A 239,201-nucleotide genomic window follows, 5' to 3' on the forward strand; every position below is an offset into this window, starting at 1 on the left:
GTTGGTTGGGTCCACGGGTGTGTAGCGCACGCATGGGAAGGGCCCCCTTGTAAACCAGCCCGAGTCCCGTGATGATCGTGTTTGTCATTTGTTTTTGAGTGGGCGCTCTATGTTTCGATCAACAATCACCTGAAACACAGTTACGCAGAAGTAATGAGCCCCAGGGTCCCATGGTGTAAGGGAGTCTCTGATTCACCGTAGTGCGCTCTGTGCCGTAGGATGGACTGGGGCTGGGGGACAGGAGCTGGTAGGCTGCAACACGGGAGGAGGGTGGAAGGGGGGGGGGGGTGGCAGGTGTCTGACTTGCTCAGTTCACGCTGCATGTAAGGGCTGAAAATTGCCCTGTGCCCAATATTATGTGATAATCAAAAATAGTAAGAAATAACCTACTTGGAAAAATCTAATCAAAGTACTCAGTGGACAGAACACTAAACAAAGGAAACTCATGAAACCTCAAGTAAAACAGAAGCATGAGAACCTTTGGGCAATGCAATGCTTAAAGCAAAGCTTGTGGGCTGGCACTGTGGTGTAGCAGGTAAAGCCGCTGCCTGCGCTGCTGGCATCCCATATAGGTGCCAGTTTGAGTCCCAGCTGCTGCACTTCCGATCCAGCTCTCTGCTAATGTGCCTGGGAAAGCAGTGGAAGATGGTCCAAGTGCTTGAGCCCCTGTACCCACATGGGAGACCTAGAAGAAGCTCCTGGCTCCTGGCTCCTGGCTTTGGATCAGCCCAGCTCTGGCTATTGTGGCCATCGGGGAAGTGAACCAGAGGATGGAAGACCTCTCTCTCTCTCTCTCTCTGTAACTCTGCCTTTCAAATAAATCTTTAAAAATAAAGAAGAAGAAAAGGACAGAGACTCAAATGTCTCCTACACAGAACATTTATAAAAAAGCAAATCTTGCTGAGAGGAGGGGCTGGAGACTCCCAAGGCGAGGGAAGGAGGAACTGGCAAATTCAAGGCTGCACAGGGAAGCCTGCGCCGGAGCTTTGCCTTTACGGGTCGACATGCACGTCCTGTATCAGGATGGAATCAGATTGAGAAAGGCCGGCAGTCTCAGTGCCAGAGGGGTGGCCATTTGGCCAGGGCGTAAGACGCCCGCACGCCATGCCGGAATGCCTGGGCTTGAGTTGTCACTCCTCTCCTGATTCCAACTTCCTGCTGCTGGCGGGCTGGAAGGCAGCGGCGATAGCCCAGCAGGTGGGTCCCAGCCACCGGGGAGACCTGGACTGAACTCCTGGCTCCTGGCTGCCGTGAGGATTTTGGCCTCTCTGTTTTCAGATAACAGAGTTTATCTTTTTAAAAAATCATGACCAGGGATCGCTTATTGGATGCTTTCTTAGAGAAAGATACATAAAAGCAGCAAAAAGGTGGTGCCTTGAAAATATTTGGTGGAAATATTGACATCTTCCAATATGAAACAAATCAGAAGTGAGAGTCTTCCTCATTTGGCAGAATCTCCTTTAAGCCCACCAGGCAATTCAGCATCTTGAAGAATACCTTCACAATCTAGAATATTATGGCCTGTGGAGAAGAATCTGGAAAAGTGACAACAATGTCAAGTGCATTAACAATTAAATGCAAGTTTGCATATAATTTTGGGCTATGATATAAGAATCTAAAAAATAATGAGCCCACATTGAGAAATGAATACCTTTTTTTTTCCCCCACAGGCAGAGTGGACAGTGAGAGAGAGACAGAGAGAAAGGTCTTCCTTTGCCGTTGGTTCACCCTCCAATGGCCACCACGGCTGGCACGCTGTGGCCGGCACACCACGCTGATCCGAAGGCAGGAGCCAGGTGCTTCTCCTGGTCTCCCATGGGGTGCAGGGCCCAAGCACTTGGGCCATCCTCCACTGCACTTCTGGACCACAGCAGAGAGCTGGCCTGGAAGAGGGGCAACCGGGAAAGAATCCGGTACCCTGACCGGGACTAGAACCCGGTGTGCCGGCGCCGCTAGGTGGAGGATTAGCCTACTGAGCCACGGCGCCGGCCCACGAATACCTTCTTCAGAATATTTGTGACCCAGTATTGGAATCAGATACAGCTACAACATGGGTTAAAGTACTTGACTATGTACCAAAAATAATTATTCTGCCTATATCTTTCCAATGATCATATGATTCATATAATTTTAGAAATTTGCCAAAATACGTAATGCTATTTTTGTTAGAAGAATTTTGTTTTTTTGTTTTTTTTTTCCTCTTAAAAAATTCATTTGAGAGATGAAGCAAGAGAGACAGAGAGAGAATCAAGCGAGAAAGAGCACTTGCATCCTCTGGTTTATTCCCCAAAGGCCCGTGACGTCTTGGGCCGGGCCGGAGTCCGAGCCGGAGCTGGAACTTGATCCAGGTGGCCCACGTGAGTGGCGGGAACCCAAACTCTTGAGTCATCACCACTGCCTCCCGGGGTGCTCATCAGCAGGAACCGAGTCCGAGACTGGGCGCGGGCACTCCGCTGCAGGACACAGGGTAGAGCGGTCAGGGTGGGATCTAGAGCCAGGCCTGGCCGTCCCACACGTGGGGTTGGCACACCTGCTTGGGCTGTACACAGGCTCTCCCTCCTGAATTGTTCATTTACTAGAAAGAACTAACAAGAATAAGTAAACCCAGATGAGAGAAGTTCATCGTTACCCCTCATGATGATCGCCTTTGCTGTTTAGGAAGAAAACCCTGGGGCAGGCAGGACGCTACAGTAAACACGATTCTGGAGCTGCGGCATTAGTGCAGAGAGCAGGTTTGGGATGTTTTTCTTAGTCTGCTGAACTGAGGAAATGAAGGATTTGTATCTAAGCTGGCTGGTTGGGAACTGGGGGGGGGGGGGTTGATCTGCTCCGTTCTGCACTGCCCAAGATGACTTCATTTCAACTCAGCAGAGAGCCCCTGAGTTTCGATGGGGCACAGAGCGTGGAGGCCCCCAACAGGCTCCCACACGGGGATCCAGAGGGGAGTGAGACCGCTTTCCTCAGCTTTGGGGTGCACGGAGGATCTGCAGATCACCCCAGCCATTGTCCTGGAGATCGAAGGCGATGGGTGGCCCAGACCTGCAGCACACACGCCCACCACGCCTCCGCACGTGTGCTGGCCAGGGAGGCCAGGAATTAGCACCAGCAAAGGGGGACACCCAAGGTGAGAGCCATTGCTTCAGGTAGCTCAATCCATCCAGGTCCCTTAAGCATATCTTGAATGAAAAGTCTGGTATTTAAGCCGACAGCCGCTCGTTTCAGTGGAAGGGCAGACGTCTGAAATTAGAACAGCCAAAGAGCAGGAAGGCAGAAGATGACATTTGTGTGTGTGAAGACGGTGGTTGAAGGAGGGGTGTGTGTGTGTGTGTGTGCGCGCACGCGTGAGTGTTTAAAAACCATCAAAGCCCCAGACCAGTTTGCAGCCCGAGGACTCCCTACGCTTTTGCTCCAGCAGGGCTCTGAGCTGAGTTTTCCTGGATCTCAGGGCCAGAGACTCACTCAATTCAGAAACACCACGAGCAGGGCCCACGCAAACACGGGTTTGTAAACCGCACTCCTCCAAGGATCACAGAACACCTGGCCGAGCCACCTGCGAGAGCGCTGCTCCAGAGGCTCCCTCCGGCCCCCCACTCGCACCCGCAGAGTCTGATCCATGTTTGTTTCCTAAACAGACCTGGTTAGAGCACGCTGGGAAGAGACGCAGGATCTGAATTTGCCATTTGGTGAAGGAAACGAGAACTTCTCTCATGCTTTGTTAGCACAGCATAGGGTTTTGAAGTTGGACTTGATCCAATGGACCCTTTTTGTTCTATAATTATGATTCTTTAGAAAATGTGTACAATTTAATTATTTGGGAGACAGAGAGAGAACGCTCTCACCTGCTAGTTCATTCCCCAAATGCCCGTGACGGCCAAGGTGGGACCAGGCTGTAGCCAAGAGCTGGGGATCCAGTCCAGGTCTCCCACGTGGGTAGCTGGGGCCCAACAACTTGAGCCATCACCACTGCCTCCCCAGGTTTGCATTAGCAGGAAGCTGGGACCAGCAGCTGGAGCTGGGGGTGAAGCTGTAGGCACTTTGGAAGAAACCTAAAATGCGCACATCTGAACTTTTAAACCACCCAAAGCTTTTGGCTGAGAACTGCTGATACCCTGGAAGCCTTCGGCATTGTCTTAGTAGGCTTCGTTAAGCTCTTTCTTTTCACATCAGGAAGCTGTGTTCTTCCAAGAGAAGATGACCTGAACACAGGATTGAAGGCCATAAGACTCCAGAAAAATTTATCCTGGGCCTCGCCGGCGTGGGACCCTGCTGGGCAGCTTGACCTTCCACCCACCCGGGCACTTCCCTCGGAGTTAGAGCCAACTAGGCCTTGGTCAGCCAGGCATGTTATAACAGAACACCACGCACCGGGGGCCTCAGCAGTGGTCGTTTACTTTTTGATAGTTCTGGAAGCTGGGAGTGCAAGATGAAAGTGTGGCTTCTATTGAGTCCTCTCTCCCCGACTTGCAGACAGCTGCTTTCCCATGGGTCCTCCCGTGTGCCCACCCTCGGCTTCTCTCCATCTTCTTATACGGACACCAGTCCTGCTGGATCACGGCCCCGCGATCAGGTCACGCACTTCGCGCATCAAGGCCCCAGTGTGTCATGTTATGGGAGGGAATTCCCACCCCCCACCCAGGAAGCGCCTGCTTTCCTGCACCTTTCTGGCTTGGAGCTGTAGACAGAGGTGCCGAAGCGTCAGCATACGTTAAGACCAGCCCAAGGGCTTGTAGCTCCCAGCCAGCTGGGCCCCACCCCTGACTTTCTGATTCACGGGGTCTGGGGAGCCGACCAAGAATCTGCCTTTCTAATAACTTTCCATGTAATCCCGAGGTTGCAGGTCCAGAGACTGCTGCTGCGGGGGAGCTGATTAGGGCGCCACGTGGGCCTTGCAGTGGAGGTCAGCTGCCCTGCATTTGAACCTGACTCTGCCCCTTACGAGCAGTGCCATCTTGGGTCTGGCGCTGCTGTGGTCTGTGGCCATCTGCACAGTGGTGGGAGCTGAGAGAGGAAGAGCCGACGTGTGTCTTTGCCAATGTTCATCCAAGACCCATTTCTCAGGCTGCCTGCTGCGGAGCAGCTAGACCACTGTCTGGGGTCAGTGGGTCGCTTGCTTCAGTTGCTGGATTTCACCTGTTCATAGAACAGAGTAAATTACCTGTGAACCGGGGCTGGTGTCATGACGCAGCCGCCGCCTGCAGTGCCAGCATCCATATTAGAGTGGCTGTTCCAGTCCTGGCTGCTCTGCTACCTACCCAGCATCCTGTTCACGCACCTAGGAAAGCAGCAGAAGATGGCCCAAGTACTTGGGCCCCTGCTACCCACGGGGGAGACCCAGAGAGGCTCCTGGCTTTGGCCTGGCCCAGCACTGGCCATTGCAGACATTTGGGGAGTGAGCTAGCAGATGGAAGACCTCTCTCTCTCTCTCTCTCTCTCTCCATCTCTCTCTCCATCTCTCCCCCTCTCTCAGTCACTCTGCCTTTGAAATAAATACAATACAGTTTCTTTTTTTAAAATATTTATTTCTTTATTTGAAATGCAGAGTTACAGACAGGGAGAAGGACAGACAGAGAGGTCTTCCATCCACTGGCTCACTCCCCAGATGGCTGCAAAGGCTGGGGCTGGGCTGATCTGAATCCAGAAGCTTCTTCAGGGTCTCCCATATGGGTGCAGGGGCCCAAGGACGTGGGCCATCATCTTCTGCTTTCCTAGGTGCATTAGCAGGGACCTGCATTGGAAGTGGTGCAGCCGGGACTCGAACTAGTGCCCGTATGGGATGTTGGCACCGCAGGTGGAAGTCTAACTCACTGCACCGCAGCGCCGGCCCACTCAGAGTTTCTGTGAGACAGAGAAATGGAAGTGGCTGTGCTCAAAGCTTCTGGCTCTAGGTCTCACGTGGTTGCAGCAGAGCAGCCGGCCAGGGTCACGGTCTCAGAGGAAGGCTAGACAGAGAAGGGGGATCTGCTTCCAAGCTCACACTCAGGGTCCTTGGCTGACCTCCCCTTGCCACATCTGCTCCATCCAGCGTGGCATTGGCTGTCCCCATACTAAGTATTCCAGGGGGGAACCAATCCTGATGGTGCTGGGCCACGAGTTCTGCCTTCAGGTGTGCCACCTGACCCAGGCCTGGAGAGTCAGTGGGGTCAGCAGGGCCATCTCAAAGCTGCTGCCCAGTTTAGCGTCTTTCCTTTTTTAATAAGCCTCTCAAAGCTTCCGGGATTTCTTCGACTTACCCATTATCATGGTGTCCTCCTGGTTTTCCTCCGATGGAGTTTTCAGGAATCTCAGGGTTGGGGTGAGAGACGGACCCCAGTTCTCCCATTCCAGGGTTTGGGGACAAGTATTCCACATTCAATTTTACAGAAAGAGGGGGGCTTTTCCCTCGAGCCCCCAAGTTCTCTGCCTACTGCATGGGAGAGCCGCGTCACTGTCGAATGGAATCCCCTGGCCCATGGGCAGTCCCTGGAGCGCAGAAGAAAAGGCGTGGGCCTGCGGCAGCTGTCTCAGCAGTCACCGGTCCATGGTGCCCATTTCCTGGAAACCTCCTCATCCATTCAGCTAAATATCTCTCTTAGTTTTCTGAAATCTCCTCTCTCATTTGATTGGCAGTATTTGTGCTGGTGGGAGCAATTGCAGAAATAGCTTTGAGAATGGATTTTTCTCATTTCCAAAGGACTTGATTATGTCCTACTTTTGAGCCACCAGTGAATTAAATACTTCACTCTTTTAAAATAATTTTTTTTTGAAAGGGAGAGAGAGGGCCTGCACCGTGGCTCACTTGGTTAATTCTCCACCTGCAGCACCAGCATCCCATATGGGCACCGGGTTCTACACCCGGTTGCTCCTCTTCCAGTCCAGCTCTCTGCTGTGGCCCGGGAGGGCAGTGGAGGATGGCCCAAGTGCTTGGGCCCTGCACCGCATGGGAGAACAGGAGGAAGCACCTGGCTCCTGCTTCGGATCAGCGCAGTGCTGGCCATGGCAGCCATTTGGGGGGTGAACCAACGGAAGGAAGACCTTTCTCTCTGTCTCTCTCTCTCACTGTCTAACTCTATCTGAAGGGCAGGGTCAGCAGTCTCTGTGGCAACGCTAAACCCAGCAAGGCTGTATAGACAGGCGGATGATGGCAATCACCTCGCATCCCGGGGTCCCAACTCTTGTCCCAGCTGGCAGGCACATCTCGGCACACCCAGCCTGCAGGGTGGCCTGTGAGCCGGGGACACCAGGGATGCACTCCGCTGGGTACTTCCTGCTGCGGGAGCCTGCCGGCACTTCCTCTTAGGATTCCGTTCCCCACCAGGAGCCACCTGCCGATGGGGATGGGCGGAGTCTGCAGGTCTCAGGTGTGTGTACTGGGGCTGCCATCCGATCCCTGCACAGAGGGGCCCGGCCTTGAAGCCTCTTGCACTGTGGGTCTGCACTTCAGTTTTCTTTGACTTTTTTTTGTGTGTGTGTGACAGGCAGAGTGGACAGTGAGAGAGAGAGAGAGACAGAGAGAAAGGTCTTCCTTTGCCGTTGGTTCACCCTCCAATGGCCGCTGCGCTGCGGCCGGCGCATCGCGTTGATCCGAAGGCAGGAGCCAGGTGCTTCTCCTGGTCTCCCATGGGGTGCAGGGCCCAAGCACTTGGGCCACCCTCCACTGCACTCCTGGGCCACAGCAGAGAGCTGGCCTGGAAGAGGGGCAACCAGGACAGAATCCAGCGCCCCGACCGGGACTAGAACCCAGGGTGCCAGTGCCACAGGCGGAGGATTAGCCTAGTGAGCCGCGGCGCCGGCCCCTGCACTTCAATTTTCTGCCTCCCTTCCCCCCTCAGCTGGTGCCTGCTGCGGCTGCCAGTGCATGTCTGCTTCCAGGAGCTTCCTTCCTTCCTTCCCCTTCTCTTCTCTTGCTTCCATGACTGGGAACCTGACAGGGCAATTTAGGAGAATGTTCAGTCAAAGAGAAAGCTTGGGTGAGAGCCTGGGGCTGTGTGACGAGCAAAGCTTCGAGCTGTTTTAAGCTGTGGACGATGGTGGAGGCAGCAGGGGCAAGGAGCTGGCCTGGTCTCCAGTCACCATGCAAATTTTAAATTTAAAAAATTTTCGTCCAGGTGCTGGCAAGCCCCAGCTTGCCACAGACACCAGCATTCCATATCCGAGTGCCGATTCTAGTCCCGGCTGCTCCACTTCTGATCCAGCTCCCTGCTAAAGGCCTGGAAAAGCAGCAGCAGATGGCCCAAGTGCTTGGGAAACCATTGCAGCCATTTGGGGAGGGAACCAGCAGATGGAAGACTTTCTCTCTCTCTCTCTCTCTCTGTCACTCTGCCTTTCAAATGAATAAATAAAATAAATCTTTTAAAAATGATTTTAAGAAAGAGTTCATTCTCTGAGTTGCATTTCCATTCCATTATTTAATCATTCCCCCTTGGAAGAATATTTGGGTTTTTCAAGTTATTGTTTGATCACAAATAAAGCTACTATTATTTGTGTACAAGTTTGTGTGTGAACATAAGGTTTGATTTTCCAGGGTAAATATCTACAAGTAGCATTGCTGGGTCATGGAGAACGTACGTGTTTGGCTTCAGATAGAAGACGCTGCCAGTCGGTTGTCTGAGCGGCTGCTCCGTTCTCCACCCCGCCAGCCGGGCACGGGAGTCCTCCTTCTGCATCTTGCCCGCCCTTGGTTTCGTCCGTCCCCTTCGCTGTCACCGTCATGGTGGGTACGGACTGGAGTGCCATTGTGGTGGTGAGGCGGCAGCGGGGGAGGCAGAGCTGCAGCCGCGCCGCTGTCCAGACCACCCGTACCCCAGAAGGCGCTCGAACCTCCATCTGAAGATTGGACCCCAGCGCACGGAGTGATCTGGAGGCACTGGCGGATATCCCGCGTGCCCGTCCGTCCTACACGGGCTCCTGACTCGATGCTGCGGTGAGACACGAGGTCTCAGAGAACGGTCTTCATTTCGTGGGGAATGGAAGCCAGAGTCTTCCTCTGCCTCTCCCTCCATCTGTGCCTGTGTCTGTCTGATTGTCAGTTTCTCTCTCCCCCTGGGCTGGGATGCTAGGAGCCCCAGAGCGGATGCAGGTGGCACGCCCGCTCTGGACGTCGGGGGCAGCTCTGACCTTTTCCGTCTGACTCGGTCTGAGGCTTGCGAGCCCAAGCATAGGCGCTGAAGGTCGTGCAGGTGCTCCAAGGAGAGTCCTTGGTGGACGAGTTAGACAGGAGCACCGTCCTGGGCACTCTGGGGTGAAGGAGGAGGGAAGATGCTAATGATCTCTTTTCTGTTCGATGCCCTGGACATCAGAACATTTTTATGGATTGTTAGCTTTTTCCCATTTTAGCCCAGCAGCATTAGAAATCACCTAAACCTTACTAACTCGGGTTAAATGGAGGGGCGAGCCTGGCGTGCCGCGTCCAGAGGAACACGGTTTTATTCTATTTTAAAGTACATGGTACCTGGCTCCGGCCCGGGCAGAGGTCCTGCAGAGCCTGTTTTAGGGAGGGCACAATTAACATACGGTTGCTATGCCAACCCTGATGGTTTCTGTTGGGACTGTGTTCACACACACGGGCATTGTGGCTGAGTCAACAGTGACAACGAGGTACAGTGGCGGTACGGGGGGGTGTTTAACCTATTTTTGGGCACAAGCTGTGTCCAAGGACTCGAGCAGCGGCCGCTGGCAGAACAACACGGTACTAATCACGCAGACATCAGCGCTGGCTCGGCCCCGCCAGCACTGGCACTGCCAAATAGAGGTTTGAGATCAGCGGCTCCTGAGGAGCGGGGCTCCCAGCGTGTGCAGAGGGAGGCGGTGGGCAGGGGGGGGGGCAGGTGGCCGGGCTCACGGCTCAGGGCGGCTCTGATGCTACACTCGCTGGTGAATGCGGCCGAACTGGGGTTTGTTTAGTCACCCTGGAGTGTGTGTGTGTGCGTGTGTGTGTGTGTTAGAGAGAGAGAGAGCGCGAGCGAGCAAGCTGGAGCACCCTTTTGGTTTGTGGGGATTTCTCACAAGCCAGCAGACCCCTGAAAGGAGACTACGAGTCCTGGCCCTTGACCTCATTGGAGTTCTCCTCCCTGACCTCTGAGAGTGAAGACAGCAGCAAACTGGGCTCTCGTATTCATCAACAGAGAAAGATGAGCTCACAGTAGAAGCAGCCGTCTACTCCTGGTGCGTGTCTATGATGCAGGTGGAGGAAGGGCCCCTTGTAACCAGGAGGACGGGACCAGGGGAGGGCAGGGCTCCCTCGCATGTGCTGGGGCCCACAGCACTTCCCTGAGCTCTGCGTCTCCCTCTTGGTGCTCCTCCAAGTCTCACCTGGGCACTGGCTCTGTGGGATGAATGAGGGTGTGAAGATGAAGGAGATGAAGAGGCTGCCTGGGGGTGGGGGCGTGGTCTACTGAGGGACGCGCACATGGGAAGCACGCACATCTAATGCGTGCTGCAGTGAGCGGCGGGTGAGGGGGTGGAAGGACTTCCGAGTGGGACACTGAAGGTCATCAGGTGCTCCAAGGGCAGGAGAGGAGGCAAACAAAGGCTTGGCTGTGCAAGCACGCGTGTAGCATGTCTCCCGCTTGGCTGGTGGTGTGCTCTGGGTGGACCGGCCTGGACCGGACCCTGCAGGACCCTTGACCGTTTCTGCAGGCTCTTGAGGTCTGCTCATTTGCAAAGTAGACGTGAGGCTCACACCTGCAGAGCGCGATGGGCGTGCAGATGAAGCGCTCGAAGCAGTGCCTGGCAGGTGCAAAGCGTGTCACTCACTCACGGGGTCTCCCAGGCGATCTGATCACGCTGTCCCCCTTGCTGAAGCCAACAGCCCCCGCGAGTCTTCCTTAAGAAGACTTGGTCCTGCCACGTGAGTCAAAGTCTTGGTCAAGGTCACTGTACATTATTAAAAAAGTGATGTTCAGCAGGACATTGTGCAAAGTCAGACCTGCTGGCATCAATTTGTAACATCTCTCTCTCTCTCTCTCACTCCCTCTCATTTTTAATAGAAAACTTACATTTAATAAATATAAATTTTGAAAGTACAACTTTTAGATTATAGCGGTTCTTCCCCCCACCCATAACTACCCTCCCACCCACAAACCATCCCATCTCCTACTCCCTCACCCATCCCATTCTTCATTAAGATTCATTTTAAATTATCTTTATATATAGAAGATCAACTCTATACTAAGTAAAGATTTCAACAGTTTGCACCCACACAGACACACAAAGTATAAAGCACTGTTTGAAGACAAGTTTTACCGTTAATTCTCATAGTACAGCATTAAGGACAGAGGTCCTACATGGGGAGCAGGTGCACAGTGACGCCTGTTGTTGATTTAACAATTGACACTCTTACTTATGATGTCAGTAATCACCCGAGGCTCTTGTCATGAGCTGCCATGGCTATGGAAGCCTCTTGAGCTCACCAACTCTGACCTTATTTAGACAAGGCCATAGTCAAAGTGGAAGTTCTCTCCTCCCTTCAGAGAAAGGTACCTCCTTCTTTGATGGCCTCTTCTTTCCACTGGGATCTCACTCAAAGAGATCTTTCATTTAGGTCATTTTTTTTGCCACAGTGTCTTGGCTTTCCATGTCTGAATGCTCTCATGGGCTCTTTAGCCAGATCCAATGCCTTAAAGGCTGATTCTGTGTCCCTCTCATTTTTAAAGATTTATTTATTTGAAACAGTTACAGTAAGAGAGGGAGAGACAGACAGAGATCTTCCACCTGCTGGCTCACTCCCCAGATGGCCACAGGGCTGGGCCAGGCTGAAGCCAAGAGCCTGGAACTTCTTCTCTGTCTCCCATGTGTATGCACTTGAGCCATCTTCTGCTACTTTCCCAGGCCATAAGCAGAGAGCTGGATCCCAGGGCTCAAACGGGTGCCCATATGGGATGCTAGCGATGTAGGCAGTGGCTTAACCCATTGTACCACAACAGTGGCCCCTGAATTCATAATCTCAGAAAGAAATGTTTCCAACTTCGCCACCCCTAGCACCCGTGTTGTGACCTTTAACACTGTTTCTCCACCCATGGAGTCAGGACACCGCCAGTTTCATGTGTTGAGGCAGTAGAAATTCAGGACGGAAAGTTCTAGATCATCTTACTGCTGCCAGAAATGAACGGACACCAGGGTATCCTGCAGGTGCTCACATGGGCAGGTTTGAAAATGTGACCATTCAATAAGTGGTTGATGGGAGCAAACCCATGGAAAGCTATAGATTCATAACAATTTACAAATGAGAAAAATTAATGTTGTGCAAAAGGTAGTTGAGTTATGTGAGGAAGATGCCTAGTAGGATATGCATGCTTTTTGGTTTAATATGTGAGACAGTGTTTTGTTTTGTTTTGCTTTTGAGATTTATTTATTTATTTGAAAGGCAGAGTTACAGAAAGGCAGAGGCAGAGAGAGGGAGAGAGAGAGAGAGAGAGAGGAGAGGGAGGTCTTCCATCCACTGGATCACTCTCTAAATGGCCACAGTGGCTGGAGCTGGGCCAATCTGAAGCCAGGAGTCAGGAGCTCCTTCCAGGTCTCCCTCGCGGGTGCAGAGGTCCAAGGACTTGGGCCATCTTCCACTGCTTTCCCAGGCCATAGCAGAGAGCTGGATCAGAAGTAGAGCAACTGGGACTTGAACCAGCACCCATATGGGATGTCAGTGCTGCAGGCAGCGGCTTTACCTGCTACGCCACAGTGCTGGCCCTAAGACAGTGTTAATAGCTACTGAGTTCTGTGTTTCTTCTATAAAGCATGTGACTACGTGATGGCTGGAGATGTGGGTGAGCCTCACACCCACCCTTCAGCCTCCTCTTCATCTGTCCGGGGTCACAATGGGACTGAGCTCTGCAGGCTACAGCTTCCAGGCTTCTGGCTGCACATGGTCAGTCGGGAGGGGGCCAGAGCAAGGCAGGAACTACTATTCTGTCTCCAGCAGTCCCCTGCACCCGCTGAGTTCCCTGCCTGCGTTGCCTCTATTGCTACAGTTCCTGCCCCATTGGAACCACCCTGGAACCAGCTCGTCCTGGGCCCCCCAAGCCCCTGGGCTCCAGTGGCACCTGCTCCTCTTTCTTGGCCCTACCAGCACAGAGTGGTGGCAGCCTCCTGCTGTTGGTGAACTGTGGGTGATTTTACTGTGCTCTGTCCAGGCTGTCTGCTGTATAACCAATGCTTTCTGATAAATTGCCTCTATGTAATACCTCTATGGTATCTGATAGAATATGTCATTGTCTCTACCCACAGATGCAGGAAAACATAAACGCTGGGGACTGTGAGCAAAGCAAATAATCTCTGAACAAATAGACACAGAGCGAGGACAGGCAGCGTCGATGAGCACGGAGGCCCCCACACACAATTCAGGCGATCGAAGGCTGAATCAGGGCGTGGGTGCACGGGGGCTCAACAGGCTGTCCCCGGCGACAAACCCGAAGAGCGTTCCCTCCGAAGCCCCGATCCCTCCTCCAGCGGCAGGTGAAATTTTTGCATATTTTTTATTTGGAGGAAAATAGAATTTTAATACAGAGTATGGGTGTTCTAAATAATATTGCTGAACCAGGTCAGTGCATCAAAAGAGTAGGCCGTGTCGCTCCCCCTCTTCGTGGAGGAACGACACAAGACCCTGTGCTGTTCTTTTGTCTGCTCGGCCCTCCCCGGGTTTGCTGCTGGTTCTTCCCGGGTTGGCTACTATCCCTTCCACCTCCGTGGAAGGGCAGTTCCCCCTGGCCGCATTCCCCACTTCCGCAGGGGAGCGGCACACCGCCGGCCGGTTTTCTCGGGGGCTGCACGGGTTCCCTTAGATGTTCCCCATAGATGTTCCTGGTGCATGCCGTCTCTCTCCTCCTTTATAGTCCTCCTCCGCCAATCCCAACTCGGCTGCCTACACGCCGAGCACGCCGCTCTCCTCCAATCAGGAGCAAGTCCTACAGTTAATTGGTTGAACTGGAGGCAGCTGTGCGGAAGCTGTTTACTTCTCTCCCAGCGCCATATTGTGGGAGAGCAGATGCATAGAATAAGTCTTAATTCCAGTAACAGTCTAGTCCGGTTTGCTCCCCACAGATCCCCCTTTCTTTTTATTTTTGGCGTTGATACGCGCCTGTCTTCGGTGTCCCGCGGCACACACTCTGCTCTACTTGCTAGAGTTGCCACAGGCTCTTACAAGTCCTATCAATCAGGAAAACTGAATCCGGGTCCTCTCTTCGCCATTGTGAGGAGGTTTTTAGGCGCTGATGCGTGCCTGTGTTCGGTGCCCTGCAGCGCATGCTCTGCTCTGCCTGCAGGGGACTTACAAGACCTATCAGGCAAACCGAATCCAAGCCTTCTCATTGCCTTATTGTGGGGGAGACTTATTAGTGTTGGTTCGTGCCTATCTTCGGTGACCTGCAGCTCATACTCTGGTCGAGCTGCTTGCTGGCGCTTACTGCCTTAATCAGGCAGACCGAATCCAAGCCTCCTAATTGTTGCATTGTGAGGAAGCCTTACTGATGTTAATTCGTGCCTGTTTTCGGTGACCTGCGGCGCATAAGCTGCTAGCCGCCCAGGTGCTCATCGCCTCACTTAATCAGGCAGACCGAATCCAAGCTTTCTCGTTGCCATGTTGAGGGGAGGCCTTATTTTTCTCTATTTCTCTATCTCCGGGTATTCCTATTTCTCCCATTTTACTTCTATCTTCCAGCATTCCTATTTTTCTCACTTTACTTCTAAACTTCTGTTTCTCTTATCCCTGCGGCTTTCCGGCACCTCGCCCCGCCGGCGGGTTCCCGGCTCTGCGCCGCTTCAGCCCGCGCGCCTCTCTCATCTGCGCAGCTTCCCGGCTTTGCGCGGCTCGGCTTCGCGCGCTCTGCGGTCTCCACGCTTAACCCTTTCGCGTCTGAACCACGGCCTACGCCAGCCCCGTTCCCTATCTATTCACGCCCCGTGCTCTCTCTGCACGCGGCGGCTTCCGCGAGTAACACAGCGTAGCTTACGTGTCCGCCACTAGCATTCAATCTAAGTTCCCCGGGCTAGCCTGGCTAATTCAACCCAGCGTACGTCTCCGCCCCACGGTTTGGCTTCCCGTCCTTTGCTCCCCGGGCTAATCAGACGGATCCCAACCTGGCTCACGTTTCAGCTTCTGGTTTCAACTTTTCGCCCCCTATTCCCGGGCTAACTTGAGAACCCCAAAGTGGCTTCCGTTTCCGCCTCGGCCTGCCCCCCGCGGCTTCAATTTCCCTAACATTTTTCTCTACCCGGTATGTTTCCCTAAGTTTTCTTCCAACGATATTCCTCCCTCATTTCTCCTGGCCTCTCCCCACAGTCCGCATCCGAGTCTGTTTGTTCTAGCTTTCACTTTCGACCTTAGACCTTAGAGATTTCTCCCAGCTTCCCCCCGTAGTCCGTATCTGAGTCTATGCCTAGGCTTTCAATAGCTTCTTCCGGCACCCTTTTCGTCCGGCTTTTCCCTAGGCTGTTTGCTAGTCTCTCTCTCCGATATTTTCCCAATTCTTCCCGTTTCTTCCCTCCTAAGTTTGCTATCCGTCCTAGGTTTCCTATCCGAGTCACGGCACCATTATGTCGCTCCCCCTCTTCGTGGAGGAACGACACAAGACCCTGCGCTGTTCTTTTGTCTGCTCGGCCCTCCCCAGGTTTGCTGCTGGTTCTTCCCGGGTTGGCTACTATCCCTTCCACCTCCGTGGAAGGGCAGTTCCCCCTGGCCGCATTCCCCACTTCCGCAGGGGAGCGGCACACCGCCGGCCGGTTTTCTCGGGGGCTGCACGGGTTCCCTTAGATGTTCCCCATAGATGTTCCTGGTGCATGCCGTCTCTCTCCTCCTTTATAGTCCTCCTCCGCCAATCCCAACTCGGCTGCCTACACGCCGAGCACGCCGCTCTCCTCCAATCAGGAGCAAGTCCTACAGTTAATTGGTTGAACTGGAGGCAGCTGTGCGGAAGCTGTTTACTTCTCTCCCAGCGCCATATTGTGGGAGAGCAGATGCATAGAATAAGTCTTAATTCCAGTAACAGTCTAGTCCGGTTTGCTCCCCACAGGCCGATGGGTGAGAAGCCGGCATCAGCAGAATCCGTTTTGGGACAGACACTGTGATGGCAGTGCTGCTGTGTCCTGCCACACCATGGCCTGGCCTGTCGCCCCGCAGCTCTGCCCAAGGCTCTGGCCCCTGCAGCCTGCTTGACCTGCAGGTGCAGGCTGGAAGTGTCCACCCCCAGGGAGCCCTTGAGCAACAGCTGATAGGGCGGCGGAGGAATCCCGCTGCTCCCTCGCCTCCCGTGTGATAACTGTGCGGGGTGATCTTCGCTGTCTCTTATGTTTCCGGGCAGTACTGAGCCTGCCTGGCAGAGACCTGCTGGTCAACCCAGCCTCTACAGAGCCCCGTCTGTGCCTGTCTCATGTCCCTGCCCCCTGCCAGGTGAGTCCCTGAGTCCCTCCGCAGGGAATGGCTTCCACTCATGTCCTTGTCTCATCTCGGAATAATTTTAGATTTACAGAAATGTTGCGAGATAGCAGGAAGTTCTAGTATATCCACTATGCTGACTTCTGACATTCCCATGGTGCATTTGTCAACACCAAGAGGTCAACGTGGGTGTATCCTCACAAACTCAACTCATCAGCTATTTTTTTTTAATGTATTTGACAGGTAGAGATATAGACAGTGAGAGAGAGAGAGAGAGACAGAGAGAAAGGCCCTCCCTCCATTGGTTCACTCCCCAAATGGCTGCTACAGCTGGCACTGCGCTGATCTGAAGCCAGGAGCCAGGTGCCTCCTTCCAGTCTCCCATGTGGGGCCCAAGCACTTGGGCCATCCTCCACTGCCCTCCCGGGCCACAGCAGAGAGCTGGACTGGAAGAGGAGCAACCGGGACCAGAACCTGCTGCCCACATGGGATGCTGGCACCTCAGGCAGGGGACCAACCAAGTGAGCCACGGCGCCGGCCCAACTCATCAGCTTTCTATTCACGTCCTCTCCTGTTCCAGAACCCCACCCAGGGACCCCAGGCCGCACTCGGTCCATACGTCTCCCTTAGTCTCCTCGGGTCTCCCGTGGCTTCTCAGCCCTTCCTGGTTTTGCTAAAACATCCATGAGAATGCCTTGTTCCTTCTCTGACCTAAAATTTCAGTTTTAGGGGCACCCGTTATGGGCGCTGGCTTGGGTCCTGGCTGCTCCACTTATCAATCCAGCTCCCTGCTAATGCTCCTGGGAAGGCAGTAGGAGATGGCCCAAGTGCTTGGACCCTGCACCCATGTGGGAGACCCAGATGAAGCTCCTGGCTCCTGGCTTTGGCTTGGCCCAGCCCCAGTCATTGCGACCATTTGGAGAGTGAACCAGCAGATGGAAGCTCGCTCTATCTCTATCTCTCTTTGTAACTCTGCCTTTCAAATAAATAAAATAAATCTTTTTAAAAAATCGCAGCTTTAAGAGGAGACTATGATGCAGGGGCACTTGGGCCGTTTGTAGCCCACGGACTGGCAACTCCTAACCCTAACCCTAACCCTAACCCTAACCCTAACGGACTGGCAACTCCTAACCCTAACCCTAGCCCTAGCCCTAGCCCTAACCCTAACCCTAACCCTAGCCCTAGCCCTAGCCCTAGCCCTAACCCTAACCCTAGCCCTAGCCCTAGCCCTAGCCCTAACCCTAGCCCTAACCCTAACCCTAACCCTAATGGACTGGCAACTCCTAACCCTAACCCTAACCCTAGCCCTAGCCCTAGCCCTAGCCCTAGCCCTAACCCTAATCCTAACCCTAACCCTAACCCTAACCCTAACCCTAACCCTAACCCTAACCCTAACCTTAACCCTAACGGACTGGCAGCTGCACACCCTAGAGGCTCTTCCGCGGGGGAAGAAGCCCCCACAAACCCGCACTTTCCTTACTGCTGAGTCTGCTGCCCTTACATCTAATTAACAGAACTCAGAAAACCATTCTCTCTCAATTGCAAATTTTTGATGAATTAAGTGTTCCTAATCAACTTGAAAAGCAATTACAAAGAGCACATTGGATTCCTTGGAATCTGGAGCAGCAGACACAGCACTCGGAAACACCGTGGTTACACCGTTTGCTACTAGCTCACCCTTATGCCGGCCTGAGACAGCCACCCGGGGCCCTACCCATCATCCTGCGCATGATGTGTCACCGCCCCCGGATTACGGCCACGCAATTTTTAAATTTATTATTGTTCATCACGGTACTTCTATATCATCTCAGGGGTTCGGTAAGATTTTCTTCCTGCCAGTGGGGAGCAGGGCACCGGGAGGTCGTCTGTCTCACTAGACCGGAAGGACAGAGGACACTTTGCCAGACAAGCCGACGACACAGCACTGGGTTGTTCACTGGTCAGTAGAATCTCGGCTGGGCCCCGGCACCTGGATGCAGAGGTGGAAGCTCCAGGAGCGGTGACTGACCCGGGGCCGGCACTCCTGACTCTTGCTACATCGCCCTCTGCTCTACCTGGCTGTCCTGCAGGTGGCTCCTAACTAAAGTTAGCACGCCCGGAAGGCCCTTTACGGTGTCCTTGAAAGCTGGGCTGGCCAGGTGAGTGACCTCGGGCAAGCGACGTGACCTTGGCATTGCTGATTCTCTATATCCGGGGAGCGGGTCCGACGGCAGGCTGCCTCCTTGGCATGCGGTCAGGAGCAGGTGGGGGAGGACAGGAAAGACTTTGACACCAGCAGCTCCTCCCACGTCCCCGGCGGGCTTTGCATCCGTCGGACCTTCGCAACTCCTCTGCGAGGAGGGAGTCAAACCCCAGGAAGGCTAAGTGACCTGCCCGGGGCCCCACCAGGCCCACAGCCGGCTGCCTCCAGAAACCTCAGCTCTCCATCACCTTTGCTGCTCTGTCCGGGCTGTGTGGGCTTCCGCCTCCCCCGGGACTTTATCTGCAATAAAAGAACCCCAGGCCCGGCAAGGTCAAGCTCCCCGTCAGGGTCACCCAGCTGGTAAGGGAAGCAGGAACTAGAATGCAGGGACTCTTCCAACCCCACACTTCCTCTATGGGTTCGAAGGCTCTGCAGCTTCCTGCGGCAGGATTTGTCTCAGCCACCCTGTCAGGAAGTTCTTCTTTGTGTCTGCCTATGCTCTGGCCTGCTTTAATGTATGCTTCTGTCTTTTGCTGAATTCTCCAAAGAGGCCTTCTCTCTGGTCTACTTGAATCTTCAGCTTGTGGTCCACCCATGACCCTGCTCTGTCCTTTGGTCCCCTTGTGTCCACCTCGTCCCCACTTTCCCACCTTGCTGGAGATGCTGGTGCAGTTTCTGATATGGGAGCTGGGGGTGGGACACAGAGTCCTGCAGACCTCTGTAGCCCAATAAGGTGGCCGCCAGTCACGTGTGCCCACTGAAGTTACTAAGCAAAAGTAGATCAAATTCAAAATTCACTCCCGCACACACGAGCTGCATTCCTAGTGTGCGGACGCCACCTGTGGCTGGGGGCCGGCGTATGGACGGCCCAGGTGTAGACCATTTCCACCCCTGTGGGACATCCAACTGGACAGCACCCCCAGAGGCGCTCCAGCTCACAACCACCTGCAGGATTCGTTAACTCAGCGACCGGGGGTGGGCCTTTGGCCTGGCGGTTAAGAGGCCACGTTGGGACACCCACAGCCCTTACGAGAGAGCCTGGGTTCATGTCTGGGCTCCATTTCCAATTCCAGCTCCTGCCAGTGTGCACCCTGGGAGGCAGCAGGTGGTGGCTTAAGTGGTTGAGTCCCTGCCTCTCACAAGGGACACCTGGGCTGAGTTCCTGGCTCCTGGCTTCTGCTGGTCCCGTCAGTTCTTGCAGACATCCGGAGAGTGAACCAATAGATGAGTGACAAGAGTGTTCTCTCTCTCTCTCCCTCTGCCTTTCAGGTCTCTGTCTCTGTCTCTCTCTCACACACACACCCCTCCTGGGCCTCACCCCCAGAGTCCCTGCCTCAGTAGGTCTGGGCGGGCTTGAAAGATTTTCCCCAAGTGCAGCTGGGCCAGGGTCCACACTCTGAGAACCTCTGCTCGTCTCTCACCTGGGGAGAGCCCGCTGGGCAGACCGCACCTGCTGCCCTGCAGCCCACAGGAAGGAGCATCCGGGGGACACAGCTCCCTGGCCTGAGCTTGGAGGAGGGGGCTGGGCCCTGCTTTCTGGACAGTGAGCAGGGGCAGGACAATGAGGAGTTTGGACTTGCAAAACACAACGCAAGGCAAAAACCCAAGCCCCACACAAGCAAAAAGCACAACAGAATGATCCCACGCCGCACAGAGGCCTGGGCTCCGTCTCCACCCAGCTGGCTTGTGAGGAGCGGCTTCCGCTGCACCCCGACCCCTGTGTTTGTGCTGGGGCCAGGACAAGCCGCTGACTTGGACTGTGCTGTGTTTCTGTACAAGGCCCTGGGGGCTGCCTACTCCATGCAGAAGAGGGGTTTCTTTAGCTTGCAGTTCTGCTTAGCTCTGCTGCGGGCCCATGAGGCTGCGGCCCCAACAGTGGGAAGGTGTGCAGAACCGTCTCAGGGCAGGGGAGGTACAAGCAAGAGAGCCGGGTGGGCCCAGCCTGGCTTCTTCCATAGCAACCCTCGCCAGCGGCAGCTCCTCCACTCCTCCCAGATGGGTCCCTGTCCCAAGATCGGCACTGACTCCTCCCAGGGGCCGCTGCGACCCAGTCACCTCCCATTAGGCCCCACCTCTTCAAGGTCCTGTCACTGTCTTCCTCACCGAGGACCAAGCCTCCGGCCTCTGGGGACACTCTCACACCAAGCACGAACCACAGCAGTCGCTGAAGACGTCGGTCCGTGGCTGCCATTTTGCTCCCGCCCAGACCTCCCCGGGACATTGCCTTCGGGAGAGGCTGTGTGTGCAGGGAGGAGCCCTGGACGTGGAGTTCTAAGATGTGGATTTCAGGGACCTCTGAGTTCAATTCCATCGAGGCCATAGGAGTCACACAAGTGGCTCTTCCTTTAGGGTATTTTTAAATTATTGTTTAAGGGAATTTATTTACACACTGGATCCTCAGGGTCACGTTGCTGATCCGTGATGTCGCCTGTGAATGTTTTTGTGAGTCCGAGCTCTGCCCAGTCCTCAGGCCCCACTGTAGCCCAGGCTGCTTGGATCAGAGTGTGTTTACAGTTCTGTCGGGCTCACCTGTTCATCTCTGAGTCTCCTGGAGCTGGACCCGAGTTCCAAGACATAGTTCTAGAAGTAATGACACTGCACACAGTGCACATCAGCCATCAAGTACTGGTTGGAGGCAGGAATGCACCCCATGGTCACTGTGTCCCCACGAGGTGTATTCCTCCAGGAGGTCACACATATTTGCAAACGTCTGGGAGTCGCCGGGGCCCGTGCATCTCCTGCTCTCTCTGACACCATCTTTTTCTCTGCCTCTCGGAGCAGCGGCTCCACACCCCCTCTGCTGATCACGCCTTGTTTCTGCTCCCCGGAACTTGGGATGACCTTGGACCTCCCAGGGGGATGCACTGGTTTCCCACTGTGAAGTCTGGTGCATTCTCCCCAGTCAGCTAGAACGGCTGGGTTCTCAGGTGAGATCAGTGGGACAGCCTGGCCGGAGCGCTCCCCTGAGTCAGGGCTGCGCGGGCCGGGGGCCGGGGGGCCAGGGGGCCAGGGGGCCAGGGGGCCAGGGGGCCAGGGCGGGAGCAGAGCAGTGCTGGCTGCCCTTCGGAGGAGCAGGTTCCAGCAGGGCAGGCGATGAAACATGTTTCCTGCCAGGGATAATTACCAAGCTGGCCTCGGGGAGATCGGATGCAGAAAAGCATTTACAAGGATAATAGCGACCATTTATCAGCCTTTATATGTCAGCCCTTGTAGGAGCCATTTTTATGCCTTTCATCTTTTTTAACCCTCACGGCAACCCTTAGAAGTCGGGGTTCCTACTACCCCCATTTTACAGATGAAGAAACCGAAGTGTGGAAGGTTAAGTCGGTTGCCTGCGGTCTGGTCGGTGGAGCAACAGCCTGGCTGCTCGTCTCTGAGCCACCCACGTGCCTGAGTCCTGTACTGGGCAGATGCCACCAAGGGCAGCTCCCACTAGCAAGGCCGTCTCCTGCCCACAACCCCCAAGAACACTCGCCACGCTGACTGCAGAGCTAGAATGAGCTGCCTTTGGCTGCCACTGTTGCATCCCCTCCTGTTCTAGGATTTAGGTGCGCACACCCCAGGGCTAATGCCCCCCCCCCCCCCCCCCCGCCTTAAGACTCACGATTGCCACCTGTCTGTGACCTTGGATGACCTCGATGGTGCCTTTCCTCTCCGTCAGTTTTTCTCCTTCCCATTTGCCTGCACGCGTTTAGTTAATGTGTGCTACTCTGGGAAAGTGCTGTGTTGAGGGTTTTTTTTTTTTTTGGGGGGGGGCACTGTTTATTGTTTTAGATCACAAATAGCAGGGATTCTTTATTTTTTATTTTTTTCATTTTTTTGACAGGCAGAGTTAGACAGTGAGAGACAGAGAGAAAGATCTTCCTTCCATTGGTTCACCCCCCAAATGGCTGCTACGGCCGATGCGCTGCACCGATCCGAAACCAGGAGCCAGGTGCTTCTCCTGGTCTCCCATGCAGGTGCAGGGTCCAAGCACTTGGGCCATCCTCCACTGCCCTCCCGGGCCACAGCAGAGAGCTGGACTGAAGAGGAGCAACTGGGACAGAACCGGCACCCCGACCGGGACTAGAACCCGGTGTGCCGGCACCGCAGGCGGAGGACTAGCCTAGTGAGCCACGGCGCCGGCCAGGGATTCTTTATTTTACCTTTCAAATAAACGCTATTAGAGAATAGATTTGGAATTCTAGCAATGTGAAGATGGTACAGGGAGTTCCTGGATCTTTCGCTCTCATGTTTTCCTGGTAACTTCTTATCTTAGCAGGGCACGGGTCCCAGGACCGATTGTTGGACAGCACCCATATTTTATCCAGGTTCTCTTAGGTTTACGCCAATGTCCTCTCGGCCCCAGGAATCTCCCCGGGCCACCCCGCTCCCTGCGGCTGGCTCGTCTCCTGCGGCCCCTGTGGGCTGTGACGGGTTCTCAGCCTGTGCTTGGGTCTGATGACCGTGGCAGTTTTGAGGCTGCCGGGTCAGCACTTTCCTTGACTGTTTCTCAACCGGGGTTTGTCTGATGTTTTCCTCATGATGAGACCGGGATTACGGGCTCGGGGAGGGAGACCACAGAGGTAAGCGCCCTGTGCCACACCCTCATCAAAGGCTTCCTTCCACGTGCTCCTCTCGTGACTGCCCTCTGCTCCGGGGTCACGAGGCTGCGTCCTCTTCTGCCTGCCTGCCAGTCCCCTGCGTGTCTCTCTTGAGACACTTGCCCTGGATTTAGGGTCCATCAACCCAGGGTGAGCACATCCCAAGACCCCACTCTAACGCTCTGCAAAGACTCTTGTTTTCCCAGATAAGGTACCAGCTACAGCTTCCAGGAATATGGATGTGGACATCTTTTAGGGGTCTATCATTCAACTTGTGAATGAACTTGGCTATTTTTTTCTTCCATGAGTCATGCTTTTGGTGTATCTTAAAGCTCATCAGCACACCAAAATCTTTTAGATTTTCCCCGAAGTTTTCTTCTACCACTTTTAGAGTTTTGCATTTTACATTTAGACTTAGGATTCATTTTGAGTTAATTTCTTTGCAAGAGGTAGAATCTGTTCAAGGCTCATTTTTGACCCCATCTCCATGTCCATTGCTCCAGCACCCTTTGTTGATTTGCCTTTGTCCAAAATCATGTGAATATATTTGATCTATGTTTTGGATTCTCTTCTATCCGGTAAGCTGGGTTTCTAGTCTCTCATCATTACCACGCAGTCGTGATTGTTGTAGATGTTCAGTTATTATTAAATCAGCTAGGGTGAGCCTTTGTTATTCCTCTCCAGTGTTTGCTAGTCGAGGCTCTTTGTTTTTCCACGTAATTTGAGAGTCAGTTTGTTGGTATCTATGCTGCAGCTTAATGAGACTTTGAGTGGGGCTGTGGTAAGTTGGGAAGAATTGCCTTTTTTTTTTTTTTAATTTACTTATTTATTTTTGACAGGCAGAGTGGACAGTGAGAGAGAGAGACAGAGAGAAAGGTCTTCCTTTGCCGTTGGTTCACCCTCCAATGGCTGCTGTGGCCAGCGCACCGTGCTGATCTGAAGGCAGGAGCCAGGTGCTTCTCCTGGTCTCCCATGGGGTGCAGGGCCCAAGCACCTGGGCCATCCTCCACTGCACTCCCTGGCCACAGCAGAGAGCTGGCCTGGAAGAGGAGCGACCGGGACAGAATCCGGCGCCCCGACCGGGACTAGAACCTGGTGTGCCCGCGCCGCAAGGCGGAGGATTAGCCTATTGAGCCGCGGTGCTGGCTGCCTTTTTTTTTTTTTTTTTTTTAAATATTTATTTTATTTGAAAGGCAAAGTTACAGAGAGACAGAGAGAGACAGGTAAGAGAGAGAGAGAGAGAGAGAGAGAGAGACAGAGGATCTTCCATCTGCTGGTTCACTCCCCAAATGGCTGCAATGGCCAGGGCTGAACCAGGCCGGAGCCAGGAGCCAGGAGCTTCATCTGGGTTTCTGATGTTGGAGCAGAGTCTGGAGTACTCGGGCCATTTTCCACTGTTTCCCCAGATGCATTAGCAGGGAGCTGGATCGGAAGTGAAGCAGCTGGGACTCTAACCAGTACCCATATGCTGGTTATGGGTTGCCGGCAAGCCACAATGCCTGCCCTAAGAATTGACATTTTAACAATCTTACTCTTACAACTCACGGACATGGATTTATTTAGATCTAAGATTTCTTCCATCAGTGTTTCATAGTTTTCCATATATATATATATATTAACATTGTTAGATTTATTCCTGTTTCATTTTTGGTGCATGGTGGTAACATTTTTTATTTCAAATTGGAAATCATGCGAAATAAAGACCTAAAGAATGACGTGCCCTTATCCGGCCGAGAAGTCTTGCATTCCAGTCTTCCGGCAAATGATGTCTGTGGCCGCTGATGACGGAAGCGATTTTCCATCCTCCGCAGTTGCTGGGGTGGCACACCGACGGTGACGGTTGATATGGCTACCTTACTCCCTACCGTATTTTTAACTTTCTAATGTATTTTCTTTGTTTCTCTCTTCCCATTGCTTTGTGCCTTCATTGTGCTCAACTGTACATGACACAGAATTCACCATTTTAGCCATTTGTAGGGCTGAAGCTCAGTGCCATGCAACCATCGCCACCGTCCAGCTCCAGACTTTATCGTCTTCCCAAACAGAAAATCTCTACCTATTAAACAGTTGCCATCTTTTTTTTTTTTTTTTTAATGTTTTATTTGAAAGGCAGAGTGATGCACAGAGCGGGAGATACAGAGACAAGGGAGATCTGTCATCTGCTGGTCACACCCCCACACCCCATGCCCATCGCAGCCAGCGCTGGCCAAGGCTGCAGCCGGGAGCCAGGAACTCCACGTAGGCTCTCACGTGGGCTGCAGAGACGTACGGAGCAGAGCCTGCCACGTGACGCACCGAGTAGATCCTGGAGCAGAAGCGGAGGAGCCAGGACTCAAACAAGCACTCGGGGATGGACGCAGCAGCCCTGCCCTGCCCCCTCTGGTCTTAGTTGAACATCGCATAGGGCTCCACGCTGTCTCTTTTCTTAGAGTGCCAACCGTATCTTCTACTTTGTTTTCAAGACACATTCTGATGAATGTCGCACATTTCCCACAGCCCTGTGTCCCTTCCTGTGCAGAGCTGCCCCCTTGCCTCAGCTGCCCCCTTGCACCCCGGGACACGACGGGCACTCGTGCGATCTACTCAGTGCTGGAATCGCGTGATCTTGCTACTGCTGTCGCTCTGAACAAGGTCGTCTTTCAGATCAATTAAGAACATCAACATTTTAATTTAATCTTTATTTATTCCTTCACTGATACCCTTCTTTTCTCCACATAAACTCAGGTTTCTTTTCTTTCTTTCTTTTTTTTTTTTTTTGAAGATTTATTTTATTTACTTGAAAGACAGGGTTACAGAGAGAGGTAGAGACAGAGAGAGAGGTCTTCCATCTGCTGGTTCACTCCCCAGATGGCCACAAAAGCCAGAGCTGTGCCAATCCGAAGCCAGGAGTCAGGAGCTTCCTCCGGGTCTCCCACATGGGTGCAGGGGCCCAAGGACTTGGGCCATCCTCCACCACTATCCCAGGTCATAGCAGAGCTGGACTGGAAGAGGAGCAACTGGGACTAGAACTGGTGCCTAAATGGGATGCCGGCTCTGCAGGCCAGAGCTTTAACCCGCTGCACCACAGCACCGTCCCTAAATTCAGGTTTCTGATTTGTGTCGCCTTCCTTCTGCCTGGAGAACTTCTCTGGACGTTTCTTGCAGGGCAGGTAGCTGCCAATGGATTCCCTCAACTCTTGCTTGTCAGATAAAAATATTTATTTCGCTTTATGCTTTTTTCTTTTTCTCTTTCATTTGAAAAGCAGAGTTAGAAAGAGAAGGAGAGACAGAGAGAGAGAGAGAGAGAGAGAGAGAGAGAGAGAGAGAGAGTCTTCCATCCATAGGTTCATTCCTCAAACGGCCTCAATGGCTGGGGCTGGACCAGGCTGAAGCCAGGAGCCTGGAACTCCATCCGGGTCTCCCACGTGCATGCAGAGGTCCAAGCACTTGGACCATCATCTGCTGCTTTCCTGGGTCATCAGCAGGGAGCTGGATTGGAAGAGGAGCAGCCAGGCTTGACCTGGCACCCAGGTGGGATGCCGGCAACACAGGCAGTGGCTTCCCGGCTGCGCCACAAGACCAGCCCCTGAGTTCTTCTGGTCTCCTCTCTCTTTCTCGTCTTCTGGCATTCCAGGTAGGTATGTGCTTTCGATACTGCACCACAAGTTTTGAAGTTCTCTTCTGGTTTCTTTTTTCTCTCTGTATCTCAGTTTGGAAATTTGCATTGATCTGTCCTCTAGCTCACAGGGTCTTTGTTTGACCGCGTGGAGTCTGTTGGAGGGCCCATCGAAGGCATTCTTCATGTCTGTTACAGTGTTTCTGGTTCCTGGCACTTTCATGTCAGTCTTCCTTGGGACTGTCACCTCCCCGCTTGCATTAGCCGTGTGCTCTTGCATGCCGCCCACCTCTGCCCCAGAGCCCTTGAAGTATCAAGCCCGTGTGTTTTCACTGCCCCTTTCTGATAGCCAACAACTTTGTAAGTCCGAGTCTAGCTCTGATGACTGTTAATCTTCTCATTGCAGTTTCCCTTGCCTTCTGGCGTGCCGTATGCATTTCTTGTTGAAATGCGGACACGCTGGGTTACAGGAACCGGTAAGCGGGCAGTCAGCGTGGGGAGCAGCGGTCATCTCCCGGGGAGCTGGGCTGGGATTTGTGTTTATTGCAGCTGTGGGCTCCAGCGCCTTTGACTTCCTCTGTGCCCTGGGCTTCGGGCTTCCCCACGGACTCCGGCTCAGATGAGATGCGTGTCTCGGGGACTCGGGGCGTGATGGCCATGCCGCTTGTTAGCTTTCGGACCTTTCTTCCCTGAGCCTTTGTCCTAATCTGTAAAGGAAGAATGACATCCCCTTGAGGGACCACGCGGGGGACCACGCGGATGACCACACAGAGAACCACGCAGACAACCACGCGGATGACCACACAGAGAACCACGCAGAAGACCACGCGGAGGACCACACAGAGGACCACGCAGAAGACTGATCCAAACCCGAGCACGGTGCTGCAGAGCAGAGCAGGGTCCTCGCGGGTTCAGTGTGCCTGTGAGGGGTCTCCAAAGAGCTCACTGAAAACATGTGTTATGAAAAGGCCGTGGGGCTGGCGCTGTGGCGTAGCGGGGTTAAGCCTCCCCTACAACACAGGCATCCCACATGGGTGCCAGTTTGAGGCCCGGCTGCCCCACTTCTGATCCAGCTCTCTGCTGTGGCCTGGGAAAGCAGTGGAAGATGGCCCAAGTCCTTGGGCCCCTGCACCCATGTGGGAGACCCAGAAGAAGCTCCTGCCTCCTGGCTTCGGATCAGCACAGCTCCGGCTGTTGCAGCCAATTGGGGAGTGAACCCATGGATAGAAGACCTCCCTCTCTCTCTCTCTCTCTGCTTCTCCTCTGTGTGTAATTCTGATTTTCAAATAAATAATAAATAAATCTTAAAAAAAAAGAAATGACCGCGCATGGATTTCAAAATTACTTTGCCCCAACAGAAACTTATCTGGGGCCGGCACTGTGGCATAGCAGGTAAAGCCACCGTCTGCAGCGCCTGCATCCCATGTGGGCACCGGTTCGAGGCCTGGCTGCTCCACTTCCGATCCAGCTCTCTGCTGTGGCCTGGGAAAGCAACAGAAGATGACCCAAGTCCTTTGGTCCCTGCACCCACGTGGGAGATCCGGAAGAAGCGCCTGGCTCCTGGCTTCGGATCAGCACAGCTCCCGCTGTTGCGGCCATCTGGGGAGTGAACCAGTAAATGGAAGACCTCTCTCTCTCTGCCTTCCAAATAAATAAGTAAATCTTTTAAAAAAAGAAAAGAAAAGAAAAGAAAAAAAGAAACATCTTTAAATTCCACTTTCCACGGACTTTTTGAAGCACTGTGGTCTTTGGCTTCGGCCGCTAACTGCCACTTGCTCCGTGGGAAGCCAGGTGCTGCTCCGCTCGCCCCAGCCGCGGTGGGACTCTGTCCCCTGGCCCTCGTGGCTCGGCGCACAGAGGCTGCAGCAGTCCAGTTTCTTCAAAATCAACGAGCAGCGCCTTGCAGGTGCCCCTGGTGTCCACCCAGCGCCTGATGACAGCTCCGCCTGCTCCTGGGGAAATAATCCCTCCCACACTGCACGCAGACCCTGACCCGGGATTCCTGCTCCAGGTAGACAGCTGTCCCTCCAGGGCGCCCTAATTAGGTATTTACCTCAGATATCGCACCGCCTTCACCCACTCCCTGGGGAGGTGGCAAGCAGCTACCAGGGCTGCAGGACTGAAAAACAAACCTGCGTGGAGAGAATAAACGTCACGGATGCTTTTCCATGAGCAGGGAGGGGGGCTGCTCTGGGGCGGAGGAGAGGGAGGGGAGAGGGAGAGGGGCCCAAACCCAGAGGCTGGGGGAAGCAGTCACCCCCCACCCCCACCAGCTCCCAGACTGCACCTCTGCCCAGGCACAAGCGCCAGCCAGAGCTGCAGCAGGAGTGGGGGCGGGACCTCCTGGTTCTTCTTGTCCAGCGAGCCCTCCCAGTGGCCTCGGCCTCCCTCCCACTCCCTCTTCTCTCCCTCCCTCAGTACTTGCGCCTCCCCTCTGTCTGCCCCCTCCTCTGATTCCCAGAAGACCAGCCCGGGTCTCACCTCCCACAGCGTCTCTGGGTGCTGGGAGGGTCGCAGCCATGGGAAGCCCCCGCAGCCACGGGAAGCCCCCCACAGCCGCTCACCGGGAGCTGGCGGGACCCCTGGCTCCTTTCACCTGGGCCAGGGGCGGCCCTTGACCCCTTGGCCCAGATCCTGTGCTCAGAGGCGGAGGGTGGGTGGGGCGGCGGGGCGGCCCTGAAGGGGCTCTGGGAGCACCTGTGATGACCTTGGCTGGATCTACAGGAGCCGGAGAGGAGGCCCTTCTGTCCCCCATCGCGCACGGGCAGAGGCAAAGGGACCTGGGGTTGTCTGGTTCTGGAATATTCTTAACCCTAGGTCGGTACTAGTCGGCTGGGGGTGTGCTTTCTTGCGGCTCCGGGAGGCCGGATGACCAGGATCAGGGTGTAGGCAGGGCTGGTTCCTCCTTGGCTTGCAGATGGCCCTGTTCTGTCCGCGTCCCCACCCTGGCCTTCTCCTGAGGACCCGGGGCTGTGGGATTAGGGCTCCTCTTACCGTCATCACCTCCTGGTGGGCTCGGGCTCCAGACACAGGCACAGGCTGAGGCGCACAGTGAGGGCTTCAGCATGCGGGGTGGGGGGGTGGGGGGGCATCGTTCAGCGCATAATAGGGTTGTGGATAGAATTAGGGAGAAGTGGGAAAGGGGAAATTAAGCTTTTATTTTCATAGCCTCTAGCTGAAACATTTCTTCTGGTTTTTATTAAGATTTTTTTAAAAATTTATTTATTTATTATTATAAAGGCAGACAGAGAGAGTGATCTCCTATCTGCTGTTCACTCCCCAAATAGCTATAATGGAGCAGAGCTGGGCCAGGCCAAAGCCAGGAGCCAGGAGTTCCATCCAAGTCCCCCGGATGGGAGCAGGGCCCAAGCATGTGGGCCATCTGTTCCTGCTTTCCCAGGTGCTTTAGCAGGGAGCTGGATCAGAAGTGGAGCAGCCTGGACTCAAACCAGTGCCCACCCAGGATGCTGGCGTCACAGGTGGCAGCTTAACCTGCTTCGCCACAACGCTGGTCCCCAACACCGCACAGTAAGCAGCCCTGGCGGCACCAGAGATGTGGCTGTCGGTGCAAATCTCAAGTATTCTCACATCACACCGCGGTCGTTGCAGACATCCGGAGACACTGTTCATGCTCATGCTGCTTTGAAATTTTGTTGTTAGAACCACTGCCGGGTCTAGGTCTTTATTGCATCTGTTAAGGAATACGTGTTTGTTTGTTTGTTTGTTTTAAGATTTATTTATTTTACTTGAAAGAGTTACACAAAAAGAGGAGAAGCAGAGATAGAGAGAGAGGTCTTCCATCCGCTGGTTCCCTCCCCAGTTGGCCGCAACAGTCGGAGCTGCGCCGAACCAAAGCCGGGAGCCAGGAGCTTCTTCCAGGTCTCCCACGTGGGTTCGGGGCCCAAGGACTTGGGCCATCTTCCACTGCTTTCCCAGGTCACAGCAGAGAGCTGGATGGGAAATGGAGCAGCCGAGTCTTGAATCAGTGCCCCATATGGGATGCCGGCACTGCAGGCGGTGGCTTTACCTGCTACGCCACAGCGCCGGCCCCCTCGTTTGTGTTTTCAGTAAGGTGCTAACCATCCAATACCGTAGCTGGTTTCCCCTGCGGATCCTATTTTATTTCATGCATCTCAAATCATTGTTCTGAAAAGGGGCCCAGAAGCATCGTTATATTTCCAGAGAGACCCACGGCACACAGAGGCAGCCTGGGGGTAGACCAGAGAGGTCATTCCTGGCTCTGTGGACACACAGCTGCACATGGAAAGGCCAGGCCTAGAGTTCAGGTCTTAGGATTGCTTGTCCATGGCTCGGTCCCCTGTCACGTGGGTTAGCTGTCCCTCAACAACGAAGGTAGAAAATCACCAGCTATGGGGCCGGCACTGTGGTGTAGAAGGTTAACTCTGCCTGCAGTGCCGGCATCCCATATGTGTGCTGGTTGGGGTCCTAGTTGTTCCACTTCCCATCCAGCTCTCTGCTATGGCCTGGGAAGGCAGTGGAAGATGGCCCAAGTGCTTGGGCCCCTGCACCCACATGGGAGACCTGGAAAAAGCTCCTGGCTTCTGGCTTTGGCCTGGCCCAGCCCCTGCCATTGCAGCCATTTTGGGAGTGAACTAGTGGATGGAAGGCCTTTCTCTCTCTCTCCCTCTCCCTCTCCCTCTCCCTCTCCCTCTCCCTCTCCCTCTCCCTCTCCCTCTCTGTATCTCTGCCTTTCAAATAGAAATGTCACTAGTTATGACATGACTTTTCAAGATGACCTTCAGATGACTGAAGCTGCCATCAGGCTGTGCCGCCAGCCAAGGCAGAGCAGCCTGGACACCGGGAGACTACCACGGTGACCTCCATCCACCTCACGCACCTCCAGCTGCACCCACCGGAGCCACCTGCCCCGCTAGCCCACAGGTGCGTGTGCAGAACCCCTTCCTACGCCCACCAGCCCCGCAGCTCCGCGGGGATCAGCAGACTGGTTTGTAGACACCTGGGCAGGAGGGCGGCGCTTGACCACGGCTGACATTACTCGAACATGCACTTTTCATGTGTGGAGCTGCAAGTTTAAAGCGTGGGGCCCGTGCTCTGGAGAGCTGAGCTAATTGATCATTTCTGATGCCCTGGCTATGAGCGGCAGCCGTCAATCACGGGAATGTCATGTCAATGAGCTCCCCGAACCTCAGCTTTAAAGAACGGGGTTTTTACTTGGTTTGAGCTGTTCAAGCCACTTCATGTCCAGGAAACCCTCCCTGGGCCCACCAAAGAGGGGCATTTGCCTGAGCGTCGGGCAGAGCAGGCAAGCCAAGATGGCGTCACGCAGGCTAATTAGGGGTTGGGCTTAATTGCAGGTGTTGTAAAACTTTGTGCAAAGCTGCAACTTGTCTCTCCCGATGTGGACATCTTTCTCTTCCTCCCCAGGCCCGACAAGTCGCAGGACTCCTGAGGGCCTTGAGGTGGGCGTGGCACCTTTCTTCTCACATGGGACAGGGGATGAAAGCGGCCAGCGCCCAGGGGCTCACCTCCCAGAGCCTGTTCTCTTTGAGAAGATCCGTGACTCAGAGGAGCGAGGTCTGCATCCCAGCCCAGTCTCTAGAACAAGCACTCCCTTCCAGAACAGGCAGTCCCTTCTAGAACAGGCAGTCCCTGAGGCCGGAAGGACTCAGCCGACGGGAGGGCCGCGTGGGTGACTGAGTGAGGGAGGGGCTTTCGGAGTGGGTTGGGGCATGGAGGCCTCTGGAGCGGGGTGCAGGACAGAGCCTGGCTGCGGCTGTGTCTGGCCAGCTTTGACCTTAACCTTGACCTTGAGTTCAAAAAGCTCCTCCCTGACAGCCCTCCGTTAGTGCCTGTCTGACCAGGTGGGGATTCCTGGGTCCTGCCCCTGTGGAGTGACCAGGTGAGGTGCACGTGTGTAGGGGTAGGGGCACGAGGAGAATGAGGCCCTGGACCCCAGTCAGCCCGGCGTAGCCTCGGCTGTGAGGTCGGGAGATGGGGAGGCGCCTTGTGGGTGTCTGCTGGGTTTTCCTCATTTGTGTCTGCCACTCTCCCTGCGTCTTCCTAGGGAGGGTCTGGAGCGTCTTTCTCTGGCCCCTTGGTTCCGCAAGCCCTTTGGCTGTGCCTGTAGCAGCAGCACTTCCTCCGTGAAGTCTCCCTGATTGCTCCCCACCCACTGTCCTCTGCCTTCCTCTCCCCTTTTGCCTGGGCCTCCCATTGAGCCCCAATCTACGTAAGCAGAGTTTCCCAAAACACAGCCCGTGGACAGCCTGCATCCGAACCACCTGAGATGCGTGCTAGAAATACAAGCTCCCAGGCCCCGACTCCGCCCATCCAAGTCTCGGGGGGCGGGGGGGGGGGGCCCAGGGGTCTCCTGACGATTCGTAGGCACCAAGGTTTGTGCATCCCTTAGCCCAGTCAGTCTGGCGCATTCTGTGAACCAGGCCGGCACGCAGCAGGCTGTATGCCTGTATACAGTCCGCGTACAGCAGGCGTCTCCATGAGCGCTGGCTGAGTGAGGAATGAACGAAGCCTAACCCCATCTTCCTCACTCTCTCTGCTGGGCCTCCGTTCTCCTGTCTGGCTTGGTCCCTGCTGTCCAGCTCCTTCTGCCCGTCTTTGTTGCTCATCCATGTCTCTTTTGAGCTTGCCAGATGCCAAACACGACCCTACTCCCTCTGTGTTAAAGCCTGTAGATGCCTGCCCCTTGCTACCAGCCCATTCAACAGACCCTCGCTGAACCCCTCCTTGCGCAAACCTGCCACGGGGCTCCCAGTGCCTGGGGCTGATTCCGTCACGAAGTGAGACTGCTGACAAAGTCTGCCTCTTTGTGGCGCTTGCATTCCCGTGGAGGACAGAGCCACTGGACAAGTGAACACTGACCGGAACGTTCCACGCGGGAGTCCTGGTGTAGCCGTGGCAGGCCCACACTGAGTGCCTCCCATGGACTGTGTTCTGGTCCCTCCACCACCGCAGCCTCTGCCTCTTTCTCCGAACCCCTCCCTCTTTCCCTGACGTACGTGGCTCCAGTGTCCACTCGCGGGAAGCTGGAGGAAGTGTCTGGTCAGTAGTCGACCCAGATGACACTACAGCCCCAGGGACGGAGGGGAGTCAAGGCCTCGGGCAAGGCGCCTCAGAAGGGGACACCTGTCCAGGGTCTGCAAGGAAAGACACCTGCTTCCGGGCTCCCCTGCCCTCCAGCCTCTGGCTTCTCCTCCACGAAGTTCAGACCAGGGTCTGCGCAGAGACGAAAGTTTGTGGGGAGAACATCTTTTCAGTCTCAGGTATCTGGGAAAGCTGAGCTCTGGTTCGGCCCCGATAGCCCGGAAAACCTCAGGAAAACCTACTGGGCCCACTCTCGGCATTGCTGACTGCGGAGTTCCATCAGATGCCTCCCAGCCCCACCAGGCGTCTCAGCTGCCCCGGAGCCGAGGGGGGCACTGGTCGGCAGCGTCTCCTCCCGGGTCGGGGCTGCGCTGTGACCTGAGGCACATTGTGGGGGCGGGGGCCGTGCTTCAGCAAAGACTTTTGGATGAGCCATGGATCTTGCAACACCTGCCCTCTGGATCCATTTCCTGCTGCTGGAAACACACCGTGGGTGGATTTCCCATGTAAGGGGAGAGAGAGGGAGAGAGGGAGAGAGGGAGAGAGGGAGAGAGGGAGAGAGGGAGAGAGGGAGAGAGGGAGAGAGGGAGAGAGAGAGAGAGGGAGAGAGAGAGAGAGAGAGAGAGAGAGAAATCCCCTCCCTGCTGGTATGCTCTCCAAATGCCTACAACAGCTGGCGCTGGGCCAGACAAAGTCAGAAGCTGAGAACTCAGTCTGAGTCTCCCACACGGGTGGCAGAGACCCGACCACTTGAGCCATCACCCGCTGCCCCCCAGAGTATGCGCTATCAAGAAGGTGGGACAAGGCGTGGAGCCGGGACTTGACCACAGGCGCTCCTGGATGGGATGTGGGTCCCAAGCAGTGGCCAAACCACCAGGCCAGACGCCTGCCCCAGAAAGTTTCCTTTTAGGAAAACTGCATAAATATCAACCTTTTAGGTGACCTCACGTTGGCTCATTATCCCTAAGGTATAACCAGGGACAAGCCCAGTATAGAGTTAACTTCCCTCAGCGAGAGCGTCTGCGGTCGTAGTTATCCGTAGCTCGACTTGCATCTACCCCTTGGCAGTGGCCCCTCGGTCCCAGTGTCCAGGGCTGGCTCCCAGATTCAGTCAGAAGGTTCGACGTCAGCCTCAGCTCCTTACCAGCTCGGAACCCTTAAACAGGCTGCATTCATCCTCTGAGAGTTGGTTTCTTCACCAGCAACGAGTGGGGGTAGATTCGCGCCTTTGTGAAGGCAGAGATGGGCCATGTTGCTCCAAAGGCACAGTTCTGGCCACGTCCCCCGACCTCCTCCTCGGCTTCTCAAGGCCCAGCCGCGTGGCCCGTTGTGACAGCCACAGTCACAGGTGGAACTTCAGTTTCGTTTTATGTTAACCAGAAGGACATCCAGAACTCACCTCCTGCATCCCGCGGTCACATCTCCAGGCCTCAGCCGCCGCTGCGAGCGCAGGCCGCGTGTTAGTCCCCTCCTCGTGGAAAGTTCTGCTCGGCACCGGACAGCGCACAACGTCCAGTTCTTCATTAAGGTGAGATCGTGGGGGGAGTTCCTCTTTGTTACTACATCCGGATACCTGAGACCTCCGTTCCTGTACGCAGCCTTAAGTGATGGGTAAAACGGTCCTCTGCTCACTGGACCCAGAACCACCGCCCCCGCAAAGTCATGCAAATCAAGAGGTTCCAGTCTTCATGTTCACTGTCAGAGCACCAGACACAGTGCCCAGGCCAACAAGGGCGCCGAGAAGCCGCCAGGTGTAAGAAAGACGTCCTGAAGAAGCCGTGTGTGCCACTGTCATTACGACGGTGCAGCTGCTGGGTGTGCCCAGGCCACACGGTGGGGTTGGACGCAGGGTCGGTGGCCCAGAGGAGTGCTGAGTTTCCGTCCCGCCCACTGAGACCGATGCTGAACTGACCGGTTGGGTCTGGCTTCTCTGGTTGTTGAACAGATCCAGGTGAGCAAAGACCCCCAGGATGCGCCACCGTCCCCACGGAGCCTGTGGTCGGATCAATGCACACGAGAGCTGCCCGTGCTGCTCCCACTGAGATGATCCTTCCTGCAAGGAGCAAACTTCCTAAACCAGAAGAGGAGGTGGCACAGAAGAGAGATCCCAGAAGAAACTAAAGAAGCAGACTCATGGCTCAGGGATAAATTCAGCAAGAAAAAAAAAAAAAACAAATTAAAAGGAAAAAAACAGCCACCTGAGGCTGGGTAATTTGTAAAGAAAAGAGGTTTATATAACTTGCAGCTTTGGAGGTTCGAGGGCTTGGCACTGGCATCGGCTCAGCTCTGGTGCAGAGTGGTGTCACGCGGCAGGAGCGTGTGTGCGCGAGGGAGAAGCAGGCTCCGTGAGAACAGAGGCTGGAGAGAGCCTGCGCTCTCACGGCCATGACGTCCACCCCTTCTGAGGCCACGCCCCCAGGGGGCTCAGCACCTCCCACCAGGTCCCACCACCTCCTGCAGGCATCAGGCTTAGAAGTGCAGACGCTGGTGCCCCCCCCCCCCATCCCCTGCTGGAGTGCCAGGGTTTGGCTCCTGACTCCTGTTTCCTGCTGATGTAGACCCTGAGGGGCGGTCATGAGTGCTTGAGTAGCTGGATCCCGGCCACCCACGTGGAAGATCTGGGCTGAGTTTCTGGTTCCTGGCTTCAACCCCCGGGAATGTGCACGCGCTCTCTCTTTCTCAAATCAATCAACCAAAAATCCCACCCCCTCCTAACATCTCCCCACGGAGGACACAGGCAAACCGCATGCAAACCCTCGCAGTCCTCCGTGTAGGACTGATTTAACCCGGGCGGGGTGCGCAGAGTCCGCCTGTCTCCCCCCTCCCCAGGCATCAGGAGGTTGCAAGTAGTAGAGAGTTTCAACCCCCGCCCCCACCCCCCAACCTGTCTTTGCAAGTGGCCACTTACTGCCTGCTCCAGCCCGGCTGGCTGGCTCACCCTTGCCCTCAGCTTTCCGCTTCACCCCCAGGCACTGAGATTATGCCCCTTGCTCCACTCTGCCAGCAGCCCGTTTTGGTCCCCCAGCACCCAGTCCCAATGCCAGGAAGCAAAGCCTGCCCAACACGTGCAGCTGGTTACTCCCAGAGCCTCTCTTGCTGGGAGGACGAGCCCAGGAGTGATTCTCGGATCTGCGCTCATGCTGGTGAACAAGGAAACTGGCTGAGCAGGGCCTCGAGCCCAGCCCCACCTTGGTCTTCTCTCTCCCAAGCATTTTTTAAAAAAAGATTTTATTTCTTAATTTGAGAGGTAGAGTAAGAGAGAGAGAGAGAGAGAGAGAGAGAGAGAGAGAGACGGTCTTCCATCTGCTGGTTCACTCCCCAAATGGCTGCAATGGTCAGAGCTAAGATCTGATCTGAAGCCAGGAGCCAGGAGTCAGGAGCTTCTTCTGGGTCTCCTACATGGGTGCAGGGGCCCAAGGACTTGGGCCATCTTCCACTGCTTTCCCAGGCCATAGGAGAGAGCTGGATCGGAAGTGGAGCATCCGGGTCTTGAACCGGCACCCATATGGGATGCAGGCAGAGGCTTAGCCTACTATGCTGCAACATTGGCCTCTCTAACAAGCATTTATTATTTTATTATTTATTTATTTATTAGGCGCCTCCTGTGTGCCGTGCTCTGTTCCAGTTACTGGTGGGAATCGGACCTGTCTGAGCCACACAATTCCTTGCCCTTTTCGAGTTTACATTTTAAGTAAAATAAAGCAATGCTAAGCAAGTGAGTCAGTGAGATCTAAGTTTTGTGGGACGGCGCTAAGGGGGGAGTTGGGCCTGGAAGAGGGGAGGAAAGGGCAGGTGAGGCTGGGGAGTGGAGCTAAGGAGTCAGTGTAGAGTCGGGGAGCAGGGGGTCTCATGGGAGGGGGCGGCGAGGAGGGGACCCAACCGTGGGGACATCTCTGGAGGACTGGTTTGGCAGAGATAGCAAAAGGAAGGCCCCGGGGCAGGAGGCTGCTGGGAGTGTTTGAGGCCAGACTGGACAGGGCCTTGTGTGCTTCTGGCTATGGACTCGATCCTTTCCCACAAATTCTCATCCTGAAGACCTAAGCCCATGTGACTCTGTTTGAAAAAAGGCTCTCGGGGGGTAATTAAAGATATAAGAGCTCCCAAAGACTGGGGGCCATGTAGGGGGAAGGTGGAGCCCGCCCTCCCCCCCACACCCCAGGGAAGGGCTGTGTGAGCACCCGGCAGGAAGGAGGCCTCCCAGACTTGACCTCAGGGGCAGCCGGCTCTCAGGCTGTGCTGCAGAACTGGGAGGAAATGGGTTTCTGTGGTCCTTGCTGGGGCAGTGGGAGGGACTTTGACTTAGACTCTGTGATGGGGGCCGGGGCAGGGAGTGGCTTGTGTTCACTCCTGTTTCAGTTACGTACTTTATTTTTTTTTAAAAAGTAATTGTTATTAATTTTCTAGAATAATGACTCTATGAACATGACCATACATTTAAATCTCCAGATATGCTTTTTTATCTGAAATTTCATTTTTTAAAAAACTTTCATTTAGTAAATATAATTTTTTAAAAATTTTTTGACAAGCAGAGTGGACAGTGAGAGAGAGAGAGACAGAGAGAAAGGTCTTCCTTTGCCATTGGTTCACCCTCCAATGGCCGCCGCGGCTGGCGCACCGCGCTGATCCGATGGCAGGAGCAGGCACTTATCCTGGTCTCCCATGGGGTGCAGGGCCCAAGCACTTGGGCCATCCTCCACTGCATTCCCTGGCCACAGCAGAGAGCTGGCCTGGAAGATGAGCAACCGGGACAGAATCTGGCGCCCCGACCGGGACTAGAACCCGGTGTGCCGGTGCCGCAAGGCGGAGGATTAGCCTAGTGAGCCGCGGCGCCAGCCGTAAATATAATTTCCAAAGTACAGTTTATGGATTACAATGGCTTTTTCCAGTCCATAACGTCCCTCCCACCCGCACCCCTCCCATCTCCTGCTCCCTCTCCCATTCCACCCACATCAAGATTCACCTTCAATCATCTTTATATACAGAAGATCCATTTAGCACACACCAAGTAAAGATTTCATCAGTTTGCACCCACACAGAACATAAAGTGTAAAATACTGTTCAGTTATTTACTTTAAATTTTTAAAATTTATTTTATTTGTTTGAAAGGTAGACACACACACAGAGTGAAAGGTGGATACAAAGAGAGAACGTCTTTGGTTCACTCCTCAATTGCCTATAACGGCCAGAGCTGGGCCAAGTCAAACCAGGAGCTGGGAACCAAGTCCAGGTCTCCCACACAGGAGCCGCCCCTGCCGCCCCCAGGGTGCGCATCAGCAGGAAGCTGGAGCTGGGAGCGGAGCGGGGACTCAAACCCAGAGACTGAGATTTGGGGTGCTTCTCAGTCTCTGCACCAGATGCTCATTTCCTGACTTAAATTTTTAAAGAGTTTGCCTGGCTTTGTGCTCAGGACAGAGGGTGAGGCAGACAGGGCAGGCAGGAAGGCCTACGAGGAGGCATTGCAAACACCACACAAGGGCATGCCCTGCAGACTCGTCAGCATTGGAAGGCAATGCTCTAGGGGCTGGCATTGGGGAGAGGAGCAGGAGATGGGCAAGCAGGGGGTGAAGCCACCAGCTGTGGTGCCAGCCCCTCATATCAGCACAAGTTTGAGTCCTGGCTGTTCCGCTTCTGATCCAGCCTCCAGCTATTGCACCTGCAGAAGATGGCCCAAGTTCTTGGGTCCCTGTACTCATGTGGGAGAACCAGATGGAGTTCTTGGCTCCTGGCTTTGGCCTGGCCCAGACCTGGCTGTTGCAACCATTTGGGGGGCTCCACCTTCCCCCTACATGGCCCCCAGTCTTTGGGAGCCCTTATTTCTTTAGCCACATGGGCTTAGGTCTTCAGTATGAGAATTTGTGGGAAAGGATTGAGTCCATAGCCAGTATGGACAATATTTCTCTCTCCCCTCCCTCTTTCTGTTGTTCTGCCTTTCAAATATATTAATCTCTTTTAAGAGACTTATTTATAAGAAAGGAACAAACTGGGGCAGGTGTTCAGCTTAGTGGTCAGATGCCAGTTAAGTTGCGTGTGTCCCACATAGCATACCGGGGTTTATGTGTTTATTGTTTGGACAGGCAGAGTTAGATAGTGAGCGAGAGAGAGAGACAGAGAGAGAGAAAGGTCTTCCTTTTTCCATTGGTTCACCCTCCAAGTGGCCGCTACAGCTGGCGTGTTGCAGCTGGTGGGCTGCGCCAATCTGAAGCCAGGAGCCAGGTGCTTTTCCTGGTCTCCCATGGGGTGCAGGGCCCAAGGGCCTGGGCCATCCTCCACTGCACTCCTGGGCCACAGCAGAGAGCTGGCCTGGAAGAGGGGCAACTGGGACAGAATCCGGCGCCCCGACCGGGACTAGAAACCGGGGTACCTGGGCCGCAGGTGGAGGATTAGCCTAGTGAGCCGCGGCTCCGGCCTGCACTTCAGTTTTTTGCCCGAATTGGGGTTTAACCCACAGCTCTGGCTCCTGGCTCCAGTTTTCTGCTCCTGCAGACCCGTGGAGGCAGCAGTTTGGCCACCTACAGGAGAGACAGGGGCTGTGTTCTCAGCTCCTGGCTTCGGCCCTGCCCCAGCCTTGGCCACTGAAGGCATTTGGAGAGTGAACCAATGCATGGGCCCTCCTGGCCTCTGTCTGTCTGTCTGTATCTCTGTGTATCTCTCTACCTCTCAAAGAAATAAATAATTTTTAGAAAAGAACAAACGTACATGCCTGCTACAACGTGGAAGAACCTCAAGAACATTATGCTGAGTAGAAGACATTGGGCCAAAAAAGCCAGAGCTCGCATTACTCCACGTGATTGTCCAGAGAAGACATGAGGGAAATATTCCAAAATTCGTCATGGTTGCATAATTCTAAATGTACCGAAAGTCCTTGGGCTGGACCACAGAGGTGGGGAGAAGCGGTCAGGTGTTATCCTGTGGGTGCAGCAGATAGGATTTGCTGGTGGACGAGATGTGAGGTGCGCGAGAGAGACAGAGGAGGCAGGCTTGGTTTATCTGAACAAACACTCATAATGACTCATAACCCTTCCGGTCACAGAGCATGGCCTAAGTCCTGTACAAATATTTACCTATTCCATCGTAACAATTCCACGAGGTCAAACTAATATCCCATTTTATTTTATTTTTCATTTTCTTTGGAAGGCCGAGAGACAGAGAAACGTACAGAGTTTCTGTCTGCTCGTTCACTCCCCCAGGTACCTGCCACAGCCAGTCAGGGTTAGGTCAGGCCGAAGCCGGGAGCCCAGAACTCCATCCGGGACACACGTGGGTGGCAGGGGCCCAAACACTTGAGCCATCCTCTGCTGCGTCCCAGGGTACGCATTAGCAGGAAGCTGCATCACAGACAGGAAGTGCCAGGACTCCAAACCGGGCACTCCCACATAGGCGACTTCAGCCACCGTGCCCAATGCCCACCCCGAGTGTTCCATTTTAAAGATGCGAAAGCCGAGGCACAGGAATGGTAAGTGACTTGCCCGAGGTCCCACTGTTGGGGTGACTGAGGAACGGGGTGAGCAGAGTGGACCCTAAGGTCACACGCTGCATGGTCAGGTTTTGGCCGGCGACGGTGGCCCCTGACTGTATTGCCTGGTCATGGGTCCTGGCTTGTGGCGGCTCACTGTGCGACACCCGGATGAGGCCAGAGGAAAGACCCGGGGCAGCGAGGCCGTGTCCAGTGAGGGAGTGGAGACAGTGCTGAGGGAGCCACAGGATGCACCAGAGTCGCGGGCCTGGCTGCCCTGGGGGAGGCCGGCAGCTCCGTTGCTGCTGTTCTGTTCTCTGCGTGATCTGCATGGGGAGTCGGGAGCCTCAGGGACGGACGGGCGGGCAGAGGCGGAACCCCACCGAGGTCAATGGAGCATGGGGTGCGTGGGGGTGGGTCCCTTCTGAGGTCAGATTAAGGAGTGCCCACCTTTCCTGGCACCCCACCCCCACCCAGTGCACTAGGAGCCAGCCATGGGGGAGCAAGGACTCTGAATTTGCCGCTGGTCTTGGCACCAAGGCACCAGCTCTGGCTATGGGGTCACAGAGCAGGCAGGGCAGGTGCCCTGGAAGCCTGAGCTGCCCCCTTGCTGTGGGGGGTGAAGGCCGCTTGGCTGTGGGACCCCCTTGCCTAAGCACAAAACAGAAGGGGCTTTGATTTAGAAAGGGAGCTCAGAGGTGTGCCAGCGTGGGGGCAGATCCCCAGGCAGCTGGGCTTGGACTCCAGGGGCAGCAGTGGGAGGTGGAGGGGGGGCACTGGGCCATCACAGGGCACCCGGCTTTCTGCTCCACCCTCACACAGGCAGGAACTGAGGACAAAGGCCCCCGTTTCCAGACATGAGTCAGCACCCCTGGCCCTGGCTGTCTCCCTTGGGTCAGGCAGACAGGACCTCAGTGTGGAGACTGGGGTAATTAATGTAATTTGGGTCATTAATTGGGCTGATTTGGTCTCTTCTGGACCCCACAGGTCTGGCTCACGTCTGAGATAGAATTAGAGGTTGTGGCACGGGCGCGAGGGAAGCCGTTGGCGTTTACCTGGTGGGCTGTGGATGACCTCATGTGTCTGTGTTTTCAGCTATGTGGTCTGGGGAAAGCAGGGCACGGGGAGTGGTGAGGGTGGCTCTGCTCACCCCACGGCGGGGTGGCAGCATGCACTGGGCAGATGGGCTCCGGAACCCCATCACCCTGCTTTGCTGGGGCTGCCAAACCAGAGAGCCACGCAGGCTGGGGCTGAAACAGCGACCTCTATTTTCTCAACATCTGGGACCCGGAAGTCCAAGACCCAGGTGTGGACAGGGCTGGCTTTGTGTGAGGCTTTCCTCCTGTCCTGGCAGGTGGTGGCCGTGCGGGCCAGGGCTTGGTGTGGATGTCTGGGTCCTCTCCTGCAAGGACGCTGCTCGTATTGGGCGAGGCCACCCCCATGGTCTCATTTCACCTCGATAACTTCCCCAAAGCCATCGTCTCCAAAAACAATCGCGTGGTGGTGCACGGCGGGTGAGGACTCCGAGGTCTGCATAACACCCCCGGCCTCCAGGCTCGGAGATTCTGGGTCTCCTCCCTGCCTCTAGCTCCCCATGAGCCTAGCTGGACAGCCTGGCTCTGGGCCTCAGCGTCCCTCAGTTGGGAGGCTCCATCCGTGGACGTGCAAGAAAGAAATTGGCAAACTCTGCAGCCATTGGCGGTGGCGGGAGGGCAGCAGCACCGCAAAGGGGAGATTTGGAAATCGAGGAGTACCCCTGCTGTGGGTGGTCACAGTAGTTGGAGGGGGGCACCAGGTAGGACAGAGCAGAAGTCCTGAGGCACGAAGGAGGTTGCACATGAGGGACCGGCCTGAGTCCCGCAGAACTTCCCTAGACTCTCCTCTGTTCATTTATGTAGGTGGGGAAAAAAAAACCAAAAAAAAAAAAAAAAAAAAAAAAAACCAACCATGAGCGAGCTTGAGAACCTTGGAGTTGCTGTTTCACACGTGGCCACAGTCTTTAGCCAGGCTCTGTGTCTACGAGTTGCCCATTTGTGGATTCAACCAGGCACAGATGGGTGATATTCAGAAACGGTGTCTGGACTGATCACATATGGACTGTTTGTTTTTTTTTTTCTTGCCATCCATCCCACAACGACACAGGAAAGCAACTGTTAGGTATTACCAGAGATCCCAAGACGGCACACCTGGCGGGAGGATGCGTGCAGGCTCTGTGCACACTGCAGCATTTTACATAAGGCACTTGAGTGTCTGCAGACCGAAGACTTCACAGCGCGGGGGCGGTTCTGGAACCAAGCACCCCCACTCCCCCATGCCAGGGTGCAGAGGGAGGCCGTGTTTCTTTTTGCAAACCCTACACGCACACGTCTTACGGAAACACACAGACGAAATCGATGGAAGGTGATGCCTTCCTGTGTTCAGAATTTTCCCCCAAATTATCCACCAGTTTAGGAAACACACACTCTCTGCAACACGCACTCAGAGAACACATCTCTGGGAGCAGCACTGCGCGTGGTGCCTGAGTCACGTGGCGCGCTCTCGCCACGGCAGTGCGGGTGACACGCGCAGACACCTGCCTCGCCGCTACGTCTTCCCGCGTGGCTGTGAACAGATGGCCACCATTTACTGCCCCGATCCCCTGATTCTACTACTGTCAGGGCACTGTATGTTTTCTTGAAATTAGGAGGAGGTTGTTAGCTGTGGATTTCTTTTAAAGACAGACAAGGGGGTGCTAAATGTATTTTTAAATGGGCACTCCAGCAGAGTGGTTGAGAGATGCCACCCCAGGGGCACCCGGCTTCGGCAGGGCTGCTCGGCGGCCGCTCACTTGGGGACTGGGCCTTCTGCAGCTTCCTGGCCTGCTGCTGCTGACGGCCCAGGCTGACTGTTGGCAGGGACTTCCTTGGGTTCATCATTTCTCCCGTCCGTCTAATGTCAGTGAGGTGCTGGCATCTGTGCCGGCCGCCAGTTATGACTTTAGCTGACAGGTCGGTCTCTACAGAGGCCCCTGGACATTTGTCACTTGCTCGTGGCACTCAGGAGCCTAAGGGTGAGGGATCCTGATGGCAAGACCAACCCTTCTGAGCCTGGTTCCCTGGGCCACGCAGCCGGCGGAAGCTCGAGCAGCCCGGTCACCTGGAAGCATGGCTGGGGCAGGTCGCAGGCGTCTGGGTCGTCATCAGCGGTGTCACCAGGTAGGGGCAGGGCTCTGGCACATGCCTGCACCCTGGGGCAGGCCAACTGTCTCCCTTGCCACTTGTTTGTGTTCCTGCCAGTCCCTGCTCTGCCTGGGGACCTCGGGCTTAATTAGTGGCATAACACATAAATGAGAGCTGGCTCCCCCAGGATGGCCACCCTCCCCGGGGCACTGCCACTGACAGGCAGATCCTGCTCCAGGCTCTCTCCGCAGCCTGGGTTACTTTTCCTGGGCTCATTGCTCCGGGTGACATGGGCAGTCCTCCAGGGAAAAGCCTCCTCGGCATGGGGACCAGAACCCATCCTGCCCGTATCCCTCTGAGTGCTGATGAGCTCTGCTTCCTGTATCTCCAGTTCAGAAACACCTGCTGAGGCACCGCCTCCTGCTCCAGGCCGTTTGCAGAGGCCTCCAGTGGAGAAGCCCTGTGTTCACGTCTCTCTTCTGTTGCTGTAACAGAGCCCCTGAGACCGGGTAACGTGGACAGGGGAGAGAGGTTTGGCTCTTGGTGCTGCAGGCTGGGAAGTGCGAGGTGGGGCTGCAGCAGCTAGCCAGGGCCTCTGCCGCTTCACCCTGCCCTGGGAGTCAGAGGGGGAAGGGCACACACAGAAGCAGACAACAGGCGGGGTGGGTTTCAGCGCTAATGAGAACTCCCATGAGAAAGGCATTCACCCATTCAAGAGTCCTCCACCTCCCAACGCAGCCTCACTGGGCGCCAAGCCGTGTGAGCTTTGGAGGGAACAGTAGCAAGCCCCAGACACAAAGCCCCTTCCTGGATTAGCCCCCTTCTCCCCAGCACTTCTGCAGCTCTGACAGCACTTCTCCGTGCTGGCCAAAATGCAGATTTCCAGGTCTTACCCCAGACCCACGGCATCCCAGTATGTGGAGGAACAGCCCGGGAATCAGCATTCTGACGTAAGTTCCGTAGGTGATTCCGCGTCCTCTAGGATTAGGAACCCTCAGCTGCAGAATGAAGTCTGAAAGTCTTGGTTCACTCCTCAAACGCCTGCAACAGCTGGGGCTGGGCCGGCCTGGAGCCAGGAGACAGGAGCTCGACTCCGGTCTCCCACATGCATGACAGGGACCTAAGCATTTGGAGCATCCTCTGCTGCCTCCCAGGGCGCACATTAGCAGGAAGCTGGATCAGAAGCAGAGCTGGGACTCAGACCTCCAGATCTTGGCCTGGGATACAGGATCCCAAGCAATGGCTTAACCACTGCCATGGATGCTCACCCGCAGACGCCTCCGTGGCATCTGTGACCTTCACGACAGGGCTCAGGTCCACCTACCCACCTCCCGATCACGGATCTGACATTGAACTTGTTGCTGTTCTGCCATCGCTTGCCCATGCCTTCTCCACACACTCTTCTTCCTGTCTGGAAGAGCTCTCCCTTCTTGCCCCCCAGGGGTACACCTGCATAGCATTTAGGGCAGGGTCAAACAGTAGCTCCCCAGAAGGCTTCCCGGCCTGCCCCACGGTATGTGTGTCTCACCTGCACTGTTCCTACCATGACCGTAGCACTTGTCACCTTGCTCTGTCTTCTTCCCTTCTCCTCTACACAGCAGTCCCCGCCCCCACCCCGGCAAGTGTCAGTCCCTGGAGGGCAAGGGGAGACTCTTGTTTATCCTTAAAACCCAGCAGCTTTGGGGCTGGCGCTGCAGCATAGTGGGTAAAGCCGCCACCTGCAGTGCTGGCATCCCATATGGGCGATGGTTTGAGACCTGGCTGCTCCACTTCTGATCGAGCTCTCTGCTATGGCCTGGGAAAGCAGTGGAAGATGGCTCAAGTCCTTGGGCCCCTGCACCCACGTGGGAGACCCAGATGATGCTCCTGGCTCCTGGCTCCTGGCTTTGGATAGTTATTGTGGTCATTTGGGGGAGTGAACCAGCAAATGGAAGACCTACCTACCTCTCACTCTCTTTCTCTCTGCCTCTGCCTCTCTGTAATTCTGCCTTTCAAATAAATAAATACATCTTTAAAAAAAAAAACCAGCAGCTGGCTCCATTCCTGGAGGGCACCCTGCAAATATTTATGGACGTGTAAGTGGTCTCTTGGACCCCCGTTTCGCATCTCTCTTTCACGGGGGTTCTTAGGCTGCGGGGCTTCATTTAAACCTTGGTCATTACAAAGCAGCCCCTTGGTTTCCTCTGCATGGTTCATATTTAGCCAAAGAGATTTATTTCTCCAATAAACCCCACTCTCCAGATAGCCACACTCATCTGCTCCTCCTGCTGAGCCGTGAGAGGGGAGCGCAGGTTGCAGCGAGAGCTCCCGCGTGGGTGAATGCAAAAAGGCCGGAGAATTCATTTCAGTCTCACCGCCTGCAGCTGATCAAGGTTGCTTCCCGGCGTCTGTCCCCTGTGTTTTTGGGTTAAATGAAATTCTTGGGGGGTGGGGAAGAGCAACTCAGAACTCTTCTCTTTGTTCTATTGACTGCTGTAATTTTTAATATGAAAAAGGCAATTCGGGGTTTGTGTTTTAAGAGGATGGCTAACCCATCAGGGAACGTCCAGACGGACGGACGTTGTAAGCAAACCCGGAGCTGGGGAAGGGACCGGCGGGTCCACGGCTCCAAGCAGTGCAAATGCAGGCTGGAGACGTTTCTCAGGGCCCGGCAACCCGACGTTCCTGGGGAATTTCTGTCTGGCATTGAGAATCCAGGTTCAAGTTCAGGCTGAAGAGGCGGATGGGGTTGAAACCCATCTGGTTTTCCAGGACTGAGCTCTTCCTCTGTGTTTTTTCTATTGGAAGATTTTGCATCTCCAAGGATTCTTGCTGCTAAGCAGTTTAGATGCAGGCTGACCGATCTGGTGGAGGTGCTACTGTAGCCTCTGCCCACTGAACCGCAGCTGAATTAAGGGGCTCACCCTGGCGCAGCTAAGCGCCGGGTTGGGCGCAAACAATGAAGTCTTGCTCTTGGAACTCTACAACTGCAGAGCGAGAGAGGGACTTCGGAGGTCACCTTGTCCAAGGCCTCCGCTCCATGTTGGAATTCCCTCTGCGACTTCCGCAGCCAATCAGGATGATCCGGCCCTTGCGCGATCACATCCAGGGCCAGAGAACTCATTATCTCTCCATTTACAGATGTGAGGCTGCATTTGCTGCTGTGTGACTGCGAGGACTCAGAGACTTGAGGGTTTTCCTGATCTGAGCCGACGGCCCTGATTCTCACTGCGGGTGATGGGACCCCACACTGATTTTACCCTTCGTCCACTTGTTGGGGGTGTCTGACAACAGCCTCTGTGACACAGGGGCACAGATCACTCACTTCACCCAAAGGTGGGCAGCTGCTTCTACCTTCATAGTTGGCACGGTGCTGGGCACACAGGGACACTCTGATATTTACGGGGTGGATAAAAGGATGGATGGGTGGGTGTTTGAATAAACAGATCCATGGATGATGGAAGAATCACTCAGTAAGTAGAGGAAGCCAGCTTGGAAGCTTACAGAACAGTTCATCAATGTCTACAGAACCTGAAAACCAGTATCGCGCTGGGTAGGGTACGGGAGTCTCAGAAAAAAATCCGGTGGTTTCCAAAGAAGTGCAGACATCGTCTTTGTCGAAAGGTCAGCAACCAGCTGGGCTCAAACCTGCTCACTCTTCGTGCCTGATGGGTATTGACATCCGTCAAATGGCAAGACACCAGCTGCATAAGTAACTCACGAGAGAAAGAAGCTGGAGGCAGAATGGGTGTGGTCATCAACAGGTCACAGTCTCTATTTTACAGCGCGTAGCTGGAGATGCAAGGGAGTTACACAGAGGCCTACGGGGCACCAGTGCCAGGGCCAGCTCTGGCATCCATGTCTACCACCCCCTTCCAGTGTGCTTTCTGTACTCAGGGGTTAGTTCGTTTTAATTCAAATTTCTTAGGTCTTTGCTCCAAAAATTTGCCTTGCGCTGATCTTGTGGCCTGGCTTTGGATTCTGCAGCCATCATCCCTTCATTCTCTCATTCTCTGGCCACACTCATGCACCAAGCCCTGTGCTTGCCTTTGGTGATGGATGAATAAGGCACAGCCTCTTTGGTGGCAGAAGTTTGCAGGGGAGAGAGACCCACGCACAAACAAAGGCAATGTCTCCAAGCTCCGGAATGGACAGCTTCCCTTCCCCTGGGCACGCGGAGAGGACGTTCCAGGCGCGGCGGCAACACGCAGGTGTCTTTCTGTTCCAGAGCCTGGGGCTTGGGTAATGAACCTGTATTTACCGGGCTCATGGTTCTGGGGGTTGGTGAGTCTAAGACTGAGTGGCCACATCTGGTGAGGGCCTTCCTGATTATCATAATATGGCAGAAGGCATCACAGCATAGAGAGAGGGAGAAGGTGAGAGCGAGAGAGAGACAGAGAGCACTGGACGCACCTTTTATCAGGAGCCCCCTCTTCACCAGCAGCGTGAGTCTATTCAGGAAGGCAGCAGCCTATGAGCTCATCATGGCTTCAACGTCCTGCCTCTCAACACAGGTGCCCTGGGAATTCAGTTTCTTTCTTTCTTTCTTTCTTTCTTTTTTTTTTTTTAAGATTTATTTATTTACTTGAAAGTCACAGTTACACAGAGAGAAGGGGGCAGAGAGAGAGAGAGAGAGAGAGGCAGGTCTTCCATCCGCTGGTTCACTTCCCAGTTGGCTGCAATGGCCAGAGCTGTGCCAATCCAAAGCCAGGAGCCAGGAGCTTCTTCTGGGTCTCCCACGTAGGTTCAGGGGCCCAAGGACTTGGGTCATCTTCTACTGCTTTCCCAGGCCATAGCAGAGAGCTGGATCAGAAGTGGAGCAGCCCAGTTTTGAACCAGTGCCCATATGGGATGCTGGCACTGCAGGTGGTGGCTTTACCCACTATGCCACAGCGCTGGCCCTAGGAATTAAGTTGTAACACATGAACTTTAGGGGACACATCTCAACCATAGCAGGGGTCTTGAAGGATCAGTGAGAATTTGCTGATGGAAAAGTAAGGGAGACTTTTTTTTTTAAAGATTTATTTATTTATTTGAAAGTCAAAGTTTCACAGAGAGAGGAGAGGCAGAGAGAGAGAGAGTTCTTCCATCTGGTAGTTCACTCCCCAATTGGCCTCTATGGCCGGAGCTGTACCGATCTGAAGCCAGGAACCAGGAGCTTCTTCTGGGTCTCCCACATGGGTGCAAGGGGCCCAAGGACTTGAACCATCTTCTACTGCTTTTCCAGGCCATAGCAGAGAGCTAGATCTGAAGTGGAGCAGCCGGGTCTTGAACTGGCACCCATATGAGATGCTGGCACTTCAGGCCAGGGCGTTAACCCACTGCACCCCAGTGCCGGCCCCAGGGAGATATTTTGAAGCAGGGAAAAAATCATTTGCTAAGATAAGAAGCATGAAAGACCTAGCATCAGCTGTAGCCCAGGGCAGAGGAGCAATGTGGGATGTGGCTATGCACGTAGACCAAGGCCACCCTCTGTGGAGCCTCCAACACCCCTGCAGGAGCAATATAGGTGACCTTAGCTAGCCCATCATTATTCATTCCTGTGCCCTGGGGGAATTCTGGACAGTGGGAACCTCCCACTTGAGGGAGAATTCTTAGAAGAATCTCATTACGACTCAAAGTTACAGAACAAACCACTAAGCCATATAAAGAGGTTGTTGAGCGTGCACTGTTTTGTAGAATTTTTTGTTTGTTTGTTTGTTTGTTTGACAGGCAGAGTGGATAGTGAGAGAGAGAGACAGAGAGAAAGGTCTTCCTTTACCGTTGGTTCACCCTCCAATGGCTGCTGCGGCCGGCGCACCACGCTGATCCGATGGCAGGAGCCAGGTGCTTCTCCTGGTCTCCCATGCAGGTGCAGGGCCCAAGCACTTGGGCCATCCTCCACTGCACTCCCGGGCTACAACAGAGAGCTGGACAGAATCCAGGACAGAATCCCGCGCCCCGACAGGGACTAGAACCCGGTGTGCCTGGGTCGCAGGCGGAGGATTAGCCTAGTGAGCCGCGGCGCCGGCTTTGTTTTGTAGAATTTACTCAGGTTTCCTTGGCTTGAACTTTGACCACGCGTACAAAGGGTAACCAGTACTCCACATGTGCACATTATCAATAACTTTGAAGTCGTCTCCCTGTGCTTCGGTGTAAGGTTCATGGCCACCTCTGCGTAGCAGCCGGCATGGAGCTGAAGAAGGTGTCACGTGATCTAAATTTAAGGATGGACCAGATACGACCTGTGACCAGTTCCAGAGTGTGCTGCACACTTGGGTTGCAGAGACATTAAGGGGAGCTTGTAAACCACCCACCAGAGCACTTAAAACCTAATAAATAAGAAATACAATGGCGCTGTCAGGAGCCCTGATGGAGGTCGGAGGGAGCCAGAACAGTAATTTGTGCAATAAATCCTGTCAATTCCCATTACTTTCTCCCTTCAGAAAGGCTAAAAATAGAAGCTCCGAACTAATACATATCAGAGTTGTAAAGGGAAACAGTGATTTGGAATGAGTTGCTGCCCGATGGCCTAAGCCCACGGTATAGAAACTGGAATCAGAGAGGACCAGCCTGCGGCTAACACCATGGGTCTTAGGGTGCCCTGTGGACTCCCCACAACTTCTAAGGGGCCATTTACAGGGGAAGTATTGCCGTGTTCCCATAAACAGATCAAAGCAAACGAGGACATGATCCCAGGAATCATCGTCAACAACGGTGGCTGAAAGGGTCTCAGCTGCTGTCTCCAGTTATCTCACTTCCCTGCCCATCATGCAATTCTTCTTCTTATTTATTTTAAAGACTTATTTATTTGTTTGAAAGGCAGAGTTACAGAGAGAGAAGGACACGCACACACACACACACACACACAGATCCTCCATCCACTGGTTCAACTCCCCACATGATCATAGCAGCCAATACCTGGGAAGGCCGAAGCCAGGAGCCAGGAGCTTTATCCAGGTCTTCCATGTGGGTGCAGGAGCCTAAGTACTTGGGCCACCTTCTATTGTTTTCCCCGGGCACAGTAACAGGGAGCTGAATCAGAAGTGGAGCAGCCGGGACTTGAACTGGCGCCCTAATGGGATGCCAGCATGACAGGTGGGGGCTTCACCCACTATGCCACAATGCTGGCCCCATGATACAATTCTTCTGAAAGCCACCAGTGACCTCCTTGCTGTTGAGGCCAACGGACATTGTCTTGTTTCCCCCGCTGCTGCTCTGGGCCCTGTTGTTGGCCCCTCTTACCTTGACATGCGCCACTCTTAGCTTTCTCTCTCGCTTTTCGGCCTGCTTCTTGGCCCCGTGTTTACGGCATACTTTGCCGGCTCATTTTCGTCACTTGAGTTCACTTGGCAATGTCCCCAAGGGCTGGTCCTCACCGTCTCCTCACTCCATACATCCCGAGCACCCTCAAGATGCACACACTTCCGTCTTCATCCACTGTGTGTCTTAGCTGCACGTTTTCTAGTTCCTTCTAGATCTGTGCTACTCACTCCGATTGGCACTCGCCTCCTGTGGCTATTTAAATCAAAATTCATTAAGATGAAATTAAATCAAGCCTTCAGTTCCTCATTCACAGCAACCACATTTTGGGGATTCGATAGCTGCATGTGGCTGCTGGACTGGACAGGGCAGCCATGGAATGACTGCACCATTGCAGAGAATTCTATAGGACGGTGCTGTTCTAGCTGTTGCCACCGGAATATCCCACGAGCATCTTGAACTCATCATGTCTCAAACACATCAATGGAATGCTGGCGCGTGTATGAAAAGGGAGGCAAAGAGAAATAAGGGGGAAAGACAGTTACAGTTGTAAATAATGGGAAACCCATCTCAGGCAGGCTTAAATAATACAGTAAGTTTACTGAGCCGCGAAGCTAAATGATTCAAAGGAAGGTGGGTTCTGCATGAGGCTTGTGCTAGCTGTTGGTAATACTGTCGGTAACCGTCTGTGTCTTCTGCCATCCACCCACAGTGCTGACCTGACTCAGGGACCCAAAGTGGCTGCCAGCAGCTCCCAAAGCAACAACAGTGCCTACTCCTGTCTGGATGGGGAGAAGTTCTAGGTCCTCATATTGATATTTTCAATGGAAGTCTTGAGATGGGCTCTGATGCCACAGCCCATGCTTGCCATTGCCTGAACCAATCCCTGTAGCCATAGCCGGGGCTGCTGGGAGTGTGGATTGGCCTAACCCCCTGTTCCATCTCTGGTTCTGCAGTTATGTGGAATCCTCTCTTTCTGACTCCCAAGGATCCTTGGACAGGACCAGAGTGCTGTGGAGAGACAGAGACAGAGAGAGAGAGAGAGAGAGAGAGAGAGAAGGAACCCAGGCACTAGGTCATCACCCAAGGATGCCTGAGAGAGGAGGAAGGCATGGTTTTAAAAGAGATGGAGGCCAGCGCCATGGCTCACTAGGCTCATCCTCCGCCTGCGGCACAAGCACTCCGGAATCTGTCCCGGTTGCCCCTCTTCCAGGCCAGCTCTCTGCTGTGGCCAGGGAGTGCAGTGGAGATGGCCCAGGTGCTTGGGCCCTGCACCCCATGGGAGACCAGGAGAAGCACCTGGCTCTTGCCTTTGGATCAGCGCGGTACACCGAGCGTGCCAGCCGCAGCGGCCATTGGAGGGTGAACCAATGGCAAAGGAAGACCTTTCTCTCTGTCTCTCTCTCTCTCACTGTCCACTCTGCCTGTCAAAAAAAAAAAAAAAAAAGAAAAGAAAAAAAAAGGTGGAAGCATGGAGTTTACATTGAGTTTCCTTTTCACATTTGAGAATCGAGACTTAGGTACTTTGGGGTGACCGGAAGACAGCCGAGCAGGAGCCCTGGCAGGCGACGCTTCTGTTCTGAACCCCGCGGCGACTCTGGGCGGGACCGCTCCCTGCACCTTGCAGGTTTCCTCGGGGAAGCTTTGGGGTCCCAGCCGCAGCAGGGATGCTTGGCAGGGGTCTGGTGACCATCAGACGGAGTCTGAGAGCTCACACAGACTCAGCAGAGAGCACACGCGTCGGACATTTTTCTCAGAATTGGGAAAGAAAGCCAGCGAATGGGAGACAGGGCAAGCGGATACCGTGGCACACAGCTCCGAAAAGCAAAGCTGCCGCTACGTTGGCGTAAGGAATTTTGCTGGGTGCCAAAAACAGAGCAGACGGCTTTGTGATCACTCTGACTTGGTTTTCCTTTATTTGTTGGCCAGGGACCAACCCCTGTCACCTACAACAGAAGCACCCTCTTCTTAAAAGTTCTGGCAAAAATGTGTGGCAAAAAGTATGAGGCGGTTCATGGGGCAGAGAGCCCAGTCTTCCCAGAGGGTGGGAATTAAGGCGTTCCTTCAAAGGGCTCAGCCCTAAGCTGTTCTTCATGACGACCTATGGCGTGCACGGCGAGTGTAGAGCGGAAGTGGCCCCACAAACCCCGCGAGCAGGTACCTTATCTACAGAGCCTTGTTTTTGTTTGTTTGTTTGTTTGTTTTGTTTTAAGATTTATTTTTACTTATGTGAAAGGCAGAAGTTGGGAGGGGGAGGGAAAGAGAGAGAGTGTGGGTTTCCGTCCGCCAGTTCACTCCCCAAATGGCCACAACAACCGGGGCTGGGCCAGGCTGAAGCCAGGAGGCAGGAACTTTATCCAGGTCTCCCAGGCAGGTGGCAGGGGCCCAAGCAGCTGGGCCATCTGCTGCTGCCTTCCCAGGTGCATTAGCAGGGAGCTGGATTGGAAGTGGAGCTGCAGGGACTTGAACCAGTGCCCTGATACTGGATTCCATCGTCATGGGTGGTGGCTTAACCTTGCTGTGCCACAACACCAGCACCCGGAGAGCCTTATAAACCCCAGTCAGCTTTAAGTAGATTGTCCCCCCTGCAGTGTCTCCAGCGGAGGGTGGTGTGGTGTCGGGAAGAATTGGCTGAAGGATATTGAAATTCCCTTCTTGCACAAATGCAGAAAAATATTTTTCTTTGAAGTTGCTGAAGACTGTTTTCAAAGCCAAAAGCGTGTGAAACGTGTCCATCGCGGGAAGACTTCCCGACAATTATTCATGAAGCTCTGAGCTTGCTGGAATAGAGGGACAGTCACTGTGATGTATTTGTGTTCCTTAAAATGGGAAGCTGAGGCCTGAACCCGCCACCCCGGTGAGTGCCACTTTATTTGGAAATGAGGTCTTTGCAGGCATTATCTAGTTAAGGTGAAGTCATGTAGCTTAGGGCAGGCCGTAATCCAGTGGCCGGAGATCATCTGGACACAGAGACCTAGACCCGGACAAGGGGACAGAGGTGAGCAGGTGATGGCAGAGGCAGAGACTGGAGGAAGGCAGCGGGGGGACACCAGGGATCGTCTGAAACTACCAGGCGCTGGGAAGAAGCAAGAGACGACCCCTTCCCCGACCCTTCAGACAGCTTGCAGTCCTGCCAGCGCCTCGATCGTGAACTTCAGCCTCCAGATCTACAGCTCAGGCCCCCTATTTGTGGCTCTAGGAAATGGACACAGCCACCACGGGTCCAAGTCTTCTTCCAGACTCAGCAAGATCCAGTCCCCTCCCTCAGGGCTCTTCAGAGATGCACCTGTCCTCAGGCTGCTTAGATGGACTCCAATGAGCTCGCGCACACGAAGGCACCTGTCACAGGCGCTGCTGTTGCTTTTCCGGCTCTCAACCTTGAAGGACGCCCAACTTTCCGAGTTAACTCTTCTTTTTTAAGATTTATTTATTTGAAAGGCGGAGTTACACAGAGAGAGAGAGAGAGAGAGAGAGAGAGGAGAGAGAGAGGTCTTCCATCCACAGGTTCACTCCTCAAATGGCCACAATGGCTGGAGCTGAGCCAATCCGAAGCCAGAAGCTTCTTCTGGGTCTCCCACATGGGTACAGGGCCCAAGGACTTGGGCCATCCTCCATTGCTGTCTCAGGCCACAGCAGAGAGCCGGATCAGAAGTGAAGCAGCCGGGACTCGAACTGGCACCCATATGGGATGCTGGCACTGCAGGCGGTGGCTTTACCAGCTACACCACAGCGCCAGCACCCCCAGCTTACCTCTTAACAACTTTTGGACACAATTTATCCAGAAATAGGGAGATTCAGACAGAGGAACAGATCTCTCTGGTTTTCTGAGCATGCATTGACCCCAGTATTTGGGAGGAAGGCGTTGACTAAGGGCTGTCACTGCCCTTTGTACTTGCTGAGGGCCTTGGATGAGAGACCTGTCGCTTGGTGAACCTCAGGCTGCTCCTTTGTAAAATGGGTCTATGATTCCTACCTGGCTGATTTCTTAGGGTTGTCTGGGGATCCAGTGGAAGAGCATGTGAGCAAACCAGCTTGAAATGGAAATTACATGTGAATCTAAGGCGCTGGTATCACAAAACCCAGGTGCTTGGGGAAGGAGAGAGCGGAGGGGGAGGGCCGCTGGCCCCGGAGGCCCCTGTGTTTCTCAGGTAGAGCTCAGAGTGAAGGGATGGATCTGCGCACGGCCAACTGGTAAACCCGGAGCCGGCAGCTAGGATGTGAGTCTCGGAACAGCTGTGTCTTCTGCCTCTTTCCTGTCTCCCACTACCGCCCCCGCAGCCCACCCGACCTGTTTTCTCTCTAAATTATTTTTACAACTTCTGCCCCGGTGTCTCTCCTCTTCATTCCAGTCCCCCCTCCTCCTCGCGCTCCCCCCAGCCCCATCTTCCCTTTGAAAAGTTTCAAGTAGAAAGAATTCAGTGTTCCCAGGCGAGTGGCAGCATAAAGAGCGCACTATGCACTTGAGCAGAAATCATCTGCTTTGAAGACGTTCGTCTTTAATCTTCTCCAGGGCAGGTTTTTGTGGCGGTAGAACAAAATGACACAATACTCTTCAAGCTAAAAGCCTTATTAAGTAGCGTTCAGAAAATCCTGCCACTTCCTCGTAATTGGAGGCTTAATTAATTGGGTGGGTTTAAATGATTTTTAATAGTGTTTGGTGATTAGGGCTAATCAAATATTCCCAAATAATTGACTCCAACTCTTTTGGGAGGGATGGGCCAATGAGCATCTCCAACATTGTTGTGATTTGAAAAAAAAATACATCTGGGCTGAGTTAAGGCATTGTTCTGTATAATGCATGTCTCAAGGCGTTGTTCTGTATAATGCATGTCTCCGTAGTGCTGGACCCAACACACACCTGAGCCCGCAGCTTCGAGGCAGGTTCGCTCGCAGCCGGGGTCTCAGCCTGGGAGGGCGTCTCGGTCTCTTTCCTCTGAGGCCCCTTGGGATGTTTGCTTTCAGGGGACCCGATCCAAGATGTGATTGTGGCTAGTGGGATCACCGTTGGATCACACCATGGAGTAAGAATTGCTGGAAACCCCGTAACCCCCTCCTAACCAGGGGACCTCAGCAAAGCACAGGGTCACATGATCGCTACTGCCCTCCTCACCTCTCCCACCTGAGAACTGAGTGAACCACAAAACCTGTACAAACAGGAAGGGCCGTACACGAGAGACCTGAGTGGCCTTGTCCAGTTGTTTGATGTAACCTGAGCTTCAAGCAAGCCCCCACCCCAGTCCATCTCAGGAGCTGGCCTTGACCTCATCTGCCCCAGTCCATCTCGGGAGCTGGCCTTGACCCCATCTGCCCCAGTCCATTTTCCATTGCTTATTATACCACACCGCAGACTGGGCAAGTTACAAAGAGAAGCCGTGTGCCTGGGCTCAGCGTCCTGGTCCAAGGTCAAGGAGTCACATGCGGTGATGGCCTTGGTGCTGCAGGGTCCCGAGACTGCCTGTGAAGGGCATCACGGGGTGAGAGGCAGGCAGCACGGGGCGACCCCGACAGACTGACTCCTCCAGCGGATCCACTCTCAGATGGATGAGCTCACCAGTCACATGAGCCACCGAGTCCGTTGGTGGGAGCGGAGCCCCAGCCGCCTGGTAAAGTTCCCACTTTCATCGTCCCGCACCAGGGCATAGACCTCAGCATGCATTGCGGAGGGGACAAACCACGTTCTAACACAGCACCGCCCAAATGGAGTCCCTTGGTCCTCCTGTCCTGCTCCCCACACCTCGACTCTGTACCACCTCCAAAGGAAGCGTTGGACCGCAAGAGTCACCCTTGCAGCCCGTTTATTCTCTCCTCTCAGTTCCTGCTGGCTTCTGTTACTCCCGCACGGCACAGCCTCAGAGGACGAGGGGAGGGGTGGGATGCCATGGGCCCCCCTCCAGCATCTGCAGCCCCCACTGCCCCTCTAGCCATGAATGAACTTGCTCTCCTGATGCCCAAGCCTCCACAGCCCCCTGGACCTCGATTTCCCAGGGGTGGTGAAGACCACACTGGGATTTCTGCCTTTGGACCAGAAAGGTCAGAGCAGAACACAGTGTGTCTCTAGATACACACCTTACTCCTATCAAATGCTCCTCCTTGCTAAGGACAGAGGAAACAAGGGGGGGCCTGTGCCCATCCCTGCAGGGAGGGGCCCTTAGTCCTGGAGCAGCTGACCCGCAGCTGAGAGGCAGTCCCTGCTCTGGGGCTCCGGGGGCTCCCGTGCCACCGTGCCTGTAGGCATAGGCAGGACGCTCTTCATATGTGCCCTGGCCGCTGGCTGGAGCCCTCACCGCACTTGGTTCATGTCCCATTCTGTAGGTAAGGGCAGAAGCCGTGAGGACACAGGGACCTGGGCAGATGGGCAGCCCTTCAGACGGCGAGCCAGGCGTCCCCCTCCTGCCGACTCCCGAACCGCCCAGAGCTGAGCCCCTCCCCTGCATTCGCAGCTCTAGGCCTGCCTTCCAGGGTACAGGAACCTCAACGGTGGCCACCCCCTTCTCCCATGCAGTTCTGTATCGTGCATTCCACCAGGAAACTCGTAAAATCCAGAACAGGAGCACAGTCACGTTGGAGTTCGGGGGAGGATCCTCACCTGGGCTTGAAGACCCAGGAAATGTAAGATTTCCCGTGAGCCTCGCAGTCCAAGTGCACATGTGGTTTTTCCAGATTTCCAGGACCAAAGTCTTGGAGCCATTCGGGCTCCTTTTTCTTCCCGGCTCCCTGGGGCCCTCTTTGGACGTCAGCGACTCCAGCCCTGCCATCTCCTGAGTCTCTCCCAAGCGGTGCCTTTCTGGCCTGTGCGACGTGGGCCCAGGGATCAGCAGTGTGGCCAGTGAGGCAGGCAGGGGACAGAGAGGCGGGCTCTGGGATTTGACTTCAGCATTGCAGAGCCCGAAGGGGGACGGAAGCGTCACTGTTGGGCGTTGGCAGGAGCTGGCTGAAGGTTCTGTGACGCGTGGGCTGGAAGATATGAGAATGCGAAGATGGCGGGGAGAGCCTGAGCTTCGGGGCCGAAGTCCCCGAAGACATTGCACAGCTGGACATCAGAGCAGCGGCCTGCCACACACAGTGCACAGCTGGAGCCAGCACGCTTCCCTCAAACGGCCAGGTGGTAACTGCTTCAGGTTTTCCAGGCCGCTCCATCTCCTCCTCTGCCCGTGGAGGAGCCCCAAAGCATAGACTTTTTGTAAATGAATAGTGTTGGCTTCATTCCAATACAACTTTATTCATAAAATAAGTTGGGGCCAGATATGGCTGATAGGTCACAGTTGCTGACCCCCCCGTATGGAGTGATATCCAGCATTAGGAAGGGGCTGGAATTGTGGCATAGTTAGTAAAGTCTCTGCCTGCGGCACTGGCAACCCATGTGTGCACCTGTTCATGTTCTGGCTGATCCACCTCTGATCCAGCTCCCTGCTAATGGCCTGGGAAAAGCAGTGGAAGATGGCCCAAGTGTTTATGTCCCTGCCACCCACGAGGGAGACCAGGATGAAGATCCTGGTCTCGTGCTGGCCACTGTAGCCATCTGGGGACTGAACCAGCAGATGGAAAAGCTCTGTCTCTCCTCTCTCTCCCTCCCTCTCTCTCTCTCTCTGTCTCTCCCTCTCTTTAGATTTATTTATTTGAAAGGCAGAGTTATAGAGAGAGCGAGAGCAAGAGTTAGAGAGAAAGAGAGAGAGGAAGAAGAGAGAGAGAGAGAGGTCTTCCATACACTGGCTCACTCCCCAAATGGCTATAATGGGCACAGCTGGGCCAGGCCAAAGCCAGGAGCCAAGAACTCCATCTGGGTTTCCCGCGTGGGTGGCAGGGATCTAAACACTTGAGCCATCTTCTGCTGCCTTCCAGGTGTATTAGCAGAGAGCTGGATCAGAAATAGAGCATCCAGGACTTGAACTGGTGCCCATGTAAGATGCCAGTGTCACAACACACTGCACCATGATGCCAGCCCCTGCAGCATTCTCTTAGCCAGAATTATGTATTAAAGTCTAGGAGTTGTACAAATACAGTGGGGTATCAGAGCTCTCTAATGAAAGTTTGGAGGTGAAGAGTCAATTAATGAAGATACAAGTGCAAGAAAGGGAACAACAGGAATGCTGAGAGCCTCGGAGACCCACAAAACAGGTAATCACCACCAGCCTGGCCCTGAGGGGACAGGGAGGAGTGGTGTTGGCAGTGGTGTTGGTGTAAGACCTGTGGCCTTGGGAAGGAGACACATGATAAAGAGAAACTGTTAAAGACTGCCCAAGCCAGGAAGAGAGGAGGAGAGGAACGGATGTTCTAACCACGTTCTCTGCCATTTGTTTTTCCCAGAGTTGATATTTGCCTTGTGGTCCATCCTCACCCCTCTTTGCTTGTAGTTCTCCTTCTTTATCCAAGCGCCTATATTATCTCTCAGACTAATGAGTGATTTATAGATGGTCCCCCAAGACTCCAGTTTACTAACTGAGCACCACCTCCAGTCCTTTCTACTCAACAAACTCCCCTCCTCCCCAAATCTAAACTTTGCATTTGATTGGCAGTCATGTCCTCTTGCTGTAACACTCACAAATGCCAGGCGCTCTTTTAGTTACCATGGATCATTTGAAGGTGATTAAGACTCAAGGAACTCAGAATCTAGTAGAGGCAATAGAACTTCTCACTGGCCAGAGTTGAGATTCAGCCACAGTGCATGAGAGGCATGGACAAAGAGCCCCGTCAAGGCAGAGGTGGGAGGGCTCACTCTGACACGTTCAAGGGAATGATTTTCAGAGCAGTGACATTTGAGCAGAACCTTGAGAGATGGAGTAAGGTTCTCCAGGCAGAGGAGACGGAGCAGAGGCTACAGGGCTGAACAGGGTATGTTCTAGAAGAGCCGGGGATGGGGAGGGAGGTGAGTTGGAGCAGGCTGGCCAGGGGGACAGCGATGCTGGGAGGGAAAGGCAGGGTGGGTGGAGCTAGATGGTGAAGGGCTTTGAATACGGACCAGGATACTCCCACCTGCTTCTGTAGGGCAGGGACTGAACAGAGACAAGTGACAGTGTGCCCTTGGACCCTAACCTTCTTATGAAATCGTGGAGGGACCTCCTGCCTTCTCAGCTGACTTTTCTCCTGGCTGTGTCTGCGTCTCAAACACAGATCCTGCCCTCCGCAGCCCCCTGTTCTGTTCAGCTGTTATTTTCAATGAAAGCTATTCTTCCAGACAGCTAAACATGAATTTTTGGATCTCATGTATCTCTTTCTATTACCAACTGCAGTGGAGAGATTTGCATGATGAGAAGTGGGAAGACAAAATTGTCTTCTCCTTGGAGAAATAATGTGTGCACCTGCCATTTGGAAATTAATCCAAGTTCATGCTTCATGAGGAAGGTTACAAATTGCTGCTTGGAATGGAGCTGGTGCAGCCATCCACAGCGGCCTCGCCTTCATCTGGGCGTTATTAGCTGGAACATCCCATCAGCACAGCCTGGGCGAAGGGAAAGAAGACTCCCGGTCAAGGTCACTCTTAGAGCTTTCATTCGTTCAGTTATGAAACGTTTCTTAACCACAGACGCAGTATGACTACTAGAGGGTGCACTCATGTGTATCAGAGAATCCAAGTCTTTCCCCACTGGAACGAAGCCCAGGGGAGCAGGAACTTTGACTCCACGTCCTGTTGCCAGTCCCTCGAAACAGCACCCAGCACGGAGCAAGCTGCCACCACACCATGCTCCAGTGTTTACTGACTGAAGGATTAAAGGAAGTCGTTCTAATGGAAGGAACAGCAGGCACTGGGGTCTGAATCCTAGAACCCGAATCTATAGAAATGACTCGCTCAACCCACTAAAAGGTAAAGGTTTGAGCCCAAGAGCAGTGAGTTCAGGGTCTCTTATCAGGTCCATGTAGAGGTGCCTTTCAGAGTGAGCATAACCCAACTAACAAAAGGTCAGGGCTCCTAAAAGGTCACCGCAGACTCTGCTAGCCCCAGCGGACACAGTGGATACTCCAAGCTCAGCACAGCAGGGAGGCGGCGGAACAGAGACAGCGAGAATGAGGAACTGCTTTGTCATTTTTCTTTTTTGGCTTGAGAAAGGACAGAAGCCCCGCCATTCGCGCCCTGCCACCGTTTCTGTCACCGGCTGATGGAACTTTCTGGAGAATCCCAGTTATGCAATCAGCAAAGTGAAGTGGTCAGCAGAGAGCTGTGCAGGCCACTGCCACCGCCCTCTGCTCTTTGGTCAAGCGAGTACTCACAATGGTGGCCAGCCCGCCCTTCCCGGGAGCTGCCCTGCTCAGATAATAGCCACCAGGGATGTCAGCCCTGCCTTTGTCCGCCTGACAATGGCCTCCACACCGCCTCATTATTCAGACTTTGAAATAAACTCGCCTTGAAACACACACACCCGAGCCCCCGCCCCCACCCCTGCTGGAAACCCTGAAAGACACCCCTGCAAAGCCAAGCTGGGTGATAATGAGAAGGGGCTTTTCCTGGGCACGCGCGAGAAACCAGCAGCGTCTCAATCAATAGATGCAAACCTCGGGTGAGTTTCACAGTCAAGGGCAGAGAGTGGCTGCCGCCCGCCTGGGCTGCACAGGGCAGCTGGACTCCTGGAGGGAGCGCGGACTGAGAGCTTTCACAGCCTCGTTAGATCAGTCTCCGCTGTCTCCTAGCCATCTTCTGAATGGCCGCAGGGCCCTGGTGCAGTCCATGCCTTTACGTTATCAGAGGCGCTGGGTCGCTGAGACTTCCCAGTGAGTAAGAGGAGGATAGACATGCTCGTCGTCATCGTCGGTGTCATTGTCATTGCCAAGTTGTCATGGGGGGGCACCTCTGACCTCCACGTATGGTTACAAGGGGCTTCCGCTGCTTTGCCTTTTGATCCCTGCCACGTCCCTACAGAGGCAGCAGCTCAGGGACCCCCATTCTGACAGACAAGGAACCCGGGGCTCAGCGAGGTCCAATGACTTCTTAGGGGCACCAGCAAATACACATCAGAGCCAAAGTCTCTCACACTTGGGAGCAGCTCAGATTCCATCCAGCCCGACTCACTGTGTCCAGAGTGCCCCTGACAGGCGGTCTGTGACCTCGGCTCGGATGCCTTTGTAATGAGCCGCAGTCCCCACTGCACCCTTGGCTAAACCTGGGTGCTCGCTCTCCTCCCCCGCACGGAGCCTGGTCTGCCTCCTTGTGTCTGACATCCAGTGTCGCGAGGTCCATCCTCTGGGACAGTCTCGTGTGCTGGGAGGTACTACCCATGCCTTCCACTGCCAGGTAGTCTTCTTCAAGCCAAGCACTTCTCTGGAGTTCTGGGACACCCTCGCTGTCATTGCCTTAAATGTGTCCGGCCACCAGGACAGGAGCTGATGTCCTACCTGTGGCCTGAGACACAGCCTGGAACGGTCACTGTCACTGCTTTGGGTTAGGACCTGGGCTTCCACGAATGCCTCCCGAACCCGCCTGGTTCCTTCCTGCAGCTTCTACCTGGAATAATGGAATACAGAGAAGGAGCGATGCCACAGGAAGAAACCAAGAAAGCAGAGGTTGTGCAGAGCAGAGGTCGCCCTGGGGACATGGTGGGGTCTGGGGGTCAGGGTTTGGCCATGCTGGAGGCTGCTAAAGTGGGCAGAACCGGACCCAAGGACAAGAAGTTCTTGGTCAGCCCCTCACGTCCAGCGGCCCCCCTCTCTACCCTCCCCTGTTCCCTGTGGATGAATCCACCAAGGCCCCAACTTCAAAACTCATTTGCTCTCCAAACTGCTTCAGTCCCCTGTATTGTGATCGACAGGCTGCCCAGAGGACAGGCCTGATACGAGCTACTAGCCATCTCCAAAGTCTGCTCTCCCCATCCACGGTTTGTGGAGCTGCAGAAGATGTATGGCCACCTCCCTGGGGATGACATGTTCCAGTCTTCCTGGTGGGTCGCTGTGGCCATGTGACTGCCCCAGTGGAAGCTGGGCCCCTTCCCGGCGGAAGCGTTGACATCACTGGGCAAGCGCCTCCCTTTCTTCTTTTTCCTCCTGCACCTGCTAGGACATAGGATGTGGCAGGGACTCAGCCTCAATCACGCCGAAGAAGATGATGGCACCTAGGGCAGTGGCTCATGAACTTGAGCTCTACGTAGGCACCCAAAGGGTTACTTAAAACAGAGTTCTGGGCCGGGGCCGGAGAGCTGCGTCTGGAACGAACTCTTGGTCACATGGCTGCCGCTGGCCTGTGAACTGCACTTGGAGGATGACTCCCTGGAGAACTGGGGAGTCAGGGAGGAGAAGCAGGGCCCGGCATGACTTTGTGGAGCGAGGCTGCCTTCCCTGGCTAGGCCAGCCACGCTGGTCAGGACGAGAGAGGAAACCAGGAGCCAGGAGTGTCTTGGGGTTGCCAGATGCGGCAAATCAAAATGTACAACGCCCAGTTCCACCTGCCTTTCAGGTAAACAGCAAATCATCTTAAACATTCTGCGGCACAACTTTGACTAAAAACAGGGTTACTTCTCTTAAGTGCAAATGTGACTGTGCATCTTGTATTTTACAGGACACCGCCCCCCCCTTGGTCCTTTGGGCCGGCGTACTGGGAATCTTCGTCACAGCAGGAGACGCTTCCTTGTCACTCGTGCAACCTCGCCCCTGGGGCTGAGTGCAGGGGCTCAGGCAGGGTCCTGCACGCTGCACCTGCTCTGGCTCACGACGTCCCCACGGCGATCGTGGGATCCTATCTGCTCCTTTTTGTCTTCCCTGAACCAGGCTCGTACTTTGTGTAACAGTGTCTTGCTCAGGTAACTTCCTGGGGCCCAGTTTCTGAAAGAATTGGAGTCCTGATAGCCTTCCCCTCCCCCCACCCAGCACCAGGCCCAACCCCCAACCCCAACTCTCCCTTTCCACACTGTTGTGTACACCTCCCTCTCCCTGGGAACACCCTGAGGACGGGGTGGTGCTTTTCAGGGGCCAGCATGGGTTTAGGACAGGGAAGGTCACTGTCCCCAAAATTCATGTGTTAGAAACTCAACTGTTAGTAGTATTTGGAGGGGCCTTTGGGAGGTCATTAGAATCAGATGAGGTTGGGGGTGTAGGGCCACCATGATGGCTCTAGTGTCTTTATAAGAAGAGGGAGAGGGGGGCTGGCACTGTGGCATAGCAGGTAAAGCCAACGCTTGCTATGCTGGCATCCCATATGGGCGCCGGTTCAAGGTTCAAGTCCTGGCTGCTCCTCTTCCAATCCAGCTCTCTGCTATGGCCTGGGAAAGCAGTGGAAGATGGCCCAAGTCCTTGGGCCCCTGCATCCATGTGGGAGACCCAGAAGAAGCTCCTGGCTTCTGATCGGCACAGCTCTGGCCATTGCAGCCATCTGGGGAGTGAACCAGCAGATGGAAGACCTCTCTCTCCCTCTCTCTCTGCCTCTCCTGCTCTCTCTATGTAACTCTTTCAAATAAATAAATAAATCTAAAAAAAAAAAAAAGAGGAAGAGGGATTGAGCGAGCGCACACACTCTGCCCCATCTCACCACGGGTGCCCTCTGCCAGTCGTGATGCAGCAAGAGGCCCTCACCAGATGCCAGGGCCATGCACTTGGACTTCCCAGCCTCGGGGACTGTAGGGAATAAACTTCTTTTCTGTATGTATTACCCAGACTGTGGCATTCAGTTATACCAACAGGAAATAGGCAGTCGCCAATACCTATGTATTCAGTAAGCAAAGGCTGCCCTGTGCCCAGGAGGACCCCGGCATGTGTGCTGTGAGCTCCAGGCTCACCAGGGCGGCTGGCTTAGCCAGGGCTTGCGTTCAGGCTCCAGGGGCCAGGGAAGTGCATCCCCATGTCCTGGTCACAGCCATCGGTGCTGGGCACGGAGGTTGCTAGGGCAGCAGTGGGCAAGGAGCAGGGAGCCAAGGAGCCGAGACCCCAGCTGCTCCCCTATGTGGCCGGTGGCAGGAGGTGGCACAGTCACCCCTGTGATAGACTTCTCCAGGCAGGTGGGTACAGTCAGCGTCAGAGGATTGACCTCAGCAAAGGCCAGAGTTCAAAGGGCAGTAGAAGCCTAACCTCTCCAAGACAACCATCCTGATCAAGCTGCTGAAGTTTAAAGATGTGGCTTGCAAGGAGCCTCGTGCTGGGAGCCCAGGCCTGACCTGCGTGTGACTCTGCCTTGCTCTTGAGGAGCCACCGGGGGCTGAGTGGGAGCCACCACAGCCAGGCAGCAGGACCCAGAGCCATCCACATCCCCAGCTCACCCCGGGTGGGTGAGGGCTGCCCAAGTTCACGGGCACAAGGCAAGGATGGCAGGACTGGGCCCCAGCGTAGGGGCACAGAGGCATCTCGGAGGAATCCTGGGTCTACCAGGACAGGGTGCATGGGAAAGCCTGGGCCCTGGGCAGCTGGCACGGAGAAGTGTGGGCTGTGCTCTGGTCCCCGGGGCCAACCAACAAGGAGGCTGAGTGCATTCCTGAGCCTGGGAAGCAGGACACGCCACGGCGCCCGATTTTCCCCCTTTCCTTTCTTTGAAGCTGGACTCTGCTCGTCTGCTGGGATGTGGGGTGCTGGCCACCCCCGAGCTGAGACAGAGAGAGACTGCTGCTCCTTGGTCCGCTCAGCTCTCAGCCCCTGTCCTGTCTGGCCGCGGTGGCCCAGGCTCATCTGGCACACGTCACCGTGCCGGCCTCGCTGGGACGACCTGGCAGCCGCCGTCTGCTCCGCTGCCCGGGCCCTCCTGCCGGGTGCTCCGTGAACCTTCCCACCGCTCTGCCCATGCGGGGACTTTATTCGTGTACTTGTATCTCGATGCAACTCCAGAAGACTTGAGGGTAAATTTGGTTCTCAACGTTCACAAAACCCCCACGTGGCCAGGATGGTTATTTCCATCTGAAGAGTATGAACCACTGCGGGAGGGGAGGTACTAGCCAGCGGACAGAGCTCACGGCAAAACTGGGGAGCTGGACACTGCTCGTTTGGAGTCCAAACTGCACTTTTATCCTGAGTAGACCTTCTCAGAACAATGAAGCATTTGATTCGTAAAGGAACACGGGCAAGATACAGGCAGATTGTAAAGCGCAATAATAAAACACCTCCCCCCAGACCTGCCCCTGGGGTCTTCCGGGGCTACACTGCTCCCAAAAGAACGCTGCTGGGGACCCACTAGGATCCAAGTGCCGCCCGGGGCTCTGTGGCCTTTTGTCCTGTGACTTGTACATGTCCCCAGGGGGCAAGCAAGGTCAAGGGCCCAGGCTGTGGCAGCCTGAAGTTCAGTCCTGGCCTGCCGACCCCCAGAGTCCAGGGCGTCCACGTCTGGCTGCTCCACACATGCTCTGGGCACTTTTCTGGACAGAGTGAGCCTTGACCTTGCACATCAGAATTTCTGCAGCCATGGCCCAGGAAGCTGTTGTTTTCCTTTCAAAGCTCCCCGGGTGACCCTGGTGTAGCTGGTGCCCAACAGGACGAGAGCGCTTGGTTCTCAGCGCGGTCTGCATCGAGCCACCGGGGAGGCCAGGATGGAGCTGCAGGCAAACCTGTGTTGTTGAGGCTGTCACTCAGCGATCTTCAGCCCCCAGGAGGGTCCCCGGGATGTGCCCGGGTGCAGGTTCTTCTGCCAGGCAGAGGGCATACAAGCCCGCCTGCTGTGGGGTTAGTGAGTGAGCCTCGAGGGTTCCAACAGGCAGCGTTTACGGAGAAGGGTGCGGCCACGCTGGCGCTCAGGACTCTAACAGCATTCAGCTGAGAGCCCCGGCTGCCTCCCAGCTCCTGGCAACACAGAGGGCTGGGATTCCTGAGACTTGACTGAAGGATCCGCACAGCTGGCACGCACGGGGGCTGTGGCTCAGTGCCTGTGCCTTCCCACTGCGGCCTTCCTGCTTCTCACCGGCGGCCACGCGGCGTGGGGTGCGTCGTTTGGTTAACACTGCAGTGCGTGGGGAGGGCCATATCGCATCAACCACTCGGGGAGTCTACACATTGCCCATAACTGGACCCCAGGATCCTGTGACTCGTGTGTGTGCAAACCACGCGCGTCTCCTTAGCAAAGGCAGGTGTGTGCGGGCTTCCCCAGATGTGCCCTTGGTGGCATTGCGTTTGGTCACCTAGTATCTTTGCTCCTGGAAGTCAGGTCTGGATGGAGCTGGGAACTGTGGGATCTTTGCTCTGCCAAGTGGGCTCGCAGCCCATGAAGCCTGGGGGCCAGGGACCTGTAGGCTTGAGACACCAAGTCAGGAAGCCCGACACTGTCCACGTCTTCACTAACCCGCAGGACCCCACCGGTGGCTTCTTCCGGTTTTTCAGAGCAGACCAGGCAGAGGGGCTGTGGCTGCTGGCCCCAGAATGCGCTGTTTCATTTACAGCAGCCCAAGAGCGTAGCGTGTGCGTGTGCGTGTGCGTGCGTGTGTGTGTGTGTGTTAATAGCGGATTATTTCTCTTCGTAGTTAGCTGCCTCCACACTTCACTGTTTCCATGGCAACATGTCTCAAACACTAGTTCGTACTCTGAATACACAATGTAAACAATCTGCAGTTGAACATTTCCCAATTTAGGCGTTTGGAGCCAAAGCCAGCAGGCCTGGCACGAGGTGGGGAGGCGAGACTCCCGTGCTAGGGAGCGGCCGGGAAGCGGGGTGCAGGGGACACCCGGGCAAGGGGGCCCAGGTCGTCACTGAGGACGCTACCCTTTCCCGGGGAGACTTATGGGGGAGGGGCCCACAGTGACTTCAGAACGGGCAGGGACTCCCCTCCACGGAGAGGAGGGACCCGCAGGCTCTGAGAAGTGATGCGACTTCAGCGCCGTCACACAGTCTGTGATGGATCTGAGACAGGAACTGGGGCTCGTCCACGAACCGCAAACTTGTGATTCCCGACACCCCCGCCCTCCGGCTCGTGGAAGGCGCTGCTGGTCCATCCCGGCAGCCATCCCCGAGACGCCTCGATGCCGAATCACGCTGCTCAGTGTCAGCGCCGACGACGGCCCCAGCCCGTGCCCAAGGCCTCAGCGGGGCCAGAGAGCAGAGGCTCCTGGCTGTGTTCTCCCCACGCAGGGACGCAGGGACGCAGCCTGCTCCTGGGACTGGCTCAGGACCCCCACTAAAGACACCATTATTTTCTTTTTATCAAAGGAGCTATTTTTATTTCCACTCTCTGCCCACACATAGTAATGCTCACAAGTACCACATAGTTACAGGCAAGGCAAGGAGACTGTTGTTTTGTTTTTTAAAAATAGGAAACCTCAGACCATTTCCTTTCAACTTCTTAGCAACTGTTGGCGTCCTTTGGCTTCTGAGCAAATGATCAAACGGTTGCTGTCCCTTTAGCAAGGAGGCAAAGGACGCGCATGGCCTTGGGAAGTCAGAGAGGCTCTAATGTTGTGTTTTGGGGAAATGCCACCAGCAGGTGCCCCGGGAGGGTGGCTGCTGTGGGGAGGTGGTTGTGGGGCCCATTTAACTGCTGGCCAGGCTTTGGAGTAGTGGGGGATGGATTCCATCACTTGAAGATTAAAACACTTTTTGAAAATGTTATTATTTTATTTATTTGAAAGAAGAAATAGAGAGAGAGAGAGAGAGAGGGAGGGAGAGAGAGAGAGAGAGAGAAAAAGAGAGAGAGAGAGAGAAAGAGAGATCTAAATGCCCACAACAGCCAAGGCTGGGCCAGGCCAAAGCCAGAAGCCAGGAACTCAAACCAGGTCTCCCATGAGGGTGGTAGGGACCCAGTTACTTGAGCCATCAGCTGCCATCTCCCGGGGTGAGCACCAACAGGAAGCTGAAATCCAAAGCAGAGCTGGGACTCAGACCCAGGCATTCTGAAATGGGACGTGGGCATCTCGAGGGGCCCCCTAACCCCTGGGCCAGATGCCCACCTGCAGACTGGGAGGCTGGGGACCATCTGATGGGTGCAGGGCTTCTCCCCGTCTGCTCATTTCCCGGGGGGCCCAGTTCTGCTCCTCTCACAGCCTTGCTGCCTCTGCTCACTTGGTTTCACCTGCTCACAAAGGTACCTGCTAGGGTGAGGGCTTGCCTGCTCTGCAGGCACCTATGTTCCACAGGGGTCCCCCAGAGATGCCACGTGGGACAATCAGACCTGCAGGAGGGTCCCTGGGAGCCAGGCCTGACCTCCACAACCTGCTGAGGCTCTCGTCGCGAGCCCTGGAGACCCTCAGAAAATCATCCATGGGGCAAAACCCATGGGCAAGTAGGGCTCTGGGCTGTGATGACCCGAGGAGGACATCGGGCATCAGGCAGAGGTCACAGGCCTGGCAATCTGGACAGGACAGCTGTGAGGAGTGGACCTCAGAGGGGTCCTGTCTCCTGAGGCAGTTTGCCCGAGAGAAGGAGCCACGAGCCAGGAGACCACGCTCCAGGGCCGGACTCCACCACTCGCTCCCCGTGCCCCTGGGGAAGTCGGGTCTCTTATTTGGGCCTTGATTTCCCCATCTGCAGAATGCACAGATTGGGCTGTATCAGTGTCACCCAGAACACCAGCTCTGAGGCCAGCAATGTAGCACAGCAAAGTCGCCGCCTGCGACGCCAGTGTCCCATGTGGGTGCCAGTTCCTGTCTCGGCTGCTCCACTTCCCACTTAGGTGCCTGCTGGTGGCCTGGGAAGGCAGTGGAGGATGGCCCAAGTGCTTGGCCCCTGCACCCATGTGGGAGACCCGGAAGAAGCTCCTGGCTTCAGCCTGGTCCAGTGCTTACCGTTACAGCCATCAGGGGAGTGAAACAATGGATGGAAGTTCTCTCGTTTCTCGTCTTTCTCTCCCTTTTTCTCTGTAACATCCGATTGTTGTAGGCTTTCCTGGAGCAGTTGCAGGGTTTACAGCCCTCTGGAAGGGTTGACAGCATGCGGCATTGCCAACATTTGTTTAGCCAGCGAATACCTAAACTCTTTCCCGTGTCACCATTCTCTCTTCTCCTCGGAGAGGCACCAAGGGATTCACCTTTCCTTCTCTGAGTGTCTGAGGGTGTTCGCTCTTTGATTTCTAAAATGTAAATACTCCTGGGTGGGGTCTTGGCATGGGATGAGGACCCCCTGAAAGTCCTTAGAAGTTAGGATTCAGGGCAGAGTTTCCATTCCTTCCAGAAATCCTGCTCAAAGTCTGGAGGGTCTGGTTTGCCCACTCCCCTGGGGACAGGGTCGATAGGAGTCCTTGGATTTTCAAAGATATGGGTGACCCCAAAGACAGTGGGACCCTGCATCTAAACTCTTCCCGGCTTGTACTTTGGGGGCAGGTATAGTCTGGTTTTGTGAGATTCTGGTAGATGAGACCTTGGTGTCTTGCTAGGAGTTAGGGGAGTAGGGGGCCGGTCAGAAATGACACAGAAGAGGCCAGAAGGTGTGGAAGACAAGGCAGGGAAGCAGCAACTGAGGCAGAGCTGGCTACAGTGTCCCCAGTTCCATGCTTGGTCCCAGGTGAACGCTTGGGAAAGCTACCACGTGGGTCTTCGCGCCTGTTGCGAGCGCCACTTGTCACGCAGCTTGACAAGGCTAATGCGATGTGTCGGAGCACAGGGAAGAATCACACAGAATCATGAGAGTCTTTTAATATAATTTATTATTCAATACTCCATATCACTCACTATAAATTCAATGTACACATCTAAAGGTCAAAATATGTCATTAGTCCACAAGTCATAACACACATCTAGGAGTAAGGCAACTTCAGAAATATCTAGCAATAGTATAACACATACAAAGCATATAAGCATAAAAGCATAACCAATCTAAACACGTATGACTAAGGGCGTAATATGAATGCTGTGTTCTCAAGGTTCCTATCACAGTTACGAAAAGTTAAAGTCCAGAGTCCAGAGAACAAAGTCTCTGTTACCACTTGGAGAGACGGATCTCAGACCAGTCACTTAAAGGCAGGAGTCGGGGGATGACTGGCACTCTGGGCAGTAGGCTCGAAGTTCCCAGGGTGATGGCAAGGTGAAGGGTTGGAGAGGTCACCTGATAAGAGGTCTGGTCAGGTCCGACGTCAGCTCCGGCAGCAGCTGGGACGTCCCGGTGAGGTGGCTCCAGCAGGGGGGCAAGCAGAGCTTCAGTCAGTGGAGACGTGGGCGGAGTCGCACTTGCACTGAGCCATGGTCCCCGAGGGGATGAGGCTTGCCTTTTTATCCCCCTCTGGGGTGGTGGGTGGCAAAGGTGCCCTGGAGTGTCACCAATCACAAACTCATCTTTTGGGGTGTCACCAACCAGATGTGGGTGTCTGGGTGTGACCAGCGGTGTGTTAGGGGTCTTCTGGGTGTGACCAATCATGGTGCAGTGATGAGGGTGAAGTAATGCAGTAGCCAGCTGGTTCTTCTTATGTTGCAATGCCCCCCAGTCCTTACCAGGCCTCACCGACAGATGGTCTGGGCGGTTCTTGGTGCTTAGTGGCCTTAGCCTAGGTATCTCCATTTTGGTTTGCTTTTTTTGGGGGGGGTGGCTAGCGGTGCTCTGTAACTTTTGGGGCTCCCATGGGATGCCCCACAGCGCCACAGCGCGGCTGCTGAAATCAGCGCTTCGAGGCAGCAAGAATATCCCAGCTGTGTCGGCAAAGCTCTGGCCTTACAGGTCCCCAGGACTCCCTTTATCCCACTGCTGCCCCAGGGCACCAGTGCCCTCCAAGTGTGTGTCCCCTCAAGGCCATACGATTTCCTTGTCTCGTTCCAGACACCAGGATCTATGCCAGGTGCTCCCCGCCATGCACTGCACAGAGCAAGGCCGAGAAGCTGAGAATGCAGCCTGGCACAGCCTGACATGTGTCCAGGTGGCCTAGGGAAGGTGAGGGGAGAAGGCCACACCCAGAAGGAGACTGCGATGGGTGAGTTCAAAGCTGAGCTCTGAAGCCCAACGCGCCCGCTGGCTGCTGTCTTTCCATCATCGGCCTTTGAGGCTGAACACGGATCATAAGTTTCCACATTGCAGCCCCGGGGAGTCGAGCTCGCAGGGTCCACGGCCTCGTGGCTGCTCCCAGGCGGGACCCGGAGGAGGCCGGCATGAGCCGGTGGCAGAGGGGAGCCATAACTATGTTCTGTTTGAATGGCCCAAGAGCCCTTCCTGTCTCGCCTGTGGGTCCTGCCGAAGGGTTTGTGTGTTTCTACCTTAGAGGTAGGTTAAGACTTTGCTAAAGAGTGCACTTTCTGCACCTGGTGACGAAGGGGGAGGAGGGAGAGGAGAGGCCCCAGAGCCCACCCATGCCACTCATCAGAAATCCCTTAAATTCCTGGCGCTGAGTCACGCGGGCCCATCCAGGTTGCATAACGGCCATTAAATTGTTCCTATTTCTGTGGGGGGGTGTTTTATTATGCAACCCAGTGGTGAATCTCCCCCAGGCCTTTTTTTTTTTCTAAATTCCCCCAAAGAGTTGCAGTTTGCTAATTTATTTTCAGATGCGCTCATCCAGCCCCCTAGTCCAATGCCAGGACCTTGGACTGTGCAATAGTTAGTCTGCACTAAAGAGATGCTTGATCTTTTTAAAGCCCTTCCAATCCTATGCAAAGGCAGAACCGCCCTTTGCCCATTCATTCAGCCAACAGTGTTTACCCACAGCTCGTCATCCGAGGGGGCTTCAAAAAGTTTACGGAAAATGGAGTTCAAAGATTAGCTTATTCTGTTGCAGAAAAATTGAAATCCATGCGTAGCCTTTTCATGATACACATTTTCCGCTTTTGGAAGATCGTTGACGCATGGGTGTCTCACTGTTTTCACACCCGAATAAATTCATCTTTTAATTCCGCTTCCCTGTGAGCATTTTGAAGGGGCCTCGATGTGCAGGAGGCCGGGCTCTGAGCCAGCACGGATCTGGGCTCAGCCTTGCTTTGTCCCTCTGGGCCTCAGTTTCCCCACCCATCAGAGGAGAGCTTCAGGGGATGGCTCATTCTTCAGGCCGGGTTGAGAGCAAGGAACCCGGGCTCATGCTGGCTGGGTTTTTACTTAAACATATATTCAAAAATTTTTATTTATGTGAAAGAAAGACAGAGACAGACAGACAGGATCCTCTGTCTGCTGGTGTACTTCCCAAATGCCTGTGACAGCTGGGGCCCGGCCAGGCTGAAGCCAGGAGCCCAGGATTCAGTCTGGGTCTTCCCTGTGGGTGGCAGGGACCCGAGCACACAGCCATCACCCGCTACTTCCCTGGGTAGGCACCAGCAGGAAGGTGGGACCAGAAGCGGAGTCAGGATCGGAACCCTGGCCCTCCATAGGGGACGCAGGTATCCCAATGAGTATTTTAACCACTGCTCCGAGCACCGGCCACCAGCTGCCTGGCTCTGAACCCAGCCTCATTGTTCACTCGCTGTGTGGTTTCAACTCTTCGGAGCGCTGGGTTCCTCCATCTGCAAACCGATGGTTGTGGTGGGAATTCCCTCATGGGCTCTCTGGGAGGATGAAATGGCCAGTGGAGGTCACGTGTTCTGACTGCTGCCTGGCGCGCAGCAAGGATGGGTACCCAGGATCTTATCTGCACAACTGCTCCTGCTGAGGCCCCGGTGAGACAACGGCTTGGGCACAGCAGAGGCCACTCACCAGCCATCTCCCCTTCTCCTAGACCTCATCTCTCAGCCTCTCTGGCAGCCACGGCCACGTGGCCACATTCTAACCCACAAAACGTGGATGGGAGCTAAGTGGCCACATCCAGGTCCGTCCCCCTCTGCTGTTTGAGCCAGGGAAGCCATGTGTCTACGAGGGCACGACCTCAGGGGGAAGAGACCCAGAACTCTGAATAACCCCTCGCAGGAGAACCGCCCACGACACACACAGTCTGGACTTGAAGTGAGTGAGAGAGAAAGCCGCGCAGGGCTACATGGGGGAGGCACGGGGGCAGCTAGGGTTACTATAGCAAGGCATGGGGCCGGGTCCCATGGCTGATGCAAGAATGCGTATTCTGTAGCTGTTGCACGAAGTGTTCTGTAACTTTCCGTTAAGCCCATTTGCTCAATAGTATGGTTCAACTATGTACATTTGTTGATTTTGTGTCTTAGCGATCTTTCCACCAATGACAGTGTGGCACCACAGTCCCCCACTGTCATTGTATTGGAGTCCATGTCTTCCTTTAGGTCTGATCATATTTACGTATCTTGGTAATGATGTGTTGCGAGAACCAAGCAATGGCCCGGTCGCTCTACGCCAAGTTGCTGATGTTATCTGGGTAACAACCCAAGAACGCCCAGTTCTTTAGCTGGGGACAAGAGCTCGTATGTCTGGCAAGCGCTGGCCTGGTAGCTGGCAAGCACCCTGCAGACGGCTGCCCAGGCTGGCCGCTGGGCTCGCTGCCCCCGCTCCCTGGACAATGGGCAGCATTTCTACCCAGAAGCCGCTGGGCTCCACTCAGGTTACCCAGGCAGTGGCCCATGCTCAAAATCTACCATTTCAGGCCTCAGAGCATGGTCCTGCCCAGCCTTGGCTGTCCCTGGAGAGGGAGTCAGCAGGGGTGTCTGTACAGGCGCCTCTGAAGTGGGCAGAGTGACACTCTTCCGCAGCAAGCCTTGAGATAAGACGGATTCCCCGACACAGCACGGAACCGCAGGATGCTGGTCAGGTGGCCCAGCTTCTGGTGGACAGGGACTTGACGAGTGTGGAGACACGCCAGCAGCCCAGTCTCCCCATGAAGGCTCTCCCTCCCTTGGACCTTGGACAGGAATCTTCCACCCTCCTCCGTCCCGCTCTCTCTACGGCGTGCGACACTTTTCTCCCGGCACGATCGTCGCTCCTACCCATGTATTTAGGGCCTTCCAGAGGGGCAGGCAGGCCCGGGCGTCTCAGTCCGGATCCATTAGAAAGTAATGCAAACATGTGAAAACAAAGCAGAGCGCATTCACAGCAGAACCGAAACCCAAGCTGTTCTAGCCTTTGGCTGTGCAGTGCAGCGATCATAAAGGGAAATCTGGCTTTTGTGCAATGTCACGGCCCGTGCTGCGCAGAACGAGGCCAGTCCAAGAGCAGAAAATTAGCAAGCGGACAAATAGGAGGCACCTTTGGAGCCAAGTCCCTCGCCAAAAGCCCTTTCTATAGTGCTGTGGCCAGTCGTGCCTGCCTTATCGCCACCATCAGACGGACGAGAGCTGACCGGCAGAGGGTCGGGGTGGGGGCTGCAGCTTGAGGCAGAGGCCTGGAGTTTTGGCCCATTTTCCAGGGAACTTGGGCGAGTCACTCAGCCTCAAGTCCACGACGCTGGTGGCGGCCACTGCCTCCACGGCCACAGAATACTCACTGGGCACAAGCTGGCTTCCTTGGTACATCAGCTCATGGCACTGAGTTGCCCCCAGCGGACTGTGAGGACAGGTGACACGGGTCACTCCTGGGACTGGGGCGGATGACATCGGGCATGTCTCCCTGCTGTCCTCCGGCTTCCTGTTGATGGTCCCGGCGTGGTGGCGAAGACGGTGGCAACATCCCAGGGGCTGGCAGAGCCCCAGGTGGGAGGGGCCGGGGCTCCGGAGTGATGAGGAGGAACTCAAACTCTCTTCTTCTTCATTTTTTTTTAAAGATTTATTTATTTATTTGAAAGTCAGAGTTACACACAGAGAGAGAGAGAGGTCTTCCATCTGCTGGTTCACTCCCCAGTTGGCCGTAATGGCCAGAGCTGAGCTGATCTGAAGCCAGGAGCTTCTTCTAGGTCTCCCACATGGGTGCAGGGGCCCAAGGACTTGAACCATCATCCACTGCTTTCCCAGGCCATAGCAGAGAGTTGGATCGGAAGCAGAGCAGCCGGGACTCGAACCGGCGTCCATATGGGATGTCGGCACTGCAGGCAGTGGCTTTACCCGCTATGCCACAGTGCCGGCCCCCGGAGCTCCTTTCTAAGCCGGGACTGCTTCCTGGGGAGCACTGCACATAGGAAGGCAGCTGCGAGTTCTTTAACCCACTCTAGCGCTGGCTCCCTCTGACACAGTGTGTCAGCCTTGTCTCTCACGGATAGATTTCCTGTTAGGCTCCTGGCGCAGTAACAGACACAGTATAAAGTGCTCTACAATCAGGCGCCAGTGCTTTCTGAGTGACTAGTGAGCGAAGGGACTGGTTATTTCCATGTTTAAATCCCCAGGTCCTGGGACGAGCGTTTGGCCCGTGTCCCATACCGGGTTCCGTATCCTCCTTCAGTTCCTGACTCCAACCTCCGGCTATTGCAGACCCTGCGAGGCAGTAGCAATGGCTCAAGTAGTTGGGTTCCTGCCCCTAACGTGAGAGATTTGGATAGAGTTCCTGGCTCCTGCCTTCAGCCCAGCCCTGGCTAGCGCAGGCATTTAGGGGGTGAACCAGTAGGTGGGAGTACTCACGCTCTCTCTTTCTCTCAAACTCACACACACACACACACACACACACACAATTTTTTAAAATCCCAAGAATCTGAGAGGTAGACTTACAAAGTATAGCTGTCCCACCTCAGTGATTCTTGGGGTTATGTTCCCCTACATATTCTTTGCTTTTTCCTATACCTACATCCTCACGCCCATGATAAGGTCAGTTTATAAATTAGGCAAAGTCAGAGATTAATGACAATGGTAAAATAGAAAAATTACAACAATGCGTTGTAATCAAAGTTATGTGGGTACGGTCTCTGTCTCTCTCTGTCTCTCTGGGAGGGACTTGGCCTTCTGTGTGCCCCCAAGAACGAGGGCACTAATTCTGGCTCTGCCTACCCTCGATGGCCATCAGCACGCTCAGAAAAGACAGTGCCAGTGAGGACACTGTGCGTGGCAGGTGCCAGTGGGAGAGACACGATGGGTGAAGACCCATCTGCTGGCCGTGGGCTGGACGTGCTTGTCCCTTCCTGCCGGGAGCAGTGGCTGAGCACCCACTAAGTACAGGTGGCGAGCGTGGCAGATGTGGCTCCTGTCCCCACAGAGCTGAGCATCTGATGGAGACTGAACACAAGCAAGTAGGCGATGGCAGCGTAGCGTGTTGGACGATTCGATGGAGTACGAGGAGGCGCCACAGAAACACCCAAGAGGGGCTCTGAACTCAGACTTTGGTGCTTCAGGAAGTCTTCCAGAGAACTAACATCTCCAACACTGGCAGCAACAGGGAGAGCCGGCCAGGCAAAGGGGGCCTTTGCGGGGGAGGGGCATCCCAGCAAATGAAATAAGGGCGGCCCTTCAGGAACCGGGAAGAGCCTGAAAGAGGTTCCAAAGGGTGGGAGCTTGGAGTGGAGGTGGGAAGGAGAACAGATCGGGCTGGGAGAGGAGCGGAGGGTCTGGGGCCTTGGCACCCGGCCCGGCTGCAGCGTGGAGCAGTTCCGATGCCCAGTCCCACCCCGTCTCTGTCGTCAGAAAGGCCCCAGAACGTGCAGCAGCTAAGGTTGGCGTTGCTGATAAGGCCCTGCGGGATCTTCCACGCCAAGCAAGAGAGCTCAAGTTTATCTTGAGCGCAACAGGGAGCCTCTGGAGGGTTTTAGGGCAGAAAAGGGGCATCATCGGATTTCTCCAGCAAGGTTTGCCGCGTGGAGAAGGCTGGGGTTAGGGAACCGGTTGAGGAGGCTGCCTTTGCGATCCAGGTGAGAAGGGGACACAGAGCTGTCAATGGGTGCCTGGGTGGCCAGGGGCGGGAGGGGGGTGGGGAAGAGGTGGCACGGCAAGGATGGTCCCCAGACCCGCAGGTGAGAAGTACTGAGAAGGCTCCGGCCGGAAACACCGACTGCTGAGTCGGCAGCGAAGACAGGACGGATGGGCTCCCTGGGAGGAGGGGTGGAGGGCGAGAAGGGGACCGAGGGAGCCGAGCGCCCCACTAGGATGACAGGAGCCGGGCGGCGGAGGAGGAGCGTCGGGCACGTGGCTGTTACAAGAAGGGTGCGTGCGAGAGCGCCCAGCTCTGCTGAGATGTAGCCACAGGCTGCAGGTGACCTTGCTGGGAAGGGAGATGGGTGGAAACCCGGGGGTGCTGAAGGGATGGCGAGGGCGGGCACTCCTGCCGGGGGCAATCATGCTTTATCTTCCCCCCTGTAGGCCAAAGGGTCCCGAGTTCCTCATTCCAGAAATTCTTGGTGAAACTTGTGTGGCCGGGCACCGTGTCTGGAGCCGAGGCTTCTCTCGTGGATACCACAAAGCAACGTGATGGAAACACTACCAGGGAGACCCAAGCTTTGAAGACTGCAGGACTGACCCTGCGAGGGACGAGGCAGGGGCCCAGGCGTGGTCACAGCGAGGAGGAGGAGAGTCCTCCTTGGGGCTGTCCCCTGCAGAGGGCAGATCCCAGCCCGTCGTGCGAGAATGGCACCTTGGGATTTCCTCTGTGCTTTGCAGAGCCAATGACTCGCCTTGGTCCCCGAGTGGTGAGCAGGGGTGAGCACGTCGGTTCTAGGCCAGAGCACTGCAGGGCAGCCCTGGAGGCTCAGGGGCTCCACTGTCCGTCCCCTGGCACGCGGGCAGCAGTGTGGGACGGCAGGTGACCCTTCTCAAAGACACACTCTGCTTTTTTTTTTTTTTTTAAGAAATTTATTTTATTTGGAGGGGGGGAGCAAGCGAGCGAGCACCTGCTGGTTCACTTCCCAAATGCAAATGAGGCTGGGCCAGGCTGAAGCTGGAAGCTGGGAACTGAGTCCAGGTCTCCCTGTGGGTGCAGGAACTCGAGCCACCCCTGCTGCCCCCACGGTGTGCATTGGCGGGGAGCTGGGATCAGGAGCGGAGCCGGGACTCAGCCCCAGGCACTCTGCTGTGGATTCCGCTGCAGCAGATGCCTGCCCTCACGCTACCTCTCGGTAGACCAGAAACTCTTACATAGTGTGACCTCGCGTGGGGTCCTGAGGAGTGGTCCCTCAGCCTTTTCACTTGGGAGCTTGTCAGAAATGCAGATTCCCAGGTCCCAGCTGAGCTTAATGAAGCAGAAACTCTGGGGTAGAGCTCAGCAATCTGTGTTTTTTTTTTTTTTTTTTTTTTTAAAGATTTAATTATTGAAAGGCCGAGTTACAGAGGGGAGGGGAGAGAGAGAGCGAGAGCGAGAGCGAGCGAGAGAGATATCTTCCACCTGCTGGTTCCCTTCCCAAATGGCCGCAACGGCCAGGGCTGGACCAGGCTAGAGCCAGGAGCTTCTTCCGGGTCTCCCACATGGGTGCTGGGGCCCAAGCACTTGGGCCATCTTCTGCTGCTTTCCCAGGCCATCAGCAGAGAGATGAATTGGAATTGGAGCACTGGGGCTCGAGCTGGCGTGTATATGGAGTGTGGAGGCAGCTCTACCCGCTGCGCCACAGTGCCGGCCTCGGCAATCGAAGCTTTAAGGAATCCTCCACTGGGTTCCTGAGGCAGCTCCTGTACGAGAACCAGGGGCGGGCTGGTGCTGACTGATCCAGAGACCACACGAGCAGGGGATGAAGACGTAGCAGGTCATTCTAGAAAACTTTAGAAAATGGAGGGAACTAACAGTGGGGTTCACCTTGTCACAGGGAAGGATTTTATTTTTAATTTTTTTGACAGGCAGAGTGGACAGTGAGAGAGAGAGAGAGAGACAGAAAGGTCTTCCTTTTCCATTGGTTCACCCTCCAATGGCTGCTGCAGTGGGCGCACCATGCTGATCCAAAGGCAGGAGCCAGGTGCTTCCTCCCGGTCTCCCATGCGGGTGCAGGGCCCAAGCACTTGGGCCATCCTCCACTGCACTCCCGGGCCACAGCAGAGAACTGGCCTGGAAGAGGAGCAACTGGGACAGAATCCAGCGCCCTGACTGGGACTAGAACCAGGGGTGCCGGCGCCATAGGCGGAGGATTAGCCTAGTGAGCCTCGGCGCCGGCACAGGGAAGGATTTCTAACGAACGATGGCTCTTGCCATCCCCCACAGCCTGAGGCTTCCTAGCAAAACGGCTGCAACTGGTCATGTTGCCTCTCCCATGGGGTCAAAGCAGAAGCAGCCAGAAGAGACCTGGACCCAAAGGTACTCTCGCCCCAGGTGAACCCAGGGATGGATTTTCCATGTGTCCCTGTGGCCTTGCTGAGTTACGAAATGCCGTTGAACGCTTCAAATCTGAGCAGTGTGTAAAACCCCCTTCTCCCTTCACAGGTGGGCCAGCAGAGCCGCAGCAAGGCTGCCTGGTAATGCGCCCTCCTGAAATGAGGCAAAAAGCACACTTTCAAGCCAGTTGCTTTTTCACCTGTCAAAGAGAAGGAATCCATTTGTGCATGTGAAATTATTCCAAGGGTTCTATTAACTAAAAGCAGGCGAAAAATGTGAAGGAAGAAAAAGTGTTCGGAGCAGGCTAAATGTTTAAAGACAGACGCCGAGTGGTTCCTGTGACCTGTTGCCGATTCCAGCGTTTCTGCTTTTCCCAGCCCGGGGTGAGCTCAAAGGGCGACATGTTAACGACGTATTAAATCCTAGTCACAAACAAGATGCCATTCTGTTCACCGGCATTGCTTTAACCAATGTGACCTTAACAAGGCATTGTGGACAGGCAGCACGATATCACTTTGACTTATTCTTACGGCTTAAATGCCTTTTTTTTTTTTTAATTGGGAGAGGGAAGGAGAGTGAGGAGGGAGGGAGGGAGGGAGAGGCGGAGGGGGAGAGAGGGAGGGAGGGAGGGAGGGAGGGAGAGAGAGAGAGAGAGAGAGAGAGAGAGAGAGAGAGAAGAGCCCTTCTATCCACTGGTTCATTCTCCAAATGCCTGCAGTGCCTGGGGTCCAGACAGGGCCTCAGCCAGGAGCCAGGATTCAATCCAGGTCTCCGAGGTGAGTGGCAGGAACCTAATTACCTGAGCCGTCACTGCTGCCTGCCATCACCAGGTCTGCCTTAGAAAGAAGCTGGAGTTAGAAGCCTGGCGCTAAACCCAGACACCTGATATGGGAAGCCAGCAGCTAACTGCTAGGCTGAATGGCTGCACCCTGTTTTGGCTTACATTTGATGGCAAGAGCCTTTGGCTAGCATCCCAGGTGATGCTTATAACTCTGTTCTATGGTCTTTGCTACTGATGAATGCATCCTTGTGTGGCCCCAGGGATGGGGAACGTCCCGCCCGTGGGCCCTATAAAGCCCAGGAAATCATCTGGTCTGGCCCTGCAGCCGCAGGCGACCCTGTACTTTCACAGCAGGTTAATGTTTAAGCTGGTAATTTTGTATGTCCCATGAATGATGCGAAAATTCTCCAAATGGCCCTTGGCAGAAAAAAGGTTCCCCGTCCCCGGAACGAGAAGAAAATTCTGCCGACAAGAGAGGAAGTGTGTCTTGATTGAGCCAGCCGCGGGCATGCGTGGCGGAAGGTGAGGCGTCTTCCACCTAAACAGAGCCTCCCCTGTTCCCTCCACGGCTGCTTGTCTCCTTCCCTCCAGGGACTGCACTCAGCTAGTTTGTGTTCATGCCTTCAGTATCTGTTGGTACGGACAGATGCTGCGCTGCTGACAGTAACTTGTAAACCTCCTCCCTCTCCTCTCTAGGCACTGCCGGCCTCCCACGAGATGCTGGGACCCACACACGCAAAATGACCCCTTGCTCACTCAATCTTGCAGGGGGGGACCTGGGGCAGGCACTGGAACAGCCTGGAGAAGCCAGTGCTTCTCCCCCTGAACTGTGCACACAGATCTCCTGGGCTCTGCTGAAACACAGCCGAGAGTCAGTAGACTTGGGGGGTGGGGGTGGGGGTCCCTGTGTCTGTCTCCCCAGCTCCCGGACGGACCTCAAAGGTGACTCCAGGAGCCTTCGCAGGTGTCTGCTCCCTCTCGAGTCAGGCTTCCTTGAAAGCAGAGCCAGGCTCTTACCCGCGTTGTTGTTGTTGTTGTTGTTGTTGTTGTTGTTTTTCCTGGCTGGCAGTTGGCCCGGGCCCCCGCACACACGGGTGGGTATTTATTTAATTAACCAGAGCTGGCTTTGCTCCCAAAAGGATTTTAAGTGGACTTAACGCCCTCTTAGGTGCGGGATGAACCGGCCAGGGAAGGCAGGCGGTCCTGGAGGTCGTCCCCACCCCCCTCCACCTGCCTGCACCTGGGTCACACCGCAGCCGCTCTGCTCAAACGCTCTCCCCTGCCCCCTGTTTAAAGCGGTTTACACTAGAGAGCTGAGCAGAAGGGAACACAAGACCGGGACGCTCTGGGCAAAGCTCCAGGACATCAAAAGCTCAACTCTCGGTGGCGGGGCTGCCTGGTCTGCAGCGTTGCACAGGTCGGCACGGCGCCCCCGCCACCCGCGTCCCTGCCAGCCCCCAGAGCCCCGGCGGGCGCGGGCGCGGTGCGAGCCTGTTCGTCAGCTCTGCACGAGCTGTTAACCTTCTGGGCACCACGCACGCTGGCGTGGAGGGGTCGCCAAGGGGGCTCGCGGGGGCCCCACCCCGCACAGACGCGACCCCTCTGCAGAAAACCTGGCTCCGCGAGTCTCCGGCGGCGCCGTAACCCGTTCCTCGGTGCAGCAGCCTTGAGGGTAAAGGACGGGCTCGCTTAGGCTCCGCAGGGAGGGAGGCAGAGGAAAGGGGAGAAGCCAGAGGAGGGTGTACCGATCAGTAGTTGGGCCTCGCGGGGCAAGGGAGGAGCCCGCGGGCGGCTGCGCCCTAGGGGAGGGGAGGCGTCCACGTGCTGGCGAGGGGTGGGAGGTGCGCGGGGCGGGGGGCGGGGAGGAGTAGGAAGCGAGAGCAGCTAGCGGGAGGCGGCGCGGCCTCGCAGACGCCCGCGCCGGCAGCCGAGGAGCCTGAAAGTTCCCGGGGAGAGCTCGCCCCCCGGAGGGCCGACGGCGCGGCGGCTGGCGGAGAGGGTCGCGGGTCGCTGCCGCGCTCGGAAGCAGGGGAACATCGCGGGCCGGCACCCGGGCGTGCAGCTGCTGAACTTGGAGGAGGAGGATGCGAGGGGGCGCGGCGGCGCGGGGCGCGGGGGCGCCCTGAGTGCTGCCCGCGGGCTCCCCCGGGCGCTGCTGCCAGGGCTGTGGCCAGGCGAGCGCGCCCAGGCGGAGCGGGCAGGTAGCGGCTCCAGCGCCGGGACTGCGCCAGCCCTGCTAGCCGGGGCCGCCAGCGCCACCGTGCCGGCGTCGCCTTCTCGCCACGGAGCCATGGTGCGCGGAGCGCGCACGCCGCGCGCGGGACTCTGAGCTCCAACCGCGGCGCGCGTCCCCAACCTCCTCTCTGGCTTCCTCGCCGACCTCGCCCGCGGGCCATGCAGTTGCGGCCCGGAGCCCCCTGCCTCTGATCTGCGCGTTGCCGGCTCCAGCCCCAGCGCCGCGGGGCCAGGGATAGCATCCGACCCCCGCCGCTCTCCATAGTCTCCCAGGAGCTGCACCCCGGCGCGCGGCGATGGCGCTCCGCCGGACCCTCCGGCCGCACAAAGTTCGCAGGAGGCGAGAGATGCTGCCACAGCAAGTTGGCTTCGTGTGTGCGGTGCTGGCCCTGGTGTGCTGTGCCTCCAGCCTCTTCGGGAGTATGGGTAGGTGCCGGTGCGGGCCCCCGCTGCCCGGGGACTTGCGGGGCTTGGGCTGGGAATCCTCAGGTCAGCACCCCCTCCTTCCTTGCCAGGTGCGTCCCAAGGGTTCGTCCAGCCCCCTCCCTGCTAGGCAGGTAGAGCGCTCCCAAGAGGGCAGATCGACGCCTTGGGTTGTGGCGCCGGTCCCCCTGAGCCGCGGCGGCCCCTGCGGCCTCAGGACGCGGCTGTAGGTGTGTGTTACTAAGGTGAAAGGCAAGCCGCTTCTGTCCCCGGAGCGCGCGCCCGGCATGGACCGCACGGCGGCGGGGCCCAAGCGAGGGTTCTCTGGGGCTGGGGTGAGCGAAAGGGGGCGGTCCGCTCTCCCGCTGGGCATCGCATCCCTGGAAACGCTGGAAGCTGGGGAGCTGCTGCCGGATCTCGGCGCTGTCCTCGCCTCAGAACCGGCCCAAAGGGGCTCTGGGGGCTCCTGACGTGGCTCCCCATCCCTAAATCCTGGGGGCAACCTGGCCCCGCGTGGGGATTGCTGCTGTCTCCGCGTGGCTACTCCCCTTCATGCCGACGGAAGGAGAGGGCTGGTGCGTGCAGCCACGGTCTCCAGTCAGGAGGAGGAGGAGGGTGCTTAGGATATGCACAGTTCAGGTCCAGGGAGGACATTTAAAATTGTGTGGGGCTGGGGGGGGGGGGTTGCAACCTTCTCCTGTTCTGATTCTGAATTGGATACTGTAGGCCTTTTAGTTTTTTTTTTTTTTTTTTTTTTCAATGTAAAAACTGAAGGAAATGCTGGGGATTACCTGGAGGTAAAGCAGGTGGTACCTGCGCCGGCCATGGAGGGAGAATTTGCGGAGGGGAATGGCCATCCGTTCCCAAGTGAACTTGATGGGACTTCAGAAGCACCGGTGCCTTTCAGAATCTGAGCTTTGTGAGTCGAGGTTCAAGAGTGACTCTTTGAAAAGGGTCCCAGCAAGGTGGTTTGGAGCGTCTCCGTGCCTGGTGCTTCGTTGTGGGGCACGTCGGAGGCTCTCCTCCACAGATGATGCACCAGAAAGAACAAAATCCCTGAGGCTTGCCCGTGTTAGCGCCCTGGGGAGGCTTCGCGACCCTGCTAAGACGGCACAGGTGAACGCCTGGAAGGTCCTGGCACGAGACTCGCCTTTATGGGCGGGCAGGAGTTGGGTGCAGGGGTCTAAGCGTCTTCAGCCCCTGGCACCCCTGTGCTGCTCAGGGCCCCTCCTTCCAGCTGAATCGGCTCACCTGGAACAGCCCGGTTCCTCCCCAAATCCAGCACAGTCAGGTGATCTGTGCCCACACTCAAGTGTGAGACGCCCTGGGCCAGCCCCCATCAGCTGCACCTGCTTCTGGTTCCTCCAGGGCACAGCCACCTGAACTGTGAACGGGAACTTCGTGTTCACCTGTCGAAACCCAGTGCGCACCGGCGAGGAGCTAAGGCGGCTCCGTCGTGGCCAAGGTCCCGTCATCACATACCGAGCCACCTGCAATGAGAAGTGACTTAGATCTGGGAAACACAGGCCTGTGTGCAAGCAGGCGGTGTCCTGACAACCATCGTGTCACTCCCTTCAGATGGTTCCACGCAGGCAGGCAGGGTGTTGCTGGCGGAGCCACTTACCCACACGGAAGGTGGTTGTGGGGCTGCAGGTTTCACAGTGGTCACTGGTGTCTCCGACTTCTTTCTCATCCCAGGGCACACAACAGCTTCTGCCAGCAATGGTGTCCTTCCCGATTCGTGGAGAAATAGAAAGCTGATGGCATCCATGAACGAGACCCAGCCCGCCAAGAACTGCACAGACCCTGGTAAGACACATTCTTCTCTCCCGGGCTTCCCCCAGGCCTTGGGCCTGGCCAGAGAAGGGGCTTGCGTGGACTTCTCGCCGGAGTGGCACAGGACTTGCTTTATCCAACGACTTAAAAGGTTGCAGGCAGGACCTGGAAAATTCTATTTTTCGTTCTCGCTCTGCCCTTGAAGGCTACTTCCCCCCCGCTCTGGATGTATGTTTGTTTGCCCCGGGGGTGGATTTCTCTCTCTTGCTCACTGCACGTTCTTGGGGCTGCAAATCCAGCTGCTCTAGGGGGAGGTCCTTGGGGGGGGAGCTCACTGGGGCAGCGGCCAGGGGGTTGGACACGAGTGCCCGCGGCACCATTCTGCCTGGGAGGCAGATTCTGCTTGTCCTGGGAAGCAGTTTGGAAGTTTCTTTTCAGACTTCTGGAGGCGAGCAGGGGCAGTGGGGCCCCCAGAGGTGACATCTTGTCATAAGCAGGCTGTAATGAGGGAAGAAGGTTCCTGGGTGGAGAGAGTGTACCCTCTTAGCAGCAAAGTGCGTGGGCTGTAGCTGTGGCTCCAGCTCTGGGGGTCTTGTGAGAGGTCCCAGTGGGATGATGCATTCAAAAGCCTCGCGGGGATTATGAGATTTTATTATACATGGTGTTACGAGTGGCAAATCGCATGTTCTCTTGGAATCTCTGTGTGCTCACCTGTAGAATGGGCGGATTCTAGCAGCTGCCTGCCGCGGGGTTGTTGGGAGAACCTGCTGAGGCTCTGTGTGGGAGGAGGCAGAGCTCCAAGGCGGTGGAGTGGGTGTGGGCACGTCGGGTCTTGCTGTGTTTCCTTGTCACCCTCCGTGGGACAGCGAGGAAGACGCGAGCTGCTCAAAGTCCCGAGACTCCTAAGCGCTGAGGCTGGTGTGGAAGTCGGCCTGTGCGACCCGCAGGCTTCCTGGGTTCCCTGTTTGTGAAGCGGAGGTCTTCCCTCCACCTGCCATCCTGTTATCTACACCATCCCCTTCCCTCCCCTTGGGGCCCCCGAGTAGCACCCTGGGCTGTGGCAGGTGGGCGAACAGAGGCTGGCGGAGGAGAGCTGGGGTTCTCCTTGATGCTGGACGTGCGTTCCTGGGCAGTCCAGCCCACCCTGGCGACCCCGCAGGTCATTAACCTGCCCCACTGTGTCTTCCTCTGTACGGCAGGGAGGTGGATCTCTGGGTGCCACTTGGGTCCATGACTCCAAATGGTGGACATGCCTCAGGGCAGGGACAGCCGGTGTGGGGCCCCTGCTGCTGCTCCAGGGACCTGCCATGCCGGAATTGGCCTTGTCCACACGGGTAGAGCTTTGCTGCCCCGGATGGAGAGTCAGGGGTAGGACGTTTTTTGTCCTGTCTCTGGTCGCAGCTGCTCTCTCTTATCTTGGGTTGGCCCTGTCGCCTCTGGTGGTCTGTCCGGTGTGGTCTGAGCGTGCCAGCTTAGCCCGGGCCCTGTTTCTTAGGCTGGAGATCTCCTCCCCCCCCACAGTGGCCCCTGTATCTTTAGCCACTGCCTGATCAAAGGTACTGTCCTGCTTGGTCAGGAGGCTGACCCTGTCCCTGTTAAGCAGAGTGGGCAGCACCTTAAGCAACAGATACGTGGGTGCAGGGACCCAAGCACTTGGGCCATCTTCCTCTGCCACTTCCTAGTCCACGAGCCGGGAGCGGGGCGGTGCTCACGTCAGATGCTGGCATCACAGGCAACAGCTTAACTTGCTACGCCACAGCGCAGGCTCCCAGATGAGGTCTCTCGGGGGCATGGGAAGAGGGACCTTTTAAGGGGTTTGCACTGTATCAACGTGCTGCCCACAGCTGGTGTTCAGAAACAGGGGTGCAAGCCCTGGGAACACCTGTCTTATTTCCTTCAGCGTCTGGATGCTTCTCTGTGAGGAGTAGTGCTGTCTCCTGAAAGTATGAATGGGGCCCTGCGCCCGTCTCCCATGGGGACTCCTTGTGGAAAACAGGCCTGTTGCCTGGGCCGTGTCCCCAGTCCCTGGTGGTGGCCTTTGGTCCCCTCCTTTGTGTTTTGGTGTAAGTGCACCTGTAGCTCCCCACCTCAACCCCATCACTGCCGTGTCACGTTCCACGTTGCTTCTGTGACATCTCGCCATCCAGAATAACTCGGCTGTCCTCTGCCTGCCCTTGAGGGCTGCCTGCGCGTGCCCAGAGGGCCAAGTCATCTTTCTGGTCACACATTCAGGTTGCCTCCAGAGCGACAGATGCACAGTGGGCTGTCCACACCTGTGGATTTCACTTCTACAGATCCAACCAACTGCAGGTTGAAAATATTGAGAAACTGCATCTGCACGGAACACGTGCAGTTTTCCCTTTGTCCTTGTTCCCTAAACAGTGCACAGCGTTGCATAGCATTGACCTTGTATGAGGTGTCGGAGGTGATTTGGAGATGGCTGGTTGTATACAGGAGGGTGTGCATGGGTTATGCAAATACCCTGTGCTTTTGTATAAGGGGCTATGATTTTGGTGTGCAGCTATGATTTTGGTGTCTTGGGGGGGCCCTGGAACCAACCCCCAAGAATACTGAACGGGTGACTGCACTTTTAAATGCCAGGACTGACCCCACAGTGTCTGATCTGTCTGGGGGCAGGACCCCAGGAGTCGTACATTTTTAAGAGCTCCCTAGGAGATGACTAGATGAAACCAGAGTCTCTGCTCCCTGGGCGAGAGCCCTGCTTCTCAGTGTGACTGCGAAACATCACCCGGGAACCTGTTAGGAATGCAGGATCGTGGGCCGGCCACTTAATCAGAATCTGTATCCCAGCGGGGCCCCAAAGGCCAAAAGGCACTGGGCTGGAGCCCTGCTAGCCCCTCCACGCAGGATGGGTGTTCGGTAAGTATTTGGCTCTTAAAGGAAGGGGAAGGCTTGGTGCGACAGCCACTCTGCTGAAAACCCATTGTTTTTTAATTTAAGGAAGTTTTAAAAAACCCATACTGCCTCGTGTTTGACAGGTGATGTCTGTGGCAGATCTGTAATTTTCCCCCAGAGCTTTTAAGACTTGACCTTCGCTCCTAGGGTTAAGATGTTTATTTTCATGGTCAGTGCAGAGGAAGCACTGAACAGGAAGCAGGGGGCAGGAATTTAGACTAGCAGTTAAGATGGCCGCTGGGATGCTGGTTTTGATACCCAGCTCTTGGTTCCAGACCTGGCAGGCAGCAGGGGGGATGGCCCCAGAGCTTGGATTCTCGCTATGCCCAGGGGAGACCTGGACTGAACTCCTGGCTCTAGCCTGGTCCAGTCTTGGTCATTGCGGGCATATGGGGAACCAGTGGGCAGATGGGAGGTCTCTCTCTCTGCCTCTGAAATTCTAAAAAATTAATAGAAACAGGAAGTGGGTACCTCCATGGGAAAGTGCGAAATCAGAGTGAGCAGCTGTGACTTTGACCCCTGCCCCCACCGTGGGAACCGCCGTCTCTGAGGCTGCCGGAACAAAACACTGCACACTGGGCGAAGTCGGTCACACACACGGGTCGCTCACAAAGCCGAGGCTGGAAGTCCCAGCTCCAGGTGCTGAGGGAGCTGGGACCATCAGACTACCACCTCCGTGCTGTGTGCTCACGTGGGTGCATGCGTGAGAGACAGCGCGAGCCAGCACTCGCGTGCACTGGCACTAATCCCATCACAGGGCTCCACCTTCCAGACCTCATCCAACCCTGGTCACCTCCCAAGGCTCTGCCTCCAAAGACCAGGGTTAGGGCTTCCGCCTGCAAACTCTGGGGAGTCAGGGGACACAAACATTTGGTCCGTGTGAAGAACCAGAGTTTCCAGGCGTCTCTTGGCGGTGGAACGTGGCATGTTTGAACACAGCCAAGGGTGGAGCTCCATGCTTCCCAAACCTGGGCTCCAAGCGACAGACCCCAAGGGAACCCTGAAGAATGCAGATGTCTGGGCCCAGCCCTGAGCTCTGAGACAGAACAAGTGACAGGTGCATCCTGGGGGTGACGTGGGGGTTCTGGGATCCATGACTGGTCTGTCTAGATCGTCCCTGGTGGGCTCCTACCTGTCACTGATGCATCCCAAGGCTTTTCTGCTGCCCAGTCCAGGGTAGCCTCTGACACCGGCTCTCGTGGCATCTTGTCTTAGCTCCTCATCGCTGCTGATTCTATCTATGGTTATGTTTTCACTTAGAATGTAGAAGATGAAAGTCGTACTTTCTTTTAAGAACCACAGTGTATATGCACCTCTGCTTTTCCATCTGTAGAATGGGTATGATGGAGAGTCGTGATAGCCATCTAGGACAGTTGTGAGAATTAACATCGCCAGCACTCAGCACTGTGTGACACATCACACGTGACACTGGCTTGTGTGTTGCGTTCTGGCCAGGCCAGTGTAGGAAGCCCGTGTGGAGTCGGTGCTGTGAGCTGCCCCCAGTCACTTTGAATAGGGAACCTGGTTGCCTCTTGGTGGGTGTTATTTTTGCACTGGGGACCTTTACCTGGGTGGGTGTGGCTTCCCATATCTGAGGTTGGATAAGTGGGTTGCCCTCCTCTGTGTCACCCAGGTCACTTGGGTTTTCAACATCCCGGCCCCTTGTTTAAAATGAGGAAGAGGAGGAGGGGGAGCTTGATTTCCTCCTGTTGTTATGGAGGGGTTTACATTCTTCTGTAGGATTTGCTTTATCAAGTTCGATTCTCCTCTTTCTAAACGTGTTTTCTGAAATGTGCTGTGTGTGCACAGGAGGGCAGTGGACAGGGTCAAAAGATGGACGCAGGCCCTGAATGCAGGGTCTTTTGTGGCCCACTTGGTTCTGACCCGCTCTTGCTGCTTCTGCACCAGCCTGATGGAAAGGTGGTTGTGGGAGGAGATGGGGGCGGAGTCTGGTGGGGGCGGGACCCTGAACACGGGGGCGCTCCTGGCGGCCTGGGCTGGGAGGGGAGATCCTGGGTCTGTGTGGGGAGCAGAGGTGCAGAGAGAGAGAGATCCAGATCCAGATCCAGAGGCGGAGGGGGCCCCAGAGCTGCAAAAAGTACATCAGGATGAGTGGGCGGGAGGTGCCGCGGTCCCCACGGCAAGGCAAGCGTCTGGGTTGTGAACAGGCGGCTTCTGGAAGCTGCCGCAGGCTCCGGAGCCAAGTCACTCCTCCGAAGTTTGAAACTTGTTACATAAAAGCAAATCCTGACTTCAAAAAGTAAGCAGAACTGAACCTAACACCTCCGGCAGGGTAATCACAGGTCAGTTCCTGTCCCAGATGGAAGAGGCCCGAGTCGCAGCCCGGGGAGGGGACGTTTGTTGGTGGGGCAACCTCCAGAGCCCCAGGTGGCTACTGGGGACAGTGTCTCAGCACCTTGGGACAGCCACCAACCTGGTCACTGAGGCAGACAGCAGCCTGTCACTGCTGCACCTGTTCTCTCCTGTTTGTGAGTGCCTGGGGTGGGAGGACAAAGGCCTGGCGTCTTGCACTGGCTGTGCCCAGATTGCACCTGCTGGCATGGGGGTGTTCACCCTTTCTCCCCAGCTCTCCCTGTCTCCAACAAAATGAGTTGCTGTGGGTCAGCACAAAGATTTCCAGAGGCCAGGAGAGGCTCCTGTCGTCTGTCTTGGAGATGATGGTGTGACCCAGAGCGAGTTACGCAACCTGTTAAGCTTCAGGTTTTCTCTCTTGTAAAAGACGCAGGTCAGAGCTTCCTGTGTGTGCCACCGGGCTGCTGCGAGACCTAGACCCGCGATGTAGAGAAGTCTCTAAGTCCCAGCAGCTCACGGTTCTGTGTGCCCGACACCCAGGTGCTGGGTCCCACTCGGCACACGTGCCACGTTTTCATTTACTCGCTTTTCACGACGGCCCCCAGGGTAGAGGAGAAGGAGACCCAGAGAGCTAACGGAGACCAAGGTCACACAGCCAACAAAAGGCAGAGCAGGGAGGGGTGGGGGCTGTGCCAATGTGAGTAACTAAGAGACCTTAAGGTTGAGTTTCAGCTTAGACAAACTAAGAAAACAGAGCTCCTGTATCCTCCCCCCACATACACACACACACGTACACATACAAACACACACACACACACACATACACAATTCCACCTGTTAGCCACCTGTGGTATTAGTGTGGTGCACTTGTTACACCAGATGAAGCAGGACCAATGCATTAAGTTCACATTAAGGCTTATGCTGTATGCAGATTTGGGTAGATGTGTGTCTGTATGTGTGTGTATCCTACGGCAGAATCTCACTACCCCAAAAGTGCCATATGGAGCCAGGCTTTCAAAACTTGGGTGGTCTGAATTGTAAGCCTATATCTTTGTCCATAGTTATTAATAACTGGGGCAGAGAGAGGAATTGGAGAGGAGGGCCTGGTGGCAAATTCCAGCCTGTCACTGTTGGGGTGCAGGGAGCACCTGTCCACAGCCACGTCAAACATCTGTGTGGGCCCCACTGCTTGATATGTTCCTAATACCAATTTGTTTGCAATCAAAAGTTTTTTTTGGCCTTTTCCAAACTCCCAGGGCCATCTGCTAGCCATGCGTCCTCCCTGCTGGGCCATCTGCTACCCCCGACTTGCAGATCGTCCGCTCTCCACGACATGCGGGCCTCCCGCAATCCAGAGCGCGCCCACTCGGCTTCCTCTTGAACTCTGGGGAACGTTCCTGCCCAGAGTTAAAAATGGAAATCATCAAGCGTTGCCATGTGTTGCCTTGGGTGGGAGAGACCCAGCCATTCCACTCAACAGGAAAGCTGAACGCTTGAGAAGGGAGTTGTTTTTTTTCTTTTTCTTTACTCAACATTGTCCATTATTGAAGAGGCCATTGGAGCGTAGCATTTGACTAAAGAGAAAGAGAAATAAATGTGCTGGAATAATTTTCCGTGGCCAAGGAGGGAAGGCGCTGTGGGCCCAGTGCGCCTTCCCGCTGCAGATGGGAGCGCTCCTGGTCCTGCGCTCTCTTTGCTCACCCAGCACAGTGCCTGGCTGCAGACTTGAGTTTCATAGTAACTGCCAGGAATCAGGTGCAATGTGCAGTTCTTAAACGTCTGCATTCTAGGCCCCAAGGCTGGAAGGGAACATGGGGTGAGACTGGGGAGACAGTTGGGGCTCAAATAACAGCCGAAGCCACGTGTGGCAAGGAAGGTGTTACAGCGGAGGGGATGGAGGGTGGGCTCTGGGCAAGCATGCTGTCCCTGGAGGGCATGACCCCGGAGCCTGGCCTCTGGGGTAGATGGTGGTGGCAGGACATCTAGCAGAAGGCCCTGTGCTTTTGGAAGTGCGCCATGAGAAATCACAGCATCAGCCCCCGAACCAGAAAAGTGAGGGCTCGGTAGCAACGGCTGCAGCTCGCGCGTTGGTTGTTGGAAGGGAAAACAAACAGGCACAAAGGTGCAGGTAATGAGGCTTTGGGGATTTGTCAGGAGCCAGCCCAGGTAGGGCCAGGGCTGAATCAGGTTCCTTGGACTTTTTTTTTTTTTTTTTTTTTAAAGTAGAAGGATGAGAGAGGCTGGGAGTGCTGGGTACTTGCGGCCACTGGCCCAGCATGGAGTCAGCACACTGGTTCTCCTCGGCTCCCTACCCCACCCCCACGCCACGGCCAGGGCAGTGGGCTCCCTTCGCAGGTTGTGCTGGGCTCGGGGAAAGCTCCTGCAGACTGCAGCTGGAATAACCTACATCCGTGCATCTTTGACCTCTGGGAAAGCAGGCCCTGTGTCGCCCTTGTCCTTGGCTCCAGGGCTGAGGCTGTAGCAGACGGACACCCGGCTTGCAGCACGTGGTGACTGAGTAGGCAGAGCCCACGTTGTAACCCCAGGGACCTGAACCCACAGCTGGCTGCTGCCCCCCCCCCCCCGGGTTGTCCTCTGGCCTGTTAACGGGAAGCATCTGAGTTACAGAGCAAGGGTTAAGAACAAGGACCCTGGGGACACACTGCCCAGCTCCCCACCCTGCCGCTGCCCTTAGTAGGTCTGTGATCTGGAATGGGAGTGTGTGTCCCCGTGGGGAGTGCACAGTTGCACACGTGTGCGCATGGAGGTCAGACGGCACCTTCCTCGTGGGACTGTGAGAACTGAATGCGCTTATGGATGTACAGTGCTTGCAAAGCGCCTGGCGCACAGGGACTGAAGCGTAGGCGGCTGAAGTGGCCTCCGCAGGCCGACTCGGACTTGACAGCTCCAGGATGAATATTTGCGGTTGGCTCCTGCCGGAGTGAGGGTGAACTTTGGAAATGCAGCACTCGCTTTATTTTGAGTGAAAGAAAGAATATCGGGGAGCAGGTGTTGGGTCTAGTGGTTAAACACTGCTTGGGGGGGCCTGCACCCCATGTCACCATGCCTGGGTGTGAGTCCCGACTCTGCTAATGCACGCTCTGGGAGGCGGGAGGTGAGCGCTCACGTGCTGGGTCCCCTGCCACCCCTGTGCGAGACCAGGAAGGAGTTCCCGGCTCGTGGCTTCAGCCTTGCCTAGTCCTAACTGTTGTGAGCGTTTGGGGAGTGAGGCAGCACATGGAAGATCTCGCTGTGTCTCGTGTCTCTCCATCTCTCTGCCTTCGAGTATAAAGAAGAGGCCATCTGGAGCTTAGGGTGCTCGTTATGGATTCTTGGAGAACCAGGAGGTGTTGACTGTTTGCACAACTGAGGCCAAGAGCGTGCTCGGACCACGTGGACACCAGGCCTGCGGAATGTTTGCTGTGATTCTGGCTCTTTCTGTCGGTGACGTGGGACCTGAGGAATGTCACCTGAAATTTGGGGACCAGAATTTGCGTTCTAGCCCTGCTAGAACCTGTGTGATTTTGCACGAATCAGTTGGGCTATGGGAGGCTTCATTTCCTGTCTGCGAAATGGGCACACGGATGACGCAGGTTAGCCTGAAGGTTTTTAGGGATTGAGTTCTGCAAATCTGATGACTGCCGTTTGCATGTGCGTCGTAGGTGCTTAACCCTTTGAAGAGCATCCTTCCCTTGTGACACAGAGGATGTCATCAATTTGGGGGATTTTCTGGGTTGATTCATAAAACCATAAATGGGATTTGGTGGCACTGCTCTTTGACTTGTGTGCAGCAAAGTCCTCCTTGATGGGGCACTGACTGGAAGAGAAAAATCCTCCGCACACCCGTTCTGATGAGCCTGCTGCTGGTTAATCGCGTTTCACCTGGCACGTGTCTGAGTTTTGATTCTGCCGTGCCTGCCAAGTTCAAGGAGAGCCGGGCGGATCTCGAGCCAGCTGATTTGACTCTGTACCTAAGATGTTTGATTAAAATAACTACAAGTATTAGAAAAAGACTCCAGTTAGGAGCTGCCCGGGGCAGGTTCTCTGACCCAGGAACAAAGCCATCTTTGGGGCTACTATTTTGGTTGCTGGACACATGTTGATTGAGTGACCCGGCTGCTGAACCCAGGGCAGGGGTGAGAATTGAAACTGACCTGGATGTGGCTTCTGCCTCCAGGGAGCTTCCATTCCGGTAGAAAGAACTGAAAGCTACAAAATGAATGTGCAGGGTGCTGGCTAGTCCAGGTGATGCGTGCACAGGAGGGCAGCCGAGGCCTCACTCCCAAGGTCAGAGAGGCATAGATGGCAGGCTGAGGGGGGAAGGGTGGCTTCCGAAGTGGAATCAAGCGGCTGCGCCATACTGAGTCCCTCCCATGCCTCCCTGTGGCTCCTTGTGGCTCGCACCAGTCCTTGAGCAAGCGTGGGCTGGCGTCATTTCCAGTTTACAAAAGCTAAGAGGAAGGCACAGAGGAGTTAATGACTTGCTTCGGGTCTCCTGGTCTGAGCTTGGACTTGAACTCATTCCAGAGCCTGTGATCTTTGGGAGGAAGAAGGGGAAGGGTGCCCCCAGCTGAGGGAATTGGTGCTGGGTGAGCATGGGGCGCAGGTGCATTAGGTGGGTGTGGCTGGCGAGTCATCCCATAGTGTGCATTGGAACCAAGAGCCTTCACCACCCAAAGACCTTGGCTCTTTCCTGGCGGGCAGGAGGGGCCGCTGAGGGTCCTGAACAGCTGTGTGTGTTTTAGGAAGATGGCTCTGTTGGCAGCACAGGCGATAACTTAAACTGAGAGGTGTGTGGAAGCTCTTGGCGTTACACTAAGTGAAATGAGGCTTCAGGAGTGATTGCAGAGACTCGGGTGCAGGTGATGGTCTCAGCAGCCGAGAGAGCGAGGTGGAGCCTGGCTGTGTGCGGCATGAGGTGGGGCTGCATGGCACCACCGCTTTCCAAGCTGGGAGCTGGAAAAGCCCTCCTTCCTTCCTTAGATGCCGACTTGTCTATGGTGACCCCGCTTCTGGGAAGAGCCTTGTGCTGGGCGCAGTGGCTGGTGAAGATCCGACATCTTATTTCCGAAGTGTGCCTGTGATAAGTGGCCCTTTGGGCAAACCCAGGGGACTCTTAGTGGGGCGGTGGTGCTGGGACCAGCAAGGGCAGTCCCGTCCGGTGAGCCTGGGTTCAAGGACAAGGTAGACTTGTAATCGCCACATGTGACCCCGAATGACACACATGCCCGGCGTGGCTGGAAGGCTTCACAGAGCTTGCATTCGAGCTGTGCCGTGACGCAAGTGGGTGTTTGCTGGACAGATGGGGAGGGTGGGATGTTCCTGGCGGTGGATACAGGGACTGCAGAAATAGGATGGTGAGAGAGGATCCAGCCAGAGCAGGGCTGAGGGAGGTGTTTGCTGGCCTTGTGGTCAGGGGCCTGGGCAGCATGCCCCCTAAGGCTGGGCTGTGTCAGGTGCAGCATGTGTGGCCCCAGACGCTGGGCCCTTGTCCGGCTTGTGTGAAGCTGGGGGGGGGGGGGCTTGCTCCAAGCTCCAGGCTCCAGGCGGGCGGGGAGCTGCAGGGTTGGCCAAGGCGAGACTCTCAGCCTCAGGGAGCTGGCTCAGCAGCTGAGCGCTCCGGAGAGAGGCTCCCCCGCCGCGCTCGGGCACCGGGCACCGGGTAAAGTGGCTGCAGCCCCGCCTCCTCCTGTGGCCTAGTGGCCCCGGGCGCTGAACTTGGGAGATGAGCTCCTGGAACGGAGGCGCAGTGGGTCTGTGCTCAGCGAATGGCCTCTGGTTCCCGTAGAAGCTTCCCTCCTGAAGGCTCGGACCCTGCGGGACCACGGAGGCGGGGTGTGAGCAGCGCGCGGGGCGGGGCTATCAGCTGACGCGGAGCACGCTGATTGGCAGACGTGGACAAAAGCCAGGAATGGGGTCACCACCCCCAAGAGGCTTCCTCTCCTCTAGAGCGAGGTGGAGACTCCCTGGAGACGAGCGGGAGTGTCGATAAAGGCGATTAATGGAGTGGATAGAGTGGCTTATGAGCGAGATTACAGACGCTAAGTAGCTCGGGCTTATTAGCTGAGCCCTGGGGAGGCTCGGGGTGAAGAAGGGGCGCAGTGATGGTCCTGGCTGCCGGGGGCTGCCCCTAGGGAAGCGCCAGCCAGGGAGGAGAGGCGCAGAAGGGCAGCGCACCCCACCTGCTGAGCCTCTGTCGGGACACCTGGGCCTCCCCAGATCCCCGCGCCTGGGCAGCTGTGGGGGCGGGGGGATTGTTAGTGGAAGCCGACGTGCTGTGGCAGAATGGACTCCCAGCGCCTTTCTGCGCCCGTTTCTGGGTACCTCTGAAGCCCTTGAAGGCGTTGCATTGAGAGCCTTTTCATCGTCTCAACCTTGCTGTGGTTTCCTTAGCTGGCAGAGATCCCACGCAGCTTGGTGATAAGTGGCTAAATGGCTTGGGGGCTTTGGGTGACCCACATGTGTTAGGAGAAGACCACGGCAGGGCTCGGGGTGGGGGAGGCTGGCAAGCGCAGGCTGCGGGAGCCGCTGCCTCTCCGGGAATGCGTGGACCAAGCTGAGAAGCCAGAGGCGCGGGTGAGATTAAGGGGTAAGGCTGCGGGCCTCCTAGCCAGGAGCAGGGCTGCTCCCTCTGTGATGTGCCGGCAGTCACTGGGGACCTTGTTAAGCTGCGGATGCAGGAGGCATGAGCCCGCCCGAGGGTCTGTATTTCTGGAGATCAGACTTCGAGAAGGGAGGGTGTAGAGTCTGCCTCACCAGGGTTGGTGTCCCAGCGCTGCCTTGGAGCCTTGTGGCCTTGGGCAAGTCCAGCCTGGGTGTCTGTGCCGGTGAGATGGCGTCTTGGTGCTGACCTGGCAGAGCTGACGGAGACCCGCACAGAACCAGTGCTGGGTGGCAGTGTGCCTGTGCGCTTAGTGCTTGATCTGGCACTTTCCAAGCTGCTTCGGGGACCCCTGGCCCCACCAGGTATCCTCCCACTCCTGCTCCAAAAAGTTCCATGCTCAAGTAGCTGTGGGATGGACCCTAAACATCACTGCCCTTGGAGACGGATAGGGCTGAGGCTGTGGGTTCACGGTCGAGACACTCTGCAGTCAAGAAACCTCTACATTTTTTAAAAAGGTTTTATTTATGTATTTGAGAGGTAGGGTTACATAAAGAAAGAGAGGGGGAGGGGAGGGAGGGAGGTCTTCCATCATCTGGTTCACCCCCCAAATGGCTGAAACAGCCGGAGCTTGGCTGATCCGAAGCTAGGAGCCAGGAACTCCTTACAGGTCTCCCAAGTGGGTGCAGGGGCCCAAGCATTTGGGCCTTCTTACACTGCTTTCCCAGCCCATTAGCAAGCAGAGAGCTAGATCAGAAGAGGAGCAGCCAGGACTCGAACCTGTACCCACGTGGGATGCTGGCACCGCAGGCAGAGGTTTAGCCCACTACGCCGCAGCACCAGCCAAAACCTCTACATTGTAAAAATAGATCAGTTTTTACTGGGATGAAATCGATGGAGCGTGAAGTCACTGGCGTCACTATGGAAAGTGCCCAGATCCGTGGCATTCGGCACACTGTCCATTGATGTGGCCGTGAGCCCATCCCTACCTCCAGCTCCACAACCTTTTCATCTCCCCGGACAGAAACTTGGTACTTGGCCCCCGACCCACACCCTCCTACTGCGTGACTCTCCAGCTGTGATCCTCCAGCTGCAGTGTGTGAGTGGGGTCATGGGGCAGCTGCCCTCCCGTGGCTGGCTTCTCCCACCAGGCGTCGTGTCCTCGAGGTGCAGCCACACCATAGCACGTGGCAGGACTTCTTTTCAGGGCTGCGTGCTACTCCCTGATGTGTGTGTGGCTCTCACTGTGTTTACTCATCGATGCGCCCTTGTTTCTTCCCATCTCTTGACTCCTACTTAAATACCTGCTTGAGCTTCTCACTTAAAAAATTTTTTAATTTACTGATGAGGAAGGCAGAGAAACAGGGAGAGAGGGGACATCTCCCACCTGCTGATTCAATCCCCAAATGCCTGCAACAGCTGGGGCTGGGCCAGACTGAAGCCAGGAGCCAGAAATTCCATCCGGGTCTCCCATGCAGATGGCAGGGAGCCAAGCCCTTGAGCCATCACTGCCCTCTCCCAGGCTGTGTGTCAGCAGGAAGCTGAAATGGGAAGCGGAGCTGGGACTGGAACCCAGGCACTTCGATGGGGGACGTGGGCATCCCAAGCAGCATCTAAGCTGCTGCCCTGAATACCCAAGGATTTCCCAGATTTGGGATGGAGGGGAAGAGCGGTGGAGAAATGTCAGACTTCTCCACCCCTTACTGCCCAGCCTCCATGTCACAGTTGAGGGGGCTCCGGAGGTCTTTCACCAAGGTTTTCAACCCTGGGCTTTAGAAACACCCAGGGAACTTAAAAAAAAAAAAAAAAAAAAAAAGACCGTGCCCAGGTCTGCCCTGGATCAATTCTCTGTTAGGACCGGGGCAGGGGAATCATTAGAGCAGCCAGGTGGTGCTAATAAGCACCTCGTCCCAGACTTGAGAGTCATATCCGGTGGCAGTTCAGGGCCTATGAATTGAGGGCCGTCAGCCCGCTGTCACATGCTGCAGTCTGTCACCCACCCTGGGCTTCTACCTGAGTTCCTGCCCTGGGCCTGCGGGAGCATGCAGGAGTGAGGCGATGGCCTTGTTGCCAGGAGCATCCTTGGCCTCTGGCTGCCCTACACCCCGCACCTGTTGACAAGGGGCCGTTGTCCACCTCTGCCAGGGAGGTTACGGAAGCTCCTGTCCCATGAGAAGTGACCCCAGCCAGGAGGTGGGTCTGCACCCCATGAAGTCACCAACAGGATGTGACCAAGCCCCACATCAGACCTGCCTCGGCGTAGTGTGCAGAGCGATGGCCGCTTACGAGGGGTTCTGTGGATGCCCAGGATGGGGCCGTGTGCAGAGGGCCCTAAGGATGCCAAGTCTGAGGAGCTCATGTGCGGGGCGGCCACTGTTGGTGCTCATCCTCACTTTGAGGTTGTGAGTTTGTGTCTTTTTTTTTTAAGATTTATTTTATTTGAAGGTCAGAGTTATAGAGGCAGAGGGAGAGACAGAGATCTTTGATCTGCTGGTTCCCTCTCCAGATGGCTACAGCAGCAGGAGCTGGGCCAGACAGAAGCCAGGAGCCAGGAGCTTCATCCAGGTCTCCCATGTAGGTATAGGGGCCCAAGCAGCTGGGCCATCCTCTTCTGCTTTTCCCAGGCACATTAGCAGGCAGCTGGATCGGAAGTGAAGTAGCGAGAACTTGAACCTGTGCCCACATGGGATGTTGGCACTGCAGATGGTGACTTAACCCTCTGTGCCACAGTTGGTGTCTTTCACACCCACAGCGTGGGGCCCCTGGAAGGCCCACAGCACCCCTCCCTGGACTTGGGGGCTTGTCTCCGCACGGGTTGACCCCAGGAGCCCCAGATGGTGGTCTGTTGGCCCTGTCCAGCAGCCCCGGTGGCTTCCTCTCTGGTTTGATGTAAGAGAGGGGAGGGACGATTTAGAGGCAGGGAGGACACTGCTTGTTAGCAGCGCAGGGGCCGGAAGTCTGCGCTCCATGTGAAGTCCTCCCCCTGCACCTCTAGGCTCTTTGGTAAAGACTCGGTCAAGCCCCCAGCAGTCAGCCACAAAGCGGTCCCAGCCGTGTTTTACCGCATCCTTCAGACAGAGCTCTGGGCGCTGGGCGAGCCCCCCCCCCCCGGGGTGGGGGGGATGTGCCGGCTTCCTGACTGCAGGAGGAGAGCGGTGAGCTTGGGGAGCTGCACCCACACATTCCCTCTAGACCTGGGAGCCAGCACGTGGCTTGGCTGTAGAGCCTGGGTGGGCACACGGGACAGCAGGGTCAGGGGGAGATGGGCCGTTCCTCTCGCCCCTTCTCCACGTGGAGGGTGTGACCCACACACGTGGTTTGAACAAACGGGCAGACGTGTCCCCATCTGTCTTCCTCCATTGATGTCGGTGACATCAGAGGCAGCGGTGAACCCACTGCAGCAAGGGCTTCGATTCTTGACTCCATCCCCTCTCAAAGAAATCCGGGGCTTTTTAGAAAAGTTGTTTAAATGGTTGTTAAAGTGATTATTCATTCATTTGCGAGGCAAGCAGAAAGACAGAACTTCCGTTCACTGGTTCACTTCCTAAATGCCTGCAACAGCCCCCGGCTGCGGCTGAAGCCAGGCGCTCAATCCGGGTTTCCCACAGGGATGGCAGGACCTCAACTATTTGATCTTTCACTGCTGCCTCCCAGGGCTGCCTTAGAAGGAAGCTGGACCAGGAGAGAGAACTCGGCAGAGGGGGCGTGGAGCTGTGCTCCGTCCTGAGTCTGCTGGATGCTTCCTGTGAGGAGGGCCTGGCCCAGCTGCAGGACCAGAGTCTGCTCCATGGAGGAGAGCAGGTGCAACTGTGGTTCCAACGCAAGTCATACGGAAACCCAGGGTGGCAGCCCTCACCGCATCAGCCGAGTCCTTCCCTGAGCCCATCAGAGACAAGCAAGTGACAGCACTAAAGACTGAGGTTGGAACCTGAGGGGGGTGGGGAAGGAGGAAGCTGGAATCAGGAACTGGAGCCAGGCATTGAATCCAGGAGCTTTGATACAGGACATGGGTGTCTGGACCATTAGGCTGAACACCTGCCGCAGTTCTGCGGCTGGTTAGTGCCCTGGCCTCCACCTGCTGTTCATACCCCAGCTTCTTCCTTGCAAGCATGACGTAGAACTGGGGGTAGAAGTCTGCTGTGAAGAGGAGACCGTGAAGCAGGGCGCTGGCTGTTGCGGATCTGAGAGCCAGCCCAGGATCCTGCGGGAGCTGCAGGCGTCAGGGACCAAGCGTGCAGCAGCTGGCTTTGCCGGCTGTGGATCCGTTGCGCGAGTCCCTGCCGTGCAGCTGCCTGCCCAGGTGTCTGGTCTTGGAACTCTCTGCAGCCTCCCACTCTGCTTCGCCCCAGCTTGCCTGTGAGACAGTGTCAAGAAGGCAGCAAGTGGCAGGTGCAGCGCTGGGCTGGATGCCTGCCTGTCTGCCTGAGAGGGTGCTGGTGTGGCTTGTCTGCTCAGTCCCTCCCATTGCTCTCCGCCATCGTCTCTTAAGAGCTGTCTGCGTTCAGTCTGTGTCGTGAAATCCTAGTGCCCCCGTCTTTCCAGGAGTAGCTGGCAAAGTGAGGAGCAGTTTGTGGACTTACTAGAAGTTCTCCACACTCTCCGTCGGACTGGATGATGGCTCCTTGTGAGTTTAGCTCATCCTGGAGGCCAGCACCTCCGTGCCTCCCAGACCTGTAGGGCTCTCCACTCACATCTCTTCTGCTGCCCCTGGCCTTGCAGTCTACTCAGACAATCTGCTCGCTCATTTACTTACGCGTTTGTTTATTTAGCCAAGAAATCCAAGAGTCTGGGCTGTGGGGGGGGGCACTTTAACAAGCGTGGATGAACTGATCCAGGGGGGCCCTAGGGGGTCTTCAGTGTGAGGGAGGAGGAAGCATGACTTCAGGTGTGAGTGGATGGGGACGAGCCAGCAGCTCTACACCTGCTACACACTCAAACATGCATGTACACACATGTGTGCACACATGCAGCACACACACGCATGCACACACATGCACGCACACCCTCCAAAGCCCAATGGGAAGTGAATTCTCTACCCCTCCATTCCCTCTCTGAGCAAACACTCTGAGGTGCCTACAGCATGCGGCATACCACGTGTGGGAAGAGTGACTGCCCCATCGGGGAGCCCAGGTTATAATCTGAGAGGAGGGTGGATTGTGAACTGCCTGGGACCAGAATATGCACTAGGGCTAGAGGGAGATCCAGGTCTGCACCCGTGAGAGGCAGGTGAAGCCGTGCCACGGTTCCAAGGAGCAAGAGACGTCCCCTTGCGGGCCTTCATGGAGGAATTGGCCTTGGGGGGATGGATAGCCTTGACCCCGTGGATGGGGGTGCTGCCTGGACAGAGGCCCTGGGCAGGGCCTTTTGTGATGGCCTGTGTTACTGTTGGTATTGAACAGCTGCCACCAGACCCACCTGTGCAGGTGGGGATGAGTCGTGCACTGTAGGATTCGTGATCTCTTGGCATTGGACATGGACATGTGACTTGCTTTGGCCGGTGGCCATCGAGCAGACATGACTCTCGCTGAGCCTGAGCGGAAGTTTTAAAACCACGTGCGCCTCTGCCAGCTCCTGCTCCTTTCCCTTTCCCACGAGGATGGTGCAGCCTCGATGCCCGGGTTCCAGAACGGGAAGGCAGGAGAAGCCGCCTGCCCGCCCGCGCCTCGTGCTGCCAGGGAGAAAGGGAAGTGTGGTGTTTGTCGCCGATCATTTGGGGGACTGTTTGTCCTGCGGCATAACCCAGCGGGTGCTGACTGTCATGGGCCCCGCAGGCATGGACTGCTGTGGTTTGCTTGGCTATGGCATTAGGAGAGGGGCACGTTTGCAGACTGATGGCATCATGGAATCCGGTGACAGCCGCCTTGCCCATCCAGCTAAGGAGCAGGGCAGGGTTCTGAGGCAAGGTTTGCCATGATGAGGAACTCACTCTGGGAGCGTGACCCCGGCCTCAGGGCAGGATGGGGCTGGCTCTGGAGAGGGTCAAGGCTGCTTGGGGAGTGCAGGTGCTGGGAGAGGTGGCAGAGGTTGTGGTGGGAGGGGACAGGGTTCTGTGGCAGAGACTGGGTCCTGGTCAGGTGGTGGGAGGGGGGAGGGTTCCATGGCAGAGACTGGGTCCTGGTCAGGTGGCGGGAGGGGGGAGGGTTCCGTAGCAGAGACTGGGTCCTGGTCAGGTGGCGGGAGGGGACAGGGTTCTGTGGCAGAGACTGGGTCCTGGTCAGGTGGCAGGAGGGGGGAGGGTTCCGTGGCAGAGCCTGGGTCCTGGTCAGGTGGTGGGAGGGGTCTCACCTGCCTGAAGGTGAGGGAGACCAGTCTCTTCCCAGGGAGGGAGCAAAGTCCCGTGGGGCCACCCAGGGCAAGGAGACCAGGGTAGCCCACCACTCTGTGTGGCCTGTGCCCAGGAGGCTGCCGTGGCCGCGGGAGAATGAGCTGTCTGCAGAGCCGTGCAGGCGCCAGGTGGGCTTCCAGTCCACTACTGGCCTCGGGGCCTCCCCGGGCTCTGCCTCTGCACGTGCCCTTGCCCGGTGGAGTGGCGACGGAGCCCGAGGACACTGAAGGAACACGGGGAGCCCAGGCCCCATAGGGGCACACGGCACCCGAGAACACGGTTCCTGCAGCCCGTGACGGAGCTGCGTGCTCTCCTGGGCCTCAGGGCGGCCATACCAGCAGCTCACTGAGCCAGCGCTGTCCCCTCACCCGGCCCGGCGGCTGACAGCAGTGCTCTGGGCCTGGCTCGGCCGCTTCCTGGCAGTGACCTGGGGCAAGGTGCTGCCCGGCCCTGCCGTGCCTCAGTTTCCCCACCTGCAGAGTGGTGATGACTGCCTGCCCTGCGGGGGGTGGTGTTAGTGAGGACCGGTGTGGGGGTGGAGGGGATTTACTGGGAACCCTCACGTGCCACACCCTGTGCTGGCAAACAGCAGTGAACAGTGTGGTCGCTGGCCAGGGTGTGTGAGTGTGTGTGTGTGCGAGTGACTGTGTGTGCACCCGAGTGTGTGTGCACGTGTGTGTGAGTGCAAGTGTGTGTGTGTGATGTTTCAGTGGAGGAGGCAGAAGAGAAATATGCAAATGAGCACATGCTTAATGTCTGATGTTACAAATTGTGAAAGAAAATAAATTGGGGTAAGGAGACAGTGGCCACGACAGGTTTGGGGATTTAATATGTGTGCTTGGGAGCGGGCATCCCGTGCGGTGGATAAAACACCGCATCCCCTGTCAGGGTGTCCGGTTGGAGTGCAGCTCCACTTCCAGTCCGGCTTCCTGCTGATGCGCACCCTGGGAGGCAGCCGGTGACGGCCCCAGTACCTGAGTCCCTGCCGCCTACACAGGAGACCTGGATGGAGCACCAGGCTCGCGGCTTCAGCCTGGCCCAGCCCCAGCTGTGGCAAGCTTTGGGGAGTGACCCAGTGGAAGGGAGATCTCTGTCTCTACTTTTCAAGTGAAAAAATAAAGTAGGGTGCTTGGGAAGACTGTTAGTGCACAGGGCTGGACGGGGTGGGGCTCTGCAGGTACCTGGAGGGGGGCAGAGGGGGATGTGAGTTTCTGGCCCAGGGAACAGGAAGTGCAAAGGCCTTGGGGTGGAGATGAACTTCTCCCTTCTGGGAGCAGCAAACAGGCCAGTGTGGCTGAAAGTGGAGACTGAAGTTTTCTGGTTCCATTACACGTTCAGAATGTTCTAGAAAGTAATGCTGGACTAGGAAAGTCTGGCATTCTCAGACCTTGTTTTGAAGCCTCAGTTTCCGCATTTGTAAACCGGCCCTCGCTGCCCCTCAGGGTGGTTGTGGACACTATGTGAAGTCACAGGCAGCGTATAGTGACCGTGAATTATCGTAAGCCTTGGGAGGGGCGGTCTGCGGCCAGGGCCGGAAGCAGCTCCGGAGTGGTGTGGGGAAGGGGCCTGCGGCCTAGGGGTCGCTGCTCACAGAACCAAAAGGGCCCTGCTGCGATTCGTGGGGCGCTAACGGCTGCCCGCTGTGGAGATTTCGCCTGGGCAAGGGGGAGCGGCGGGACATCTGTGAACAGGCGTCTTGATCTAGGACCACGGTTCTTGGCTTTGGCCCCTCTCAGTGTTCTGGGAGCTTTGGAAAGCCCAGGTGCTGAGGCGGTGCCTGACTTGCCAGGTCGTCATCTCTAGGGGCGGGCCCAGCGCTCGGGGGTTCCAGTGTGGGGCTGCGGTTGAAGACCGCTGGCTGGCCTGGGTGGGGGTGTGGCCTGCCGCACTCCAGAAGGTTCTGTGGACACCAGTTCCATGATCATGCCCCTGTAGTAGGGCTCCAGGGTGAGAATGAGCACTAGACTTGGGAGTCAACAGAGCTACGTCTCTGCGGTCCCCACTTCCAGTGTGGCTCACTCACACAGCCAGACAGAAAAGAAAAGGCGTCCTAAAGGGGCGAATGCTTTATAGGGACTCCGCTCTCGCTGCCAGCAAGCGAGGGCTCGTCGGTGGCTTCTGTCCCTGGTGTCTCCCTCCCGGGGAGGTGGGGATGAGCCTTCGCTGGGGGGCGAGGGCTGATGTGGTACATTCCTGGTTCCGTGTGTGTCCCGCACTGGGCTGCTTCCACTTTGTGCTGGAGCTTACAGGGAGCCAAAGGCACCTGGAGCCTGGTGGCTCAGTCTGTGGCCAGAGACCTTGTTCATGGCAACGGGCAGGGTTGGGAACACTGAAATTAAAGGCAAAGCAGAAAGGGGTGATCCTTCTCTTTAGACGGTGAGAGTCCCATCGTTCACATCATTTCCCTTATTGCCTTGGCTGCCTGGAAGCTCAAAAGTACTTTGTGCTCAATGGCCTTCGATGTCCTTAGAACTGACAACCAGTAGTTGGCCATTCCCGCCTTGCCATTATTTCTCCACATTGGTCCTGAGCCTTCAACTTCCTACTCTGACCTTAGAATTTTGGAGGGAGTATTTGGGTTATAAAAATACAAGAAAATTGTGCTTGTGCCTGGATACCTGATTAGAAAAGAATTGTTCCTATTTTACTACAAAGAATGCATGAAATGTTAGAGCTTCCTTTACAACTGTGACATCCTCCCACGGGTGGGCACCCAGGCCCAGGGGAGGGGGGACCGGCTTGCATGGGGAGTGAGGCGAGGTGACAGGAGGAGCTGCGTGCCCTGCTTCCCATGGGTGTGGACGTGATGGGCTTCAGCCTCCTTGAGCCCTGGCTCCTTATTTATGTACGAGACAGAAACGACGCTTGTTTTGTGGTTTCCTTGTGCAGCGTGGATAAGCAGAGGTGCGTGTTTGGCATGGTGCCTGGTACTTACTAAACGTTGGCTCAGTTGTAGGTACCCTGTGGTTATCGGTCCAAGCCAGGGATCAACAAACTGGCTCTCTTAAGGGGCAGATCGTAGATGTTTTGGTGCTGGTGGGCCACACACTCGCACCACACTGTGGCAACAGCTCCACTCTGCCACATCTCCTGGCGGATGTGTCGATGAGTGGGTAGCCATGAATCGCGATGACCCCGGCTGTCATTTGCCATCCCCGGTGGAGGTCTCGAAGCTGGTCAGCGATTTCTCTTCCCGGTCCCTTCCCCCAACCCCATGCCCGTCAGCACGTGACTCCCTTTTGTGTTGTCCATCTGTTTGTTTTCCCCAAGATTCACGTGAAGGCAGCAGGGCCAGCACATTGTCGGTTTTCTCTGGACACGCTCTTCGGCCGTGCGTGGGGGAGGATCCACTGAAAGCAAAGTGTCCTACGGGCCCCGCTGTGGGAAGGCTTCCTGGAGCCCAGGGCCACGCCGGGGGGTGGGGGGCTAGACTCCTGGAGCATGCATTGTGGAGAACGTGGCCCAGGAGCGGAAACCTGAACTGGGGCAGTAACCAGACTCAGCCCAAGGCTCAGCTGCTGATGCTGGCTTACGATCCGGAGTCCTGAGCTCTCACTGGGGCACTAAATCCATGCCGCAGGCTCTAGGAATCTGATGAAATAAACCACCCTAAGGTGGAAGGGAGGGGACAGGGAGGCCCCGAATACCTTGGGGAAAAGCCCGCCGCAAGGATCATGCTTGAATCCCACCCGGACCGACAGTGTCCTTGGTCAGTAAGCCAACCATAAGGTGCCTTTTGTGTTGCTAATATAGATGCATACACAAAGCTTTTAATTTCCAGGTAGTTGCAGATTCGCACGCGGTTGTTCCTTTCCCTATAGTACCGCGTCACAACCAGGACAGTGCCAGTGAAGCAGTTAAGATACAGGGCTGGCACCGTGGCGCAGCAGGTAGAGCCACCACCTGTGAAGCCAGCATTCCACGTGGGCAGCAGTTCGTTTCTCGACTGCTCCACTTCCAATCCAGCTCCCTGCTAACACACCCGGGAAAGCAGCAGAGGATGGCCCAAGTGCTTAGGTCCCTGCCACCCATGAGAGGAGATCCCGATGAAGCTCCTGGCGTCTGTGTGGCCCAGCCCTGGCCATTGCAGCCATCTCGGGAGGGAACCAGCAGGTGGAAGATCTTTCTGTCTCTCTCTGTAACTCTGCCTTTCAAGTAGATAAATATTTTTTAAAAGCCAGTTAAGATACGGAGCATTTACACCATTGCATGGACCTTCGTGTATCTGTAGACATTTTGGACTGGAAGGTTTTTGTTGAATTTCGAGGGATTCCAATAGGGCGGCCCCCAGCAGAGTGGTCCCAGCATTTCAGTGACTCCTCTTTTCCTTGCAGCCGAGCGTCTCGCCTCCAAGAATAGAATGTCTCCTCGTTGAGCAATGGCTCTGAGAGCTCAGTAACTGGCGATTCGCGAGGGTTGGAGAATGAGCCTCCTCCCCGGCGCCATGGAGCCGTGCCCCTCTACCTGGCAGATATTTTTAAAGAAGATTTTATTTACTTATTTGAGAGGTAGAGTTACAGACATCCGCTGCTTCACTCCCCAAATGGCTTCAATGGCTGCAGTTGGGCTGATCCAAAGCCAGGAGCCAGGAGCTTCCTCCAGGTCTCCCACATGGGTGCAGGGGCCCAAGCACTTGGGCCATCTTGCACTGCCCTTCCAGGCCATAAGCAGAGAGCTGGATCAGAAGAGGAGCAGCTGGGACTAGAACCGGCACCCATGTGGGATGCCGGCTCCACAGGTAGAGGCTTAGCCTGCTACGCCCCAGCCCCAACCCCTGGCAAGATATGTGACCGAGGTGAGTCCCTGGGGGCTGACCACGGAGGTCTCCTTCCCCTTAGAATCAACCAGTGCAGGAGAAACTTGCCGAGTTCTGCCTGACGCGTTCGTACGTTACCTGTGGACTTCTGGCCGTGTTGAGCCCTAGAGAGTCTCTATCCACAAAGACGGTGAGGACTAGGAGTGGCTGACCTCGGCCAGTTTGGTCAGGTGCCAGTGAGTTCTTTTGCTTGGCTGCTAAGAGTGGTGGGCTAGGGGCCGGCATCCCTCACTGGAGCAAGGCTTTGAGTCCTGGCTGCTCTGCTTCCAATCCAGCTCCCTGCTAATGTGCCTGCGAAAGCTGCAGACAATGGCCCAAGTGCTTGGGCCCCTGCTACCCGTGCGGGCAATCAGGATGGAGTTCCTGAGTCCTGGCCATTCTGGGCATTTAGGGGGTGAACCAACAGATGGAAGATTTCTCTTTGTCTTCCTCTGTCACTCTGCTTTTCAAATAAATAAATATACATTTTAAAAAATAACTTTAAAAAGAATGGTGGATTAGAGCCATTTGCTTGCTAGCACCTCCACTACCAGGTTATAAAGAAAAATTGTCCTCAAATTCAGCCCACACAGCAGGGCACCCATGGGGAAGACAGATGAAATCTGTCCAGTCAGGTGTTGTGACCACAGCCTGCAGGGAAGGTGGACGCCAGGAGCAACAGTATTCAGATGCCAGGATCAGGGAGCCACAACGCTCCCTCCCCGTAGGCTGGATCCAGGACCATTTGGGGATCACCTGGCTCTTGTATACCTTCCCCAAGGACACAGGACACGGGCTTCTCTCCTTAATCAGCTAAGGGTGAGGATGATCTCTAAAATAATCCCCGCCTATCCACATGTCCCAAGTGCCACCGACTTTATCCACCAGAGTTCAGCCTAACATCCAGTCTGCTAATTACCAAATCACTCAGTTACCAGCAATCCCAATTCATTATGCAGATTAGCAGAGTTGCTGAGGTTCATGGGAAATAAACCAAAGGCCTTTGGGCTTTGGCCGATCATCGTGCTAATTTAGCACCTGCAGTGAGCTAACTGTTTCTGTGCTGCTGCCTTCCTGTGCTTCATTCCTCACCCCCGGTGTGGTGGTACTCGGAGGTGGGCTTTGGGAGAGAGGTGATAAGGTAATGCAGATGGGAGCATCATGAACAGGATTAGTGCTCTTTTTTTTTTTTTTAAAGATTTAATTATTTATTTGAGAGGTAGAGTTATAGGCTTTGAGAGGGAGAGACAAACAGAAAGGTCTTCCTTCCATTGGTTCACTCCCCAAATGGCCGCAACCACTGGAGCTCCTCCGATCCGAAGCCAGGAACCAGGTGCTTCTTCCCAGTCTCCCACTCGGGTACAGGGGCCCAAGGACTTGGCCCATCTTCCACTGCTTTCCCAGGCCATAGCAGAGAGCTGGATTGGAGCAGCTGGGACTAGAACCAGTGCCCATGTGGGATGCTGCTGTTGCAGGTGGAGAATTAACCTGTGCTTCGACACTGGCCCCTGGAATTAGTGCCATTATAAGAAGGGCCAGGAGCCAGCACGGACACAGGGAACAGCAGGGGAAGGAGGTGGGAGATGAGCCTTGAGGTTGCAGGGACCATGTTGAACAAGGCCCCCTGGGTGAGGACACGGATCTGACTTTGACCGTGGCCTCTGCACTGCCACAGGGGTCGGCTCAGTCTCCAGATCACAGTTGCTGAGAAGCACCGTCCTCATTTTGCCCGGGGGGAGCCAAGGCCCAGGGCCTTAGGTCTACTGGAGCTGGAGGCGGTGCCATGACCGCCCTGTTCCCCGGCCCCTGGCCCTCTGCAAAAAGAGGAGGTGGCAACTGGTGACCGAGGTCACTACTGGCTGACATTAGAGCGAGTTAGGGTTGCAGGGAGACTTATACGGGGATGCAACAGGATGCCCCCTCAAATTAGAACATTTCAGAAAGGAATTGAGGCTGCCTGCCGAGCTGCAAATGCCCTCCACGCTTAGGGAACACCACCAGTCATCCGTGAAATACGCCTGGCAAAGCGATTCTGTAGGGAAGCCCCGCAGCTGGCTCGTGACAACCCTGAAGAGCAGCCGCGTTCAGGCTGGAGTGATTTTAATACCTGGCAGTCTGGGCGCCAGCCATCCACTACTGTGGTCCAGAATTCCGAAGGAACAGAAGATGATACAGTCGAAAGGATCCTTTCCCACCCCTGTCCTCCGCCACCCAGCCCTCTGCCGGGTTTCGTGTGTAGGGGTTGGACATCCCTAATCCAAGCATTTAGCATCTGCAAACGCCTGAGAACCAAAGCTTCGTGACTGCCCACCTGACTCTCAAAATGTTTTAGATTTTTTGGATTAGGGATGCTGCACTGGTGGAGTTTATGCAAATATTCCAGATACTCAAAACTCTAAAACCTGAGAAACTTGGAGTCTCAGGTGTGTGGGTCAAAGGATACTCATCCTGTGTAGATGTAATGTGTGGGAGGTTTTGGAAGAACTACTCAGCAGTTCCACTCTCAGCGCCCCCCACCCCCATCACAACATTGTTCTGTGCCAGCTTTTGCTACAGTGGCAATCTAAATGTATACAAGTCACCAGGAGCCAGTTACATAATAGATCACAACCTCACATCCAGCAGAATGCTCTGTAACAGATCAAAGGATGGGGAAAACAGGCTTTAACAAATCATCTGGCTGCCCTTCCACGGCAGGGAAGGGTAGGTGTGAAGCAGCACCAGGTTGTGTATTTCGTTGTATGCACGGGCTGTGATCTCTTCAATAAGGCGTGTGTGATATGCAGAGGTCGCCTCGCAGCAAAATCGGGCAGGAAACAATGTTGCAGTGAGGGGCTTAGCACGGGACTGCTGGGTCAGCGCCAGTGTGAATGTGACCGATGGGGCCAAGTGGCCCTCTGTCTAGCTGGGACCAGTGGCTGACCTCTGTCCCAGCAGTCACAGAAGAGAGGGCCGGTGCCCCCTGGCCCGTGGCGCTATCAGACGTGTGGAGTTTCCCAAGCAGGGAGTGGATCCTGCTGTCTCTGTGTAGTTTTCAGTTCTGCCTCATGCACGAGGTTGAGACCCCCCGCCCCCCGCCCCGGGCCCACTGGTGTTCCTTCCATTTAGCTTGCTCTTGCTCATGTCCAAGTCTATGCATTCCTTTAATCAGTTGCACCCTGCTTGGACTTGGTGTTGTCAGAAAAGCAATGGTCATGGTCAGGTTCCCTAAAGACAAGCCTACACAGCCAGGGGGCACCTCGGAATCCCAGAGCAGATCAGGGCTTCAGCCCTGTTTGTCCTGTCTGTGTCTGCTGTGGTCCCCGACCAAGCTTCCGTCTTACCGGCCTGGAATCAGCCCACCGTGACAGCTAAGAGAACTCCCCGGTTTCCCAGGTCCCTCTGAGAGCTTGGCCATGGGCATCTGCCTGTCAGAAACTCAGCCAGGTCTGGGGTCCTGGGGAGCCCATGCGACCCCTGGGGAGGGGTGTCCAAGACTTGACAGGTGAGCACACACCTCCCCTTGGCCACTTTCGCTTGATTGGTTTCTTAATCATGTGTGGCAGCAGGGCTACACCAGGCAGCTGTTTTAAGGGTGTAGGGCCACGGTGGGAAGCAGAATGGGCAAACGCCGGCCCGCTTGGAGCTTCCAGTTTGGTGAGGAGGACACAGACACAACACGGAAGCAAAGCGTAGGAGGGGCCGGAGCGGACTTCCCAGCTCCCTCTGTGTGTTTCTGATGTACATACAGCGGGGGCGGAGTGGGTCCCAGCAGACTCTGTGCACGCAACAAGCTCCAGGGTGGCGGGGATCGTTCGGTTCTCCAGATGGCCCTGGGCGCAGCGAGGCCCTAGAAGGTGTTTGGTGCAATAGGGGAAAAACAGAACCAGGTCTTGGGGGTGCAGGGTGCTCTTGGGATATCATTAGGCTGCCCAGCAGGCGGAGGCTTAACCTGCTACACCACAGTGTGCCCCCTTCCCCAGCCCCCCCCCCCGTCTTCTCCAGCTCCTCTGTGCCCCTCATTACCCACCTGCTCCTGCAGGTGCGCCAGTTGTGCCCAACACACACACGTACTGTGCCTCTGTGTCCGTGGGGACCTAACACTGAGCCGGAACCCTCTGTGCTGAGATGCCCAGAGGCGATCTGCGGTGTTTGGCTGGGTCACCATGGAGTGATGTTGCTTCCTTTGTATTTTTGTTGTTAATGTTAATTTGTAAAGCCGTGAGAGGGAGAGGGAGAGAGGGAAAGAGGAAGGGGAGGAGGGGGGAGGGAGAGGGAGGGGGTTACCATCTGCTGGCCCACTCCCCAAATGCCTGCAACTGCCAGGGCTGGGCCAGGCCAACACCAGGAGTCAGGAGCTCTATGCTGGTCACTGCCATGGGCGGCAGGGGCTCCACTGAGCCATCGCCCTGCTCCCTAGGGTACAGGAAGCTGGCATCGGAGGTGGAGCCAGAGTTCTCCACTAGGGACTCTCACACGGGTCGCTGGTGTTCCAAGTGGCATCTTGAGCCCTGTGCCGACCCCCCCACCCCCACCCCGTGTCTCCGAGTCCTGGTTCCAGCTTTGAGGAGTTGTAGTCAGATAATGACCTTCTCTGCTCCAGACCGGAACCGCGTTTCTCAGTTTCTCGAGACAGGTTTCGGCCGTTTCACTGGGGAAGGCAGCCTTCCTGGTGTGTGACCCTGAGCCCCTGCAGAGACTGCCAGGGTCAGCGCCAGCGCACAGACACCCCGGGAGGAGGATCATTCAGCCATGGACAGGAAGGAGGTCCTGACAGACACAGGCCACAGCCTGGATGCACCTTGAAGGTGTGATGCTGAGTGAAATGAGCCGGTGACGAAAAGGCAAAGACCGCGTAGTTCCCCTTCCACAAGGTCACTAGAGCTGTCGCATCCACCAAGACCGGAAGGAGAGTGGGCGGTGCCAGGGCCTGGAAGGCGGATGCCCCTGATGGTTACTCAAGCCGGTGCTGCTGAACCACACACTTAAAAGTGGCTGTGATGGGGGCCAGCACTGTGGGGCAACAGGTCAAGCTACTGCTTGCACTGCTGACATCTCGTATCGGAGCACTGATTAGAGTCCCGGCTGCTCCACTTCCGATCCATTTCCCTGCTAATGCGCCTGGGAAAGCAGCAGAAGACAACCCAAGTCCTTGGGAGACCCAGATGGAGTTCTGAGCTCTTGGCTCAGCCCTGGCTATTGTGAGCATTTGGGGAGTGAACAAGTGGATGGAAGATCGATTCTCTCTCTCTCCTTCTCCCTTCAAATAAATAAGTAAATCTTTGAAAATTGGGTGTAATAGCCAACTTTAGAATGTACCTTTTATGTATTATAATTTTTTATGTATTATAATTTTAATTTTAATCAGAAACTCAGTAAAAATAAAAATTGATGTGCCACAGGTTGTGGCAGTGCAGGGAGTCTGTTTCTGGCTGCCTTTAGAATGAAATAAATCGCAGGGGAGCTGTGCAAACAGAGCCTCCCAGCACGAGACTGGGTTGGAGTGAATGTTGGTCTCCACCACGTCAGCCCCTGGCCCCTGGCACACTTGCTCTTTGAGGCTGCTTTGTCCAAAAGTATGGGTCAGAGAGAGAGATGGAAGCTGCTGCTTTTCTACTCAAAAATCCTCCTCTCCCTAAAATCGCTTGTTTCCGTTCTACCTAGAGGGGGGTAAGCTGCAGGTGCCGTGTGCAGCTGGGCAGGGGAACGCTGTGTGGTCAGAGAGGCCAGGCAGGTGCACGCGACTGCAGCCGGCCTTTCTTCTCCCTCCAGAGGGCAGGTGGTGGTGCCCATTTGGACACAGGCTGATTTCTAATCAGGTCGACTCTTGGTGAGGCCCAGAGTCACGCTCGAGGGCTGGCTGTTGGAGAGCGCACGCCGAGACCCCATGCCATGGGAGAGCGTGGAGTTGCCGAGCCACACGTGTTCTGTAGGTGCGCGGTCTGGCGGGCGGGGAGGGGTGAGTTCATGGCAGGGCTCCCTGGCAACCACTCTGCCATCTTTAGTCGTGGCAGTGTGGTGTGCTCCAGGCTCAGCATCCCTGCACCTCGCTCCACCTGCTCTTGGGTGGCCAGGCGGTGTCCACCTGCACCTGCACCCCATCGATGTGGAAACTTTGATGTCCACCTGCACCCCTCCCCATGCCTACCCAGCGCTCTGCCGTCTCGGCGACGTCACCAGCTGTGCAGGTGCACCACAGAAGCTGCCTGGATGTCCTTCCCATCCCTGTGTGTCCAGCCCCTCTGCCTCCTCGCCACATCCTGGTCTGTCACCTGTCCACCGCAGCTGTCAACCTCAGCCCTGGCCCAGTGGCCTTCGTCCCTGCTGTCGCTGGAGGGTGGCAGCCTAGCCCGGGGCCTCGTGCCCTTGCCGGCCCTGCGTTCTTGTGGTCGAGCCCAGCCAGGGGCTGAGCGGTTGCCCTCCTGCGTGAGCTGAGCGGTTGCAGCCGTGAGATGTTGGAATTGCTTCCTGTGAGAGGCAGGTGCTGCTCGTGTTCCTGTGAACATCCGTGGTCCACAGCCCGGGAGCTTTGTTGGGACTTTGTAAGACGTTGTCAGTTATCCATCACTGTATGCACAGAAACACCCATAGAACATAAATGGCAGCATGATAAGGAATTTAAAATAGACACTCAAGCTACGGTCACTCTGTTCCAGAAAAACGAGGACCCAGGGAGCCGTGCCTGGCTCCTGCCACCCATACCCCAGGCCTCCCCTGGGACCCACCGCCCTGAACGCGAGGTAATTGCTGTCCCATGTTGCAGAAACTCAGTAAAATCGGTGTAATTTTTGCTTTAAAAAATGTGAGGCATCAGGATTTGGCACAGAAGGTAAGATGCCACTTGGGGTGCTCCCACATTCCGCCGCCTGGCTTGGAGCCCTGGCTCTGCGTCTACTCCAGCTCCCTGCTAATGCACTCCCGGGGGGGCAGCAGCCGGTGGCTCAGGTCGTTGCGCCCCTGCTACCCACATGGGAGACCCAGGTGGAGTTTCTGCCTCCTGTCTTTGGCCTGGCCCAGCCCTGCCTGTTGTGGGCATCTGGGGAGTGAACCAGTGGATGGATGCACCCCTCCCTCGCCCCACCTCAAATAAAAATTGTAAAAACTCTTCACGTGAGTGAGTCATGCTGAGGCATCCAGAGGTGTGTTCAGGCATCTGCGCATGCTCAGGTACACCTGCTCTCTCTCGCACTCATTCTCACGCACACTCACACACATGTACTTGTACATTTTCTTTGCTCAGTGTTTGGTTGCGTCTTGTTCTCGTGCTGCAGCCGCTGTCTGTGATGTGGTTTTTCTGCACACTCAGCACAGCATGGTTTCTCCCGTGCCGTTGTTGTTTGAGAGTTGGTTGCTGGCTGCTTGAGACTGAGGCCACTGATGCTCCCGGAGACATCACTGGCCCTGCGTCCCGCCACCTGGCCTCTGCTTCCTTTTCTGCTGGGTCCCGCCTGGCAATGGATTGGCCCCAGCATGCGGCTCCAGAGTTCCCTTGTGTGTGTGTCCACTTCTAGGCCCTCCAGGGGGAGCGGGGAGTTCTGGGACTTCCATGTCTGCACGTGGTCAGTCCCGACAGCCTTTGCAACGATGACCACTCTCGGGGATGTGGTAGAATTGCTCTGTGGCTGCACTTCCCTGATTTCCCTTCATTTTAAAGTTTTTTAGTTTTTAAAAAGACTCATTTATTTGAAAGGCAGAATGAAAGAGAAAGAGCGGGAAAGCCAGATCTTCCACTCACCGGTTCACTCCCCAAGCAGCCACTACAGACAAGACTGGGCCAGGCGGAAGCCAGGAGCCGGGAACTCCATCCTGGTCTCCTGTGTGGGCAGGAGGAGCCCGAGCACTTGGGCCATCACTTGGACCAAATCAGGGAGTTAACAGGTCTCCCCTATGGGTGCAGGAGGCCAAGCACTTAGGCCACCCTTTGCTGCTTTCCCAGGCACACGAGCAGGCAGCTGGATCGGAAGTGGAGCAGCCGGAACTTGAACTGGCTTTACCTGCAATGCCACAGTGCCAGCCCCTGTTTTTATCTTTTATTTATTTTTCTATAGGCATCTTATTTATATAATTTTCTTATAAGTTTTAGATAGGGATTTTTTTTTTTTTTGCTACAAATCTCTCTGTGGCTTGTTCTATAGGGCTATCTTTGGATTAAAAGAGAGGTTTAACTTCCGTATGGTTACATGCACCCATTTTTCCAGTACAGTTGGCGTTCCCTGACTTTGCTAAACATTCATTTCCCCACTGATCTTGAAGATATTCTTCCACTTGGTCTTCTAGAAGTCTAGTTCCCCTTTTCACAATCAAGTCTGTCATCCACCTGCTGGTGACTTCTGTGACTGTCACCTTTGCTGGTGCACCAAGCCACTTGTGCTGCTAATGTAGGGTGACCTTTGAAAAGTATAAACTGTGTCCTGTCACTACCGGCCTCTAATCAGGGGTATTAAGTCCCGAAGGGCTTCTGAGCCCTTCTCCCCTCCCCTGCACTCACCTCCTATGCCCATGTAACTGCGTTGTCTTTGGTTCTCTTTCTCAAAGAGGCAAACTCACTTCTGTCTCAGGACCTTTGCATGTGCTATCTTCTTCCCCTGGGAGTACTCGTTCCCCCAAGTTTTACCAGATTGCCTCCTTGGTATGTTTTTAAAGAATTTACCCATTTATTTACTCAAAGGGCAGAGTGACAGAGAGAGGGAGAAAGGGAGAGATCTCTCATCTGCTGGTTCACTCCCCAAATGGCTGCAACAGCCGGGGCTGGGCCAACCCGAATCCAGGAGCCCAGAACTCCATGCAGGACTCCCGCGTGTGTGGCAGATTTGGGCCGCCTCCTGCTGCCTTCCCAGGCGCACCAGCAGGGAGCTGGACGGGGAGAGGAGCAGCCGGGACCCTGAGCAGCGCCTGTCATGTGATGCCACAGGCAAGCAGCAGCTCAGCCCCTGCGCCACAGCGCCAGCCCCGTGCTCTGAGTTTCAGGCGTCGGTGTCCTCTCTCAGGGACGCCCCTGCTCATCCGGGGGAGTTCAGTCTTCGTGGCTCTCTACTCCGGCTCTTGCGTTAAAAGCAGAACGATTCTCCTGATTATTTTTTCTTTCTGTGCCCCCGTCAGAATCATTGTCCTCTGAAGGCAGAGACTGGCTTGAGCCCACCCCGTCTCTGGGCTCAGGGCAGCACCCGGATGACACTAGGCCCTCGCTTGTTGCTTGGTGATCAGATCAGTGGAATTTTCGTGAGAGATTTGGTGCAAGATGGCCACTTGGGCCAGAAGGGCCTTTGTGAACGCTGATCGACAGGACGGGCAGCTCCCCTTTGCTGGACAGACACTGTGCAGGCTTGAGTTGCTGACGAAAAGCTTCCAAGTAGCTCTCATTCTGCCCATTTTACAGACGAGGAAAATGAGGAGAGAAACATTAAATACCCAAGGTTGCCTGAGACACTGAGGATTGGAGTCCTGGTGGGTGGGACATAGGGGGATGTGATGGACGTGGTGAGGGTGGCCCAGGTCCCAGTGGTCTTTTTCTCACTTTTAAACCAACTCTGGACCCATTTTTAACTTTAAAAATTCTACTACAAGTTGGCTCACTGGTGATAGGAACGTTTCGTACTCTTATTGTTAAATTTTCTTCCTTGCATGGAAACAAGACTGTTACTCCAGAATCCTCCCCCTCATTTCAAGTTCTGCAACTTTCCTTTTCTGTAAATAGCTGATCCCTTTGCTCCATGTTAGGCTGGGGATTTTGTGGGTGTCCGAGCAAATGTGAACTGTGGTGTTTGTCCCAAAAGGCCTGGTCACCGAAACTTGGTGTTTGCTTGGGGTGGGCACGGCTCAGGGCAGGGACAGGCAGCAGCCAGGTCCCTTATCCAGGGTGGCATCCGTCCAGGCTGAGCCCAGCCCCGTGTATGAGGCCCCGCCATGGACCCGTGCAAGGTGGAACTGATGAGAATTTGAGTTTATTTTTTCTAAGTCATCTTCCTTCTAACAGTGTCCTGAAGACCTGCAATCCTCCATGTCCAGAGGAAAAATATGTATTTATGAAGGCAGAGCTAAAGAGGGAGAGGAGAGACAGATTCTTCCACTTGCTTGTTCACTTCCCAGTGGCCACAACAGAGGGGACCAGGCTGACGCCAGGAGCCAGAAACTCCTTCCCGGTTTCTCACATGGGTGGCAGGGGTCCCTGTTCTTGGGCCACCATTTGCTGCTTTCCCAGGTACATCAGCAGGAAGCCGGGTCCAAAGTGGGGCAGCCAGGAGTCTGACGGACACTCTGACAGGGGATGCAGGCAAATCAAGTGACAGCTTGACCCACTGTGCCACACCAGCCCCCAAAGGAAAAATCCTGAATGACTGGATATCAGGCATTCTTATTGGTTTGTGGGGAAGATATTTCTTTAACGATGAGGCTTCATACTTCTGTACTAGTTTCCAATACAGTTGGAGTACAGTTTCCAATGCAGGAGTCCACTTATTCCCCTGTGAGTAGAAAGCAAATGGTCACCTTGTCGCCTCACAGAAAAGCCGTCCCCCATGGGACGGGTGCGTGAGCTGCTTCCTGGAGAAGCTAAGCACCTGCTCGCTGGACTGCCCGTCACCACCTGTGGATTGGAACCCCTGGGGATGGCAGACTTTGATCTGTGTTTGTGGTGCCAGTATACTTCATGTCCCTGCCTGGTTCAAGCCATAGCCCACGGGACCCAGCTAGTCAGTGACAAGCCCTGTGCACCTGCCACATGTCTGGTTGTCGTCTACCAGTACCAAAATCTCAAATGCCCAGCGTGTTATCTTTGTCTTGGAGGACAAGATGCACGCACTGTGTGTGTGAAGGTCAATAAAATGAATCAAGCCTTCTAAATGCACAATGGCCGGCAACATTTTAATATTAAACAAACTGGGGCAATGCTCCTAGCAGGCTCTGTGGCTATAGCTGTTGGACGGGCAGGGGGGCAGGCTGTGGAAAGCTGGGGGTGTTCGTGGCCGCAGCAGGCCCGTGGCGAGACCGTGCAGAGGTGTCCCTCCAGTTGGCATCATTCCCCACACGCGGCTCCTCTCACGATGTTGACACATTATGCAATGGAACAGTATTTGGAGGTGCAAAAATGTTCTGTGCTCTAGCTAAATGCGCTTTTTATTAAAACAGTCCTTGGGAAAATCCTACCTGGGGGAGGAGCCCCAGGCAAAGCCCGGCTCCCAGACGCTCAGGGATGCCTCAGCCGCTGATGGTGGGGACGAGGTTGCTCAGACCTGATGGAGCGTCTAGAACTTTCCTACCCTCTCTTACTCGGGTTCACGTGCAAATCCTGGGCCTTGTGGCCGGAGTTGTGCTGTAGTGGGTAAAGCCGCTGTGTGTGACACCAGCATTGCATAGGGGCGCTGGGACGTGTCCCAGCTGCTCCACTTCTGATCCAGCTCCCTGATGATGGCTTAGGCAAGGCATTGGAGGTTGGCCCAAGTGCTTGGGCCCCTGTACCCACATGGGAGACCCAGATGGAATTCCTGGTTCCTGGCTTTGGGCTGGCCCAGCCTTGACTGAACCAGCAGATGAAAGATATTCTAATTCATCCATTCTCTCTCTCCCTCCCTCCCTCTCCCTAACTCTCTGTAACTCTGACTTTGAAATAAATAAATGTTGCTAAAACACATTCCAAGCCTTGGTTTCTTGGTGCAGCCCCAGCCTGGTCCAGCCTTGGTGTCACTCCAAGGCCTCTCCAGCCCCAAGGCCATTTGCCACCCAGGCCCAGCCTTCTCCTCTCTCTGGCCCTGCTGCTTTTCTGGACAGAGAATCTCAGAGCTGAATTTCTGTCGTGCCTGAGTGGTCCAGCCTGAAACCTCGGGACAGCCCCGCCTCCACCTCCCTCCCATCGCCCTCAGTGCTCCCCCTCCCCTGGTCCTCCATCTCCTGCCACCCCTGGGCAGAGTTGGGGGGTGGGAGAAGCTGGGGTTGCCCCGAATCCCTAGGAAATCCATATCTAGTCCTTGAGCCGTCCTGCCGCCCACAGTCTCTAACCCACACGGGCATCCGGAGAAGTGGGGGTGGGGGGGCGCAGCAGAGACAGTTTCTAGCGTGGGAGCTGCTGGAGAAGTGAAAACTTGGTTCAAAAGCAACGTGTTCCTGAAGTCCACAAGTCACGGCACCGTGACAGCTGCCGAGGCAGCGCCAGCACGCCACGCTGTGGGTGTCCCTGTCGCCCTCTGCTCCTCCGCTCGGGCGCTTCTTGGGGGCTGGGCCCCAAGCCTGCTTCAAATCGTTTTGTAGGATGCGTGCAGAGAGGTGCAGCAGCGCCCAGCGGGGTCTTCAAGATTACTGCTACTCGGGCTGCAAATGTTGGATACCTACTGTTTGCAAGATGCCGTGCCAGGAGGTGGGAACTGCAAAGAACACACAGGAACAGGTGCCCTGCCTGGCTGGGCTTCTGTCAGCTGTGTGCTCCCTGCCTTGACCAAGCCCTCGGTAAAGAAACTCTGAGTCTGTCCATGGGTTTTGAAAACTAGTAACAGAGAATGAGAGAAGCAAAACCCAGGGAGGAAAAAGTCCTTACTTTTTTGGTCACTTGACTGCCTCCCTCATGGGCAGGTGCCACGCGGAGCGTGAGTCGGGGCTGTTCCACCCCAGCCATGCCTTCATGACAGTGATGGAGGCGACACTTCCAGGATACGGAGCGCAGCAGGGTGCCCAGGGCTGACCATGGAGGCTGGTGCAGGCTGGCACCCAGGTACCTGCAGCCTTCAAGGGGATCCCGCCCGCACACTGTCCCGAGGCTGGTCTGTGGGCTGACGTCATTTGGCCATGTGTGCCACTGGCCTTGCATGCTGCAGGACTTCCTGTCACTTGAGGACTGGACCTGGTGCTAACGGTGCCTGCGGGGCCACCAGGCTCACCTCCTGGAGGCTTTCCCTACCCACCTGCCGCCTTGGTTCAAGGCTCTCTACCCCATCTTGCCCTGGCATCCGGGAGCCCCAGCTGCCAGGCACCTATTGCTCTGTCTCCAGCCTTGTTGGGCCACAGGATGCCCTGGCCTTGTTGCCCACAGGCATTTCCTGGCCTGTGCACCTGCTGGCTCCTTGCCCAGGGCCCTTCCCAGCGTGCTCTGGTGACTGGTGGCTTTTCAAGTGCCCAATGTCACGGCCTCCCCTGTAGACACAGTCCCGGCCTCACTCGGGCAGTCATTTCTGTTTTTCCACGACGGCTCTTTTGGCATAATTAGATTATGATTATGAGTGTGTCGTGTAATTAGTTTATCATAATTAGCTGTCTTTCCAGACAGGCTGTGAGCGCCTCGGCTTGCTACCCTCCAGGGGTTGCTGTGTGCTGGTCCCAGGCCTTGGTCAGATGAACCAGATGTTGGTCGTGGTCACTTCCCTGGGCGACCCCCATCCTCGCTGGGCAGAGCTCTGCCAGGCTACTACTGGGGACTGGAGGAGGGGGCAGGTGAGAGCCCAGAGGGAGAGGAGGGGCAGCTGCCCTTGAGGGTGGCAGGGGCAGAGAAAGCGTAGTTATGCATAAACACCCGGGATGAAAGCAGTGTGCGGCATCAGCGGCAGCTGTGGGCGCAGGGCCGGGGGTGGGGCAGGGGGCGGGGTGGAGAGTGTGGGGAGGGGCGGGGGCAGGGTATGTGGCACAGCAAGAGAAACCCTGCTCCCTGCTCACAGACCCGTCTGAGTCACAGGGGACTGGGCGCCGGGAGGGAGGCACGGGCGGACGCTCCCTCTGCCAGGGGGCTCTGCCCTCATCCGTGTGAGGCTGCTGGTGCTGCTACCCCTCCCCCAGGTCTCGCTCCCCTGAGCCCCCAAGGGGACACAGATCCCCTCCAATGGTCCCCTTGAGTGAGTGAGGGGGGGTAGAGACAGAGAGAGAGGTCTTCCGTCCACTGGTTCACTCCTCCAAACAGTTGCCACAGCTGGGGCTGGGCCAGGCCAAAACCAGAAGCCAGGAGCTGCTTCTGGGTCTCCCACATGGGTGCAGGGGCCCAGGACTTGGGCCGTCTGCTGCTGCTTTCCCGGGCGCATCAGCAGGGAGCTGGGTCAGAAGTGGGCGGCGCCCTATGGGATGCGGTATCATGGGCGGGGCTTAACTCCCTATGCCACTTGCCCGCCCCCACCCCGCCTTTCTCCCTACCTTGCCCTGCACCTCCCTCTGCCTGACCCTCCTGCCTGCCATCCTTCCAGCTTAGCTTATGTGCTGCCTCCCCTGTGAAGCCCTCTTGGATACCCCCAGTGGCACAGCCAGGCCACTTGGCCTTGACATCCTTGAAAGTCTACCCAACACCTGCTGCCTGGCTCCCGAAGACAGGGACCACTTGCTCACGTGTGGCTCACATGGTCTGGCCCACGCTGGCCCATGTCCGGGGAAGGGTTTGAGTGAAGCCTAAGTTCTCCCTGTGAGGGTCTGGAGAGAGGGATTGGTGAGACTGGAGTTGCAGAGTGGCTGGGGCACCTAAAATAGCCACAGCAGCCCCAGCCTCGCTGCTGCTGTCTTTGTGAGCCTGTGTGCATCAGAGCCCCGTGAGTGGGCCTTTTTTTTTTTTTTAAAGAATTATTTGATCTCTTTGAAAGGCAGAGTGATGCAGAGATGGAGAGACACAGGGCTCTCCCATCCACTGCTTCCATCCCCAAATGGCTGCAGTGGCTGGAGCTGTGCCAAGCTGAAGCCAGGAGCCTGGAACTCCTTCCCCCGTGGGTGCAAGGGCCCCGGTACTTGGGCTGTCTCCCGCCGCTCTCCCAGGTGCAGCAGCAGAGAGCTGGGCTGGAAACAGAGCAGCCGGGACTTGCACGAGCACTCTGGTAAGGGCTGCTGGCCTTGCAGGCGATGGCTTAACCTGCTGCGCCACCACGCCGGCCCCACGTGTGGGCTTTCCGCGCAGGATAAGGCTTTCCTGTGCGCAGGGGCCGGCCCGGGAGGGCTTAGGCAGACTCCCCTGCTCCCCAGTCATCTCCAGGCCCTGCTGCCTGAGCCCTGGCACCAGTTTGTGTTCTGTTTCCCTCCTGGCTGCCCTGTGCTGGGCACCCACTGTGGCACATCTCGCGGTGTTGCATGTTGGTGACAGCCAGCCAGCCTCACTTTCCAGGGTCTTAAGTCATCTGGGGGAGCCGGTGGGGGGGCATGCTGTGACACCGCAGTCCCCAAGCAGGTCCCAGCGATCACAGTGGCAACTCATAACCACTGATTGCTCAGTGCACGGCGCTGCCGCTCTTGGCAGTTCTTGTGTACTAACTGTAAGTTCTCACCCCGAAACCCGAGACAGCCGCGGCGGACTGCAGGAGCGGGGAGCGGGGTGCCGGGAGCACACGGAGCGTCCTCCACATTCAGGCACTGAGAGAGGAGCTTTTGTAGGAGAGTTTGCGGTGTGGCATGCGGATTTGTAAACCCTTCGTGTGTGTGAACAGGTTGAATCTGCACAGCCGTTTGTGGGATGGGCACCGTAACACCCCCATTTTACAGGTGAGAAGACTGAGGCAGGGGAAGGTCAGTAATCATGGCTGGAGGCGCTGCCTTGGTACCAGCTCCTTTGACCTTCTCCTGAGAGCGGCAGCTCCAAGGGCCAGGCCTCGGGGAAGGAGCGGGCAGTTGATGGGTGGTGCCCACTGTCTCCTTTCCCACCTGAAGATCAGAGAGCCTGAGCCACACAGTGGGCAAACAGTGAGGCAGGGCCAGGGCCTCCTGGCTTTGGGTGAGGAAGGGGCGCTGGGGTGATGAGGGACCACAAGGGCAGGAGGGAGCAGGCCGGTGCGCTGGGCACATTCTGGGGGGGTTGTCAGGGAGTCCCCTACGTCACCATAACACCTTCCGGTGGAGCAGCAGGAAGGAAGGGGAAAATGCCTTGCCCCGCCCCAGGCTGGGAGGTGTGTCGGGGACCCCAGGTCGGCCAGCAGCAGAGCCCAGCCCACACCGCAGTCTGAGCTCTCTGATAAGCCCTGGGATGGCGTCCTCCCGAGCTTGGCCCCCAGCCACGGGTAGTGAGCTGCACTGCACTGCCTGGGAAGCAAACAGGAGTAAGGGGTGGGGGGGTTAGGAGGGAGCGGGGCGCTCCCCAGAGGGAATACAGGGCTGGAGAAAGGGGGTGGCCAGCACCACTCTGCGGAGAGTGGGGGTGGGGGATGGGGCACTGGGATGGCTGGCGGGGAGTGGTGTGGGGGTCGCCCACACATGCTACATGCTGTGGCATCATTGGCGGCAGGGGAGGGGGACCAGAAATGGCCTCCCGCAGGGTGGAGGGGAGCATAAGTGTCCACGAGATGCAGAGCCCAGGGAGAGCTGGCCGAGGGAATCTGAGAAGCGTCTAACATGGGGATCGCGCACAGACACGCGGGATTCTGATGCAGACACAGTGGGTTCTCAGACCGACGGAGAGCCCGAGGCAGCCTTGCCTCCCCGTCCAGGGGGGAGCCAGCAGGCTGACAGAGCTGGGTCCCCACTGGCTGCTCTCCCCAGCGACAGCACGCTGGCCTGAGTGCTGTGTGAGCTGGGAACCCACTCCAACCATGACTCTTGGGGTCATCTCCCCCAACCCTGGAAACCAGGAGCAATTCACCTGTTTCCAACAAGTTCACTCCTGGCCTCACCAAGTCTGAGCCACAGCTGGGAGTCAAGGTCAAAGTCGTGATCCCTGGGAGCCTTGGGCACCTGCTCTGGGCGTGTTGGGGGGGGGGCTCCAGTGTGACCTGGAGTGGACAGTGGACACTCCTCTGGCTCACTGTGCACTTTGGGATAAGTATATTCCTCGCAGTCTTTGGAGCCATCTGGTGGGAGAGATGCCCTTGAATTTGCTCTGGGAAATGGGCCGGAGGCGCCAGCAGTTATCTAGATGTTAAGGCAGCCGGCGAGATGCACCCCCTGTCTCCCCTCTTCCCAGAAGCCCATGTTGGGAACAGCCATAGGATTTGGTTTTTTAAAACTAAAACCCGGAAAGATGAGAAAGAGGAAATACCAAGTTTTGGAAGCTGGAAAGCGGAAGTGGGAATGGTAGTCTTGCAGGCTGCTCAGAGGGTACTGTGGGCGGGGGCAGAGGGAACTGGAAACAGGAGCTCTGGTCAAGGTCAAGGTCTCCCTTCCTCTCCCCCCCAGCACAGCGGCTCCCCTCCCCCACCTCAACTTGGGAGAAGGAAGAGCGAGCGTGGGCACAGCGGCTGCAGCTTCCTCCCCCGCTCAGCTCCGAGCTGCACTTAGGAGGAGACCAGGAAGTTCTTCTCTGGGAAGTCCATTCCTCCCGAGAGAAGGGATCCGAAGACCCCACCTTGGGGCATCATTTGGCCTCGTGGTTAAGATGCCCACATCCTACATAAGCTTGTCTGGGTTTGAGTCCCAGCTTCCTGCCAATGTACTGACAGGTGGCAGTGATGGCTCAAGCAGCTGGGTCCCTGCCACCCATGCAGGAGACCTGGGTTAAGGTCCTGGCTCCTCCTGTCAGCATGGCCGAGCCCTGGCTGTTGCAGGCGTTAGGGGAGTGAGCCCGTGGGTGGGAGCTGTCTGTCTGTCTGTCTCTCTCTCTCTCTGTCTAATAAATAAATAAATAAACAAAACTATAAATAAATAATGAAGAGCCCACCTCCAGGTCACCCTACAGTGAGGCTTTTGTCCGTGTTCCCTGCCTTAAGAGCTGTCAGCTTGGTATCGCCAGCAGTGTCCAAGGACAGCGGGGACTCTGGGATTCTGAGACAGAAGAGAAGCGCCCTGGGGGCACCCTGCTGGGGGGGGGCAGGCGGGGTGAAGGGGGCTCTGTTGGCTGCGGAGCTTTCTCGCTGGGATGTGTGGTGGGGACAGCATCACGAGGGAGCCATCAGACCAGTCCACGTCAGGGGCTGCCCACAAGAAGCTGCCCACAACCCCAGAGACGTCAGAAGGAAGACTGTTCTAGAACAAAGGCGGTGAGGGAGACGAGACCCCTGAATGCAGCAGATGCCCCTGGAACCGGAAGAGGAGTGTTGCTGGGAGCCACATTCGTGGGGTTCCCGGGGGGACCCGCATGTGAGCAGAGTGGGAGACAGGAGCCATCAACAGCAACTCCCTGCAGGGCCCAAGGCTCGGGGGCAGGGGCGGGGTGGCTGGCTTCGGTGGCTTGGGGACGGGGTCCTGTGCATTGCAGGTTGCTTAGCAACGGCCCTCCCTCACCTCTACCCAGGAGGTGCCAACAGTCCCCCCCCATCCCGATCTTGATGAGTGAAAAAGTCCCTGGACATTGCCAAATGTCCCCTCTAAGTGGGGGAGGGGAGGATGGCACTTTGCCCTTGGTGGGGTCCCACAGGTCTGGAGAGCATCCTTGTTCCAAGGGGAAAAGGATTGTAAGCCTGTAGGGTGGAGTTATGTAACACCAGCCATTTACATAACCTTCAGGAATGACAGACGTGAGCGGTGGAGAGAGGACCTGCGGCAAATGCTAACCAGTGAGTCCCGGGACCACCCTGGCCCCAGGTCCCTCAGGCATCAGGCCGGTGACGTCAGCCGCCAGGTTTCAAAGTCATGGTGGTGCACAGGAGAGGAGCGGCTTATCCCAAGGTCCCCCAGGCAGCGGGAGACAAGGCCAGGGTAGAATTCTAGGTTGCCCGGAGGGACACAGCTCTGTGTGGTCCCAGATGTGTGAGCAGTTACTGCCTTGGAGGGCGACAGAAAGCCAAAAGCAGATTTCTGACCTGGGCTCTGCCACATCCAAGGTCACTCCTGCAGGCAGGGTCCAAGGTCACTCCTGCAGACAGGTGTCTGGCACGGGGGCAGCGATTCCAGGAGGGGCCCCTTGCTGCGGTCACCCAGCTCCGCCCCCCGCCCCTGCCGCATTTTCTCATCCTGCTGGGTAGTTGAGACCTGGGGCTCCATTTTATTTTATGGAGCTTCGAGGGCCGGGGTGGCTCAGCATTGTCACACGGCTAAGGTTAAGGGACCAGCGGATGGCTGCGACGTGTTGCAGCTCACCTGCCTGACCCATTTTTGGTAATAGATCTTTAATTCTCTTTCGACATTGGCTCCTCTCTTCCGGTTTTATTCCGCCCTGAAGTGCACGTGTGTTTTTTTTTTTGAGTGCTCTGGGGAACAAAATGTCAACAGATTAAAGAGTACATTTTTTGCATTGCTGGGCGACCTGGAGCATGCGGCCGTGAGCTAAATCCGATTAGAAGCAAGGTTGTGCCTTGCCCCTCCCCCGGTCCTTACCCTGGGGCTTCTGGTCGTGAGAGCAGAGAAGCGGGAGAAGTTCCACCAGTGATTCCACCAGCTGCTCCCGGGTCCTCCGGGTCTGAGTCGGCCGGATGAGCTGCGCCGGGATCTTTGACCCCCGTGGCTGAGCTGACCTGTTCAAGGCTCATGGAGTGTTAGATCAGGAGACAGTTTGAGCGATACCAGTTTACACCCACTACGGTGATGACAACTTAAAGAAGTATCCAGAAGGCCGTGGGGAACTGGGAGCCCCTGTGCATTGCTGGTGGGAGTGGGGAGTGGGGTGGCCCCTGTAGAAAGCAGTTTGGACATCTGGAACCAGGCTGCAGCCCAGCGGTTCCACTCCTGGGCACCTGCCCCAGACAGCCGCTCAAACAAACGCTTGTGCACAGGGACTGGTAGCAGTGTCACTGATGGGGCTGGAAGTGGAAACCGTCTGCACGTCCATCAGCTGGGCCATCCATACACTGGAGTATCACTCAGCCGTGAAAAGGAACACAACCTTGAGGCCACAAGGACATGGAGGACCCCAGAAACCATTATGCTAAGTGAAAGAACCAGACACAAAAAGCCACGTGTTGACCAAGTGCATCGTCCACAAGGTTCAGAGAGGGCAGCTGAGTGAGCTGGAAAGCCGGCTGCTGATGGTCAGCGGCCATAGGCAGCAGTGGGCGCTGTGTGATGTTGGTTAAGTTACTTAATCTCTCTGAGCTCCACTTTCCTCATCCATACGAGGGGCTGCTGGGAATGGCTACTGGACATGGTTGCTCGGAAGGCCAGCTAGCAGCCTGGCGCATGCTACTTCCCAAACTCTAGCTGTCTCTTCTGCACCCCAGAGTGAGGACCCCTGCCTGGCACCCCCACCCTGTAGGTGAAGGAGAGGCAGACAGGAGTGTGCAGTGCCCGGGGGCGGGGCCGGAAGACGCGGCGTGTGTCCTGTGCCCGGGGTCTCTCCGTGATGCTGTGTCAGAGGACTAGCTCGCTCAGCACTGGGCTGCTGCGGGGAGGCACCGCCTGCCCTGACCCCAGCTGGGCCGGCGGCTTTTTCCACGCGGGGATTATCCTCCTGCTGCAGGGCCGGCTGGGCAAAGCTGCTTTAGCGCAGGTGCTCCGAGTGTTTAGGTTCCGGGATCAAGGTCTAGGTTGGGGGTTGCTTCTCACCCACCTGCTGGGGGTGTTTTCTGTCGTGACAGCCTGCGGTGGGAGTGGCTGCAGGGGGAGGCAGGGAGGGGCGGAGCTCAGACTTCAGCACCCAGGGCTGTCCCCCAGGCAAAGCACTCTGTGGCCCGGGAGTGGCCCTGGAGGAGGCTGTGGTGGCCTGCCTGCCACGAGCACGCCCAGTATCAGTGCCAGGGAGGGGTCTGCTGCACCTCCCAGAAGTCCTGGGAGGGAGGGGTCACTTGCCAGGCACCCAGCACTGCTCGGGTCAGAACCTGAGTCTGTCTCCGCAGCCTGCTTCCTTAAGCACCCGTCAGTAAAATGGGACTATAGGCCTGGGCTACCAAATGCAGACCACGGTGGGTGGCCTGGTTCTTGTTCAGGTAAACCAGCTTTTACCTGGAGCCGCCTCCTGCAGGAGCCCTGGTGGGGGGAGGGGACGGTGTTGCCCGTGGGGTGCCTGGGATGTCCTGAGAGGGTCGCCTGAGTGAGCAGGTGCCAGAGAGGCGGGAAGGGCGATTTCAGAAGACGGAACTCCAGGAACCGAGGAGAGGGAACTGAGTCCTGGCTGACGTGGGGGCCCCAGGCACTGGGAGAGAAGCAGGGGGAGGGGGCACTTCCGGGGGCTCGAACTTGACCTTGAGGGAAAGGTGGGAGCAGCGGGTCAAGGCGCCCACTGTGGGGATGGGCCAGGTGGGAGCAGACCTGGGGTGAGAGTGAGGCCGTGAGGGCTGAGTTGGGCTGAAGCGTTCCAGAAAAGATGGGAACAGGTGCAGGGGCAGAGCTTAGCACGCAGTCTCCCCAGGGAGGAGCCATTTGGGACCCCAGCTCCAGCTCAGAGGACGCCCAACTGAGAGGGAGAACACGGGAGGGCCCAGGTGTGGGGTGTGGGCCCAGGCGTCGGGTTGAGCCCAGGCGTGGGGTGTGGGCCCAGGCGTCGGGTTGAGCCCAGGCGTGGGGTGTGGGCCCAGGTGTCGGGTTGAGCCCAGGCGTCGGGTTGAGCTGCCTGCGGGACAAACATGCAGCCTAGCGGGTGCACCTGTGTGCTGGCCCATCTCGGGTGGGGAGCCAGCATTCTCTCTTTCTGTTCTGTAGAATTCCTTGGTACCAGGTGTGAGAGGTGGGCTGGTTTGTTCAGCTGCTGCCGTTGGTGGGGACGGAGCTGTCCCAGGCGCACTGTCCCGGGCATCCAGGTCCACGCCTTGGGGGATGCGTGTGTGTATTCTTGCAGAGCACAGAGGAGGAGGGCAGGGTCACTGGAATGGTTTCCCAGCGGTTACGGCCTCGGGCTCCCCAGAGAACAAGAGAACAGGTTGGGGTTCCCAGCACCCCCAGCCAACCATGTTCCTGTCCCTGGACCCTGTGGGTTTAATGTATGATTCCCCGGAGAACAGAGGCTGCAGGTTGGTTCTTGTTTCTTTTGTGGGTCTCTTGGCTACTCAGATACCCTCCCCTGTGAACTCTCTCTTTTAAAGACTTATTTGAGAGGCCAGTGTTCTAGGCTTAACAAGTTAAGCCACGGCCTGCAGCACCAGCGTCCCATATGGGCACTGGTTCAAGTCCTGGTTGCTCCACTTCCTGTCCAGCCCCCTGCTAATGCACCTGGGAAAGCAGTGGAAGATGGCCCAAGTGTTGGGCCCCTGCACCCATGTGGGAGACCTCAATGGGGCTCCTGGCCTCAGCTTGGCTCAGGCCCCACTAGTCATTGTGGCCATCTGGGGAGTGAACCAGCGGATGGAGGATCTTTCTCTGTCTCTCCCTCTATGTCACTCTGCCTTTCAAATAAATAAATAAAAGAGAGAGAGAGAGAGAGAGAGAGATAGATATCTTCCATTGCTGGTTCACTCCCCAGATGGCCGCAGCAGCCAGAACTAAGCCGTGTAGAAGCCAGGAGGCCGGGGCTCCATGCAGATTGCTCACACGAGTGCAGGAGCCCAAGCACTCGGGCCGTACCCTTCGTGGGCACATCAGCGAGGAGCTGGTGAGAAAGGGAGTAGGCGGGGCTCGGGCCATTGCTCTGAGACAGGGTTCTGGGGTCGCTGCAGCAGCTTAACCCACTGTGCCACAACACTGGCCCCTTGCAGCGCAGTATTTTTTTTTTTTTAATGTATTTTGTTTACTTGAAAGGCAGTTACAGAGAGAGAGAGAGGAGATCAATCAATCTTCCGTTTCTTGGTTTATTCCCCAAATGAAGCCAGAAGCTCCATCCGGACCTCCCACATGGGTGGCAGGGATCCTCCTGCCCCTCCCCCCGGGGGGTGCCTGAGCAGGAAGCTGGAAAGGAGAGCAGAGGCGGGACTCGAACCCAGGGCGTCCGCATGGTGCCTCAGCTGCTGCACCAAGCACCTGGCCCTGAAGATGCAGCCTGCGGAACAGCGCAGTTCCCTGCCCTCGCCCGAGGCTGTGACACGCGTGGGGTGTGGCCCGGGCACCGGAGCTTTCGCAGTTTCCAAGGGATTCTAGGGCGGAGAGCCCCTGTTTTAGGCAGTTGGGTCTATTCTTTAATTCGTCACCTTTCAGAGATCTGTGAGGAACCCAAGCGAGGTCATTTAAAAAGTGTGTAATTTCTAGAAGGAGACTTCCTACTGTAGCAGTTCACCCCCACCACCTTGTCTGCGGGGAGTGTGTTGGCTGACCCCCTGGCTGGTCAGCTCGCTTGTTTTTTCTTCTGCCCCAGGGCCTCTGCACGTGCTCTCCTTGTTTTCTGGAATGTTCTTCCTGAGCCCTGATGTGGTGGATCCTTTGACTCACTCTCAAGGCCCAGGTTGAATGTCGCCTCCTCCGTGAAGCCTTCTTAGACTTTCAGACTCGAGAGGCCCCCTCCTCCGTTGTGCGCCCTTCACGGCGCCGGAACTGCCAGAACAGCCCAGCTTGCTTGTTGCCAGCTCTGCCCTGAGCGTGGCTTCGCCTGTTGTGTTCACTGCCCGGTGGCTGCAGTGGGAGGGACCTGCAAGTCCTTGCTGAGTGGCAGTGGGTGCAGTGCACCCGCTCCGTGGCTGGCAGCCCCTGCCGCAGGGTGGGCACTGGTGCAGGAGTGAAGGCGTGGCGGGCGCGGGCGCAGGAGTGAAGGCGTGGCGGGCGCTGGTGCAGGAGTGAAGGCGTGGCGGGCGCTGGTGCAGGAGTGAAGGCGTGGCGGGCGCTGGTGCAAACTGCTCTTCATACAGTGCAGTGCCCGCGCTCACAAGGCCACTCTGTTTGGCTTCGGGTTGTTATGGGGGAGGAGGGAGGAAGCAGGTGCCAGAGTGCTGGGATGATATGAATATGAGTGTGCGTCTAAGACAGTGCGAAGGCGCAGCTAAGCTGCCCAGGTGCCCCAGGGAAGCGCCCGAGGCCGGTGCCCGGGTCCGACTCCTGACTCCGGTTTTCTGCTTGTGCACACCCTGGGAGGCAGCAGCGCCGGCCTGGGTGATGAGGTCCTGGCTCCCGGATTTGGCCTGGCCCCGCAGATGGGAACCCTGTCTGTGCCTCTTTCTCTCTGCCTCTCCAAAAAGACAAACCAGTGTGAAAATAGAGCCCAAAAGACGAGTGATCATTTCTGGGTGAATTTCATTTTCTTTGTGCTTGGTTTGGGTTTTGAAAAAAAAGTTGTATTTTATTTTTTTTTAGAGTAAACGCACCTTTTCTACACCCGGGAAGAGTCCATTTTTAAAGGGAGATTTGTATTTTTTTTTTTTTTTTTTGGTAGTGCTTCTGGTGCAGTGGCTTTAAAATTCTAGCGAGGAGGGAGGAGGGAGGAAGGAGGGGAGAGAGACAGAGAGAGCACACTTATAGAAGAAAACTATACATGCAAAATAAGAATAGGTACAAGGATCCCCTGTCCTGAAGCCAGACCGACCTTGTCCTTGTCCTTGTCCAAGGTCTAACTTGGCAGATTAGTCAACTTGTCCAAGCCTCGGCTTTCCCTCCTGTTAGGCGGAGGGTCCCTGTCCCACAGACAATGTGAGGACTCGTCTCTCAGCACGCGTCAGGTGTGCAGCCTGCGCCTGGCCCCTCGTGAGTGAGTGCTGCTGCTTTGCATGCCGCTGGTGCAGGCTCAGTTCTCAAACCTTCAACCATCGAATGCCCCGAGCGAACATACAGCAGGCAGAAGCACACCCTGGACGGGGTAAGGAAACTTGATGGCTGTGAGCGCGGTGATCGGAACATAGTGCCCCCTACCTCTTCTTGACCCCCTGGCCGGCCTGGGACCGAAACTGATCAGCCCTGCAAGGTATCAGCCAGAGGCTGGGGCATCCTCATGGACCTGCCTTGGGCACTCTGCCCTCTAGTGGTCGATTCAGGAAGTGCGCTTTGGAGCGGCACCAGGAGTTGGGTTGAGTCAGAAGGTGTGCATGGCAGACAGTGATTCTTCCTTCCTGGCTCAGCCTCGGCTCCTCAGCCGTGCTGGGGGCCCCTGCGGGCCTCGTGTGGACCACTGTGGGCTGCCCACCTGCCCCCATCCCCGTCCATCATTCTGTGGCCTCACCGGCATCTTGATAACCAGCTGACAAGTTATTGTCGCTGTCACATGTAGAGACCCCCCGGGGATCTCAGGGCAGTGGAGGATTCCTAATGTGTTGAAGGCCTGGCCCTGAGCAGGGGGTGTGGCCCCCAGCCTCATTCTGGGCCCTCACCCCATGCACAGCCCGTGTACACCCAAAGGGCACCAGGAGAGATGCAAGTCAGCTGTGGGGTGACAGCTGGGAGAGGCAGCCACAGGGGTGCCACAGGGGGGTGACAGCTGGGAGAGGCAGCCACACGGGTGCCACAGGGAGGTGACAGCTGGGAGAGGCAGCCACACGAGTGCCACGGGGAGGTGACAGCTGGGAGAGGCAGCCACACGAGTGCCACGGGGAGGTGACAGCTGGGAGAGGCAGCCACACGAGTGCCACGGGGAGGTGACAGCTGGGAGAGGCAGCCACACGTGTGCAACAGGGGGGTGACAGCTGGGAGAGGCAGCCACACGAGTGCCACGGGGAGGTGACAGCTGGGAGAGGCAGTCACACGAGTGCCACGGGGAGGTGACAGCTGGGAGAGGCAGCCACACGAGTGCCATGAGGGGTGGGGGGAGAAGGCAGAACCCCGAGTGCTGCCGAGACTCGGCCTGTGCTGTTCCCCTTCCCGGACACCCTTCCTTGTCTGTCTCAGCACCTGAGTCTACACAGCCTGCAGGGTGTGTGCAGACTTCCTGTGTCTACACAGCCTGCAGGACCATGGCCCTCCTGTGTCTACACAGCCTGCAGGGTCAGTGCAGACTTCCTGTGTCTACACAGCCTGCAGATGTGTGCAGATCTCCCATGTCTACACAGCCTGCAGGTGTGTACGGACCTCTTGTGTCTACACAGCCTGCAGGGTTCATGGCCCTCCCAGGTCTACACAGCCTGCAGGACCATGGCCCTCTTGTGTCTACATAGCCTGCAGGGTGTGTGCGGACCCCCCCGTCTACGCAGCCCCCCGCTCGTCATCACAGAGTGAGCGGCTTGCCCTCCTTGTGCCACTCTGCATCATCCCCTGGCTGCAGGCTCAAGCCGGTGACCATGTGTGACCTTTCTTGTCAGCCAGACACCTGGCCAAGGGCAGGGAGGCACTGTGTGGGGGTCCCTGGGCGGCTCCCCCTCCCCCAGAGAGGTGCACAGCAAGACCGGGCTCAGTTGTCCATGTGTGGATGGCTCCGTGGTGGGGCCAAAGGTGGAGGAGAGACAGGGCCCAGCCGGGCAGCCTCGCCGTGCACCTGGGCCTGTAGCTGCAGGCGCACCTGCCTTAGCCACGCCCGCGGCGCGCCATTTCCTCGGGATGGCTCTGGAGCCATCTGTGCCCACCTGCGCCCCATCCCCAGCTGCAGGAGCCCAGCGCTAGGCTGCCCAGGGACGCCCGCTGGGATGACTCTGGAGTGAGCCAGTTAATGAGTCCGGCTCCACTCCACGAGATGTGACCCGAGTCAACACAGAGAACTGCACTTGGAGTGGTGCTCGGGCGCGGGGAGTGTTTCTGGCGGGCCGCCCGGTGTCTTTTCCCCTCCAACTCAGTGCTGACATGCGGAGTCCTGTGGGGCACAGCCGTGCTCGAAGTCGTCAGCGTGGGAAGGGGGCGCCGCCGGCTGCTCGGCGGAGGCCCGAGGGTGCTGCAGTTAGAGTTTATTTTAGACTTCTCAGGACTGAGGGGTGGGCTCTGCGTGGTGCAGCAGGAATCGGGGTCTCTTTCACGAGAGGGGGTTCTCGGGTCGACTCTGTTTTCTAGAAATGTTGTCGGCACGGGTTGGGGCGCCTGCCCTGTGCTTGCATGGTGTTGGGGGAGACACCGAGTTGATTGGTCGAGAAGCCTTGAGCAGGGAGCTGCTTGGGTGTGAGTTCAGGTGGAGGCATCTCAGGGCAACAAGTTCAGAGCCCCATGGTCAATCCTGGGTGGCTTCATGGAGGCAGCATTCTGGGAAGTCCTTGGAAGACACTGGGATTTCAGCCGCAACTGGCAAGGTCAGAGGGCTGTTTGTAGAGGTTGATTAGTAAGTAACCAGGTACCCATTGGCAGATGTGACGAAAGGGGTCGCAGCTTCCATCTGCCTGCCCCCTGCCCAGTCTCTCTTCAAGCCTGGCTGAAGCTGGCTGCTGCTAGAGGGGTTTGTAAGCTCCCGGGCGCGGTGCTGGCTGCGGGTCCTGTCTCTGATTTCACACCAGCGGCTCGGCCTCTCGGAGCCTCCGTGATTTCCCTACCTGCAGTGTCTCAGGGTTCCCATCTGAGAGACAAGTAAGACGTCGAACCCTGCCTGACAACAGCAAGTGTTTAATAAGTGCTGCCCGCGGCCGCCGGGATCCTGCCTGGCCTCCGTTGGCACGCTGCCCTCTGCTTTATCTCGTGGTGGATGCCCCGGGCTGGGGAAGGGAGGGGGTGTCGCTGCTGTAGAGGGGAAGCCGGCTCCAGCTTGGGGCAGTTGGGGTCACCCGTGACCATGTGGCTGGAGCCCAGGGATGGGCCCCGGGTGGGGCAGCTGAGCTGGGACGACGCCTAGGCCACCCACATGGCGTCCGCCCTGCCCGCGTTCCTCCCCGCACTTGCCGGCCTGCACCCCACGCTGGGGTGCTGTGTTTGAGCTTGCTGTCCCGGCCCCGGGAAGGGAGAACAGGGCCTGGGCGCCACCCGAAGCTCGGGCCAGGAGGCGGGCCGTCCACGCAGCCAGAGCCCCTGTGCTGACCACAGGCCGACTTCCAGGCGCACCCCAGAGCCTCCTGGGTGTGTGGCCCAGGGTGGTCTGAGCCTTGAGACAGCCGTGGAGAAGTAGAATTAGAGGAGGAGTGTATTTGGGTGCAAAAAACTCTTAAATCCATGCCTGTGAGGGCTTTTCAAAAAGTTCTCGGAAAATGCGTATTATGAACATTGCATGGATTTAAAAGTGGGTCTTTTGCAGCAAAATAAGCTTATATCTTTATTCCAGTTTCCACAAACTTTTATTTTTACTTAATTTTTTGCATTTATTTTATGTATTTGAAAGACCGTGATTGGGGATGGGAAGGGAGAGAGAAAGATAGACAGAGACAGAGACAGAGAGACAGAGGTCTTCCATCCACTGGTTCCCTCTCCAAATGGTCAATGGATGGGGGGCTGGGCCAGGCCGAACCCAGGAGCTTCTTCCGGGCCCCCCATGTGTGTGCAGGGGCCCAAGCCCTTGGACAGTCTTCCACTGCTCTCCCAGGCCATTAGCAGAGAGCTGGATTGAAGTGAAGCAGCTGGGACTTGAACTGGCTCTGTAGGTGGCGGCTTTACCTGCTACGCCACAGCGCCGGCCCCACCTCCCTCCCTCCCTCCCTCCCTCCCTCCCTCTCTCTCTCTCTTTTTAAGATTTATTTATTTACCTGAAAGAGTTACAGCGAGAGACTCAGGGGAGAGACAGTGCCTGCTGTAACCCAGAATATTTGCCAGCCTCCCTGTCCCCGGATCTGCGAGCGGAGAAGTCAGAGTCGCCTGCAGCCCGCGCTGTAAGCCCATCCCACTCGCGTGGTGCTGAGTTAGTCACCTGCCTCTGACCTGTGATGCTCACCTCAAGGCTGCTTCATTTTTGTGTTGCAGTTCCAGGTGTCCACCATAGTGGGATTTTGGGTCGAGGAGGAGGGGGCTGCTACAGCTGTAAAGATGAACCCAATGTTGACCTTGACCTTGCGAAGGCTCTTGCAGGAGTTCCATGCTTCCTCCAACCCATGGCTTCGTACCCTGGGCACCCGCGGGGGAGATCTGGATGGAGTTCCCAGCTCCACTGGACCTCTGCCTCCCCTCCCGTTCTGTTAAATACATAAATAATCTTTTTAAAAAAGGAAAAAAGCATATACACTTGGGGTGCCAACAGGCCATGTCAGGGTGCCTGCTTCAAGTCCCGGCTCCTCGCTTTTGATCTGGCTTCCTGCTAATGTGCAGCCTGGTCACGGGGATCCTTGCCACCTGCTTTGGTCTGGCCCAGCCCCGGCTGTTGGGAGCACCTGGGGAGTGAACCGATTGGATGGAAGGTCCCTGTCAGTCTCTCTCTGTCTCTTAGCCTTTCAAATGACGGAGAGACAGAGATTGTCCATCCACTGGTTCACTCCCCCAAAAGGCTGCAATGGCCAGGGCTGGGCCAGGCTGAAGCCAGGAGCCAGCTCTTCATCCGGGTCTCTCCACTGGATAGAGTGCTTGGTACTCAGGTACTTGGGCATCTTCCTCTGCCTTCCCAGACGCGTTAGCAGGGAGCTGTTTGGGAAGCAGAACAGCCAGGACTTGAACCAGCGCCCATAAGGGATACCAGCATTGCAGGCGGGGGCTTAACCCACTGTGCCACAGCCGTGGCCCCCAGGCTGTTTTTCTTGGCTTGGGGACATCACATCCACTTAACGTTTTCAGAATGCAGGAGCGACGTAGCCATCTGCTGGGGTAAAAGGAGATCCAGATGGGGAATGACTGCGCTTGTAATGTTGTTTTCCTGTCATGCTTAATCCTACAGAAAATTTTGACCAAAACAACCAGAGGAGGAGGATTAGGGGGTGTTATTTTAGCAGAAATTCAGATTATTCTTCACATAACTTTGAAAACTCCTCCGGACCATAAAAATCTACTTAATATACATACCGTGTAAGATGTCGGCAGCACTGTTTACATGTTCTCTCAAAATGTTGCATTTTTAATGCTGGATGGAGGATAGAAAGTAAATCATTCTGTATCAGCCAGGCGCTTCCATTCCTGGGCGAATGTCCCAACTCCTGCAGCCAGGGCGTAGGAGGTGTGGAGCCTTGAGCCCTGAGGGTCCAGTGGGAGTCAGGATTGGACAGCATGGGTCACAGGGGGCAGAGATGGCAGGCGGATGCAGTGGGCTGGCATGGCCCAGAAAGAGCTCTGAACTTGACCCCAGATAGCTTTGCACGTTTAGGACTTTTCTCTTTGGAAGTGGTAAGAAAACTCGGCTCCAGTGTTTTGCTAGGTTTTGCATCCCGCTCTTTTAATTTTTTAATTTTTTGACAGGCAGAGTGGACAGTGAGAGAGAGAGACAGAGAGAAAGGTCTTCCTTTGCCGTTGGTTCACCCTCCAATGGCCGCCGCGGCCGGCGCGCTGCGGCCGGAGCACCGCACTGATCCGATGGCAGGAGCCAGGAGCCAGGTGCTTTTCCTGGTCTCCCATGGGGTGCAGGGCCCAAGCACCTGGGCCATCCTCCACTGCACTCCCTGGCCACAGCAGAGAGCTGGCCTGGAAGAGGGGCAACCGGGACAGAATCCGGCGCCCCGACCAGGACTAGAACCAGGGGTGCCGGCGCCGCTAGGCGGAGGATTAGCCTAGTGAGCCGCGGCGCCAGCCATGCATCCCGCTCTTTCTGCCTGACCAGGGTCGGGGGTCCAGGTCTGGGATCCGAAGCCAGTTTGGGCTGCCCTACCACATTACATGCGTGTACAAACCGAGCTCTCCACCCCCGATGCCCAGAAACACACTGTGTTGCAAATGGTCGCTCTAGATCAAAGATTTTTCAGAGCCAAACCCCAGGCTTACCCCGGAGCTTTGCAGGCCAGGGCTGATGGAAAACAAAACCAAACAAAATCACTTCGTTAATGAGCTGCTGATAGCTACCTCCAGAACTTCATTTGCAGACATAATTGAGGGCTAATAGTTACCTAAGGAAGCTATTAAGGGCTGCTTCACCAAGACTTTTTATTTATCAGCTAAGATTCGAGATTCTGTGTCAGTCTGGATTCCACTGAGCTGCTGTCTCGCCCGCTTCCGTCTGTCGTGGGATGTCTGGGCTCTTGTCTGTGATGCAGGCAGAATTCAAGGATGAGACATGAGCAAGATACAGTGGAAGAACAGGACCTGTGTGGAAAGTGGCACGCGCCAGAGTAGCTGCACCAGTTAGAGCTGGGGGCACAGTGGGTGGGGTCTGGGGCGGGGGTTAATTGAATATTCATAGATGGTGGGCTTTGGAGATGGGATCTGAATGCTACCCATTTTCTTGTTTTGGGAAGCCTTAGAAGGGGCATCAGACACGGGATGGGAGGAAGGGTGTTGGCCGTGGTGATTCTGTTAGAATGACATCACAGTGGACCTCAGGCCATCACGGGGCCACTCAGCCCCACACTGGTTATGTCAGGCATCTTTGTAGAAACTGGTTTCCCCCAACACAAGGGGAGGGGCCTTGGGTGGAATGGGGGGGGATAGGAAGGAGCTGATGACTCCAGCTCCTCCCCTTTAGTTTAGCTTCCTCCTTGTCTACACCATGACTGCCCGGATGTGTGTGCAGAGTTCCATCCCCCACGTGTGCACACAGAGTTGGGATCCCCTTGACTGGAGGGAGTGAGCTTTGTGAGTGCCCTTTCTGCCTATCATCTGCAGATGCCATGGTTTTTAGTCACTGCCTTTTTCCATGTCTACCTAAAAAAATCTTTTTTAATGTTTTATTTGAGAGGGAGGGAGAGAGAGAGAGAGAAAGAGAGAGCGAGCGAGCGCGAGCTCTCATCTGCTGATCACTCCCCCAATGCCCACAATGAGCAGGGCTGGGCCAGGCCAAAGCCAGGAGCCCGAGCTTGGTCAAGGTCTCCCATGTAGGTGGCAGGAACTCCTTATGTAAACCATCCCAGCTGCCTCCCAGGGTGCGCGTGGACAGGACGCTGGAGTCGGGAGCCAGAGCCGTGGAACCCGGGCCCCTCCCGTGTGGGATGCGGTGTCTTAGCTGCTGGGCTGAACGGTGCCTGCCTCCCACTGCTCTTCTTCCTTTCATTTCTAAACAAACCGCTCCTCACGTAGCCTCGCTGCCAATTTAATTGAGCTTCTGGTGAGCTGTTTGCATCGCAGGATGAGACTAGTCCTATTTGCCTAGTTTTGGCTTATCACTTGCCAGGAATTAGACTGAGACGCATGCCGCCCGCTCTGCTCTGTGGTCCCCTGATGCTCCCGGGATCATCTTCACCTGGGGTCCCTTTGTCACTGGGGATGGGAGAACAGGTGGGCCTGGGTGGCCCTAAATGCTTTAGTTCTTCCTCTGTGGCCTGGGGGTAAAGAGACAAAAACGTAGCAGCTGCGGGACCCGTATTCCTGATCAAAGACAGTGGTGGAGGAATCAGCCCGGAAAGGAGCTGGGCCCAACCTCAGGACCCCGCGTCCCCCACCGCTGGATGGCGCAGTTGAAGTGTCACAGTTGCTTTGGCACAACAGGTGACGTGCAGGGCACCTGTCCGAATGTCTCTGTAGGGAGGTTTTATGCCCTGCGTGAGCGATTTTGCAGTCCACTTTTCTATCCTGTGTCTGGGAGTGAGAATTCTTTCTCGTGTGGCTATGCTGTGTGGACAGCAAATGGGGGCATCTGGACGGCTTCCCAGAGCTCGTGGTCGGCCCCCTGCATGGCACGCCCTGCCCCAGGGCTGCGGGAGCCCCGCGTTGTCGGTGCACCAACCTCCCTCGCGCCTGCCCTCCCAGTCCTGAGTCTGGTAAGAAGCGCAAGGGCCGAAAGTGAGCTTTTCCCTCACTCATCTCCGGCTGCCCACGGCTTAGGAAGTCTGGGTGTGGGGAAGCAGGGCGTGGAAGGGCTAAAACTCCGCCCCTTTGTGGGATTCAGGGGCTGGATTCTCTGGAGCCCTGCGGGTGACCCTGCGATTGCATTTGGAAGGCGGAGGTGTCTGTTCTCAGATGCCCACACGAGATCGGCCTTGGTCTGCGCCGCTCCTCCTGCTCTGCCTGGCTTCCGATTCCCGAGTCGTGGCCACGTGGAGCCACCATCTGTGGCTGATTGAGCTGTCAGGGCCTTGAGTTTTTTAGGTTTCTGTGTTTGCCTTGAAAACGAATCTGCGATGAGCCAAGCGCTGCTTCCTTAACTCCCAGTCCAGGGCTCTGCTCCCTGCTGGGGGGTGGGGGGTGGGGGAGACAGTGGGCGGAGAACTTGCTGGATGAAAATGGCTGCCTGGGGTCCTAGAGGAGGGAGCCCTGGCCTGGGACATTTCAGATGACAAAGTGGGGGAGGGGTGGTGTGGGAGACCTGCGGAGGCTGGGGGGAGGGGAACTCCTAAGAGGAGGGGCTGACAAGGTCAGGGTGAGTTTGGAAAGGAATGAAGGAGATTTCTAGAAAGTTCCGTCTGGCTTTATCCAGTGTTGCAAATTGGGATTTTGTACAAGTAACACAAGAGCCCACCTGCTGGGGGGGGGGGGTTTCCTACCTGTGTCGCCTTTCTCACAGAAGCGCGGGACATGGTGGTGTTTAGGGTCCATGGCATCAGGACTCTGGGGCTTTGGCTGTGAGTCAGTCCTGAACTAGGAAGCTTGCTCAGGCCACCGGCCTGCCTGTCAGAGGGTCCTGGCTGGGGACAAGCTGTAAGCCACGGACGAGCCTGCATCACTTCCTCTGTCACAGCCTCTGCACCCAGAGGGGCTGGGCGGGGAGGCCCAGGGGCCCTGCTGCGGTTGTCCTTTGGTCCATGCACCTGTCACAAGGCCTTGTGTCTGTTGCTAACACACGCCTGGTGTTTGCAGGCCCGAGTCGGTGCAGCCTGCATGGAGGCCGCTGTGGCTGCAGAGTCGGCCAGCCGAAGTCGCGTGGCAGTCCCATGCCAGACGAGGCTGGCCTCATCTTTGGGGCAGTAGAGGCCACTGGGGGTTCCTGAGGGGCACAGTGGGCCCGGAAAGCAGGGCTGGGCGCTGGGGCAGTGGGCGCGGGGCTACCTTTTAGAGAAAGAGCTGGTGCCGTTGCTGGAGGCAGGAGTTCAGGAAGGAAATCAAAAGGGGTCCCAAGGACCCGACTTTGCTGACACCTCCTCTCCTCCCTGAAGTTTTCCAAGACCCAGGAACACCTTTGTGCCCCAGCCCCGACACCTGGGCTGCCGGAACAGGTTCCTCACGTCTGTGGCACCCGGCGTGGCTCAGCCCGGGCCCCTCCCAAGGCCAGCCACGGTGGGAAGGGGAGTGGCCACGGAACCGCCGCCATGCCTTGTCACTCTCCTCCCACTCTTGGTGGCCGAGTGTCCACAGAAGGGGCCCCTGGGGTGACACCCGTCCTCAGCCCAGCGCCTGCCTCTTTCCAGGGTGGGGTTCCTCAGGACCCAGGGCCACGTCGACTTGAATCTGACAGCACAGGGCAGCCGTGCCGTGCTGGGAGATGACGGCGGATCCTACTTCCAGGGGATTCCAGCAAGCTCTAGGATCTTAAGGCACAACATGAACGGCCTAATCCTTTAGAGCCCTTTAGGCAGCATGTAAATGCCAGTGCCCGGGGAGAGCCCTGCTGCTTAGTGCTGGCTTTGATGGATCTTAAAATGCGTTTTCAGGAGGACACAGTGTTCCCTCGACCCAGGTTCCTGGAAAAGAACCTGTTGTTAATTTCATGTACTTTGAGTTAAAAATGTCACTCGGTGGGATCTAAATGGCCATGAACTTGCTGAGGCGGCCGCATTCACCTTGCCTTTGGATGCTTGCTGGGGGGGCACCTGGCGTGATGCACGCACAGTCCAGATCCACGGCTCCACGACTGTTGTTTCTCTTCTCCAACCTGGAGGGAGGCAGCTATATCCTGAAGAAGTTAGGGACAGACAGACGTTCACAAGATTTGGATGGGAAATTACTTGATGTTACTGTTGCTTTCCACAGGCAAGGAAAGAACCGTTATTTCATGGTGTTGTCTTTATTCGAAAGACAAAGTGACAGAGACAGAAGAGGAGGAGGAGGAAGAGGGCCGGGGGAGGGAGGGAATCTTCCATCCATTGGTTCACTACCCCAATAGGGACAGCACCAGGTCTGGGCTGGGCCAAAGCCAGGAGCTCCGAGCTCCATCCTGGTCTCCCAGTGGGTGGCAGTGGCCCAAGCACTTAGGCATCATCTGCTGCTTTCCCAGGTACATTAGCAGGACGCAGAACACAAGGACTGCAATACAGGGTGCTGGCGTCCCAGGTGGCGGCCTACCCCACTGTGCCACCGCGCTGGCCCTGGTGCTGCCTTTCAGATTACATGCTGCCAGGGGTTCTGATAGGAGGCTACTTCCCTGCCTGCCTTTGAAGCGTGCATACTCACTTAGGTCCCTCTGCCTTCACGCTGGGGGTGTCTGGGGCTTTGCAGTACTTCTCTGATGTCCTGGCCCCTCCTCCCAGTGGGCATGGCTATCAGAGTGGACAGTGAAGGCGATCGCAGTGAAATCTGTCATCGCAAAGACGGGGAGGAGAGCTGAAGGGCGAGCATTTGGTGCAGTGGTTGCCATGCCTCCCGGGGTACCCACGTCCCATGTTGGAGGGCCTGGGTGCGAGTCCCGCCTCGGCATCTGACTCCAGCTTCCTGCTAAGGTGCACCCTGGGAGGCAGTAGTGATGGCTCGGGTACCTGGGTCCCTGCCACCCATGTGGGAGAACTGGATTGAGTTTTGGGCTCCTGGCCTTGACCTGGAGCTGTGGCTATTGCCGGCATGCAGGGAGCGAGCCAGTGACCAGTGGGTGGGCGAGCTCTCTCTCTCTTTCAAATACATAAACCTAAAATGAACAAGGTGTTTTTGAAAGAGGAGCGTTGCAACGGCCCAAGGAACGCTGTACAAAGGAAAACCTGTCTGGTGTGAGCCCTGGGGGAGGGGCAGGGAGGGGCAGATGCCAGGAGGGGCACAGTTTTACATAAAGCACCAACCCCCGGGCGGAAACGGAATGAAAAGATCAATTGGTGCAAAAAGTATTTTGGAATCCATGCCTAGTTTTGCCTTGGACCCTGTGTTAGAGGGGCTGGTGGCCTGGTGCCATCCGTGGAGGTGGGACCTTGGTAAACCGGAAGCAGTCAGAAGGCATTGGCTCCAGGCTGGGGGAAGTCCACGCCCCTGCCTGCCCAGAGCCGGGGCGCAGCCGACCAGGGGAGAGAAAGCTGCCAGGCTCCACTGAGATCCTCTGCACTTCTCTGCTTCCTGCGGATGCTGTGGGACTGCGGTGCCTTCTGCCCTTGACTTTGAACCCCATCCCTCCCTGGGGAGGCACTGAGCGTGTGAGACTGAGCCTGTGTTCCTGTCTCAGGGGAGCCCGTGCTGCCATGAGCTGTGGGCAGGAAGTGAGTTCATTTGCTTTCAGGTCAGGCAGTCTGAGCGCCTGGGTCCCCGCTGGCCTTGCCCGTGGTGTTTACCGGAAGCTGCTCACCGCGCAGATGCAAGCTAGGAAACTTCTGTTGGTTCCCCTGACGCCCAGCGTCAACGGCGTGTTTGAAGCTGTTGGTGCAGGAAGGAAATACATCTTTGGCTGTTCCTTGCTCGAGAGGAGAAACTGGGGAACAGGAGTGAGAAAGTGAAAATGCTTCTTCTAAATACGTCTTCACTTTAGAGAGGGGGAGTTCCCACGAGGCACCCAGGAACTGGCAGTCCTCCCTTCCCTACTTGGGGCACAGGAGGAAGCTACAGTAGCCTCGTTCCTCCGTCTCACAAGCAAGAATCGGAACAGGGCTCTTTCTCAGAGCTGAGTTAGCAGCGATGCTTGCAAGCCAGTAAGAGTTTGTTGCATCCACTGTGTGCCTCGAGCCGTGCTGGGAGCTGGGGGCAGCAAATGGGAAATACAGACTGTCCTCCAGGAACTTGTGCTCAAGGTCCAGTAATAGACCTGTGTGTACAGGTGTGCAGGTTGTGCACTGCCCAACCCTAGACGTCAGTCACCATTCAAATCGGACGTGGCTGATTGTTGTTCTTTATGGTGAGAATGTTTCAGTAGATAGAAGTGTCTTGAGGAAGACCTTGGCTAATCCCAGACACTCTGTGGGTAGTATGACTTGAATCTGGACATAGGGAAGTAATAGTACAGTGTGACAATGGCCACAGTGGGCAGGTGTTCAAAGCACACAAGAACACAGTGCAAGGTGCCTTCCATGTACCTAGGAGAGTCGAGTAGGGCTTTGCGGAGGGTGCCCCTTTGGAAGACCAGTCTCTGGGCAGAGAAGCCACGTTATATAGTGGCAGAAAGATGTGCTAAACAGCCAGCCTTCCTGAATTCAGGTCCCAAAGGTGCCACCTACTGTGTGACCTTGGGCAAGTCACCTACCGTCTCTGTGCCCTGCCTGAGTTGCTGCTATTTCTGCATGTAGTGCCCCGGGGCTGCGTCTGCCCAGCCAGGCCTGTGGTTCAGTAGGAGCAAAGGCTGGGGCCCGGGAGACCTCGCCGCCCTGCCCACGTGGACCTGATGGACTCGCTCCCCTCCCCCTCAAAATGCCCCAGAGCAGGCCAAGGCCAAGGACACGCACCAGCTGCAGAATTCCTTCTCTGTTTTCCTCTAAACACCAGTGCTCTTAGAAGAAACACGAGACTAGTGTATTCAAGTTCCTCCAGGCCGGTTGCCCGATTTCTTAATGGTAGGAATAGAAGTGGTGAGTGGACCAGCTCCCCAGTAGTTGAGCACCTCACGGTTTGCTGATCATGGGCAACATTCGTCAACACGCTCTCTTCTTTCAAAGCTGAGCAATGTTGATATTCGCTGCAGTAAGTAGCAGCATGTATCCAAGCGAGACAGGAAATTGATTACCTTGCCTTCTAAAAATACCGTGTGGAGGCAGCAGGCTCATTGCCTGCCGTGGGATTGTAGCTTCGCTTGGGACGACCACCCTGATGTTACTGGGAAGCCTAGATGCCTTGCATCTCCTGCATAAATGCGAGGTCTTCAGGAAGCTCGTGGGAGATGCATATCGGGAAACAAAACTAGGCGTGCTGTCAAAAGTCTGGCATCAAAGCAAACTTATCTTTCAGCTCCATTTTTCCACGAATCCTTTGGAGATTCGATTGGAAGCTTTGATGGTTTTCTGTGGATCAGCCTAGGTGAGTTGAAAGAGCTGGGACACCATTGGTGACTGTCACCAAGAACACCTGAGGAGTTGGGGGCTCCCTGGAAGCAGCACCTTTGGAAGCGGGTCCCCCATTCTGCCCCGATGCAGCCGTTGCCAGCGCCCCTCTTGCTGTCCGTGGCCAGGGTCACAGCCGTGCGTCTGTCGCATGGTCTGGCCGTTTCATCACTGTGTGAGCATCACAGAGTGACCGACACAAACTTGGCCACGGTGCCACTAGGCCATCGTACAACAATCGCCACTGTGTGCCATTTGGCCGTGGTCCGAGGTCACAGGCTCTGAGCAGCTCGGGAAGCGCTGGCTGGAGCCCGAGATCTGTAGATGGGACCTCAGAAATCAGGGAGTGTCGCCCCCAGACCCCTGCACACGTCCGGGCCAGCCTTGAGCTGAGTTCAGTAGCAGGCGTCTCTCGTCTGTGTCTTCTTCCTGCTGCTCCCTGTGGACGCTGCTGCCCCTGCCCGCCCCCCTCCCCTGGCCCAGGCTGGGTCCTCCTATGTGCGCCTCCCTTCCCTGCCCCAAACCGCCCCGGTCAGCGCGGCTGAGGCCCAGGGCTGAGCACACAGGGGTCCTCAAAGGGGCACGGAGAATACCTCTTGAGGAAAAGCTGGCTGGGATTTCAGCGGATTTCGGGCCCGAGGAGCTGTTTCCACAAACTTTGTGAAGTACCCTTGCGTGTGTGTGTCTCTGGTGTGCGTGTGTGTGTGTGTGTGTGTGTGTCTAGGTGTACATTCAGTGAGAAATGTTCTCCACTGAACCCAAGTGTTGGGTTGTCAGGGGCTGTGCTATATGTGTGCTTGTACCTGCAGGAGTGTGTGTGCGTGCACACATGCCCACATGTGTGTATGCACACAAGCATGTGTGTGTGTATGTGTGCATGTGCCTGTATGTGTGTGCACGAGTGTGTTTGCATGTGCTTGTGTGTACACACCTGTTTTTGTGTGTGCTCACACATGCCCTGTGTATGCCCACAAGTGTGTGTGCACACCTGTTTGTGTGTGTGTGTCTGTGCATGGTTTCCCACCCACAAGGGGAGGTGAGTCAGGACGGAAAAAGCAGCCGAGGAGGGGGTGGCGTCGCCCTGGGATCGGGATCTATTATCATGTTTGTTGTGCTTGAATCCAGTCTCCTGGGCTTCCTGGTTGAAGGAAGCACCTCGCCTCATTACTCAGTAGCCGGCAACAGTGCCCGTGAGTCGGGGCTGGGGCGCTGCAGCCTCTGGGAGCCAGCGTGCCGGTTGACATCCGCTCGGAATCCTGCCCAGGCAGGCCAGTTTGCCAAGACAAAGGCTCTGGGGGCATAAGCCAAGTGAGGCAGGGCCCATGGGTTAGCCCGGGGCCTGCTGGCGTGGGAGCGGGTCTGACCATCCTGCTTACAGGCGAGTCACTTAGCCTCTGTTTGCTCACCTGCAAAATGGGGTGAAGGAGGTCTACCCCAGGGAGCAGTAAGGATTGAGAAAGATAACAGCTGGCGAGGGCTGGCTCCCTTATTTCCCTGCTGGGATGGACTGGGGCTGGTCACTGACTGTTCCCTTGTCCTGCAGTATGGTCGTGTTTGATCCCCCTATGGGAGGCTCCCCTCTGGGGAGAGTGAGGTCGGGCAGGTTACGTGCGTGTGCCGGCTCCTCATCAAGAATGCGTGTGGGCCTGTGGCTCCCTTGTCTGTGAGTGCCGGGACGTCACCGTGGGGAGCCGACGTGTGCTCCGGTGGCGGCTCTGGTGGAAGGCTGAGTCTGCGGGGACAGCACCTAGCAGGGTCTCTGCACACAGAGCTGGCGCCCGGGCAGGGCGGCTGTGGAACCGAGCTCCTGGGACAGTGCTGGGTCAGACCCCCTGCTTTGTCACACCGGGGATTTCTTTTTATTTGAGAGGCACAGAGATCTCACACCTGCTGGTTTGCTTCCCAGATGCCCACAACGGCTGGGGCTGGGTCAGGCTGAAGCCGGGAGTCTGAAACTCAGTCTGGGTCTTCCACGTGGGTGGCAGGGACCCAGCTACCTGGGCCACCACCTGCTGCCTCCCAGGGTGCACTTTTTTTTTTAAAAAAAAAATTTACATGTAGTATTTTTTATTTGCTTATTTATTTTTCAAAGTATTTTCTGGCCAGCACCATGGCTCACTAGGCTAATCCTCTGCCTGCGGCACCAGCACCCCAGGTTCTAGTCCTGGTTGGGGCGCCGGATTCTGTCCCAGTTGCTCCTCTTCCAGTCCAGCTCTCTGCTGTGGCCCGGGAAGGCAGTGGAGGATGGTCCAAATGCTTGGGCCCTGCACCCGCATGGGAGACCAGGAGAAGCACCTGACTCCTGGCTTCTAATCGGTGCAGCGCACCGGCCATAGCGGCCATTTAGGGGGTGAACCAACGGAAGGAAGATACTTCTCTCTCTCTCTCTCTTTCACTGTCTAACTCTGCCTGTCCAAAAAAATAATAATAAAGTATTTTCTTATCTATTCAGAAGGCAGAGTGACAGGGAAAGGTAGAGAGAAAGATCTCCCATCTGTTGGTCACTCCACAACACCAGGGCTGGGCAAGGTCAAAGCCAGGAGCCAGGAATCCAGCCTGGTCTCTCCCGTGGGCGGAGGGACCCAGATGCTCGGCCGTCTTCCACTGCTTCCCCGGGTGCCCTAGCAAGGAGCTGGTTCTGAAGCAGAGCAGTCGGAACTTGAACTGGCACAGGCCACATCCTACCACCACAACCCCAGCTGCCCAGAGTGTGCATTAGCAGAAAGCTGGAGTTGCAAGCAGAGCTGGGACTCGAACCAGGCACCCTGATATGGGACGTGGGCATCCCAAGCAATGTCTTCCTGCCGTGCCAATGCCTGCCCCAGAGGTGGGTTTATCTGGGCACCTTTTTAAAGAAAAAAAAAAAAAGACTCCACCGACACCTGACCAGGTATCCCAGGTTTGGTGTCCTCCGCACCCTGTATGAACTGCTCATCCTCAGGTCGGTACCACGCTGTGCTGGCCTCACTCACGGGAAGCAGAGGCACAGCATGGCGGAGAACCTTGCCCGAGGCCTCGCTCCTAGTCGGGGCAGGGCAGGAATTTGAACCCAGGCAGCGAAGGCCTGGGCGAAGGTGCAGGGCGCTCCTTGCCTGGGTGGAGTGTGTGGTACCCAGAGAGCAGAATGACCAGAGTCATTGCCAACCTCGTGATCTGATTGATGGCATAGTTCTTCCCCTGCCACGTGGCCCTGGCGTGGGTGTGCTCACCCCGTGTTCTCTCCACACACGTGGATCCACGTCTCAGGCTCCACTCCCCTCCCCGGAGACCCACTTCTCACTGGTGTGCGAGGACGTGGGCCCTGCAGAAGGAGGTTCTGAGAGTCTGGGGCTGGCCCTCGGACCCCAGCAGCGTGACTCCCTGGATGGTGCTGGTTATTGTGAATTTGGAAGGCAGTGAGACACAGATAGAGACATCCACGGCCCACTCGTCAAACGCCCACAGCAGCCAAGGCTGGGCCAGGCCAAAGGCAGGAGTCAGGAAATCAGTCCGGGTCTGAGTGGCCGGACCCAGGTACTCGAGCCATCACCCGCTGCCTCCCTGGGTGCACAAAGCAGGAGGCTGGAGTCGGGCAGAGATGAGTTAAACCCAGGTGCTCTGCTAGGAGACGGGACGCCCAAACTGCATCCGAACCTCAGCACCAATGCCACTGGGACTCAGCCAGGCCTGGGGTCCCCAGCTGCCCTCCACTTCCATACCTGTGCCCCATGATCAGGGCTGGGAGGTTTACTGCAGCCTCCCTTGTGCGTTTCCTTCTTGCCCAGTCAGTGGCTGCTGATAGCAAATGTTTCCCGTGCATGGGTGGGGGGGACCCTAACCGTTTCTGAGTGCAGGTCATTCCCTTCTTTTCTCTTGTCTGAGGCACGGTTACAGCTGATGTCCCCCAAGCTGCTCTCTCCCAGCCAGACACTGCCGGGCTGTTTGTTCTGGGCCGAGCCAGACCCCCACGACTCGTGGTGGGGAGGAAGAGAGACCCATATTGCCTCCTGGTGTTTCCTGCAGCTCAGGGTGTTTGCATTCATTCCTGCAGCAACAATTATTAAGCCCCTCTGTCTACAAGCAGTACTGTTGAGAAAGGATGCAGGTGCACATGCTATGGACAAGACTCTCACACAGTGCTGTCAGATAGGGGCTTTGTCACTCGTGTTCCAAAGTCAAGGCCTCCGACCCTCGGGGGGCCCTCACAGCGCCTAGATGTGTAGGACTTTCGGCTTAATCCTGTCTGATCTCAAAAGCTGGGTGAGTTTGGTCTGGTTAGCGCTTAGATGGAAGATGTGCTAGGACTTTCTGTTGTCAGTAACAAAATCCCAGGCTGGATGAGGAGTGATCAGCTCCCCCACTGAGACTGAAACGTCCAGGGTTATCTTCAGGTGTGGCTGGATCCAGGGGTCAGTGGGTAGCTTCAGAATTGGCTTGGCTATCTACCATGCTAGCTTCCTTCCCAGCCAGTCTCTGTCTGCAGAGGAGGGTCCTGAACGTGACCACCTGCAGGCTTAGCAGAAAGAGAGCTTCTGCCAGAAACATCCAGCAAAGTTCCTGGCATTGACCCTGGTGCTTTGCCTGGAGCCCCAGGGAGAGGCGGGCCCCGCTCACTCAGTGGGGACAAGGAAGGGGGTGGCGGGCTTCAGCCTGGAGAACTGAACTCTGCAGCTCTCTTGGCACGCTGAGCAGGTGAGTCCGCTGTGCCCTGGCTCATCTGCATTTGGGTGGGAAACTTCTGTGCCCTCGGTCGCTGGGGTGTGGCCAGGGCACAAGTCTTCCTGACCCTCCACCTCCATGTTGCCTGTCCAGGTTCCTGGTCTCCTGGTGCCCCCTGCTGGCCTCCCTCCACCCCCCTCCTGCGCTCTGCACCTGCCCCTTGCACTCCGCTCCCACTGAGGTTCCTGCTGCTCCCGCCTCCCCGCCACACTGAGCGGTGTTTCAAAAGCAGGACCCAGCCAGCCACAGCTTGCGGCCCAAATCCAGCTCTTTAACCCATTTTGAATGTGGCCTCCGAGCAGGGATAGGTTTTCCCTGCCTTTCAATGGCTTGAAAAAAACTGTAAAGGAATAACAACGCCATGTGGCACATGGAAGGGACGTGGGCGTTGGATGTCGGTGGGTTTGAATAAAGCTTTATTGGGACACAGCCTCACGCACTTGTTTGTGAGTGACCTATGGCTGGGATCACACGGCCTGCGAAGCTGACAGTGGCCACTGTTTGCCACCACTGGTTTAATGAACTCTAATCCCGTCATTCCTGTGCTCAGAAATCTCGCCCTGGGGACATGACCAGAGCGGCATCCTGACCCTCGGCGCTCTGCAGGCCAGGTCAACCCGCGATCCAGGCTCTTGTCCCAGGAGGCCCGGCTCCTGACCGTGCAGAGCCCCCATCTCCCAGGCTCCCTGTCTCCCAGTCGGTTCCTTTGCCTTGAGAACCTCTCCTTCCTCCTGGTGTCGCCGGGACTTCTGCGGTGCCCAGCTGTTCCCCAGGCAGTGTTTCTGAGTTGACGCCTTCCTCGCTCTGCTTCCGTGTTCCGCTGATACTGGTGAGCCCTCTCCCCAAGGCACCTGTCTGTTACAGTCACCGTCAACACCCACCTGCCTCGCTCTCCCAGCCGGCTGCGTTGCCTGGCTTTCCCTTAGTCCCGCCCGGCCATTGGCACACAGGCCCCATGAGATGCCGCCTAGCCCTCGGCGCTTGTCACAAGAACGGAAAATCAGAATGTGGGTGGGGAGCAGCTCCTGTCCCCGGGGCGGCCCTGCCGGTTGTAGGAGGGCTCACAGCTGGGGCAACCGACATAGTAAGCTGCTGTTACCCCAATAGCAATATTAGCCGTGCAGAATGTCCAGGACCATGGTGTCATCGGTACAGTTCTTGGGTGGTTCATGGCCAAGGGCCAGCGATGTGCCTCTGAAAGACGTGGATGTGAGCTGACTTACTGAGACGTCAGGAGTGGGTGGGCCGAGGAGGGGGCGGGCCCCAGAGTGGGTTCCTGCGTGTTCTTGCCTTCCAGCTTGGGTAGAGGCTTCTCTGAGGAAGGAGGATGTGTGCTTTGGAAGCAGGGGAACTGGTGGCTAAACCAGGTGCAGGAAGAGTGCAGCGGTCTCAGAAGAAGGCAGAGGCAGGCAGGCATCAGTGTTCACTGGGCAGACAGCAGCCACCACTTTCATCTGTTCTCCAAAGGAGAATTTCTGAACTGGGACCCCACTGGGGTTTTGAAGTGCACGATTCTTTGCTATTGGGGCTGAACTGTGTGTTGTAGTGTGTTCAGCATCTTCCCTGGCTCCGCCCACCAGGTACCAGCAGGACCCTTCCCTTAGTGGTGACAACCAAAAATGTCTCCAGCTGTCGTGCGCACCAGCCCCACTGAGACCTGCCTGCCCACATGTGTGCTTCTGTCTGTGGCGAAAGACCTGTTTCTGTGACCAGCGTCTTTGTCAATGCCAGCAGAAATGAGTCTGAAAAAATGATCATGAACTTGGCTGAGCAACATCAAACTGCTCTGAAAGTGCTTCACTGCTAACCTTGCCCTGTTCTCATCCTGTCCTGGGGGCCGCCAGAGCGAACCAGTCACACCATGGACTCAGAGACCAGGATCAGAGAGTGTTCTCTGCTGGGTGGATGTCACCATGGTGTCCCTGTCACTGTCTTCGTCTTTCCTGGAGTGTGCAACACACATGGACGACACTGTGGGGCTCACTGTCGAAAGGCAATGGTTTACCTCTTGCCGGAAGCTGCTTGACAGCCACCTCGTTGGCGACACAGCCCCAGGAGGCTGGCATTGGTCAGAGCTCTCCTGAGGAGTGGCAGCCGGGACACTTTTCCATTGGTCCTTCTGTGAGCTGTTTCTGTCTCTGACCGTTTGCCAAAGTTGACAGCTTTGGAGTGGGAGGTCAGCCCTCCTGCCAACACGGTCCTCTGCCAGCCGCACCCTGGAAACAAGGCTGACCGTGCCTGCTGCTGTGGCCCCAGAGTCCGCCTGGCTGGTCCGTGTACAGCCGGTGGAGTTGGAAGTGCGCTGGTCCTGCCTGTCTTCCCATGGCCCAGAACAGCGGGAGACGCGGTGGCCAGGATGCACGGGTTTTCAGTGTGAAGCCTGGAACTCTGCAGAAACTCAGAGAAGTGTCCACTCTGTGTGCGTGTGTGTGTATGTGTGTGTGTGCATGCGTGTACACACATGTGCACACATGGTAGGCGTAGTGGGCTGTGGGGCCGTCAGTTGCAAACTTGCAGTCTGATCGCAAGGCACAGTGTCCTTGGGGATAGAGCGAGAGTGTAGCTGGTGGGAAAGCCGAGAGACATCTTCCCGCCTTGGGGTTCCACGGCTTTCCTGGGGCGCGCTGTGGCTCAGCAACAAGGGGATTCCATGTGATAGGAGCTGAGCCGAGAGCGGTGCGGTGCGGTGCAGTCAGGCGTCTGGTCACCTTATGCTGTAGCCTGCAAAGGGCCCTGAGGCTGGCCCCGCCAAAGTGACGGTGGCGGAGGTGAGGCTGGCCTGGGACGACCCCGACTCCAGGGCGCCATGGCAGAGTCTCTGCCACCGCGTCTCTAAGTTCTGTCCATCTTTGTGAAGAGGGGTGATGGGTCCAAAAAGACACCTGGTAGGAAAAGGCCACAGGTGCAGGCTCTGGGGGTGACATGGGCCGTCTTGGACTTCGTCCTGGGATTCTGGGGAGTCTCCCGGAGGTTAGGGTGAGCTCAGAACCTCCCCAGCCCTCACGATGCTTTTAGGGAAGTCATTTCCACCAGCTCGCCAAGGAGAGCCAAGAATAAGATTCAGACCCTGGGGACTTTCCCTCGGAAGTGTTTTTGACACCCAGAGCTGGGGAGGAGCACAAGCAAAAGAACCACGAGGTGTCAGGCAGATGGCTTTGTTCTGCGAGTTTAGGAAAAGCAGGTCGTGTGTCCAACTGACAGCCGTCACTCATTCCACAAACGTTTAGCTAAGCACCTGCTGTGTGCGAGACACACCTTTGCCCCACATTCTCCCACATTATTGAACTTGGGCCAGCACAGGACGAGGAAGCTCTTTAAGTCTGCTGATGTCTTCCTTTCTACCTGTGCTCCTGCTGCGTCCAGGTAGGGGCAGGAGGGTCCCCTTGGGCTCGGAAATGTATGAGGAGAGCATATTTGTGCAGCCAGCGCTCACGAAGGGGCTTCCCGCTCTGGGAGGAACACAGCAGCAGCTGTCCTGTGCTTTCCAGGCAGAGCTCAGTGGGCCCCTTCCCCCGCCCCAACAGAGGCCATGCACTCAGCCCCTGTTAGGGCCAAGGCCTGGGTCAAGACTTCCCACCTTGAGGCTGCTCAGGGACCCAGCAGGAAGTCAGGATGTGGTCGAGGGAGAGTCAGGATTGTGCCAATGGGAGAGAGACGGGTAGCCAAACTGGGAGCCTAAGGAGCAGGGGTGGGAGCCGAGGGAGGGGCTGGGAATGCCACCGTGGAGGACCCTGGCCCGGAAGGGGCCCCCAGTGGCAGCAGCAGCCTGTTGGGTGGCCCCTGAATGCCCTACAAGGGGTCTTCCAAAAATCTCATGGAAAATGTGTGCGATGAAAAACCACACGTGGATTTGAAATACGTGTTGGCACCATTTGCCCACACTCTTTTTGAAGGACCTGCCTGTAGGCTTGTCTTTCCACCAGCCTGGTCTCCTGCCTCTGCCTCACCTGGGGCCAGGTGTGGCTCCTCCTCCTTCACCTCCCACCCCGTGGCCATTCAGTGGCCTCCAGAGGAGCAGAAGCAAGAGGAGGCCACGCAGGCACGCACGGGAGCCTGACCCCCATCTTCACGCACAGCCGTTCCAAGATGGCGGCAGGTCTCAGCTCTGTGGGGTTGGGGATGCTGGGGCGAGGGCTCGTGCTGCAGTCTCGAAGCAGAGCCCCCGTGTGCAGCAGTCCCACCTTTGACTGAAGGCCTGTGCCTAATCAGTGCCATCTGATTCATCCCCGTGTGTGGAGGGCAGTCTCTGTCTCTTAAAGTCAATAGGTTCTAGGCATTTAGTCTGGAAGACACCTTCCCAGCAACACCTAGGAGGATGTTCACTAAGTCCCTGGATGGTGCAGTCTAGCCAGGGCAGCACAGGAGACAGGCTCATGGCCACCTCGCAGCTGCATTCAGGATGGGGGAAAAGGAGGAGTCGTCCCTGCCCACCCCCAGGCCCCTCCCCTGTTACCAGCAGCCTGGACCTCTGGCTCTCGGTCCATCATCCACGCTCCCCTAGCTCTGGGGAGGAAGGTACTCTGGCAGCCACCTTTGCCCCACACTCTCCCACGGTATTGAACTTGGGCCAGCACAGGACAAGGAGGTACCGACGTCTACGTTAGGAGCGATGGAGGCCTGTCTGGTGCGTTGCCGTGGGTTAAGTTGAAGTCTCTTGGCTCATTGGCAGGAATTTTTGCTCCTGATCCTTGTACTCTTAATGAGTAGACCACGACATGTACCTTCCAGGAGAGCCAAGGGGGCGCGGCTGCCGATCTCGCACGTGGGACTCAGGAGCGCCCTGGACGAGTCAGAGCGTGAAATGGACCTGACATGGCCACTGCCCCTGGTTCTTAAGAGCTTGGCCAGGCGGGGCTTATTTTCACTGCCCGTGCACCATATAAAGGGTTCACAAGTCGACAAATATGAGTATGGGTGTAGGGTGAATTGTTCACCCATCCCCAGAGACCTAGAAGTCCTGAGCCCTGGTGCCTGTGACCTGATAGAGATACAGGGGTTTTGCAGGTGTTGGTAGTCTAGGTGGGCTCATCCTGGATGAGGTGGGTCCTAAATCTATTGACCAGTCGTGGGAAGGCAGAGGCAGGCACTGGAGTGAGCTGTGCCCACAAACCAGGAAACGCCACGGACGGCCAGCAGTCACCAAATTCTCCCTGAGTGTCAGGAAGGTTCCAGCCCCACCGGCACCATGATCCAGGTTCCCAGTCATCGTTGTGAGCAGTGCTTTGCCACAACCCTCCTGGGGAGCCCTGTTGTCAGTACCCCACGACCAGCGTCCCAGGTGTGCCTGGCCGGGCTCTGAGGGTCGGAGACATACCCAAGGTCAGCACCCCGGGGCTCGCCAGGGAGGGCATGGTCCCCAGCACCGTGCACAGACTGCTGACTGCAGTGGCTGATGCACCTGCCTCTACCAGCTGCAGCTTTCCCGGGGCTGGCATGGGGCCCGGGCCCCTCAGTAGGTTGGGTCCTGTTCTTGTTAGTGACGGGAGATGGCTCAGGGGGCCCTGCAGTCTTGTTCCTGACAAAGGGCCGGGGTCCCCACTGCTTCCCAGCGTTCTACAGTTGACCTCTGACCTCCAGACATGAGTCGGCTTTTCGAGCAGACCCAGCCCCAACTCTGTCTTCTCGGGGGGCGGTGTGGTGGTGGCTGGCGTGTGCCACGTGCATGTGCGTGGCTCTTGTTACTGCTGCATCTTCGCCATGAGCAGGCTGGCATCAAGGAATCCAGTGGCGAGGCTGGCGGGTCTGTGTGGGGTGTCGGGTGGACATCCCCTCGTTGAAGAATAACTTAAACACAGTAATACACAGAAGTGGTTCAGTGTCGTGTGAGCTTTGACAAATATGTGAGCATACAGCTGTGTCACCGCCAGCCCGGTCATGATCTAGAATGTTCCTGGAATGTTCTATCAGTCCAGACAGCTGCTGGACCCTGCCCCAACCCCAGCAGTTTTGGTTCCTTGGTTTCAGCTGTACTTGGGCCTTGTGGAAACAGAACTGGACTGTCCGTACTCCTTTGTGCCGGCGGTCACGCGGCGTGTGTTCATAAGCGTCCCTCTCTCGATAAACCGCAGCAGGCGGGCTTAAACATCTTCCCTAGGAGAATGGCACGGGCCTGTCAGCAAGCCCTTGGAGAGGTGGCCGTGGCGGGGAAAGCATTCCTCCACCCGCTGCCACTGCTCTGATGGTTTGGGGATACAGGAGCCCCTCACAGGTTCATGGAAAAATGGAATGAAAAGATAAGTTAAAAATTGAAATCCTGGGGGGCTGGCACTGTGGCGTAGTGGGTTAACGCCCTGGTCTCAAGCGCCGGCATCCCATATGGGCGCCAGTTCTAGTCCCAGCTGCTCCTCTTCAGATCCAGCTCTCTGCTGTGGCCTGGGAAAGCAGTAGAAGATGCCCAAGTGCTTGGGCCCCTGTACCGCATGGGAGACCAGGAAGAAGTTCCTGGCTCCTGGCTTTGGATCGGAGCAGCTCTGGCCATTGCAGCCATCTGGGGAGTGAACCAGCAGATGGAAGACCTCTCTCTCTGCCTCTACCTCTCTCTGTAACTCTGTCTTTCAAATAAATAAAAAATAAACCTTCAAAAAAAATTGAAATCCCTGCACTGCTTCATCATGATACACACATTTCATGAACTTTTCAAAGACCCATCTTGCACATGGATTTCCAGATCTTTTGGCATCAAAATAAACTTGTGATTCTATTGTCTACAGTTTCTGACGTCACCCCGTGTTTCCTTCCAGGTCTTTCCCTTTGTCTGTCTGTTTGGAGCTGCGAACAAGCCGCAAGGGACGGTGTGCGTTGCTTTTTCCCGTTTGTGACGAGCAGTTTTTCCACTTGCAGGCTCTGTCTCCCTTTAGCTCACACTTTACCTTACACGCCCACGAGGGCGGGGCTCTGGCCTGTGGCTCTGCTGCTGCCTTCCCAGGATCTGCAAGGAGCCAGGAAATATTTGTGGGAAGCCCAGAGGGAAGCATTCAACTACACAGGGTCGTCACAAAGTTCATGAAAAGCCATGTAGAGATTTCAAAACCATCTGCACCAAAATCCACTTATCTTTTAATTCCATTTTCTGCACCCTTCTTGGAGTAGCCTCGTATCTAACCATTATCACCTCCCTGACAATCAGTGCTTTCCAGGGTCTTACGATTAGGGATAGGAAGTGTTTCCACAGACATCGTTCCCCCCACCCATTTTAGAACATTTATTTATCTGAAAGGCAGAGTTACAGACAGAGGGAATGAGGGGCAGAGTGAAAGATAAATGTCTTCCATCTATGGGTTCACTCCCCAAAAGGCTGCAACAGCCAGGGCTAGGCTAGGCTGAAGCCAGGAGCCTGGAGCTCCATCCGGGTCTCCCACGTAGGTGGCGAGGCCCCAGGTACTCGGGCCATCTTCTGCCTTTTCAGGCACATTAGCAGGGAGCTGGATTGGAAGTGGAGCAGCCAGGACTGGAACCAGCACCCAGTATGGGATGGTGGCATCATAAGCGAGGGCTCAACCTGCTGCCCTACAAGCCTGGCTCCTCCTCCCGTATTTGGAATGATGGCCTTAGAATAAACTCCAGATGAGGAATTGTGTCAATGAGAAGAAACCATTTTTGGCTCTGGACCAACAGCTGTGTGCTGTTGGGAACTGCGTTATCCCGATTCCGGTCTGGGCTTGGAGCGAGGCTGCCAGGGGGTGTTTCCCAGGCTCCTCATGGCGACTGACCGGTGGATTCACGTGGCGGGCACTCAGGGCACTGGGTGCGTAGCAGGCCGCGTGCGTGTATTTGCTGGTGTGTTTTCTGTGTCGACCTTTGCAGCGTGTGGAGATAAATCACAGATGGAATTACCTCCCGTGGTGATCCCTGTCTCTGATCAATACAGCAAGGCTGCGTATGGCCCCGTGACACTGGCCCAGCGCTGACGTGGGGCCGTGGCCAGGCATCTTTGTCTCTGGCTCATGTCCGTGTTGAGTGTGTTTCTTTCTTTTTTTTTTTAATATTTATTTATTTATTTGAAAGTCAGAGTTACACAGAGAGAGGAAAGGCAGAGAGAGATAGAGAGAGGTCTTTCATCTGCTGGGTCACTCCCCAGATGGCCACAACCACCGGAGCTGTGCTGATCCGAAGCCAGGAGCCAGGAGCTTCTTCCAGGTCTCCCATGTGGGTGCAGGGGCCCAAGGACTTGGGCCATCTTGAAGTGCTTTCCCAGGCCATAGCAGAGAGCTGGATTGGAAGTGGAGCAGCCAGGTCTCCAACAGGTGCCCGTATGGGATGCCAGCGCTTCAGGCCAGGGTGTTAACCTGCTGCATCACAGCGCCGGCCCCGAGTGTGTTTCTTGTGGAATGTTCTGGCACATGTCATCTGGTGGCAGTGGGGTGAACAGATTGTCCCACGGCCCCGTGACAGCGCCCCACCCAGGACAGGACAAGGGCGTGGATGTGAGCAAAGGTTCAAACGTGAGATGTCTGCTTGGAGTTTATCGTGGCGAGGGGGTTGGCTGCCACCACCACGGAATGTGGCAGACACCCAAGGTCAGCCAGGGCCATGGGGTGCCGGAGGAAGGCTCCATGTGCCCCGGTCGGACATTGGTGGCCTGGGGTGCTGCAGGAGCATGGACTGGAAGCAGTGCCTTTCACGTCGTGGGTTTGTAGGGTGTCTTGGTGTCCTCGGGCTACTGTGGCCCAGCACCAGAACCTGGGAGACTTAGCAGCGAAGGCGGCAGAGCTTGGGCCCTGCCTGGCTCCAGGCTCCTGGTTCCTGGCTTCTGCCTGACCTCGCCCTGACTGTTGAGGGCATTTGTGGAGTGAATCTGTGGATGGGCGGTCTCTCTCTCTCTCTCTCTCTCTCTCTTTCTCTTTCTCTTTCTCTTTCTGCCTTTCAAATAAAATGAAAAAAAAAAAAAAAAAAAGGAAGGGTGATTCAATGTTGCCAGTGGGGTGGGCCAGGGGTGTTTGACATCAGGGCAGGTGGGAGAGGAGGGGACAGTAGGGATGTTAGGAGCGTTCGCCCCTGTGGCAGTAACAAGCCCACTCCCCTCCTTGAATGGGGGAATAAAAAAGCCAAGCCAACAGCGTCCGGGATCTCGGCAGCTGTGGGTTCCGAGGAGGTTACGCGTGGAGAGAGCGGTGGCCTTCGGAGGCTGCCCGTGGTGGCGGTCTCTCTTTCTCGTGGTGCTGCGTCGCTTTCGGAACGCGCTGTGAGCAGGCGAAGATTAAACTCTCTCGTGCTGGCGAAGCCAGTGAGCTCATCTCGTTATTTTTACTCCTGTCTGGGACCCGAGGGCGTTCTTCTAAAGTCAACACCACGATTGTTGCCCGAGAAAGGCAAGCACTCAGCTGGGGGCGGGGAGGGAATCGCCCCCTGGGCTCTCGGCTTCTGCGCGTGTGTGGTGTCTCAGACACGCACCTTATATAAGTTGAGATGATGGAAAGTTGAAGCAATTACAGCGACTTCCCAGCCTTCCAGCCCGGTTCTCATAGTTTCGGCGTCAACGTCAGAGCCGAGAATGTGGGGTTATTTTTAACTGGGAGAGAAAGCGAAGAGAATGGCATGCTTCGAGGCAGCCTTTTTCTCCCCCACTTTGGAAACAAATTCGATTCCCAGTTGACATTCCCTAAAGAGAATCAGCCGCCAGGAAGTGCATCTCCGGGTGGGGCCCTCGTGGAAGGAGCCACTCAGGGGCAGCCGGGTGGGTCCCCCCGCCTCCTGCAGAGCCCCTGGCACACGCACTCCAGGGCTTTGAGTAGAGGACATAAACCATCTGCTGGTTTATCCCCTAAGTAGCCACAATAGCTGGGACTGGGCCATGCTGAAGCCAGGAGCATAGCACTCCATCTGGGTCTCCCACGTGGGTGCAGGGGCCCAAGTACTTGGGCCATCTTCCACTGCTTTCCCAGGTGCATTAGCAGGGAGCAGGATTGGAAGTGGAGCAGCTGGGACTTGAACCCGTGCTCACGTGGGCTGCCAACATCACGGGCAGCAACTGAACCCACTGAGCCACAGGCCGGCCCCCTCCCTCTTCTGATAAAGCCACCAAGGTACAATCGGGGGCTCCCAGGGATCACTTTCCTCCCAGGGACTTTCCAGAGCCCCTCCCCTCCAACACCGCCATGAGGTTTCTGTCTGCTTAATGCTTCACATTGGGGGTGAAATTTCCACACGCAAAGCCTTGGGGGCGCTCAAACTACAGGCAAACTCTAGCAAAGGCCAGGCACCCAGCTCCTGGCGGGAGCCAGCGCACAGCCTGGCCCCTGTGGCCGCAGTAGAGAGAACACTGGCGTGACCCTGGCCAGAGCGAGGCTGAGAGGCCGGCCCTGCCAGGCGGTGCAGCCCTTGACAGGCTATCTGGCCCTTATGCTCCGTGTGCACTGGGAAGCGCGTGTGGCTGCCGCGTGGGAGGGAGAGAGGCAGGCTGAGGCAGGCCCGGGAGGTAGCTTAGGAGGTCAGCACCCCGCTGCTGGGATGGCGGAGGAGGGGCGCACAGGCCCAAGAGCAGCTTAGGGGTGAGAGGGCCAGCACACTGCGGGGGCTCCGAGCGGGCGGGCCTGGCAGCCTTCCGTGCAGGACACAGAGGCTGCTGTCAGTGTTTTACACAGAACAGAAGTGAATGCCGGGTGTTTGATGCTTGTGAAACTCCAGGAAAGGCGACAGCAGTCCTTGGTCTAGATGCCTGGGCGCTCCCGAATGCAGGCATGGAAATCCAACCCCCAGGGGTGGCGGGGAGGTATGGCCTGTGCAAGATGAGGTCAGGAGGACTCCACTTTTTTTTTTTTTTTTGACAGGCAGAGTGGACAGTGAGAGAAACAGAGAGAAAGGTCTTCCTTTGGCCATTGGTTCACCCTCCAATGGCCACTGTGGCCAGCGCGCTGCGGCCGGTGCACCGTGCTGATGCGATGGCAGGAGCCAGGTGCTTCTCCTGGTCTCCCGTGGGGTGCAGGGCCCAAGCACTTGGGCCATCCTCCACTGCACTCCTGGGCCACAGCAGAGAGCTGGCCTGGAAGAGGGGCAACCGGGACAGAATCCGGCGCCCCGACCGGGACTAGAACCTGGTGTGCCGGCGCCGCAAGGTGGAGGATTAACCTAGTGAGCCGCGGCGCCGGCCAAGGACTCCACTTTGAGGGCAGGGTTAGTGCCCTTCTATTTTTGTTAAGATTTATTTATTTGCAAGGCAAAGTGATGGACAGAGAGAGGGATCATTCTTCCATCCCCAGGTTCACTCCTCAAATGTCTGCAACAGCCTGGGATGGGCCAGGAGCCCAGAACTCCTTCTGGGTCTCCCACACAGGTAGCAGGGGTCCAAGTACTTGGACCATCTTCTGCTGCCTTCCCAAGCCATAAGCAGGAGCCTGATGGGAAGTGGAGCAGCCATGACTCGAACCCAGCACTGTGTTGTGGGATGCAGGCATGGCAGGCGATGGCGGAACCTACTGCACCACAACGCCAGCCCCAGATTAGTGCCCTTCCGGGAGAGCTGCCTTGCTTCTCCCATCACACAAGGACACACAGAGAAGGCGCCTTCCACCAGCCAAGAAACAGCTCCAGACACCGAATCTGCCGGCACCATCATCTCGGACTTCTCAGCCTCCAGAGCGAAACATCTGTCATTCCCAAGCCCCCCAGCTCCGTGTGTTATGTTACAGGCTGAGACAGGTGGGACGGGGCGTGATGATGACGGGGTGATGACGGGGTGTGATGTCCTTCTCCCAGGCAGCCTGTGTGCGGATAAGGAAGTGGGTCTGCTGCCGAGAAAGCATCTCCGTGCTTACCGCTCTGTGACCCGGGTTGCCATGGCAACAGCTGCAGGGAGACCCGCCTGCCTCTCTGGGTTGGCAGAACGCATTACGGAGTCAGCAGTGTAGGAGCCAGGGAGGCAAAGCAGGCAGTGCACACCAGGCACGCCCTGTCTGGTATCCCCCAGGGGCAGGTTCGTGGCAGGAAGGTGGACACCAAGTGCCTTCGCTGTCCTAGCGGCATGAGCTACGAGGGAGGAGGGGGTTTCAGGGCCACTGCCAGGGTTCTCTCGTGCAGACGGAGAGGGCTGGCGTGCCATTCCCTGAGGCCAGACACAGGGACTTATGGGATGGCCGAGGAGTGTATCCGCTTGGCCTCTGAAAGTGTTAGGTCTTAAGCTCGGGAAAAAGTGAAATTTAAGAGATACCTGCAGAGAGAGGATATGGGAAAGAGGGCTCAGGATGAAGCCCTAAGAACACAGTGTTCAGGGGTTCTGTGAAAGCAGGGGTCCCTGCCGAGGAGACGGGGCACGAGACGAGGCTGTGGGGTCAGAGGAGCTAAGTGGGAACGTGTCCAGGACGGTGAGGATGGATCCTGAAGCATTTGGCTAAGTGAAGGACACCACATCCGAAAGCTTGCACGGTCTAGGATGGCACGGGTAGGACATTCTGGAAAAGACAGATTACAGGGAGAGAAACAGATCCGTGGTTTCCGTGGTCGGGGTGCAGGGAGGGTGGATGACAGAAAGTCAGCACGAGGCAATCTGGGGTGCGGTGGAGCTGTTTTGTCTCGTGGGTGTGACGCTGGGTACGACTTTGCGTTTCTCAAAGACCCGACAACTGCACACTGCGGAGAAGGGATGCTACTGTATGAGACAGACAGACAGACGGCTGGGGTGGAACTGAGCTGGGGATGTAACGTACGTTCCTCCTTTACAGAGCGCAGCTCCTTGAACAGAGCACACCCCTGGCCCCGAGTGCGCACCTGTTGTGGGTAAACGCCCAGGCGCAAGCAACTTAGCATTGGTGGGGGTGGGGCGTGGGCAGCCTGGGTTCTTCTCTCCCCGGTGCCTGACAGCCTGTGACGCAGGCAACTCCTGTGGCTCCTCAGGGCTCTCTTTCCTCATGGAGACGGTGGGAACAGCGGGCTTCCCAGGGCTTCAGCGGGAGGCTGCAGGGCTCTAAGCAGTTACCATTGCAGCCTTCAGCACCTGGCACTGCCCCTCTTCCCACGGCTGGCGGCATGTCCCTCCCCTCCCGGAAACCACCAGCCTCAGGTTTGGTCCGCTCTCCACCACATGGGCCAGCTTCTCCGTGCACCTCCAGCCTCTGTTTACCGGCACGGGGTCACACACGGCCACGGAGCTCAGCACCTAGCCCAGTGCCTGGCACATAGTAAATGCTCAGGAAACATGCTGGCTCGTACTCTTTCAGGATCAGGGTGTTTCCCATCTTGATAGCGTGCTGTGGGCGTATTTGGCTCTCTCTGAAAGTGAAGTCAGTGCCGAGATGAGGGGCTGCCACCCTCGAGGAGGCTTAGGGACGTGTCGGAATCTCACTCAGCAGTGCCAGAGTGCGCAGTCTGCCGGGTGAACACAGGAGTAGGCGATGAGAACCGTCAGCAAGGGTGACAAAAGTATGGTGGCTTGAAGGGGCAGTGCTAAGTCACAGCCTCCCCGGGGCCGTGCTTGTGTGAAAATGGACAAGCACGCATGTGCCTTGGGTGCTGGGTTGTGTGGGGTGCTGGGGATTAGAGATGCTGTGTCCGTGGAGCCCTGTGATGGAAGGAAGGGGACAGGCAGGCGAGAGCTCCCCCCAGTGCCCCTGGGCCCTGCACACAGAGGGGCACAGGTGCATGGGAGGGAGGCAGATACCTGGGGTACGTAGAGGGGCGTGTCCAGGACCAAGTGTGATGCAGAAGCCACTTCTCGGCACCAAGCTCCCAAAGCAAGAGTCTTCCCGGGGCTGGGGAGCAGCTGCCTTCCCTCCTGCCCTCTGCCCTGGCCCCTCCCAGGTCTGGCAGGTGCTGGGATCATCCTGGCCCAGCTCCACCTGCAGATCCAGCTCTCTTCTCTTCACCCACAGCGCCCGCCTTTCGGCAGCTTAAAGGCTTAGACGTGACCTTGAAAGCCGTGGTGTGCTCTGCTGGGCCCTCCCTCCACGCTGGCAGGGATTGAGCACTCGGCTCAGCCCCGCGCAGATGTGTGAGCATCATGCCCTTGAACTTGGCCCAGGGAGGTTCCTGATCCCAGCAAAGTCCGTGGGAGGAGGAGGATGCACCAGCATCCGGATTCTGATCTATTGCTCTTGCTCACCCCCTCTTCCCTGTGAAATCCATTTCTCCTTCTCGTCATGTTCATAAACCAAGGCTGCGTGTCCCCTGGACTGGGGGGACAGTCGCACCTGTAAATTAACCATGCTCAGAGTGACCGGCAGCCTAGATGGGCTCAGCACAGTGCCCGTGACAGTCACTTAATCCATGCAACCCCCAGGTGTGTTGGGACTCCCATGCATGCAAGCCCTGGAGGTGTTAAGCTATTTGCCACAGTCAGAAGGGGCGGAGGCACTTCCTGAACCCCAAGTCCAAGGCCCTGGGCCCTGCCCAGGAGGTCTCCCTTCAGAGTTGTTGCTGAGGGTGGGAGGGGCAGAGGCCCTGCTGAGCTCCTTGGCTGCTCTGTGGCCCAGCCCCCAGCTCCCCTCCAGTTTCTAGAGGAGCCACCTCCCAACTGGGGCGGGACCTGGTCCTGGCTCCCAGCCACCAGCTAGGGAGGAGGAGTGGCCGGCTGCCTGCTTGCGACCTTGGGGTCCGTGCCAGCCGTGCACAACAGCAAGCTGCCTCCTCTCGTCCTATGAGAAGGCTTTATCACTCTTGGAAGCTGTTCAGATGCCCAGAAGACTCGCGGCTCAGCGCGGGTGCTCGATCAATGCTTGTTAAAGAAACTTCCCGGGTGGAAACCCCTCCTCTCGCAGCTTAACTGGGCCCTAAGCTCTGAAAAGACTGCTTTCCCCAGTGACCATTTCTTCCTCTTGCATTTGCTGCGGATCGCCACTGATGGGCAGGTGGCCAGAGAGGTTAAACGACTCAACCAGGGTCTCACACACACACAGGGTGTCTCTCTCAGTCCCTCTCTCTCTCTCTCTCTCTCTCTCTCTCACACACACACACACACACACAGGGTGTCTCTCTCAGTCCCTCCCTCCTCCTCTCTCTCTCTCTCACACAGGGTGTCTCTCTCAGTCCCTCCCTCCTTCTCTCTCTCTCTCTCTCTCTCTCACACACACACACACACACACACAGGGTGTCTCAGTCCCTCTCCCTCTCCCCCTCCCCCTCTCTCTCACACACACACACTCAGACCCTGGTCTACAGTGCGGCTCCACCTCCCAGGTCTGGCCTCTGTGTCTGGGTACCCCGAGCCAGTGGCATTCCTCTCTGAGCCCCAGAGGGACGTGTGCACGGCCACAGTGCTTGTCTCCCGGGTTCGGGGTGCACCCGGGAGATTGGGCAGGCACAGAGGATGTTGGGTCACAAGCAGCCGGGGGTGCCACTGGTTAAAGCCACGCCATGGAAGGCATCCGCTGTCCTCCACGGCACTCGGCCCACATGTGGGGGCGCAGGCCGAGGTCTCTTCCTCCCAAGGACAAAGCCATTTATAACCCAAGTCCCCTCCCTGCGGGAGGCCGGGTGCTGTGTCCTGGGCAGCAGAGAGGCAGCAGGACTTTAAGGCTCAGAGAGTTCCCAGGCTTGGATAATTATCACCAGCTCTCAGAACACCGGTTTGGAGACGCGGGAGAAATGTCTGTCATTCCCGACAGCTCCGTTTCTCCTGGAAACAAGATCCTGGCCCCGGGAATGCTGAGCCTCCCCCTCCCCCTCCCCCTGTGTAAGTCTCCACTCGGAGCCGACACACCTGGACGCAGGTGAGTGCCCCTGAGATGGGGGGGAGCGAGTCCATTCAAGAAATGCGATTACAAGAGAGGAGTGAGGAACCTGCTTCTCGTTCAACGCTGCTTGTTTCTACGTGGGTGCGTTTTCTTGGTGTCCAGGGGGCTGGTGTTTTCTGTGTTTTGTAGGGAAACTCTGACCATAAAAATCAGAAGAGTTTCCAGATGAGGGGAAAACAGTCTTTTCAGAGCTTAGGGCCCAGTTAAGCTGCGAGAGGAGGGGTTTCCACCCTGGAAGTTTATTTAACAAGCATTGATGGAGCACCCACCCGCGCTGAGCCGCGAGTCTTCCAGGCATTTGAGGGACTTCCAAGGGTGATAAAAGCCTTCTCATAGGATGAGAGGAAACAGCTTGTTTTTGTTGAGATTCTACCACTGGCTGGGTGTTCAGCTTAGCGGTTCAGACTCCAGTTGAGACACCCGTGTCCCATATCAGAATACCTGGGTTCGAGTCCCAGGTCCAGCATCTGACTCCAGCCTCCTGCTGATGCACACCCTGGGACACAGTGCTGAAGGCGCAAGTAATTGAGTCCCTGCCACTCACCCGGGAGACGTGATTGAGTTCCTGACTCCAGCTTCAATGTGGCCTGGCCCGGTCATGACCACTGCAGGCATCTGGGGAGCGGACCAGCAGATGGGAGTGCTGAGTCTGTCAGTCTGTCTCTCTCTCTCCCTCCCTGCCCCCTCCTGTTCTGCCCCAAATAAATAAATTTAAAATTGTTTAATTTACCATTTTTTTAATTTAATTGCTTGTTAGGGTCTATTGAGAACCCATCGTGAGCCAGGCCTGGCGTCAGTACTACAGGTGCCACAGGGGATAGGGCAGTGTGGCTCCCTGCCTTCTGGAAGGTTCTGGTCCGGCTGGGGGATGAGGACCAGTGGGGTCTGCAGGGGTCTGACTGGGACTTGTGGAAATGATGGCTCTTTGCGAGGGTGGGTGTCTCCATCAGTCACCTGGGTGGGGGAGGTGACGAGGGGCCATCTCCCCACTCCTGGGGGGCTGGGGTTTGCTCAGGGCTGCTGGGGGGTGCAGGGATGGTTCTCAGCCCCTGCACTTTGGTGTGGAGCTGCTGGGTCACATGATGGCTGCCTACGTCACCTTCTGAGCCGCCGCAGGTTTCCTTCCAAAGCTCTGCCCTCCTGTGTTCCCACCAGCAACGTTGAGGCTTCCGATGTCCGCACATCCTCGCCAGCCCTCAGGTGCAGGCCACCCTGGGCATGTGGAGTGGCTTGTCCCTAACCCACAGCTGACTCACAGGTGCTAGGGTATCAGTGGGCAGTCAAGTACCCAGCAGACCTATGTAGGGGCTGGTCTGCCCTGGCCTGAGAGACGCCAGCCCTGTCCCGGTCACTCTGACACCGGGTGGGCTCTGCACTTCCTTGGGGGTCTCACAGACGTCCAGTGAGGCTCCTGCCCGTGACTGACCCTCTGCTGTCTCCTCTTCCAGCCATCCACGAGTTCCCGGCAGACCTGTTCTCCAACAAGGAGCGGCAGCACGGAGCCGTCTTGCTGCATATTCTTGGTGTAAGTGGCCTGGCGCGTGCGACGTCCCTAACTCGTGGCAGGTGGATCTGCTGCCCCAGAGCCAGCATGAGAATGCGAGTTTTGGCTGCGCCTCATTTCCTGTTTGTGTGCAGTAGAGAGGATGGCAGCGACTCCAGGTGCAGAAGTGGGAGGGGTGTGGGTCAAGGGCATCGGGCATTGTGAGGCACGTGGTTAGTCCTCTGAAAATGCTCACTGCCGGGACACCCTTGGCTGCCCAGAAAATGTAGCCTGGGTGCCCTTCCTCTCGAGCGCCCCTCTCTGCACCTTGATGATGAGCGGTAGAGGTCAATTTGAAAAGGAGTAGTGGGCTCAAAGTTCAATGAGGCACTTGTCTTCATGACCCTGGCCTGATCTGGCTCACTGCCTGTGTTTGTCGATAAAGTTTTATTGGAACACAACCCCCCCTTCATTTCTGTGTCATCGCCACTTCTTGGGCAGAGCTGGGTCGCACCAGAGAGTGGGTGGCCCACAAATCCAGAGATGCCTGCCCTGTGGCCCTTTACAGGAAGGTTGCTGCCTCGGGCCTGAGGTTTGGGGAAGCCAGAGCGGTGAGGCTTGGCTTTCCTCCTTTGGCTCAGCCATGCCAGATCTCGACCACCCAGCACCAGCCGCGTGCAAATCTAAACCCAGTCGAGCCTTACTCTGTACAAGAGAATTAAGAAAGTGAAATCCGGGCTTCTCACCTGGAGAATGGCAGCCCAAGGGCGTGAATGGTGAGGTTTTAATGAGCAGGACGAGCCACTACTGAAGATGAGGGTTCGAATGAGCATTGCAGGCAAACTTGGAATTATTCCCGTAGCAGAGCCGTGATCCGCCTCGTGTCTGGGCTGTGCTCCCTGCGTTCCACTGAGGGCTGGGGTCTGCGATGCTGCAGCCCTGCCTCACGGAGCTAAGGCAGAACCTTTTCTTGCTGATGGCCACTTGGGACGCCTGTGTCCCCTGTTGGAATGCGTGGGAATGAGTCCCAGCTCCTCTCCTTCAAATCCAGCTTCCTGCAGATGTGCAGGGGGGGCAGCGGAGGATGGCTCAAGTCCTCAGTCCCTGCCACCCCCACAGGAGACTCGGATGGAGGTCCGGGCTCCTGGCTTCAGCCTGGCCCAGTCCCAGTTGTGAGCATCTGGGGAGTGAACCAGCAGATGGGAGACTCTCTCGCTCGCTCGCTATTGTTCTGCCTTTCAAATATATAACAGTAAAGAGAGAAACTTTAAAAAAAAAAAAAAACCATTTTTTTCCCCGAGTCTGAGCATACCCCATGAATTTCGTGGGAACCCTTAGAGCAAGGATTAACCAAACTGTGTCTGGAGCCGAATCCAGCCACCCCTATCCTTTTTTTAAATTTTTTTATTTTATTTATTTTTTTATTTTTTGACAGGCAGAGTGGACAGTGAAAGAGAGAGACAGAGAGAAAGGTCTTCCTTTGCCATTCGTTCACCCTCCAATGGCCGCCGCGGTGACACACTGCGGCCGGTGCACCGCGCTGATCCGATGGCAGGAGCCAGGTACTTATCCTGGTCTCCCATGGGGTGCAGGGCCCAAGCACTTGGGCCATCCTCCACTGCACTCCTGGGCCACAGCAGAGAGCTGGCCTGGAAGAGGGGCAACTGGGACAGAATCCGGCGCCCCGACTGGGACTAGAACCCGGTGTGCCGGCGCTGCAAGGTGGAGGATTAGCCTAGGGAACCACAGCGCTGGCTACCACCCCTATCCTTATAAATAAAGTTTTATTGGCACACAGCCACACGCAGTTATGGCCGCTGCTTTCCTACTCTGGTCAGTTCATTGGAACAGAGACCATTGGATCAGCAAAGGCTGGAATAGTCCTGTCGGGCCCTCCTTTGTCGGTGGTGCTGCCAAGTTTTCCGGCTCTCCCCGGCTGGTGGGACGGAAACCACGGCGCCATCTTGGGCCCTCTTTGCTCTCCAGTGTCTCTGAAGGCGTCCTGGGGAGGTGTTGGAGGAGTTGCTGTGGGTGTGACTTTAAGTCAGAATTCTGAGACCGGGGCGGGCGCACTTCCCTTTACCCACACTCCTGCTGGTTTCCCCTCTTTCTCCCCACCCCCACCCCGCACCCGGGAGGTAGGAAGTCAGATCCAGGGGCGGTCAGCCTCGGATGCCGTGGCCACAGCTAGCGCGTCCTCCTCGCTACGCAAGTGCAGTTGATTAGTTGCGAGTCTGTCGGGTATCACGTCGTCTTGGCTGAAGCACCTGGCCTTTCTCTCTTTGCCAAACAGGGCAGCCACACGTTGTTCAGTGGAGACAGAAATGGCTTCCCCAGTGCTTAGACTAAAACCCACCTCCTTCCTGTGGGTCCTGGCCCTTTCTCCCGCTCCCACGTCGCCATCTCCCTTTTCCTCCCCACTCTGTGACCTTGCTGTTTCTCTGTGCACCAAGCTCACCGTGCCGCAGGGCCTTTGCACTTGCTGCTTCCCGGTAGTGGCAGCTACTCTGTCTGCTTGTGTGTTCCCACCGAGGTAAGTTTCAGGAGATGGAGGCTTTTCCTCGCACCCCCTAAACTGTATCCCTGATCCCTGGAGAGCTTCCTGGCCCCGCGGATGAACTCAGCAAGCCATGCGGATGGCTGCATAGACGGTGGGGCAGGGAGAGAATCTGGATATTGAGGTGTTTCAAAGGCCCCTGCTCTGTTCTTTTTTCTTTTAATAAGGATAGCAGGGGCCGGCGCCGCAGCTCACTAGGCTAATCCTCCGCCTGCGGCGCCAGCACCCCGGGTTCTAGTCCCAGTTGGGGCGCAAGATTCTGTCCCGGTTGCCCCTCTTCCAGTCCAGCTCTCTGCTGTGGCCCGGGAGGGCAGTGGAGGATGGCCCAAGTGCTTGGGCCCTGCACCGCATAGGAGACCAGGAGGAAGCACCTGGCTCCTGGCTTCAGATCAGCTCGGTGCGCCAGCCGCAGCAGCCATTTAGGGGGTGAGGAAGACCTTTCTCTCTGTCTCTCTCTCTCACTGTTCACTCTGCCTGGTCTCTCTCTCTCACTGTTCACTCTGCCTGTCAAAAAAAAAAAAAAAAAAAAAAAGCAGGGCATGTGTGTGTGTTAGTGTGCGTGCGTGTGCGTGTGTGTGTGTGTGTGAATTTTACTTGAAAGGCAGAGCGACAGAAATCTGAAAGCCAGTGGTTCAGTCTCTAAACGCTCACAGCAGCCAGGGCTGGGCCAGGCCAAAGCTAGGAGCCCAGAGCTCCATCTGAGTGTCCCACGTGGGTGACAGTGACCCAGCTCCCTTGCTTTCCGGGGTGAGCATTGGCAGGAGCTAGAATCAGGCAGGAGGCACAGCTGGGACACCAGTCTGGGCACTCCAGTGTGGGACGCGCGAGTCCCAGGCAGGTCTTAACAGCTGTGCCCGGTGCCCGCGCTGTGACCTGTTCTCACTCCATCACCAAACAGATGATGAAGGGCCGACAGACGTGGCTTCTCCATGCCAGATTCGGCATGGAATCAAGTCTTTGCTCCATGCCAGTGCTTTGACCGCGTGCCAGCGTCAGGGAGCAGCCCAGGGTGTGCCGGCTGTGGATTCCTTGGCCGTTGGTGAGGAGGAGCCGCCGTCACTGAAGATGCAGGGAGCGCGGGGTGATGGTTATTTAGAATGCTCCCCGGGGGCTCTGGTGCTTCCTCCTGGCCTTCGGGGCAGAGACGGCCTCTGGGAAACAGCCGCTGTTTTTTTTTTTTTTTTTTTAAAGATTTATATTACTTATTTGAAACACACACACACACAGAGAGAGAGAGAGAGAGAGAGAGATCTTCCATCTGCTGCTTCACTCCCCACATGGCCACTACAGCCAGGGCTAGGCCAGGCTGGAGCCAGGAACCAGGAGCTCGGAGCTCCATCCGGGTCTCCCAAGAGCAGCTGTTTGAAGAAAAACCGTTGGAGGCAGGAAGAAACCATCGCATCCCGCCCTCAGACTCGGCACTCCCGACTTCACCTCCGGGCACCCACATGGGTGGGAGTGATTCTGCAGTGGGCGTCTCACTCGACCCGGTCCCCAGACCGCCTGCCTGGAAAGTGTGAGCTCCAGGGGTGGTGGGCACCGTCCCACAGGACTGCCCCACACTTCGCATGCCAGGTGCCAGGCCCACGCGGTTCTGCCCGAGCTCTGGCCGGCTGGCCGCAGACGGGAGCATCTCCTTCCTCAGGTCTGATTAATTTGCTGGCACAGCAAGCAGAGAGCGGTCCTCCCACACTTGCCCCTTGTTCTCAAGATGTGACAGAGGGACACAGAGGAGCAGCAGGTCGGGGAGAGGCCTGGGGCAGGCAAGGAACCGTCCATGGATGCACACCTGGGAGGCAGTGGAAGATGGCCCAAGTACTTGGGTCCCTGCCACCCACATGGGAGACCCGGATGGAGTTCCTGGCTTCTGGCTTCAGCCTGGCCTTGCCCTGGTCATTGTAGGCACCTGGGGAGTGAGCCAGTGATGGGCGCTGTCTCTGTGCATGCGTGCGTATGTGTGTGTGTGTGTGTCTGTCTTCCAAGTAACATTAATAAACCAGTGTTCATTGAAATGTATATTATAAAAAATGCAGGGATTTACATTGTGGGGAGGGGCACCAGAGCAAGCTTATCATTTAATTCCGTCTTCCTGTGAGCGCTTTGAAGTTCTTTTGAATGTGGGGAGGGGGCGTGGAGCTTCCGGCCCGCTCTAGGGCTGCGCCGTGCAGGAGTCTCCGTGCGTGCAGCTGCCCAGAGGCTCCCCGGGGCCTGTCCTCGGGGTTTCTCCCACGTAGGCCCGAGAGACAGCAGCAGCAGCCGCAGGTGGTCAGCTCAGCCTCAGCCCTGCCCCCGCCCACAGCACGCCGGGCAGTGGAGCTGAAGCCGCATCCAGGTGCTGTTGCGCGGCCTCCAGCCACCAGCCGTCCTTTCGCCTGGAGAAGACCAGAATCACTCGGGAGAGCCTAAGGCTGCCTGTGCGCAGGGAGCCAGGGCCAGGGACCTGATCCACGGCAGAGAATTCGTTAGTTTATAGAGAGAGGGAATGTTGGTGCGGACAAATTTGAAATCAGTCTGCATTTTCCGTGAGCTCTTGGGAGCCGCCTCAGATGGCTCGTGATGTCGCGTCCCGGGGAGAGAGCGGCTGGAGCCAGGCGTCCCGGGGAGCAGCTTGGCCTCGGTGCTAAGCACCTGCTCCTCAGTGAGGAGACGGAGGAAGCTCAGCTCTGTGGTCTGGAATGTTCCTGTGGGTCCATGTGCCGGCCTGAGCCCCAGCAGCCTGGCTGGGGCAGGGTGGGCCCTGGGCAGCAGCCCCAGGAGTCCTCGCTGACCCCCGCGTCCCCGCTCCCTCTACAGGCTCTGTATATGTTCTACGCCTTGGCCATAGTGTGCGACGACTTCTTTGTCCCATCCCTGGAGAAGATCTGCGAGGTACGAGGGACGCTGTGGTGGGGCCTGGGGCTGGGGGCGCTGGAGGACGTGCACACGACAGGCGGAAAAGGCCCGGCTGGCGTGGGAGTTCCCGGGGGTGAAGACTGACAGACAGCAGGCATCTAGCGATTGCGTGGCGGTTTCCAAATGAGCGCCGGCAGGTGCATTCTGTCCCAGGCTTGGCCGAAGGGACACTCCCCGTGTGGCCTCCAGGGCCTCTGGTGTGGTGGGAGAGCCCAGGCAGGCCCGGCCCCTGTGCCGAGCACCTCCTGTCTCCCGTGCAGGGAGCAGGAGCCAGGCCTTGAGGATACTGGGCTGCAGTGACTCAGGATCCACTGCGCTCTGACCCTTGTGGGCCAACACTTTCTCCTTTGGATGATTTGATTTTATTTCTGCCTGTAGTCCAGACCCCACTTTCTCTCTTGATGCTGCCTTACTCTTGATTTCCAGTCAAAGAAGGAAAACTGCTTTTGTCTACAGGAGAGAGGCAGTATCTCTACTGGGGAGAAGCTGGGAGGGCTTCATGGAGGAAGTGGTGTTGGGAAAGATTTCAGAAAGTACCTAGGAGAGGGCAGGGTGTTCTGGGAGGAAGGGATGGCCGTGGCCAAGGCAGGGAGGAGGCAGGACAGGAAGGGGCACAGCTGGGAGTCTGCTGCAGGTGGTCGGCTGGGCTCTATGGCAGAGCCTCTGGGGGTGCGAAGGTGGCTGGGCTCCCACCTCGGGACCCGTGCTTCATCCCAGCCTCTGCCAAGACCAGTGCTCAGACCGTTCTGAGAGAGAGGGGCAGATGGGCGAGAGGGTGGGGCTGTGAGTTGAAGCTGGGTGCAGGACCCCAGGGGGGGTCTGCCCTGAGGAGCGGGCTCAGGCCACGGCTCTGCCCCCTAAGGCTCCGGGGCCGCTTCTGTTGTAGAAACTCCACATGAGCGAAGATGTGGCCGGCGCCACCTTCATGGCTGCGGGAAGCTCCACGCCAGAGCTCTTTGCCTCCGTGATTGGTAAGAAAACTGCGCCAGCCCGAGACAGAAGGGGGCATCCGGCGCGGTGGCCCAGGCCGTGGGCTTCCTTCCGCTCAGAGCCCCGATCTTCTCTGGGAAACTGGAGAACTGCGGAGACGGGAGTCCTGTTTCTGGGGTGCGGGGTGTGAATGGGTGTGAGGGTTCTGGGGGAGGTGAAACTGTTCTGAAATTAGATTGCCATTTTGGCTGCACAATTCTGTGAATACACAAAGTCCTTGGGAGGTAGAGACTTTCAGTGGGCGCCTTTTATGACACGTGAATTGTTACTTGACAAAGAAACGGGAAGGTCTGAAACTGCTGCTGTGGCGTAGCAGGTAGAGCCGCCGCCTGCAATGCTGGCATCCCAGATGGACACCGGTTCAAGTCCTGGTGGGTGGCTCCACTTCCAATCCAGCTCTCTGCTATGGCCTAGAAAAGGAGCAGAAGATGGCCCAAGTCCTTGGGCCCCTGCACCCGTGTGGGAGACCCAGATGAAGCTCCTGGCTTCTGCCTAGCCCAGCCCTGGCCATTGTAGTCATCTAGGGAGTGAACCAGCAGGTAGAAGATTCCCTCTCCCCCTCCCCCTACCCCTCCCCCCCTCTGTCTGTCAAATAAATAAATAAATAAATCCTTAAGGAAAGAAGAAATGGGAGGATCTGAGCTGGTGGGGCCCCTGCACCTCCCTGGCTTTGCTGCTCTCTCTGCCGTGTTATCTTCATCATTTGAGAGACAAAGCGAGAGAAAGTTCCCATCCCCAGTTTGCTCCCCGGATGCCCACAACAGCTGGGCCTGGGCCAGGCCAAAACGGGGAGCCGTGAACTCAGTCCAGGTCTCGTGTCGGTGGCAGGGGCCCAATTCCGTGAGCTGTCACTGCTGTCTCCCAGGCTGTGCGTTAGCAGGAGGCTGGAGTTGGGAGTCGCAGCTGAGTTCTGAGTCCGGGCACTGTGAAGTGGGACACGAGTGTCCTAACTGGCTGCATGCCCACCCGGGGGGACTCTTAGACGATAAGAACCACACTCAGGGCTCACGGAGGAACGGGCAGGCCCAGGCGGTGCCACTGAGGGCCGGGATTTGTGCCTGTCCCCTCCCAGGCGTGTTCATCACCCACGGAGACGTTGGCGTGGGCACCATCGTGGGCTCTGCCGTGTTCAACATCCTGTGCATCATCGGGGTGTGTGGATTATTCGCGGGGCAGGTGAGTGCCTTCTCCCAGCCTGCAGGGGGCGGGGATTATGCTTTCATAAAGAGAGTGGGGGCCATGGCCAGGACGCCCAGGGCCCAGCGCGTCGGGACCAGTCACTCCCTGTGGCTGCCACCGCGCCCACTTCCTCTTGAGTGAAGACCAGCAGCGACCAATCCAAGGGCAGACCCTCACTGGACAGCAGTCGCTGGGCAAGCAGTGGCACCTGCAACCCTGGCCCTGAGACTGAGGACCTAGCATTGGCCTTCCCGGCAGGTGCCAAGCTGGCTTACGGCTGGGATCCCCTGGGAGGTCCCCAGAGCCATAAGGGGATGTGAGACTTGACCTCAGAGAGGCAGGCTCGTGGGTGAGGCCTGGCAGGAAGGGTTGGGCAGCCAGCGACCCATGAAGGTGCCAGTGGTGGGTCGAGAGCGAGAGCCTGTGGTGCCCACCTGGGAAGCCGGCCCTGGAGCAGAGTTGGTTTTGCCATCACTTGGTTTCATTGTGTTCCCAGATGAAACAGGGCAGGGGTGGCAGGAACGGCTGTTAGGAGGGGCCCGTGGTCCGTCCCCTGCACCTGCCAGCCGCTGACCGCCCTGTGCCCGCAGGTGGTCCGTCTCACGTGGTGGGCCGTGTGCCGGGACTCCGTGTACTACACCCTGTCTGTCATCGTGCTCATTGCGGTGAGTGGGGCCCCTGCCCTGGGATGTGGCAAAGGCACAGAACCCCTCCCACGCGGGGCCCTGCTGCCGGAACCTCAGAGCACCGACGCCGGCCGATCGCCGTGCGCCCCTCCGCCAGTGCTCCCCGGCCGCGACCTCCCGGGCGGCCATGCGCACAGACTAACACCAGCTTAGGGGCTCCTGCCCCCCGGGGTGCTGCATCAGTGGAGGTTTCCCAAAGCAGTGAAGGCCTCCTGATGAAATTCTACGAGATGGTGAAGTGCAGGCATCCCTTCGTGTCCGTGCCAAGTGCCCTACTGGGGAGTTGAGTGCTTACAAAATACTTTGCCTTGGAAGGCAGAGTCAAGCGAGAGGCTTGGCCTCTGTTTCAGTATCCGGCAGGTGGATCAGAACGTTCGTGACGCGTGCGCAGTGTGGGCGGAGTTTATCAGAACGTTCGCGACGCGTGCGCAGTGTGGGCTGACCGCCACTGGGCTCACATGTGTTACAGTACGCCCTCCCTGGCCCTCGATCGGGCTGTGAAAACTCAGCCCCAGCAGTGTCCCACAGGACCCCCTGCTGGTGGTACCACCCCCCCCCCATTGGGGACCACTTCTTAGAGTTTGGGGAGCCCCCTGCCTGCCTGAGACACTGTCTCAGAAGTGGCTTCCCAAAGCGCTGCCTGTGTGTGCTGCCCCGTCTCTCCTGGCACCCCATGTAGGGTCCCTTGTGTCTCCAGAGACGGGGGCGGGGGGCAGCCCTCTCTGCCTCCTTTCCAGCTGGGGCCATTGCAGGAGCCTCCCCAGGGATGGATAGAGATGAGAGGGGCTGCGTTGGGACTTTGGGCTGGCACCATTAAGCAGGCGGAGAATCCGATGAGTCTCGCCTGCAGCCCCTGGGGTGGCGGTCGCCTGTCTCCGTGCGAGTCCAGGGAAGCCGATGGTGTAACTCCCCCGGCGAAGGTCTGAGCGCCCAGGGGTGGCCGCTGCGGCTGCTGCTGTAAGTCCCAGAGGCCAAGGGCCCCAGCACCTGGACTTGTCACGCCCGAGGGCAGGCAGGGACCGCTCCCAGCTGCAGTGGAGAGGAGGCACGCTCGCCTGTCTCTGCCCTTGGGCTCTGTCTGGGCAGTGCCAGGCAGTGGGAGGGCGGATCTTGCAGGTCTCTCCTGGAACAACCCTCACAGACACACTGGAAACAGGAGGGTCTTCCAAAAGTGTGTAGAAAAACAGCGGGAAGAGGGGCTTCACCTATGTAACAATGTTGGAATCCATGCATAGTTCTCAGGAACCTCCATGAAATGCCCTTATGATGCTGTCCCAGCTCTGGGTGCCTCTGAGCCCAGCCAGGTTGACACCTACATTAACCTTGACATTGAGCAATGGCACTCCCCAGCCTCCCTTCAAATTGCACAAGCTGGACCTTGGAGTTTCCAAAGGGGTTACTCTTTCTTATCAAGAAAAATAGGGGGCCGGCACCATGGCTCACTTGGCTAATCCCCCGCCTGCAGCGCCGGCATCCCATATGGGCGCCGGGTTCTTGTCCTGGTTGCTCCTCTTCCAGTCTAGCTCTCTGCTGTGGCCCGGGAAGGCAGTGGAGGATGGCCCAGGTGCTTGGGCCCTGCACCGGCATGGGAGACCAGCGCGCCGGCCATAGCAGCCATTTGGAGGGTGAACCAACAGAAGGAAGACCTTTCTCTGTCTCTCTCTCTCACTGTCTAACTGCCTGTCAAACACACACACACACACACACACGCACACACACACATATGCCCACATGTGCCATTTATTCATATATGCAGATGGCTTTTCAGTCTTGAAATTTAAAAAAAAAATTTTGGAGAAGCCAAGAGACAGACACATAAAGAAAGATGCAGCCAGACTCCCATCTGCTGGTTCAGGCCCCAGATGTGTACAGGGGCTGGAGCTGGGAGCCAGCAGCACAGTCCAGGTCCCATGTGCAAGGCAGGAACCCAACTACGTGACATCACAGCTGCGTTCGCGGGCAGCTGGGGTCAGGAACCAGAGGAGGGTGCTGAACCCAGGCCCCCCAGTATGGGACACACGTGTCTTAACCGCAAGGCCGAGTACTCATCAAGCAACCAAGGTTTCGTTATGTGGATTTATTTTTACTGAAATACTGCATTCATGCCAAAAGTGCACACGAGTGCACAAATGAGTATTTTGTCCTCTGAGCACTGGCTCCCAACCGGCACTGAAATCAAGAGAACATTGCTAGCACCACTAGAGCCATCACTATTCCCCCCTTCTGTTTCGTTTTCTGTATGTGGCAAAGAAGAGTATATTGCCATTTACATGGTATGTTTTAGCAAAACAATGTTTATAACTAAATACCAAATGATATGATATCCATGCAATTTTTAGACTCTAGTAATTTCCACAAATCGGAGAGAACAGGGCATGTTTGGTTTTTTTGAGTCTGGCTTGTTGCACTTAGCAGGGTGATCTCCAGGTGTATCTACTTTGTGGCAAACATCAGGATTTCATTCTTCTTTATGACAGAGTAATATTCCATCCCGTCTCTGTACCTCGTTTTCTTTAAGCCTTGTGGAAGGGTGTCTGGGTGGGTTCTGTGTCTTAGGGGTTGTGAGTTGAGCTGCTATCAACCTGGGAGTGCAGGTATCTCTTTTACATGCTTCCTTGATGTTAGCAAGTCTCTCCCATTAATGAGGGGGGGACTCTGCGGGGGCAGCCCCCAGCAGCTACGTGGGAGTCCTAGTGCCCAGGCCATCTCTCCTGGGACAGCCACATGTCAGCATCCTGCTGGCCCAGGTTTCAGCTAAGGAAAGGTGACCTTCACCGTGACCTTCTGTAGTTGAGGGGGGGGCCAGTGGGCGTTGGCGCTGGGGGCTGGGGGCGGGGGCTGCGTTGTTGCTTCTTCTGAATAAATATCCCCCCCACCCCCCCACCCCCATTTCTTTTGCCTTTCAGTTCATATATGATGAAGAAATCGTGTGGTAAGTTTCTTGTCTATTTCTCACTGTTCTATTCTTGGTTTCTTTCCAGTGTCTGTGTGTGTTGGGTCCGCTGAATCTTTAAGATTATTTTTACAAACATAAACCTGTTAAACTGTGAAAGTGAAAAGGGTGTCGTTCTGAGCGACCATGCCTTTATCCTTTCAAAATGAGAAGAATAGTTCTGCGCACTGCTGCTGTCCTGGGAGCTGTGCAGACCCGTGTAGAGCTGAAGTAGTTGCAGAGTGAGGAGCGGGGCTGATAGGGAATCCGGGCGTGGGTCTGTTCCTGGTGGGGGGGGGCGTGGGTCTGTTCCTGGTGGGGGGGGCGTGGGTCTGTTCCTGGGCGGGGCGGGGCGGGGGTCTGTTCCTGGGGGGGGGAGCGTGGGTCTGTTCTGGGGGGCGGGGCGTGGGTCTGTTCCTGGTGGGAGGGGCGTGGGTCTGTTCCTGGGCGGGGAGGGGGGAGCGTGGGTTTGTTCCTGGTGGGGGGGGGCGTGGGTCTGTTCCTGGGCGGGGAGGGGGGAGCGTGGGTCTGTTCCTGGTGGGGGGGGGCATGGGTCTGTTCCGGGGGGGGCGTGGGTCTGTTCCTGGTGGGGGGGGGCGTGGGTCTGTTCCTGGGCGGGGAGGGGGGGGGCGTGGGTCTGTTCCTGGGCGGGGAGGGGGGAGCGTGGGTCTGTTCCTGGTGGGGGGGAGCGTGGGTCTGTTCCGGGGGGGGCGTGGGTCTGTTCCTGGTGGGGGGGGGCGTGGGTCTGTTCCTGGGCGGGGAGGGGGGAGCGTGGGTCTGTTCCTGGGCGGGGGGGGGGGAGCGTGGGTCTGTTCCTGGTGGGGGGGGCGTAGGTCTGGTCCTGGGTGGGGCGTGGGTCTGTTCCTGGGCGGGGGGTCGTGACAGGCTTCCTGCTGGGGCAGTGAGGGAGGGATGAGGGTCTTCAGCAGCGCAGGGACAGCCGTGCCACACAGAACAGCCTGACGCCAGATCCCTCCCTCACACCCTATGCAAGAACAAATTCCAAGTGAACTGAAGATCTTACGGCCAAAAGCAAAATGTTTTAAAACTGTAGAAGAAAAATAGGGGCCTATCGTTAGGACAGTGAAGTAGGATTGGATTCCTGAATTAAGATACCGAAAGCTCACGCTTCCTAGGGTGTGGGGGCCTCTTAGCATCTGTCAGCCAGAGAAAGTTCCAGGCTGCATGCTGGGAGGATGTTCCGATGATCTGACCCGAGCAGTGGGTGCCGGGGGCCCAGAGAGGCCTGCAGGTCCCACCCCTCCCCACTCCGCTCCTGGGTCCCACGTTCTGTAGATGGAGCTGGGGCTGCAGAGGTTTGGGGGTCTACAAGTTCCTCTCTGGCTCTGCTGGCCTGAGGGTCCCTTGTCAGCACAGGAAGCCTCCCCCGCCCCTGCCCCCACCCCACAAATGACTGTAGCCCCTGCCTGGCACACAGAGGGCCTCCTACATGTTTGTCACATGGAGCTTGTGTGGCTCCTTGGGGGCCCGTGGTCAGAGCTACAAAAACCCCCGCTGCCCATGGGGTTCGGCTGCACCCACGAGAGAGCAGTAGCAGCATGTCCCAAGGCGACCCCACTGTGCTGCCATGCCCAGTGGACAGCCACTGGTGGCCCTGGCCCTGGCCCTCCCTGGCCCTGTGTTAAGTCAGCTCTCAGCCCTCACCCCAGCCACTGGGCCCCTTTCTCCTGCACCCAAAGCCCCTCCTGTCCTGACCAGGATCTAGGTTTTCTTGGGATTGAATCCTGGGCCGTGGCAGGCTGTGGAAGCCCCCTCAGCGCATCCCTCTCAGGCTCAGGACAGCCACGCGGTGGGAGGGGTGGGCTTCTCAGCCCCTGGGCCTGGGCGCTGGTGGGGGAGGTGGGGCAGACATCCCAGCCTCCTCGGCCCCCTGCACTGTGCAGCCCGCATCTCTAACCTCATGCTGCTTTCTCTCTTTGAGGTGGGAAGGCCTGGTGCTCATCGTGCTGTATGTGTTTTATATTCTGATCATGAAGTAAGTGCCTCTTCGCTTGCCCCTGCGGGTTCTTCTGCAGCGACAACAACACGTTCCTTTGAGAGGCAGGCAGGGCGTGTTCCCGTCCGCGGGTTCACTCCCCAAATGCCCGCAACAGCCGGCGTGCAATCTGAGTTTCCCACGTGGCTGGTGGGGACTCGAGTGCTGGAACCATCACGTGCCGCCTCCCACTGTGTGCTCAGCAGGAGGCTGGAGGCAGGCAGGGAACCCAGGCCCCTGCTGTGGGACACAGGCGCCCTAAGGGACATCCTCGCCCTGAGCCAAGTACCCACCCCTACCCTCCTAGACTCTGCTGGCTTGCCCCACAGCCCACTCCAGCCTTCGGCTACAGCGAGGGAAATCCTTCCGGCTAGCTAGGCCAGCCCGGGTTCACAGTGGGTGTGCCCAGAGTTGGGAAGAGGTGTTCAGACACCATCTTGGGCAGTGCTGTCTACACCCGGACCAGGCCAGCCATGCTGAGTGGCAGGTGCGTGTAGGATGAGGCCGCTTCCCAAACCTGTAGAGCAAGGACATCCATCCTGCCCACTCTGGGCAGCTTCTCCCTGCCCAGCGGAGCCTCTGTTCCCTGCCACGTGAATAAACTCCTTGTAATTCCACCCCGTTCTTTACCAAAAGCCGGGCAGCGTCACTTCTGCTCCAGGCTTCGTAAAATTCCACTTCCTGGCCCAGCTGCAGGGAGCACCACCCGTAGAACTGGGGACACCTGAGGAGGAAGTTAGTTCTGTCCCGGGCTCTGGCATGGATGGACCTCGAAAACACCACGCCAGGTGCAGGAGGCCTGGTGCAGAGAGAGACGTGTGGTTCCACCTACGTGAGGCAGCTGGGAGGGTCGCGGGCGTCGATGCAGAACATGGATTAGCGATGAGTGCCGGGGCAGGGGAGGGGTGGTGGAGAGTCGCTCATTGATGGGTGCAGCGCTGGCGTGGGGCAGGATGGAAGCATGTTGGGACGAGTGGCGATGGTCACACAGCCATGTGCACCTGAAAGTGGGAAATAATGAAAATGACACATTTTATGTTACGGATATTTTTTTCCGCCAAAACATCACAAAAAAACGGAAATGAAACCACGACGAGCTGAGCCACGCCCAGTCGTCCTCCTCCCACGCCCACACATCACTACAAAGGAAGCACGCTGGGGTTTCGGAGGATGAAAATCCTCCCGTTTCTGTAGGACGTTGGTGGCATTTTCTAAAAATGGCGAGGGGCTGCCAAGTAGCCGCAGAGTGGCCTTGAAGGCTCTCCTACACCTGCCGACGCCGAGCGGCCCGAGGGTCTTTGCCATGGAGCAAGACAGAGTCCCATGGGAGGGGCAGGGCGCAATGCTGGCTGTAAGTGATGCAGCCCCCCACCCCCACCCCACCAGCAGCCCTGGGAGCAGATTTTGCAGGGCACTGGGAGCAGGGGGAAGGGAGAGCACAAGTTACGCCCCCTGCAGGCTGCGTGAGTTTCTGTTCTCCCGACCTGTGGTAAGTGGACCTCCATCAGTTTCTTGGGCGGAGGTTTCTTGGGTCCCCAGGAAGCTGCCCAGGAGCACGGTCCCCAGGCTGCACCTGGCTTGGGGTTGTTGTCAGGATCCTCTCCCAGCTCAGCTGAGCGCTCGCCCACTCCTCCCTGGCTGTCCCCTCCCCACCCCCGCCCCTTGGTCCAGGCACTGCGGGATACAAGGCCCCCAAGATACCCTGCCCCCGTGCCTGCTCAGAGGGACTCGCCTCTACTGCTCTGACCACCCGGCTGCCCTGCCTTTCAGGTACAATGTGAAGATTCAAGCCTTTTTCACAATCAAACAAAAGAGCATCGCGAACGGCAACACGGTCAACAGTGAGCTGGAGGATGGTAATGCTTTCTATGACTGTGGCTGTGATGACCCCTCCATGCCATTGCTGGGGCAAGGTAAGGCTGAGCAGACAGGAGCGGTGGCCATGTGCCGTGGGACCACCCTCCCCCTCCTCCGTACGCACACGCACACACACACACACACACACACACGCTCCTCCTGGACCGGCACCCTCTGGCTCTCACAAGTCCCCTGAGTCCCTGAATCCCGAGGGAGAGCCGGTATTTGAGAGGTTGCTCAGACTGGCATTTGCTTAGAAGGCAGAAGGATGGACGGCAAGGGCCACCCAGAAAGAAAAACTCAGTGGTTACATCCGGGGGAGTGTCCCTAAGTCCCCAGGGAAGGGGCAAGGAGGGCCGTGGCTCTTTGGAGATGCAGCAGGCTCCAGCCTTGGGGGTGGCAGAGCCGCCTGGGCTGCGCTGTGGCTCCTGACACTGGGCCCAGTGCTGAAGGGCTCACTGAAGCCACAAAGGCCAGGTCCTGAGTTGTGCAGCCCGGCGTGGAGCCATCTCAGAGCCCCGCCCCGAGGAACAGCAGGCCCAGGGAGGACGGCTGTGGGGCAGGGTGGCAGCCCAGGCCAGCCCCTGGTGGGTCTGCTTGGGAGCCCCTTGCCCTGGGCAGCAGCCTTGGGCTGGAAGCTGTGTCCCTCAGCCCCCCTACCACTCTTCCTCCTGGAGTGGATTGAGGTAGGGGTTTCTTCCATGCACATGTTGGACAGGTGTGTCTTGTCCAGCCCCAGGTCACCTCCAGGGGCGACACACTTGTCACAGGGCTCTGTTGGGGGTGTGCCTCTCGATATAGAAGGAAGATGCATGATGGGGCGGGAGTGCAGGTGCGGTCATGGCCACAGCCTGGCTGCCAGAGGCCTGCCTGCAAGGGCCAAGAGTAGAAGCCCATGGAGCGCAGTTGGACCCCTGCATGCCCAGCAGGCTGCCCCGGGGAGCCCGTTTCCAGGATGACTGCCTCGGAGGGGGAGGCCCCCACTGGAGGCTGTTTTGGTCTCCAGCTGTGCAGCCACCATGTAGTCCAGCAGGATGGAGGCTGACCTGCCCTGCACCTCCATGGTGCTCCCGGGACCTCCCACCCTTCTCGGGCCAGAGAACAGGTGTTATTCAGACCAGGAGAAAATGCCTGGTTCACAGGGGTGCCCCCGAGCCGCCTGCTGCCAAGCACGCCCGCCCTGGTGCCCTGGGAGCCGCGCTCCTCGTTGGCAACCCGGGGCCTCCACGCCTCGCCCTTCCCAGGGGCATCCAGGCTCCCCGGCGGCCGCTGCCCACGTGGCTCCTTTCTGGGCTCGGTCATGACTCTGCCGCCCTCACTTTTGTGGCTGAGACAGTACAGTCTGTCCACAGATTTCATATTCTCCCTCAAATCTCTGTAAGGACATGTTCTAGAAAACTGGGAGACTGGCCGCAGGACTGGCCCCTCAGTGCTCCCTGGGGACAGGGAGAACCCAGGTCTCCCTGCGATTTTTATCTGATGAATGTCAAGCCGAGGGAGAGGAGGGTCCCCCCGGGTCCCAGGAGAGGGGCGTGCAGCCCTGGGTCCTGGAATCAGAGTGGAGGGCTAGAGACATGAGCTTCAGGGGCTTTGGGCCCTGGTCCTCACTGCCCCATAGAAGGCTCCCTGAGAGCAAGTGTGCTGTCCCCTAAGTAGATGTGACCGCAGCAGGGGGAAGGAGCACCTGTGACACCAGGTGGGGCGGAGGGGACTGGGTCCTAGGGAAGCTGCCTTTGCCGACAGTGTTTGTCTGGGCTCTGGTGGCTGGAGATGTCAGAACCCCCAGCAACCTCAGCCCCCAGGCAGGTGCAGCGCCACCCACAGCAACGGGAGGGCTGCTGGCTGGGCGGGTCTCTCCGGAACACGCCCGCCTGGGCCCTGAATTTGCTGCCGTGAGTTTGGGTGTTTCCCATGTGAAGTCTGCGCGTGACCGTTTCCTGGAAGGCCGTGCAATTCAGCTCCCCAGCTTGATCCTGGCTGGTTTCCAGGCAGCCTTTGGCACAGCCTGGCAACCGGGGCCGCTGGCTGCCATGTTGTACCCAGCTGGCCTTGCTCAGAGCACTCACAGGGGGGCCTTGCAGGCTGCCCTGGCCCTGGGCATACCTTGGCCTTGGAGTGGGGTGGGGGGAGGTGCTACCCGGCCTTGGGCATCACTGCAGGAGAAACAAGCTGTGATCCAGTTACCCCGTAGGCTGCCACCTTTGGCTCGGACATGCCACCTTGGGCCATCGCTTGGTGGGTAGCGCTGGACAAGGTGTCCAGGAGCTAGAACCACAGCTCTTGCCTCCCAGGGCTCCCTGCCTGCCCTCCTTGAGCCCAGCCATTCCGCCTTGCAGTGGCTGTGACAGGGCTGTTGCCACAGGGTGGAGCCCGAAGCCTTGCGGTGTCGCTGGTGCCCCCTTCCTCTAAGAGAGAGGGGTCCTGAGCATGCAGGCTCCCCGTGGCAGGAGCCCGCTACTAACACCCTCCTCCAGTAACCCCCTGGCGTCTTCACCACCGCCCAGGCTGTGGCCCAGACCCCTCCGCACGCTGAGCGTCTCCGCCGGTCTCTGTGGGCCTCTGTCTCCTAACAATCTCCTCTTCTAAATTGTAAGTAACCCGCTCTCATCCAAGCAGTAACACATGCATTTCAAAAGCCAAAAAGACACCAGGAGCCCAGCCCAAGGACCCATGCCTCCTTGGAGGTTCGTGTCCCTGCGGGGCAAATGCGTAGTCCTGCGGCTTCCTTTGCTAACCACCTGCCTCCTGTCTGCTGAGCCTTGCTGCCTGTTCGGGGAGGGGGTCTGTTTTGTGCCCTTAACTCTTGCATGGCCATCTCCGGGGGCTCTCTGTTCCGTGCAAGGCACACTCACTGGGGACTGGGAAGAGGTGCAGAGGCAAAGCTGTGGGCATGAGTGCTTTGGTCGCAAGGCTCTCCCAGCGAATGGGGTCAGTTGTCAAATCCCCCGCCAGCGAGCCCATTTGCATAGCTGGCAAGGAAGAGGCCTGGACACCCAGAACTTTGTTCAGCTTCCCGAGGGGAAGGAGAGGGTCTAAGAGAGCAGCCTCCCTCCTTGGGGGGTGGTAGGGCTTTTCAGAGGCGCTGGGCTCAGCCAGCTGCTCCCCTACGCACCCCTGGGCAAGCAGGCGCCCCTCGGGGATATGACCCTTTGATCACTGCTTACCTTCTAGAGAGCCAGGGTCTGCGTGACCTCCCCGCTGGTGCGGTGATCGGCAGAGCAGGGCGCCTGCGGCATTTCTCATCCCCCGGGAGCCCTGTCGGGTGTGACATTTCACCCGGGCCTCTGTAAACGGGGAGTGAGCACCCCCCCACGGTCACGGGTGAAAGGCGAGGCTTAGACAGGACTAACGATGCTCAGGCTCAGCCTTAGAGACAGGCGTGGAGGTGGAGGTGGAGAGTCTGCCCGTGAGTGCCCCTGTAGCAGGGCACCCCTGGGCTCCATGAGCAGGTGCCTCAGTGCCGCTGACCCATCTTAATGGGAGGAGCTGCAGCCAAGCACCGGGACACCTGGGTTTGCAAAATGCAGGGGAGTTCGTGGTACTGAGCCTGGGCGTGGCCCTCTGAGAGGTCAGCACTAACCCCGGCTTTGTGCTCAGCAGTGAAGGAGAAGCCACAGTACGGCAAGAGCCCAGTGGTGATGGTGGACGAGATCATGAGCTCCAGCCCCCCCAAGTTCAGCTTCCCGGAAGCGGGCTTACGCATCATGATCACCAACAAGTTTGGGCCCAGGACCCGCCTACGGATGGCTAGCAGGATCATCATTAACGAGGTAGGTCTGTCTGCTCCAAGTTCAAGGGCGGGCTCTGGAGTGGAGGCCTTCGCTTCCGAGGGCTCCTGGCCATGTCTGTCGCTGCCCCTGTTTAAGGAAGGCAGCCCTGGTGCCTCCAGTAGCCGAGACACCTGCTGCAGGCCGTGCGTTCTCCTTCCAGAGGGCGTCTAAAGCAGGCTGCGGCCCAGTCCCGTGCCGAGAAGCCTCTGGTCAGACAGCAGAGTAGAGCTAACCGGGGGAAGGGCAGTGTGGAGTAGGGGTGTGTCTCTAAAATGTCATATAGGGGGAAGGAAGAACGAAAACCTGGTCTCTGTGGGTGGAGCAACCCGAGGAGGAAGCTCGGATGCTGGTGTGTGGTGGTGGCCCGGGGCTCCCCCGTCACTGTCGCTGCATCACTGGAATTCTGGGCCATGTGTCTCCCTCTGCTTTGAAAACAAGAACAATTGTGATTGTTACGCAAGTGTGAACAGCACAGCAAAGATGATGAGCTTACTAATTTTTTCTGGTCTCTGTGGGAGAATGGAATGGAAGTTGAGCCCGGGAGTGGGCATTGTGGCCCAGCGGGGTAAGCCATGGCTTGGGACGCCTGCGTTTCATGTCACGGTGCCTGAGTACAAGACCTCCGCTTCTGAGCCAGCTTCCTGTTACATGATGCATACCCTTCGAGGCAGCAGCTGGTGACACAAGGGCTTGGGCCCCTGCCACCCACATGGGAGACTCAGGTTGATATCCTGGCTTCTGCCTGGCCTGGCCTAGCTGTTGCAGGCATTTAGGGAGTGAACCCGCAGATAGAAGATCCCTTTCTCTAGCTCTCTTTCTTCCTCTGTCACTCCTCTTTTCAAATATATAAATGAACATTTAAACAGATAAGTTTATTTTGGTGCAAAAATTTTTTTGAAGACATATTTGTTTATTTGAAAGGCAGAGTTAGAGAGAGAGAGAGAGAGAGAGAATGAGAGAATCTTCCATCCACTGTTCCACTCCTCAGTTGGAGTGGGCCGATCTGAAGCTAGGAATCAGGAGCTTCTTCTGGGTCTCCCATGTGGGTGCTGGGGCCCAAGCACTTGGACCATCTTCTGCAGAAAAGTAAGCACCGTTTTTTTTTTAAAGTCAGAGTTACAGAGTCAGAGGCAGAGAGAGAGAGGTCTTCCATCTACTGGTTCACTCCCCAAATGGCTGCAAAGGGCAGAGCTGTGCCGCTCCAAAGCCAGGAGCCAGGAGCCTCCTCTGGATTTCCCACATGGGTGCAGGGATCTAAGCATCTGGGCCATAGCAGAGAGCTGGATCAGAAGTGGAGCAGCCAGGACTTGAACCAGCACCCATATGGATGCCAGCATGGCAGGCGGCTGCTTTATCTGCTATGTCACAGTGCCGACCTCAGCATCTTTTAATTCCATTTTTCCACGGACTTTCTGAAGTACCCTCATATACGTGCACACCAGAATTCTAAGTCCCTGTTCTCAGAGGCAGTAGTGAAAGCACTTGAGGCTGTGATCACTGATGTTTAGAAATTAGCACACAGGGCTGGCGCCGTGGCTCGCTGGGCTAATCCTCCACCTGCGGCGCCGGCACCCTGGGGTTCTAGTCCCAGTCGGGGCGCCGGATTCTGTCCTGGTTTCTCCTCTTCCAGTCCAGCTCTCTGCTGTGGCCCGGGAGTGCAGTGGAGGATGGCCCAAGTGCTTGGGCCCTGCACCCCATGGGAGACCAGGAGAAGCACCTGGCTCCTGGCTTCGGATTGGCACAGTGCGCCGGCCACAGCAGCCATTTGGGGGGTGAACCAACGGAAAAGGAAGACCTTTCTCTTTGTCTCTCTCTCTCACTGTCCACTCTGCCTGTCAAAAAAAAAAAGAAAAAAAAAAGAAATTAGCACACAGATGATATGCAAGAAAGATGTCTCCCAGCACTAATAGGCTCTGCATTTCAAACTTGCCTGCTTCAACTTCATACACAGCCTGCCCAGTCTGCGGAACTGAGAAACCAAAGACTTTTCCAAGCTGCTTTGAACAGTTTTGGTTCAAATCAGTAAGTCTGAGTCCCTGAAATTTTACTGAATCTCAGATGTTTTTTCCAAGTGTAACCATTGTGCCCCGGGTGCTGGTGGGGGCAGAGGGAAGCAGGGGATTGGTGTTGAACACACTTAAGGCGTGGAGACTTCTGTTTACGGTGTGTTCTGCCAATTGCATGCAGCCAGGAATATCCTAGGTTTTGATAGGTTGGTCAATGCTGGTTGCCATGCCCCAGCTGTTTCAAGCTGCTGGGATAAACTTGGTCTTCCACCGCATGGTACCGGCCCACCCTGAAGGCGGTGAGGGGAGCCAGCGAGGCCAGGCTCAGGGAGGAGGGATGCAGGTTTTAACCTCACATCGGCTGGTGATGGGTTCATCTCCTTGGCCCTCGTTTTCCCTGTGTGGGGGAACTGGACAGGAAGGCTTCAGCCATGCACACTGAAGAACCGCCCACGCCCAGAGATCACGCAGACTTACGGGAACAACTCATCACGGAGTGGGAGTCGGGGCGGGTGGGAGACCACAAGCGCCCAGTTGCAGCGCTGTTTCTTAAGCCCCCTTGGCCTCATTTCCTCATTGGTCATTTCCCTTTGAAAGATGTATTGATTTCAAAGGCAGAGAAAAGGCCATCTTCTGCTGCCTTCCCAGGTGCCTTAGCAGGGAGCTGCGTTGGAAACAGAGCAGCTGGGACTCGAACCTGCTCTGTGAGAGGGGCCAGTGCTGGCTTCTTGGGTCATTCTAATTCCAGTCTAGTCTGTGGGAGGGAGACACAGCATCAAGTCCTAGGTGTCAATCCAGTCGCACCCCTGCCGCCTCCCGTCGGTGTCTGTCCCCTCACTGTGCACAGCCCCTGCCCACGTCACTGAGGTGGCACAGCCGGGGCCACTGCTAATCCGCATCCTAGGAATGGCCGCCCTGGCCTGACAGGGCTCCTGGCCTCACTGTCTAGGGTGCACCTGCGGAGAGCCTCGGGCTCGTCTCTCTCAGCCTGTGGATCCGCCGCCTCCTCTGTGTCGTAATCTGTTCCTCTTTTGATATACCCTGGCCTATCTCTAGGTATTTTTTCCAGGTACAATCTCTGTAGATTTCTATCGAGCTAGAGTAGGAGCAGCCTGGATTTTGCTACTGGGCCACATGCTTCCCCTTAGAGTTCAGCCCCAGCACGGCTGGTTTTCTTGGACTCCAAGGACAGCCTGTCCTTGAGCCTTCCTTGGGTAGAAAACTTCTATGCCTGCACGTCTGGGCCTGAGGCTCGGGCACAAATCGCTTTGTTCTTTTGGGTGGGTTGTGTTGTGGACTCCATGGGAAAAACCTTAAAGCTGTCCGCTGCTCCCTAGACTGCGTGATCTCAACGGGAGGGCGGGACACAGTTCTTTCTTCTGAGACGCTGCCGCGTTAAGTGATGGTGGCCTGTCCCCCAGACGACCAGGATAAGGGGTTGGGAGACACCCACGCTGTCCCTCGGGCTCCTGCTGCAGCAGCTGGGAGGGGTGTCTGTGTCTACTGTGTGACTTCCGGCTGGTCTGAGATGCTGGCTGAGCACTGGGGGAGGGCAGTCGTGCAGAGAGCAGGAAGCCCCTGGACGAGGGGACGCCACAGGCTGTTGTTTGAAACTTGGCCTCTGTCTCTGCTTGGTTTAGTAGATACCCACAGACGGGGCCAGGAAAGCGGCCTGGGCTCAGGGGCGGGGGTGGGGGGAGACCCCCTTTGTCAGCAGTGCGGTGGGAAGAGGGAAGGGGATGGGGCTGGTCACATTCCGCAGTCTTGGTGTGAGACTTGAAGGAGGAGGCAACCCTGTAAGACACTTAGCATCTCAGCCGTTGGGGAAAGCAAACCACAGCCGTAGACACAGACACACTCCTCCCGGGATGGCTGCAGTTGAAGGATTGATGATAGCGAGAGTTGACAAGGTTGGGAGGCCACTCAAGTTCAAAGCCAGTGCAAGCGGGCAGTGATTCCACTCACACCCAGCAGCCCCGCTCCCAGGGAGGCACCCCAGAGGCGTGAGTGTGTCCACAAAAACAAGTCCGCGTGTAGTCACAGCTGAGCCTTCGTGGTAAGTCAAAAGGAGAAGCCTCCCACGTGCCCCAAATAGGCAGAGAAGACCTTGTGGGTCACTCATGCAGTGCGGGACCACGTGGCCGTGAGCGAGAGCCCCTGCAGGGGTGCGAGGGAGTCACGGGCACTCGGCTGCCTGCAAGGCGCCGAGCACGGGGTGACATAAGCAGTTGGACTCCGTGTGGGGGGGTCGGGGTTGGGGGAAGCTGCTCGACATTACAGCAGCCAGGCTCGAGGGCACCTCGGCGGTCACTTTCCATGTTGGACGCCACCAAGCCACATCCCTAGAGTGCTTTTCTGCACGATGTCGTCTTCGAAGGTTGCAGAAGCCGTGTGGCCCTTTCCCATGGCTGTCCCCAGAAGAGCCCGGGGTGACCGCTGCTGTGGGGGTCTCGGGCTGTGCTCCCGAGCTAGTGTTAAGCCAGGGGGAGGCCCAGGGCCTGCAGTCCTCAGAGGCTTCCCCGGAACAGAAACAAGGTCCTGCCGGCGCTGTGGCTAAATAGGCTAATCCTCCGCCTTGCGGCACCGGCACATCGGGTTCTAGTCCCAGTCGGGGCACCGGATTCTGTCCTGGTTGCCCCTCTTCCAGGCCAGCTCTCTGCTGTGGCCAGGGAGTGCAGTGGAGGATGGCCCAGGTGCTTGGGCCCTGCACCCCATGGGAGATCAGGATAAGTACCTGGCTCCTGCCGTCGGATCAGCACGGTGCACCTGCCACGGCAGCCATTGGAGGGTGAACCAACGGCAAAGGAGGACCTTTCTCTCTGTCTCTCTCTTTCACTGTCCACTCTGCCTGTCAAAAAAGAAAAAAGAAAGAAAGAAACAAGGTCCTAGGGTTGGCTCCAGGCGACCCTGTCTGGAGAGGTGTCGTTGCAGATCCCATGAGAGCTGGGGGTGTGTAAGGGACAGGGTGACAGCGGGACGCTTGGTCTCACCCCGCTGTGTCCGTCTCGCCTCCTGTCCGCACAGCGGCAGAGACTGATCAACGCGGCCAACGGAGTGAGCAGCAAGCCGCTGCAGAACGGGCGGCCCGAAAACATGGAGAACGGCACCGTTCCCACGGACAACCCCGAAGAGCCGCACCAGGACCAGGAGCAGCCGCCGCCTCCGCCGCCGCCGCCACCGGAGCCCCAGCCGGCTGAGGCTGTCTTCCTGTCCCCCTTCTCCGTGCCCGGTGAGTTCTGGGGCACTGGGTGCTCCGACAGCACAAAGCCCAGGGCTTCAGGGTGGAGGCCTGGGCTGTGAGGGTGCTGGCGAGCTGGGGTGCAGAGAGGACAGAGGGCACCAGAATGCCCGGGAGGCAGCTGCTGCGTTCGTCCCCAGAGGTGCAAGAGCTCCAGCGGGCTACAGGCTCCGCCGAGGGTGCTGGGGCTGCGGGCTGCTGGCCAGGGAGGCACCAGGAACCCTAGCAATCTGATGAACCGCTCAGGGTGGCTGGTCTTCGTTTTGCTCGGGGGAAGCAGCACCCGTGCTACTTGGAGGGACGTCCTCGCCCGCTCTCCAGCCTTGTGGCGTGGGCCGGCCCTTCTGTCTGCGCGTTGCTCATTTGCTGGGACAGGATTTCCCAGTGCTGAAGCTGACCCTTAGACAGTGACACCTTGTGTGTTTAGAGATGTCGCCTCCGCATGAGTAAGTTGGAGCAGACCACTGCTCTGCCCCACGCCCTCCACTGTGCCCAGCGCACTGGGTGTCTGACCTCGGAGTCCCGTGTCGCCTGACTGCTGGCCCCCAGCCCACCTCACTTCCTGCTCCTTTGCTCCAGCCACACGGGCCTCCTCGCCTCCATTCCTAGAACTCACCAGGTGTGCACCTGCCTCAGGACCCTTGCACTTAGGGAATGCAGTGTCCCCATGACTCCCGTCTGCCCCACAGGGCAGGCGCCTGTGTGGGTCTCGTCCACTGTCGGATCCCCCATGCCTGTGCTTGGCACACAGGAGCCACTTAGGAGACATTGCTGGATGAGTGAATTCCGGACCCGACCAGTCTGCCTTTGTCTTTGACCAGACCTTCGCAGTGCTAGGAGGTAGACAAAGCCTGAGCTCTGTGGCCCCATATCCTGGAGGGATTCTTGGGGTTTTGGTTGTGGTTTGTTTTTGTTTTTTTCTGACATCCATGTTCATCTCAAGAGGCAGCAGAATTCCAGGACCTCCAAGGGCAGAACTGTGGTTTTCTAGAGAGTTCCGTGTTTAGCCTGCCTCGGCACGTGGAGTTCCTCTGTGGAAAGGGGACTCCGCGTGCTCTGCCGTCTGCCTGGTGCTGGCTCTGTTGGGGGTCATGGATGACCTTGGAGTTTCTGGATTGAGGCACGGGGCACACTCGTCCCAGCCACCCAGGGGCTCACTCTAAAAAAAAAAAAACTCCAGGCCTTTGAGCCTGCACTTCCTGGCCCTTTCTGGGTGACTCTGGCTGCTTGGGAGCTGCTGGGCCCGGTTAGCGCCTCCTGGCCCTGCTTCAACATGAAGGGAAGAAGCAGAAGATGACACGTGACCTCTGAGGGTACAGAGAAGCCCAGCCCCGAGGGTCAGCATCCCTGGGCCCTTCTGCTTGACCAGGGGACCAAGGGCACTGGCATCCTGGCCCTGCTCTGATACACGCGTGGCCCGGAAGCCGCGTGAGGCACCAAGGTCACGTTGAGCCCACCTGTCTGGTGGGAGGGAGGGTCACACCGAGCTGGGACAGGAGCTGAGGCCCTGGGGAGGGGGCAGACACTGAATGCTGCGGGGGTGGCTCTAGGGCCTCACAGGGCAGGGCTGGGGCACAGAGGCAGTGGGTCCACCCCGAGAACCAGCTCAGCAGTAGAGGAGGCAGGATGTGGCCTGTTTTGTGGCAGGGCCTGGCCCAGGCCTAGGCTGGGGCCCCGAGTCCCGCTGCCAGCCCTGTGTTCTCGCATCAGCAGCCCAGCTCCTCTCCACGCCCATGAGGGGCTGAGACCAGGACTTGGGGCCCCAGCGCCTAAGGAGTGTCACGTCCTTGGAACCTGGAGATCAGACATCAGGAGGGCAGGACAGGGCCGGGTTGGGGCCACAGCGAGGGGGGGCGACCCCGGTCCAGAACCAGCGGAGCTTGCTCAGGTGCGGCAAGGAGGCGTGGGCTGCCCTTGGGGTTGCTCTGAATCCATGTTCTTCAGCTTCAAGAGGGGCATCAGCGTCCCCACCTGACAGACAAGGGGCCTGGCGAGGCCACAACTCCTCCCCCCCCCCCCCCACCGCTGGCCTCCATATCTGTCTCCCGATCCTGATCTGCCCGCTGGCCAGGGGATGCCCTTCTCGGCCACCTGGTTATCTGTGATGCAAGCTGGCCATGGCCTCCCACATCCTGGGAGCCTGACTCCTGCAGGGCTGGACAGGGAGGCCCCTGGGGCCTGCCACCCTTCTCTCTGTCCTGGAATCTGGAGCTGCTCCAAGGCGTGGAGTCCCTGGGCAGGTCACCTGCAGGGAGGGGAACTTGCAAAGGGGTAGCTCCCAGGCTCCCTGCACCTGTGAGTCCACCGCCGCCCTTCCTGGGGGACTTCCTGTCGGAGTTGCCCACCTCCTCCCTCCGGCCACGCCCTTGGACTTGCCCATCCTCTGGGACCGTGCCAGGCTCCCCTCCTTGCCCTCAATAAGGCCGGGGAAGGAAAGTCCCTTTGTCCCCTGCAGATGTTTTCCAGGCATCACCTTGGGAACCACGAGTGGCTTCCTCCTCCCCTCCCTGTAGGAAGAGCAGGGGCTGGGAGGGGAGCAGCGGCACTCCTGTAGGTGTGCAAGGCAGCCAGGGGAGCAGAGGCTGGGGGCCCACGGTTGACTGGGAATAGGAGCGAGTGGCTAAGAGTCCCCACACAGGAGGAATTCTGCACAGAGCAAGTCGCTGAGACGCGGCCTGCGGGAGGAATTCCACACAGCCGGCTCCGCGCCCTTCCTGCTACCTCTTTACGGCTCCTGGCTGGCTCCGTTTCACAGTGACCTGGGGCTGTAGGGGACTCTGAGGGATCCCCCTGGGGGCGGGCAGAACTGGAGTTCTCCCAGAGTGGGCCCCCAGGAGGAATCCCGGGGCCCAGGAGGAGTGCCAAGGGAGGGGACGAGGGGAGGGGGAAGAAGCCAGCGCAGCTGCAGGGGAGGGGAGGACGAGGCCTGGCTCCCGGAGCTCCTCTGGGCACAGCCTGGGGCCGCTCCGGAGTCCAGAGGCCCTGGATTGGATTCTCAGGTCGGGGAGGGGCCTTGAAACAGCTCATGGAAAATGTACATCACGAAAAAAACATGCATGCATTTCAGAAAGGTCTGCGTCAAAATAAATTTATCTGTGCCTTTTTATTTTATTTAAAAATGTTTTTTGCTGATTTATTTCAAAGGCAGACAGAAAGAGAACGTCTGTTGGTAGTTCAATCCCCAGATGCCCACAACAGTCAGTTGGCACCAGGCCAGGTTGGAACCAGGAGCCAGGAATTCAATCCAGGTCTCCTGCATGAGAGGCAGGAAGCCAACTGAGCTGTCAGCGCTGCCTCCCTGGGGAGCTGGAGTCAGGTTCTGGGGCTGGGAGTCAACCCTACTCCTATGTAGGATACCCGTGTCTTAACCCACTAAATTTATCTTTATCTTTTTATTTTTATATATTCGAAAGGCAGAGTGGCAGAGAGAAGGAAAAACAGGGACAGACAAATATCTTCCATCGTCTGCTTCATTCTGCGATTACCAGCAATGGCCAGGAATGAGTCAGGAACTCCATCCGGGTCTCCCATGTGAGTGGCAGGGGCCCAAGCACTTGGGCCATCATCTGCTGCCTCCCAGTTAGCAGGGAGCTGGGCCCGAAGAGGAGGTGCGACTTGATCCCAGGCGCTCCAACTGGGGTTCAGGTGTTCCAAGTGGAGGCTTAACCTGCTGCGCCACTGTGCCCACCCCATAGACTTTTAAAGAATAGATTTACAAAAGTTTAAACGGCAGAGAAACGGACACAGGAGCTTTCTACCTGCTGGTTCACTCCCCAAATGCCCGTAACAGCCAGAGCCGAATCAGGCTGCAGCCAGGAGCCAGGAACTCAGTCTGGGTCCCCAGGAGGGTGGCGGGGACCAGAGGACTTGGGCCGTACATCTGCTGCCTCGCAGTGTGTGTGTGAGCAGGGGCTAGAAGCAGAAGTGGAGCTGGGACTCAGATAAGGGAACAAGGGATGCAGTTGTCCCAGACGGGGTCTGAACTGCTGCTCCGAGCGCCCGCCCCTCCGTGAACTTTCTGAAGCGCTCATGCCTCTCTCCGGCGCTGTGGCCCTGGACAGACGTATTACCTCCCCAGGCCACAGATGGGTGGTGATGTTGATAGTTACCGTGGGGGGAGGGGGCCCTCTGACCGGTAAATAAAGTAATCAGGTCAGGGTCTGTGTACGCGCTCTGCCACGGAGCAGGTGCTCAGCGAATGTTCCTTTGGCTCCTCGTGTGCTTTAACTGCATGGCTTCTTCTCGAGCCAGCTTCTTACATCCTCTCCTGTCTGCACCACAGGCAATGTTCTAGGAGGGCCACAAGCGCCAGTAGCCCTGGGGACCTGGGACAGTCACTCATGCCAGGGGCCAAGGGCAGGGGACGAGCGGGCACTGAGCACCCGTTAGGTGCAGGCACTGGGCTTCAGGCACCTTGAAGAGGATGCTTTTCGGAGTCAGTAAATACCTGGGTACCAGCCCCTGTCCTGGGCTCTGGGGATCCAGATGGGAACAGGACAGGCCCCAGTCTCCATCCTTCGGGACCAGGGCAAATCCGAGCACTGACTACACAGTGCGCTTTGTGCCTGGTCTGCTTCCTTCACTGGACAGGCCGGGCGGGAGGAGGCTACAGCAGCTCCTAGGCTCTGGTGCCCGCCATCCCTGTGGACACCAAATGCAGCCTTGCTCTCCATCCTGGGAGCCATGAGGGTGATGGTGGTAGCGAGGCCTCCCGAGCAAAAGGGGGCGCTGTTTTCACCTGCATGGCCTGCAGCCCTGGCCCTGCCCTGAAATGACCTCCGTGACCCTGAGCCCTACCCGGCGTGGGGAAGCCCCGGTGCGGGTTGGTTGGTTGCGGTTGCCTCAGTGGCTGGGAGGTCATGGGAGGCCTCAGAGGCCACACCTGGGCCCTCCAGCAGGACTTCCGCCCCATTGTCCTCACTGGGGGTGGCCTTCCTGGCTGCGGACCTGGGACCTGAGGAAGTGGGGAGGTCCTGCAGGCTCTGTGTCCCGCAGCTCCGGCTGGGGCCGGAAAGCAGGGGCAGGAACTGCAGGAAGCGACTTCGGCACAGCCCAGGAGGCTTCCAGGGAGGGCCCCCTGCCTGGTTCGCGGGTGGCTGCCTCCTGGCCCGGCGGTCACACGGCCGCTCCTCAGTGCGTGCACAAGGAGGGAGTGAGCTCACTCTTGTTCCTCTTCTTATAAGGTCACTGTCAGGTCAGGACTGTACTCAACTCTGATTACTTCCCAGGAGCCCTGAATTCAAATCCACGCGCCTACTAGGGCTCGGGCTTCGGGTGTATGAATTTGGGGGTTGGGGAACAGCAATTACAACTCAGTCCACAGCAGGTTATTTGTTGTGTTGTTTTTTTAAAGATTTATTGATTTCTTTGTAAGGCAGAGTCAGAGAGACAGAGTGCAAGCTTCCATCCATCAGCTGATTGACTTCCTGAGTGGCCACAATGGCTGGGGCTCCGTCCGGGTCTCCCACCTGGGTGACAGGGGCTCAAGCACTTGGGCCTACTTCCACTGCTTTCCCAGGTGCATTGGCAGGGAGCTGGATCGGAAGTGGAGCAGCCGGGACTTGAACCCGTGCTCATATAGGATGCCTGTGTCACAGCACTCTGAGCACCAGCCCCACAGCGGGCACCTAAGGTGCTTCTGCGTGCCGTGCCCTGATCTGGAGGCTTTACCGAGAGGTTAAGCGCCTTGCCCGTGACCACCCAGTGACTAAGGAGAGAGCAGGGTTTCTGATAGCAGCCTGTGCTAACCACTGTACTGCATCACCTCCATACTGCACACACCATTTAATGCTCACAGCTGCCTTGGGAGGGAGAAGGTTCAGTATCCCCACTTTATAGGGGGGAAGACTGAGGCTCAGAGAAGCTACATGACTCCTGCACAGGGAGCCGCTTCTCCACTCTGTGCTTCCCAAACCCCGAGTACCTTCAAGAGCTGTTCCCCCCAGGAGCAGAGGCCCAGGTCGAGGGACCCCTGGCTGTCACACGGTGGTGAGTGGCCTTAGATATGTACCCTCGACCCATGATGCATCCAGCTCACTTCAGTGGAGGCGCTGGTATAGGTGTGCTTCCCAGAACCCCGGAGGTTCTTGGAACGGTGCCAGGAGGTGGAACTGTGCCAGGTGGGCTGCTTTATGCAGATGAGGTCATCAAACTCTCATCACCAGCCTGGGGAAGGGGGGGCTGTTGTTGTCCCCATTTCCCAGATGAAGAAACGGAGGCTCAGGTGGGCCAAGTTGCCTGAGGTCACACAGGAGGAGGACAGACTGGGATCTGCACGCTGGCATTCTGGCTCAGACCCCGGAAGTGTAGAAGGGGCCGACACTGGAGCCCACCAGGTGCTGCTTTCGCCTCTCCGATCCGCTGCACCCTGTAGGGAAGGCACCTGTGTTTGCTCACCTGGGAAGGCACCTGTGTTTGCTCACCTGTGCATGGGTGCTGAGTGATCCTGCCAGTGTTACTGGCCTCTGGGGATCTCACATGCTCTCTGGAGGGCATGGACGGCGCTGTTAAACCTTATCCTTTTATTGTAACAACACCCAGCACAGCACTAGAGACTGGAAGATTTCTGGAAGCTTCTTTTCCCCCTTTACCCCCATCCTCCTCACTTCTAGGTAGCGTATGACAGCTGTTCTGGGGGAGGAGACGGTCTTTCTGGTCCTGCTAACCTCAATGAGGTGGCATTGCAGAGACAGACCCCTGAGCGGCTCCGTGCACCTGCTCTGTTCTCGTAGCTGCAAGGGTGAGAGAGGCTGATGGTGCCGTGGGCTATTTGCATGCACAGGTTCCACACGCAGCTCCTGTCTGCCCCCAGGGACACGGGACACTTTATGGTGGGAATGCTGTTCTTCCTGCTTCAGTCGCCAGAGCCACCAGAGAGATCACACATTGCAGAGACCGGCTCGTCAGCCAGGGCCAGGATTTGCTGTCACTCTGTGTCCCACCGAGACATCAGTCCACGGGACAATTAGAAGAAACACTGGCTACGCGTTATTTTTTTAACAGAATACCTTTGTGGAGATGGAGTGCACCTGCCGTGCCTTCAAAGCATATGGTTCAGTGGCTCTCGCTGTAGTCACAAGTTGTGTGACCGCCATCACCACCAGCACAGTCGCTTTAGAGCACGTCCATTGCCCCAAGCCACTAGCGGTTACTCCCCTCCCGGCCTCAGCCCTGGATTTACCTACGTCTGTCTCTCTGGATTTGTCTAGTGTGAATATTTCGTGTCTGTGGAGTCATGCACTGTGTGGCCTTTGGTGACTGAGCGTGGTGTTTTCAGAGTTCATGTTCTAGCCTACGTCCATGCTTTCTTCCCTTTTATGGCCACGTAATATTCCATTGCATAAAGCACCGTGTTTCGTCCACTCGCTGGCAGGTGCACGGTCAGGTTGTCTGCACTGTCAGGCTCCAAGCGATTTTTTAAAGGGCCAGTAGAGCACTGTGGAGAAGGATGCTCAATGTTTCATACCTAAACGAAAGCAGTTTCCCTCTGGTCGCTCCCTGGGTAGCAGCGAACTCACAATACTGGAGTTGAAAAGGGTCTTGGGAACGTTTAGGCCAGCCTCCTGCATTTGTCTGCTTTTTTGTACCAAAATCCTTCAGGCTGGGTAACTTTGTAGAGAAAAGGTTCACAGTTCTGGAGGTCCAAGTTCAGGGGCCAGTGTCTGGTGATGGCCTTTTTGCTGGCAGAGTCCAAAGGTGGTACGGGTCACGCCGTGTGTGTGTGTGTGTGTGTGTGTGTGCGCGTGCATGTGTGTATGTGTGTGCGTGTGTGTCCCCTCTGGCACTCTGTCTCCTCAGAAAACCACTAGGATTCAACGCCAGGGGTCTCCACCTGGTGACCTTGTCTAACCCTGATCCCCTCCCACAGGCGCCACCTCCAGACGCTACGGTGGGATTCTGTTTGCGCCCTCTTAAGGCCTTACAGCAGGGATTAGCCCCTGGGGACTGGCAAAACACGTCCATACTACAGCTCCTCTTTCTGTCCTAGGGATTGAAACCCAGGGCGGTGGCCATCCGGACAGAGCCAGGTGTCTGGGCCCCCTGCCCTGGCACCTGCTCCAGGGGTCCCTGCCCCAGCCAGTCCCCACAGCGCTGCTGCCAGGAGTGTGTGTGCCGGCCTCCTGGGACCTCTCTGGACGTGGGGAACAGCAGCCCACACTGAGCCTGCATAGGGTGCTGGGCCATGGCCTCTCCAGCGCCTCCAGGGCCCTGCTCAATGGCGGGCACGCAGCCTTACCTCTGTTCTGCTTTGGGCCCCGAGCTTTGGCTGCATTTAGCTTTCGGGCGCCCTCCGCTGCCCTGCAAGGGGGTGGAACAGGGGCACATCAGCCTCCCTGGACTCGAGGTGAGGCTGAAGCAAGGCAGTGAGACGGCTCTCACTGGTGGCTCGGAGCAGATCAGAGAGGGGGAGAAGGGCCGTCTGCGGCTGCACCGCGGCCGCCTCCCTCCTGCCCGGCTCTGTCCCCAGCACTCAGCTTAGCATCCGATGGCAGCGCTGTTTGCACTGCAGCTCTGTGGGTAACTGCTGGGTCCCCGCTCCTGGAGGAGGAAACTGAGGCTCAGCGAGCCCCCCCTCAGGTGAGCGGGTACCACAGTCAGGGTTGGCACCCCAGGCCTTCTGTTCCCAAGCGTTGTCCTCTGACCAGTTCCTCTGTTGACTTTGGCCAAGAGGGCCCAGTCCTGAGCTGCAACACTGGCCCTGCAGGGCAAGGGGCGGAAGCAGCCGGGGGGTGGGGTGAGGGGCGGGCTGGCTGCCGGTCAGTGTAGTGTAGGCTGCCGAGTGTGCGAGCCTAGGAGGTGTGCAGCGTGGTGTTCCTCATTCTGCTGATGGCACTTGGACCTGGCCTCTGGTTCACAGTGCCTGGGGCCCTCCAATGCGAGGTGAGGTCCTCGGAGGCAGAAAAGCAGGCTCTGTACTTTTTTGCGTTTCTTTAGCCCGCTGCTTGCCTCGAGGTGGGTGAGCAGGGATGGAGGTACTGTCTCAGTGGAGGCCTCAGACTGAGGGTCCACCCAGCGCCACTCCATGGAGAGGGGCAGGCCAGGACTGCCCTCGGTGGTGCACAGGATAGCTTGCCACACCTGGGCAGCACTCCTGTTCCACACCGTACGGGAGACCCTGGTCAGACTACATAGGCAGGGAAAATCCATAAAAGGCATCCAAATTGGGAAAGAAAAGGTGAAACTTCTGTATTTGTAGATGTCATGATCTTGTGTAGAGAAAATCCCGAGTTCTTCTAAAAACTTTGTTACAGTGAATGCGTTTGAGGGCTCCAAGCTCAGTACACAAAGTTCAGTTTATTCTTATATAGTACCAATTCATCTGAAAATGAAAGGAAATGGAGAAAGAATAGGACCCTCAGGGATAAATTTAACAAAAGTAGTATAAGACCTGCACCAAAAACTGAGACATTGGTGGAAGAACTTAAGGAAGCACTAAGTAAATGGGAAGATAATGCTGTGTTCCTGGTTTGGAAGATGGAGAAGAGCCCTAGATGGATCCACAGAGCTAGCTGGCTTCCTGCAGAAGTGACAAGTTGATCCTCAAGTTCATATGGAAATGCATGGACCAAGAATAGAACAATCGTGAAAAAGAACGAAGTTGGAGGGGTGTTGTAACTTCAGAATGTATGAAGATACAGTCATCAAGACTGTCTGGCACTACATAAGGTGGACAGGAGGATTAATGGGGCACCCGTACGTTTCAACAAATGGTGTTGGAACAACTGGAGCATCACGTTTTAAAAAAAATAGTCGCCTATTTTATTCACACCATGTACAACAGTTCATGTGAAGAAGAGACTTAAATAGTGAAGAATCTAAAACTCTTAGGTATAAATATTCAGGACTTTGAATTAGGCAATAGATCCTTCAGTGACACCAAAAAAACACAAGCAACAAAGTGATCAATAAATCGCATTTTGCCAAAATTGAAAACTCTAAAGATTCATAGGATACTATCAAGAAAGTGAAATATCAGCCCACAACACAGGAGGAAACAGTGTCAACTCCTAGCTGTGAGAGGCTGATATCCAGAACACACACAGAGCTCTCTGCAACTCAACAGGAAAGAGACAGCCCAGGAAATGGACAAAAGATTTGAATAAGCGGTGTTCCGGAGACACAAATGACCAATCAACCTGTCAAAAGATGGCCAGTGTCTTTAATCACTAGCAAAACGCCAATCAAAACCACAATCAGATTGGTACCACTTCCCACCCACAGGAATGACTGTAGTTTAAAAAAAATGCACAGTGGCAAGTATTGGTGAGGATGTGGGAAAATACGACCCTCATGTTGCTTGGGGTGGGGTGTAAGATGTTACAGCTGCTTGGGGAAAGTGACCGCTCCCCCACGCCTCAGCTACTGCACTGCTGCTATACCAAGGAAGGTGGAGAGGACTAATCAAAGGATGAGTTTACTTTGCAGCAATACAGTCTTGAAAGTATGCATATTAGGGGTCTTGAAAAAAGTCCGTGGAGACTGAAAGACTTCGGCATGGCTACAGCTTCCCACCGGGGAGATGAAGAATGTTTGGAATTCTGTAGTCGCTGATGGTGACACAGCTTTTGAATAGACTAAAAATGATCTAACCGTGCACTTTCAGTGGGCGAGTTTTGTATAATTATTTCTCAGTGGTTCCCCAGTGACGTTTAATCCAGAGTGATGGTTCTCTAAGCGTGGTGTGCGCACAGCGACACCAGCAGTGTGCAGGGACTTGTGGGACCCCCACGGCAGAACCTGCCCCATGGTTTGTTCTGGGAGCATTGGCAGGCTCTCAAGGAATTCTCTTGTACACTCAAGTCTGGAAACCACTGGTCTAGGAGCCGCACCCTGCAGGCTGCGTAACGCTCCTAGCAACCAGCGTCCACCAAAATCTTCCTTGTGTGAGTTGGCGGCACCGACACCCCCACATGCCCCAAGTTAACCGTTCTCTCGGCTGGAGCGTCTAATTAGTCAACTGTCCAAATTGATGTGGACTTTCTCATCAGCAGCTACATCTGTTGCTAATTTTTCCTCCGGTATGAAGAGCCATCTGTTTTGCTACAGTTCATTTGCAAGACATTTTTCCCCACATTAATTAAATTGTAATTTTCTGCCTCAGAAGAGAAATCTGCCGGTGGAGGGGCGTGTATGGCAGCAGCCTCTGCTTTCTCTTGTCCGGGGCTGCAGGTGGTCAGGTGGAGACGGTGAGGAGCCTTTCTCTTTGGCACCACGCTTGGAGGGGTGGAGTTGGGGGCCAGGAGGGACTCTGGAGGCGTTGGCGGGGAGGGAGGCGGGGCTTGGGATAGATAGTGTCCCATCTCCATCTTTATCCCCCGTACCCCGTCTTTATCACATCCTGCATGAATCAGTGCAGGCTCTGGTGCTGGAGAACCCCGGCCCAGGCTGGTGCAAGCCGGAAGGGCTCACTCAGCAGGCGGGGCTGGACGAGGGGCTCCAGTGTGGTTGTTGGACATAACCCGGCTCCCAGCACGACTTGCCCCTGGGTTGAGCAGCTTGCAGAGACGGCCACCGGGCGCGTGGGTTTCCATCCCGCTGGGTCAGCCCCACGTGCGGGTGGTGGCTCCGTCTGAGTTCAGGATGGCATTTCACTGCAGGCTGCCCACACACAAGTGCCAGAGCCCGACGCTCCAGGGCCCTGAGGTGAGCCAGCCTTGCAGCTCTGTCTTCAGCATCCCGCTTCCGTTGTCTGGCTCCAGCAGGTGGCTCCTGCAGCTCAGGTGTGGGGACGGGCAGAGGGGACACGTGTCGCCAGGTCTCTCTTATGAAGAAGATGCTTGCCACCGAAACGCCACCGAGTAGAAGTCCACTCCCACCTCACTGCTCAGAACCGGCCACGGCCACAAGGAAGTCCAAGAAATGAAGATTGTTTTCTTAAGCTAGAGACCTGCTGTCCGAGCCAGACAGGGTTTGATTAGTAGAGGAAGAGGCCTCGAGGGTGAGAGGCAGGGGTGCCCAGGAAGCGCCCCAGGGTCCTGTGTGGTCACGTGCCCAGCCCTCAGCGTGTAACCCCCACACCAGCAGGGTCATTGTCGTCCTCTTTCCTGCTGGAGCCCCGGAACCTGCAAGAGTGCCGAGGTTGGAGAAGGAGTCCAGCAGGTGTTTACAGAATACACGATTAGCCCAGCTTGCAACTCCTACCCACCCATACCATGGCGACATGGAGTCAGTCTTGCCTGTACTGCGTGGACTGATGTCGAATAGAAGGCTACCTCCAGAGGAGAATCCGCCTGCCTTTGCCACTCAGAGGGAGTGGGTGGCCAGACAGGAACTGGAAATGCCCACTGCAACCCAGAATTGCACACATACTTGAAAGACCAACTCCCATTAGCCAGACTCTCAAGTGGCTGATATGGACCGGAGAGTCAATCTACAAAGTTACCAGTGTGTGTGAACTGTGTCTCCCTTTTCTCCCTGTTCTTGCTGAGGCAAACGAGACCTCCCTGGCTGGAGAGAGGCAGCCCCTCCCAGAGATGGTCAGTTCTCAGAGCAAATGACCACAGAAGGCAGCTTTCGTAGGCAGACTAACCCAGCCAGACCCCTGCTCCAAGCCACCTGTCCGGCCCTCCAGGAGGCAGGTCTCCTCTGCCTCCACCATTCCAGGGCAAAGCGCCAGGTGACAAGAGTCAGCCACGATAGCCAGAGCTTGCTGAAGCGACTCAGTTCTGAGCCCAGTAGCTCTACCCTGCCCGCCTCCTGACAGGTGCCGCCCTGACTCTGTCGTTCTGTGGGGCGCGCCCTGCCTCCTCAATTCACGGTCCAGCCGCACGCACATTAGTGACTCCCAATTTCAAACCTTCTAGAGGGCAGACTGGTCAGAGTCCCCCCGCCCCCGGGCCAGGTACAGGCAGGAGAATCCCCCAGGACTCCCAGAGAATCAGAACTGTCCCGGGCAGCAGGGGTGGCACTTCCGGCTCTCTGCGCCTCTCCTGCCTGGTGCTGTCCGCGAGCAGTGGGGTTATCGGATTTCTCCACTCTCCTAGCATCTGCTGGTGACGTGTGCTGGTCTCTGGGCAGGAGTTCAGGAACCACCTCATTGCATCCCCATAAATGCGGAATCCTTTGCTAAGAGGAGATTTGGAACATGACTGCTCCGCCCTGTGTGTGTGGTCACTGCTGCTGGCCTTGTCCTAACATTCTAGGGGCTCCTGTAGCCTCCCATGAAGCTATGTGGTCAGCTCCGGGACTGGGCTGGGGGCTCTGCTGACAACACAGGGGTGAAGACTCCGACAGGTGCCTGCCCAGGAGGGAACTGAGAAGTGACCCTCTTCCAGGTCCAGCATCAAGAGCCATGAGCTGACAGCTCCCTGTGACATTGAACTGAGGTCTGTGTGAATACACGGCCCTGTGATGGTGGGGTACCCCATCAATGAGTGCTCCCAAGTACCCAGGGTCCTAGTGTCACCTCCATTTTGAGTTAGGAAAATGAGGTTCTTTGGCCGGCGCCACGGCTCACTAGGCTAATCCTCCACCTGCTGTGCCAGTGCCCCGGGTTCTAGTCCCGGTTGCTCCTCTTCCAGTCCAGCTCTCTGCTGTGGCCCAGGAGTGCAGTGGAGGATGGCCCAAGTGCTTGGGCCCTGCACCCGCATGGGAGACCAGGAGGAAGCACCTGGCTCCTGGCTTTGGATCGGTGCAGTGCGCCGGCTGGAGCAGCCATTTGGGGGGTGAACCAATGGAAGGAAGACCTTTGTCTGTCTGTCTGTCTCTCTCTCTGCCTGTAAAAAAAAAAAAAATAGAAAATGAGGCCCTGTGGGGACCTGCTTGCCCAGTAGCCGTGGTTGGTGAATTGCTCACTGGAATGGAGCTCGCATCATACGTGTTGGCCTTGGATCACTGCAGTTGGGTCACAGAGCAGCAGATGAAAGACCAAGTGACTTAGAGCAGACTAAGAAAACAGAAGTTTACTACCCCCCTGCTCACTGCACGGCCCAGGCTGGTGCACAAGGCCCCAGGGGCTGTGCCCAGCTGGGTTTGCACCCCTCATGGGACAGGCGGAGGTCAACTTGGGTAGAGTTTCAATAATTCATTAAAAAAACAGAACCTGAAAATCCAAAGCCGTCACAGAAGGAAGAGACCACCTGGGCTGGCGGGGCCATGGGCTTCCAGAAGACAACAGTGGGGAGGTTGGGGACCAGGAATGGAGGGCCTGGCGGCACAATGTGGGCACCAGGGAAGTTTTCCACACTTTGATGGCGACCCGCAGTGACAAATATTTTACACCTGTGGTTATCTATAAAAAAGAAAGAAATCTGACAGAATAAGAGTTCACTCTCATTGGGTACAATAGCTCAGACATTCTCTGTTAATTTTTATGAAAACACTGGTTCAGTTAAAAAAAATGAAATCCAGTCATTTGCAACAAAATGGATGAATCTGGAAAACATCCTACTTGGTGAAATAAGCCAGTCCCAAAGGGCCAAATGCCATATGTTCCCCCTGATCTGTGATAACTAATCGAGCACCTAAAAGGAAATCTGTACAAGTGAAATTGACACTTTGAGAAGCAATGATTTGAATGGCCCTTGTCTTTACTGTCGAGGAGCAGTTGTGTTTTTCTCTCCTTAATGGAGAATGGAACTGGGAATAGGAGAGGGAGGAGGAGGTGGGGTGGGAGTAGGGGTGGGAGGGCGGGTATGATGGGAAGAATCACTATATTCCTAAAGTTGTACTCAGGAAATGTGTACTCATTAAATGGTTTCTTTGGGGGGAGGAGTCTGGTTGCCATGCACTACACTGACCTCCCGATGCACAGGGACCTCTCAGTGCTACACCTGGTAGGAAGGTGTGTTGGGCGCTGTTTCCTAGGGAACCGTGGGGGGCTGTGGTGCCAGCCGCTTGGGAGAGCCAATCACGGTGCGCGCCGAAACCAAGCACTGAACACGTGGCAGATAGAAGACAAGCACCTGGTGCAATGTGGTGTGAATATCAGAAAGTCATCTTTCTACTATGGGATTTGTGTAGGGTCTTCATGGGGAATGGCACTAAAAGATCAGCGTATTTCAGTGCAAAAAGAGATGGAAACCCATGCATAATTTTTTATAATATGCATTTCCCATGCACTTATTGAAGACTTCTTTCTTCCCCTGAAGTATATATTGGCAGAAATGTTCCTGGGTTATAGTTCCCCACAGTGCGTTCTTACACCTACTTACAGACTTTTAGGCCAATTCTGAAAATACCCCAGGTCGCCCCGAGCTGTCCAGATGAGTTGAGATGTGAGCTGACGAGAGAACAGCCTGGAACTTTGGACAAATGAATCGGGCAGGAAACCTTGCCATCTGTGCAAGGAATGCGTGTGGAAAGGCGCGTGTAGAGAAAGGTCTGGGAAGAGGATGGTTTTCCGATGTGCCACGTAGCTGGAGACGCGGATGGGTTTGCTGATTTCATGCTAACAGTATTCTCGTGATTCGCTCTTGAGAGTGGGCTGCTATACTTTCCTTGGTGTGCTTTTAATGATTTAGGAAAATTCAAGCATAGATGTACAGAGCTGAAACAGCTAGTGCCTACCCCCCTTGGTCAGTTTTTGAATTGGAATAAAATTCATTGGCCATAAAGTTCACCCTTACAAGCTCTGCCATTCGGTGCCTCTTGTATTCGCAGAGTTGTGCAGCCATCCCCAGTGAGAGGAGACTCCCAGCCCACTTCCATTATCCTACAGAGAAGCCCCACACCCGCGGGCGTGTGGCCTTGTTCCCTCCCTTCCCATCCCCTGCCAGCCACTAAGGGACTTTCTGTCTCCTGGGACCTGCCTCTTCTGGGCGTCTAGATAAATGGAGTCTAAGCCTTGCCCCCTTTGCACTAAGTTTCCAGGTTCACTTGTTGAAGCATGGATCAGTTCCTCCTTATGGCAGTGTAATACTCCATTGTGTTTGTATCGCACGTGGGTGGTGATGTCCCTTCACCACATGGTGGATGCTTGCTTGGGTGGTTTCTGGTTTTGGCTGTTGTGAGCGATGCTGCCGTGACAGTACATGTCCAAGTTCTTGCATGGACTTCTGTCTTCGTTTCTCTGGGGCGCATGAGGAGGAGTGGCATTGCTGAGTCATGTGGGAACTCTTTGGTTAACTCTTTAGGAAACAGACTGTGTTCCAGAGTGTGTCTCCCACTTCCTGGTCCCGTGAGCAGCGCCTGCCTTCCTGCACCCTGGCCAATACTTACTTGTCCTTTTTGCATCATCATCGTCCTTGGGGCGTGAAATCATTCTGAGTGTATTTTCAGAGTTGAGCATCTCTTCTCGAGCTTGTTGACCATTTTTATATCTTTTTTTAGAACTGTCTGTCCAAGTCTTTTGCCCATTTTTTAAATTGGGTTGTTTTTAATTGTTAAGTGGTAAAAGTTCATTCCATATTTTTGATATCAGATTCTTATCAGATACGTGACTTACACAAGTTTTCTCCCCACTTCATGAGTTTTTTTTTTTTTCAGTACTTCTTGATGGTGTCCTATGAATCAGAAAACGTTTTTATTCTGATAAAATCTAATTTATCTTTTGTAGGTGGTGACTTTGGTATTACTTAAGAAATGATTGTCTGGTGCATGGTCATAAAGAATTATACCTAGGTTGTCTTCAAAGAGTTCTATATTTGCAGCTCTTATATTGAAGTCTGTCATTTTTTACCTAATTTGTATACTTATGAGGCAGGGTACCAGCTTCATTCTTTTATAGTTGTCCTGGCATCGTTTGTTCAACAGACTATTCTTTCCCTATTGAATTGTCCTTGCACCTGCCGGATCAGTTAACCTTAAATGTACAGGTGTATTTTTGGACTCTAAATTCCATGCCATTGATCTGTGGATCCTATGCCAGTAGCACACTCTCTGGTTACTGTTGCTTTGCAGTAAATCTTAAATCAGAAAATGTAAGTCTTCCAACTTTGTTATTTTTTCAAGATTTTTTTTCCTTTGGCTATTCTGGGTCCCTTGTATTTCCATATGGGTTTAAGGATCATCTTGTCAATTTCTGCAGAAAACCCAGCTGGGATTTTGATAAGGATTTGTACTGATTCTGTAAGTCAACTTGGAGAATACTGCCATCTTAATACTATTAAGTCTTCAAATTTATAAAAGGATATCTCCCCATTGGTTTAGTTCTTTGATTTCTTTCAATGATACTCAGTTTTCAACATGTAAGTCTTGCAATTCTTTTGTCATGCAAATGTAAATGATATTTTTTCTTTTGATGCCATTATACATAGGCTTGTTAATTTTTTAATTGTTCCTTGTTAGTTTGTAGAAATACAACTGAATTTTGTACAGTGACCTCTTACCTTGCAGCTAGTTTTTGTGTGTGGATTCCTTAGGATTTTTATGGATAAGATCACATCACCTGCAAATGGGGTTCAATTTCTTCTTTGCAGCCTGAGCCACCATTACTTCTCTCCCCTGCCCAGATTCTTTGGCTGAACCTCTGGTATACCGTTGGATACATTGGTGAGAGCAGGCATACTCATCTTCCTCCCGGCCATGGGAGGAACCATCAGCCTTTCACCGTTTAGAGTGTTGGTTGGGGGCTTGTGGATACCTCTGATCAGGTTGAGGAAGTTCCCTTTCTAGTTCATTGAGTGTTTTTATCATGAAAGAGCATTAACTTTGTCAAATGCTGCTTCTGCCTCACTTGAGAAGATCATGTGGTTCATTAGCCTGGTGTGTTGCAATGATTGGATTTTTTTTTTATTTTTTATTTTTGACAGGCAGAGTGGACAGTGAGAGAGAGAGAGAGAGAGAGAGAGAGGGAAAGGTCTTCCTTTGCCATTGGCTCACCCTCCAATGGCACCGCGCTGATCCGATGGCAGGAGCTAGGTACTTATCCTGGTCTCCCATAGGGTGCACGGCCCAAGTACTTGGGCCATCCTCCACTGCACTCCCTGGCCACAGCAGAGAGCTGGCCTGGAAGAGGGGCAACCAGGACAGAATCTGGCGCCCCGACCGGGACTAGAACCTGGTGTGCCGGCGCCGCAAGGCGGAGGATTAGCCTAGTGAGCCGCGGCGCCGGCCTGCAATGATTGGATTTCATTTTGTGCGAGCCCCACTTGCATTCCTGGGATAAATTCCAGTTTGTTATAGTGTACACCTTTTATATGTTCCAAGATTCAGTTGGCTAAAGTTTTGTTAAAGGACTTTGCACCTACATGCAGAAGGCTTATTGACCTGTGCTTTTCTTTTCCCTTCATGTCTATGTCTGGCTTTGGCCTCACTGTAAAACTACTTTCATAGGATGAATTAGGAAGTCTTGTATTTTTTAGAAGAGTTGGTGACAAATTCATGTTAATTTTTTAGACATTTGGTAGAAATCTCCATGAAGCCATCTGGTCCTGGCATTACTTTGAGGGAAATTGATTGCTGTTTCAACCTCTTGTTCTATGTCTGTTCCTATTTTCTGCTTCTTTTTGAGTCAGTTTTAGTAGTTTGTGTCTTTCTAACATTTTACCCATTCACTTATGTTGTCTAATTTGTTGGCATATGATTGTTCATTCTCTGATAATTCTTTTTATTTCTGTAAGGCTTACAGTAATTTCCCTCTTTCATTCCTGATTTGAGACTTCTTTTTTCTTAGCCTACATAAAGATTTGTCAATTTTTTTGACCTTTTCAAAGAACAAGCTTTTGATTTGAGTATATTATTTTTTATTCTATATTTTATTTATGTCCATTCTAACCTTGATTCTTTTGGTTTCTTTGAATTTAATTTGCTCTTTTTCCATATCATCTTTAAATTTTTTATTTATTTATTTATTTTCATTTTATCTGAAAGGCAGACAAGGGGAGTTCTTCCATCCACTGGTTCACTCCCCCAAATGCCTGCGAAAGCCGGGGCTGGGCCAGGCCAGCCGGAAGCCAGGAGCTGAGAATTCTGTACAGATCTTGCATGTGGGTACAGAGGCCAAGCACTTGGGCCATCTTCTGATTTCTCCAGGTGCATTAGCAGGGAGCTGGATCGGAAGTGGAGCAGCCGGGACTTGAACCAGCGCCTGTATGGGATGCCAGCACTGCAGGAGGCAGCTTAACCTGCTGCACCCCGTGCTGGCCGCTCTTTTCTCACTAGGGAAGGAAGTTAGGCCTGCAGTCTTCCCTGCTTCAATACAGTGACTTCCAGTCACGCACTTCTAAGTGCTGTTTTCATTGCTTCATAGATTTGGGTATGTCACATTCTTGTTTTCATTCCTCTTGAAGTAGTTCCTAATTTCCCTAGAGATTTCTTCTTGGGCTCATTGTGTTTTTGGTCTGTGTTGTTTGATTCCCACATACTTTTTTCTGTTGTCGACCTCTAATCCTGTTCCACTGTGGCCCCACGCTCTGCATGATTGCATTGAGTCTTGTCTTGTGGCCCAGCAGGTGGTCCTGGTGAATGTTCCCCGTGCAGTTGGGAGGAGCGGCCTTCTCCTTGAGTGCACCTATTAATGGTTGTCCTGAGCTTTGGCAGAGCTTTTGAACAAGGGTTCTCAGATTTCCCTCCTGCTCCCTTCTCTCTCCGCGCTGTCTTGAGAGCCCGTTATATGTACGTTGGTCTGCGTGGCCTCTGCAGCCCTGTTCATTTTCCTTCATTCTTGTTGCTTTCTTCTCTTCAGACTCAGCCATTACACGGCCTGTCTTCAGGGGAACTAATTGTTTGGTTTTTTTTTTTTATTTATCTATTTATTTTATTTGAAAGACAGAGACAGAGAGGTGTTCCTTCCGTTGGTTCACTCCCCAAATGGCCTCTACAGCTGGCGCTGCGCCCATCCGAAGCTAAGAGCCAGGTGTTTCCTCCTGGTCTCCCATGCAGGTGCAAGGCCCAAGCACTTGGGCCATCCTCCACTGCCCTCCTGGGCCACAGCAGAGAGCTGGCCTGGAAGAGGAGCAACCGGGACTAGAACCGGTGCCCACATGGGATGCCAGTGCCACTGGCTGAGAATTAACAAAGTGAGCCACAGCGCTGGCCCTGGGGGAGCTGATTGTATTCTTCTGCCTGTTCAGATCCACTGCAGAGAAGTCTTCATCATAGTCATCAGACTTCAATCGAGAGTTTCTATTTGGTTCTTTTCATCATTTTTACCTTTTTATTGATGTTTTGTAGTATCATGCCCATACTTTAATCTTTTAGATTAAAAACAAGTTTTTGAATGTGTTTGAAAGCAACTGGTTTAAGGTTTTGTCTGGTAAACCCCATAAATGGGCCTCCCTCTGTTGACTGGCTTTGTTCCTGTGCGTGGGCCACACTTCCTCAGGTCTTCTTTCTGGTGTTTCTGCCAGTCCCATAGCTCCCCTGTAGCGGGGAGCTGCATTGGGAGTGGAGCAGCCGGGACTCAAACTGGCACCCGTATGGGATGCTGGTGTCACAGGTGGCAGGTTTCCCACTACGCCACAGCGCCGGCCCCCATTGTTGCTTTTTTAAATTCTTATTTATTTGCTTCTTGGTGACTTTTTCTAAACTAGCTCTGCAAGATCTGCATGGTTTTGCAGGTAGCTACCAAGGTCTCTGCTTGCAGGATGAATGCTGATGACTGCACAGAGACACCCTTAGGTGCCCGGGTCCAGGAGTCCCGGGCGAGAGCTCCGCTGAACAGAGGGGCTGTGCGTCTGCTTGGGGGTGCCTTCCGCGCTCAGGCAGAGACGTGGCACTCGGCATCAGCCTTTACTTCCCACTCCTGCAGAGCCACAAAGGAGGCAGAGGTGAAGGCTTCGCACCTGCTGCTGTCTCTGCTGAGCGCGGACACGAGCCTGGCCTCACTGAGAGGTCTGGGAAGCCCCCGTCGGCGTCTCACTCCCCGGCCGGTCCTCAGGCTGTGTGTCTGGACAGCAGGACTTGATGGTGGGCTCTGGGGGTTTTCCCCCAAGGAAAAGGCTGCTCATGGCCCGTGAGCACTGACTCGGGGGAGAGATGGAGACGGCTTCGGACGCGGCAGGGCAAGCGTCAGCAGTGTGTGGGAGGGGACTTGGGAGGTGCTGCGGCTGCCGGGCTGCTGTTTGCCCTGGTGCCTGCAGGCTGTGGGTGTTCAAGGCTACTCTGGAGATGAAAGGGATGGAATTGAAGTGAAACTCCACAAAGCTCCGCCTCTTGCAGAGACACTGCAGCTTTCTTAAACAGACACTCCCTGCGTGGCTACAAACCCTCCACTGATGCCCAGGGTTCTGCAGAAAGCTGATTCCGCCACGCCTGGCCCTTGTTCTTATCACTTTCACAAAGAGAACTTTCAGAGGTCCTTCTTCTACCAGTTCTTGACATCACCCGCGGGCCAGGTTGTCTTCTGGGTTTTGTGTGTAATTCATTTGAACGACAGAGTGAGTGAGACAGGAAGAGAGAAAGTTCCCACCGGCAGGTTCACTCCCCGAATGTTCACAATGGCTGGGGCTGGGCCAGGCCAAAGCCAGGAGCCTGGAAGTCCATCCTGATATCTTATGTAGGTGGCAGGGCCCCAGTTCCCTGAGGCATCACCTGCAGCCTTCAGAGTGCGCATTAGCAGGGAGCTGGAGTCGGGGTGGCCCTCTGACCCCAGGTTACTCCCGTGTGGGGTACAGGCATCCCAACTGATGGCTTAACTGCTAGGCCACATGCCCCACCCCCCAGCAGGCTGGGGTTGAGCCTCTGTGTGCACCCACACTCTGGCTTCTTAAGGACACTTGGAAACAGTGCTTGGAAACAGTGGCTTACTGGGGCTGTTTGTCCGTGGTGGGATGTATGTGGAGTCCCGGGGTGGGGCCCAGTGAGATCTGGACTGCATCAGGAGCCCTAGCTTGCAGTCTTGTACCTGTCTTGAGCTGACTGTCTGACCTGGGAGCAAAGGAGCTGAGGTTTCCCAAGCACCTACTGTGGAGGAGGCGCTCTGTGCTGGGTGTTTTATGAACAGTGCATCATAGGATTCTTGCCACAACCAAGAAAGAGAAAATGTTCCCATTTCCCAGGTGAGGAAGCTACTAAGATGCAAAGGGCTTAGCACTGTGCCCACTGCCCAGGAAAATACTCTTTCTTGATTATTGTTACATTGTTGCAATAGTGCATCTGCTGTTGTTAGCGGAGGTCCTGGAGCTGAGGGGATTGCTCAAGGTCATTTGAATTCCAGCCCAAGACTGATTGCAAAGCCCACCTGTACCGCTCAGCCCCACTCAGCAACCCTATGCAAAGCTCATTCCTCTGTGGGCCTTCCCTTCCTTATCCAGTCAAATGAACATTTGGCAATGACTGAAGAAATTCAATCAACAAACCCTGAACTGTGCAGCTACTTCCAGGGTGACGTCACGGAGGCCCGTGGCTCTGTCGGTCAGATGCTTGGCATCGCATCAGTGGTGTTCTCTTGTTTAGCTTGGAAAAGCAAACGGCCAGGTGGACTGGCAGGCAAGTAACCTGCTGTGTGTTTCTCCCCCTCCCGCCTTGTCCCACCCCATCCCCACAGAGGCGAGAGGGGACAAGGCCAAGTGGGTGTTCACGTGGCCACTCATCTTCCTGCTGTGCATCACCATCCCCAACTGCAGCAAGCCCCGCTGGGAGAAGCTCTTCATGGTCACCTTCATCACCGCCACCCTGTGGATCGCCGTGTTCTCCTACCTCATGGTGTGGCTGGTGAGCAGCGCTGGGCCGGGCAGGCGGAAGAGGGGAGCTGGGCGCGGGCTAGCCACAGCCCTCCCGGCTACAGCTTACTGTTCCTCCGTAGAAATGGGGTTTTCAGGAAAGTGCCTGGCGCTGGGCTGTGTGCCAGGGATGCCGGGGCAGACACAGCAGAGTACTTGCCTTCGAGCCCGAGACGGGCGGCTCTGATAGGGGGGACAGCATATAGAGGCGGCTGACACCGAGCACCTTCCAGGTCCCCCCAGAGAACTGTGCAGGAGGGAGACCAGAGCCAGCAGGGAAACATGATGCATGCAGGCAGCCCCCACCGTGCCCCTGCCAGCAGGTGCTCCTGTTCCTCTCCTCTGCGCCCAGGGGCTGGCTTACGCACATTACATAAACACTTCTGTAGCCTCGTAACAACCCCACGGGATAGCTGTTTTTACTATTGCTATTTTGCAGGTGGGGAAATTGAAGCGTGGGGAGATGGAGTAATTTGCCCAGGGTTACACAGTTAGTGGATGCCAGAGCTGGGGAGAGCAGTCCGTGTGCATCAGGATTTTTAAAACCTGCGTGTCCTTTCACCCAGTGATTCTAGTCCTTGGGATTCATCCTAAGGAGGTGGGGGGATGAGAAGGCAGAGAGGGCCACACAGGCAGCAGGAGGGAGCGGCTGGAGCCCTCGGCAGGGAGTCCCGGCTCTGTCGGTTCCCAGCTGTGTGCCTGGGTGATGCTGCTTAGCCTCTCTGAGCCTCAGCTGGTGTAGTGATAGCACCTCCCACATGGGTAGAAAATAATAGCGTACACAGTTATGTGAGTTGAACACCTTGTAGAGCACCTGGTGACAGTAAGTGCTCACTAAATGCTGCTTGTCATATGTAGTAGTGTTATAAGACCAACAAGGAGGGGCCGGCGCCATGGCTCACTAGGTTAATCCTCCGCCTGCGGTGCCGGCATCCCATATGGGCACTGGGTTCTAGTTCCAGTTGCTCCTCTTTGAGTCCAGCTCTCGTAGCCCAGGAGGGCAGTGGAGGATGGCCCAAGTGCTTGGGTCCTGCACCCGCATGGGAGACCGGGAGGAAGTACCCAGCTCCTAGCTTTGGATCGGTGCAGCGCCGGCAGTAGCAGCCATTAGGGGAGTGAACCAACAGAAGGAAGATGTTTCTCTCTGTCTCTCTCTCTCTCTCACTGTCCACTCTGCCTGTCAAGAAAAAAAAAAAAATAAGACCAACAAGGAGACCACCTGCGTCTCCCATAATGAGGGCAGTTGGCTCAAACTTCACAGCGGTGCGGTAAACCGTGGGCATCGTGGCTGAATTTTCCGGGTGGAAAGGCCTCTCCCACGTGTTCTGACCTGGAGCAGTTACGAAACAGAGAGGTAGTATAGCTGGTCTCATTTTTTCTAGTACGCACACCCAAAAAAGGCTGAAAAGCAGTGGTTTTCAAATGTGGTTCTCAGACCCTCAGAATCCCAGCGCCCCGGGACTCGGGAAGGCATGCTCTTGGACCCCAGGAGCGGGGTCTCGGGGCAGGGCCTGGCAGTCTGCGCTTTCACAGACTCCCCAGGAATTTGCTAATTGTTCAACTTTGAGAGCCATTGCGAAGTGTCGATAACGGGTGTCCATGGGCCTTGAGAAATGGTAAGGGGTTTTATCTCCTTTTCTTTTCTTTTTTTTTTTTTTTTAAGATTTATTTACTTTTTACTTGAGAGTCAGAGTTATACAGAGAGAGGAGAGGCAGAAAGAGAAAGAGAGATCTTCCATCTGATGGTTCACTCCCCAATTGGCCGCAACGGCCGGAACTGCGCATGTCCAAAGCCAGGAACCAGGAGCTTCTTCTGGGTCTCCCACGCGGGTGCAGGGGCCCAAGGACTTGGGCCATCTTCTACTGCTTTCCCAGACCATAGCAGAGAGATGGATGGGAAGTGGAGACACTGGGACTAGAACCAGCACCCATATGGGATGTGGGCGCTTCAGGCCAGGGCGTTAACCCGCTGTGCCACAGCACCAGCCCCTATCTCATTTTATTTTCTAAGCCTTTTAAAACAATGCGCACCTACAGTCAAGAAAAAATGGAACACTCAAAAGACATTATTCAAATAAAAACATTCCACAGATTTCCTTTTTTTTTTTTTTTTTAACATTTATTTCTTTGAAAGAGTTAGAGAGATCATCCATCTGCTGGTTCACTCCCCGAATGGCCTCAGTGACCAGAACTGGGCCAATCCAAAGCCAGGAGCCAGGAGCTTCCTCCGGGTCTCCCATGCAGGTGCAGGGGCCCAAGGACTTGGGCCGTCTTCTGCTGCTTTCCCAGGCCACAGCAGAGAGCTGGATCGGAAGTGGAGCAGCCTGAGCTGAAACAGGTGCCCAGATGGGATGCTGGTGTCACAGGCGACAGCTTTATCTGCGCACCACGCGCCAGTCCCACATTTTTCTATCAGTTGCAGCAATACCACCTTCAGGTTAAAAACACATGGGGTGAGGGTGGGCGTTGTGGTGCTGCTAGGACACCCTTGTCCCGTATCAAAGTGCCAGTTTGGGTCCCAGTTACTCCACTTGCAATTCAGCTTCCTGCTTTCTGTGGGCGATAGCGAATGTTGCTCATGTATTTGGGTTTCTGCCATCCACATGGGAGGCAAAAATGGAGCTCCTGGCTCCTGACTGGGCCTGGTCCAGCCCTGGATGTTCCAGGTATTTGGGGAGTAACCAGCAGATAGACGCTCTTGCTCGCTCTCTGTCTCTGTCTTCCTCTCTCCTTGCCTTTCAAGTAGATGAAAGTAAGTAGGCCGGCGCCGCAGCTCACTAGGCTAATCCTCCGCCTTGCGGCGCCGGCACCCCGGGTTCTAGTCCCAGTCGGGGCGCCAGATTCTGTCCCGGTTGCCCCTCTTCCAAGCCAGCTCTCTGCTGTGGCCCGGGAGTGCAGTGGAGGATGGCCCAAGTGCTTGGGCCCTGCACCCCATGGGAGACCAGGGTAGGCACCTGGCTCCTGCCTTCGGATCAGTGCGGTGCACCGGCCACGGTGGCCATTGGAGGGTGAACCAACGGAAAAGGAAGACCTTTCTCTCTGTCTCTCTCTCTCACTGTCCACTCTGCCTGTCAAAAAAAAAAAAAGAAAGAAAAGAAAAGAAAATGAAAATAAGTAAGTCAGCGCGAGAGCGAGTGCATGGGGTGAGCAGAGTTGGCAGGCTGAGTTGTGTGTCCATGTCTCCCCTTTCTGCAGGTCACTATCATTGGATACACGCTCGGGATCCCTGACGTCATCATGGGCATCACTTTCCTGGCTGCGGGGACCAGCGTTCCAGACTGCATGGCCAGCCTGATCGTGGCCAGGCAAGGTATGGATCACACCTGGGTCCCCAGAGCCCTCAGTGTCACCATGTGGCCACCTCATTGCATCTGCCACCTTACAGTGGTCAGGTCCTGCCAGGGAGGAAGCTGTAATGTCTAGAAAGCACCGCAGATTAGATTTCACCCATGGGAAGAGGACGGGTACTCCAGGGTGAAGCTCTCTGGCCTTCTAGAAGCATCTGCCCAAGGTCACCTGTCAACGTGAGATTCAGCAGAGCCAAACCAGACCTCATCTAGACAACGAGCTCAGGTTGGAAGGTTCTGGTCCCGTCCAGCCAACCTTCCCCACTCTTTGTCCAATGTGTAGGACATGGATAATGTTTTGGTTTGCTTGTTGCTTCTTCCTTTGGGCTTCTGCAGTGGCACAGGTTGAGCAAGATGGGGGGTGAGTGAAGCTAGGGTCTTTGAGTGCAGAACAAAGCACCGGAAATGTCTGGCCTCGATTCCCTGTGTCTTTTCTGCCGGGGAGGTAACACCCAGCGTAGGCGCCTGTGGATCTCCTGCACAGAGCAGAGTGTGGAAGTCAGGGTGGGGACGCGCGAGCCACAGTGAGAAGTCTCGTGGGAGGCAGGGCAGGGAACAGCACCAGAGAGAAAGGTTGGCTTGGGAAGGAGGCAGAGGCCGGTTTGCTTCTCTAGGGTGGGAGCCTGGGGCAGGGGAGCTCCTGGTGGGTCAGGCCCGAGAAAATCTGAACCGAGGGCCAGGGGAGTGTGGGAGAAGCTTTGGGGGTGGGCAGGGGCCTTACTGGGAAGGGATTCAGTTGGGGATGAGGCTGAGGGGCTGGGAGTTCATTGGGTGGCCTTTGACACAAGCTTGTTCGTTTCCTGGGGCTGCAGCCACCCACAGACACTTCCTTTCATAGCTCTGGGCCCCCAGGTCTGAAATCCAGGAGGCAGCAGGTGCCGCTCCCTCTGAAGGCTCTGGAGCAGGGGGTCCCCCTTGCCCACTTCTAGCCTCTGGGGGCAGCCAGCAGCCCTCAGTATTCCTTGGCGGGCAGCTGCATCACCCAAGTGTCTGCCGCCAGCGTCCTGGGGCCCCTTCCCTGTGGGTGCGTCTGTGTGCAAACGTTCTTCCCAGAAGGACACCAGTCCTTGGTGAGAAAGTCCCCTACTGGCTTTCTTCCCCAGCCCTGCGCAGAGCAGGAAGGCCGGCTCTTCCCCTCCTCCCTCAACTCCAGCATCTGATTCGCCCCCTACCAGTCCAGGTCCAGCGAGTGCCTGCAAAACAGTCTCTGCACCCCCTTCCCCTCCCAGGGACCGGGAGATGGAGGGCCAGTTTCCCAGAGGTACTGCCCCTCCCTGGACGAAGCTGCCAAGGTTCTGAAGTCCCTCTGAATGCACCTGGGGCGGATGCAAAGCAGGGATGTCAGCCCAAATGTGAGAGCCGGGGGGAGGCATTGTGTCCTGCAAGTCAGCAGCCGAAGCCCCGCGGATGGGAGGAGCGGCCGGGAGCAAACAGAGCCGGCCCCCCCGTCTGGATGCTGAGCTGAGGGGCTGCAGAGTGTTGTGGCTGCCAAAGCAGCGTAGTGGTTATAGGCACTTGTGTTCCAGGAGTCTGCCTTCCAGAAACATCTGTGCCAGTGTGTGCCGGATCGGGGCCAAGTGGCTGGGTTAGAACAGCGTTTGGGCGGTGTGTGTCTTTTCTGTGAAAGTTTGCTTTCTGACTTGGCATAGCTCTCATGTGAGTTAGTTCCTGGGTGGTTGGGCAGGAAGGGGACGCCAGGACAGCACAGCCCCCGGACGCTTTGAGGCTGGTTGGAGAAAGAGGATTCACCCTTCCGAAACCACCAGGGCACAAGATCCATAAGGTCGTGGGAGCCATTGTTTGGGCCCCAAGGACATGCTGGGGCTTGGCATAAAGGACATGGGACTAGGGGCCCTGGACTGGGCCCCTGGGAAACCATGCGCCCTTGATCCTCGGCCACGTGGGGTGGCCAGATGCCCCGTCTCCCCCAGAGTGACCAGGAGCATTTGGTAGGCAACACTCGGGGGGTGCTCAGCCTCAGCCAACGGCGCTGGGGCCAGAAACAGCGGAGGCCCCATGTGAATTTGCGTCACCCACCACGCGCTGGGTGGCATCGTCACCTGAGCCCCTCTCTTGAATCGCGCTCTCCTTGGCTGTCTCCTGGTCACCTGGTGTCCTCTCTGGGCGCATCTGCACCCAGGTAGCTCCTGCTTATAGGACACCTGCCCTGCTGGCTGGGGCCCAGCCTCGTGACCTCCGCACAGACCCTGTCTCCAAATAAGGTGGCTCCCTGAAGCCGCGCAGGTCACCGTGCAGCACCTGGTGGGTGCCTTCGGCTTCACCGAAGACGTGGCATGCAGGAAGAAGGAACCCCCGTGTCAGGGCTCCGCCTGCAGGACGAGCGTGAGAGAGAACGCAGGTCTGGGCAGCTTGCAATTCGTGACCGCCCCGTGTCGCTGTCCCCCCGCAGGCCTCGGTGACATGGCGGTCTCCAACACCATCGGGAGCAACGTCTTTGACATCCTGGTGGGCCTTGGCATCCCATGGGGCCTGCAGACCATGGTCATTAATTATGGGTCCACGGTAAGTGCCTCTCCTCCCCTCACTAACGCAGGGGCATCCAGTTTACGGAGGGCAGTGGCGTGGGCCCTGTCCCGGCTGCCACTTCTCCGGGGTGCCCGGCCCCCACCTCTGCAGGCTCCCAGGGATATCACAGCTTTGCCCTCTGTCCTCAGCGTCTGGCAGGCCTGTCTGCATCCCCGGTCACATCTGACACCTGAATCCGCGTGTCCCGGCCACCCCACGGCTGCTGTCTCACACCTGCCCCTGGGTTCTTCTCTTGAGAGAGAGAGTGAACACACAGGGCCCCGGGCGTCCCAGGTGGAGCGGCGGCACGGCCGAGCGGCTCAGGGAGCGTGTGTTCGGTTTTGCAGGTGAAGATCAACAGCCGGGGGCTGGTCTACTCCGTGGTGCTGCTGCTGGGCTCCGTCGCGCTCACCGTGAGTTCCGGAAGCTGCACTCGGGCTCCGATTCTCCCCTTCCTCACTGCCCCCCACCCCGCAGTCAGGGACAAACCCCAGGAAACGTGATATCCCCCAAACCCAGGCTTTGCCCAGGGCATCGGCACCCACCCCTGCTTTTTCTGAGCAAAGAAGACGTTTCCAGAGAAAGCGCACGGGGCTTCCTTCCCCTCGCTGCCCCTCCAGTCTCCAGTGCCAACTCTGCTGCTGTTATCTGAGCTGGCCAAGGGGAGGCAGGACAGGCAGCCCTGCCCCGTGCATGCAGCCAGCTTCCCTGTCGCTCTGGGATCCTTGCCAACTGGTGTGGGAGGCGCTCTGCTCATTGCCCTGTTGCAGAAGAGACAGCAGCTCAGGGGTTCAGTGATGCGTCCAAGGTCACGGGGTTGGGAAATGGGAAAGGCGGAATCTGAGCCCAGGCCACTCAGTCCTCAAGCAGTCTTGTAGAGCCTGTAGCCTTTGAGCCACCGTGTTCTGCTGAGGTGGCCCAGGGAGAAGGTGGCGGGCAGGGCGCAAGGTGTAGTTGCGCCAGGCGTGAAGGCAGGACAGCCAAGAACAAGGCCCCTGGAAAGTCCAAGGCAAGGTGGCCATAGCCAGGGGAGTGTCTCACAAAACACCTGAATTGTCCCTAAGAAGGCTTGGGTGAAGACCGCAGGGCCGCCCGCTGGCCAGGAGGGCCCCTGTGCCTGGAGGGGATGGCCTCCTGCTGGGGAGGGCCAGTCCCTGGAGTCAGAGACCCCCATGGTCGAGGAGCAGGGTTGAAGCCTTGCAGGGCTGGGTGTGGTCAAGCCAAGGGTGCACCCGGCAGCGCTCCCCCCACCCCCCGCCCCCTGCTCTCCTCCGTGGTCTGCGGAGCAATCTGGGCCTCCTCACCAGGAGAAACACCTCCTGTGCTCCCTGGCCCTGGCGTCCAGCTCTTGCCCTGTCTCCTTCCAGGTCCTCGGCATCCACCTAAACAAGTGGCGGCTGGACCGGAAGCTGGGGATCTACGTGCTGGTCCTCTATGCCGTCTTCCTGTGCTTCTCCATAATGATAGAGTTTAACGTCTTCACCTTCGTCAACTTGCCCATGTGCAGGGAAGACGACTAGAGCCGAGCCGCTGCTCCGGGAGCTGTTCGGGCCACCCCGTTGCCGCTGGCGCCCTCCTCTCTCTCTCCCTCCCCTCGCACGGGTCTCTCCTGCACCGGCGGCCACCGTCTGTTCTTTCGCGCACAGGAAGCAAGAACCACCAGGGTCCTTGCTGCCAGGAGTCCTCCTGCTTGGAGTCGGGCCCCGGAAGGCAGGACTCGGGGGCTGTTACTGGAGCAGCTTTGCAGACGCCCGAGCTGCCAGCTACAGATCTGCCAGGGGTCCCTCCTCTCTCCTGCACGCTGTGGTCGGGACTTGTGCGTGCAGTTTGTCTTCCTGGTTCACGGGCAGCCTTGGAAAGGATGTGGTCGGTAAGCGTGAGGTCTCCTGGGGCAGGTGCAACTTAAGAATGTTGTTCACACGCGTCACCTCTGGGTCAGAGGGGTGAGTTCCTTGGGCAGCACGTGCCACCAAGGGCCTCCGGCTTCTGCAGAGAGCACTCGCGGCTGGAGAGGGCATGGCCTGCACCTGCTGGGGCTGAGGGGCAGCTGGAGACTGGTGACAGATGCTCCACCCCTTTTTCTGAAACACTGGAAGGATGGAAACAGTTCCTCACGGCAGATGAGCGAATGCGAGTGCATATTTTTATCACTTTCAATGCACATTCAGAAAACAAGCAATGAAATGTTAAAAATAAAACATCCTCTAGATCATCATACTTGAAAAATATTATTGCATAGAAAAGGAGAGCAATGGTGACCCAAAAAAGGTAATGCAGCAGAAAAAAAAAAAGAGTCCTCTGTGTGTCATCACGCACTGGCACCGAGACATTGGGTTTGGAGTATAGAGAAAGGGGGACAGAGCGACGCTGAATCAGGTGCTGAGTGAGAGAGACAGCAGAGACTGCCCCGGACCCTCTGTGCCACACACAGCACCTCGAATTTCCAGACCACCCTGGTGAGAGACCCCATTCTTGATACACCCAAAGAGCCATTCCTGAAAACCCATGCGATGCTCTCTGGTTAGCTAAAGGCGAGTGTGAAAACTGTATCTTAGACTTTCCAGAGCGAAGTTTCTCGAACCTTGCAGTTCGCTGCTCGTGAACAGCCGAGGATGGGAGGCTGATGGGAAAAGTCGATGTGCAATAGTCATTAGCTGCCTCATGGGTCGAACGTGGAGATATAGAAGATTCGTGAATACAAATCACTCACGGGTTCTAAGAAAGCACAAAGCAATTTTATAGAGAGGTCTTATTTTTGTACCGTTTCTATTGCGAGAGTCTATCAGATCTGATGCACTTTGAGCTGTTTTGCACGGAGCAGCGTAGGGGAACCGCCCGTGATGATGGGAGAGGGAGGGAGCTTTTTCGGTGATTCACCAGAAATCGCTTTAAACTTGCTGACGCCTCCGAATGCGGTGGCTGACCCCTTCCCGAGACACGAGATCGTGAGCCACAGTGGGGTGACTCTGTCCTTTAAGGCCTCCTGACCTTCCAAAGGGGGAAGTGGTCAGGCCTGCAGCCCCCGGGTTGCCCTGAGCCTGAGGCTGGGACGGGACCTCGCTCTTTGGGATACACATCAGTATTCGTAGCGACACCACACTGAGGCTCCACTTGCTGTGGCTCTCCCTAGATCCTGGGCTCTGTGGTCTTCAAGTCGAGGTCACGGGCGATTTTCCTAAGAAACTGGCCAGGTGGGAGGGCGGGGAGCTGGCAGACTCGTCAGCGTAAGCTTCAGCTGCGAGAGGCTTCAGAGTACCCCACCAGGGTCTCTCTGAATTCTCATAACTTAGTCCCCCTGGTCCCACCCCTACCCCCAGCTCCAGACTCAGCCGGGTTGCAAAGAGCATCCGTCTCTCTCTGGCTCTCCCCGCTGCCCGGTGATGTCAGCAGGGAGCGCTCTTGCCGCTGAACGTGATCTGTAGTCTTGGGAGGTCGGTGGTTCTGCTTCAGGGGCCAGTAAGTGCCAGAGCAGGGGCCCAGCAGCCACCCTCCACCCAGCCCCCGCTCGGCCAGTGCTGGGGGGCTGGCTGGGCCTGGGGCATGACTTTGCCCATGTGGTTGCTTCTTATTGTCCCCAAACCTCAGCGAATATGTAATTGACTCCTGGGCTCCCCAGGTCATATCCTAATATCTGTCCCTATCCGATGTCCCCGTTTTTTCCTGACAAAGACCCAAATCCATTTTCAGCTCAAATAAGGCAGAGCCACAGGGCCCGTGGTGATGTCTCTGCTGGTTTTCGTTCTCTGAATCCTTGTGTAGCCTTCGTCTCCTCCTCTTCCACAGAGTCCACTGGAGATTACAGAAGTACACGGCAGTTGCAGTTAGAAACCAAAACACAAAGTTTTGACTATGTAGTGTACTCCTCTTGGCTGGTTTTCTTGTCTTTAATGTGCCAACGTGACATCCTTAAAGGATCTATGCATCTGTTGTATCTAGAAAACTATACATACACTGTAGATGAAAAATGCTCTTTTTTAACTAAATATTTTTCCATCACCAGTTTAAAGAATTGCTTGGTTAATCAGGCCTTCACTTAAAAATTATGCTTTATTACTACATAGGATTTCTTCTTTATTTTATTCCCAAAGCTAATTAGCATGGGGTAATTACTCTGCTACAAAAATAGGCAACTAAAAAAATAACTTAGCTTTTCTCATTGAGGGCAGAAAAGAAAAAACAAGCTGTCGTACTCAGAAAATGCTTCTAGAAAGAGGAGCAGGTGGTCCCGGTCGCTGTCTGCCCTGCCCTTGTCCGCACAGGCTTAGCTGAAGTGGCAGATGTGCGGTGTCTTGAGAACCTGACGCTGGGACAGCCGAGGTGACAGGCTGGTGACCAAGGGCACCGTCGGCAGGGCAGCCCCGTTGTGCACAGACCTGGATTCACTTGTGAATTTCCACCTGCTCCTCACTCCCCACCTGTGAGCGCAGGCTGCTTCTTGCTTCTGCCCCCACAGCCTTTACAGACCCCAGCAGTCCTGAGCCAGGTTCAACCTGGTGGACTGTGCGTGCCGCCTACAAGCAGGCTGCTGGTGCAGACCAAAGACCCCCCTGGGCAGCCCAGATTCTGCAGTGCTTCCTCCTTCTCTTGCCTGTTCCTGGGGGTTTGCACACCTCCTAGCAGCAGACTCCCTGGGCAGACGGGGCTCGGAAGCAGGTGCACAGCCTCCTTTCCCGACGCCTGCCTCTCCTCCAGGCCTGTCTCTTCCCAGAATGCTGGGGCCCCTCCTCTCCTTCAGCCCAGGGTGGGCCCAGGCAGGATCAGTTCATTCCTGCTGGCAAAATCGGGAGAGAATCCCAGTGTCAGCAGCTGAGGCTGTTTCCCAAGCCCTTTCCTGCTTCCCTTCCTTCCTTCTAGAATTTTCCTCCTAAGAGACAGCAGCTGTTCTGACAGTGAATGGGCCCCGGGCAGGGGCAGGGTAAGGGGCAGCCTCCCCTCCCTCCCCCCTCCTCTTCCTCCCTCCTCTCTCCCCCCTCCTCTCTCCCCCTCCTCTTCCCCCCACCTGTCTCCCCCCTCCTCTCTCCCACCCTCCTCTCTCCTTCCCCCATGCGCCATGCTCCTCCCTTGCTGGTAAAGACGGCTACACTGAGCCACAGGCTCTCAGCAAGCACGTGTGGCTTACGTCAACGATAAGCAAAGAGCGCGTCTGTTAGGGTTAAAGCTGCCAGGACCTGTGCCCGCTGACCCTACCTGCTCTCCACAGGGGCCGTCCTCCCCTGCGGACAGATCAGCAACTCATTCCAAGGCCCCTGAGATGGACCTTGTCTCAGCAGCATGGCCGCCACGTGCCCGTAGAAACTTCTAGAGATTTCTGAAAGTGCGCTGACTCAGCTGTCGGGCGGCAGGGAGTTCCCCAGCCCCAGGCCACCCTGGTCCCAGTCCCCTCTCTGTACATGGACCACCCAAAGGGTAGCAAGGGCCCTCACTGGTGACGGCTCTTCTTGCTGTCTGGATTCTCGGGTCTCTGCAGCTCAGCCCGGGAGCCCCTAAGAGGGAGGGGCCCCGCCTGTATTCTGGGTAAATCTTCCCCTACGGTATCATGCACAAACCAGAGAGGGGTCTTGTCAGGGACCCAACCCACAAGGCCAGGATTTTGCTGCTCACTTGGAACCAGTGGCTGGAGCAGGCCCCTGCCCTGCTGGAGGGAGCCGTGCCCCCAGGGCACGTTCTGCAGGTGCAGGGTTTAGGTTGACATTTGCTCCTCTGGCAGAGACCCGGTGCAGCACTCGCTTTGCGTTTCACTTCCGACCTGACAGCTGCTGGGAGAGTGTGTGGCTCCAGAAAACAGGGGCCAGGGGACATCGGAAGGAGAGGCCTTTCCCTCCCGTGCCACCTGAGGGGGACACCAGCTGAGTGGTACTCTTTACAGCTCTGATTATCTCACGGGAGCTGTGAAAATTCCGACTACAATGCCAAGCATCTCCCAGGCTAAATCCCCCCAGGCTAAAGCGCCCCCCACCCCCGCCAGTGTCCAGCGGGCGGATGCCTGGCACAGGGGGGGCGGGGGGAGTGCTCTGAGAGGCGTCTCTGGGAGCTGGACACACCCGTGCCTGTGCCAGGGCAAAGGCCTCGGCTGTGTAGCACTCCGTTAGGTCTACAGGTCCGGGATTCCCTGCTCCTTGGTTCAAAGTCCAACAAGAAGAACGGGTGCTCTCCATGCCTCTCCCACGCTGCTGCTGGAATCCACAGATCCACTGCTTGTGTGTCCTGGGGGTGGGATTTCCCATTAGGAAAAGGCCAATAAAATCCTTCACCTTGGACAGAGTGTGCACCCTTCCCGTCGGGAAACACGGTTTCTCAGCGACCGAGAAAGGACACGTGCAGCTTTTGGTTGCTCGCTGCGTGGCCTGGTGTGATCAGCTTTGTGCGTGAAGGGAGGGAGGCCCCGGAGCACAGGGGCCACTATGCCTGCAGAATGCCCAAGTGCATCCCGGGTGGACACTCAGTCCCCGAACCGCGGAAGGAGTGATGCCTTTCTCTTGCAAATGAATGGGGTGTGTGCAAGGCAGCTCTGATTTCCAATTGTTCCCGAAAGCTTTGCCCTGGCCACTGGGCATCCTGCCTTGCCTCACACCCCTGCCCCTCCTAGCTGTAGCCCCTGTGACCACACCAATGGCTTCCTCCACTTGGACCCGGGCCTTTGGGGACCCAACACACAGAGCTGTGGCTGAGCCGCTGTGGCAGGCTTTGGGGGAGCCCTCCCCCGGGGCGGGGGGTGTGGCTGCTGGTCTGTAGGGCTGGGCCTCCAGGGCGCTGGTCCCCCAGGCAGGGCACACTCTGCCTGTGTCTGCTGTGCAGCAGCTGCCCGCCGGGCGCCCTTGCTGGTGTCTGAACAAAGAGAGCTTTGATTGCAGAGAGGGGAAAGAGGGCCGAGGGCCAGAGGGACCCAGGCCATGGGCAGATGCGGCACTGCCAAGGAAAGGCGGGGAGGCCGGCACGGCCAGACGCCCAAGAGGCGGCTGGGTGTGGTTTCCGCGGGGCCACTGGGTCTCTCCAGGGCCCAACAGTGACCTTCAAAAGAGCAGGCAGGCGGGATCAGAGGACTCCTCTGTCCCATAAGACCCTCCTTAGAAGCAACAACCCAAGCCAAGAAGTGCCGGGGGCTGTGCACGCACCACGTGAGTCCCCACGAGTCACTTCTGGCCTGGCGGGCTGGACACCACCCTCTGTCCACGCTTTCTGACAGCAGAGCAGGAGCAATGACTTGGAAAGTTGTAAATAATAAATATATTTATCCCACTATTTATTTTTTCAATGACTGTGACCTCCTGCACTGTGAATGCTCTGTGATATAAGACTCTTAGTTTAATAAAGCTATCCTTACACTGCAACGAGTTGGCACGATTGGTTCCTAAACACCGGCCTGAGTGCATTTTTATTGTGGAGACAAACCTAAAGTAAATAGGAACGAAACCTTTCTAAGACGCCTAGCGGTCAGTATTGCTGTGCGATATCTCAACATCTGTCCACTGCCAGTCAGATGAGCAAGAGCCAGGGTCTTCCCATTCCAGCTTCCATCTACGGCTGTAAAGACACACGCAGGTTTGTGGTTTTGGAACAATGAACTACACTGTAATTACAGCCATTCGAAACTATTTATATTTGCGTATGGAGAAAAACTGCACAAGGGGTGAGAGGTTGGAGCTTTTTAATTACAAGACTTGACAATAAGAACTCCCACAGGGAACTGGATAGCACGACCTGTCCAGGGTGCTCTGTTTCCTTCCGTGCTCAAGGTCATGGCCGTGGCACCTGTGCAGTCCCACACGCTGCCCCCCCCCCCCATCGGAAGCACCCGGCTTCATTGTCACCATCTTGGGATTCTTGGTGGTTGTTCCCACGGGGGCCTCGCGCGGGGTCCCGCGTCTTCATTGTTCCCACGGGGGCCTCGCGCGGGGTCCCGCGTCCTCATTGTTCTCACGGGGGCCTCGTTTTGTCCTGGTCCTGCCCAGCAGAGAGAAAGCTGCTGTCACAGCTCTTGGAAGCATCACGGACCATTGCGGGTCTGCTTCATTCCCTCCTCCTACACTGCCCTGGGAGCCCCCGCGAACGTTACCGTGTGCGTGATTCGCAGGGGCATCTAGGTAAGAGGCAGGTTCTAGTCAGCAGCCGGAAGGGGGCAGGGCCCAAGGTGTCCATCCTAGCAAGCTCCGCCCCATCCTCTGCAAAAACAGAACAAGCCCCGAGCGGGGTTGCGGCGAAGACCCCATCTTAGCACAGGAGACCTGAATCCCTGTTGCCCGGCCTGGCGGCTACAATGTGGCCAACACCCAGGGGTGGCAGCTTTTGGGCAGGTGACGCGCGGTCAGACGCCGTGTGACGAGACGCACCAGTGCACTCGGAGGTCTCACGCTAGCTCTCTCGGCCTTCTCTCCAGAGGGCTCCTTCCCCCAGGGCTGGGGACAAGGGTCTGGGCTGCTTGAAGCCTGCGCACCAGGCTCCGGGGTGGAGCTGAGTCCGAGAGTCCATCCGGAACCACAGCCTGGGGCACCAAGAGGAAGGTCCCGCCCACCCACCTGCTTGCCCGCGTCTCAGTCTGGGGCTAGGGGAAGGCGTGGGGTGGAGGCTCTCAGACCGCCTTGTCTGGGATGTCTGCCTGGGCCGGAGATAAAGGATGTGGCGAACCAAGTGGGCGACAGCTCCAGCCACACTCCCAGAGCCCCTGGAAGACGCACTGTGCGTGGTGGACAGCGCAGCGTGCACACATGGAAGCCACTCCCCACAGCCAGGACCCCGAGGACCCCCGGTGGGGCTGCTGACCGGCAAGCGGGGGCTGTGCCATGAGCTTCTGGGCCAGGGGGCTGCATGTGGCAGAGGCTCGGGGGGCTACAGGACCAGCGAGGGTCACTGGACACTGAGCAGGTAGAGTGCGGCCGCAGGGCTGTGTCTTCTTGGGCATGGCAGCCTGTGTGGACGCCCAGAGCCCTTGCTCAGAGGGGTCCCATCCAGGCCTCCTGCTCTGCTGGGGTCGTCCTGAATTGGTAACACCTGCAGAGCGAGGGGGTGTGCACTTTCACTCTGCACCAGGTCCCCCAGATTGTCCAGCTGGCCCTGCTCTTGGCCCAAGTCACTGCGAGGGCCACAGCCTGCAGGGAAGCTTCTGGGGATGAGACCCTGGTGGGCAGGGAGGTCACTTCCTCTCCATCTCCGGTCCTCAGCACCACCCTGTGCACTAACCAACGGCAGCAGAATTGAACCCACACTCCCTAAGCACGGCAGCCGAGTGCTCAAGGGCCCAGAGAGCTGGACGTCTCTGCTCTTAGTAGCCTCAACAAAGGAAACAGTTGCTAACTTAACAAGGCACAGGTGGGCACTGGGTCGAGCAGTAAAGTCACCACTTGGGATGCCCACAACCCATATCGGAGAGCGGGATTCAAGTTGCAGCTCTACCCTCACCCAGCTTTCTGCCAGTCTCTCCCCGCGAGGCAGCAGGTCAGGCTCAAATACTTGGACCCTCCACCTGTTTGGGAAACCTGGATTGAGTTCCAGGCTCCTGGCCTTGGCCCAACCCAACTCTGGCTGTGGTAGGTATTGAGGAGTGCACCAGCAGATAGAACACACACACTCTCTCTCTCTGCCTTTCAAGTCATAAATACATTTTTTAAATTTAAAAATCAGTCCACGAAGGGAAACTAACATTTGTCACAAGGCCACCTTCCGTGCACCCTGCACGAGCAGCCGTAGGTGGTTAAAGCGCCACCTGTCTTCCAGGAGAGGAAACGTGGGCCCGAGGCTGAGACACTTGGGAGAAAGGTCACAGGGCCAACCAGGGCAGAGCCGAGACAGGAGCCCCGCCGTGAGTTTCCAAGGCAGCCACAGCTTCTGGCCCTCTCAGCAGCTCTTTAAGGAGGAGGGACTGCTGTGACCTGGGCTCCCAGGAGCTTCCGGCCCAGGGGCACGCCCACCACAGACTCCCACCTGCAGGGACCCAGGTCGGGGCTGGGGATGGGGCTGGGAGGACCCACGTGGCATCAGATTTCCCACAGATGAGCCATCCGGGTTTTCTCACTTGGAGGAACTGGGAACACTCAACTCAGTCTTGGGGGGAAGTAAACATCCCACCAAGGGAGAAGTGAGACAGAAAGAAATCACAGCCTCACCTCCCCAGAGCTAGGACAGAGCTGTGGTGCTCAGAACCCACACCAAGAAGTGAGACGCAGGCCGGCTCCTGGCAGAAGACCAGCGGGGGCCGGGCGTGAGGCGCAGTTCCCGCGCCTGCCCATGGGGGGCGCCGTGAGTTTCTTAGGCATCACTCAAGAAGTAGGGCCCTGCTTCCAGATCTTTCTTCACCATCTCCTCTCCCTAGGAGACCCTTCCCTTATTTCTCCCTGTTGAAATGCTACTGTATGGAAAACAACAAATACCGGTAGCTGGGGCAGGGGGCGACTTCACACCCCAGTCCTGCAGGGGGAGACAGGGGTGTTGGTCCAGGCCTGATGGGACCCTCTGTGGTGCCGGTGGCCCAGCTTCCTCCCCTGCCGTCTCTCTGCCTTCCTGGGAATATAGCTTCTGCCTCATAGTCCAAAAGGGCTGCCTAACTTCAGCTCGAATGCAGCCTCACAAGAACTCCTGAGCCAGAGCCAACCAGACAAGCTGCTCCCCATTCCTGACCTATAGAAACTGCAAGTGCTTGGGCCCCTGCACCTGCGTGGGAGACCCGGAAGAAGCTCCTGGCTTTGGACCAGCCCAGCTCCGGCCACTGTGGCCATTTGGGGCATGAACCAGTGGATGGAAGACTGTCTCTCCCTCTCTCTGTAACTCTGCCTCTCAAATAAAAATAAATGAATCTTAAAAAAATATTAACTGCAGATTAAATGAAACAACAGCAAAAACAAATAAAAAACAAAACAAATCTGCTTGTTGTGACTTAAAGCTACAAGATGAGAGAGTAACTTGTTACACACCAATGAATAATAACTGTGTGTACAGTATTTTCCCCAGGTATTCAGCTATCCGAAGCCCTCGACCTGGGCGTACCTGGATGAACTGGACGTGGTCAGCGTGAGTTCCCATGGAAGGGGGCTGAAGTCACGTCCGATGTGGCCTTACCCTTGGAGTCCTTCACCCAACCTTGGTGCACAGTGGGGCCGCTGTGCAGTGCACACAGTAGGAGCTCTGGTTCGAGAGCAAAGCCCCAGCCCCCTGGCAGAGGAGCTGTCCTGGAGGTGATGAGCCGCTGCCGCTCCCAACTGTGGCTGTGTTTCCCAGGGTCACTGTTCCAAAGTCTTTCCATTCCCTCACTCCCGGGGCAGCCTCGGAGGAGGATGGGAGAGCCCTCCTCAGCCAGCTGCCTCCCCGTTCCCCATGCCCGCTGAAGGGCTGAGGCCCTCAAGCCCCCCCACCCCCACCCCTGCACCCAGAGCATTCTCGTCCCACTCACCCCTGCTGCAGCCAGGGGACAGCTCGCTGGTGTCAGGAACTTCACAGACTGCAGCAATCAAGCACGCTTGGCCTCTCATTAAAAACTCATCTCCTGACAGTACACAGTCCAAGGGCGATCCTCAGAACCCGGAAACGGGCAGACTTCATCCGTGGTTACAGTCCCTGCTGTGGGGCACAGCAGAGCTTAGGAAGTGCCCACAGTCTGCAGGATGGGGGGGGGCGGGGCCGAGCGTGCGTTCCAGAGGAAGCTGCGTCCCTGATCGCAGGGAGCTTGCGCCCACACTAGGGCTCCCAGCAGCGCGAGAACCTCAGGGCGTCTGCATCCCTGCTCCCAGGGCGGGCTCACAGGGAGCAGGCAGGCTGCAGGCACAGCCCTGGGAGTCAGAGGAGCAGACGCAGCTGGGGTGTGGGCGGGAAGCGGGGAGCTCCCTGAGAGAGACCTTGGAAGCCCCGCTTTCTGCCCCAGTGGGCTCAAGATGCCTACGAGAAGCGCCCCAATAGCACAGCTCAGAGCTGCTTAAAAAACGTATGGGGTGTCTCCTCGGCCTCTCAGCACCCCTCTCTCCGAGACGCCCACTCCTCTCCGTCACAGAGGGACAATCAGCTCCCCCTCCCGCCCGGGAGCAGCAATCGGGTGAGGGAGGAGGGTCAGTCTCTCCACAGCTGCCATGGGACAGGCAGACTTGGGGGGCGTCAGGGGGGATGACAGAGCTTAGACCTCGGTCACACCCAGAACTGGCCCCCGGCGGGTAACAGGGCCCCCACCGTGCCTCGGCAACCGTCCAAAGGTCTAGAAGTTGGAAACTTTCCTGTTGAAAGCAGCCAGATTTTGAGCATTTCTTAGCAGTCGGGCCGGGTATGGCCAGGCCCCCACTGCCGCCGGCCGGCTGTCAGTGGGAGCAGAGAAGAGGCTCCCCCTTTAGCCTGACACTGGTGCCAAGGTCACCCCACAGCCTCGCAGCTGGAGCCAACACTTTCATTGCAGGCTGACCCCAAAGATACTGAGAGCCTGCAATAACAGCTCCTCCTCCTCTCCTTTCCCTCCTCCTCTCCTCTCCCTCCTCCTCTCCTCTCCCTCCTCCTCCTCTCCCTCCTCCTCTCCCTCCTCCTCTCCCTCCTCCTCTCCCTCCTCCCCCTCCTCCTTCTCCTCTCCTCCTCTCCCTTCTCCTCTCCCTCCTCCTCCTCTCCCTCCTCCTCCTCCTTCTTCTCCTCTCCCTCCTCCACCTTCTCCTCCTCTCCCTCCTCTCATCCTCCTCCTCTCATCCTCCTCTCCCTCCTCCTCCTCTCCCTCCTCTCATCCTCCTCCTCTCCCTCCTCCTCCTCTCCCTCCTCCTCCTCTCCCTCTCCCTCCTCTCATCCTCCTCCTCATCCTCCTCCTCCTCCTCTCCCTCCTCCTCTCCCTCCTCCTCCTCTCCCTCCTCTCCCTCCTCCTCCTCCTTCTTCTCCTCTCCCTCCTCTCCCTCCTCCTCCTCCTTCCCTCTCTCTCCCCCCTCTCTCCCTCTCTCTCTCTCTCTCCCTCTCTCTCTCCCCTTCTCTCTCCCCCTCTCTCTCCCTCTCCCTCTCTCTCTCTCCCTCTCTCTCTCTCTCCCCCTCTCAGATTTTTTTCCAAACTAACAGGGAATGAAACTGCAAGGGAGCTAATTTCTCCCTCTTTACTTTTGTAGAACAAAATATTCCAAACAGCAAGCATCTTGTTGCCTTTGACAATCACACTGGTCAGGAACTCAGCAGGGCTCATCCAGGGACTCCTGTGCCTGTCCCACGTGTCACTGACAGCTAACAGATGGGCTGGGATGCAGGGCCTGAGGTGCTGCACTCCCATGTCCAATGCTTTAAAGAATGTTAACGTATTTTATATTCACTTATTTGAAAGGCAGAGAAAGAGAGAGAGGGAGATTTCCCACTTGCTAGTTCCCTCCCCCAATGCTCACAGTGACCACGGCGGGGCTATGCTGAAACCAGGAGCCCAGAACTCCATCTGGGTCTCCCGCGTGCGTGGCAGGGACTCGGGAACTTGAGCCATCACCTGCTGCCAGCAGGAGGCTGGGTTGGAAGTGGAGTCAGGACCTGAATGCAGGCACTCCAGTGGGTGATGCAGGCATGGTAACCGCTGCACCAAGCATGGAGGTGGCTGATTTGCCCAAGTTTCATGGCCAGAGGCCTGGCAGGATGGGAGCCAGTTCATCTGACCCCCGGCTTTCCCTCCTGGCCCAGCCCTCCTTGTCCCCACACAGATCCCTGTGGACTGAACAATGGGCCCCAAACCCCCACATCCCCGGCTTCCTGCTGAGTTTAGCTGTTGGAAGTCCCATTGCATGAGAAGGCAGGGAGGCGGGGAGTCCCAGCGCCTCTGTCCCCCAGGGTCTCCACGGCTGCACCCCTGGCCTCAGACTTTGGGCTGAGGAAGGTGACAGAGCTGAAGGCTACGGCTCCCTCCCTGGGACATCCTCATCTTCACATCTGTTAAACCCTCCCCCAAGTTATCCCAATCGGAAGTGCCGCTGGTTTCCTGGGGGACCTGACTGATCCACTGAGGGCTCCAGTCCCAGGACAAATAGTAAGACACAGGACTGGTGCAGAGAGTTCGTGGAAGGGCAGGCTTTGGGCCAGCGGTCAAGATGTTGCTTGGGACCCTGGTGGCTTCCCACGCTGGAGGGCCTGGCTTTGAGTCCCGGCCTCCTCCTGATTCCAGCTCCCTCAGACGTGCACCCTGGGAGGCCACAGGGGATGCCCTTCGTCCTTGGCTCCCTGTCTTGCCCATTGGACACACAGATTGAATTCCCCACTCCTGGCTTCAGCCTAGCCCAGCCCTGGCTGTTGCAACCATTTTGGGGGTGAGCCAGCAGATGGAAGATCTCTCTGTCTCCCTGCCTTTCAAATAAATAAAGTAGACTGTAAAAACGTGCCCCCCAAATCTGCATCTCTTTTCATTGCGTTTTCTCTGAGCTCTCTGAAGTCCCTGGCTGTGGGCTGAGCGCCCTCTCTCCAGCAGAAGCTCAGAGCAGCACTGGGAGGCAGGTGCTGTCATTCTCCCATAGCAATGAGGAACCGGAGGCACACGCAGGCACAGAGCTCGCCCCAGGAGACACGGTCACTCCACGGCACCGCTGCATACCCAGGACACCACAGAGTAGGGGATTCCTGTTGTCAGAGCACGCTGCACCCTCGGAGGGCTAATCCAACTCAGGGCAGGGCTTCTGGGCGCTCTGCAGATTTTTCACTAAAAGTCCCCCAGAAACTCCAGCGAGGCCGAGCGTCAACCTCCCTAAAGGCGCCCTGCCCCTGGGCAGTCCCCAGCTTCCCGTTCAGGACCCAGTGCACTGGCTCTCACCTGTGCAGAAGCTGGAGGGGGCTGGGGCATGAGAGCCACCCTGAGGGCCCCAGAGATGCGAAGCAGCATCTCATATTTTGGGGTGTAACGTGAAGGGTTTACCCCTCCGCTCCTGTAGCTCTGCCACAACTGGACACCTCTGGACGCAGCAGGGGAATGGAGACACTGGCTGGAGCTGCCGTGTGGATGGCCTGGGTCTTCAGCGACAACCGGCAGAAGCGGGCTTCCGGCGACTTCGAGTTTTGAAGAAAGGGAAAGAAGAGAGACTGATTAGCTGCTTTAACTGCGACATCTAACGTTAAGCACGCAGGAATCCAGGCCTCAAAGGATGTCACTCGATCTTCACTCTCTTCTTGAGTAGAATCTGACCACATGGTGGCCCAGAATGGCTATTGTCCGCCCCCCCCCCCAAGACTTAACTCTCCCAGCTTAACACCAGCTTGGGGCTGGGGAAAGACCACTGCCATTCCTTGGCTGTGCCAGAAAAAAGTCCCAGGGAAGGATCTTATTGGCCCAGCTTCGGTCATGTGCTCATCCATGAACCAATCACCGTGACCAGTAAATCGATAGATTTGATTGCCATGTGCTCCCTCTACAATGGGAAGAGGGGTTATCATCACTGGAAACCAACAGATGAGTGTGGGGGAGGGGACGGGTGACTTCTTAGAGAAACAGTGCATACTGAAGGTGGGGAGGAAGGAGCCCTGAGACCTATGACCAGGAGGAGAGTTGGGGATAAGGACATGGGCATGGGCAGTGGGCTTGAGAGGAGGGCTGAGGGCCAGCCTGGCCTCTCGTCACACTGGGATACACCAGGGGCCACAGCCCTGCTCAGCTTTCTGGCCTCGTGCAAACCCCTCCCTCATCAGTGACTGCAACAAGGTCCCATGGGGGCCTCATCTAGCCTCCACCCGAGGGCTCTGGCTGCCTCGAGCAGGTGGGAGAACCCAGATTTGAGGGGCTAGTCTGAGCTTCCCTGTCACAGCCCAGGGAGCTGAAGGGAGCCCTTTTGGGGAGTGAAAGAATGGGGTTCCTCCCAGCCCAGGAGAGCCTAGAAGGCTCTGGAGGACAGTTCCAGGAGCAAGAGTCGGCCGGACCACTGCCCTGGAGCCCAGGGAGGCCGGCAGAGGCCTGTGCAACCTCAGGTGCCGGTGGGCTTGTTTTCAGAGCAGAGGAACAGTAGCGGCCGCCTGGAGGGGGCGTCTTCTTGCCCACCTCGCTCGTACTCATCGCTTCCCCAGGTGAGCTAACTGAGGCTCGGGCAAGGGACCTCCCCAGGGCTACCGAGCCAGAAAGTCCCGGGGTTGCAGTTGAACCTGGGTCTCCCACACAGGGAGGACCCAGTTCAGCCTCTGAAAGGGAGGAGCATCGACGGGGCAGGGGCATGATGTGCTAAGGGCGCCTGAAGGAACGGGCACACGGGGTGGGGTGTGGGCTGGGGCAGGCTCCGTGGCCTCCGAAAGCCTGCACATGTGGCCCCCCCCAGCTTAAAAGCATCATGTTATTGGGGTCCAACTCCCATACCACACGAGTCACCACTTACAGAGTGTAACTCAAGGGTTTTTAGTGTGGCCACAAAGTTGTGCAACATCACCACGATCAATTCTACATCATTTTCAGCACCGCGAACAGAAACGCCGTAACCATCACCAGGCTTCCTCTTGGTCTCTCCTCGCCCCAGCCGCCGGCAGCCACCAGCCTGCCCTCTGCCTCTGTGAATTTGCCCGCCCTGGACATCTCACAGAAGTAGGACGTGGCCCTTGGCGACTGGCTTCTTTCACTTAGTGCACTTTTCTGAGGATCCGGGTTGTAGCAAAAATCAGAACCGATCTCTGGGGTGGGCATTGTGGCACCGAGGTTGAGCTGCCTCCTGGAGTGCCCACTTCCCCTGTGGGAGTGCCACTTTCTTTTTTTCTTTTCTTTCTTTCTTTTTTCTTTTCTTTTTTTTTTTTTTTTTTTTTTTTTTTTTTGACAGAGTGGATAGTGAGAGAGAGAGACAGAGAGAAAGGTCTTCCTTTACCGTTGATTCACCCTCCAATGGCTGCTGCGGCCGGCACACCACACTGATCTGAAGCCAGGAGCCAGGTGCTTTTCCTGGTCTCCCATGGGGTGCAGGGCCCAAGCACTTGGGCCATCCTCCACTGCACTCCCGGGCCACAGCAGAGAGCTGGCCTGGAAGAGGGGCAACCGGGAGAGAATCCAGTGCCCCAACCGGGACTAGAACCCGGTGTGCTGGCGCCACAGGTGGAGGATTAGCCTAGTGAGCCGCAGCGCCGGCCAGGGAGTGCCACTTTCAATCCAGCTCCCTGCTAATGCCACTGCGAAGGCGGTGGATGATGACCCAAGGACTTGAGTCCTTGGGAGACCTGCATGGAGTTCCCGGCTCCTGGCTTCAGCCTGCGCCAGTCCCCAATATTGCAGGCATTTGGGGAGTGAACCAGTGGATGGAAGATCTCTGTTTCCATCAGTCTCTCCAAACCAATACATAAGTAAACAAAACTTTAAAAACACTTTGTTCCTTCTTGCGGCCTAGTAATATTAATATTGTTACTCATATTAACAGTAATAATAATACCGTGTGAGTCTGCTGCACGGTGTTCATCCACTCAAGTGACAGACTTCGAGCTGCTCCCACCTTAAGGCTGGGATGAACGTTCCTGTGCAAGGTTTTCGTTCCTTTCAGGATTTATTTTGGGAGTCAGCATTGTGGCACAGAGGTTAGTTAAGCCATGGCCTATGATGCCAGCATCCCATGTGGGTGCCAGTTCGAGTCCTGGCTCCTCCACTTCTGATCCAGCTCCCTGCTAATGGCCTGGGAAAGCAGTGGAGAATGGCCCAAGTGCTTGGGCCCCTGCCATCCACATGGGAGATTCAGATGGAGTTTCAGACTCCAAAGATTTATCTAAAAAGCAGAATGACCACAGTGTGTGTTTGGGGGGGGGGGGGAGCGTCCATCCACTGGTCCACTCCCCAAATGGCTACAAAGGCCAGGATCCCGTAACTCCATCTGGGTCTCCCACATGGTTGGCAGAGACCCAACTACTTGAGCCAGACTCCACTGCTTTCCCCGGTGCACCAGCAGGGAGCTGGACTGGAAGTAGGATGCCGGCATGACAGGCGGCTGCACCTGCCGCGCTGCACCCCTGGGCAGGCTTCACGGGGTCAGGTGTTTTCACCTAGGGGCGGGACCGCTGGGTCAGAGGCCGCTCTGTTAAACCTTCCCAGGAAGTGCCGGTCGGCTCCCAGTGGCTGCAGCACTGCGCAGCCCCACCAGGAGGCCGGGCTGTCACGGCCATCACTGCTCGCTGGGACCTGGAGTCCTATCTAGCTTCAGAAGGCAGATGGGCACACGTGCCAGGAGAGGGGGCAGAAAGTGTGAGTGCGTGGTGGGGGGTGGGGGGGACAACTAAAGAGCTTGGAGGTGCTGCCCGCTGAGCCCTGGGCTTCCATCCCCAACAGCCTCAACTTGTCCAGGGGTCTCGGACAAGGCCCCTCCTCTCTCTCCCGGCAGTATCCTTATCTACGAAAGCCCAGCTGGCAACAGGAGAGGCATTGAGGGTTGTCAGTGGGAGAGCTGGAGCTTCTGGCATCCAAGGGTGCTGTTCCCCACTCAGTACCCAAGGCAGCCCCTGCTAACGAAGCCTTGTCTGGCCCCCAGCCTCCAGTGCCCAGGCTGAGAGACACGCATTAGACTGAGGCGAACTCCTAGGCTCAAGTCCTGCCCACGAGGCGACTCTGGGGACAGGGCAGGTGCAAGAGGCACTTGGAGAGCCAGGCACTACAGTGGAGGCCTCCGGGTCCCGCCTGGGCTGCCGGGCTGTTCCTCGAATCAGCAGGCTGGCTGTCTCCACCTGCAGCCCCCCACCCCCGCCCCACACAGATGAATTGGAGGCCAGCCTCGTAGGGTAGGGAGCTAGGCGTCCGTGGAGGCAGCCAAGGGGAGGCAGCCTGGCCCCCGGGCTGGGACGTGGAGGAGGCGCCCCGTTTGGATCTGAGGCTGCAGCGGCTTGGGGGTGGAGGCGAGGCCGGGACTCCCAGTCGGCGCGCTCCGCTCGCGGCCCCGCGCCCACCCCGAGACTTCTCCGCGAGTTTGCCCCAGC

General features: G+C 56.4%; 1 protein-coding gene and 1 long non-coding RNA gene across 9 annotated transcripts; one reads left to right on the top strand and one right to left on the bottom strand.

Annotated features, from left to right (window-relative positions):
* The first annotated feature begins 82,318 nt into the window (after window positions 1-82,318).
* Window positions 82,319-227,719, top strand: SLC24A4 (solute carrier family 24 member 4). 7 transcript variants are annotated; one of them, XM_051826440.2, is made up of 18 exons: window positions 82,319-82,826; window positions 83,655-83,815; window positions 85,511-85,621; window positions 167,840-167,916; window positions 173,225-173,299; window positions 174,210-174,294; window positions 175,386-175,489; window positions 176,083-176,157; window positions 179,085-179,110; window positions 181,053-181,106; window positions 182,877-183,019; window positions 186,561-186,733; window positions 191,764-191,968; window positions 214,344-214,510; window positions 217,714-217,828; window positions 220,276-220,388; window positions 220,739-220,804; window positions 221,759-227,719. In XM_051826440.2, exons 2-18 carry the CDS (start codon window positions 83,686-83,688, stop codon window positions 221,909-221,911), a joined length of 1,872 nt encoding a protein of 623 aa, XP_051682400.2. In that variant the 5' UTR covers window positions 82,319-82,826; window positions 83,655-83,685; the 3' UTR covers window positions 221,912-227,719. The 7 variants fall into 7 exon arrangements, with proteins under 7 accessions (XP_051682400.2, XP_051682399.2, XP_051682401.2 ...); XM_051826439.2 differs by lacking the exon at window positions 82,319-82,826 and having other exon boundaries at window positions 83,017-83,815; XM_051826441.2 differs by lacking the exon at window positions 82,319-82,826 and having other exon boundaries at window positions 83,017-83,815; window positions 186,564-186,733.
* Window positions 227,720-228,019: 300 nt separating this feature from the next.
* LOC103351663 (uncharacterized) lies at window positions 228,020-235,488 on the bottom strand. Of its 2 annotated transcripts, XR_007911836.2 has the most exons (4): window positions 235,102-235,488; window positions 231,769-231,935; window positions 228,445-228,550; window positions 228,020-228,332 (listed from the first exon to the last, which is right to left on the bottom strand). It is a non-coding gene; the product is annotated as an uncharacterized lncRNA (long non-coding RNA). The 2 variants fall into 2 exon arrangements; XR_011385022.1 differs by lacking the exon at window positions 235,102-235,488 and having other exon boundaries at window positions 231,769-232,522.
* Window positions 235,489-239,201: the final 3,713 nt, after the last annotated feature.

Source organism: Oryctolagus cuniculus, chromosome 20 (assembly GCF_964237555.1).
Source record: "Oryctolagus cuniculus chromosome 20, mOryCun1.1, whole genome shotgun sequence".
Classification (NCBI taxonomy): Eukaryota; Metazoa; Chordata; class Mammalia; order Lagomorpha; family Leporidae; genus Oryctolagus; species Oryctolagus cuniculus.

What these genes read in the sequence shown, in the direction of transcription:
- SLC24A4 (XM_051826440.2), top strand. Translation starts at nt 83,686, where the DNA reads ATGGCGCTCCGCCGGACCCTCCGGCCGCACAAAGTTCGCAGGAGGCGA. An exon ending in TTTTATATTCTGATCATGAA is followed by an intron (nt 181,107 to 182,876) that starts GTAAGTGCCTCT and finishes CCTGCCTTTCAG; the next exon opens with GTACAATGTGAAGATTCAAG. An exon ending in CATGCCATTGCTGGGGCAAG is followed by an intron (nt 183,020 to 186,560) that starts GTAAGGCTGAGC and finishes CTTTGTGCTCAG; the next exon opens with CAGTGAAGGAGAAGCCACAG.